The 288,358-nt window shown below is 41.2% G+C and overlaps 2 non-coding genes across 2 annotated transcripts; one reads left to right on the top strand and one right to left on the bottom strand.

The window, feature by feature from the left end:
• The first annotated feature begins 141,984 nt into the window (after positions 1-141,984).
• LOC111752235 (U6 spliceosomal RNA) lies at positions 141,985-142,088 on the top strand. Its single transcript, XR_002787215.1, has one exon. It is a non-coding gene; the product is annotated as a U6 spliceosomal RNA (small nuclear RNA).
• Positions 142,089-211,609: 69,521 nt separating this feature from the next.
• On the bottom strand, positions 211,610-211,682 carry TRNAK-UUU (transfer RNA lysine (anticodon UUU)). Its single transcript has one exon. It is a non-coding gene; the product is annotated as a tRNA-Lys (tRNA).
• Between the last annotated feature and the right edge of the window lie 76,676 nt (positions 211,683-288,358).

The following is a 288,358-nucleotide window of genomic DNA, read 5'->3' as shown; positions in this document are numbered from 1 at the left end:
CATGTCAATACTCTCCCTTTCTCTACCTTGGGTTCGTTAGTAACAGCTTTCCTGTCCCCTCATGCCTTCTAGTCCTTGCCCTTGGGCTGGTGTACCCCTTTAGTCTCATTTTGTTTTATGGGCCTGCCTAGTCTTTGGCTGAAGGGTGAATTTCAGGAGTGACTTCATTACTGAGCTAAAAGGGTGTCTGGAGGCCATACTCTCAGGGTTTCTCCAGTCTCTGTCAGGCCAGTAAGTCTGGTCATTTTTTGTGTGTGTGTGAGTTAGAGTTTTGTTCTACATTTTTCTCCAGCTCTGTCCAGGACCCTCTGTTGTGATTCCTGTCAAAGCAGTCAGTGGTGGTAGCTGGGCACCATCTAGTTCTGCTGGACTCAGTCTAGTGGAGGCTGTGGTAGTTGTGGTCCATTGGTCCTTTGGACAAATCTTTCCCTTGTGTCTTTAGTTTTCCTCATTCTCCCTTGCTCCCGATGAGATGAGAACAGTGGAGTATCTTAGATTGCCACTCACAAACTTTTAAGACCCCAGATGCTACTCACCAAAATAGAATGTAGAACATTTTCTTCATAAACTGTGTTATGTCAATTGAGCTAAATGTTCACAGAGGCCATGGTCCCCATAGCCCTCAGCCCAGTAATTCAGCCTCTATGGGCAAAATAGTGAACAGTGCAGGAAGCCTCAAAAGAAGATGGAAGGAATATGCAGTGTCACTCTACCAAAAAGAATTAGTTGACGTTCTACAATTTCAGGAGGTAGCATATGATCAAGAACTGATGGTATCGAAGAAAGAAGTCCAAACTCCACTGAAAGCATTGGCAAAAACAAGGCTCCAGGAATTGACAGAATACCAGTTGATATGTTGGACATAATATCAGGAGGGACCAGCCCCTGGAGAAAGACATCATGCTTGGCAAAGTAGAGGGTCAGGGAAAAAGAGGAAGGCCCTCAACAAAATGGACTGGCACGGTGGCTGCAACAATGGGCTCAGATATAGCAATGATTGTGAGGATGGTGCAGGACAGGGAGTGTTTTGTTCTGTTGTACATAGGGTCACTATTAGTCGGAGCCAACTCGACAGCTCTGAACAACAACAACAATTTTACGGAGCCCTGATGGTCCAGTGGTTAAGCACTTGGCTGCTAACCTAAAGGTCAGCGCTTTGAACCCACCAGCTGCTCCTCAGGAGAGAGATGTGGCAGTCTGCTTCTGTAAAGATTATAGCCTCGAAAACCCTATGGGACAGTTCTGTTCTGTCCTATAGGGTCGCTATGAGTTGAAATCTACAGCAATTGGTTTGTTTTGGTTTTGTTTTTAATTTTTATGGGAGCAGATCCCCAGATCTTTTTCCCACAGAGCTGCTGGGTGGGTTCAAACTGCCAACCTTTCGCTTAGGAACTGTGCCAGCAGAGCTCCTTAACTAAAATGTAGTTCTAAGGAATCTGACTTTACCCCCATAGGCAATGAGGAATCTTTGAAAAGATTTAACTGGAAAATTGACAGATATTTTGATATCTGAATTTTCAGAAACCCTGATAGCAGTGTGAGGAGGAGACTTGAATGAACAGCCTCTCGTGACAGGAAGACCAGTTTGAAAGTTGATACCACAGTCCATTCGTAAGATAATGAGGTCCTAATGTGATAGTCACAGCTAACACAGGAGGGAGAGTATTGGATTTGCTAGACATTTAGGAGAGAGAATCAGCAGGACTTTCTGATGTTGAAAGTGATAAGATGTGATGAGGAGGAAAACTACAGGTAACTATTTTAAAAACTCCAAACTTTTGTAATTTAAGTTGCTAGATAGACGGTAATAAAGTTTATTGCAATGCGAACTAGAGTGGAAAAGGCAAGCCTTAGAATTCGTGTGGTTGAGGGAGCATAATTTGGTTTTAGACTTGTTGAATTTTAAGTATTTAAGAGAAGGAGATAATTAGAATTACACTTTTGGAATTCTTTGAGAAGTCAATGTTGGAGATAAAATTTGGAATCATTAGTAATTAAGTGGTTGGGATAAACAAGGTAGAGTGTGTAGAGAAAAAGGAGAAGAGATCTAAAAGGGGGAGGTGGGAAAGGATCATTTCCTACAACTACGACCCTCAAATGGGTTTAAATATGTACTTGTAATGATCTCTCACTTCTCACATTGGGTAGAAGTATTCCCTTGTAAACAGGCTACTGTTATTTTTGTGGCTAAGAAATTACTTGAAAACATAATACCAGCTTGGAGCAGTCCAACAACTCTTCGCATTGACTGAGGCGCTCATTTCACTGGACAAGTTATTAAAGAAATTTGGTTCATCTTCCCTACTCATCAGTAACTACACTGCCCCTATCACCCACAATCCTCAGGTCTTGTTGAGAGAATTAATGGAATAATTAAGAATCAGTTAGCTAAGCTAAGTGAGTCTTTAACCTTACCTTGGACTGAAGTCCTTCTTTTAGTCCCTTTAAACCTAAGTTCTAGCCTGCTTGGTCCTCATAAGCTTTCTTTATATGAGATTGTTACTGGAAGGCCAATGTCTATCCCCAACATTGTTCAGGTTGATCCACACATTGCACAAATTGACTTGTTAAAATATTGCAAATCCACCAGAAAAATACTAGAACTAATAGGAGAGTTTAGCAAAGTATTAGGGTACAAGATAAACATAAAAAAAAATCAGTTGGATTCCTCTACACCAACAAAGAGAACATTAAAGAGGAAATCACAAATCAATACGGTTTACAATAGCCCCCAAGAAGATAAAATACTTAGGAATAAATCTAACCAGAGACGTAAAAGACCTATACAAAGAAAACTACAAGACCACTACTGCAAGAAACCAAAAGAGACCTACATAAATGGAAAAACATACCTTGCTCATGGATAGGAAGACTCAACATTGTGAAAATGTCTGTTCTACCCAAAGTGATCTATAGATACAATGCAATCCCGATCCAAATTCCAACGGCATTTTTTAATGAGATGAAGAAACAAATCACCAACTTCATATGGAAAGGGAAGAGGTCCTGGGTAAGTAAAGCATTACCGAAAAAGAAGAACAAAGTGGGAGGCCTCACACTACCTGATTTTAGAGCCTATTATACTGCCACAGTAGTCAAAACAGCCTGGTACTGGTACAACAACAGATACATAGACCAATGGAACAGAATTGAGAATCCAGACATAAATCCATCAACTTATGAGCAGCTGACATTTGACAAAGGCCCAAAGTCCATTAACTGGGGAAAAGACAGTCTTTTTAATAAATAGCACTGGCGTAACTGGATATACATCTGCAAAAAAATGAAACAAGACCCATACCTCACACCGTGTGCAAAAACTAACTCAAAATGGATCAAAGACCTAAATATAAATTCTAACACGATAAAGACCACGGAAGAAAAAATACGGGCAACACTAGGAACCCTAATACATAGCATAAACAGTATACAAAACATTACTAACAATGCATAATCATCAGAAGAGAAACTAGATAACTGGGAGCTCCTAAAAGTCAAACCCTTACGCTCATCAAAAGACTTCACCGAAGAGTTAAAAAATAACCTATGGCCTGGGAAAAAAAAAATTGGCTATGACAAATCTAATCAGCATCTAATCTCTAAAATCTACAGGATACAGCAAAACCTCAACAACAAAAAGACAAATAACCTGTTTAAAAAATGGGCAAAGAATATGAACGGGCACTTCACCAAAGAAGACATTCAGGTGGCTAACAGATACATGAGGAAATGCTCAAGGTCATTAGCCATTAGAGAAATGCAAATCAAAACTACAATGAGATACCATCTCACCCCAACAAGGCTAGCATTAATCCAAGAAACACAAAATAATAAATGTTGGAGAAGTTGTGGAGAGACTGGAACTCTCATACACTGCTTGTGGGAATGTAAAATGGTACAACCACTTTGGAAAATGACCTGGCACTTCCTTAAAAAGCTAGAAATAGAACTACCTTATGATCCAACAATCCCACTCCTTGGAATATATCCTAGAGAACTAAGAGCCCTCACACGAATAGATATATGCACAGCCATGTTCATTATAGCACTGTTTACAATAGCAAAAAGATGGAAACAACCAAGGTGCCCACGAACGGATGAATGGATAAACAAATTATGGTATACTCACACAACGGAATACTACACAACGATAAAGAACAACGACGAATCCGTGAAACATAATATGGATGAATCTGGAAAGACGTTATGCTGAGTGAAGTTAGTCGGTCGCAAAATAACAAATATTGTATGAGATCACTATTATAAGAACTCAAGAAAGGTTTAAACACAGAAGAAAACATTCTTTGATGGTTACGAGGGTGGAGAGGGAGAGAGGGGGTATTCACTAACTATATATAATAGAAAAGAATTATTTTAGGTGAAGGGAAGGACAGCACACAGTAAGGGGAAGTCAACACAACTGGACTAAACCAAAAGCTAAGAAGTTTCCTGAATACAGCCAAACACTTTAAGGGATAGAGTAGCAGGGGCAGGGATCTGGGGACCATGGTTTCAGGGGACATCTAGGTCACTTGGCATAACAATGTTTATTAAGAAAATGTTCTGCATCCTACTTTGGTGAGTGGCGTCTGCGACCTGAAAAGCTAGCAAGTGGCCATCTAAGATGCATCCATTGGTCTCAACCCACCTGGAGCAAAGGAGAATGAAGAACACCAAAGACACAAGAAAAATATGAGCCCGAGAGATAGAAAGGGCCACATAAACCAGAGACTGCATCAGCCTGAGACCGGAAGAAATAGATGGTGCCTGGCTACCACCCATGACTGCCCTGACAGGGAACACAACAGAGAATCCCTGATGGAGCAGGAAAAAAGTGGGACGTAGACCTCAAATTCTAGTAAAAAAAGACCAGACTTAGTGGTCTGACAGAGACTGGAGGAACCCCAGAAGACAGGGCCCCCAAACTCTCTGTTAGCCCAGAACTAAAACCATTCCCAAAGCCAACTCTTCAGACAAAGATTATACTGGACTATGAGACATAAAATGATACTGGCGAGGAGTGTGCTTCTTAGCTCAAATAGACACATGAGACTATGTGGGCAGCTCTTGTCTGGAGGTGAGATGAGAAGGCAGAGGGGGACAGGAGCTGGTTGAATGGACATGGGAAATACAGGGTGGAGAGGAAGAGTGTGTTGTCACATTGTAGGGAGAGTGTCTAGGATCACATAACAATGTGCGTATAGGTTTTTGTATGAGAAACTGGCTTGAATTGTAAACGTTCACCTAAAGCACAGTAAAAAAAAAAGAAAAAAAATATTGCAAATCTCTGATTGAATATCCTCGGAAAATACCATACTTAAGTTAAAGAAGCCTTCAATAACCTAGACCCGCTCATTCATGGTTCTTCTAACATTGAACCTGGAGACTATGTATATTGGAAAAGACCTTTGCAGAAGGATTCTTTAGAATCCAAATGGAAAGCAACTTACTTAGCACTCCTTACTAATGCTTGTGCTGCTAAATTAAAAGGCATTAAACCTTGGATTCATTTATCTCAATTAAAAAAGGACAAATCTTTTTGGACTTGCTAGCCTACTGAAGAACTGAAACTGAAATTCAAGTGCCTAACTGACCTTCCAGCCAACAAAGGGAGTTGGGCTGAAATTCAAATGTTTTTCCTCCTAGACAAGAAGTAGATAAAACCTGATGCAGACAGCTTTTCCCAGGATTTCGAGAGCAGGCCTAAATCCAAACCTGCTAATCTGAAATCATTGAACTGCATTTTACTCTGTTCTTTTAAAAAATTTAAGTTCCTCTTCTTCAGATGAGAAACATCATTGCTGTTCTAATATTAGTTGCTCTGCTACGTTATTATTATATAATTCACTGCTTTTCCAGGCAAATAATAATAGCCATGATAGGAATACTTGTTCTCTACAAACAATTTTATTCTAACAATTGGTAATGATTCTTTTTCCTTTTGAAATTACTATGTTTCATCAGTTAGGACTAGTAAGAATTACAACTGATGTCTTTGCAATATAATCTTTTATTGCCTTGTTACATTATTATAATACTGTCCCTTATTTTTAAGGAAACTTTATTTTAGTGTCTTTACCATTTTCTATTTGAAATAACCCTATTTTATATGCTTAATAGAAGTTAATGTAAATATTTTACTGATAAGATTATATTTCATTCATACGGCTCCTAACTGAGCTAGACTTTACTTAAACAAGCTTTGTTATTATTTGTTCTCATGCAGAGAGTAGACATCTTTGCAGTTTGTTTCATGCTTTTTGCCTTTCTTTTGATTACAACATTGCCTCAAGTTGATATTATTCCTTGCTTTAAGCCTCCTTGCTAAAAACCTCTCATTTTTAATGCAAGTTACTGAAGTCATTGCTCTATACCTAATACTCATTACATTTATAATAGTCTTGATTTATCAGTTAGATTTTATCGCTTGGTAAGGTTTCATTAATATAGATATTGTTGTTGTTGTTATTGTTAGGTGCCATCAAGTTGGTTCTGACTCATAGTGACCCTATGTATAACAGAGTGAAACAGCCCGGTCCTGTGCCATCCTCACAATCATTGTTATACTTGAGCCCATTGTTGCAGTCACTGTGTCAATCCATCGCACTGAGGGTCTTCCTCTTTTTCGCTGACCCTCTCCTCTATCAAGCATGATGTCCCTCTCCAGCAATTGGTCCCTCCTGATGACATGTACAAAGTATGTGAGACGATGTCTCGCTATCCTTGCTTCTAAGGAGCATTCTGACTATACTTCTTCCAAGACAGATTTGTTCATTCTTCTGGAAGTCCATGGTATATTCAATATTCTTCTCCGACACCATAACTCAAAGGCATCGATTCTTCTTCTGTCTTCCTTATTCATTGTCCAGCTTTCACATGCACATGAGGCAATTGAAAACACCATGGCTTGGGTCAGGGGCGCCTTAGTCCTTAAAGGGACATCTTTGCTTTTCAACACTTTAAAGAGGTCTTTTGCAGCAAATTTGCCCAATCCAATGTGTCGTTTGATTTCTTGACTGTTGCTTCTGTGGGTGTTGATTGTGGATCCAAGTAAAATGAAATCTTTGACAACTTCAACCTTTTCTCTATTTATCATGATGTTGCTTATTGGTCCAGTTGTGAGGATTTTTGTTTTCTGTATGTTGAGGTGTAATCCATGCTGAAGGCTGTAGTCTTTGATCTTCATCAGTAAGTGCTTCAGGTCCTTTTCTCTTTCAGCAAGCAAGGTTGTGTCATCTGTATATCAAAGGTTGTTAATGAGTCTTCCTCCAATTCTATTGCCGTGTTCTTCTCCCTAGTCCACTTCTCAAATTATTTGATCAGCATACGGATTGAATAAGTATGGTGAAAGGATACAACCCTGACACACACCTTTCCTGATTTTAAACCATGCAGTATCCCCTGGTTTTTTTCAAACGACTGCCTCTTGGTCTTAGTACGGGTTCTGCATGAGCACAATTAAGTGTTCTGGAGTTACCATTCTTCGCAATGTTATCCATAGTCCGTTATTATCCACATAGTTGAATGCCTTAGCACAGTCAATACAACACAGGTAAATACCTTTCTGGTATTCTCTGCTTTCAACCAAGGTCGGTCTAATATCAGCAGTGATATTTCTTCTTCCATGTCCTTTTCTGAACCTGGCTTGAATTTCTGGCAGTTCCCTGTTGATATACTGCTGCAACTGCTTTTGAATGATCTTCAGCAAAATTCGACTTGTGTATTAATGACATTGTTGTGTAATTTCTACATTCCATTCGATTACCTTTCTTTGGAATGGGTACAAATATGGATCTCTTCCAGTCAGTTGGCCAGGTACCCATCTTCCAAATTTCTTGACATAGATGAGTGAGTACTTCCAGCACTGTATCTGTTTGTTGAAACACCTCAGTTGGTATTCTGTTGTTTCCTAGAGCCTTGTTTTTCGTCAGTGCCTTCAGTGCTGTTTGAACCTCTTCCTTCAGTACCATCGATTCTTGATCATATGCTACCTCCTGAAATGGTTGAATATCAACCAATTCTTTTTGATATAGTGACTATGGCATCCTCCTGGATTATTAACACAACCTCAAGTACCATGCTTTAATTTAACCCAACCCATAACACCCAATGAGATTTTAGAACACTTAAAGGTTTGTCTCAAGCGGTGCCAAGGAATAACACACAAACTGCCTCCGCCTCCTATTACTTGTTTAATATCACCCGCTCATGGATGCAAATGTTGAAGCCAGCCAGTGCTCAGGCTACGTGGGAGGAATCCCACCTTCCCTTATCTGTCAAATTGGCTATTCCCATCACGGAGAGTTCCCTAGATATTTTCCATACTCCTTGTTGTCTGACTGTCAAAGGAATGATTCAACATACTCCATTTGTGGTAGAGTCTTAAAACCTTTAAAGATGGAATGATTGCCCATTTGTAGTAACTCTTTAACAGAACAATGGCTTGAAACGGCTAACCAAAGCATTCAATCCCCTTCAATTAATCCTCACAATTATATACAAGAGATAACATGATTTGTGCTCCTCAAGGATATATATTTTTATGTGGAGGATCAGATCGTCCCACAAAAAAGGAACCAAAACCTAACGATGAACCTTATGCTTGGGCCTTACCCTGTTTAGATGGATGGAGTATGATGTTTCAATTACTTAGTCAAGAATCACAGGGAAATCAAAAAATGACTAGGAATATTACAACCTTATAAAAAAAAAAAGACCCTGGGATGGGATTTAGAGTTCTCAGATCATTCTTCTCCTTTGTCAGAGTAGCCCAATTAGGAAGAGCTCTCTGAAACATGTCAGCAACTATGGAACAACTAGCCAGTGATGTTGCAGATAGTATTACAGCACAAGCAGAATCCTTGAACACCTTATCTAAGTTTTAGATAACAGAAGAGCTCTTGGTTTTCTCTTAGCTCAACAAGGAGGAATATGCACCATTACTAACACCTCTTGTTGCACTTGGATAAACAATACTGAAAGGTCGAACAGAGCATAAAGAAAAGTCTCCAGAAAGCTACCTGTCTCCATATAGAAGATAATAGTAGCACTGAAGACTGGTTTGAAGTTTTTCGGTTGGTTACCCAACAACGTCCAATCTCGGGCCAGCTATCTTGTAAAAACTGGACTAGTTATCCCCCTTATTGTTGTCATTTTCTTTTGCCTAATCTAATGTTTCTTCTATTGCATCACTTGGCTCTGTACCTGAGCATTCGCCCACTCGTAAGCAACATATCATGTACTTTGAAGAAACAACTGAAACTACTATAGACTATGTCACAACTTTGCACTACATCTCAAAACAAGCATTCAAAACTTTTCCTCTGATTTTTTTAAAAAATGATTTCCAGAAGATATTAGCTCTTGGCTGTGCTCTACTCTATAACTCAAACTAGAAATCAGTTGATTTTATTGCTTATTGTTATAAAATATTTAATATACTTTACCTACTCAAAGGAGTTTGACCTTACACCTTGGTTAAAAGTCTTTGGTTTTTCCTTCTTATCCAACCTTGCTCTGTTCATGCCCCCATATTAAGGAATCACTGAAGCAAAGTACTTAAGCAATGGCATGGTGAAGAAATATAATTAGTGGGTGCCTGGCTACCATTTCCAATGCATAGCACCTCGGGTCATAAAAGCCTGTAAATAACAAGCAGCCATCTGTATTCCATACTCTCATACCCCAAGACCCTTGTGGAAGAAGAGTTACTCCTTTGTAGGTGATCAGAATCCAATAATATGGATCTGAAACCAATTCACCCTGAATACGAGACTCCTAGCTTAAGCAAGGTAAAGATTTAACAAAGACCATGCAGAAGAAAGTATTCTTAAGTGTAATCACTGACGCCCCAGAGGAATTCTTGATCAAAAGGGGGGAGTGAGGAAGAGCATTCCAAAACTAAGGCTCTTGACATGAGTAAAACTTCTGGCTAAGGTCTAGGCTAAATCCTTTCTTGTCCTAAGTGACTCCATTTTATATTTTTAAATGTAGCTTGTCATCTTGGTAAAATTTTCCACTTTCCCTTGACTTAGAAACAAGTAATTCTACACAAAAATGCAATTTTGCCTACCCTGCTTTGCTTAAGGACAAACTTGTGGTTAGAAATGGCCAATGTTAAGAAGAGATTATCCAGTTTGTGCAGGTGTTAAACATGTGACATAGTTGTTATGCCAAATTATCGCTAAAAAACCCAGTGCCGTCCAGTCGATTCTGACTCATAATGACCCTATAGGACAGAGTAGAACTGCCCCATAGAATTTCAAGGAGCGCCTGGTGGATTCAAACTGCTGACCCTTTGGTTAGCAGCTGTAGCACTTAACCACTACACCACCAGGATTTCCCTAAATTATCCCTAAAAAAAAAAAATTATCCCTAGGCCTCCCTAAAAAAATGTTTTTCGGACCCCCTTTTATAATACTCTGTACTTAAAGATAACCATATTTTAAAATGTTCCAGGAAACTCATGGTCAGCCAAATCCTGTCACTTGGAGTCACCTTGCAAAGGAGGTCAACCCAGACCCTGCCACCTCCAACTTTTAAATGTTAACCAATCAAGTATTCCAGCTATACCCCTGCCCTTGTTTGTGGTTTTTGCCTTTATTAACCTCTGTAACATTGCAGCCCCCTGGAGCACTTTGTTAGATTTCTCCCCGCACTGTGTTTCCTCTTTTGCAAAACTTTTTTTTTCTGTAATAAAACTTTGTTTTCAATTTTAAACAGACTTATAGTTCTTTCTCTATGACAGGCATTAAGCATTGCTAGAGGCTATGGAAATTAGTAAGGATCTTTTGGCAAGAACCTGAAGTTTGGCTCACTGTTATGGAAATATGTCCTAAAAATACTTCTAAATTCTGGTGTCATATAGACCCTAATTTTAAAGTTTTAATCTATGTTAATTTTTTTTCTTCAATGAGCACATTAAAAAAAGGATTTGAACCTAAAATATATAGATCTCATCTCTTTCTTTTCTCACTAAAGACAAACCAGGAAAGGACTGAACAACTTTGATTACTTAAGAGGAGAATGTCTCCATGCTGAAGATAGGTTAAAACAGAACTGAGTTATCTGGGAGCTCATAAAATATCTTTACTTAGGAGACCATAAATAGTTGCATACCTACCTAGTGCTGGTGTCAGACTGATCCTCATTCAAGGTTGAGATGGACCAGAAGATAACTTTTTAAAGTTTATTTCCAACCTGATAAGACAATAAAGGGAAGAGAGGAGAAAGATAAGAGAGATTTGTCAGCAGAATATTAAATGAAGCACACTTTAATTTTTTTGTGTTCTGAACATATACCATTATAAATTTAACATTCTGTAATATTCTATTTAAAGAATGCAGAACTCCTATGACCACTCAGCTATGTTACTTTTTTCTTTTTAAATGTCTGCACATTAATCATTTAAGTTAGGCTGTGTAATTATAAGGCAAACGATGCAAGATTAAGCATAATTGTGACCACCATGAACTTAAAGGAGCCATTTTTAGTAAAATTACAGTCTGAGTTACTGTATGTAGTCATGTGATCATCTGCATGAAGACCTATGCACTTTAGTATGAAGTATGAATGAAAAATACTACACACACACACCCCGCACACACGTATCACATATATATCTTCATACACATGCAGTTGAGAATGTTAAATCAAAAATCAGATTTTTTTCTTCTATTTTTTTAGAAAACAGAAATTTTTTAAAATATTTAACTTTCCAATAACTCTTCAATACCTTATTCCTTATTTTTTTAATAGTGTAACAGTATTAGAAGGGTGCCCACATGACAGAGAAGTTGAACCTTTAATGGTACAAAGACACCCCGGGCTGCTTTTCCCAGGTACTGGATGCTAGACTGTTAGTAGCTCCATGACAGAAGTAACTGTCACCAGAATATGTTACTTAGTTATGGCATGTTATTTTATAGCCACAGATTGAAACAAAGCAGTCCTTTAACCAGCTGAAGGAGTCCCAACATGGATTACGCTTTTAATTCTACCAGTTGCCATTGAGTCAACTCCTATTCATGGCAACCCCATGTGCGTCAGAGTAGAAGTATGCTCCATAGGGTTTTCAATGGCTGATTTTTTGGAAGCAGATCATCAGGTGTTTCTTCTGAGGACACTCTGGGTGGACTTGAACCTCCAACCTTTAGGTTGCATCACTCAGGGACTCCAGATAAGCTTTAGTAGTTCTTTTATTCAAGGTCTAAGAGTAGGAAATTCTCTTAGTCTTTTTTAGAAAATGAAAAGACGATTACGTGTAAAAGATTACGTATAAAAGAACAATTAGTCTTCCAGTTGATTTTCCCACAGAACCCAATGACAATGGATTAGTAGCATCTTCAACATACTGAGGATAAGTGTCAACCTAAAATTCTACACACAGAAAAATACATCAGTCAAAAGTAATAGTACTATCCCTGGGTTAAATTGATATTTCCTTAATCCAGAGATAGTACTGTAACTTCTTACCCTGACCACCCAAATGGCAAGGTGTGATAGTCCTTCTTTTTCCCTGGCACCTGAGGATTTCCCTGTCTTCCTTCTTTCCTTCCTTCCCCCCTCCCTCCATTCCTCATTTCCTTCCTTCCATCCTTCCCTCCCTCCCTCCTTCTTTCTCTCCTTTCTAGGTCAGCTATGTATTGAAAACATTTATTGTATCTAGCACTGACATGTATTTATAGTAGTTGCAGCACCTCAGTACTACTCTGGCTTAACATTTCCTGTATTTAAATTTTTAATTCTTCTGAAATTTAGTTCAGAATGTGTGTATATATATATACAGTCATGAAGATATAATTTGTGTTTTAAATGTCACAGTACTATTTACTGGGTTGGTCTTCCTTTTATTATTATCTATTCTATCTTTAATATATATTTTCATACATATCTTGTAAATTCATATATATAAAATACCAGGTAGATCATACTTTCACATCTTTTGTCATTCTCTCAAAATTTTATTTTTAGGTGATAACTAGTTAATCTTCCTGATTCTGAATCACTTTTTAAAGATTCCTTGAATGTCCTGGGGGAATTTTCATTGGAATTACATTCATCTTCTAGTTTGAGAAGAATTGATGTGCCAATTAATTAGTCTTTCCATCCAGGAAAATGGAATGCTTTTTCATGTTTTCAAATCTTATTTTATGTTTCACAATGTTGTTGTTGTTAGGTGTCGTCGAGTCGGTTCCGATTCATAGCAACCTTATGCACAACAGAACGAAACGCTGCCCAGTCCCGAGCCATCCTTACAATCGTTGTTATGCTTGAGCTCATTGTTGCAGCCACTGTGTCAACCCACCTCGTTGAGGGTCTTCCTCTTTTCTGCTGACCCTGTACTCTGCCAAGCACGATGTCCTTCTCCAGGGACTGATCCTTCCTGACAACATGTCCCAAGTATGTAAGAGGCAGTCTCGCCATCCTTGCCTCTAAGGAGCATTCTGGCTGTATTTCTTCTAAGACAGATTTGTTCGTTCTTTTGGCAGCCCATGGTATATTCAATATTCTTTGCCAACACCACAATTCAAAGGCGTCAATTCTTCTTCTGTCTTCTTTATTCATTTTCCAACTTTCACATGCATATGATGCGATTGAAACTACCATGGCTTGGGTCAGGCGCACCTTAGTCTTCAAGGTGACATCTTTGCCCTTCAACACTTTGAAGAGGTCCTTTGCAGCAGATTTGTCCAATGCAATGCATCTTTTGATTTCTTGACTGCTGCTTCCATGGCTGTTGATTGTGGATCCAAGTAAAATGAAATCCTTGACAACTTCAATCTTTTCTCCATTTATCATGATGTTGCTCATTGGTCCAGTTGTGGGATTTTTGTTTTCTTTATGTTGAGGTGTAATCCATACTGAAGGCTGTGGTCTTTGATCAGTTTGTCATACTGTGGGGGCTTGCGTGTTGCTGTGATGCTGGAAGCTATGCCACTGCTATTCAGATACCAGCAGGGTCACCCACGGAGGACAGGTTTCAGCTGAGCTTCCAGACTAAGACGGACTAGGAAGAAGGACCCGGCAGTCTTCTTCTGAAAAGCATTAGCCAGTGAAAACCTTATGAATAGCAGCAGAACATGTTTCACAATAAAAAAATAAATTTTTTACAATAGTTATTAATAATTGCTTCTCATTTCTTACTTAAATTAAATCTAGGATTTTTTTTTTCACCTTGTGACTATTACATTTATTCTGTTATATTTTCTAACTAGTTACTAGAGGTATATCGAAGAATATTTTATTTTCGTGTTTTTTTATCAAGGTACTTTACCATACTCTGTTATTTGTACCCATTTTTTTTACATTTGCTGTGTAGATTACAGTCACAAAGTACTAATTTTCCCTCTCTATGAGGCTATGACTATTACTTTTCTTTCATGTCTTAATATATTGCCTATAACTTCTTAGATAACTTTAGAAAGTGTAGTTATAGTGGGCATTCTGAATTGCCCTTGATTTCCATGAGACTGCATTTGTGCTCCTGGTTAAGTGTGATATAGACTATTTTTCTAACAGAGATCTTACTTGTTATATTAAGAAAATAGTCACATATTTCTAGGTTCTAAGATTTTTTTTTAATTACGAACAAGTTTTGAATTTTACAAAATGCCCCTTAATATCTATGTGAAATAATAATGTTTTTCTCCTTTGTATATTCAAGTGTTTAATTAAAGTAATAAAATTCCTAATACTGTATTGTATCTTAGATCAATTCCACTTTTTGAAGATGTGTCATTTTTATAACATACAGCAGCTGTTTTCGTATACGATTTAGATTTTACTCCTATTTTATGTCTGATTTTTGCCTATGAATTTAAGAATGGTTTAGGCTATAATTTTTCTCTTTAATGCTTCTTTATCAGGTTTTGAATCAGCCTTCTGTTTCCATATTTTTTATGGTCTGAAATGTTTCTAGGGTGTCAGCATTCTGTCTCTTGAAGTTTGTTAGAACGCACCTGTAAAACTCTATGAGGCTGGTGGCTTTCTTTTTTAAAAAAATTGTGCTTTAAATGAAGCTTACAGAGCAAATTAGTTTCCCATTCAATAGTTTATACACAAATTGCTCCATGACATTGGTTGCAATCCCAGCAATGTGTCAGCACTCTCTCCATTACCACCTTGAGTTCCCCATTCCCATTCGTCCAATTTTCCTGTCCCTTCCTGCCTTCTCGTCTTTGCTTTTGGGCGGGTGTTGCCATTTTGGTCTCATATAAATGATGGTTCTAAGGAGCACTTTCCTCATGGGTGTTATTGTTTATTTTATAGGCCTGTCTAATATTTGGCTGAAAGGTGATCTCTGGGAGTGGGTTCAATTCCAAGTTAGAAGGGTGTCTAAGGGCCTTAGTCTCAAGAGTTCAGTCTCTGGTCCTTTTTATGAATTTGAATTTTGTCCTACATTTTCTTCCCACTCTAACAGGGACCTCCTATTGTGATCCTAATCAGAGTGATTGGTAGTGGTAGCCAGGCACTGTTTAGTTCTTCTGGTCTCAGGCTAGTGGAGGCTGTGGTTCCTATGGTCCATTAGTCCTTTGGACTAATTTTTTCCTTGAATATTTGGTTTTCTTCACTCTCCTTTGCTCTGGATGGAAAGAGACCAATAGCTGTATCTTACATGGTTGCTCACAAGCTTTTAAGACCCCAGACGCTACTCACCAAAGTAGGATGTAGAACATTGCCTTTATGAACTACGTTATGCCAATTGACTTAGGTGTCCCCTGAGACTATGATGCTTAGCTTTCAAGTCCAGCAGCTCAGTCCTCTGAGGTATTTGGTTATGTCTAGGATGTTTCCATGACTATGCCCCCTGTGTACTCTGTTACGTATATGAATATACATGCAGCAAATACAAATATGTATGTAGAAATATCCACAGCCAAACCTATATATGCATGTGCGTGTACTACCATATGCCCTCCCACATCTATTCAGCATACATATCTACCTATGTATTCACTCATAAATTATTGTTTATTATTACTGTTGTTGCAGGATTATATATTTTATAATATTTACTGTCATTGCCGTTTATTCTTGCATACCTCTCAGTGTTTTCCCTTGCCTTGGTCATGTCGTGCAGACTTCCCCCATCTTGGGTACTGCCTTTCCCTTCACCAAAGTTAACATATGTCTACTCTCTAGTTAGGAATTTTCCCTCCCTTCCTCTCCCGTCCCTGGTAACCATCAAAAAATGTTTTTTTTTCCTGTGTGTAAACCTTTTCTTGACTATTTATAATAGTGGTCTCATGTAATATTTGTCCATTTGTGATTGATGTATTTCACTCAGCAGAATGTCCTCCAGATTCATCTATGTTGTGAGATGTTTTGTAGATTCATCATTGTTCTTTATTGTTATGTAGTATTCCGTTGCACGTATGTAACACAGTTTGTTTATCCAGTCATCCATTGATGGGCACTTAGGTTGTTTCCATCTTTTTGCTATTGTGAATAATGCTGCTGTGAACATGAGTGTGCATATATCTATTCTTGTCTCTGCTCTTATTTCTCTAGGATATATACCTAGGAGTGGGATTGCTGGATCATATGGCATTTCTATTTCCAGCTTTTTTAGGAAGCACCATACCCTTTTCCATAATGGTTATACCATTTTACATTCCCACCAGCAGTGTATAAGAGTTCCAGTCTCCCCACAACCTTGCCAGCATTTGTTGCGTTTTGTTTTTTGATCAGCGCCATTCTTGCCAGAGTGAGATGGTGTCTCATTGTAGTTTCGATTTGCATCTCTCTAATGGCTAATGACCCTGGTGGCTTTTTTGGAGATAACTTTTAATAACCATGGGAGTAATTTTAAAAATTATTATTATATTCTCAAGTTCTCTATTTCTTCTTAAGTAAATTTTTGTGATTTATACTGTTCTAGAAACAATTCATTGTTAAGATTTCAAAATGTGTTAGAATTATAATGATATTTTCATATGTTAAAGACCATGTCCATGACTGTTTTTATATTGCCTTTCTCATTTTCAAATTTGTATATTTGATATTTCTCAATTTTTTTAACTTAAACTTAACTGAGGGCTTTCCCTGTACAATTTTCAATTACCTTTCAATTTCTCAGGTGTTTAGTTTTGTAATTACTGCATTCTTCTGTTTCCTGATTTGTTAATTTTGACTTTTTTTTAATTAACTTTTATTAAGCTTCAAGTGAACATTTACAATTCCAATCAGTCTGTCACATGTAAGTTTACATACATCTTACTCCCTTCTCCCACTTGCTCTCCCCCTATTGAGTCAGCCCTTTCAGTCTCTCGTTTCGTGCCAATTTTGCCAGCTTCCCTCTCTCTCTATCTTCCCATCCCCCCTCCAGTCAAGAGTTGCCAACACACTATCCAGTGTCTACCTGATTTAATTAGCTCACTCTTCATCAGCATCTCTCTCCCACCTGCTGACCAGTCCCTTTCATGTCTGATGAGTTGTCTTCGGGAATGGTTCCTGTCCTGTGCCAACAGAAGGTCTGGGGAGCATTGCCGCCGGGATTCCTCTAGTCTCAGTCAGACCATTAAGTATGGTCTTTTTATGAGAATTTGGGGTCTGTATCCCACTGATCTCCTGTTCCCCCAGGAGTTCTCTGTTGTGCTCCCTGACAGGGCAGCCATCGATTGTGGCCGGGCACCAACTAGTTCTTCTGGTCTCAGGATGATGCAGGTCTCCAGTTCATGTGGCCCTTTCTGTTTCTTGGGTTCTTAGTTGTTGTGTGACCTTGGTGTTCTTCATTTTCCTTTGCTCCAGGTGGGTTGAGACAAATTGATGTATCTTAGACGGCCGCTTGTTAGCATTTAGGACCCCAGACGCCACATTTCAAAGTGGGATGCAGAATGTTTTCATAATAGAATTATTTTGCCCATTGACTTAGAAGTCCCCTCAAACCATGTTCCCCAGACCCCAGCCCCTGCTCCGCTGACCTTTGAAGCATTCATTTTATCCCGGAAACCTCTTTGCTTTTAGTCCAGTCCAACTGGGCTGACCTTCCTTGTATTGAGTGTTGTCTTTCCCTTCACCCAAAGCAGTTCTTATCTACTGATTGATCAATAAAATCCCTCTCCCTCCCTCCCTCCCCCCTTCGTAACCACAAAAGTATGTGTTCTTCTCCGTTTTTTCTATTTCTCAAGATCTTATAATAGTGGTCTTATACAATATTTGTCCTTTTGCCTCTGACTCATTTCGCTCAGCATAATGCCTTCCAGATTCCTCCATGTTATGACATGTTTCAGAGATTCGTCACTGTTCTTTATCCATGCGTAGTATTCCATTGTGTGAATATACCACAATTTATTTACCCATTCATCCGTTGATGGACACCTTGGTTGCTTCCAGCTTTTTGCTATTGTAAACAGAGCTGAAATAAACATGGGTGTGCATATATCTGTTTGTGTGAAGGCTCTTGTATCTCTAGGGTATATTCCGAGGAGTGGGATTTCTGGGTTGTATGGTGGTTCTATTTCTAACTGTTTAAGATAACGCCAGATGGATTTCCAAAGTGGTTGTACCATTTTCCATTCCCACCAGCAGTGTATGAGAGTTCCAATCTCTCCGCAGCCTCTCCAACATTTATTATTTTGTGTTTTTTGGATTAATGCCAGTCTAGTTGGTGTGAGATGGAATCTCATCGTGGTTTTAATTTGCATTTCTCTAATGGCTAATGATCGGGAGCATTTTCTCATGTATCTGTTGGCTGCCTCAATATCTTCTTTAGTGAAATGTGTGTTCATATCCTTTGCCCACTTCTTGATTGGGTTGTTTGTCTTTTTGTGGTTGAGTTTTGACAGAGTCATATAGATTTTAGAGATCAGGCGCTGGTCTGAGATGTCGTAGCTGAGTATTCTTTCCCAGTCTGTAGGTGGTCTTTTTACTCTTTTGGTGAAGTCTTTAGATGAGCATAGGTGTTTGATTTTTAGGAGCTCCCAGTTATCTGGTTTCTCTTTATCATTTTTGGTAATGTTTTGTATTGTGTTTATGCCCTGTGTTAGGGCTCCTAGGGTTGTCCCTATTTTTTCTTCCATGATCTTTATCGTTTTAGTCTTTATGTTTAGGTCTTTGATCCACTTGGAGTTAGTTTTTGTGCATGGTGTGAGGTATGGGTCCTGTTTCATTCTTTTGCAAATGGATATCCAGTTATGCCAGCACCATTTGTTAAAAAGACTATCTTTTCCCCAATTAACTGACACTGGTCCTTTGTCAAATATCAGCTGCTCATACATGGATGGATTTATATCTGGTTTCTCAGTTCTGTTCCATTGGTCTATGTGCCTGTTGTTGTACCAGTACCAGGCTGTTTTGACTACTGTAGCTGTATAATAGGTTCTGAAATCAGGTAGAGTGAGGCCTCCCACTTTCTTCTTCTTTTTCAGTAGTGCTTTGCTTATCCGAGGCTTCTTTCCCTTCCATATGAAATTGGTGATTTGTTTCTCTATCCCCTTAAAATATGACATTAGAATTTGGATCGGAAGTGCGTTATATGTATAGATGGCTTTTGGTTGAATAGATATTTTTACTATGTTAAGTCTTCCTATCCATGAGCAGGGTATGTTTTTCCACTCAAGTATGCCCTTTTTAACTTCTTGTAGTAGAGCTTTGTAGTTTTCTTTGTATAGGTCTTTTACATCCTTGGTAAGATTTATTCCTAAGTATTTTATCTTCTTGGGGGCTACTGTGAATGGTATTGATTTGGTGATTTCCTCTTCGATGTTCTTTTTGTTGATGTAGAGGAATCCAAGTGATTTTTGTATGTTTATTTTATAACCTGAGACTCTGCCAAACTCTTCTATTAGTTTCAGTAGTTTTCTGGAGGATTCCTTAGGGTTTTCTGTGTATAAGATCATGTCATCTGCAAATAGTGATAGCTTTACTTCCTCCTTGCCAATCCGGATACCCTTTATTTCTTTGTCTAGCCTAATTGCCCTGGCTAGGACTTCAAGTACGATGTTGAATAAGAGCGATGATAAAGGGCATCCTTGTCTGGTTCCCGTTCTCAAGGGATATGCTTTCAGGTTCTCTCCATTTAGAGTGATATTGGCTGTTGGCTTTGCATAGATGCCCTTTATTATGTTGAGGAATTTTCCTTCAATTCCTATTTTGGTAAGAGTTTTTATCATAAATGGGTGTTGAACTTTGTCAAATGCCTTTTCTGCATCTATTGATAAGATCATGTGGTTTTTATCTTTTGTTTTATTTATGTGATGGATTACATTAACGGTTTTTCTGATATTAAACCAGCCTTGCATACCTGGTATAAATCCCACTTGATCAGGGTGAATTATTTTTTTGATGTGTTGTTGGGTTCTATTGGCTAGAATTTTGTTGAGGATTTTTGCATCTATGTTCATGAGGCATATAGGTCTATAATTTTCTTTTTTTGTAATGTCTTTACCTGGTTTTGGTATCAGGGAGATGGTAGCTTCATAGAATGAGTTGGGTAGTATTCCGTCTTTTTCTATGCTTTCAAATACCTTCAGTAGTAGTGGTGTTAACTCTTCTCTGAAGGTTTGGTAGAACTCTGCAGTGAAGCCGTCCGGGCCAGGAGTTTTTTTTTGTTGGGAGTTTTTTGATTACCGTTTCAATCTCTTTTTTTGTTATGGGTCTATTTAGTTGTTCTACTTCTGAATGTGTTAGTTTAGGTAGGTAGTGTTTTTCCAAGAATTTACCCATTTCTTCTAGGTTTTCAAATTTGTTAGAGTACAATTTTTCGTAGTAATCTGAAATGATTCTTTTAATTTCATTTGGCTCTGTTGTGATGTGGTCCTTCTCGTTTCTTATTCGGGTTATTTGTTTCCTTTCCTGTATTTCTTTAGTCAGTCTAGCCAATGGTTTATCAATTTTGTTAATTTTTTCAAAGAACCAGCTTTTGGTTTTGTTAATTCTTTCAATTGTTTTTCTGTTCTCTAATTCATTTAGTTCAGCTCTAATTTTTATTATTTGTTTTCTTCTGGTGCCTGATGGATTCTTTTGTTGCTCCCTTTCTATTTGTTCAAGTTGTAGGGACAGTTCTCTGATTTTGGCTCTTTCTTCTTTTTGTATGTGTGCATTTATCGGTATAAATTGGCCTCTGAGCACTGCTTTTGCTGTGTCCCAGAGGTTTTGATAGGAAGTATTTTCATTCTCGTTGCTTTCTAAGAATTTCCTTATTCCCTCCTTGATGTCTTCTATAACCCAGTCTTTTTTGAGCAGGGTATTATTCATTTTCCAAGTATTTGATTTCTTTTCCCTAGTTTTTCTGTTATTGATTTCTAGTTTCATTGCCTTGTGGTCTGAGAAGATGCTTTGTAATATTTCAATGTTTTGGACTCTGCAAAGATTTGTTTTATGACCCAATATGTGGTCTATTCTAGAGAATGTTCCATGTGCACTAGAAAAAAAAGTATATTTTGCAGCAGTTGGGTGGAGAGTTCTGTATAAGTCAATGAGGTCAAGTTGGTTGATTGTTGTAAGTAGGTCTTCCGTGTCTCTATTGAGCTTCTTACTGGATGTCCTGTCCTTCTCCGAAAGTGGTGTGTTGAAGTCTCCTACTATAAATGCGGAGGTGTCTATCTCACTTTTCAGTTCTGTTAAAATTTGATTTATGTATCTTGCAGCCCTGTCATTGGGTGCATAAATATTTAATATGGTTATATCTTCCTGATCAATTGTCCCTTTTATCATTATGTAGTGTCCTTCTTTATCCTTTGTGGTGGATTTAACTTTAAAGTCTATTTTGTCAGAAATTAATATTGCTACTCCTCTTCTTTTTTGCTTATTGTTGCTTGATATATTTTTTTCCATCCTTTGAGTTTTAGTTTGTTTGTGTCTCTAAGTCTAAGGTGTGTCTCTTGTAGGCAGCATATAGATGGATCGTGTTTCTTTATCCAGTCCGAGACCCTCTGTCTCTTTATTGGTGCATTTAGTCCATTTACATTCAGCGTAATTATAGATAAATAAGTTTTTAGTGCTGTCATTTTGATGCCTTTTTATGTGTGTTGTTGACAATTTCATTTTTCCACATACTTTTTTGTGCTGAGACGTTTTTCTTAGTAGATTGTGAGATCGTCATTTTCATAATGTTTAACTTTATGTTAGTTGAGTCGTTACGTTTTTCTTGACTTTTTTCTTGAGTTATGGAGTTGATATTCGTTTTTGTGGTTACCTTATTATTTACCCCTATTTTTCTAAGTAAAAACCTAACTTGTGTCGTTCTATATCGCCTTGTATCACTCTCCATATGGCAGTTCAATGCCTCCTATATTTAGTCCCTCTTTTTGATTATTGTGATCTTTTATCTATTGATTTCCATGATTCCCTGTTATGTGTATTGTTTTGTTTATTTATTTATTTTTTAGAATTAATCTTACTTTGTTTTTGTGCTTTCCCTATTTGAGTTGATATCAGGACGTTCTGTTTTGTGACCTTGTATTGTGCTGGTATCTGATATTATTGGTCATCTGACCAAACATCTCCTTTAGCATTTCTTGTATCCTTGGTTTTGTTTTTGCAAATTCTCTAAACTTGTGTTTATCTGTAAATATCTTAATTTCACCTTCATATTTCAGAGAGAGTTTTGCTGGATATATGATCCTTGGTTGGCAGTTTTTCTCCTTCAGTGCTCTGTATACGTCATCCCATTCCCTTCTTGCCTGCATGGTTTCTGCTGAGTAAAAAAAAAAGTAGTCTGAACTTATTCTTATTGATTCTCCCTTGAAGGAAACCTTTCTTTTCTCCCTGGCTGCTTTTAAAATTTTCTGTTTATCTTTGGTTTTGGCAAGTTTGATGATAATATGTCTTGGTGTATTTCTTTTTGGATCAATCTTAAATGGGGTTCGATGAGCATCTTGGATAGATATCCTTTCGTCTTTCATGATGTCAGGGAAGTTTTGTGTCAGGAGTTCTTCAACTATTTTCTCTGTGTTTTCTGTCCCCCCTCCCTGTTCTGGGACTCCAATCACTCACAAGTTATCCTTCTTGATAGAGTCCCACATGATTCTTAGGGTTTCTTCATTTTTTTAAATTCTTTTATCTGATTTTTTTCAGCTATGTTGGTGTTGATTCCCTGGTCCTCCAGATGTCCCAGTCTACATTCTAATTGCTCGAGTCTGCTCCTCTGACTTCCTATTGCGTTGTCTAATTCTGTAATTTTATTGTTAATCTTTTGGATTTCTACATGCTGTCTCTCTATGGATTCTTGCAACTTATTAATTTTTCCACTATGTTCTTGAACAATCTTTTTGAGTTCGCCAACAGTTTTATCAGAGTGTCCCTTGGCTTTTTCTGCAGTTAGCCTAATTTCATTTGTGATGTCTTGAAGCATTGTGTAAATTAGTTTTTTGTATTCTGTATCTGATAATTCCAGGATTGTATCTTCATTTGGGAAAGATTTTGATTCTTTTGTTTGGGGGGTTGGAGAAGCTGTCATGGTCTGTTTCTTTATGTGGTTTGATATGGACTGCTGTCTCCGAGCCATCACTGGGAAACTAGTTTTTCCAGAAAATCCGCTAAAAAAAAATGCAGTCAGATCCCTATCAGAGTTCTCCCTCTGGCTCAGGCTATTCGGATGTTAATGGAGCCGCCTGGGGAGGGTGGGGGAGGGATCAGAGAGCTAGGAGTGTAGCACCTCAGAATATAGCCAGAGTTGTTTGTCTTACTTGGAATGACTCTTGTATCTGAGATTTCCGCGGGCTCGTCGCCTATATGTACTGGCTGTGTGGAGATTGCCCCCCGGGGGTTCTGGCCCGCTGGCGTCACGGTCAGATCCTCAGCTGTCAGCCCCACCCCCAAGGTTAAGGCTCCCCTACTGGGATGGTGCACTCCCGTCTCCAAAATCAGTCTCTGCCTCCCGGGGACTCCCCGTCCCGCCAGCCGCGTCGCGCGCCGCTCCCGCGAACCGGGTGTGCTCCCCCCCCCGGATCAGCTCAGGAGAGCGGAGCAGGTCCCTGCGCCTGAGTCGCGACTGTGCGTCCCGGCTGGGGCGCCGCTCTCCCCGCTCCAAGACCAGCCACTGCCTCCCGGGGACTTCTTCCACCGGCTGCTCCGCCACTCCGCCTGCGCGAACTGGCTGGGTCCGTGTGAACCGGTTGGGACCGCCCCGGGGTCAATTCAGGGGAATGTAGCTGATCCCCGCGCTCACGCCCCGCCCGCGCCCGCCGAAATCCCGGCCAGACGGCTCCCCGGCTGGGACGCTGCTCTCCCCGTTCCAAGGCCATTCACTTCCTCCTGGGGACTTCTCCCTCCAGCGCGCTGCGCTCGCGTGAACTGGGTGGGCGCCGCCCACACGAATGGCTTGGCCCCCCCCCGGGTCAATTCAGGGGAATATAGCTGGTCCCCGCACTCACGCCCCGCCCGCGCCCGCCAAAATCCCGGCGGGACGGCTCCCTGGCTGGGACGCTGCTCTCCCCACTCCAAGACCGGTCACTTCCTCTCGGGGACTTCTCCCTCCGGTGCGTCGTGCCACTGGCGCGAACTGGGTGGGTGCCGCCCTCACGAACGACTGGCCCCCACCCGGGGTCAATTCGGGGAAATGTAGCTGGTCCCCGCGGTCATGCCACGCCTGGTCCCCGCCAAACTCCCGGCGGAATGGTTCCCCACCTGGGACGCTGCTCTGCCCGCTCCAAGACCAGTCACTGCCTCCCGGGGACTTCCCCCACCGGCTGCGCCACCACTCCACCCTCGCCAACCAGCTGGGCTCCCTCCCGGGATGAGTTCGGGGGCTAGGGCTGGGCCCCTTATCTGTGCCGTCTGCCCCCCTGGGCTCTGCCCCAAATCGGGCTCCGAAGGTCAGCTGCCTGGTACGCTGGCTCCTGGCTCTGAAAACAATCGCTGTCTCCCCGTATTTGTTCGTTCTCCGTCTCTAAATCTGTGTTTGTTGTTCCGAGTTCGTAGATTGTTATGTATGTGATCGATTCACTTGTTTTTCCGAGTCTTTGTTGCAGGAGGGATCCGCGGTAGCGTCCACCTAGTCCGCCATCTTGGCCCCGCCTCCTAATTTTGACTTTTACCTTCATCATTTCCTTTTTCTTCTTCTCTTCTTAATTATGTTTATTCATTTATTCTCATTTTCCTTTATTAATATCAATAAAATTCAATTCTGTGAAGTTACCTTAAAGTGTAGTTTTGACCCATCGTATCTATTTTGCTATGTTGTAATTCTCTGTAACTGTAGAGCTGATTTCCTTTGTAAATTGATGCACATTTAGATGAATGCTTTAAAATTTCCAACTTTTTGACTATGGTTTTGTTGTAAATTTATAGTTAGTTGAATTGCAGAAAGTAAAATTTCTACTTTACAAAATCTAAAAAAAAATTATTTTTGATCATCATTTGTAAACATCTGTGAATGTGAATACTCATTCTTTGTAGAGGGAAAAGTTCTATTGGTATCTATTAAGTAATTTTAGTAATTACATTATTCTCATTATCTGTATTCTTATTTTTTTTTATTTGTTTTGGGCCTGTTTAATATTTCAAAATTGTTTTATAGCCTAACACTAAAACATACTTCCTTTAAACTCTTCATTTTAATTGTAGCAACATTTACTTCATGTACATTTATACTAAGACCAAGACCTGTGCTGTCCAATATGATAAGTGTTCACCACATTTGACTGTTCACATTTAAATTTGAATTAATTAAAATTAAATAAAATTAAAATTCAGTTCATCAGTCACTCTAGCTCTATTCCAAGTCTTCAATAGCCATATGTAGCTACCATATTGGAGAGCACAGATATAGAACATTTCCATTGCCACAGAAAGTTCTATTGGATAGCACTGACCTAGACTATTGTATTTTATTTCTAGGATTATAACTTTTAACAGTGTAGTATGGCTTTCTTGTATATTACAATCCACACTTAATGCTTTCCATTTTTTCTTTTAATTGCCTGATATATATTTGCCCATCCTTTTATTTTTAATATGTTTATATCTTTTTGTTCTATTTATTAAGTCTTTTATAAATAATATATTTTTAAAATGAGTTTAACAAATTTATGTTTATTTTCATTCTCATACGTTTGATTTTCTGACAGCTTGCTTTATGGTTTATTTTGTTTTTATATTTTTCGTATCGTTTCTATTGGTTTCCATCTTTTGATACATGTGTAAAATAGCGGTTAAGACCATATGCTGTAGCATATGCTTGGCTGAATATGGATCCCATTTCAAGATTTTAAGAAGATTTAGTGGCTACTTCAATTCTTCGTGCTTAAGTTTCCTCATCTGCAAAATGGGGATAAATATAGTACCCATTTTGCAGGTTTTTTGAGAGGGGGTATATAAATAAGTGTTCAAAACATGCCTGGAACATAGTAAGTGCTCAATAAATGTTAACTGATATTAGTTATAGCCTAGTCTGTGTTACCTATAGAAGCACTGAATGCATTTTTATTGTAATGGTTACCATTAAATTAAAAAATATGCAAAAGCCTTTGTATCTCTGATTGTCAGTTTCATAAGGAAATAAAATTATCTGAATCCCATGTAAGATGAAGACATTAGCTACTTCTTCCCGCTTTTTACACTCATTTCGTGATTTTTTGTTGTAATAATCTGAGATTGTAAAGCCATATTATTCAATATTAAAAACAATTTTTAACTCATGTATCTTTACTTTCAAGAATGATGGATTATTTTTATTCTATAATGTAATCATAATTGTTTGACTCATTTTGGATCTGTTTTCAATGCTCATTATCAATCCTTTTAAACCTTTCTTATATTCATTTTTTTGTTTATATGCTTACAGTTTTTAGCCAAACATCACATAAATTTTGTGCTACTTTTGAAACTACCTTTTTTTCCTTAACAATCTTTGAGAAGCAGAAAGATTCATCCCAAGAGCAAAAAAATAATTACAGTTCAATTGATTTGCCAAAATATGCGAAATATAAATGTTCAGTTTCCTCTATTTATTCTCATTGTTTGGACCGTTTAGTTCTCTGTGTTTGGGTGGTGCTTATTTGGCCATTTCATTATGGGTGTGTCACTCTCTTCATGCTTTGTTTGGAAGCTGAAATGTATCTCTTCCCCCTGCTACAGTGAACTGTATCATCATATATGATTCCAAGTACTGCTTGTACCTAGACGACTCCTAAGTCTGCATGTCCATTTCTGGACTGTATCCCTCTCTCTAGTGTAATAACTCCCGGTTTTAATAGGTCATTTCCGCAGGTCTGTTATTCACAAAATGTGTGCTTCCTCATCTGTAAATAATGGAAGTGGATTAAATGATCTCAAAGGTTTATTCCAGGAGTAAAATCTATGATCTATAGCTACTATTCCTTTATTACTTCACCAGCAGTTCTCTTCAAAAAGCTTTTCGACTCCTCCCTCCAAATTTGTTCTTTTTTCACTATTGGCCTGAAAATTGGCCATTATTTCTCTATCAAATTAAACTATATATTTTACTGGAGCATACAACCTTTGTAAACACCCATACTCTGATCCTCTCAATGTAGTCAACCTGCTCTGTTACAATGATTCCAGTATCCAAACGGAACCTACTCACCATCCCTGTTTTCAGCATTCCCTCTTTCTTACTTATCTGTGGATGTGCTCAAGTCTCTGAATCACCTCATAACTCATCTTTGGGTGCCACTCAGAAACTGGGGTCATAAGAGCTAGTACAAGTGGGGAAGAGGGATCAGCTCAAGGAATGGTGGGTGACTCTTCCTTCATATCTCTGTTTTCTCTACCTTGGAAAGATTTTTCAGTAGTATTGACCACTGGCCATTGCCACATCTCTTTCCTGGTTGAGTCTCATGTAAGTTGGAGAGCTCAAAACCCATTCCTCACTTTCAGGAGCATCAGTACAATTTCCATCCAACATACATGGCATGTACCATACAATTGAAAGCCCCTGGGAGAGAGGAGCAAACCCTTCTGGGGCTGAGTCACCTCAATGAAAGGATGGTGTACCCACGGGCCATGAGCAACTGCAGTGGTTTCTGATTCGAGTTTACTTGGCTAATCAGAATCCATCTCTCTCTTTCTCCCTAAATCATGTTAGTTTTCATCTCTGATCCATACCAGAAAAATTTCAGTTCTATGTCCTTAAGCTCCTACTAATGCCACTGCTGCTACTACTGTTACTACTAGACTGTTACTACTGCAACTATTAATGGTGCTTCTGCTGCTACAAATACTACTACTGTTAGGGCTACTGTTACTGTCACAGCCACAGTTGTCATTCTTGTAGCTCTCACTCTATGGCATGAAACGTGCAAAACTCTTTACATACATCATCTAATTTAATCTCTACAACAGCCCTTTTGGGTAATATTAGTTACTATCCCCATTTGAGAAAGGAAGAAAGACGCTTAGGGAGGTTAAGTAAATTTTCCTCTGTGGCAGAACTTGGAAGTAGTGGAGCTGTGGTTTTGTAACATAAGCCTAGTTGACAACAAAGCTCATTCTCTTAACTGCTAGAGGGTCCCAAGCTGGAAAATTCCTGTGCACATGCTGACGTCTTCTCCTTCCAGAACACTGGCAAGTGTTGTTAATAGACTCCAACACTCTTTCTGCCTAAGTCTAGATGTGGTCTCAGAACTCCTCTCCAGAAAGGGCCTAGACATGTGAGATAAAGCCTGTTTGTGAACTGTGTATATGTAACATGAAATGGTGACCACCACTACTCCCCCCGCCCCCCTTGGCTTTCTATTCCGTGGTTCTCTGGCATTGAGTTGACAGGGACCTGGATCTAAAGCTCATTCACGTGGAAGACACAGTAATGTGGAGTCAGAGGCAGAGTTTAAGGTTGTTGCCGCTAAATATTCCTGTCCCTTTTTTCAAACAACATGTATTGATGACTGCTCCACGTATTTGAGCACTGAGCATTTATTTGATTGTAAGGTCAAAGAGTAACGCAAACATTTCGTACCTATGCTCCCTTAATATTTTTAAGTGAAGGCATCTCTGCTTCTCAACAATACCTTTGATGACATCATCTCTCCTCACTGGAACCCATTCATGTTACTTAGAAAACGGGACTTTCAATACTTAGAATTTTAATGGAAAGTTTTCAGAATCATGAATGTGGATGTATGATCATCACCAGAAAGTTCAAGATAATGATAACTGATGTACTAAATCAAAGTCAAACTAGAAATGCCTAGCCATATGATTGCTCCCTTAGAAAAATGTCCATTTATTCTTTGTGTTTGTGAAAAATGTGTCAATTCCAGCAGAAGAGATTTCTTCCTGTTATTATGAAGCATTGCCAAAAAGGAAAGATCAATTATTCTCAAGACACATCTAGTTGAGCCTTCCTCCCACATCCTAAATACTTATGTTTATGTGAGTTACACATCTGTACAATGCAGCAATTGTTTCATCTTTCCCAAACTAATAGAGATGCTGGAAACATCTGGTAGTTGATAGTTAATTCATTTTTTCATTGCACCTTTCCGTAGGAAGCAGGGAGTGCAACTCAATATATCCCCTGAGAAAGTCTTGAGTTTATGACAGGCGTGTATTTCTTAACGAGTCGTTGTTTGACACCATTGCTTCTCCACAGTCCAGCTGCAAGTACATTCATCTGGCAATAAAGAGAAAGGGGAGGAAAAGTGAAATCTGAAAGGAAGTCGGAGTGTCAGGTGGTTATTGCATAAAGCATCCAATTCACTCTCGTAATATTTATTCTGCTTATTTTGTACAATTTCCTGCAACTGCCTTTTACAAGTCTGTCACTGTGATGACTTGCTCTGTTTTGAGAATGACTTAGCTGCCCACTACTAATTTATTCGAGACCCGAAACAGGTTTCTTTTTGGTGCACGGCTATGGATTGATTCAGCATAAGGCTTGAGTCTGTGGGACAGGCACCCCCATCCCAGCATCCCAGCATCCCAGCAGAGGCTCAGAAAGAGCGGAAGGGCATAAGATGAGTCATTCTAGTCTGAATTTTCCGACCTTTTCTTAAGATAGCTCGGATCTCTAAAGACTCTTTTTTGGCTCCTCATGACCTCACCAAGATTATCTTTATCCTCCCCAGCAGTCATGATTAGCTAAGGTTATTTTTACTGAAAACATCTCAGGGCTTGAAGTGGGAGGGTGAGGATGCTGCATTCTTGGTGGAGGGCCCAGTATTTGGAATTCTCCCCTTGATGTGACATAATGAACCTTAATTGGTCTGCCCTTGGGCCTTGGCGCACCAGCTTAGGGAGGGGACAAGAGGTAGCCCAAAGAAAGGGCATTAATAGGCAGAGGGTGAATGGAGGGCCCCCTCAATGACCAAGAACATGGCCTCCACCCTACTTGCTCAGTGATGTCCTCATTTGAAGACCTGGTTGTCTAGGGAGATATAAAATATTTATTCTGAAAGACTCTCAATGCTAATGGTGTTTATATCATTCTTGCTTATCTCAGACGTCTCAGACGCCTAGAGGCTATTGACAAATCAGCCTCTTAGTTGGCTTAAAGTACTCTTTCCTACACATCTACACACACAGAGACACAGACACACACTGAATGAAGAAAAGCTCTACCTTTAATAGAAACATTTGATTGGTCTTTTAAGGTTCAATGTGAAAACCAAAATATGATGCTTGCATGCTGGTTCAGTGACTTCCTCATTCGATTTAAGTGTGAAGGGCTTGAAATATGGACCATTTCTAATTCGTTCTGCAAAATTGTAGCGTACAATACAACAGTACCCAATTCTTTTCATCCATTTCTCTCACATGTCTTCCAGTAACAAATTGGCTATAATATTCCCTTTGGACTCATGAGGTCACTGGAGCAATGAGAGATTTAATAATTTGACCAAGGTCAATGCTAATGAACAAAGCGGGTCTGCCTCCACATTAAATTACCTGGTTAGTCCTGGTCGTATAATTTCACTTAGCACACTAAATTATTTTCATTTCCTTAAAACGTCTTTCGTAAAACGACAGAGCTAATCCAAATAAGCAATCGGACTTAGGTGGGGCACAGTGGAACGGGCTGTGTGAGCGAGCGGGTGACCTCAGTGCCCAGGCATCTCCAGCCCCTCAAAGCCTCCTCCTGCTGATAAGCTCAGGAAGGAGCTTGCTCAGTTCCTGCTCCTCCACTTGCTGGCATGCCCTCACTTATCCTTACTGCCACTTAATGACTAGAAAGAAATGTGTTTTCGTGGGATATCCACTTGGAAATGGCTTTGATGATTGCTGTTTGTGCTGCCTCCAGCCAGTTGTCTTTTCCCTGTCATTCAGGGTGGTCTCCTGATGGTGTCAGGAATGCCACGAATGTGAAGAATGTATAGTCCAGAGCTTGCTCTCCAATGCCATTTCACCTTAACTCCCCCCTCCCCTTCTTTTGTGACTTGAGTAACTGAGAACTTTCGTAATTAGGTTAATCTCTTTAGGTACAATTTCTTGGTAGGAGTTGTGTGTCCACATTGGAAAAGTCAGTACAGAAACATGCTCTGATTCATCTTGGTCATGCTGTCTGAAATGTTTTCTTTGTCTTAGAAATCAATGCAATCGATTTGGGAATGACCTAATGAGTGTTGTATTTCTTCCATAGCAGGAAATAAAGAGATGTCATTTCCCAAGTATAGTCTTCTATTCCTCTTTTCTTTAAGTCCCAAGAGTGGTATCTAATCTTTGAGAACGTTATGCTTTGCATATGGTAAAGATTGTTAAAACCATTGGGGAAATTTACCAGGAAATTGGTGCATTTTTTTCTTTCTTCCTTTTCTTCACAGAAGTAACAATGATCCTAACACTCTGTTTTCTGTGATCTAAGACTTATGGTAACAGGATGAGTTTTAAGGATATCACCAAAACCTGTGTGGACTGGCTTTGCTACATCTGCTTGGCCATGTGATTGGCAGTGGGGTTCCATCTGATCTAACCCTACAGATTCTGATGGAGACACACCAGAGTCTCCTCAAGAGTTTGTTAAGACTCGGATTGCCAGGTCACATCCCCAGTTTCTGATTCAGTAAGTCTGGAATGAGGTCTGAAAATTTTCCTATCTAACAAGTTCCCAGGTGATACTGATTCTGCTGGTCTCTGTACCACAGTTTAAGAACACCTGGAAAAGGAAAATGAGGTCTGGGAGTAAGAACTGTTGCCGTCAAGTCAATTCCGACTCACAGCAACCTTGTTAGGACAGAATGTAACTGCCCCATAGGGTTTCCAAGGCTGTAATCTTTACACAAAGGAGTGGCACAGTGGTTAAAGCCCTCAGCCGCTAACTGAAAGGTTGGTGGTTCGAACCCATCAGCCACTCCATGGGAGAAAGACCTGGCGATCTGCTTCTGTAAAGATTTACAGCCTTGGAAACCCTATGCAGGTAGTTCTACCCTGACCTATAGGGTCGCTATGAGTCAGAATCGGCTCCACAGCAATGGGTTTGGTTTTTGATCTTTACGGAAATAGACTGCCACGTCTTTCTCCCTTGGAGCAGCTGGTGGGTTTGAACCACCAAACTTTTGGTTAGCAGCTGAGTGCTTAACCACTGCACGACCAGGGCTTCTTCTGGGAGTAAAAGGAGGCCACAAATGCCCCATGGGTTCTTGCAGTATGTTGAAAGCATTGGAACAGACTGTGCTACTCCAACAGTGTCCTCTGATTCTCTTATTACCCTGTTAGGATGCTTGAAAAATGGACCAATGATATATTTTCCAAATAGAACTCTAGCTTCTTAAGAAACCTGAGATGCCATTATTTTTGTTGCCATTTGTTTTAAACCCTTGTCTTGAAACTGTTGTGTTGTGAATAAGATGACTACAAAAACCATCAGGGAAGGAGGTCTTAGTGTGGAATTCCCTTCAACATCTATTGGGGAAGAATCTGTTCTTCCCTTGTCACACGGCTCAAAAGGTTAGTTAAACCAGGGCAAGCCTTGATGTGTCTGGACTGAACTAATGAGTAGCTGAATAGTTTACCCATAAGTGCCGAGTAATCCTCATGACTATAGGATATAATACAGAAAGTAATCAGCAGTTTCAACAACTGACATCACTTGGCCTATTGTTTTCATTTGACTTAACTGATAGTTCCTACATGCCTTAAAGGGAAAACTGGACTAATTAGTAGAGGAGGGAGAAACCACCTGGCAAAGAAGCACAACTCTAATTACATATGCAAACCTGGCCACAATGTTCAGTTACAGAATGTGGAGGTGAGTGAGAAAACGGGGCAATATGAAGCCAGTGCCCGGCAAAGATTAGAGGTAGAGCCTGCTGCCAAGGACTTGACGACAAGTTCCAACAATGTCATGGATGCTTTGGGAGAGGAACTGCCAAATTATAATAACACAACTCTTACAGAAGAAGTTAAAAATCATGTCATCCTCTTCTAAATGACCTCTTGAGAGAGGCTAATATACATCACTCCTGACAACTTAGTAACAAATTAAACCAAAAAGCCAAACCAGTTGCTGTCAAGTTGATTCTGACTCATGGCGACCCCGTGTGCATCAGAGTAGAACTGTGCTCCATAGGGTTTTCAATGGCTGGCTTTTCAGAAGTAGATCACCAGCCCTTTCTTCCGAGGCACCTCTAGGTAGATTTGAACCACCAACCTTTCAGTTAGTAGCTGAGAGCTTAAGTGTTTGTGCCCTCCAGGGACTCCTTGTGATGAATCGGTGATCCCTAAATGCAAAAGTATAACACTTTCCAGATGAAAATTTGATTCTGTTAATTAGTGGCAAGAAATGGTAGAGAACTATAAAGTGAGAACAGCAAGCTAACAAATTACATATGGAGGAGAAACTTAATTTTTGATCTCCCAGCTCAGGGCCTCTGTATTACACAACTCCAGGGGGTGCGATTAGATAGACTATGTGCATGGGAGCATACCGGAGTTGTCCAATGGGACTCGCCCTCTCAAGTTAGAGAACTGGGGGACTATTATACCAGTTTTGGGCTCTGATTGCCTCCTACTACCCAGGCACTTTCCTATTCTATTCTCTAGGAGTCACCTAACATTTGACTGGAGAGGCTAATGACCTTTGTCTCTGGCATTTCCCATCTCTGCTTCTTGGCTTCTGCTGTTTCCTCTTTCTGTTCCCCTCGCTGTGTTAATTGGTGCCTTCACCCTGCTTCTTTCGTTGCCCCTGCTGCCTGTGCCTGTATCAAAGTCATAGAATTTGGAGAATGCCAAGAGATTGTAGTCTGGCTTCTAAGTGACCTCAGCTCTTTTGCTATTTGACTTTGTCAATTGCCTTGGGCTAGGTGGAAGTACAATAGGGTACTCTGTACCTTACAAAAACAACTCCTTCCCAGCCCCTACCCATGAGCAGAGAGCTAAAGATAATAAAAATCATATCTAATGTGTATTGAGCACTTATCATCATAGGCATTTTTCTAAGTGCTCGAATGCATTAACTTGCTTTATCTGTGTGACAATCTTATGATGTAGTTCTTGTAACTATCAGCATTTTACAGATGAGGGAACTGGGCATGGTGGGGTGCCCCAGATAGTAAGGACAGAGCTAGGGATGTAATGCAGACAGTCTGGCTTCAGAATCTGTGCTTTTATGCATGTGCGTGTGCTGATTCTTGCCTCCCAGGTAATAAATTCTCTGGTCTGCAAGAATATACGCCATCTCCCTCAAACATCCCTTCCCCCAGCCTCCAATAAAATTCAGGTGGCCTCATCTTTCTCCTCCCTTCTATTTTGACAGGATTATTTCTGGTCTGCCAAGATATGACCGCCAAACACAAAGTCTTCTAAGAGACAGGGAAGGTCATATAAATGAGGTTTCTGGTGGTCTGCTGTGTTAGCCCAACCTCCAAGGACCCTGCTTTGACCATTCATTGTGGGAACAAATGATAGACTATGAGAGCTGGAAGGAGAGGCATCATCACATGATCTAATTCCACATTTTATAAATTATTCAAATAAGGCCCAGAAGAGCTAGATGACTTCTGATATTTTCTGAAAACAGTATTAGATATAATCAGGAGGCCATGTGCATAGAGTGTCACACAGCTCTTGGTGAAGATATTACATGTGGAAGGAGGATGTTGTCTTGTACCCAGCTGCGATGAGCAAAACAAATCCTGTAGAACAAATCTTTCAGTGAAAGGCTTACTTTTTCACTTAGGGCCATAAACTCTCCCTTTGACTCTTAGATACAGGGGGTGAATGGTAGAGGCCTCTTTATCTGCCAGGGATAATGTCAGTTCTATCAGTCATCTAAACAAAAACAATTTTGTGATGTTCTAAACCACAGCTTGATTCCCTGCCAAAAATTATTTTAAAAACATCTAGTAGGGCACTGAATCATCAAGCACCAAATATATTCCCTTCACATCTCAGAAATCTTGAAAAGCAAAACCAAACCCAGAGGGAACGCAGTATTAACAAGAGACCTATAATACAGAGTGACCATCCTCCTGTTCTCACCTGACAGATGAGTATACATAAATGCTGGGGCTCTGACCCGATTAAACTGCTGTGAAGAATGTTTGGTGAAAAATAAGTATACTAAAAAAAAAAAAATTTATATTGAAAATAGTGACCCTCTTCAGGTCTGAAGAGCTAAGCTGATTCATGGTGTGATAACTTACAGCCTTAAATATCTCCCTCAGCATCTGAAATCTTTCTGGAAGCTTTTAAAAGCCACCATATCTCTCAACCAAATTTCACTAAATCCTTTGGCAACATTTTGTGGATCTGGGGTCACATTGGTAGACTGTTATGGCTAATTTAATTAACTGAGAGTACTCAGTTTATTTTTATGTCTTTACTTTTTTGAATAGGTTAACCCATCACAGGTTAACAAAATACTTGTTAGCTGCCATCAAGTTGGCTCTGACTCATAGCCACCTTATGCATAATAGAATGGAATGTTGCCTGGTCCTGCACCATCCTTGTAATTGTTGCTATGTTTGAGCCTATTGTTGTAGCCATTGTGTTAATCCATCTACTTAAGTGTCTTCCTGTTTTTTGCTGACCTTTTAGTTTACCAAGCATGATGTCCTTCTCCAGCAATTGGTCCCTCCTGATGACATGTCCAAAGTAAGCGAGATGAAGTCTCACCATCCTTGCTTCTAAGGAGCATTCTGGCTGTACTTCCTCCAAGACAGACTTGTTCATTCTTCTGGCAGTCCATGATATATTCAATATTCTTTGCCAACACCACAATTTGAATGCATCACTTCTTTGTCAGTCTTCCTTTTTCACCATCCAGATTTCGCATGCATATTATGTGGCTGAAAATACCATGTCTTCGGTGAGGGACACCTTGGTCATCAGAATGATATCTTTGCTTTTTAAGATTTTGAAGAGTTCCTTTGCAGCAATACATTGTTTGATTTCTTGACTGCTGCTTCCATGGGCATTGACTGTTGATCCAAGAAGACTTAAATCCTTGACAACCTCAATTTCTTTGCCATTTATCATGATGTTGTTTATTGGTTGAGCTGTGAGGGGTTTTATTTTCTTTATGTTCAGGTATGATCCATACTGAAGGCTGTAGTCTTTTACCTTCATCAATAAGTGCTTCAAGTCGTCTTCGCTTTAGGCAAGGAAGGTTGTGTCACCTGCATACCACCACCTGTCTGTCAGTTTGTCATACTGTGGTGGCTTGCTTGTTGCTATGATGCTGGAAGCTATGCTACCAGTGTCTCAAATCCAGCAGGGTCACCCATGGTGGACAGATTTCAGTGTAGCTTCTGTACTAAGACAGACTAGGAAAAAAGCCTGGCGATCTGCTTCTGAAAATTAGCCAGTGAAAACCTTATGGATAAACAAAATACTTGCAAAGATATTACAAGGAACTTAGGGAAATGCCCCCTTCCCATATGCCCAGTTCAACTTGCCCCTACCCTCCAATAGGTAAATATTGGTTAAGGTTCTTGTGTATTATTTCTGAGATTTAGGATGTGTTATATAAGCGAAAATTGATGCATTGTTTCCCCTGCCATTCTTATTTTAATATGAATCCATTTGATTTGAGTTGTTGAATGCAATCAAAATAGAAATAATTTTTCACATACTCATAGCATATACAACTTTGCAGGAATATATTTGTACCCATATAGCACTTTATTTTTAGAAAAATCTGTAGAGAAAAGAAATCAGCATTTAAGAACTGACTTTCTTAAGCAGGGAACAAGTAAATTTGCATTACTTTGATACACTTAAATAAGGAGGTGTACTAGATCCAGAAAAAATATTAAAATTGAGGCTTGTTGGTTTCCATATAAACTTTGAGATCACTCATATCTTCATCTAACAAATACTGAGTTCCCATTGTGTGCTTGGCAGTGAAAATATAGTCCTGAACAAAAGATATGTTTACCATCCAAATGGTGTTTATAGTCTACTAGGAAAGACAAACACTGAAATAAATAATTATGGTACTCCCTGGTGGGAATTATGATGTAGGGTGGAGGGTGGTCTCTGGAAGCCTTCAGTAAGGGGACTTATCCAAGGTAGAAGCGAAGACTTCCAGAAGATTTGGCATTTATGCTGGGACCTGGCAGATGTGGAGGGTCAAGCAGATGATGAGTAACATTCCAAGTAGGAGCAATGGCATGCGTGAAAGCCCGGAGGGGAGAAAGTATACAGTATCTTCAATTAACTGACAGGTCATCTAGAACCAAATTTCATTTTGCCGATGAGAATGCTCAGATCTAGAAAAAGTGAAGAAACTTGTGCAGTGGAGCTGGTTGTAGAATGCAGGTCACTTGATTTTAAGAGCTTAGCCTTCCATGGACTAAGTAGGTCTTGGGGACAGGGCTGCTGCTACCTCATATGGCACTTTTGCAGAGATTAATAGGTTAGGAAAAGATACCCCGTCAACATGGATCTTTCCTTCAATTTTTCATAAAATTGTTGTTATATAAAAATTTTGTTAAAAAAATTCTGCCAGGAAATTATGGCAATAAATATATAAATCTACAGTGTCTGCCACCTATACGGCACCCCCTTAGATCTACAACCTGCATAATCATATTGGTAACCGTGCCTCAGAGGATCCAAATGAATGAAACATGAACTAGTAATCTTTTAAGCATCTGTTGGGGAAGAGTCTATAACCATTTCACTCCAGTGGGTTTTTAATGGTTCCTAATGGGCTGCCCAGAGTGGAACCACTGACCTTGGCTTCCTCTTGGGCATTTGTGTTCTCTTAGCTCCTGATTTATGGCCTATTGCCTGCCGTGACCTTCAACATTCCCGCCTGTTCTCCCGCCTGCTTGCCTCCCAGTTTCTGATTTATTACTTTCCATGATCTGTTTCATTTTCCTGGTCTGAAATGAATGTAATCATCAAATCCTAGAATTAGATATTGAATTTTGAATTTTGCCTACTTATGGGGTGTCCCTCCCTCTCCTAATTAGTCTTTTGTGTTTTGTGGTTGGTCTCAGCCTTGTTTGGGAAGACTGCTGCAATCTCCTCTATAAAAGGCAAGCTGGAGAAAAGAATGGTAGCTAGATTTAGGGTAGAATAGATTTTCCCAACTGTGCTCCAGGAAACACCAGTTGTGCAGGGTGTTCATCAAGTGTACAACAAAAAGTTTCCGTAGTCAAATAAACTTAGGCAATGGTGGAGTAAACAACCAGCAAACAGGGCAACTGGTTTTCTATAATGCAGAATATTTACAGCCTTTTACTATGCTAACATGCTTGTGAAAATGCAAGTGTATGCAACATTTATGAGATTGATTTGACCATGTAAGTAGTGATGTTCTCATGCTCCATGGAAGCCTCTTGAACACTGGGCTAGGTTCTCTAACCATGCCTTAGGACTTGGCCCAGAAGACAGAGAAAGCCCGTACCTTGCTGCCCGAGGTGGGCTGCCTGCAACCCAGGGCTGTTGGGGTATTTGGTGGCAAGGGAGGGAGGGGGTAAAGAAAGGCAGAGGCAGAATTCCACCATAGAAAGGGCTACTGGAGTGTGTTTATGCACACAGATTCAAAACCTATAACTCCTTTTAGTTTTTGCACACAAAAGTATATTTCACACTGTTTTGCACCTTGTTTTTTTTTTCTTCGTGATACTATACCCATGAAATCATTCTATATAGAGCTATTCTTTCAATAATTACATGTAATTCTATTGTGTAGGTTTACTGTAATTTAACTAGTCCTACATTGAAAAAAAAATTTTTTTTTATATTGGTGGGCATTTATGTGGTTTACGGTCTTGCAGTGCTGCATCAAATATTGAACATGTCATTTCACACATGTGAGATAATCGGTGTAGTATAAATACTTACGAGTGGAATATCTGACTTGAAAAGAGACCACAATTTAGATTTTGATAGATGTTTTCAAATTCCCCTCCATAGAGGTTGAACCAATTTATGCACACTCCCATACTGTATGAGAGGACATTCCTCATTTCAGTTATGTTTTTGTTTGTCTGACTTACACTGTGTTTTCAACAATCTGAATTTTAACGGCAGTTGAGCTGATTCAGACTCACGGTGACCCCATGTGTTTCAGAGTAGAACTGTGCTCCATAGGGTTTTCAATGCCTGTGACCTTTTGGAAGTAGATCACCAGGTCTTTCTTCCAAGGTGCCTCTGGGTGGATTAAACTGCCAACCTCTGAGTTAGTAGCTGAGCACTCAACTATTTGCACTACCCAGGGACTCCTAAAAAAAGGAGATTTAAATTAAAAATACAGATTTTGATGTATTCTTCAAAAACTTGACCTTGGCCTCACAAACCCACAGGGCATCAGTCAGCTGGAATCAGTAGTGACCATCTTCCTTAGGTGGACTGTGAGCATGCTAGGTCGCCATAGCCTCCAATACTTCCTATTGCCTCCAACATTGAAGCCATACCTTAGGTGTCATTTATCATTAAACCAAACCCACTGCCATCGAGTCCATTCTGACTCATAGTGACCCTATAGAACACAGTAGAACTGTCCCATAGAGTTTCCAAGGAGCGCCTGGTGGATCTGAACTGCTGACCTTTTGGTTAGCAGCCATAGCACTTAACCACTACGCCACCAGGGTTTCCCATTTATCATTACATCCATATAAACTACATGTGTGTATATATATGTGTTTGTGCATATATACACTTACTTACTTACAGGAGCGTTAAGAGGAAAGTGAAATATATATATGAGTTAGGAAGCAGTGATAGTTCAGTGGTAGAATTCTCAGCTTCCATGTGGGAGACCTGGGTTTGATTCCTGGCCAATGGGCTTCATGTGCATCCACCACTTGTCTGCCCATGAAGGCTTGTGTGTTGCCATGAGGATGAGCAGGTTTCAGTGGAGCTTCCAGACTAAGATGTACTAGGAAGAAAAGCCTGGTGATCTACTTCCAAAAATTAGCCAGTCAAAACCCTGTGGATCACAACAGTCCCATGGAGTTGGCACAAAACAAGGCAGTATTTCATTTCGTTGTGTGTGGGGTCGCCATGAGTCAGGGGCTGACTCGATGGCCACTAACAACAATGTATATGAGCTAAGAGGAAGGTAAAATATTTCTTGTCTGGGGTAAAGGGAAAATGTGTGTCGATCACAGACGTCTTAGACATAGAACTCAAACAGCTCTTTGCCCAGTGCCCTGGCACATGGGAAGCACTCAATAAAAATATGCTTATTAATGGTTGGAGGCAAGATTGATCGGCTTGGAGTAGGGTGGGCTTGGCTCTTGGGGGCCTTTAGTCTGTACAAATGAATGGAATTGGGGACTCGGAGGCTCCCATTCCATACATGTGTATTGAATTGAATTGAAAAATCTGATTTTAAAAGTGGTTCTTAAACCGTAGAATCCTTTGGCTAAGTACATATATATTTTAAATAGTTTAGTTTTACAATCTTGATTTAAGATTTACATCCTGTCAAAAAAAGACATAAAGAACAAGAAAAGGAGCTTCGGCTACGAATAATGGAATGTAAGAGGTTCAGTGTGAATGCCTTAGGTCTAATATTTTACATTCCTCTAAAATATCAGACAGCCAGGCTTTTATTTCCCTACTTAGGTCTTTATTTACACTGTGTGTATTTCAGGCTGTCTGATTCCAGGGGAGCCTGGAGGCAGTGACCGTCTGGGGGAGCGAGGGGTCCAGGGCCCTCGTTAGACTTGATTCTTACTTGTCGTTTACCACCTTGAGTTAGGCGTTTTCTGAAGCCCAGAGATGCCCGTGCCTGGCTTTGTCCTACTCTGTCCTTCTTGGTCATGTAATCTGGTGGCTTTTGCATCACCAAGCGGACCTATAGGGGTGACTTCTTTTAGGCCAAGGTTTCTCGACTGCAACACTAATGATGACTGCGGCTGGATCATTCTTTGTGGTAGGGGCCGTCCTGTGCACTGTTGGATGTTTAGCAGCATCCTTGGTCTCCACCTCCTAGTCATTCTCTGTGGTGGGGGCCGTCCTGTGCACTGTAGGGTGTTGAGCAGCATCCCTGGTCTCCACCGCCTAGTCATTCTCTGTGGTGGGGGCCGTCCTGTGCACTGTAGGGTGTTGAGCAGCATCCCTGGTCTCCACCGCCTAGTCATTCTCTGTGGTGAGGGCTGTCCTGTGCACTGTAGGGTGTTGAGCAGCATTCCTGGTCTCCACCTCCTAGTCATTCTCTGTGGTGGGGCCGTCCTGTACACTGTAGGGTGTTAGCAGCATCCTTGGTCTCCACCCACTAGTCATTCTCTGTGGTGGGGGCCGTCCTGTGCACTGTAGGGTGTTTAAGAGTGTCCCTGGTTTCCACCTCCTAGTCATTCTCTGTGGTGGGGGCCGTCCTGTGCACTGTAGGGTATTGAGCAGCATCCCTGGTCTCCACCCCCTAGTCATTCTCTGTGGTGGGGGCTGTTCTGTGCACTGTAGGATGTTGAGCAGCATCCCTGGTCTCTACCCGCTAGTCATTCTCTGTGGTGGGGGCTGTTCTGTGCACTGTAGGGTGTTGAGTAGCATCCTGATCTCTACCCACTACATGCCAGTAGTAGCACCTGCCTTCACTTGTGACAATCCAAAATATCTCCAGACAATGCCAAATGTCCCCTGGAGGTGGGGATAGAAGATTTGCCCCAGGTTGTGAATCATTGATTACATGTTCTAGTCCTAAAACATTTCACCTTAGGGAGTTCCACTTCTCTGCCCACCTCCGGTAATGGCCAGTGTTACTCACTAACACCACATTCACCATACCAATGGCTGGCTCTTCTCAGACCATGGTGCAGAGACCTATGCACAGAGTGGGTCACCTGGGCTCCAGACAGAGCCTGTGTAAAAGCGATGGCCCTGAGAGATGAGAGAGGGCCAGGTGGTGCTGGGTTGGGGGATCCCCAGGGCAGGATAGACTGAGACCCCTGTGTTCATCTTCTTGCTCCATCTCTCATGAGTGGGCAAGATGGGGGCGGGGGCAGTGGGCAGTTGAGGTCCTGCCCATACCCGAACCTCTCACCCACATGCCTTGATAGATTTTGAATTTTCATCTCAGGTTGTTGCATTTCCCCAGCCCTGGACTTCCTGTCTCCCTCACCTTTCCCTGCTTTCCACCCCTTCCATGGGGAGTTTGGGCATCCCAGGTCAAAAGGGAGACTCATAGGGAAGAGTTGAATTCTGTATTTCAAAGGATGCTTCACTCTCTCCCAGTGACACCGACTCTCTTAGCTCAGTGGAGTCCTGGCAGCACTTGCCAACTGTGAAATAGATACATCACAGCACACGTGGACGCATATGTGCTTCAACACTAACACAGATAAAGATACTTTGGCTCCCACCGCAGTGGTGTATTTTTGTGCCTCTACTCTATCATCTTATCTAGACACCTCTTAATGCTGGACAGCTTCAAAAGTCACCTTACCTTTGATTGGGTCCTCCCCAAACTCTGCAGATAGGACCCTCGGGTCTGCTTGGCTGTCTTCAGAGAGCACTAGAGAAAGATGGATGACTCAATGCTGATGCCTTCTCTTGGCGGAAGGGCACTTGAGTCCTCCTTGGTTGGCCCTAAGGATATGGACGGCTAATGCTTCCGGCTTAGTGTTTTGGAGTCTTTCTGTATGGTAGTTGTGTCTGGAAGGTCCTGGTGTCATGGCGACCTGGGTCAACCATCGTGTTATGGCATTGAGCTATGGCAGTGGACTACGGATTCCTCTTACTTCCTTTCCACAGTTGCTGGGTGGAGAATTTCATACTCTGGGAGATCTCTTCCAGATCTTAATTTGCTGCCCTTGAAAAATGCATGTACCCTTCCTGCTTAAATTCATTGCACATAGATGCCTCCTGTTTGCATCTTATTTCCAGCCATTGTCACTTGTGCAATTGCTTCTTTGTTTCTGCTTGAAAGTTGACCCTGCCTCCACCACTTCACTTTAGTAGTTAGGGATTTTTCTTCCTCTTCAGTCTGCTTTTTTTCCCTCTTCTTGTCCCTTGCTTTCTTCTCTCTGGTTAACTTTGCTGGGTTTGTACTTTATTTTCCCCTGGCAAATTCTTTTGCATCTGTGTTCCAATTAAAGTTGACATTTGTTGGTGCTGAATTTGAACACTAGTTTATGTTACGTGTTGTGGAAAATATAAATACAGACGTGATTCACATCCCACCATCAAGGAATTTTTTAATTTGAATCATAATCCAAGACCAATTATAATAGTATATTTTCTCAGTTCATTCATTCAACAAAAATTTATGGAGTAAAATGTGTGTGACGCAATGTTTAGGGCATTGGATATACACTGCAGAATAAAATAGACCTGTCCTGCCCTCAGAGTCAGGATCGACTTGACAGCGACGGGTTTTGTTGTTGTCGTTTTGTCCTGCACTCATGCAGCTCAAGCCATCAGCTATAAGATGAAACATCTATTTAATAATAGATGTGCAGAAAGAAAAGCTTCATTCAATGTTCACATCAGTTGTAGGGCACTCCTTAAACTTCAGAAGATTTTTAGTGTGGAAAAGAAAATGTCTTTGATTGGATTCCCCAGAAATGAACTCAGAAATGAGGATTTCACATGAGCAAGTGATTGGTCACAGAAATGCTCCCAGTTGAGCTGGGTAAAGGATGGGGAGCGCGGGTAGCACAGAGGGAAAGCCAAGCAGGGCCTCCCTGTCAGGCAGTCCCCGCCTCCTCCTGCCACCACCTGCTAGGCAGAGGGCGCTGCCTTCTCTGGGGCAAGGGAGCTGCGCTTTCACGCTCCTCTCTGGTCAGGCAGGAGCAAGGGGAGTTTCGTCTACTGTCCTTAATTCCATTGAAGAGACATTTCTTGACTTTGGGAAGGCCAGGCTAGACTTCCCCTGCCTTCCAAGCAGCCCCATGCCACAGGAGGGAGTCGTGTGTGGCAGGCACGTGGCGGCTGTGTTGCTGGTGCCTCTTGCAGCCTCTTCCTACAAGGGCTACTAGTTTGCAAGGTTGGAATCATAATGATCTCACTCACGCACCATTTGCGCTGTTTTCACAGAGAGTTTTATCATTGCCTTTTTTTTTTTGAATAGTATTTTATTTTGTTTTCAGTGAAAGTTTACACAGCAAATTGGGTTCCCGTTTAGTGATTTCTACCCAAATTTTTCAGTGACATTGGTTACATTTCTTACAAAGTGTCCATGTTCTCATTATTTCCATTCTGGTTGTTCCATTTCCAGTCATCTAGTTTCTCTGCCCCCTTACCTTCTCATCTTTGTTTTAGGGTAATTCCTGACCATTTGGTCTCACATAGATGATTTTAAAGGGGAGCAGTGCTCATGGGTGTTTTGTGGGCCATTCTGTTCTTTTTCTAGAGAGTGACCTCAGGGGCTAGTTTTGGTTTAAAGACTATCTCAGGGCGATAGTCTCGGGGAGTCCTCTAGTCTCAATGAGTCCAGTAAGTCTGGACTATTTAAGAATTTGAGTTCTGTTCCACATTTTTCTCCCACTCTATCAGGATCCATCTATCATCATCCTGATCAGAATTATCATTGCTATTTTTTAATATATGTGCAGTGATCCAAACTTTGAGTGTCAGGTGCATGCGCTATGATCACAGGTTTACAGGCACGGTGCCTAACTTCTAGAAAAGGCTGGAACATACACAGATAGACAGCCATGTTAGAGAGTAATTAATGAGTGGTATTTCCTTGCTATATCATGTTATAAACTTGTGTTCAGTACTGATGTGATTGCACTCATTTTAATGTGATTTGGTGTTGCTTTTAGCATAAATAGGTTTAATTTGGGTGTCAGCAACGCATAAAAATGTTTCCCTTTGCTGTTAATGGTAATTTTATTTTTTGCTTATGAGAATTCACCTTAGGAAGGATTTTTTAGGAGGTAATGACCCTCAAGGAGTCCCTGGATGGAGTAACAGTTAAGTATTAAACTACCAACTGAATGGTTGGAGGTTCAAGTCCACCCAGAGGTGCCTTGGAAGAAAAGCCTGGTGATCTACCTCTGGAAAAATCAGCCTTTGAAACCCTATGGAGCACAATTCTACTCTGATACACTTGGGATTGCCATGAGTTGGAATTGACTCAACGACAACTGGTTTTTTTTTTTTTTAATAACCCTTAAAAGGTAAGTAGGAGACTTTGTTTCAGTGGTGTGTGTGTATGTGTGTAAATGTACATATAGTTTTTTTTTAAGTTTTTAAATGGCTATAGATTTATCGGAAGTTGTAGAAATCATGTTTAGCAGCACTAGATAACTAAGACACAGCCACTCTCTTCCCCCACATCTCTAACCCTTAGCAACCACTAACAGTTCTCCATCTCTACAATTCTGTAATTTTGAGAATTCTTTATAAGTGGAATCATGCAGTAGATGACCTTTTGAGATTGTCTTTTTTCACTCAGCATAATTTCCTGGAGATCCATCCAAGTTGTTGTGGATATCAATAGTTTGTTCCTTTTTATTGCTTAGTGTTATTCCATGGTATGGATGTACCACATTTTGTTTTTTGTTAAATAATTTTTATTGTGCTTTAAGTGCAAGTTTACAAATCAAGTCAGTCTGTCACATATAAGCTTATATACACCTTACTCCATACTCCCACTTACTCTCCCCCTAATGAGTCAGCCTGCTCCCTCCTTCCAGTCTCTCCTTTTGTGACTGTCTTGCCAGTTTCTAACCCTCTCTACCCTCCGTCTCCCTTCCTGACTGGAGATGCCAATACAGTCTCAAGTGTCCACCTGATACAAGTAGCTCACTCTTCATCAGCATCTCTCTCCAACCCATTGTCCAGTCGCTTCCATGTCTGATGAGTAGTCTTCGGGAATGGTTCCTGTCCTCGGCCAACAGAAGGTTTGGGGACCATGACCACTGGGATTCTTCTAGTCTCAGTCAGACCATTAAGCCTGGTCTTTTTATGAGAATTTGGGGTCTGCATCCCACTGATTTCCTGCTCCCTCAGGGGTTCTCTGTTGTGCTCCCTGTCAGGGCAGTCATTGGTTGTGGCTGGGCACCATCTAGTTCTTCTGGTCTCAGGATGATGTAAGTCTCTAGTTCATGTGGCCCTTTCTGTCTCTTGGGCTCATAGTTATCGTGTGACCTTGGTGTTCTTCATTCTCCTTTGATCCAGGTGTGTTGAGGCAAATTGATGCATCTTAGATGGCCGCTTGTTAGCATTTAAGACCCCAGACGCCACGATTCAAAGTGGCGATGCAGAATGTTTTCATAATAGGGTTTATTATGCCAATTGACTTAGAAGTCACCTTAAGCCATAGTCCCCAAACCCTCACCCTTGCTCCGCTGACCTTCGAAGCATTCAGTTTATCCTGGAAACTTCTTTGCTTTTGGTCCAGTCCTGTTGAGCTGACCTTCCCTGTATTGAGTATTGTCCTTCCCTTCACCTAAAGTAGTTCTTATCTACTAACTAATCAGTAAATAACCCTCTCCCACCCTCCCTCCCTCCCCCCTCTCGTAACCACAAAAGAATGTGTTCTTCTCAGTTTATACTATTTCTCAAGAACTTATAATAGTGGTCTTATACAATATTTGTCCTTTTGCCTCTGACTAATTTCACTCAGCATAATGCCTTCCAGGTTCCTCCAAGTTATGAAATGTTTCACAGATTCGTCACTGTTCTTTATCGATGCGTAGTATTCCATTGTGTGAATATACCACAATTCATTTAACCATTCATCTGTTGATGGACACCTTGGTTGCTTCCAGCTTTTTGCTATTGTAAACAGTGCTGCAATAAACATGGGTGTGCATATATCTGTTGGTGTAAAGGCTCTTGTTTCTCTAGGGTATATTCCGAGGAGTGGGATTTCTGGGTTGTATGGTAGTTCTATTTCTAACTTTTTAAGAAAACGCCAGATAGATTTCCAAAGTGGTTGTACCATTTTACATTCCCACCAGCAGTGTATAAGAGTTCCAATCTCTCCGCAGCCTCTCCAAGATTTATTATTTTGTGTTTTTTGGATTAATGCCAGCCTTGTTGGAGTGAGATGGAATCTCATCGTAGTTTTAATCTGCATTTCTCTAATGGCTAATGATCGAGAGCATTTTCTCATATATCTGTTAGCTGCCTGAATATCTTCTTTAGTGAAGTGCGTGTTCATATCCTGTGCCCACTTTTTGATTGGGTTGTTTGTCTTTTTGTGGTTGAGTTTTAACAGAATCATATAGATTTTAGAGATCAGGCGCTGGTCAGAGATGTCATAGCTGAAATTTTTTCCCAATCTATAGGTGGTCTTTTTACTCTTTTGCTGAAGTCTTTAGATGAGCATAGATGTTTGATTTTTAGTAGCTCCCAGTTATCTGGTTCCTCTTCATCATTTTTGATGATGTTTTTATTCTGTTTATGCCTTGTATTAGGGCTCCTAAGGTTGTCCCTATTTCTTCTTCCGTGATCTTTATCGTTTTAGTCTTTATGTTTAGGTCTTTGATCCACTTGGAGTTAGTTTTTGTGCATGGTGTGAGATATGGGTCTTGTTTCATTTTTTTGCAAATGGATATCCAGTTATGCCAGCACCATTTGTTTAAAAGACTATCTTTTCCCCAATTAACTGACACTGGGCCTTTGTCAAATATCAGCTGCTCATATGTGGATGGATTTATATCTGGGTTCTCAATTCTGTTCCATTGGTCTATATGCCTGTTGTTGTACCAATACCAGGCTGTTTTGACTACTGTGGCTGTATAATATGTTCTAAAACCAGGTAGAGTGAGGCCTCCCAGTTTCTTCTTTTTCAGTAATGCTTTACTTATCCAGGGCTTCTTTCCCTTCCATATGAAGTTGGTGATTTGTTTCTCCATCACATTAAAAAATGACATTGCAATTTGGATCGGAAGTGCATTGTACGTATAGATGGCTTTTGGTAGAATAGATATTTTTACTATGTTAAGTCTTCCCATCCATGAGCAAGGTATGTTTTTCCACTCAAGTTTGTTCTTTTTAATTTCTTGTAGTAGAGCTTTGTAGTTTTCTTTTTATAGGTCTTTTACATCCTTGGTAAGATTTATTCCTAAGTATTTTATCTTCTTGGGGGCTACTGTGAATGGTACTGATTTGGTGATTTCCTCTTCGATGTTCTTTTTGTTGATGTAGAGGAATCCAAGAGATTTTTGTATGTTTATCTTATAACCTGAGACTCTGCCAAACTCTTCTACTAGTTTCAGTAGTTTTCTGGAGGATTCGTTGGGGTTTTCTGTGTATAAGATCATGTCATCTGCAAATAGAGATAATTTTACTTCCTCCTTGCCAATCCGGATGCCCTTTATTTCTTTGTCTAGCCTAATTGCCCTGGCTAGGACTTCTAGCACAATGTTGAATAAGAGCGGTGATAAAGGGCATCCTTGTCTGGTTCCCGTTCTCAAGGGAAATGCTTTCAGGTTCTCTCCATTTAGAGTGATGTTGGCTGTTGGCTTTGCATAGATGCCCTTTATTATGTTGAGGAATTTTCCTTCAATTCCTATTTTGGTGACAGTTTTTATCATAAATGGGTGTTGGACTTTGTCAAAAGCCTTTTCTGAATCAATTGATAAGATCATGTGGTTTTTGTCTTTTGTTTTATTTATATGGTGGATTACATTAATGGTTTTTCTAATATTAAACCAGCCTTGCATACCTGGTATAAATCCCACTTGGTCGTGGTGAATTATTTTTTTGATATGTTGTTGAATTCTATTGGGTAGAATTTTGTTGAGGATTTTTGCATCTATGTTCATGAGGGATATAGGTCTAAAATTTTCTTTTTTTGTGATGTCTTTACCTGGTTTTGGTATCAGGGAGATGGTGGCTTCATAGAATGAGTTGGGTAGTATTCCGTCATTTTCTATGCTTTGAAATACCTTTAGTAGTAGTGGTGTTATCTCTTCTCTGAAAGTTTGGTAGAACTCTGCAGTGAAGCCATCCGGGCGAGCGCTTTTTTTTGTTGGGAGTTTTTTGATTACCGTTTCAATCTCTTTTTTTGTTATGGGTCTATTTAGTTGTTCTACTTCTGAATGTGTTAGTTTAGATAGGTAGTGTTTTTCTAGGAATTCATCCATTTCTTCTAGGTTTGCAAATTTGTTGGAGTACAATTTTTCGTAATAATCTGATATGATTCTTTTAATTTCAGTTGGGTCTGTTGTGATGCGGCCCATCTCATTTCTTATTCGGGTTATTTGTTTCCTTTCCTGTATTTCTTTAGTCAGTCTAGCCAGTGGTTTATCAGTTTTGTTAATTTTTTCAAAGAACCAGCTTTTGGCTTTCTTAATTCTTTCAATTGTTTTTCTGTTCTCTTATTCATTTAGTTCAGCTCTAATTTTTTTCTGTTAAAATTTGATTTATGTATCTTGCAGCCCTGTCATTGGGTGCATAAATATTTAATATGGTTATATCTTCCTGATCAATTGTCCCTTTTATCATTATGTAGTGTCCTTCTTTATCCTTTGTGGTGGATTTAACTTTAAAGTCTATTTTGTCAGAAATTAATATTGCTACTCCTCTTCTTTTTTGCTTATTGTTGCTTGATATATTTTTTCCATCCTTTGAGTTTTAGTTTGTTTGTGTCTCTAAGTCTAAGGTGTGTCTCTTGTAGGCAGCATATAGACGGATTGTGTTTCTTTATCCAGTCTGAGACTCTCTGTCTCTTTATTGGTGCATTTAGTCCATTTACATTCAGTGTAATCATAAATAAGTAAGTGTTTAGTGTTGTCATTTTGATGCCTTTTTATGTGTGTTGTTGACAATTTCATTTTTCCACTTACTTTTTTGTGCTGAGACGTTTTTCTTAGTAAATTGTGAGATCCTCATTTTCGTAGTGTTTGACTTTATGTTTGTTGAGTCGTTACGTTTTTCTTGGCTTTTATCTTGAGTTATGGAGTTGTTATACCTCTTTGTGGTTACCTTAATATTTACCCCTATTTTTCTAAGTAAAAACCTAACTTGTATTGTCCTATATCGCCTTGTATCCCTCTCCATATGGCAATTCTATACCACCTGTATTTAGTCCCTGTTTTTGATTATTGTGATCTTTTACACATTGACTTCAATGATTCCCTGTTTTGAGCATTTTTTTAAATTAATCTTAATTTGTTTTTGTGATTTCCCTATTTGAGTTGATATCAGGATGTTCTGTTCTGTGACCTTGTGTTGTGCTGGTATCTGATATTATTGGTTTTCTGACCAAACAATGTCCTTTAGTATTTCTTGTAGCTTTGGTTTGGTTTTTGCAAATTCTCTAAGCTTGTGTTTATCTGTAAATATCTTAATTTCACCTTCATATTTCAGAGAGAGTTTTGCTGGATATATGATCCTTGGCTGGCAGTTTTTCTCCTTCAGTGCTCTATATATGTCATCCCATTGCCTTCTTGTCTGCATGGTTTCTGCTGAGTAGTCTGAACTTATTCTTATTGATTCTCCCTTGTAGGAGACCTTTGTTTTCTCCCTGGCTGCTTTTAAAATTTTCTCTTTATCTTTGGTTTTGGCAAGTTTGATGATAATGTGTCTTGGTGTTTTTCTTTTTGGATCAATCTTAAATGGGGTTCGATGAGCATCTTGGATAGATATCCTTTCGTCTTTCATGATGTCAGGGAAGTTTTCTGCCAGCAGCTCTTCAACTATTTTCTTTGTGTTTTCTGTCCTCCCTCCCTGTTCTGGGACTCCAATCACACGCAAGTTATCCTTCTTGATAGAGTCCCACATGATTCTTAGGGTTTCTTCATTTTTTTAAATTCTTTTATCTGATTTTTTTCAGCTATGTTGGTGTTAATTCCCTGGTCCTCCAGATTTCCCACTCTGCATTCCAATTGCTCGAGTCTGCTCCTCTGACTTCCTATTGCGTTGTCTAATTCTGTAATTTTATTGTTAATCTTTTGGATTTATGCACGCTGTCTCTCTATGGATTCTTGCAACTTGTTAATTTTTCCACTATGTTCTTGAATAATCTTTTTGAGTTCTTCAACTCTTTTATCAGTGTGTTCCTTGGCTTTTTCTGCAGTTTGCCTTATTTCATTTCTGAGGTCATCCCTGATGTCTTGAAGCATTCTGTAAATTAGTTTTTTATATTCTGTGTCTGATAATTCCAGGATTGTATCTTCATTTGGGAAAGATTTTTATTCTTTTGTTTGGGGGGTTGTAGAAGTTGTCATGGTCTGCTTCTTTATGTGGTTTGATATCGACTGCTGTCTCTGAGCCCTCGTGATTTATTCTATATTTGCTCACTGAGTCTTATCTTGTTTTGTTTTCTTTCAATATACGTGGATGGGCTACTAGATTGTGCTGTCTTGTTTGTTGTAGCCCTTGACTTACTTATGACCTATTACCAGCTGGTTTGGGCTGTTGCCAGATATATATGCCTGAGTCTATTCACTCTTCTTGAGTAGAATCTGATTTTGGGTCATCAAGTGTGTGCTGCACCCTAACACCTATCCACCTCGAGAAGTAGTGGTGATAGTTGTGTGCACCAGATTCTATTAGCAGCTGGGGTTCACCCTCCGGGGGGGCAGGATGCTGACAGGCTTCCCCCAAGTGTCAGTGAGGTAGGTGTGTCTCTATTCCTATAGCACCTTGGTGGGAGGGCTCTGCAGCTGTACCTTAGGCCCCCAATGCAAGTACCTCTACTGATTGGTAGGTCTCACCCTCCTTAGACCCCTAAGGCAAGAAGCTAGGTGGTCTGGGGGGAGCTTCAGCCCTCAGTTCCCTGTTGTGGGTCAGTTAGGGCTCTGTTGAATAAGCAGAGATATCAGACCTGGGAAACTTGTTTTTCCAGTAAATCCGCTAAAAAAAATGCAGTCAGATCCCTATCAGATCTGCCTTTGCATTATTACAGCCACCTTGTTCCCTGTAAGGATGAAAGCCCAAGATTTGGATCATATATGCTTGGCTGGAGCTGGTTCTGTGTTTTTAGTCCAATTAGGGAAGGATTTTTGGTCCCTGGGTTTTTTGTGGTTGCTTCTCTCAGGCCGGAAGAATGGGTTACGAAAAGACCAAAAAAAAAAAAAAAAAGGAAAAGCAAAGCCACGGAGCCAGAGCCGTTCTCCCTCTGGCTCAGGAAATTCCAATGTTAATGAAGCCGCCTGGGAAGGGGAGGGGAGGGTTCAGAAAAACAGGAGAGAGTACACCCCAGAATAAAGCCAAAGTTGCTTATCTTGCTTGGGATGACTATTTTATCTGAGATTCCTGAGGGGCGTGTAGCCTATGTGTGCTGGCTGTGTGGAGATTGTCCCCAAGGGTCTGGCCCGCTGCAGCCGCAGTCAGATCCTCCACTGCCAATCCAAAGCCCAGCGTCAAGGTTCCCCTGCTGGGACGCTGCACTCCCGGCTCCAAAATCAGTCACTGCCTCCCGGGGACTTCTCGTCCCACCAGCCGCGTCGCCGCACCGCTCCTGCGGACTGGCTGGGCCCCCTCCCGGGCTTAGTTCAGGGGAGTTGGGCTGCGCCCCATGTTTGCACTGTCACAAGATGTTGTGTTCAGCTCCCCTGTGCCCAGTCCAAACCCGGCGCCAAGGTTCCCCAGCTGGGACGCTGCACTCCCGGCTCCAAAACCAGTCACTGCCTCCCGGGAACTTCTCCTCCCACCAGCTACGTTGCCGCGCCGCTAGCACGGACTGGCTGGGCCCTCTCCCAGGGTTAGTTCAGGGGGGTAGGGCTGCACCCTGTGTTTGTTCCCTGAGAGGATGCCGTGCTCAGCTCTCCCCTGCGCCCAGTCCTAAGCCCGGCGCCAAGGGTTCCCCGGCTGGGACGCTGCACTCCCAGCTCCAAAACCAGTCACCGCCTCCCGGCGACTTCTCCTCCCGGCAGCCCCGTCACCGCGCTACCCGTGCAGACCGGCTGGGCCCCCTCCCGGGGTCAGTTCAGGGGGGTAGGGCTGTGCCCCGTGTTTGCGCCATCACAAGATGTTGTGTTCAGCTCCCCTGGGCCTAGTCCTAAGCCCGTCGCCAAGGTTGCCTGACTGGGACGCTGGCTCCAGGCTCCAAAAACAGTCGCTGCTTCCCTGTAGTTGTTCGTTCTCCGTCTCTGTCACTCAGGTCAACTTTTTAAATCTGTGTTTGTTGTTCAGGGTTCGTAGATTGTCATGTATGTGATCGATTCACTTGTTTTTGCGAGTCTTTGTTGCAAGAGGGATCCGAGGTAGCGTCTACCTAGTCAGCCATCTTGGCCCCCCCTCAAATAGAGATATTTTTACTTCTTCCTTGCCAATCCGGATGCCCTTTATTTCTTTGTCTAGCCTAATTGCTCTGGCTAGGACCTCTAGCACAATGTTGAATAAGAGCGGTGATAAAGGGCATCCTTGTCTGGTTCCCGTTCTCAAGGGAAATGCTTTCAGGCCCTCTCCATTTAGAGTGATGTTGGCTGTTGGCTTTGTATAGATGCCCTTTATTATGTTGAGGAATTTTCCTTCAATTCCTATTTTGCTGAGAGTTTTTATCATGAATGGGTGTTGGACTTTGTTAAATGCCTTTTCTGCATCAATTGATAAGATCATGTGGTTTTTGTCTTTTGTTTTATTTATATGGTGGATTACATTAATGGTTTTTCTAATATTAAACCAGCCTTGCATTTTGCATACCTGGTATAAATCCCACTTGATCGTGGTGGATTATTTTTTTGATATGTTGTTGAGTTCTATTGGCTAGAATTTTGTTGAGGATTTTTTGCATCTATGTTCATGAGGGATATAGGTCTGTAATTTTCTTTTTTTGTGGTGTCTTTACCTGGTTTTGGCATCAGGGATATGGTGGCTTCATAGAATGAGTTAGGTAGTATTCCATCATTTTCTGTGCTTTGAAATACCTTTAGTAGTAGTGGTGTTAACTCTTCTCTGAAAGTTTGGTAGAACTCTGCAGTGAAGCCGTCCGGGCCAGGGCTTTTTTTTGTTGGGAGTTTTTTGATTACCTTTTCAATCTCTTTTTTTGTTGTGGGTCTATTTGGTTGTTCTACTTCTGATTGTGTTAGTTTAGGTAGGTAGTGTTTTTCTAGGAATTCATCCATTTCTTCTAGGTTTGCAAATTTGTTAGAGTACAATTTTTCATAATAATCTGATATGATGCTTTCGATTTCAGTTGGGTCTGTTATGATATGGCCCATCTCATTTCTTATTTGGGTTATTTGTTTCCTTTCCTGTATTTCTTTAGTCAGTCTGGCCAATGGTTTATCAATTTTGTTAATTTTTTCAAAGAACCAGCTTTTGGCTTTGTTAATTCTTTCAATTGTTTTTCTGTTCTCTAATTCATTTAGTTCAGCTCTAATTTTTATTATTTGTTTTCTTCTGGTGCCTGATGGATTCTTTTGTTGCTCACTTTCTATTTGTTCAAGTTGTAGGGACAGTTCTCTGATTTTGGCTCTTTCTTCTTTTTGTATGTGTGCATTTATCGATATAAATTGACCTCTGAGCACTGCTTTTGCTGTGTCCCAGAAGTTTTGTTAGGAAGTATTTTCATTCTCGTTGCATTCTATGAATTTCTTTATTCCCTCCTTAATGTCTTGTATAACCCAGTCTTTTTTCAGGAGGGTATTGTTCATTTTCCAAGTATTTGATTTCTTTTCCCTGATTTTTCTGTTATTGATTTCCACTTTTATGGCCTTGTGGTCTGAGAAGGTGCTTTGTAATATTTCGATGTTTTGGATTCTGCAAAGGTTTGTTTTATGACCTAATATGTGGTCTATTCTAGAGAATGTTCCATGTGCACTAGAAAAAAAAGAATACTTTGCAGCTGTTGGGTGGAGAGTTCTGTATAGGTCTGTGAGGTCAAGTTGGTTGATTGTAGCAATTAGGTCTTCCGTGTCTCTATTGAGCTTCTTACTGGAAGTCCTGTCCTTCTCCGAAAGTGGTGTGTTGAAGTCTCCTACTATAATTGTGGAGGTGTCTATCTCACTTTTCAGTTCTGTTAAAGTTTGTTTTATGTATCTTGCAGCCCTGTCATTGGGTGCATAAATATTTAATATGGTTATGTCTTCCTGATCAATTGTCCCTTTAATCACTATGTAGTGTCCTTCTTTACCCTTTGTGGTGGATTTAAGTCTAAAGTCTATTTTGTCAGAAATTAATATTGCTACTCCTGCTCTTTTTTGCTTGTTGTTTGCTTGATATATTTTTTCCATCCTTTGAGTTCTTTTTTTTTTTTTGAGTTTTAGTTTGTGTCTCTAAGTCTAAGGTGTATCTCTTGTAGGCAGCATATAGACGGATCGTGTTTCTTTATCGAGTCTGAGACTCTGTCTCTTTATTGGTGCATTTAGTCCATTTACATTCAGTGTAATTATAGATAAGTATGTGTTTAGTGCTGTCATTTTGATGCCTTTTTGTGTGTGTTGTTAACAATTTCATTTTCCACTTACTTTTTTGTGCTGAGATGGTTTTCTTTGTAAACTGTGTGTTCCTCATTTTCATAGTAGTCGAATTTATGTTTGCTGAGTCATTATATTTTTCTTGGTTTTTATTTTGAGTTATGGAATTGTTAGACCTCTTTGTGGTTACCTTAATATTTACCCCTATTTTTCTAAGTAAAAACCTAACTTGTATCGTCCTATATCGCCTTGTTTTCCTCTCCATATGGCAGTTCTATGCTCCTGTACTTAGTCCCTCTTTTTGATTATTGTGATCTTTTACATAGTGACTTCAATGATTCCCTGTTTTGAGCATTTTTTTTCTTTTTAATTTAATCTTCATTTGTTTTTGTGATTTCCTTATTTAAGTTGATATCAGGATGTTCTGTTCTGTGACCTTGTGTTGTGCTGGTATCTGATGTTATTGATTTTCTGACCAAACAATATCCTTTAGTATTTCTTGTAGCTTTGGTTTGGTTTTTGCAAATTCTCTAAGCTTGTGTTTATCTGTAAATGTTCTAATTTTGCTTTCATATTTGAGAGAGAGTTTTGCTGGATAAATGATCCTTGGCTGGCAGTTTTTCTCCTTCAGTGCTCTATATATGTCATCCCATTGCCTTCTTGACTGCATGGTTTCTGCTGAGTAGTCTGAACTTATTCTTATTGATTCTCCCTTGAAGGAGACCTTTGTTTTCTCCCTGGCTGCTTTTAAAATTTTCTCTTTATCTTTGGTTTTGGCAAGTTTGATGATAATATGTCTTGGTGTTTTTCTTTTTGGATCAATCTTAAATGGGGTTCGATGAGCATCTTGGATAGATATCCTTTCATCTTTCATGATGTCAGGGAAGTTTTATGCCAACAGATCTTCAACTATTCTCTCTGTATTTTCTGTTATCCCTCCTTGTTCTGGGACTCCAGTCACATGCAAGTTATCCATCTTGATAGAGTCCCACATGATTCTTAGGGTTTCTTCATTTTTTTAAATTCTTTTATCTGATTTTTCTTCAACTATATTGGTGTCGATTGCTTTATCCTCCTTCTCCCCCACTCTGCATTCCAATTCCTCGATTCTGCTCCTCTGACTTCCTGTTGAGTTGTCTAATTCTGTAATTTTACTGTTAATCTTTCGGATTTCTGAATGCTGTCTCTCTATGGATTCTTGTAGCTTATTAATTTTTCCACTATGTTCTTGAATAATCTTTTTGATTGCTTCAACTGCTTTATCAGTGTGTTCCTTGGCTTTTTCTGTAGATTGCCTTATTTCATTTTTGAGGTCATCCCTGATGTCTTGAAGCATTCTGTAAATTAGTTTTTTTATATTCTGCATCTGGCAATTCCAGCATTGTATCTTCATTTGGGAAAGATTTTGATTCTTTAATTTGGGGAGTTGTAGAAGCAATCATGGTCTGATTCTTTATGTGGTTTGATATCGACTGCTGTCTCCGAGCCATCTATAAGATATTGTAATGATTCATTTTATATTTGCTCACTGAGTCTTATCTTGTTTTGTTTTCTTTCAATATACGTAGATGGGCTACTAGATTGTGGTGTCTTGATTGTTGTAGCCTTTGAATCACTCATGTCCTCTTACCAGCTGGTTTGGGCTGTTACCAGAAATATAAGCCTAAGAGTCCATACACTATTCTTGAGTAGAATCTGATTTTGGGTCACCAAGTGTGTGGGGTAGACTGTCACCTATTCGCTTAGAGGAGGAGTGGTGATAGTTGTGTGCACCAGATTCTAGTAGCAGCAGGGGGTCACATTCCAGGGGAGGCAGGATGCTGACAGGCTTCCCCCAAGTGCCAGTGAGGTAGGTGTGTCTGTATTCCTAAAGCACTTTGGTGGGTGGGCTCTGCAGCTGTACCTTAGGCCCCCAATGCATGTACCTCTACAGATTGTTAGATGTCACTATCCTCAGACCTCTATGGCAGGAGGTTAGGTGGTTTGGGTGGAGCTTCAGCCCCCAGTTCCCTGTTGTGGGTCAGTGAGGGCTCTGTTTAATAGGTAGAGATATCAGACCTGGGAAACTTGTCTTTCCAGTAATCCGCTAAAACAATCACAGTCAGATCACTATCAGAATTGCCTTTGCATTATAATAGCCACCTTGTTCCCTGTAGGGATGAAAGCCCAAGACTGTGGATCTCATATGCTTGGCTGGAGCTGGTTCTGTATTTTTTGTCCAATTTTGGGAAGTCAGGGAAGGATTTTTGGTCCCTGGGTTTTTTTGTAGCTGCTTCTCTCAGGCCAGGAGAATGGGTTAGGAAAAGACAAAACAAACAAACAAACAAAAAAAAACGCAGAGCACTTCACTCTCTGGCCCAGGAAATTCCAATGTTAATGAAGCCGCCTGGGAAGGGGAGGGGAGGGATCAGATAGATAGGAGAGAGTAGCACCCCGGAATATATACAAAGTTACTTATCTTGCTTGGTGAGGACTGTTTTATCCTGGGGCGTGTAGCCTGTGTGTGTTGGCTGGTTCAAGATTGCCCCCGAGGGTCAGGGCCAGCGTCCTGTGCATGTGCTGTCTCAGAAACCGTGGTCATTTCCTCCGCTCCCAGTCCAAAGCCCAGTGCCACAGTTCTGCGGCTGGAATGCCGCACTCCCAGCTCCAAAACCAGTCACTGCCTCCCGGTGACTTCTCCTCCTGTCAGCCGCATCACTGTGCTGCCTGCCTGCACTGGCTGGGCTTCCCCCGAGGTCACTTCAGGGGGCTAGGGCTGTGTCCCCTGTTTGCGCCGTCTCAGGATACCGTGCTCAGCTCCCCTGCGCCCAGTCCATAGCCCGGTGCCAAGGTTTTCTGACTGGGACACTGGCTCCAGGCTCCGAAAGCAGTCGCTGCTTCCCCGTGGTTGCTCGTTTGTTCTCTCGTTAGCCCTGTTAGTGTGCAGCCTGCTTGCGCTGGCTGAGTCTCTACGGAGGTTACCCCAGGGGGCTAGGGGTTAGGGCTGTGTCCCGTGCCTGCCCCGCCTCAGCAAGCCACTATCGGTCCCACCACTCGGCACCAGGGAACCACGAGGGCTCAAGGCTATGGAGTGGGTCGCGGGTTGCAGAAGCGGTCACTGGCTCAGGGCACAGCTTTTCACTCACCTGTCACTTAGGTCAACTCTTTAGATCTGTGTTTGCTGGTCAGGGTTCGTAGATTGTCATGTATGTGATCGATTCACTTGTTTTTCTGAGTCTTTGTTACAAGAGGGATCTGAGGTAGCTTCTACCTAGTCAGCCATCTTGGCCCCGCCTCCCACCACATTTTGTTTATCAAGTCATCAGTTGATAGGTATTTGAGTTGTGTGTACTTTTTGGCAATTACGAATAAAAGTGTTTTAAACATTTGTGTCCATTTTTGTGTGGACACAAATTTACTTTCTCTGGGGTAAATGCCCAGGTATGGTATTGCTTGGTCATATGTGAATGTCAGCATAGATTTTTGTAAAAAAGTTAAAAAAATATATTGGCTAGAAAGTATAGACCTAGCCAACAATGTTTTAGAAAAGATCAGTGTAGCCTTAAGATAATGGTAATTTTATGAAACACACATTTATCCATAAGGCATTCATGGTATAAATATTATCTTAATTTTCTGATTTTTTATTATATTTCTAATACTTTCTCTAACCTATGATTTTTAACAGGCTATAACTTTCAATGAATTTACTTGAAGTAGCTCCTTTTCTGCAGTAGAAGACTTAATATTAATCAGCACTATTTCACTCAAATTTACCCTTTCTATTTTTTTATGCAACTGATCATTTCAATACCATGAATTTGTGGGCATTCTAAAGGTAGCCAACATATATTGTTTTCGTTTCAAGGGATGCTATTTTAGTTTTTCATTTTCTATCTTTGTTTTTTTTTTTTTTTTTTTGACAAATGTAGATTTAAATGCCTGTAAAAACTGTCAGTTTCTCATGTTCAAAGGCATTGCTACTTTGTGGTTATTGTTTTGTATTGCTTTCATTATAAATGTAGTAGAGGTAACATGTCATGGTTCTCCCACATGAGCTTAAGAATATGGACTTTGATGGGGCAACGCCAGCCTCATCCCTCTCAGTGTGGACAGCCAGCTCAGTGAGACAATTTCATGGGATTTGATTTAGTGAAGATTTCAGGCACTGTCGCACTGGGGTTCTGGGATTCTCATCAGACAGTAAGTCCAGCGTCTGAAGCATGAAGAAGAAAGATACTGCCAAATGTGTCACAACCACTGGTGTAATTTGCAGTTCATTTATTTTCAGTGAAATCACATAGAACATATGTGGCTAGCCTACATTTATTTTAACTCATGAAGTACTCAGAAGTGGAAGAGAAAATGAAAGGGAAGAGAGAACCTCGTCAATTAATTGGGTGGCACTTTAGCCAGGCTCTTGAAAGTATATGTCCCAACCCTGGAAGTCTGCACTCCAGCCCTCAATCCTTCCTGGACAGCTCTATTGGCTTTGAGGTTTATGATTGATGACTGGCCATTTATGAAGTCTTCATATTTCAGTGGAGAAGATTCTGACCAATGTCACGATTAAAGGACAAGCATTGAAATGAGCTGGCCAAGATCACAAAGAAAGTTAATTCTGAAGTTGGCAGTAGGCATCTGGTCCTAACTTCCATCCTCTTGGTCAGCATTAATTTGAGTGACCATAAGATCAGTTTTCTCAGAAAGATCTTGGTTAAATTGTTCCAGCGTAAATATTAATAGTGTTCCTTTCACTCTGAAAAGTTTCCCAGTTTCCAGAGAAATCCTATGTTCACCCTACTGTTAGGCTGCATGGTATTTTTCCTGATTCATTAATAAAAAGGTTCGTCACTTTTGTTCCCTTTGGGAAGATCATTGCATCTTTTAAGTCAACCAAAAACCAAACCCATTGCCATCTCGTCAATCCCTACTCATAGCCACCCTATAGAACAGAGTAAAACTGCCTCATAGGGTTTCCAAGGAACAACTGGCAGATTCAAGCTGTGGTCCTTTTGGTTAGCAGCCAAGCTCTTAACCACTACACCACCAGGGCTCCATTTATGTCTTTATACTGACATAAAAAATCCAGTTAAATGATTGATATTTTCTGTTTGCTAATATTAGAATTTCACTCCTAGTTATGTAACCAAGGGAAATGAGTGTATATATCCACAAAAAGATTTGTACAGTATTTTCATTGCAATTTTGTCATAATAGCCCCAAAGTATTAAAAAAAAAACCAACCAACCAAGCATCCATCAATGGGAGTCTGTGGTATATTTAGATGATGGAATACTGCACAGCAATAAAAAAAAACAAACTACTAATACATGAAACTATGTGTGTGAACGTAAGAAACATTATCTTGAGCAAAAAACACCAGACACAATGAATACATATTATACATTTTCATTTATAAGAAATCCAAAAACAGGCAAAGCTAATCCTAAGTGGTTGCAATCAGAAAATTGCTTACCTGGGGGGGGGGGCGGGGGGGGCGGGAGGGGGTATTAACTAGGTGGAGGCACTAGAAGCCTTCTAGGGTAATGGAAAATCTTCTGTATGTTAATCTGGGAGACAGTTGTATGAATGTATACATATGTAAAAATTAATCAAGCTTTACTTTTCAAATGTGAGCATTTGTCTATAAATTTTGTCTGTCAATTTATACAAATCTAGAAAAATTATGTAAGAACCATATTTATTAAAAATTTCTATTAAATTTCTATAGCATGACTAGCATTGCCATATTCAGAAAAGTAACCCAAACTACTAATAAAAAAAGGTCATAACTCCTTTCGTTAAAAATGGGTGTCTACCTCTCTCCTCCCTCCCTTCACCAACATCACCGTGGTTGAATCTTGACCATGTCTCTCCGAAGTTCTTCAGTGTTGGGTGAAAATACCCAGCAAATGAGAACCTCATTGTAGAATGAAGCTAGGGCAGAGATGAGGTGGTGTTTGCAGGTTTGGTTGGCAGGTGATGGAGGTCCTAGGAGGTTTGCACTGAGTATAGGCATCAGGACGAGGTCACAGCTGAGGACACGAGGCATTCTTTTTCCATTCCCTCCCACCCTCCCAACTTCTGGCCAGAGAAGGGAGACAAGGAGTGAGGGAATTTGAGGTTGGAAGCACACCAATTGGCTCATTCCAAAATTTGCTACAGAATAATATCATAATTATAAACAGGCAGGCTCTGTTTTCATGGCAACAAAAACAGACTTTAAGGCAGAAGTGTGGTGGGAGTGAGGAAAGATATATGATTGATTGAAACAACTTTACTTTTTTTCACCAAAACATTAACTTTAAATGGCTTTAGAGATAAGGAAGGCTCATAGTCAAAGGTGCTTCCTTTTCCTCCCACTCTTCATCTCTGCTTTTACCATTTTGTGATTAGGTTAAATAGGTGCTGAAGGGCTTAGACCAGTGGTTCTCAGCCAGGGAAGAGGTTGTCCCCCCCACCCCCATCCCAGGGAACATCTGACAATGTCTGGAGGCATTTTTGGTTGTCACAACATAGGGGGTTGGCACTACTAGCATCAAATGGGTGGAGGTCAAGGGTGCTGCTAAACACCCTACAATGCACAAGACTGTCCCACAATAAAGAATGACCCTGCCCCAAATATCAATAGTGCCGAGGTTGAGAAACCCTGGTTTAGACTGAACCCCCTGCTAGGATTAAGGGTAAAGGTGGAGCGTGCTAGGATCCAGAATCCCATCATAGAACTAGTCTCCTAAGGATCTTTTCATTTTACAATTTCAGTAGATATGAATTGGCATCAAAGGGCTTGGATGGATCTAACCCTCAAAGCATTTCTCAGTGACTTCGTGGAGGTACTAAGACAAATAGAGCCACAGGAATCGATGTGTCCATGCTATTTTAATGCAAAACACATCAAAGCAACTTGAGATGGGGTTAGTTATAATTGAGGAGCACATTAGTATTATACAACAATGTAGTCTTTGGGAGACAGCAAGGGTAAAGCCAAAAGAACATTGGATGAGTCATGAGAAAACTAGGATCCTAGTCCTGAATTGTTGTGGATCTCTGGTTGGGTCACACTGGATGGCTTGGAGACTCAATTTCCTCATTCATGAAATAAAGAGACCAAAATAGATTACTTCAAAATCTCTTTTAACACCAATCTTCAATGACCTCATGACAGCCAATATATTCTCCATTGAAAAAAAGATTGGTACCATCAGTTTTGGAATGTCTCAGATACTGAAATGACTAGAGGAATGTTAAAATTGTTACTCAAGTTACTCTTCTTTAAAAAAAAATCCTCTCGTTATACCTGTCATATAGAGGAAGTTCCTTCGTCTATAACATAAAAATGTGTCTTTCTAACTTGTCAGTTTAGCTGTTTGGCAAAATGCGTTCCAGGTAAAGACAAATAACCGTGCAGAGCTGTTCAACATTTGTTCCGAATGTTAACTTTTAAACTCTGCTTAGAAAAATAATTCTGTTCAGAAATTTGATCTGTCCGCCTTCCTTTTGTATTGCTTTTGGCTCTTCCAGAGCTGCAGAAATGTCAATTTGTTATTCATGTTTGCCTTTACTAATCCTTCCAAAGAATGTGAAAAGACCTACAAGTCTTTTCTATTAGGAAATAACTGAGATTAAAATGGATTTAGCCTAAGCTCCTTTCTCTTGCTCTGTGTTGCTGTAAAGAGTGTTATCGCGGCATTTATGAAGGCGATGGGGCCTTTCACAGTAAGCCAGCATTTCACTGTATGAGCATTCGGTGGGGTCATTGATACAGTTAGGCCTGGCAAACTTTCACAAATTAAATGCCAAGATCCTATGATGTCCTTCTGAAGTGTTGGACAAGGTGGTGGACATTAGGGGTTACAGAGACAGAAGTGCATGTCAAGTCAAAGTCATGATGGTGCCGTGTGGGGGCATGGACACACTGGGAGGTGTTGACTTGCCAAACCAGTGTGGAACGTGGCATGGGGGAGCAGCCAGCTCAAGTGCTAATTAATGAATCAGAAGTGACGTTGCTTCTGTGTCTTTTACGCAGTATCTACTTTTATCACCAAGAATGATAGAATGTTCTCCCTTTACACTGAAGATGCTACAGGCCTCCCACTAGAAGGATGGTGTCTTTATTTATTTTCCAATAGTTACAAAGAGTATGTTGGCTCATCCACGCCCCTTTATATGAGAGTATTTGTCTATTTAGAATGACACTGTGACACAGGGCAAAGCTAACCAACCTACTAGGGCTGAAACGCATGGCGTTGGACTTCAGTTGTTGCCCCCAAAAGCTGGCATGTTAGAGACATTAAAGGTAACAACTACACTATGGTATTTATTAGTAATTCCTCAGCTAGATTCTCCAACCTAAAGCCAAGAGAATTCTAGATCTAATTCTCTCTAGAGTCTGGGGCAAAAACTTTCCCTTTTTAGAGCATGGATGAGAAGACTCACTCCCAGAAATCCAGCACTTGCACTTTCCCAAGGGAGGAGAAGTTCATGTTTGAGTGACCTGTGTCTGCTGTTCCACGGTGACCATCCAACTTCCAGCTCCATTCCAAGGAGCCACAGAGCATGCCCCTCAGGAGCTGCGTGGGCTGGGCGGACCTGAGTTCTAGGTTAAGAAATGGTTTTTCAGTCCAGCATGGAGGAAGCAGGCAGGCAAATAGATTGTTTTTTTATGGCTTACTCAAAAGAATAAGGCGCCCTAGTGGTGCAAACGGTAAAGCATTTAGCTGCTAACCAAAAGGTTGGTGGTTTGAATCCACCCAGCAGCTTTGCAGGAGAAAGGCCTGGCGATCTGCTTTCATGAAGACTACAGTCAAGAAAACCCTGCGGGGGCAGTTCTGCTCTGCCACATGGAGTCACTATGAGTCAGAATTGACTCGACGGCACCCAACAACAACAACTCAAAAGAATAGTTTCAAAGTCATATCCATTTAGGTTCCAAATGGGAAAATCAGACTAAACCTCTCTATACAATTCAGATAAAGCAGCTGAAAAGTGAAAACTCAAGTCAGTTTTCCTACTGGTTCTCTTCATGCCAAACACCAGTTTAACCAAAGTTCTCCCCTTTCCACATTCCCCTCACTCCAGTTGACTAATTGTTTAGATTGAATTGGCTCTTGTTTTGTTTTTTGATATCATGAACTGGACTTTACAATTGGGTATAAGAGGAACAAGGAGGGAAGAGTTTCTTTTTTGTACTAGGTGATTTTTCTGCATTTTATGAAACAGTTCATACCTCACTGTAAATGTGATGTTTTATGTCCCTTTAAATGTTAAGTGATTGCTTGAAATTGTGAAAAAAAATTTAAGTATTTTTTTAGAAATTCTAATTATTTCAGAGGAGAAGTTTTAGCGATTTTTGTTTACTCCCTTAAACCTTGAAATCTTCCTTAAAGTTCACCCACTCACTTGAAACTTGCTTCTCAGAGATCACCCAGGATGTCCTAGTGTGAAAGTCATGGCCTTTCCTTGGTGCTTATTCAACACTCCTGCTCTGTATGTAACAGTCAACCTTGCTGACCAAGTCCTCCTTAGCACTGCCTCCCTCTTGATCTTAGTGACATTCTGTTATCCTTGGCTTCCTAGCTCTCTAATCATTTGGCTTTTGTCTCTTCTTTTTGGTTCTTCTTTCCCTGTCCTTAATGTGGGTGTCTTAGTTACCTAGTGCTGCCATAACAGAAATACCACAAGTGGGTGGCCTTAAACAACAGAAACTTATTGTCTCACAGTTCTGGAGGCTAAATGTCCCAAATCAGGGTCTCAGCAGTGTCAATTCCTTCTGTGAGCCCCTCTCCTAGTTTCTGGTGTCTTCTGGCAATCCTTAGTAGTCCTTTGCTTATAGGCAGGTCTTCACATGTCATCTGTCTTCCCCTGTGGATGTGTATTCTTTATGTCTATTCTGCTCTTTTTATAACTCAGAATCAATTAGGTTTAGGACCCATCCTACTTTGATACAGCCACATTAACATAACGTAGAAAAACCTATTTCTAAACTGGATGCAGGTACAGGAGTTAGGATTTCAATCCATAACACAATTCAATCCATAACAGTGAGCATTTGCCAAATTTCTCTCTCTTACTTCATCGCTTTCATAACAACCTTGTATTAATAAGGCATTCACTCCTTCTCCTAAATGGAGGACCCCACTTCTTTTTTCACTACTGATCCATCCCTCCAGACCCACCTAGACCAGGGTTTCTCGACCTCATCACTCTTGACATTTGAGACCAGATGATTCTTTGTCATGGGTGCTGTCCTGTGCATTACAGAATGTTTAGGGAGTTCCTGGGTTGTGGAAATGGTTAACATGTTTGGCTGCTAACTAAAAGGTTGGATGTTTGAGACCACCTAGAGGCACCTTAGAAGAAAGGCCTGGTGAACTACTTCTAAAAAATCAGTCATTGAAAGCTCTATGGAAAGCAGTTCCACTCTGACACATATGAGGTCGCCATGAGTGAGAGTTGACTAGATGGCAACTTTTTTTTTTTTAACAACATCCCTGGTCTCAACCCACTAGATGCCAGTGGCTTGCCACTAGTTGTGACAACCAAAAATGTCTACAGATGTTGCCAAATGTCCCCGGGGGGCAAAATTGCCCCTAATGAGAACCACTGAAGTAGATATTGACCAACAGTGGGTGGCAAGAAGTAGGCACAGGTCTTAGAAGAGGAGAGATGGTTCTGAAAGCAAATATATTTTACCCAGCAATGAGATTAGCTGGTGAGTTTTTCTCAAAAGTGAGATCAATCTAACTTCTCCAACAAATTAGGGAGAAAATACATTTTTACATTTCCTCATGGAAGGTGGTTAATTTTGGAAGGTTTCTGTTTTCATACAAAGTATTTAGCTATAAAGAGCTGAATGATAATAAAGAGAAATGATGCCCTTAGATCAAACGAGATCACTCGTTTGACTTTTTTTTTCCCCATGTAAGAACAATAAACTCCTTTAGCAAAGCTCTGGAACATACCCAACACCAAAAGGAAGAAACGTGTGGTTAAAGGTTAGACAAAGTGCAGGGTTAACCTTTAGACATTTCCATTAAACAAGGCAAACATTCTCCGTTAAGCCAAACGTCTGTCTCTTCAGTGTCTACTATCAATTCAGTTTTATCAGTTTTAACTAACTTTCTAAGAATGAAAGAAACTGTGTTTATATCCTGTTATTTTAGTCTTTAGAGAAGGCTCTAGATTTAGGAGCCAGAGAAAGCTTTGGGCAAACAATCCTGCCATTCAGGTTTTGTAAGACGTAGATTTTCTGCCCAGGGGATTTTTTTTCAGGATTGTGATTCTCAGACTAAAATTATTTATGCATAGGTACACAAAGCAAAGAAAACTGCCATAAACTTTAGACTAGTTAGTTATGCCACTGTTAAGAAAATTAGCCTTATTTTCAATATCTTAGTAAGGTCTAATAGGATTTCCACATTAACTTCAAATCTTCATAATAAAAAGAGAAGTAATACGCTCGCACATATATTAGTTTTGTATTGTTGCTGTAACGTATTACCACAAATGTGGCAGCTTAAAACAATACAAATTTACTATCTCACAGTTCCATAGGTCGGAAGTCCAGGTGGGCCTGCTGGTTTCTCTGCTCAGAGTCTCGCAAGGCCGAAATCAAGGTATTGGCCACCGGTCTGTCATCCGGAGGCCCTGGAATAATCGGTCCCCTTCTGAGCTCTTTCAGGTTTGTGGCAGAATTCAGTTCCTTGTGTTTGTAGGACTGAGGTCCCTGTTTCCTTGCTGGCTCTTAGCCAGGGGCTAGTCTTTTCTCCTAGAAGCCTCCCATCTTCCTTCTCTTGCTTTTCACGTGCCCCCCTCCAGCAACCATGGGTTCCTCTCACGTTTCAGATCTCTCTGCCGCATCTCTCTGATTTCTAGGTCTGCCTTCCCTCTTCTAACTCCAGCCAAAGAAAGTTCTCTGCTTCTAAGGGCGATGTGATTCGATTGGGTCTACCCAGATAATCCAGGAGGTTGTTGTTGTGTGCCTTTGAGTCAACTCTGACTCATTGAGGCCCTATAGGACAGAGTAGAACTGCTCCATAGGGTTTCCAAGGCTGTAATGTTTACAGAAGCAGACTGCCACATCTTTCTCCAGCAGAGGGCCTGGCGAGTTTGAACTGCTGACTTTTTGGTTAGTAGTCGAGCGCTTAGCCACTGTGCCACCAGAGCTCCTTTGATCCAGGATAATCTCCCTATCTTAAGGTCTATAACCAGAATTATATCAGCAAAGTTACTTTACTGCAGTACCTAAATTACTGTTTGAGGGATAACCAGGGACGAGAATCTTGGGGGACATCTTTAGAATTCTGCCTACCAGAAAACAGTTTAAATATATATATGTGCGTGTGTGTGTGTGTGTGTGTGTGTGTGTGTGTGTGTATACACATGCCCAAGGTGCCCCAACCTATTTCCCCCATTCATAACGTTCTTGCCCCTTCCACCAAACAGGTAAGTATTGTTGCTAGTTTCTCCCTATCCTTCCAGAGTTTCTTTATGCATACAAAAAAGTAAAAATAAATCATCTATTTCACTCCTTTCTTTTACAAAAGGTAGCCTTCTCTGCATAGTGTTCTTTCATGTGTGAATATATCAGAGACCTTTCCATGTTGATCTGTACAGAACTTTCTCATTCTGTTTACAGATTTAGAATATTCCACTGTATGGATATACCATATTTTATTTAACCAGTTCACTACCAGTGGATTGTAAAGCTGTTTCCTGCCTTTTGCCACTCAACATGATGTTGTAATAAATGCATTATTTCACGCAGGTGCAGCTATATCTCCAGAATTTAAATTTCTAGAAGTATAATTTGTAAATTGAATAAATATTTCTAATTTGCCCTCCATAGAGAATGAACCGACTCTCATCCTTACTCCAGAAATAATGAGTGCTGGTTTCTCACAGACTCACTAGCACAGCATGTTGTAAGACTTTTAGATTTTGCCTAATCTGGTAGGCGGAAACTGATGTCTTCTTGTTTTACATTTTTCTGCAATGTATTTTTATTTGAATTTTAAGACCACATATATTCTTCGTCTAACAGTATAAAGCTTTAAAAGTGTATTGTTTTTACAATGAAATATTGTTGTTGTTAGGAGCTGTCAAGTCAATTTTTGCCTCATAATGACCCCTTGGGACAGAGTAGAAGTCCCCCGCAGGGTTTTCTTGGCTGTAATCTTTACAGGAGCAGATTGTCAGGTCTCTGTCCCACAGAGCCACTGGGTGGGTTCGAACCGCCAACCTTTTGGTTAGCAGCCAAGCACTTAACTGTTGCACCACCAGGGTTCCTTAATGAAATATTATTCAGCAGCAAAAAGGAATAACGTGCTGATATGTAATACTATATAGATGAATCTTGAAAACATTATGCTAAGTGAAAGAAGCCAGTCACAAAAGAACACAAATTGTATGATTTCATTTATATGAAATGTCCATAATAGGCAAATCCATAGAGACAAACAGATTAGTGATTGAGAGAAGGAAGGAAAGGGGAATGACTGCTAATGGATATGGGGTGTTTTGGGGAGATGATGGAAATGTTCTGGAATTATACAGGAGCGATAGTTGCACAAAAAAGAAAAAATTATTGCCATCGCGTCGATTCCGACTCATAGCGACCCTATAGAACAGACTTGAACCGCCCCCACAGGGTTTCCAAGGAGCAGCTGGTGGATTCGAACTGCCAACCTTTTGGTTAGCAGCCAAGCTCTTAACCACTGTGTCAGCAGGGTTCTGATGATTGCGCACTCTTATGAATATACTAAAAAAAACAAAAACAAGAAAACCACTGAGTGGTACGCTTTGAAAGGGTGGTGTATGAATTATATCTTTAAAAAAGAAACTAGCTCTAGTCCTCACTGTTTGTGTGACATGGGCATATGAGTTATTGAAGCTGGCTGAACCCCAGGTTTCTCTATCTGAAATAGGGAGGAAAGGCTCCCACCAGGGATACTGGAAGGATGAAAGGAGATGTTTGCAAAGCGCCTGCACATGGTCTGCCCTCAGTACACAGGAGTGCGCTGCCCCCTCCACTCCTTGTCCACGTCCCAGAAAGGGACCCCACTGGACACTGAGGGGCTGGTGCCCACAGGGGAATAAGGAGAAGTGGGGAGCTGCCCAGTTACCCTTTCCTACTGGGTGCTTTTTCATAAGCTGGTTCTGGTCTGGAGAAAGCCATGTTGAAGTAGAGTAGTGATCAGCTCTTTACAGAGATGACACATTCATTAAAGGTCAAGTGTATGAAACCTTCTACTAAAATGATGAGTTTGCCTTGTTCTTTAAAAGTAGCTTTTTTCTTTTTAGTTGCAAGGCTGTCAAGCCCTATCTATAAAAGGCAAAAAATTTCAAAGAATCTCTTAGAGACCCACGGTATAAGGCTCTCTGAAAGAAATGGAGACCCAGTTGTTATGTGGAGGAAAATGATTGACCTGATTGATTTGGAGGGATTCTTTCTCAGTGTGGATGAAAGTAGATACTATACACTGCCAAGTGATTTGTAAAACGTTGATGGCTTAGCAAACACTTATTTACTGCCTGCCCTGTTCAAAGCACTGTGTCCAGGAAAAATGAATTAGACACAGTCCTTGAACAGAAGGATGAAGGGAAACCTACGTTTTTTGGAGAGGCTGTGACTCATTTAAGCCCTATAATAGCTCTGGGAGATGAGAATTACATTATTATTATCCCCAGTTTTGGGTGGTTATAGGATTGAATTTATTGAAGATTAAATAGGCAGTGAGTGATGACTCGAATCCAGATCAGCTTGAGTCAAACACGTACTTTCTTTCCTCCACTCCATGTTACTTCTCTTACTTAAGCTTCTTCATATGGTCTTTAAAATAGTTCCACAGATAGGAATTTTAAATCTCTTCCAACACTATCATTGAAACAGTTGGAATAGTTCACATCTATGGGAATTAATACATTGAAAATGTAAATTTTTAGGCAGTATGTTTAATATGCCTTAAAAACATAAGTCTGTGTACTTTACATACACATGCAATTAATTTAAGCAAAAAGTAAATAGCTATATGAAAAATATGTATCTTTTCCACAAGGATTGTATTTCTGCAAGAGCTTAGTTCTTTATTTATTTGGCTAGGATAATGTTAAAATGTTAGACATTCTAAAATAAGCAAAATTTTTGCCCCCAAAATGTTGACATCTTTAACATCTACATAATGTCAGTTTTTTAAAATAAATTTCCCTTTTATGTCTCCTTCTCTTCATCCGTGGACTCCAGTTGCCAGCGAAAATTGTTGGAACTACATTGTGAGGTTGTTTAAACCCATGTCTGTTGCCACTGACTCAATTTCGACTCATAGCGACCCTTAGGACAGAGTAGAACTCACCTATAGGGTTTCTGAGGCTGTAATCTTTACAGAAGCAGCCTGCCACATCTTTCTCCCATGGAGCGGCTGGCAAGTTCCAACTACCAACCTTTTGGTTAGCAGTCGGGCACTTAACCACTGCACCACCAGGTCTCCTTTTGAAACCTGTAACAAGCATGTATTCGTGTCAGCAGCAGAAGGCGCATAATTCTGTTTTCAATGACAGGAAGCCACATGATAAAGGTTCTACAATGAAGAAAATATTTCATAACCAATCTTTGTGGGCAGAGACAGGGAAATTCTTACCTGAAGGCAGATCTAGCTATTTCTGGTAAGAGTTCTATGGCCCATGCTGATGCAGCCCATGAAAAATGTTTATTTCAATGAGCTACTTTGACTATTTTAATTCATTAAACATTTAGTGAGTGCCTATTACATAAAAGACATAGTTCTTTAGATCTTATGGTCAGAGTGATCCTATTTTCCAAACAAAGGAAAACAAAAGAATCCTTTTATATTTATGGGGACAATGGTACAGGACATTTGCAATCTGCATGATCTCAGAAAATGTCTATAAATGATCACCATTGGAAATCCTCAATTGCATCACCTCCACCCATGTCTCTAAAAGGCAGAAAAAAAAAAAACCCTTGCTGTTGAGTACATTCTGACTCATAGGGACCCTGGAGGACAGAGTAGAACTGCTCCACAGGGTTTTTAAGGGTGTAATCTTTAAGAAACAGACTGTCACATCTTTGTCCCATGGGGAAGCTGGTGGGTTTGAACCTCCAACCTTTTGGTTAGCAGCTGAGCACTTAACCACTACGCCACCAAAGCGCCTTCCTAAAAGGAAGAACATCTGGATATTCTCTCCTACTTTGAGAACATCTTGAATTTTAAGACAAGGAAACACCATAAAAGGAAACAAGAGGAGATATGGATTGCCAGCTGTGGGAATCTTTGGTGAAAAACTAGAGAGTGGTTTCTCTTGGATGGCTCAGACGGTGCCTCCTTGCACAGCGACAGTGTAGCTAATGGCTTCTCCTGTGTGCTCCCATGGTAGAAGCTAATGGCCAAGAGAAGGTCCCAAAAATGCAGGAGGGGATGGGAACCAGGTTACACAGAGAGGACATGGATCTGAGAGGGAGAGGACACTGATTTTGAGACAAAAGGGGAGGATGAAACAGCTAGAGGTACATAAAAGTTGAGTTGCAGATGATCTCGGTCTTCTCAGAAAAGGTGGGTTCATCGAGAGTGAAGTAGGTGGCGGTGGATTTGCAATCACAGGCAGAGTAGAAATGCTTGTAGTATCTGCTACTGAGCCACTGGTAAGAAATCTTAAAGGAAAAAACAAATTCTCAAATTCAGAGATTTATTTGTTGTTGTTGTTGATGTTAGTTGTGTCACGTTGGCTCTGACGACGCATGGCGACCCCATGTACAACTGAAGAAAACATTACCCAGTCTTCACAATCATTGGTATGCTTGAGTCCATTGTTGTGGTTACTGTGTATCTCCCAGCCCAGGGGACTCACCTGCCAGCACTATATCAGACAGTGTTCTGTTGTAATCCATAGGGTTTTCATTTGCTGATTTTTGGAAATAGATCTCCAGGCCTTTCTTTCTAGTCTGTCTTAGTCTGTAAGCTCTGGTGAAACTTGCTCGTCATGAGTGACCCTGCTGGTATTTGAAATACCGGTGGCATAGCTTCCAGCATCATAGCAGCATGCAAGCCATCATTGTACAACAAACTGACAAACGGGTGGTGGGGTGAGATTTCTACACGGTACTAATTAGTTACTTTACGGTGTGCTCCAATATTACTTAAAAACCAAGGAGCCAGAATGAAAAAATCCGTAACTGGGGATATAAATAAACCAGGGTTGCGAATTGGCAAGGGAGGAGTTCAGGATGGCCCAGAAAGAGGAATTCTAGGGTGAAAATGAGGGCAAAACTGAGATTATTGACCATTGATGCTCTCAGAACTGGGTCAGAAGGGCACTCAGCTGGATGGTTGGTGCATTAGTTTCCTATTGCTGCTATAACAAATTACCACAAACTCAGTGGCCTAAAACAACACTAATTTATGAGCTTACAGTTCTGGATGTCAGAAGTCCATGATCAGTCTCACTGAGCTACAGTCAAGATGCTGGCAGGGCTGGTTCCTTCTGGAGGCTCCAAGGAAGAATCTATTTCTTGCCTCTTACATCTTCTAGAGGCTGCCATATTCCTTGGCTCATGGCCACATCACTCCAGTCTCTGCTTCCATCCTCAAATCACCTCCTGCTTCCTTTTTATAAGGATCCTTGTGATTACAGTGGATTCACCTGCATAATCCAAGATTATCTTCTTGTCTCAAGATCCTTAGCCTTAATCACATCTGCAAAGTCTCTTTTGCCATGTAAGGTAACATCATCACAGGTTTGGGGGATTAGGACATGGACACCTTTAAAAAAAAAAAAGGACACCTTTGGGGGGTCATTATTCAGCCAATCACAGTTGGTGTTCCACTGGGAAAGCTGGGAAATATTAAGGAAGTGGAAGTCATGATGATGAAGGAGACACAACAGGAATGAGGATTCAGAGAGTTGAGAGGTCAGGAATTTGTGGCCTCAAAAAGAGCTCACAGTTTGAGATCTTCGGAGTAATAAGAGGCCAATTTGTTGTACTAAGATACTTCCTTAATCAGGATCTGTGGGATATATGGTTGCCCACCCACTTTTTCTGCCCTCAGGTTTCTTGGGACTCAACTTTTCCCACTGGAAGTATTTGTTGCTCTCTGGTGGGGACTTGTATAATGGTGAAAGGTAAAAGAAACATTCATTGAAGCAAAGTAGCTGGAGTATCAGGCTTAAATTTGAGGTATTACATCCAGGAGGTGTGATTGGATAAAACTTTTGTCTCTTTTGGCTTTTGTACAGCTAGATAAGACTTGTAGGCATATTTATGGTTTGGTGTATGATAATTTGGAGCCCTGGTGGCGCCGTGGTTAAGAGCAATGGTGGCTAACCAAAAAGTCAGCAGTTTGAATCCAACAGCTACTCCTTGAAAACCATATAGGCCAGTTCTCCTCTGTCCTATAGGGTTGCTGAGTTGGAATTGACTCGATGGCAATGGGTTTGGTTTGGTTTTTTTGTGTGAAAGTTTGGGAAGCCTGGTGGGCTTGGTTTTGTTTTTTTGTGTGTCATATTTGGAAAACCGGAGATGCCCAACGTGACCTAATGCAAGGTGCCCCGCAATACATCCTGCCACCCATGACCAGTGGGACAGATGGGCACCCACCAATCATGGCACCCAAGAAACCCCTGAGTTTTGTGGTAACCATGTATTCCCACATAGTATTTCTCAAAATCCATATTACCAACCAAAAATTTAAATACACTCCATGACTCAGCATGTTTCCATTAATGAAAACACATGGTATAAAAAAAAAATTCAAAGCAGAAATTATTGGGTCTTGAAAGGGTTAAAGGAAAAGTACTGAAGAAATACATTATAGTGCCCTAAAGCACAAAGAGAATCCCTGGGTGGTGCAAACGGTTAACCCCCTGGGCTGCTAACCAAAAGGTTAGAGGTTCAAGTCCACCCAGAGGTGCCTCTGAAGACAGGCTTGGCAATCTACTAGCAAACAATCAGCCACTGACAACCAGAAGGGGCTTCAGCAGGGATGTCAGTGCCTTAGAGGATGATGGTCCCTGACAGGGAAAATGGAGGCAGATGTCCAGTTTGTTGAAGGACCTGGGGAAGTGCCCTAGATGTCAACACCAGTAAGTGGCAAAGGGGCAGAGAGCTGTGCAGGCATATGACACAGACTGAATAGTGAGAGCATCGTTGCATGTTGATGGTGGAGTGGGAACTGAAGGCTGCAGAGGAGAATATGGAATATTCCATCTCCTCCTCCTCACAGTACACCTGTCCTCAAATCATGAGAGGTGGGAAAGGAGCAGCCTACCCTCCTTCAGAAAGGTTGGTAAGGGGGCAAAGCCTTAAGGATAAGCACGATTACAGTTAAGGCAAGGAGTAGAGAGATTCGAGAAGATGATGGGGTTGTAGAGAGATGCTATCCATAGACTGTGAGCTCCAAGATGATAGGAGTGGAGTTACTTACCTGCTAGGACCAAGCCCAGGGTACTTCTAAACTGTGATAGGGAGAGTTTTCTGGAGATCAGAGTGGGGAAACGTTTGTCCTTACAGCAGCAAGAGAGCCACAGACCTGAGTCAGTGCCTTTTTTTCCTAGAGGGAGAAAGATGCCAGCGCATTCTTTCGGGGAATATTCCCCCGTCACAGATAGGTGACTGGATAAAAAACACTGGCCATGTGGCTAGTAAGTGGCAGAGTTGAGGTTGGTCCTGAATTTTCCTAATCCAGTTCAAAGTATTGTTTTTTGTTTTGTTTTGTTTTGTTTTTTAACTGCATCTAGAAAGGAGAGTAGCCTGAAAAATACTGGCACGGTTGAAAGGAGTGTGAGAAAAATAAGAGAAGTTTCTTGAACCACCAGATAATTTAAAAATTGCCATTTCACAGAAAAGGGGGAAAGAAGACAGAAAATGGGAAGAGACAGTTAAGAGAATTTGGAAAACTTAGAAGTAAATATGAAAATGATACCACAAAACCTTGCAGGAAAAATGTATTGCCTTGTGAACCACCGTTGTGTTGACTTGTTGTTCATACTGTGGTGAACCCTGAAAATGTTGGCGTAGAAATTTTCCATGTGGTATTATGGACACTGCAGTTCTGGCTTCCGAAATAACCATTTCATTTTGGAATTTCAAGTGACAGAAAGACAAGGCCCACTTCCAAGAAAAACGGAGCTGAAGTCATCCTTAGAAATTCCTGCATGGGCAAAATGCAGAATGATTCTGAGTGCGTGTTCCTCCTGGCCGTTTAATTAGGGGCCTAGAAATCACTAGGTTTCCAACTAATGTGCCCTGGTTACAAAGTCTTTAGGATCATTGAATGTGCTCTTGGGCCAACTAAAAGAAAATTCAGATGGAGAGAATGGAAATATAACACTATAAACTTTCTAGAATTTTCGCTTAGGAGCTATGGACACTGAATGTATCCATAATTTCCTTTAGCCACATCTTGAGAGGCTATCCGTTAGCTAAAAGTTTAAATGTTTTCCTAATGTTCTTATTCTCAGTTTCAGGTAAAGATATGGAAAAAGAAGGGAGGGGAAGAAGAACTGAAGGAAGGTGAGAGGATTTTACACGCAAGTGAAATTTTTTTTTTTCTGTAATTATCGTGAAAAGAAAAATTAAACGGTGTCAGAAATTAGGGGAAAAAATTCCTTTAGATGACTTTTTTCTTTCTTTCTTTTTGTTTTTTTGCCTTTTAACGAAATATTTTACCTCAGCCCAATTATTCTGCTGATGTTTATGTGAAGCACTCTGGAGAAATTTTAGATTTTATTTCTGCCAGTAATTTAATTATATGTCACAAGAGTTAGTTTATTTTAGCTCAACTAGTGATGAATTCTTTCAGCTTCAGAATAAATCAGAGTAAAAAAATTGTGGGGTGGCGGGAGGGGGGGATTACTCATTTAGAATATTTTTTTAAACTTCTTCCTGTGTCAGGCTCAGAAGATGTACCTCCAAAGGCGACCAAATGCAGTAAGCACCTGTAATGGATTTTAAGCATGGAGAAAAATCACTGTGTGTTGCTGGAGGAAATTAGGAACCCAGAAAAAGGACTGCAAATCATATTAACCTTGTATTTTCATGTTCAGACGTAAATGCTGCCTGACAAGCAACCAGAGATCATTACCAAACACTTTAAGCCTGCAAGTCTTGGTGGATGCCTGGGTACTTTCTTTAATGGAAAAATGATGCATCAGTTGCCAAGAGACTGGGTCCCAGAAATGCATTTTCAAATTGCCAAAGGGATGAAATGGCATATATCATAGTGGAAGGGTTGTTAGGAGGGAGGGCGGGATATCACGCTACACGTTCCGAAAGGAATATGAAATTATTACATGGGGAATAAGTTTTCAGGCTAGGAAATAAGAAAAGTAAATAAAGCATTGTCAGACACTCAATCCAATCTGAATGATAATGCTATTCTCTAGAAAAAGCAAAGAGGAAAAGGGTTTTTCAGTTCAGTGGGTAACTACAATAACAGAAAGGAGGGATGGAAACCAATTGGTTCTCTTTTATGAATACCGAAAACAACTCTGAATATTCCTCAGCCTTTCAGAATTGGCTCTTCCTCTCTCCTCCTTGAATCCTGTCTTAGTTATCTAGTGCTGCTGTAACAGAAATACCACAAGATGACTTTAACAAACAGAAATTTATTTTCTCACAGTTTAAGAAGCCAGAAGTCTGAATTCGGGGCACTGGCTCTAGGGGAAGGCTTTCTCTCTCTGTCAGCTCTGGAGGAAGGTCCTTGTCTCTTCAGCTTCTGCTCCTGAGCTTCTTCATGTGCTTGGCATCTCTCCCCACCCAGCTAGATTGTGTTTAATCTCTTTTATATCTCAAAAGAGATTGACTCAAGATACACCCTACACTAATCCTGCCTCATTAACATAACAAAGATGACCCATTCTCAAATGAGATTATAACTACAGGCATAAAACCCAAACCAAACCCAGTTGCCCTTGAGTTGATTCTGACTCATAATGACAGGGTAGAACTGCCCCATAGGGTTTCCAAAGAGCAGCTGGTGGATTCGAACTGCTGACCTTTTGGTTAGCAGCCAAGCTCTTAGCCACTGTGCCACCAGGGCTCTACCTTAGGCACATAGGTTAGGATTTACAACACATATTTTTGGGGCACAATTCAATCCATAACACTTTCTCACCACCACCACTCTCTTAATTCAACAGGTACTCCACTTTGGAGGCCCAAGCTATTGCCTCCACGGGGCTTTCTCTAGCAATACCAGTGATATCTGTAGTTAGACAAGTCCAAGTTCTCAGGTCTCTTTGCCATGTCCTAGGTGTGGGACCTCTATAAAGTATTAAAAAGCAAAGATGTCACTTTGAGGACTAAGGTGCACTTGACCCAGGCCATGGTATTTTCAGTCACCTCATATACATATGAAAGCTGGCCAATGAATAAGGAAGACCGAAGAAGAACTGGTGCCTTTGAATTATGGTGTGGGCAAAGAATACACCATGGACTGCCAAAAGAACAAACAAATGTCTTGGAAGAAGTACAGCCAGAATGCTCCTTAGAAGCGCGAGGATGGTGAGACTTCATCTTACATACTTTGGACATGTTATCAGGAGCGACTAGTCCCTGGAGAAGGACATCATGCTTGGTAAAGTGGAAGGTCAGTGGAAAAAAAGGAAGACCCTCAACAAGATGTATTGATACAGTGGTTGCAACAGTGGGCTCAAACATAGCAACGATTGTAAGAATGATGCAGGACTGGACAGTGTTTCATTCTGCTGTACATAACAACAAACGTGGGAGCTTGGGCATTGTACAAAAACCAGTTGATTCTCAATTACTTTTCTTTTAAAGGAGAAAAATATCAACTTTGCAATGTTGGTGTGAGCAGAAAATGAAATAAAGGTCTGTAAACTGCCTAACAGAGGCTGCCATATTAGATCAATAATATTCACTGATTTGGTGGCTGTCAACATTTCTAATGACACCAGTGTCTGACTCACCTTCGCTCTCCTTTACTTCGTCATTCACCTTGAGATCATTCCCAACTTGTGTGCCAGTTCCATACCTTTTAACACTTTGTGGGCCTCTGCCTTCATCTTGTTTCTAATGCTCATTTTTGCACACCATCAGTACTCAAAACAGTCTTGTCTTCAAGTCTCCATCTCTGAATGACCACCTGCCTTCTTCTACCTCTCCCGGGAAGAGTCATGATACTAGCACAAGAGAGAGCTGACTTCAGGTCAAAGTCTGAGCTGGTGGCTTTTACGCATATCAACTCCCTTAATCTTCACAATGACACACGAGGCCAGCACTGTTGCTCTTCCTCTTTCAGAGAGAAGGAAACTGAAGCACAGAAAGATAGTAATTTTCCCAAGGTCACACAGCTAGGAAGTGGCACAGACAGAATTCCAGAACAGGTTAAATGGAGACAGTCTGGGGTCTTAGCTATTGCATTATACTTACTCTCATGGACGAAGGCTCTCTTGGAACATCTTCTCTATTTTTCAGTGGGACTCAGTCCTGTGGCTCTTCACTCATCCCCACCCCAGTCTTCCCCTTGCCTCAGCTATCATTAATACCATCATCTGGACCTCACAGACCTCCTCCAGACCTGAACCCCTGGAAGGGCATCATTTCATCTCTGTGGTTGCTACCTATTTCTTACACCTCACTTCCCTCTCCTTTCCCTCTCCCTTATCCCTCTCAGTGTATTTCTGAACTCTTATCGGCCTCCAAACCTGCCTTTCCCACAGCCCATTGCTCCCAAAGTCAACAGAACCCCACTTCCCAACAGAAGCAGCTCTTCTTCCACATTTTTTAAAACCAGTGTTTAGAATAGATGGGAGAGAAAAACACATGTAGAATGGGGTTAAATAAAATTGTTTTGGTAGCATGCACTCAGCAACAAGTTAGCAGACATCCAATTCAAACTGGCATGTGAATTTTTTTTCTAATAGGCATTTAACATAAAAATGTTGGGTCTGAATCCCTCTGGATCAAATGCAGAGCAAGTGATTCTGGAAAGCTCTAATATATCTATATAACGAATATGCTCGGCACAAGGAAAAAGGTGGATGAAGTGAATTGGTGATGGGAGATGGTTAGATGGATAAAATGGAATATGCTAATTTAATGGTAAGGTATAATACTCAAATGCAGTTTTTTAACCTCAGAGGGACAGAAAGTGAATTCAGTGATTAACTTCCACTTGTCCTTTAGGACCCAGTTCAAGGATCAACTTGCCATAGATGTATTTTCTTACCCTGCGCCCTAGCCACAGGCTGAATTACTTAGGTGTTCTTGTCCTGGAGTCTACTTTGTAGGGCCATGTACATCTCTTTTTGTGGTAATGATCACAGTGTACCCTCAGCTTTGATTTTCTTGTCTGCTTTATCATCTAGACTTTCACTGTCCAATATGGTAGCCACTAGACACAAAACATAAGGAAAACAAAAATCCTCACAACTGGACCAATAACAATATCATGATAATCAGAGAAATGTTTAAAGTTGTCAAGGGTTTCATTTTACTCCACAATCAACACCCATGGAAGCAGCAGTCAAGAAATCAAAAGATGCATTGCATTAGGCAAATCTGCTGCAAAAGACCTCTTTGAAAAGCAAAGCTGTCACCTTGAAGACTAAGGTGCGCCTGAACAAGCCATGGTGTTCCCAACTGCCTCATATGCATGTGAAAGCTGGACAATAAATAAGGAAGACCGAAGAAGAATCGATGCCTTTGAATTATGGTGTTGGAGAAGAATATTGAATATACGATGGACTGCCAAAAGAACGAACAAATCTGTCTTAGAAGAAGTACAACCAGAATGCTCCTTAGAAGCGAGGATAGTGAGCCTATGTCTCACATACTTTGGACATGCTAGCAGGAGGGACCAATCCCTGGAGAATGACATCATGCTTGGTAAAGTAGAGGATCAATGAAAAAGAGGAAGACCCTCAACGAGGTGAGGTGACACAGTGACTGCAATGATGGGCTCAAGCATAACAACGATTGTGGAGATGGCGCAGGATCGGGCAGTGTTTCCTTCTGTTGTACACAGGGTCAGTATGAGTCTGAACTGACTCGACAGCACCTAACAACAACAGACATATGTGACTATTTACATTTAAATTAATTAACATTAAATTAAATAAAAATTATTTTCCTCGGTCTCATTAGCCACATTCAAGTGCTCAGTAGCCACATGTGGCTGGTGGCTACTGTATTGGACAATGCCGATGTAGAACATTTACACAGAAAGTACAGTTGGACAGTACTGATAGCCTCTGATCCCCTGAAGGGATGGCTTTTGCCCTTTTTATTTCTATATTACCTAAACTCACACATAGTAGGTGCTCAATAAATATTTGTAAAATGGATGAGTATAGGAAGTTCAAAAGCTGAGTTGAGAGAAATAATTTATAACCTTTATTATTTTGAGGCTATAAATTCAAGTTTCTTTCATTTGGTTGGTTGCTCTGGTGAACATTTGATTTTAATTAGAAATGATGGATTAAAAACAAAATTCTCTGGACTGTGTGCAAAATTGGCAAATATGTGTGCATTCAAGTGGTCTGGTCTCCAAAGACATTGATTTCCCCAAAGATAAATGGATATCATCTCAGTGTATTGCCATCCAGCTGTGAAGTTTGCCTGCAAAAATTTGTTAATAAAGGGCATTGTTCTTGTAATATCTTCAAAATGCCAGACTATTTGGTTTTCTTCTGAAGCATCAGTACAGCTACTCTATGCCATCTTGTATCTTGAAATAGAAATTTGAAAGCTGATTGTAGAATATATGCGATAGGAAAAAACATCTATGAAGTGGCATCAAATAAAAGGCTGTGGTAGCATGTTTTCGGAATCAAGAGATTCTCAACCAAACTGACTTCAACAATAAGGAGCAGCTTTATCTCACATAAATGAACATCCACCGTTGGGACACATTCAGGGTAGTTGATTCTGTGACTTAATATGTCAACAAGAATTCAGGTTCTTGATATCACTTGCCCCTGCCATATTTATTACTGGTTTAAATTAAGGCAAGATGGTGGCAGGGGCTCCAGGCATCAACTATAGACATACTTTCCGGAGGAAGAAGAGAGGCAGTTTCTCCTGTCACACTCTTGGAAGAATTAGGAAAGTTTTCCCAGAAGCCCCTACCTGACTTCCTCCCATGTCTTATTGGCTACAATAAGGTCACATGCCCATTCTCTATCCAATCACTGGTGAGGGGATTAATAATATATTACCCCTAGATCACTGGGTTACCCCTAGATCAAGCAGGTCCACAGGTAGGGCTGGAGATAAGTTCAGCCTCCTTCCCTGGAGGCATACATTGGCTTGGGAGTAAAGGATGTTTGAACAAAGTAGAGATCCCTTAGCAAGGAAGGAAGAGAATGGATGTCATGGAGTCAACCAACAATTCTTATTAATAGAACATCTCAACCATTTTAGAATATGTGACACAGGAATTTTCTAAGCCTCAGTGGACAAATAGATAGCTTGATGGTCACCCTAGAATATTTTGAAAAGTCAGTAAATTCATTAATAGTATCAGTAGAAATTAATTGCCATATATCTATAGCCTGAATTTGTAATTTGACTAACACTGTCTCTTATATTCAATGGAAAATAATGAATTATGAGATTTAGATTCATATCCAAGCAACCAAGTTTAGGCAGACGGAGTGAACAAACCCACAATCTATTTTTTATATCTGATTGAAAAATATATATATAAACTTCACACTCTCTTCATCTCATCCCAATTTCTGAAAGAGTTGAAAATTATTCAAAATTTAGATTGGTGGTGAGCTTGGGCAGGGCCATGGCTGTCAAAATCTCTTTGGGGAGCTTTTTCACATACTTCATTCATTCTTCTTTTCACTATGTCCCTGCTCCTCTCCCTGATCCTTTGAGCAAATTTTTGTGAAATATATATTATTTCCCAATATTTTAGTTTTTTCGTTATTTTCCATGTGAAGTGTAAAACAGTTGTCTTAGTCAGCTAGTGCTGCTGTAACAGAAATACCACAAGTGAATTGCTTTAACAAAGAAAAGTTTATTTCCTCACAGTAAAGTAGGCTAAAAGTTGAAATTCAGGGCGTCAGCCCCAGGGTAAGCCTTTCTCTCCCTGTCTGCCTTCTCATCAGTCTTCCCCCAGACTAGGAGCTTCTCCATGCAGGGACCCCAGGTCCAAAGAACTCACTCTGCTCCCAGCACTACTTTCTTGGTGGTATGAGGTCCCCCAGTCTCTCTGCGCACCTCTCTTTTATATCTGAAGAGATTGCCTCAAGACACATTCCAATCTTGTAGATTGAGTCACTAACCCAACTGCAGCCCATCCTCCCTCATTAACGTCATAGAGGCAGGATTTACAACATATGGGAAAATCACACAATACCAGCAATCATGGCCCAGCCAAACTGATACACACATTTTGGGGGAGACATAATTCAATCCATGACAGCAATCTTTTTTTTTTTTTTAATTTTGCTTTAGGTGAAAGTTTACAGCTCTAGTTAATGTCTCATACAAAAATCTGTACACACATTGTTATCTGACACTAGTTGCAATCCCTATAATATGTCAGCATGCCCCTCCTTCCCATCCCAGATTTCCTATGTCCATCCAACCAGCTCCTGTCCGTTCCTGCCTTCTCATCCTGCCTCCGGACAGGAGCCACCCATTTAGTCTCGTGTATCTGCTTGAACTAAGAAGCACACTCTTCACGAGTATTATTTTATGTTTTATAGGCCAGTCTAATCTTTGTCTGAAGAGTGGGCTTCGGGAACTTTTTTAGTTCTAGGTTAACAGAACATCCGGGGCCATAGTTTTGGGGGTTCCTCCAGTCTCAGTCAGACCATTAAGTCTGGTCTTTTTATGTGAATTGGAGTTCTGCTCTACACTTTTCTCCTGCTCCATCAGGGACTCTGTCATGTTCCCTGTCAGGTCGGTCATTGGTGGTAGCCGGGTACCACCTAGTTCTTCTGGTCTTAGATTGATGGAGTCTCTGGTTTATGTGGCCCTTTTGTCTCTTGGGCTAATATTTTCCTTGTGTCTTTGTTGTTCGTCATTCTCCTTTGCTCCAAGTGGGTTGGGACCAATTGATGCATCCTAGATGCCACTCAAAAGTTTTTAAGACCCCAGATGCCACTCACCAAAGTGGAATGCAGAACATTTTCTTAATAAACTTTGTTATGCCAGTTGACCTAGATGTCCTCTGAAACCATGGTCCCCAGACCCCAGCCCCTGCTACTCTGTCCCTTGAAGTGTACTCTGTCCCTTGAAGTGTTTAGTTGTGGTAAAGCAATCTTAAAATAGCAAACGTAAGCAGGTGATGGAATCATTATTTATTAAGCACTTTGTATGTGCGAAGCATGGTGCCAGATCATTTAATCCTCATTCAAGCCACACAAAAGTTCTCTGTGGGGTGTCTTCTCCCAGTTTTGTAACCTAGGACACTCAGGCTCTGGCGGGAGGAGGTGGATGGAACTGCTGGAAGTGCCCCTGCTAGTGAGTGGCAGAGCTGGGACTCACAACCACAGCTCTCTAAGTTCAAAGGCGGCCCCCTTTGCACTAAAAGATTAATATGTTATTCTGGGAGTAGTGTTTTAAGCCTGTGAAAAGTAAAGCACAGCATATCCAAAGTTGTGGTTTCAGAGTCCAAGAAAGAGAGCTGGTAGTGGGACCACAGTAGGCTATTGGACAGAGAAATGAGAGCCAAACCTTGACTTTGCCATTGATAAACGAGGACACCTCAGGCAAAATATTTAATATTTCTAGGCCTCTCTTTCCACAAAAGGTTTCTACTAGATCAGGGGTTGGCAAACTATAGCTTATGGGCTAAATTTGGCCTGTTGCCTGTTTTTGTAAATAAAGTTTTATGGGAAAGCAGCCACACCCATTTGTTTACAAACTGTCTACGCCTGCTTTCACACTATAGCAGCAGAGTTGAATAGTTGCAGCAGTGACTATATGGCCCACAAAGCCCCAAATATTTACTATCTGACCCTTTACAGAAAACGTTTGCTGGGCCCTGTACTAGATCAGTGATTGTAAACATTGGTGGCACCTTACTACAGGGTTGCTAAGAGTCGGAATTGACTGGATGGCAACAGGTTTTTTTTTTTTTTTAAGAACTTTAAAAAATCACTGATGTCTGGGCCTTGCCCACAGAAATTTTTATTTAATTGGTCTGGGGTGGGGCCCAGGCATTACCGCGTTTTTTTTTTTTTAAGTATAGCCACAAATTCTCTGAGTGTAAGATTCTTTGAATCTATGAAGGTGTAGATGTTGAGAGAGAGTTTTTTCTTAAACTAGTAAGTGGCTAAGTCAGGATTTAAACTCTTATCTACACATCTCCAAAGCTTGAGTTCTTTACCCCCACTTTCTTGCTAATTCATTTCACTTTTTTGAACTTCTGTCTCTTCATCTACAAAATGAGGATAATATAATCACTCCTACCTTTTTGGGTTTTTTTTTTTTTTACCTGTCTCAATGATCAACTTGGGATGACTTGTCCAAATGCACTTTGACAACTGTCAAGTGTTAAATAAGCGTAAATACGTGCATTCTTGGAAATGTTTTCTGGAATCCCTGGGACACACATTAAAAGAACAGATATTACTACATGTATTTTACAAATTTCATTCTGTTTCATTTTTTTCAAAACCCCAAGTATAGGCACAGCCTATACCTCTTTTCTGCTGTGTTTGTAGCACTCTTATGTGAACGCTTTTTTTGTGTGTTCTATAGTCTGCATTTATCCCACCCTTTTTTTTTTCCTATATACCTTGGGGTCTTTTTAGTCATTCTTCACCCGTTAGCTTCTCAAGCCTTCTTCTTTCTGGCTGCACGCCTCTGAATGCATGCCAGTGACTGAATGCTTTCCAAATTTTTGGACATTTTTTCCATTTTCTCCTTAATGAAGTGCCCGGACCAGACTACATTTTTCCAAGTGTGATCTCATCAGCATCTTCTAGAGTGAAGCCAGTGAGTATGGCCTAAACTATGATGTGGCTGTTGTCATTGCTGCCATTGGTTCATTCTTTGAATTTTCTTCTCCTAGATTCACTGTATTTCTTGATTTCATTTTTTTCTAGACAAGGATTTTCACTCCAATGTTTCTGAAATTTTTTAACATCAACTTTTCTGATTGTTTTTATTTTTAAAGCAATTATCATTTTTCTGATACTCTCTAATTGTCATTTACACATTGTATCAGCTGTTGGCAAACTATGGTCTGTGGTCCAAATCTGCCTGCTGACTAATTTTATAAATAAAGTTTTATTGGAACACAGCCACACCCATTCATTTACAGCTGCTTTCAGCAATGGCAGAGTTGGGTAGTTGAGCCAGAGACTATATTGCTTGTTAAACCTAAACTATTTACTATCTGATGCTTTACAGAAAAAGTTTGCTGACCCCTGCATTAAATGAATATGCTTATCTGGACAGTAACCAGACAGTTTGGGAAGGAAACGAACTATGGTATATATACATTTCTCTTTCATTCTATATATTTTTGTAATAAAATAAGTTCATAATTTATAATCTTTCACTTATTGATTCGTTCATCATTGCCATGTGTCATGCACAGCTCTGGGCTCCAGGGACGGGGTGGGGAACAAGGTATACAGGTCTCCCCTCTTGTGGGCTTCAATGCTAGTGTGATGACACAAACAAATAAAACTAGGCACCAAGATCATTGCAGATGGTAAGTGCTGTGGAGAAAATAAACCTAGGAATGTGATCAAAAATGAGTGTGCAGGCCTGTTCTGTGATCAGAAACACACTTTTTGAGAATTTAACATTTGCATGAAATTTGAATGAAAGAGGAAGCCACGTGAGAATCTTGGAGAAAGAGCTTTCCAGGCAGAAGGAACAGCAAGTGCTAAGATCCAGAGGAGGAAATGAGCTTAGTGTGTTCCAGAAATAGAGAGATGACCATTGTGCTTAGTGCAGAGGTGGAAGAGGGGAAGGGATATGAGAGCAGAAGCAGTGACCACATCCTGGGGGGCCTTGTAGGTCACTGTAAAGCAGTCTGGACTTTACTCTAGATGTGGTGGGAAGCCTTGAGAGGAAGGTGAGCGTGGGAGAGACCTGCACTGATTTATCTTTGCAAGGGATCGTTCTACCTCTTCTCTGAAGAATGGATTAATTACATGGGAGTTAGGTGGAGTTACTAGCTATGAACACAATGCTATCTTCAATTACACAGGAAACTCAGTAAAACCTAATGGAGCCTAGACCTTCACTTGGAAAGGGAGATCCAGTTTAACAAACTGGGAGGCAAAATGAATAATGTTGTCCAATCTCTGGAGGAGTTCAACCAAGGAGAAAACATATATATAGATCACGGTCCATTTTGCTATCAAGAACTCAATTATGGATCCTTTTTCTCTTTTTGTCTTGGCCAACAGGAAGCTCAGAGTTAACTTTGTTGTTTAATCCATCAAATGTGTCAGTGTACATTTTCTTTCTACATCATGCCATAGTCTCAATTTCCCTATTTTTATTTGTTAACTTCCTTGAATATATGTACTTACTTATTATAAGTCATCTCAAATCCTGCTTTGAAAGAACCAGCCAATACATAAAGTAATGATAGAGTCTGTAATTGCCAGAGTCTACTGGAATTTTTTTTTCCCTTTGCTCAAATGTTTGTGTATCGGTTTACGCAGTTTGTGGAGAGAGGGCCTCGTAGGAGTTTGTCATATAAATGATGAACTGACAATTATAACTAGCACCATGCACTCAAACAGTTGTTCCTAATTGTTCAAAGATGCCGTTGGCCCCTCAACTCAATGTACTTGGTAAAATTAACTTCCTCTCGTATCTAGACATATAAAAAAGAAGTTCTAACTGGTTCACTAATGGAAAAGAACTCTGGCTCTGAGAGATTACTCCACTATTGTTGTTACTCTGAGCTACATAATTAATTAGAGAAGAATTTAGGGGGAAATGACATGTTTAAACAACACCCACTTTCATTGGTTAATGAAATGCTTGCCTCATGTAAAGGATACCTTTTTCTCAATAGAAGCGCTTTCCTGTTTGAAGTACAGCTAGCTATTAAAGGCTGAAGGCCAGGCCGAAATGCAGGGTTTGTTTCCGAAGGATTTACAGTCTCAGCCACACTAGAGATGTGGTAGAGTAAACAGCACTCTGTAAACTGGAGTGTGAAGTCAGATTTACTGGACCAGACATGGCAGCACTATCCACCAATACAAGTGACATAACAAAGATGGCAGCCACTTGCATGAGATTGAATTCTTGAGGCAGAAATTATTCCTTAATAATCTCGTTGTTCTCAGAGCCTAGAAGAGTGCTTGGCACTCTGCAGTTATTCATTTAGTACATAAATGCCAGATCCTGTATTAGGGCCCAGGGCAACAATTAGGAAAAGCCTCGTCTCCACGTTCAAGGTAATTATTGTGTAGTGGGGGACAGAAGGACAAAAGGGTTACTAGTATTTGTAATTCCTAAATCTAAATGACACAGTTAAAATTTCCAATGATGTTCTGCATTGCCTCTCATGGAATCTACTGTCCCTGAAATCATTGCTGTCACTTCTAGATGTGTGACAGTGTGACTGTGTCACAGTGGAGTTCATTATCAGGGCTGAAGTAGGCAAACACTTGCATGGTGGTCCCTGACATGTGCCAATAGCTCTGCTTATTTAAAAATAGCTTTCCCAGCAGCCTTCTGGGAGGACTGCAAGTCCTGCTTAAGACCAGTGCCACTGGGATAGAATACCAGATCTTCAGAAGGTTCTTGAAGCCGTTAACATTAATATAGTATTTTCCAAAGTGAATTCTGTAGAATATCCTTCCTGCAGGACACTCGGGGGGAGGGGGAGGAAGAGTTACATATTTAAACACATTTTAAAAAATATCTGCACCCCGCTGTCCTGTGCAGGATATTTACACTAAACATTAACTTGGAAAGCTCTGGGCATTAAAGGTTTTGAGAAGTTTTGACATCCTGCACTTTAACCATGGAATCCTTCTTTTCATGGGAAACAAGGGACCCATGTAAACATCTTGTTTACATACAAAACCCTCAGTGAGATGAGCTGACCCAGTAGCCACAACAACGGACTCAAATGTACCAATGATCATGAAGATGTCACAGGACCTGATGATGTTTTGTTCTGTTATACGTAAGATTGCCATGAGTCGGAGTCAACTAAAAACGACTAACAACAACAACTTGTTAACAGCTGGTAAGGCACATGTCTTTGGGAAATGCTGGTTCATCAGACTAGTTGGCAGCTGTTGAGAGCTGAGCCTTGAGGGAATGGAACACAAAACAAGCAAATTCAGATAGAAAAGGGGAAGGAGAAGATTTTGGACATACATTTTCCCAGCAACCCCCTACCTATAATGTTGGCCTTGCCCATACTGTGGGGCTGAATACCAACCTGCAGAAATGGAGCAAAGTCCCGTTATTGGCTGCCTTGTTACTCAAGGAATTTTTAAGAGACAAGGGTGAGGATTCCAACTGCAAACATATATACACGTGGGTGTAAGAAACATAAACAGTAAAGAGCACTTATGAGTAACACAAGCGCAGCTGGGACGTTAGAGCAAGTTGGTTTGTGTTTACACTCTTTCTTGGTCCAGAGTAGTTTGTAGAGTACATAATCCATATGGTGTGTTTAAAATAGACCACAGAGTCTGAAAATGGAGCTCCTGAGAAAATCAAAGATAAAAATCTCGACCACTCTTTTCCTATGTAAAAGCTGGAACCATCTTGGAGAGATCATTCAGGAGGAAATATTTCCATTTCCATTTCCATTTGAACACAGAATTATTTGGATTTCATTGCAAAATGCTCTAGCCAGAGCCTTCAAATAAAGTCCCATGGCTAACTCCAGGCATTTTTGAAAAGTCTGTTACAACACTTGGGCATCTAGCACAAAGGAGAGGATACAGAGAGAAGATAGGCCAAGAGAAGGGAAGATCTTGAATCAAATCTTCTAATAATTAGTTTTACTGGGGAACAGGGAGGATAACCTGTAGAATTGCAGGTGACGAGGGAACTTGACTGCTCAGCTTTATGATGAAAATCCCCAAATCACTTTCAACACTATTCTTTGATTAACAACGCAAATTCATCCTTGAAAACCATTAAATGAAAAAAATGCCATTAATTAGATTAAATAGATAAATAGATAAATACATTTTGTACCTAAAATATAATGTTAGGAAGACTTGTTATACTCACTTTTTTTTCCTTCCTGCCCTATTTTCTTCACCAATTTTTCGACCTTTTGAGGCTCATGGTTGTATAACACTCAAAATACACTTACAAATAAAGTTATAGCACAGAAATACACTGTTGGAGGAAAAAAATAAGGTTAAACGTGAGACTGCTTCACAATGTAGAAATAACACATTTGCCCAACAGCCATCCGACCTGTTTATCCGTTTTGCTTAGCGTTAAATACCAAGCAAAATTCTTTAGATTCATCACAGTATACATGGTGTACGTGAAATCTGTTCCACCGATTGTATTCTCTGACTAAAAATTGTTGTGTCAAGTAAATTGGCGTGTATGTCATTGTCTAAATTAATGATGATGTATCACTCCTTACAGTTCATTTAGTGTGTTTCAGGGTGAAAAATTTGATATTCTAGAAAAAAAAAGAACTGTCCCCAAAAGTGATATAACTCTTCAAAAACCATTACGGCAAAAGAAAATCATTTTCTGCACAGCTATTATGTATTAAGTATGATTATGCATTAAGCATTAGGTATTACAGTCATTGAATCTATATTATAATTTTCAGCTCCACCTAAAGAAGAGAGAATTGCTTTCTGGGCTTAGTGGGAGGATCTTAATTTTAGACAAAAAGATAGGAATAAATGATTTGTTCAGACACTAATAGCAAGTTTATAGAATTCAATATAAATTTGTCAGCACAGCTTTACCTAGCCGTTTTGCAAAGTTTGATTTCAAACAAGGCAAGAAAAGAAAGATTAGTTTGTTGGGATAATCCTAGACTGCTCTAACAGAAGAGCAGAGCTCTTGTCCAGAATTGGCCACTAACCAGCTCTATGGCCTTGGAAAAGTCGTGTAACTTCTGGGAGCCTCTCTTTCCTCATTTGTAACAAAAGGGGAGTATTCGTGCTAGTAATCAGTAGAGTTTTTCAAGTACCCACTATGGGAAGCTAATGTTTTGGTAAACCTCCTAATGAAGAGAATGTGATAAATAGATGTGGGATTTCCAATTTAAGATGACTCTGTAGTTACAAGGGGGCCCTGGTGGTGCAGTGGTTAAGCGTTTGGCTGCTAACCAGAAGGCCGGCAGTTCGAATCTATCCACTGCTCCTTGGAAACCCTATGGGGTAGTTCTACTCTGTCCTATAGGGTCACTATGAGTCAGAATTGACTTCAAGGCAACGGGTTTGGATTTTCTATGGTTACAGGGTTATTCCTGTACCTAAGGTCCTAAAAAAAAAAAAAAAAAAGTCCTAGGGGGTTCAAATGGTTTGTGATTGACTACTAACCTAAAGGTTGGCAGTTCAAATCTACTTGGAGGTGCCGCAGGAGAAAGGCCTAGCAATCTGCTTCTGTAAAGATTACAGTCAAGAAAACCCTAAGGAGCAGTTCTACTCTGTAATACATGGAGTCATCGTGACTCGAAATCTACTCAATGGCAGTAGGTTTGGGTTTTGTTTTGTATAAATAGATAGATAGCTGCTGTCAAGTCAACACCGACTGGCAACCTTGTGTACAACACAACAAAATGTTGCCCGGTCTTATGTCGTCCTCATAATTGCTGGTATGTTCGTGTCCATCTTTGTGGCTTTTGTGCCAATCCGTCTAACCAAGAGTCCCCCTCACCCTCACTGACCTTCTGCTTCACCAGACATGATGTCCTCTTCCAGCAGATGATCCCTCCTGATGATATATCCAAAGCAAGTGAGTAGGACAGCATTTTGTCATGATCCATAAGGTTTTTTTTTTTTTTTTTTGGAATTAGATTGTCAGGCCTTTCTTCCTAGTCTGTTTTAGTCTGGAAGCACAGTTGAAACCGGCCCACCATGGGTAACTCTGCTGGTATTTGAAACACCAGCGGTAGTATAGCTTCCAACATCACAGCAACATGCAAGCTACCACAGTTCAACGAACTGACGGATGGGTGGTGGACCTATACCTGTACCTCTACCTATACCTATAACAAAAAGAGAGGAGGATTGATTTGAATATCTTGGAATAAAAGCTTTCTAAATAATCTCAAACCAGCTTCATTTACAGAAATCATGGGACCCTAGTGGGCAAAAAATAAAAAAGAATTTAAATTACAATATCAGTTCAATAAATGTAGACACTAATGAACCATCCAGAAACTTGAATTGCAAACACACTCTGAATTGGAGTTAATAAATCACCAGCTGTTGTCAACACCTACTATGTGAAAGGCACTTTGCTTCATGCTTCTCTGTTCATCTCCTGGGCATCAATTGGCGTCAGGTCAGTGTTTCAGGAAATTCGTTGCTATTGAGTGTTTCTTAGATTATTTCAAGAAGCTGGTTTAGTGCCACATGGATGACTTCAAAGGTGCCACACGTTAATTTACATAGAAAGGAAAATGTAAAAGCTCTGCCTTCAAATGAAAAGCATCAGAAATCTGCAAACCAAAAGACTGCTTATACAATTCAAATCCCTTTTAACTGAGCTTATACAGCCTGGCTCCCATGGAACGATAAACATTTTAACTATTAAGTCAGGATTTCTCAACCTTGGCACTGTTGACATTTGGGGCCAGATAGCTCTTGGTTGTAGTGTTTTCCTGTTCACTGTAGGATGTTTAGCAGCATCTCTGGCCTCTCTACCCACTAGATGCCAGTACCAACCCCTAGGTGTGACAACCAGAAATACCTCCTGGAGGGCAAAATTGCCCCCAGTTGAAAACCACTGCTTTGTGGCAAGGCAAGTTGGCAATGATATTACATCACAAGTTTTGTTTTTTTGAAAATAGCACTGGTGTAATTACACATTTGACAAGTAAAAATCATTTGATGTTAATTGACACTTTAATTTTTCAGTGCTGCTATGCTGATCTCTGAATTGGGTTCAGCAGAGTTAATTTATCACTTTTTTAAATAACATGAAGCTATGTCCTGGCAAATTCACACACATGGAATAGAAGATGGACAGGGAATTGGGAATTAGTCCATATATTAAAACAGATGAAGGGGGATTACTCTTGAAATTGCACAAAGAAGAACTTGTTCCTTTTTCCTTGGAATGGACCTTAGGAACTTAATTTATGTTGTATTTGTTCCTTAAGAGTTGGAAGCAAGGAAAATAAAGCCAGAAAACAAGCACATTAAAAAAATGAATAAATCAAAGTATGTTTCTTCCAATTTATTTCAGTTGAGAATATCCTGACTAGCTAATAATGGTTAGACTTAAACTTCTCCTACAAAAAAAAACTTCTCCTAGAAGGTCATAATTCTTTTGCCTAAGAAACTTATTATAATAAGATGCGGGGTGTTTGCGAAAACATCCAAAAACAGAATCTGGAGTAGTTATTGTTGTTTTTTTGTATATGTGTGTGTGTGTGCACGTGCTTTGTCTTTTTTTCAGTTTTATAACCCAACTTTGGCATAAGCGGAGAGACCAGCCAGGGGACCATTGTGATAATCCAGAAGAAAGTGATGGTAGCTTAGACCTGGGTGGTTAGAGTGGAGATGAGGGCAGGTAATAGAATTTGCTGATGGATCCAATGTGAGTACGGAAGGAGATGAGGGTGTTTTCAAGCTCTCTGGCCAAAGCATAAAGACGAATGGAGTTGGCATCCATACTTGAGATGGGAAGACTGGGAGGAACAGAACTGTTGATAAATGGTGTGTGGGGGTATCAAAAGTTCCATTTTGAGCCCCCAGGCACCCTTTTAACTCAGTACTGAAATCACTCCTGAGAGTCACCCTTTGGCCAAAGATTAGACAGGCCCATAAAACAAAATGAGACTAAGTGGGCACACCAGCCCAGGGGCAAAGATGAGAAGGCAGGAGGGGAAAGGAAAGCTGGTAATGGGGAGCCCAAGATTGAGAAGGGGAGTGTGTTGACATGTCATGGGGTTGGCAACCAATGTCAGAAAACAAAATATATATATATAAATTGTTTAATGAGAAATTAATTTGCTCTGTAAACCTTCATCTAAAGCACACACACACACACACACACACACACACACAAAAAGAACATAGATGGCTTGAAAGAACCCATCGTTTCCGAAGACCTCAGAAGAAAGGTAGGATTCAGGATATTTTACTTGAAAACTTACGGTCCTCCAAAGCTGTGAGAAGAAAGCCAATTTCATTTCCGTCAACGTTTTAAGGTCTTGTCTCTGTAATATTCTTTCTTCCTCTAAAGTCCTAAAATAAGTTTTACCCAGTGGGTCTTGTTGGGATTCTTTGTCGGCAGCACCCCCAGATTCTGAGCACGAAAGCCTCGACACACCATTGAACATTGAGCGAGAGGATGGTAAGAGGGAGCATTTCATTTTCCCTTCATATATATTCTCTTTCTTATTTTTGAACCACTAGGTGTGAAAAAAAAGTTCCATTTTGGACATGTGACATTGGACATGCTTATTGGACACCCAACAGTAGGTGTCAAGCAGGCAGTTGAATATAAGAGCATGGAGTTCAGGCAAGAGGTCTGAGCTGGTGATATACAGCTTACAGGTATTCCATAAAGCCATGAGACTAGATGAGACCCACTAAAGAATGATGTGCAGTGGAAAGAGAAGAGGTGGAAGGCCTCGGTCCCAGGGCAAGCTGATATTTAAATTAAGGTCAGGAAGAGAAGGGAGCAGTAAAGGAGACTGAGAAGAAGCAGCCAGAGGGCTAGAAGGCGGACCCAGAGGGTGTAGCGTCCTGGCAGCCAGGGGTACAAAGTATTCCCGGAAAGAGGGGCAATGAGTCGACGAGTTCTGGGAAATGCTGTTGGTAAGCCACACATGGTGAGGACTGAGAATTGACCATTGGGTTTAGTAACGTGGACGAGACTTCTAAACCTTGATTAGAACAGCTTTGGTGAGTGGTGGCAGCAAAATCTTAATCAGAAGGTGTTCAAGAGATTGGGAGGCGAGCAATTGAAACAGGAGGTAAAGCCAACATTTTGAAGGACTTCTGTTGTCAAAGGACACCAAGAAATGGGGCAGAGCTGGAGAAGGATTGGGTGATGGGAGAAATAACTGCATGTTTTGAACGCGATTTTAAAGCTTTGACTTATTCCCTTCCCCACCCCATAATTACTCAAAAGTCATTTGAGAGTGAATGCCCTTGCAAATCAATCTATCACCCTAGCCTACAATTATCATGTTAGGGGAGCAACACATTCGAGAGGCACAATTATAGAAGTGCAAGATGACTGAGTGACAGTTGTATATGCAAAGGGTACACAGCACGCACATGCACGCACACTCTATTTACTGGCCCTGCCTAATGCGGGTGGAAACATGGGATTTTAATTGTGTATCCTGATGCATTTTTTGGCATTGTACCAGATTTAGACAGGCTTGTTAATACTAGAAAATACTGCCGCCTGCAAATAATAGCTGACAATAGATGGATATTTCTGCTGCAGAATGAAGTTTTAGACCGTGTTTTCACTGTGATTTTACTGGCCTGTTTAAGGACCCACGATGGGAGAGGGTCCGGATGGGCTAGTTCAAGAAGCCAGCCCTTGAACTGATACACAAACCTGATTAGGACATGGCCCTCCGATTAGAGAGAGGAGGGTTGAAAAGAAAACAAGAGGTAGACTAGAATCAGGGCTGATTTGCTTTGTGTTTTGAAGGTTTTCATGTAAATGTGTTTTATAGTAAAATAAAGAAATGGAAGTAGAGCAGAGTGCATAGGAAGAGAAAGGGGAATCAGTGGGGACAGACAGTTCTTTAGAGGAGTTTTTCTACCAATAGCAAGAAAGAAAGGGGGTGGCAGCTGGAGCAGGAACTGGGGTCAAGGTTTTTTTTTTTTAAGATCCAATACTAGTAGAATATTTGTCAAGGTGGCTTTTAAAGGCTTCCCGTATTCCTTTTCCCACTTCATAATTTCTCAAAAATTTCTATCACTAGGTGAATGCACTAGGAAAACAATATCCATCACCCTCCCCTAATCACGCCATGTTAGATGGAAGCCACCATCACCCTTCCTTTTCCGCTGCGTTTGAAAGGTTAAAATCATTGACATTTATTTCTCAAAATAATAAATAAGAACACTGTTTAAAAAATCTGCATTTCACCCATTGGTGAGTTTGTCTACAACCACTCCTCGATAAGAACGGACACAACTGGCTGGGAAAGGAGTCATAATATTTTCGTTGACCACTGGCCTTTAGAGCTTTGTAGAACTTTAAGCCACACACAGGGAGGGCCCAGCCTTGCAGACGCCCTGAATTTGGTCCTGTCTCTCGAAGTGGGAAAACACAAAGAGCAAGATGCATAGAGAGGCAATCAGCCAAACATCTGCATTTAATTCTTTAGCAAAGGTGACCACCCAGGGGACAGGGGCTTCTTCCCAGGGAAACTCGATGACACCAGCATGAGGTGCCTTAACTTCCTAGAGAAAAAATTATACCTTTGGTCAAGCAGAACCATCTGCTTTGGAAAGAATTTCCCGATGTGTTGTTCCTGCTCCAGTTTAAGAAGAAGCCTTGGAAATTTTTTTTTTCACAGGAAAATGTTCTGAGCCCAGCTGTTACCTCTCTTGTCCCTAGCAAGTCATGGGGGAGGAGAGGGGAGGAAGGGTCATTTGGGGGCAAGTCAGTTGAGGGAGGGGTTGATGGAATCTATGTTTCATGCTCAGCTTGCTGAAGTAGTTATCATTTTGGGCCAGAGCACACTAATTGGGTATGTTCATGAAAGAATTCATAACTATATTCCTTTAGGTCAACCAGAGAGATTTTGAAGACTGACCTCTAAGCATTAGTATGTGCCAGCAGCATTCTTGAATGTTCCAAGAGAAGCTATGATGGATTTGGGTAGAGACCCAAGGAATTTTCATTCTGCTTCAGGCACCACTTTCCAGCCCTGACAGCCTGACTTGTCCTCTGCTCAGTTTAACCCTTTACATGAAATCAACAATACCTGGGCTCCAGTCCTTCTCCTCTTTGTGCAACAACCTATTCTTTGCCAGTCTCTGCCCACTTACGCATTGTGAAGTTTACCTTTATTAGGTCCAATGCTGAGCCTAACTCTTCTCTCTATGATTTTGAATAAATTTATTTGCTGGACTATTTTTTTTTCCACTAGCATTCTCTCCTGTTAGACTCTGAGTACCCAGAGGGCAGGACCCATGTTTTATTAATGCCGTTTCATCTTAATCAAATGGCAGCTTGCCCTTGCCCTGCCTACAGCAATGCCTTAAGGGTAGAATTCAAGGGCTTTTCTCTTTCGTCCTTGAGTTTATCACCATGCCTGGCACATAGTAGCATTGGGTGAATATTTGTTGAATGAATGATTGGAATTCAACCTGGCAAACTCATTTGAATCCCAGCTCCATCTTTTATTGGGCAGTGTGACCTCTCTCTGCCTTAGTTTCCTCATCTATAAAATGGGCAAACAGTAATCCTTACTTTCTTAGTTATCTAGTGCTCCTATAACAGAAATACCACAAGTGGATGGCTTTAACAAAGAGAAATTTATTCTTTCACCATCTAGGAGGCTAGAAGTCTGAATTCAGGGTGCCAGCTCCAGGGGAAGGCTTTCTCTCTGGGTCAGCTCTGGGAGAAGGTCCTTGTCATCAATCTTCCCCTGGTCGAGGAGCTTCTCATCACAGGGACCTTGGATCCAAAGGATGCACTATTCTCCTGGCTGTTGGTGGTATGAGGTCCCCCTTGTCTTATGCTGGGTTCTCTAGAGAAATAAAACCAGTAAAGCATATAAATACATATATAGAGAGATTTATATCAAGGAAATGGCTCACATGGTTATAGTGGCTGGAACGTCCCAAGTCTGTGGGTCAGGATAGAGGCTTCTTCTGATTCACGTAGCCGCAGGGGCTGGCGGACCCAAAATCGGCAGGTCAGAGAGCAAGGCTCTTGCTTACAGGCTGGGAAGATCAACAAATCCCAAGATCAGCAGGCAAGACCAGAGGTGAGCTGCTAGCTCAAGTCCCAAGAACCAGAGGTCAGACAAACAGGAGCCAGCTGCAGGATCCAGAGCAAGCAAAAGCCCAAGAGTCTTCCCAGAATGTCCACTTATATTGGATGTGGGCCACACGCCTAAGGAAACTCTCTTTCAACTGATTGGCTGCTCACGGCAGATCCCATTGTTAAAGCGATCACAACATCGTAACTGCCAAACCACTGAGAAGAGTAGCCCAGGGAAGTTAACACACAACCTTAACCATCACACCTACCTCCCAGGCATGGTGAAGATTAATAGGAGTTGTTAGGTGGGACCAACCACCCCTCTGTCAAGTTGTCCTACTGTAGTGGCTTACGTGTTATAAGCCACCAGTGTTTCACATACCAGCAGGGCCACCCATGGTGGACAGATTTCTGCAGAATTTCCAGACTAAAACAGACTAGGAAGAAAGGCCTGCCAATATACTTCTGAAAACTGGCCATGAAAACTCTATAGATCACAACAGAACATCGTCCAATAGGGTGCTGGCAGATGAGCCCCCTTACGTTAGAAGGCAACAATGGACTCAGGCATGCCAGCGATCGTGAGGATGGCGTGGGACCAGGCAGACTTCATTCTTTTGTACATGGGGTCGCCATGGGTTAGAGCCGACTCGCCAGCAACAACAGCAATTAGGTGGGAAGAACCATGGCTGGCACATAGTAAGACCATATAAGGATTAGTCATTTTTCTAATATTTCATCACTCCACGTCCCACACTCTGTGCTCAGTTCACATCCACTCTCACAGCTGCATGCTTTGGGGTCGCCCTTCTGCTTCCTGGAATGTGGTTTTCCCTCTTTGTTACTTAGCATGTCCCACTTCCTCCCGTAAAGCTTCCAGACCACCATCTCTGTCCAAGCTGCCTCTCTCATGGACTTCGACAGCACTACATATGCACCTTGGTAGACATCCATTATATCACTGCATATAATATTTTGTAACAGGCTGTTGTCTGTCCTTCCCACAAGAATGTGAGTTCCTGGAGGACAGGGACTGTCTCTTTGATGTGCAGCTCCCCAGTGGGACCCATGCACAAAATTGGACCTCAAAAACTGCTCAACATCGAGCAGTTTCTGGACAATGATGACGTTTCTGGGTAAGAATATATCCCTGCATTTGACTACGTTTTTGAGGCATTAAATGGATGAAACACTAAAGCAGCTTTTCTCCAGGAGTTACTAGAAGATTTGAAGAACTGAAAGCTGAAAGATAATATGTGAATTATGAGGATGTGAAAGAATGCAAAAGCTAGCCAGGAACTTATCAAATTCCAAGTTCAGTAAATTAAATAAAACCAGAGGCTACTGAGAGAGACGGTTTTGAAACTGATACGGTCGGGTCGGTGGAAGGAGGCAGGAGTCCCGGCCGCACTGCGCTGGTAAAATTTTAGGAAGCTTTTCAACCCTCGAAACTTCTCCCAGACTCAGGACGATGTTCTCTTTTATGGGACATTATCAGAACCTCCATCTTCAGAGCAGAAAAGAAACATTACATATGTCCATCGTGAGCACAGAGGAAGAGCACTTTGTGTGCTAGGGTCAGGTACACAGGTTCGGAGGCCAGGACATCTGAAATGTTGACACCAGTACTTACTTTCTACATTTCAAATGCTTTGGTTAATTTCTCACCAGCGTTTTGTTTTTGCTCTTATAGAATACTGTGTTTGGTGACTTTTTTGCAGTGATTAAGGTGAATAACTCTTTCTCATGATTGCTTAAGCTCTTTATTAGAATGGAGTCAATATCCGAGCGCAGTTAAGGCTGAGGACTCTTGTATTAGTTTCCTTTCTTTTATAGATACCACTCAGATAGGATTAGGACCCACCCTACTCCAGTATGATCTCATGTTAACTGATAACATCTTCAAAGACCTTATTTCCAAACAAGGTTATGTTCACAGGTACTAGGGCATTAGGACTTCAACATATCTTTTTGAGAGATACACTTTAAGCCATTAACAACTCTGGAGTCAGTCAGCAATCAGTTTGAATCCCAGCTCCACCACTTAGTAGGAATGTGACCTTGGGCAGGGTGCTCAAACTCTCCAAGCTTTTGATTTTTCATCTATAAAATGGGAATAATGTCTGCACCCTGGGGGTGCAGTGGTTAAGAGCCCAGCTCCGTTAACCAAAAGGTCGGCAGTTCAAATCCACCAGCCACTCCTTGGGAACTCTATGGGGAAGTTCTAGTCTATCCTATAGCATCGCTATGAGTTGGAATCGACTCGGACAGGGATTTTTGGCTACCGCAGAGGGCGTCGTGAGGTTAAGGGGAATCAGTATCTCCCTGGAGGCCAAGAAAGGTCATGGACACTTAGCTTCATGGATGTGGACTGAGGGCACCAAGGGGTCTACTGGCCAGCCATGAACTCTCCATACTTCAAAGGCAGATCTTAAGGGTCTGTCAGGAACTTGTGCATCTTAACTCTGTTAAAACAGGATGTGGCCAAGAGAAGGGCAACACCTCCCCAGACTGGTTTACCCAGTTACTCCTCTTTGTCAACAGTAGAGAGGATGACCTTAGCTGAAAGGGTCACAGACCTGGAATGCATAAATCATAATGGGCTGGTTCTAAACCTTGACAGCGCTGTAGAATCCACTGAGAGCTTGGAACAGACACCAATGTCTGAACCCCACCCTAGACCAATTAAATCACAATCTCTTGCAGGGGAACACCTGGGCTTCAGGGTATTTTTAAAGGTCCCCAGGTACTTAGAATGTGCAGCAAAGGTTGAGAGGAGTTGTGATGACTATTTGATGTGATGGGAAGGACCTACACAGACCTTAGTTCGAAACTAGATCTATTGGCAGTGCCTCAAAAAGTTCAACATAGAATTTCCATATGACCCAGTAATTCTACTCCTAGACATATACCCAAGAGAATTAAAAACATAAGCTGCTCAAATATTTACATCAATGTCCATAACAACATTATGCATAAGAGCCCCAAAGTGGGAATAACCCAAATGTCCACCAATGGATGAATGGATAAATAAAATGTGGTATATCCATACAATGGAAGATCATTCAGTCATAAAAAGGAAAGAAATTCTGATTCGTACCACAACATGGATGAACCTTGAAAGCATTGTGTTAAGTGAAAGAAACCAGACACAAAAGGCCACATATTGTATGATTCCATTTTTATGAAATGTCCAGAATGGGCAAATCCATAGAAATACAAAGTACTGGTTTCCAGAAGCTTGGAGAAGGAGAAATGGGAAGTGACTGCTAATGAGTATGGGTTTTTCTATTTTTTGGAGTGGGTAATGAAAATATTTTGTTATTAGATCATGGTAATGGTTGCACACAATCCTTTGAATATACTAAAAACCACTGAATTGTGCATTTTAAAAGGTGAATTTTGTGGTATTGAACTATTTCTAAAAGAAAAACAGAAAGCTAAATCTTGGCCTTACTGTTTATACGACATGAACATATAAATTATCGCAACTGGCTGAACCCCAGGTTTCTCTCTGAAACAGGGAGGAGGGCCTCCCACCAGGGATGTTGGAAGGATGAAAGGAGATGACGTTTGTAAAGTACCTGCATGTAGCCTGCCCTCAGTACGTGGAGTGCGTCGCCCCTTGTCCAAATCCCAGAGAGGAGCTCCACTGGACACCAAGGGGCTGGCACCTGCAGGGGAATAAGGAGAAGGGGGGATCTGCCCAGTCACCCTTTCCTAGTGGGTGCTTTGTTCATGAGGACCCACCTCCCATGGGCTGCTCCCAGCCAATGACTAAATGTGGTGGCAGAGATACTGAAGCAAGCCCATTCCTGAGACACGTAGTACTCCTCCCATGGGTGACTTTGGCTGAATATGCCCTGATGGCTTTTTGGTCAAACCTTCCTAAAACTATAGGGCAGTGTAGGATGCTTGCCTCTCTCTCCCTTCCTCCTTCACTGGGGGTGTCAGGTGTGCATCACAATCTGAATGCTCTCCCCACCTTCTCTGGCTCTCATCCCTCTGACTCCTTTCACATAGGCATGTCCCCTAATGAAATCCTCGTACACTGTGATGGCTAGTTTTATGTGTCAACTTGGCTAGACTATGTTGCTGTTAGGTGCCATCGAGTCAGTCCCGACTCATAGCGACCCTATGCACAACAGAACGAAACACGGCCCAGTCCTGCACCATCCTTACAATCATTGTTGTGCTTGAGCTCATTGTTGCAGCCACTGTGTCAATCCACCTCATTGAGGGTCTTCCTCTTTTCTGCTGACCCTGTACTCTGCTAAGCATGATGTCCTTCTCCAGGGACTGATCCCTCCTGACAACACGTCCAAAGTATGTAAGATGCAGTCTCGCCATCCTTGCCTCTAAGGAGCATTCTGGCTGTACTTCTTCTAAGACAGATTTGTTCGTTCTTTTGGCAGTTCATGGTATATTCAATATTCTTCACCAACACCACAATTCAAAGGCGTCAACCCTTCTTCGGCCTTCCTTATTCATTGTCCAGCTTTCACATGCATATGATGTCATTGAAAATACCACGGCTTGGGTCAGGCGCACCTTAGTCTTCAGGGTGACATCTTTGCTATTCAACACTTTGAAGCGGTCCTTTGCAGCAGATTTGCCCGATGCAATGCATCTTTTGATTGACTGCTGCTTCCATGGCTGTTGATGGTGGATCCAAGTAAAATGAAATCCTTGACAACTTCAATCTTTTCTCCATTTATCATGGTGTTGCTCATTGGTCCAGTTGTGAGGATTTTTGTTTTCTTTATGTTGAGGTGTAATCCATACTAAAGGCTATGGTCTTTGATTTTCATTAGTAAATGCTTCAAGTCCTCTTCACTTTCAGCAAGCAAGGTTGTGTCATCTGCATAACACAGGTTGTTAATGAGTCTTCCTCCAATCCTGATGCCCCGTTCTTCTTCATATAGTCCAGTTTCTCAGATTATTTGTTCAGCATACAGATTAAATAGGTATGGTGAAAGAATACAACCCTGACGCACACCTTTCCTGGCTTTAAACCAATCAGTATCCCCTTGTTCTGTCCAAACAACTGCCTCTTGATCTATGTAAAGGTTCCTCATGAGCACAATTAAGTGTTCTGGAATTCCCATTCTTCTCAGTGTTATCCATAGTTTGTTATGATCCACACAGTCAAATGCCTTTGCATAGTCAATAAAACACAGGTAAACATCTTTCTGGTATTCTCTGCTTTCAGCCAGGATCCATCTGACATCAGTAATGATATCCCTGGTTCCATGTTCTCTTCTGAAACCGGCCTAAATTTCTGGCAGTTCCCTGTCGATATACTGCTGCAGCCGTTTTTAAATGATCTTCAGCAAAATTTTGCTTGCGTGTGATATTAACGATATTGTTCTATAATTTCCACATTTGGCTCGATCACCTTTCTTGGGAATAGGCATAAATATGGATCTCTTCCAGTCAGTTGGCCAGGAAGCTATCTTCCATATTTCTTGGCATAGATGAGTGAGCACCTCCAGTGCTGCATCTGTTTGTTGAAACGTCTCAATTGATATTCCATCAATTCCTGGAGCCTTGTTTTTGGCCAATGCCTTCAGAGCAGCTTGGACTTCTTCCTTCAGTACCATTGGTTCCTGATCATATGCCACCTCATGAAATGGTTGAATATCGACTAATTCTTTTTGGTATAATGACTCTGTGTATTCCTTCCATCTTCTTTTGATGCTTCCTGTGTCTTTTAATGTTTTCCCCATGGATTCCTTCACTCTTGCAACTCAAGGCTTGAATTTTTTCTTCAGTTCTTTCACCTTGAGAAATACCGAGCATGTTCTTCCATTTTGGTGTTCCATCTCCAGCTCTTTGCACATGTCATTATAATACTTTACTTTGTCTTCTCGAGAGGCCCTTTGAAATCTTCTGTTCAGTTCTTTTACTTCATCAGTTCTTCCTTTTGCTTTAGCTGCTTGATGCTCAAGAGCAAATTTCAGAGTCTCCTCTGACATCCATCTTGGTCTTTTCTTTCTTTCCTGTCTTTTCAGTGACCTCTTGCTTTCTTCATGGATGATGTCCTTGATGTCGTTCCACAACCCGTCTAGTCTTCAGTCACTGGTGTTCGATGTGTCAAATCTGGTCTTGAGATGGTCTCTAAATTCAGGTGGGATATACTCAAGGTCATGTTTTGGCTCTCATGGACTTGCTCTGATTTTCTTCAGTTTCACCTTGAACTTGCATATGAGCAATTGATGGTCTGTTCCACAGTCGGCCCCTGGCCTTGTTCCGACTTATGATATTGAGCTTTTCCATCGTCTCTTTCCACAGATGTAGTCAATTTGATTCCTGTATGCTCCATCTGGTGAGGTCCATGTGTATAGTCACGGTTTATGTTGGTGAAAGAAGGTATTTGCAATGAAGAAGTCATTGGTCTTGCAAAATTCTATCAGTCGCTCTCTGGTATTGTTTCTATCACCAAGGCCATATTTCCAACTAGTGATCCTTCTTCTTTGTTTCCAACTTTCACATTCCAATCGCCAGTAATTATCAATGCATCTTGATTGCATGTTCGATCAATTTCAGACTGTAGCAGCTGATAAAAATCTTCTATTTCTTCATCTTCGGCCCTATTGGTTGGTGCATAAATTTGAATAATAGTTGTATTAACTGGTCTTCTTGTAGGCATATAGGTATTATCCTATCTCTGACAGCGTTGTACTTCAGGATAGATCTTGAGACGTTCTTTTTGACGATGAATGCAACACCATTCCTCTTCGAGTTGTCATTCCCAGCATAGTAGATTATATGATTGTCCGATTCAAAATGGCCAATACCAGTCCATTTCAGCTCCCTAATGCCAAAAAAAAAAAAAAATTTTTTTTTTTTTAATGCCTAGGATATCAGTGTTTATGCGTTCCATTTCATTTTTGAAGATTTCCAATTTTCCTAGATTCATACTTTGTACACTCCAGGTTCCAATTATTAATGGATGTTTGCAGCTGTTTCTTCTCATTTTGAGTTGTGCCACATCAGCAAATGAAGGTCCTGAAAGCTTTACTCCATCCACGTCATTAAGATCAACTCTACTTTGAGGAGGTACCTCTTCCCCTGTCATCTTTTGAGTGCCTTCCAACCAGGGGGGCTCATCTTCCAGCACTATATCAGACAGTGTTCCGCTGCTCTTCATAAGGTTTTCACTGGCTAATGCTTTTCAGAAGTAGACTGCCAGGTCCTTCTTCCTAGTCTGTCTTAGTCTGGAAGCTCAGCTGAAACCTGTCCTCCATGGATGACCCTGCTGGTATCTGAATACTGGTGGCATAGCTTCCAGCATCACAGCAACACACAAGCCCCCACAGTATGACAAACTGACAAATACGTGGGGGCGTTAGACTATAACACCCAGTTATTTCATCAAACACTAATCTAGGTGTTGATGTGAAGGTATTTTGTAGATGCGGTTAATATTTACAATCCATTGACTCTAAGTAAAGGATGTTACCCTCAATAATGTGGGTGGGCCTCATCCAATCAGTTGGAAGGAATTCTGCCTCAAGACTATAACAGAAATCCTGCCAGAGTTTCCAGCCTACTGGCCTCCCCTACAAATTTTGACCTTGGCAGCTCCTGTAATTGCATGATCCAATTCCTGTTTAGCTGTCTGTATCTATCTATCTAGCTCCTCTTGGTTCTGTTTCTACAAAGAACCCTGACTGTTAGACACACTTCATCCTGTCTCAGCCTCTGCTTCTCAGAGGATGGAGCCTAACACACAAGTAGATCTCAGTATTCAGCAGTCATGGCTACAGAAAACAGGTGTTAGGAAATCCCATGGACTCTCAGACAAGTGGGAGGAACACATTCACAGGAAATGCAGGAGCCGTGGGGACATTCAACAATCCCAGGAAGCAGGCAGACAGGAAATTTCCAGAAAGTTCTTCCCTGAGCTGGTGGGGCGCAGGAGAATACTGCCCCCTACTTCTGTAGGAAGTCTAGAAGTTGTGAAGTAGCAGTTGTCCTATGGAGGCTGAGCTGATTCTGATTACTGAGATACAAATTGAGCCTAAGAGGTAAGTTGGGAGGCCACAAGGTAAGGCGAACATGCTTGGAGCAAAGAAGAAATTCAGGTACAAGAACTGGGGGTAAGATGAGAGCCAAAGTAATGGCCAGCTGGAGGGCTATGGAAAGATGTTTTGGATATTAAACTGGAATTCCTGCCATCCTCCTGCTGAAGGTAAGAGTGCTTCTAGAAACTGCCGCAGGGTTGAACCTGGATTCTTCAAGTATCAAGAGGGATTCTCGTAGGAAGCAGGAGGCCTCAGCCATTGGAGAGGAGGGAGCTATTGAGGCTTCAGCAGAGCGGGGTAAAATTCATGTGGTCTGGAGAATGAGGCCACCCAATGAGGTGACCCTGACATGGTCATGTTACCAAATATTCTTGGGACCTGGACTGGCCTGCAAGAGAACATAAACTTGGGGACCAGGGAGGACCCAGAGGACAGAAAATGCTGAGTGGTTTGAATTGCATTTTGCAATTGAAAGTACTGTGTTGTTTGAAAATTATCCAAGACATGGTCTGGCTTTAATGTGTTTTGGCTAACTGATATAGACAAATATTTCTAGAGGTATTCACTCTTTTATTAAAAAATACTCACTAGACATCTATGTGCAAAGCGAATTTAGAAAGATGCACGTTTGTAAAGATATGTATATCTTTGCTGTAACATACCAGTTATTTGCACCTGAAAAGTACGTTTGCTTTGTTGAAAGTTTCAAGAAACCATGAAAAATTAAGTGGTGAAATAGCCCAATGTAATCTAAGATCATCAGAATCTAAAGTAATGAGAATCTAAAGTAAACGAGAGGCTCTTCACTGGGTAACTTTATTCATCTTTATTGAGTATTCCTATAGGTGAAACCAAAGATTCTAGCATATTTCTCCCAAGAAATATGGGGTATTGGCAGCATCAAATCTGAACTTGTTTTATGAAGAAATCTGGAGGCCAATATTTCTCTAACTTATACCACTGTCATCATGGATGGCCAAATTCGAAGTAGCTGTTCTGGAACCAGATCTTGTGCAAAATTAAAGTGGTCCAAAAAACCAGGAGCGAATTGGAAGTAAAACCTCCTCATTTAAATGCAAGCTGAAAATATAAGCCAAATTGTCAAAGCTCACTCTTTGAAGTCACTTATTCTCACTGTTGCTGGCCACATTGTCATTAATAAGAGAAAGGAACGGTGCAAGTGAGTTAGGTAACGCACATTTTTGCAATCTAACTTATTAAAAAAATTTTAAGTTGAATGAAATCACTTGGGAACTTTATCCCATTGTCATTGCAATCTTATCAGTGGAGATACTAAAATATTTTATGTGCTTTCAGAAAAGTTTTTCCACTGGTGTCAAGGCAAAGGCTGGTCTTGTTAATGCATTTCTGGCTGGCTGTCTCGATGGTCTTCCCCATTCCAGGTCAAAAATGCATGCCATCGATGTGTTCTGGCTTTCACATAAAGCTGCCCTTGGAACTGTGAAGATATGTGGGTTATGACAATTGCCTCCAGTGTCTCAATGACATTACCAAATGTTATGCCCAAACCGATGGCCTAATGTTGCATTCTAGAAGGCAAGCCTGATTTACTGCCCTGTCTGAAACTTTTATTGGAACAGGATACTATGTTTTCTTTCCAATGACTGCACAAGAACTATACACTCTCTGAGAATTAGCCCAAGACACCTATAAAGCTACTTTCAAGTTTTTATAAGATTGGAATCAAAACATGAGCTCATGGGTCTTTCACTGCAAATGTCATTATTTGATTCAGTGTCCTCTTCTGTCATAGTACAATATTAGGAAACCACTTTTATGTGTTCACTAACAGCACAATTGAGAAAAAAAAAAACCCTGGCACAGAGTATGCCTGGGTTAGGTGTCTATAGTGGTTCAACTTAGTTCAAAGGTTGGAAGCAGGGGGAAAAAATCTCAAGTCCTTATCTCATGTTGATTTATCTTAGGTTGGGTGACGGTTTAACTTTTTTCTCTGACTATTTCTTGGATACCCACCACATGCAAAGATAGCATCATGGGCCCTCAGGAGCTAAGACACATCTTCTGCTCTCAATGAAATGCCACACTTCAGTGGAGAATAAAGTACTTGACTTCCTGTGGAACAAAACATAAGATGAGAGACAAGTGTCACCAAGCAGGTCCCACATATGGCTGTCCATGTTGTCTTCTCCAGTCATAACCCATGGTTCAGCTCTGCTATGGACACTGATATGACTAGCACACCTTGGCTCTAATGAAACTGGCATCAGGAAGTAGCTGATGACTCAGCAAGCCACACATCATTCGGTCCTTTTCGTGCATAATGTTCTTTCTCTTCCTAGAACAATCTCTCAGCATTTCTTCCTCCCTCCTCCCAACCATATCTACTCACTTGGCCTTTCTGATTCTCATTCACCCATAGTGTTTCAAAATAGCCATCAATTCCTTTAGGAATCTCCGCTGACTCCTTCCCAAAGGGGCTCCCTACTCTGTGCTCCTTGTCAGCCTCTATTTCTTGCATCACAGTACCTGCTACACTCCAATTGTGAGAGTTTGCTTAATTCTTTGACTCTTAATTTAATATTAGCTCCATAAAGACAGGGACTTCATCAGTCCAGTTCACCAGAGTCTAGTACAGAGCCTGACAGATGATAAGCACCTAATTAATACTTAATTAAGTGAGCAAAAAACCTAGGCTAATTATATAGAAAGATCCCTGTTAGGGTTGTCATGAACAGTTGAGCAGGTTGTACACTGCACAACTCCAGGGGGCACTTGCTCACATCAAAGGCATTGTTAGCAGCATTCCCACAGTGGTAGTCTTGCCTTACGTGGTGTTCTTGTCTCCCATTTGTTGGGTATTGTACCCAGATATTTCCTCATTGAGTTAGTTGAAACATAGACTTTAGTGTGTAATAAAAGCCAGAAATTACATTTTGACCTGCATGTCCAATGAAACTCAATAAAAATTCCTTGGAACAACTGCATATGACTTATAAATCTAACATTTGCATGGCCCTTTACAAGGATTAATGTCTTGGAATCTGGTACAGCAGGGAATTGTTTGTCATTAGAGAAGGTATGCTGTGGGTGGTGAAGGAGATATTCAAACAGGAAATTATGACAGCCTTGAGAAAGTCGACTTTCTTGTTTCTTTTCTGCTTTATCCACTTAAGATAGAGGAAGCCTCTTTACCTTTAATTTTTAAAAAAGGAAGAAAGAATGGTGGGAAGAGGAAGGAAGGAAAGAAAGGAAGAAAGAATTTGCAATATCCCAAAAATAGATGGACAAAAAGGAAACCCAAAATGAGAATGGAGAAGTTAAAATTTTAATATTGATGTGCTTTTTAGGCTAAGATGTTAACAAAGTCAACTACAAACTAATGCCAGTTTCTTGGGTTTTCTTGACCACAGGAGGGATGTCCATCACATTGGACCAAGTCAATCAGACATTGATGTTAAAGTCATCACGGCCAAGGGATGGTCTAGGAGATATATATTTATGTGTGCTCAGTAAGTTATGCACTGCCTAAGACTCTTGATGTTTTTGTCATCTGACAAATACAGTGCCTTGGGACATAATTTTGCCAGGTGCTCTCAGCTTTACCTGTTGCATCCCCAGGAATGCTATCATGTATTTCCAAAGATGTTCTATCTGTAAGAAACGTGCTCTTCCTTAAGGAATGCTGATCCCCCATCTTAATTAATAGCTTTATAACAAGGGACTCGTCTATCCCCAAAGGATTGGTTCTATTGCCTTCTAGTTTGGCTCAAGACCTTTGAATAATTCCGATGACTTTAATACTTGGTTTCTCTGTTAATTCCTTTCAGATCTCACTAACTCCTGAGTTCATTTTCCTACTCGAGTTGTTCTTTTGGCTTTTGAAGATTAAAAAGATGAGTCACGACTGTCCATTTTGATAATAGTCACTAGCTAAGTTGCTGATGTGATTTAATTAGCGACACACAAATATTTGTGCTAAAGCTAGTTTATGAATCTCCCTTCTGTTGGCCACCATGCCAATGTTGATTTGCCTATACCTCCTTTCCTCTTTCTGCTGAACAGCCATCTTGCAGGTGTCTGCCTCCATGAAGGAAGTAATGCCTGATGCTGGAAGGCTTTCCTAGAGCCAGTGAATATGTCCCCACGGGGATGGGGCTGGAGCATCTGTGTTTTTAATAAGGCAATTCTATACACAGCAACACTGGAGCCCCACGCTTTAGTTTGTAACTTTCCCAATGTACCTATTTTTCTTATGTTATCAGACCCAGTATACAAGACTCCCCATCTCCCTGAAGTTGATAGGGATTTAAGAATATACAACTTCCTGGGGTGAAGGAATCAGCAAATACTCACTGAAGGTTCTGGATGATTTCTATATGACTCTTCACTACCCTTGTCCAACCAGAGGCTTTGATCTCAGGTCACATATGGATTGGCCATACATTTCAAGTGTCACTTCCTCTCCCCTCGGCCAAACCTGGGGCTTAACACCTTCGCTAATTCAACTCTCCCACAAAGTAAATTGTCATGCTATGATAGGTACAGAGATCAGCCCATCTGATTAAAAATCCAGCCATGCAGCTTAAAATGTCAGACCGTTAAAATGTAGAACTCAATGAAGCAAGTAATCCAGTGATTTCCCAGCCAGGCATGCCAGATGCACACACCTGGAGACCGTTTTAGATGTTGACAGTGCTGCTCAGTTGTAATCCTTTCCAGCTGAGTCCTCTCATAATGGACTGTGTTGGACAGTCTTTAGTTTGGATAGTTAACTTGAATGACATCAAGAAGGAGGCGATTTCGATCTCAGGGCTGTTAATAGACACACCATCTCTTCCTTCCAAATATGACTTAAGTACTTTGCAGGGAGGGGCATTTCAAACTTGAGCACGCATCAGAGCCCCCTGAAGGGCTTGTTCAAACACAGATGCTGAGGCCCCAGAGTTTCTGACTAGGTAGGGAGCAGGGGCAGAGAATTTGCATTTCTAATGAGCTCCCAGGTGATGCTGCTACTGCTGCCACACTTTGAGAACCACTCTCTTAAGGGATATACAGAGTAGAACTGCCCCAAAGGGTTTCCAAGGTTGTAATCTTTACCTAAGCAGATTGCCATATCTTTCTCCCGTGGAGCAGCTGGTGGGTTCGAACTGCCAGCCTTTGGATTAGCAGCCAAGCACTTAACCTCAGCACCACCAGGGCTCTAATATACAATATATAACCACCATAAATCCTGAGTTGTCCAGGATGGTTTCAATTATCTTCCCTCTTTATTCTTTTCAGTTAAGCTGATTTTTAAAAATCTGTGCCTTAATTTTTATATATTTGTCAAATGTTTTGTGTAAATACTCATGCAAATTCATTCACTCAACAATGAGTTCCCACCTTATGGCACTATGCTAGCTTCTGGGGGATGCAGACATCACACAGATAGATTATCTCTTACAGAGATTGTAGTAGTGGTTGAGAGCAGGGAGCACGGCACAAAGTAAACAAGTAAATACGGTAGTGATAAGATGTTATTGTTATGAAATGGAAAACATAAATGATAAGGAGAACCAAAAACCCAAACCCATTGCCATCAGTCAATTCCAACTCATAGTGACCCTGTAGGGCAATGTAGAACTGCCCCATAGGGTTTCCAAGAAGCAGCTGGTGGATACAAATTGCTAACCTTTTGGTTAGCAGCCAAGTTCTTAACCACTATGCCACCAGGGCTCCACGATAAGGACACAATCCTAAAATATTCCATGGGGAAAAATCAGTCTCTATATGAAGGATTAGGAATGAAAGCAATTTTGGCCTTAGCAATTTTATTATTGTTGTTGTTAGCTGTCATGGAGTTGGCCCCCAACTCATGATGACCTCATGCACAATGGACCAAAACTCTGCCCGGTCCTATGCCATCTTCATGATGGGCTGCGGATCAGACCACTATGGTCCATAGGGTTTTTACTGGCTGATTTTCAGAAGTAGATCACCAGGCCTTTCTTCCTAGTCCATCTTAGTCTGGAAGTTTTGCTGAAACCTGCTCAGCATCATAGCAACACACAAGATTCCACTGACAGGTGGTGGCTGCCCATGAGGTGCATTGGCCAGGAACTGAACCCAGGTCTCCTGCATGGAAGGTGAGAATTCTACCACTAAGCCACCACTCCCCTAGCAACTTTGGTAGCTAGAAGAAAATGGATCAATACCTTCCAAAAATGTTGGAGGAAAATAATTTCCAGCCTAAGATTGTATGCCAGTCAAACCAGTCATTGAGAGTGAGAATAAGACAAAGATAAATATTTTAAAAGTATCTCTCATGCCCCTTTTCTAAGAAGTTCCTGGAGCATGGGCCACACCACACAAAGTAAAGGAAGAAGTGAGGTCCAGGAAACAGGGAAGAGGAGAAGAGAATCCCTAGCTTGATGGCAGGGAGAATTTTCAAGAGAACTGTGCAGAAGGCCAAGAAAGTAACTGGTCCTAATGAGGCGCAAAGATGGAGGGCTCTAGGAAGGAAGTCAGAGAGGAGAAAAAGGTAACCGATATATGAACTAAGAAACTTGACTGCCCAGAAATCTGTATTACCATAATATTATAGGATATGGGAAGAATGAGTCAGGTAAAATGATAACTAACCAAAGGAAAGTGAGACAGTTATTAGCTTACAAGAAACTTAATTTACTCATAATACACGTTTAGCCCAATAATACTAAAATAGCAATTTAATTTGAAGTTGTAACCTACCCATATTTGTATGATGGGTTGAGGTGAAGGGGAATGTAAGAGAACTGTTGTTGTTGTTAGGTGCCGTTGAGTCAGTTCCAACTCATAGTGACCCTATGTACAACAGAACAAAACACTGCCCGTTCCTGTGCCATCCTCACAATTGCTGTTATGCTTGAGCCCATTGTTGCAGCCACTGTGTCAATCCATCTCATTTAGGGTCTTCTGTAAGAGAACTACATGATTATATAAATTAGTTAATAAATAGATGATGTCACTTAAAAAAGAAAACTGATCCTGTAACAAAACTAACTTCAAACCAAACCCGCTGCCGTCAAGTCGATTCCGACTTTTATCTCATAAACCACTTCCCCTGTGTTTCCAGAAGAAATGTTTAATAAAAGTTGAGATTTCCCATCAAGATGGCTCAGTAAGTTCATGCACTGGTGCAGTTTCTGCACCCAACAAATAGCAATGAGAGACCAAAAAGAGTTCATGATGAGAGTGGATAACTCTGTGGCCCAGAAATGTACCAGAAAAGCAAAACAGTAGGTAGAGGAGAAGCCAGAGGCCTGGGGCATCTTCACAATCGTTATGCTTGAGCCCATTGTTGCAGCCACTGTGTCAATCCATCTTGTTGTGGATCATCCTCTTTTTTGCTGACCCTCTACTTTACCAAGTATAATGTACTTCTCCAGGGACAGATCCCTCCTGATATCATTAGTGAGCTGAAATGGACAGGTATTGGCCGTTTTGAATTGGACAATCATATGGTCTACTATGGAAACCCTGGTGGCGTAGTGGTTAAGTACTACAGCTGCTGACCAAAGGGTCAGCAGTTTGAATCCACCAGGCGCTCCTTAGAAACTCTTTGGGGCAGTTCTACTCTGTACTATAAGGTCACTATGAGTCAGAATCGACTCTATGGCCCTGGGTTTTTTTTGGTTCATGGCCTACTATGATAGGAATGATAAATTGAAGAGGAATGGCATTGCATTCATCATCAAAAAGAACATTTCAAGATATTTCCAGAAGTACATGGCTGTCAGTGATAGGATAATATCCATAAGCCTACAAGGAAGGCCAGTTAATACGACTGTTATGCAGATTTACGCACCAACCATTAAGGTCAAGGATGAAGAAACAGAAGATTTTTACCAACTTCTGCAGTCTGAAATTATTCAAATATACGATCAAGTTACATCGAAAATTACTGGTGATTGGAACGTGAAAGTTAGAAACAAAGAAGGATCTGTAGATGGGAAATATGGCCTTGGTGATAGAAATGACACAGGAGATTGCATGATAGAATTTTGCAAGACCAATGACCTATTTATTGGAAATACCTTTTTTCAACAACATAAACGGTGACTGTACACATGGATCTCACCAGATGAAATACACAGGAATCAAATCAACTACATCTGTGGAAGGAGACGAAAGAGAATCTCGATATCATTAGTCAGAACAAGGCTGGGGCCAACTGCAGAACAGACCATCAATTGTTCATATGCAAGCTCGAGCTGAAGCTGAAGAAAATTAAAGCAAGTCCACAAGAGCCAAAGTATGACCTTGAGCATATCCCACCTGAATTTAGAGACCATCTCAAGAATAGATTTGATGCATTGAACGCTGATGACTAAAGACCGAGTGAGTTGCGGGATGGCATTGAGGGCATCATACATGAAAAAAGTAAAAGGTTATTAAAAAGACAGGAAAAAAAAGAACAAAACGGATGTCAGAAGAAACTCTGAAACTTGCTCTTGAACTTTGAGTAGCTAAAGTGAAAGGAAGAAATGATGAAGTAAAAGAGCTGAACAGAAGATTTCAAAAGGCAACTTGAAAAGACAAAGTAAAATATTATAATGAAATGTGCTAGACCTGGAGGTAGAAATTGAAAAGGACAGAACACACTTGTCATTTCTCAAGGTGAAAGAACTGAAGAAAAAATTGAAGCCTCGAGTTGCAATGTTGAAGGATCCTATGTGCAAAAAAATTGAACGACGCAGAAAGCATCAAAAGAAGATGGAAAGAATACACAGACTCACTGTGCCAAAAAGAACTGGTCGACATTCAGCCATTTCAGGAGGTAGCATATGATCAAGAACCAACAGTGTACTGAAGGAAGAAGTCCAAGCTGCGCTGAAGGCATTGGTGAAAAACAAGGCTCCAGGAACTGACGAAACACCAATTAAGATGTTTCAGCAAATGGATACAATGCTGAAAGCACTCACTCATCTGTGCCAAGAAATTTGGAAGACAGCTACCTGGCCAACTGACTGGAAGAGATCCATATTCTTGCCCATTCCAAAGAAAAGTGATCCAACGGAATGTGGAAATTATAGAATAATATCACATGCAAGTAAAATTATGCTGAAGGCAATTCAAAAACAGTTGCAGCAGTACATCAACAGGGAACTGCCAGATATTCAAACCAGATTCAGAAGAGTGCGTGGAACAAAGGATATCATTGTTGATGTCAGATGGACCTTGACTGAAAGCCAAGATGGTTACCTGTGTTTTATTGACTATGCAAAAGCATTCGACTGTGTGGATCGTAACATATTATGGATAACATTGGGAAGAATGAGAATTTTAGAACACTTAATTGTGCTCATGAGGAACCTGTACATAGACTAAGAGGCAGTTGTTCGAAATGAACAAGGGGATACAGCATCGTTTAAATCAGGAAAGGTGTGCATTAGGGTTGTATCCTTTCATCATAATTATTCAATCTGTATGTCAAGCAAATAACCTGAGAAGCTGGACTATATGAAGAAGAATGCAGCATCAGGATTGGAGGAAGATCATTAACAACTTGTGTTTTGCAGATGACACAGCCTTGCTTGCTGAAAGAGAAGAGAACTTGAAGCACTTACTGCTGAGGATCGAAGACTACAGCCTTCGGTATGGATTGCAATTCAACGTAAAGAAAACAAAAATGCTCACAACTGGATCAATAAGCAACATCATGATAAATGGAGAAAATATTGAAGTTGTCAAGGATTTCATTTTACTTGGATCCGCAATCAACACCCATGGAAGCAGCAGTCAAGAAATCAAAGGACATATTGCATTGGGAAAATTTGCTGCAAAAGGCCTCTTTAAAGTGTTAAAAAACAAAGATGTCACTTTGAGGACCAAGATGCGCCAAACCCAAGCCATGGTATTTTCAATCGCATCATATGCATGTGAAAGCTGGACAATGAATAAGGAAGACCAAAGAAGAGTTGACGCCTTTGAATTGTGGTGTTGGCGAAGAATACTGGATATACTATGGACTGCCAAAAGAACAAACAAATCGGTCTCGGAAGAAGTACAACCAGAATGCTTCTTAGAAGCAAGAATGGTGAGACTCCGTCTCACATACTTTGGACATGCTGTCAGGAGAGATTAGTCCCTGAAGAAGGACATGATGCTGGTAAAGTACAGGGTCAGCAGAAAAGAGGAAGACCCTCAACGAGATGGATTGACGCAGTGGCTCCAACAGTGGGCTCAAGCATAGCAACAATTGTGAGCACGGTGAAGGACCGGGCAGTGTTTTGTTCTGTGGTACATAGGGTTGCAATGAGCCTGAACCAACTCAAGGGCATCTAACAACAACAACAATAACGACTTTACCAAGCATGATGTTCTTCTCCGGGGACTGGTCCCTCCTGATAACATGTCCAAACTGTGTGAGACAAAGTTCCACCATTCTTGCTTCTAATGAGCATTCTCGCTGTACTTCTTCCAAGACAGATTTGTTTGTTCTTCAGGCAGTCCATGGTATATTCAATATTCTCTGCTGACACCATAATTCAACAAAGAAGAATATAGAAAAAAGCTATTAACCCTCTGTAAGTCAGAAAAAGATCAAAAAACCAAACCTGTTGCCACTGAGTAGATTCTGACTCATAGCAACCCTATAGGACAGAGTAAAACTGTTCCCATAGAGTTTCCAAGGAGCACCTGGTGGATGCAAACTGCTGACCTTTTGGTTAGCAGCTGTGGCTCTTAACCGTGACGCTACCAGGGTTTCCAAGTCAGAAAAGGAGAACAAAAATAGTTACGAAGAAAAAAGAGTAAAGAAAAAGAAATAGGATGGTATAAATAAAATTTGTCTTGTTAATGAAAATAAGTGCAATGTGATTAACATATTTATTAAAAATGGAGATTATCAGATTGGATGAAGAAGTAAAATATACCCATATGCTGCTCACAAAAGAAAACACATAAAACAAAATATTTTAAAATACAGTGATTTTTCAAAAAAGATATACAGGGAAAGACCAATTTATAAAAATGCATACTAATATATTATAAACAGAATTTTTAAAAAAATGTATTAAGGCACACAATACAGGGGAGGTCAGCACAATTGGACTAAACCAAAAGCAAAGAAGTTTCCTGAATAAACTGAATGCTTTGAAGGCCAGCGTAGCAGGGGCAGGGGTCTGGGGACCATGGTTTCAGGGGACATCTAAGTCAATTGGCATAATAAAATCTATTAAGAAAACATTCTGCATCCCACTTTGAAGAGTGGCATCTGGGGTCTTAAACACTAGCAAGGAGCCATCTAAGATGCATCAATTGGTCTCAACCCACCTAGATCAAAGGAGAATGAAGAACACCAAGGACACAAGGCAAATACGAGCCCAAGAGACAGAAAGGGCCACGTGAACCAGAGTCTACATCATCCTGAGACCAGAAGAACTAGATGATGCCCGGCTACAACCGATGACTGCCCTGACAGGGAACACAACAGAGAACCCCTGAGGGAGCAGGAGAGCAGTGGGATGTAGACCCCAAATTCTCATAAGACCAGACTTAATGGTCTGACTGAGACTAGAAGGACCCTGGTGGTCATGACCCCCAGACCTTCTGTTGGCCCAGGACAGGCACCATTCCCAAAGCCAACTCTTCAGACATGGATTGGACTGGACAATGGGTTGGAGAGGGATGCTGGTGAGGAGTGAGCTTCTTGGACACTTGAGACTATGTTGGCATCTCCTGCCTGGAGGAGAGATGAGAGATTGGAGGGGGTTAGAAGCTGGCGAAATTGACACGAAAAGAGAGAGTGGCGGGAGAGCGGGCTGTCTCATTAGGGGGAGAGTAATTGGGAGTGTGTAGCAAGGTGTACATGGGTTTTTGTGTGAGAGACGGACTTGATTTGTAAACTTTCACTTAAAGCACAATAAAAATTACAAAAAAAAAGTATTAAAAGACAAAAAGCAATACTAAAAAAACGGAATGGGTAAGGAAAACATAATTATCTTGTAAGACTATAAAAGTTTTGGTATTGGTTAAACTTGTTTGACTAACGGTTGTGTCAAGAATCAAGAATCTCAAGGATTTCTGTATATTTTAAGTATTTCTTTTAAAAAATAAAATAATTTAAAAAAAGAAAGAAATTTGACATCCACACTAAGAAGCACCATATTTAAAAAGAGGCATACAATGTGTGATTTACAAAGGATGAAAAGTGTGTTTCTATTTTACTATTTCCTAATTATCAGAAAACAAGGTGATTAGACTTGATAATAATGACACATTCATACTTATTAAGCTTTTATCCTCAGTTTGTAGCATCTATCACAGAGAAATACAAAGCTCTTAGAAGAGAAATTCAATTTTTGAAAAGCTCCAAATAAAATATTAGAATGTGTGAATTGGGAAAGACATTAAAGAAGCTATTTCTTATGTAACTGATAAGGAAATAAATATTTATCTTGCATGAATATTGAGGGATTTGATATAGATATCATTAGTTTGACCTGGAAGTTGGATGTATCGATAGTCACATTTTTAAGGGTAAATTACAGAAAAGATATGGTAGGAAATTGACTCCATGGGGATGGATGATTACAGTAGTAATCCTTCTGAATTTTCAAAGAATGTTGATATTCCAGTCATATCCATGCTCACTTCCTCATCTACAATTGTCAGTGTGTCTTGAAAATAACTAAGGACATTTGTTTCCCTTGAATTATTTGTCACAAAATTTTTATCACTTGTCATTTTCGTATCCAAAGGCCCACACATTATTAACCCTTACATGTTAATTTTGTGCAGGTTTGATTGCTTTACAAAGCTCCTGTTTGTGTTAATAGAGCCTTAAAAACATAGTGACAATCTAAATGTCCTGTTGAAAGCAGGATGGTTAAGTCAATTGTGGCAAATCACTTGGTGGAATATCCAACCTAATAATTACAAAATAGAATTGGCTAACATGGGACCATGTTGATAGTGTCATGTGGAGTGAAAGACATTTGAAGTAGAATCCCATGCCCACTCTGTCAGTACACAAAATGTTGTTTTTGTTAGCTGCTGTGGAGTTGGCTCTGAGTCGTGGAATGAAACTCTGCCTGGTCCTGTGCCATCCCCGTGATTGGTTACAGATCCGACCGTGTTTCCATTGTGATGCATAAGGTTTTCATTGGATGGTTTTCTAAGTAGATCACCAGGCCTTTCCTCCTAGTCCATCTTAGTCTGGAGGCTCTGCTGAAACCTGTTCAGCATCATAGCAACACACAGGCCTCCATGGGCAGATGACTGGTGGCCGTGCATGAGGTGCATTGGCTGGACTCATACCTGTGTCGCCTGCATTTGAGGTAAGAATTCTACCACTGAACCACCAATGCCTTCATTTATATTAAAAGAGAATAGATCAAGAGCTATTGCAGTTGGATAGTGTCTGAGTTATCTAGTGTTGCTGTAGAAATACCACAAGTGGATGACTTTAACGAACAGAAATTTATTTTCTGACAGTTTAGGAGGCTAGAAGTTTGAATTCAGGACGCTGGCTCTAGGGGAAGGCTTGCTCTCTGTTCACTGTTGGGGAAAGTCCTTGTCTCCATCTATTTCTAGGGCTTTTGGCAATCATGTGGCGTGTATCTTTCCGTCAGTTTGTGCTTGCTTGCTTAATCTACTCTTTTATATCTCAAAAGAGATTGTTTTAAGACACCTGTAACCCATTGCCATCGAGTTGATTCCAGACGGAGTAGAACTGCCCCATAGAGTTTCCATGGAGTGGCTGGCTGGTGGATTCGAGCTGCTGACCTTTTTGGTTAGCAGCTGAGTGCTTAACCACTGTGCCACCAGGGCTCCTTTTTTAAGACACACCCTGCACTGATATTGCCTCATTAACATAACAAAGAAAACCCATTCCCAAATGGGATTATAATCAGATATAGGGATTAGGATTTACAACACATATTTCTGGGGGACACAATTCTGTTCATAACTGGTGGTAAGATTATAAAAGATTTTCTCTTCTTTTTCAAGATTGTTCATATAGTTATTACTTTTATAATTAAATTATTTTACTTTTACAAATCCAAAATAATTGCGTTTTAAAATTCCTTAGAGGGATTTAAAGAAGAGTGGGAAAAGACAAACTTTTAGAAACGGAAAAATAGAGAGAGGAGAATGAACCCAGCATTAAAAGGGAGGTTCACAATGGCACATTTGGCAGTAAAAAGGGGGTTCCAGCCAAGGAACAAATCAAACACTCATGCCCAGAAGAACAACAATACCTGAGAGTTAAGCACTTCAGATTTTTTACTAACTCTTAGTAAATAAAGTAAGATTAAAGGAAGGCATTGGAGACAGCCAAGAAATCTTCACTCCTCACCCTCCTCTTGGTCTTGGCTGTAAGCATGAAGGAACTAAACAAAGACCATATGTTCTATTATTTTACCTGGCCAGGAGGCTGTAGGAGTTTGAAGAGCATTCAGGTGTTCAGCTCAGATGAGGAAGCTGAACGTTACTTTCACTTGAAGTGGCCACTTAAGGTGACCAAGACTCGTTGGTACTACAACAGAATTGTGCACAGCTTCATTTCTTACGGGGCTTAAGAAGCCAACTCATGACTGCCTGGAGCACTGGCTTGGCCTTTTTCCCCCTTCAAAGCATGTTTTGCATGCCTACCATTTACTTAACCAAACCTCCACTCTTCCCTAGAAGTTTATTTCACAGATGGAAGAGACTGAGGCAGGCAGGCGAGCATATTTCTTGAATTTGAAATGGAAGTGGAACCAGGACAGGACTCTCTAGGCCACATCCCTGACTAAGGGTTTGGTTTAGTAACTTATTCTTGAAAAACCTCGATCTCATTAAAACAAAAAAAAAAACCTAGGTGAACTTTAAGAGAAAAATGAGTATCCAGTTAAGAATGCTATGTAGAGCCTATCAATTTTCTATGTATCACCATTCCCTGGCTGCACCCAACCCTCCTGAGTGGTAAGGGTAGAGAGGTAGGGCTATCCCAGTAGCAAAGGCACTGATACCCACCCCCTACTCTTCACAGAGCACAGGGAAATGGAGCATCCATCCGTTTCCAGTCCTGGATCTTAGTTCCTTGGACTTTTCTTTCTAAGCAAGGATCCTAGAGCAGATTAAGTAATTCAACTTGGATGTTGTTATGGATTGAATTGTGTCCCCCAGAAAGATATGTTGAAGTCCTAAACCCTAATACCTGTGAACATGGCCTTGTTTGGAAGTAAAGCCTTTGAAGATGTTATCAGTTCAATTAACATAAGATCCTACTGGAGTAGGATGGGTCCTAATCCAATACGAGTGATAAATATCCTTACAAAAAGAAGAGAAGAGAAGAGAAGAGAAGAGACACAAATACAGACACAGAGGGAAGACAGCCATGTAAAGATGGAGGCAAAGATTGGAGCAATGCATTTGTAAGTAAAGGAATGCCAATGATTGCCAGGAAGCACCAGAAGCTGAAAGAGGCAAGGAAGGATCTTCTCCTGGAGCCTTCAGAAAGAACATGGCTCTGCCAACCAGTTGATTTAAGACTTCTGGCCTCCAGTACTGTGAGAGAATAGGTTTCTGTTATTTTAAGACACCTAATTTGTGGTACTTTGTTACGGCAGCCCTAGAAAACTAACATAGATGCATAGCCACATCTCTTGTATTATTTAACATGGAATCCACTCAGAGTCCACTGGGGAAGCAACACGTCAGCAGCACCCAATTAATGGTAATTTTTAATATTCTTATTCATGATATTATTCATGGCATCAAACCCAACCTCCTGCTCAAGACTTTGTCAAGATGGAGCCAACCAGATGACTTTTTTGCTCCACCCCTAATTACTCTTCTGCTCATTAGCATGTGAGTTCTTTTTATAATGCCATTAAAATAAGGTGAGAGCCTTAGTTCACGGTCAACCAGTAGTGGAAAATGTACAGAGCTATTGTGGCATCAGCCATTATATCTAGTCAGCTTCCCATGATTCTCGTGGTTCCTTGATGTGGTGGTTAAGGTTGTGTGTCAACTTGGCTGGGGCATGATTCTCAGTGGTTTGGCAGTCATATGATGTTGTGATCACTTCCGTGATGAAATCTGATATAATGTGATCACCTCCATGATGGGATCTGCTATGAGTAGCCAGTCAGTTGAAAGGGAGTTTCCTTGGGTGTGTGGCCTGCATAGAATATAAGTGGACATTCTGGCAAGGCTCCGGGCTTTTGCTTGCTCTGGATCCTGCAGCTGGCTCCTGTTCATCTGACCTCTGGTTCCTGGGACTTGAGCTAGCGGCTTAACCTGTGGTCTTGCTTGCTGATCTTGGGATTCATGGATGTGGTAGATTAATTACTTTTGTGTGTTGCTTTTCTAGCCATGGTCTTGTAACTCTTATCCAGGTGATTTTGTGATAGGGTAATTGTGGGCTACCAATGGGATTGGTCAGTTTTGCCTTAAAAGATAACCAGTTGCAGAGCAGACAGAAGGAACTCACCACCAACAAGAAAGGAGAGACCCAGCAGCAGGAGACAGCATGGTAGGCTTCCTGGACCATGGAGAGAGAAAGCTGAGTGCCTTTGGGCAGAGGCTGAGGGCCAGGGAGAGACGTGCCTGCAAGCATGGCTGGGGAGAGGTTATCCTGATGGAAGAACTGTATCCTGAGTGTTCCTGAGCCTGAACTGTAACTGTTACTCCCCTAATAAACCCCATAATTGTGAGTATGTTCTGTGAGTTCTGTGTGGCCATTGTTGCAATGAATTATAGAACCTAATGAGTGCTGTGGGAGAGACGGTTGGTGTCAGAATTAGTAAACATGGCAGAGAGAGGAAGCATGTCTGACCTCCACCTCATGGGAACCAGCCTTGGGCTGTTGATCTTGATTCTCTTTTCCCCTTGCAAAGTTAAAGGAGGTCAGACACTGCCCTCAAGCCATTTTTACAGTCGATCTTCACAACCTGTGAGCAAGATTCCTGCTGTCTGACCTGTCAATTTTGGGTTCGCCAGCCCCTGTGGCTGTGTAAATCAGGAGGTGCCTCCAGCCTGACCCAGGGACTTGGGATGTTTCAACCTCTACAACCACATGAGCCATTTCCTGGAGATATATATATATATATATATATATATACATATATATATATATACACATATATACACACAATACACTTTGCTCGTTTTGCTTCTCTAGAGAACCCAGCCTAAAACACGAGTTCTCATTACAAGAATCCAAATCGTATCACAGCTTGCCTGTTTTCTCTTCTTGCATTGTCTTTCTCCTGCCCCAAGGTTTGGCTGACTTACACAGGGTCTTTTGAATTTATTAATTTAACTCCTACTTGCTGATCAGGAGCCCTGGTGGTACAGTGGTTAAAGTGCTGGGCTGCTAACCAAAAGGTCGGCGGTTTGAATGCACCAGGTGCTTTGCAGGAGAAAGATGTGGCAGTCTGTTTCCGTAAAGATTTCCAGCCTTAGAAACCCTATGGAACAGTTCTACTCTGACCTATAGGGTCACTGAGTCAGAATCGACTCAATCGCAGTTGTTTTTTTTTTTTTTTTGGTAGCTAGTCTTGAGGCTTTCCCCCTTGACCTACACAAAAGAGATCTCCTCAATTGATTCTCCACATTCAACAGTATTTTTTATAAAGATTGGCTTTATTTAAGTCTAGGCTAAGGTTTTCAATTATATCTAAATGTACTCTTTGCCTCTAATTTATTTCCACAAATTTGGGAATAGGGTTAGTAAGAATTTCTTCTAAGATGGCCAACTTTCTTTGTTTTGGTAAGTAATTTTCTTAGTTTCAATAGACAAGTGTGGAATTTCTATAAGCAAAATAACTCTGATCTACAATGGGGTTGACATTTGCCATGAGCTGCTCCTCTGCCTTATCTCTTCAGGGATTTCCGTGGTATATTTAAGGTGAATATACCAGTGAAATTACCTTTCACAATTCTTATTATCTCCAAGAAAATTCAAAGCAAAGAGCATCAACCAAATTTGCTTATGAGATAGTTTAGCATTTCAAAAGAAGTCTTTGCTGAGAAAAGCAGCCAGAGCCAAAGAAAACACTATTATATTATATTATAAATCCATCATTGCTGAAGTTTTTACTGGAACTCATGGACCCTTTAGAATCTGGAGGTTCTTCTGTCAAAGGTTTTTAAATGATGTGTTTTCATGTCAACAATAATCTTAAAAACAATAAAAACATATTCTGGACGACATGAATTATAATACACTCGAGAAACCCATTGCCAATTATTCCAAATCCCTGGAGCCAGATGTATTCTAGAATTCACAGTTTTTCAAATTTTAGGAATAGGATATGGTGCATATACTGTATGCTAGATATACCAATGGTCAGGGCTTGGGCAGCCCTAAGAAGTCATCTATATGAATATTACTGTCGTGAAACCTGAATATTCACTAAGTGGGATAAACATAAATTATAAATAGACCATACTCTGGGCCATAAAGCAAGCCTTAACAAATTTAAAAGAACTAAAAATATGCAAAACATGTTCTCGGACCAAAAAGTAATTAAACTAGAAATCAATGATGGAATGCCAACTGTGAAATCCCTCAAGTATTTGGAAATAAAACAACATACTTCTAAATGACCCATGTCAAAGAGGAAGCCCCAAAGAAGTTAGAACATATTTTGAATTGAATTAAAACAAATGCACAACATATAAAATATGTGAAGTGCAGCTAAAGCAATGCTAAGAGTGAAAGTTATAGCACTAACTGTTTAAAAAGAAAGGTCTCAAACCAATTTCCTAAACTGCTATCTTAAGAAATTAGAAAAAAGGGGCAAATTTAACTGAAAGCAAGAAATAAAATAAAAAATAAAGATAAGACCAGAAATCAATGGAATTGAAAACAGAAAAGCAAGAGAGGAAATCAATGAAACCAAAATCCATTAAAAAAAAGAAGAAATTGATAGAACTTTAGCCAAATGACTAAAGAAAAAAGAGAGAGCTCAGAAATCATCAATATTAGGGATAAAAGGGGGAACATCACTAAAGATCCTAAAGACATTAAACGGAAATAAGGGAATATTATGAACACCTTTATCCCAGTAAATCTGGCAACTTAGATGCAATGGAAAAAATGCTTGAAAGGCACAAGCCTACCAAAGCTTACTCAAGAAGAAACAGGTAACCTGAATAATCCTATATTGAATAAGGAAATTAAATTTGTAGTGAAACTTCTTCTAACAAAGGCAGCTTTAGATTCTGTCGACTTCACTGGCACATTTTACCAAACACTTAAGGAAGAAATAATACAATTCTGTATAAACAATTCCTGAAAACAGAGGAGGTTGAAACACATTTTGATTCAAATTATGAGGCCAGCATTACCCTGATACCAAACCAGACCAAAAGAAAAAAAGTCTATAGACTAGTATCCCTCATGAACATAAACATAAAAATTCTTAATAAAATATTAGCAAATTGAATACAAGAATATATTAAAAAATTGTATTATGACCAAGTAGGACTTACCTGGGAATGCAAGGTTGGTTCAACAGGCAAACAGTAATCAATGAAATTCATCATGATCATCTCAATAGATGCAGAAAAAAGCATTTGACAAAATTCAACATCTAATCATCATATAAACTCTTAACAAACTAGGAATAAAAAGGAACTTCCTCATCCTGATAAAATCACCTATAGCTAACAACATACTTTTTAGTTAAAGACTGAAAATTTCTCCCCAAGATAAAGGAATAATGCGAGAATATCGTAATTAACATCACACTGGAGTGCCTAGCAAATGAGATAAAGCAATTAAAAAAAAAAAAGGAATGTAGATTGGAAAGGAAGAAATAAAAATGCCTTTATTTGCAGCAACATGATTGACTACTTAGAAAATCCCAACAAATCTACAAAAAAAAAAAAAGCTATTAGAACTAATAAGTGAGTTTAGCAAGGTTTTGGGATATGAGGTAAATTGCTAGTTGGAAAGTAAAATGGTACAACCACTTTGGGGAAAATGGTATGGCAATATAGACAAAGTTAAACACACACTTACTATGTGATTCAGAGGTCCCACTCTAGGTACTTCTCCAAGAAAATGAAATATGTCCACACAAAACAGCGAATGGGAAAGTCTTTAGCAGTTTTATTCATAATCATCCCAGAATTGGGAACAACCCAAATGTCCATCAACTGGTAAACGGATAAAGAGGTTGTGGTAAATCCACAAAATGGGCTGTTGTTAGGTTCCCTCAATTTGATTCTGATTCATATCAACCCAACAGGACAGAAGGGAACTGCCCCGTGGGATTTTCTAGGCTGTAATCAAAAAAAAAAAATTTTTTTTTTTAATCTTTAGGGAGCAGATCACCAGGTCTTTCTCCCACAGAGCAGATAGGTGGGTATAAAATAGGCTACTTCTCAGCAATCAAAAGGAGCAAGCTATTGATACATACAATAACATAGATGAATCTCAAAAGTATCATATTGAGTGAAAGAAGACAGCCTTAGAAGGCTATATATTATATGATTTAATTTATATGACATTCTGGAAAAGGAAAAACTATAAGGCCCGAATACAAATTGGTGGTTGTCAGGGCCTAAGGGTACAGGACACAAGAGAGCTAGTTTGAGGAAAAAATGGAATTATAATGTGAACAAAGTCACAAATTCTCATAGACAGTGAAAGAAAAGCAAACTGACTTTTATTTTGCCTTTTAAAATCAGAAGATAAAAAAAAAATCAAAAGACTGCTGTGATAGTTTTGATCTTTAGAAGTCTGAATACTCCTAAAATTGCCAAACCAATGTCAGCCTTTAAAACACTGATTCGTCATGGCAGCAAACCTGGTCTCCAGACGCAAGGCAATGCTAACAACTAAGAACCGGGAAGAGAGATGCCCAGTGGGGGCCTTCAGTGGAGGAATCTGTGGCACCTGAATTGTCAAGAGCATATTATGAAAATTAAAATGAATTAAAGCGACCAAATCACTTAATCCTTCAGACAGGTTCCCCTTAGGGACAGCTGGGAGTGTTGAATGAATGCGGTCACTCATTCTGTTTTTACAGTAGCCGGGCTTTTGCAAAGGAGCCCTGGTGGTGCAGTGGTTAAGTGACTAACTGCTAACCAAAAGGTCAGCAGTTCGAACCCACCAGATGCTCCACATGAGAAAGAAGTGGCAGCCTTGGAAACCCTATGGGGCAGTTCTAGTTTGTCCTATAGGGTCACTATGAGTCGGAATCAACTCAATGGCAATGAGGGCTTCTGCAGATGAAGAGATACATATTGCAAGCAAGGCTTTCATATTCTAGCACATTCTAAGGAGAATACCTCCTTTTCTGGATAACACAAAGGTAGTATTTTCTGATGAGGCTTGTTTGGTAAATGTAGAGAAAGCTTAACAGAGGGGTGCTTCAGGAGAAGAGTGAACAAGCCCAGAGACCTGATTCTCCAGTTGAGAGCAGATGGTTGTCTTTGACTGTATTAGGGCCCAGAGTACAATGAGCTGATAACAGAAATCTCTTTGCATCCTCCATGGGGTCATTCCAACTGGTTAGGAGCAATGTCTAAAAGAGCATCATTGCAAGTAAGAAGAAACAAACCATCTTCTGTGAAAAGAATGGAATTTGAAAAATACTATTTGGTTGGTATCCAAGTCCTAATCCCTGGAACCCGTAAATATCTTCCCTTACAAGGCAGAAGGCTTGCAGATTTGATTAAAATTGCCCCTGATTGGTTGCGAAGCATTGCTAGACTTAATGTGACTGATCACGATTAATGCCGTTGAGTCAATTCTGACTCATAGCAACCCTATAGGACAGAGTAGAACTGCCCCATAGGGTTTCCAAGGAGCAGCTGGTGGGTTTCAACTGCCGACCTTTAGATTAACAGCTGAACACTTAACCACTGTGCCACCAGGGCTCCAGACTTAATGTAAGAGTAGGAAATTAATAAAATTACTCTCAAATGGGGAGAGTTACATGATGAAGAGATTTATTATGATAGGACATCCCTGACTTATCTCAGTACTTCCAAAATCGTATTTATTTTTCCTTTGAAACGGTTTCTCTTTTTGTTCCTTTTTTCCTTATTCCCATTGCCACTATGCTGCCAATCAGGGCTGGATTAAAGCACGTGAGGACCCTAAACACTGATAATCTGTGGTGCCCCCTCCTGTGCTTACTTACCCATTCGAAAGGGATGTGTGAGTTTTAGTTATACATGTGTATATTTATGTGTGTGTATGTCTTTTTTTTTTATGTCTTAGCTATCCATGATGTAACTTCTTTTTAAATGAGTCTATAGTATTAGCAATTGAACGCATAAGTGGTGTGTGCCATTTTAGTGAAATGAGATGAACTGGATTATAAAATTTTTAGTAGATACAGGGTACTAAGATTTTTGCTATATACCACATTTTCTACAAAAAGAATGTCCCACATTTTCTGCAACAAAGAAGATGAATCAGTGAACTTAGTTGTTTCAACTATCAATGTAAAATTCTGTTGATCTCCCACAACGAAAAATTGACTTTCACCAATTTTGCCTTAAATGGCTCATAATTCTGTTTTGATGTTTGTTTCATAATAAATGCTATAATTGTAAATGAACAAGTGAAAAGATGTCATAAAAGAAAACTTAATGATCAGAAAACTTAATGATCAGAAAACAAATTACTGTATTTTATTTTTAGATAGATCTTTCATCTCTAACATATTATAATTAAAAACAGGAGACAGATGTCAATGAAGGTGTTGAAGCGGTAGGGGCCTCATAGCTTAAACAACCTTGCCTGTGGGTGCCATTGTGTCCTTGCATGAATTTTATTTCTGGCTGACACATTCTCATGCACTGGAGCTGGTATCAATTTCATTTAGTGCTCTGCCACTTCTCTTGCACTGTGGCACTTGCTTTTCCTTGTGTCCTGTCTGCTTAGCATCTATAGGTCTTTGCTTTGGACAACCGGTGACCCTGTTTTGTTGATGCCCTAAGCATGTGCTTACCTTGCTTATTGGGTAATCCATCTCTGCTGCTAATGAACTTTATTGATCCATAGAAAGAAAATAAATTCATTTCATTGATATCTTCTTGGCTTCAGATTTTCCCTTCTCCAATCTTTCCAGCCCAGTGACACATGGATGATAAAAAAAAAAAAAAAGTAATTGTTTTGGCCATGATATTTCCATACTCAAAAATCTTTTAGGTCTCTATGTGACAAAGAACTTGATTTGGTCTTTTTCTCTGGTTCCTAAAAATAACCCTTGAAATTTGCCAGCAATCAAGGTGCCTTTTGTTTTCTTAAAATGGCCAGGTTACACTTAAACATATATGAAGGTGTAGGGGCTACAAAGACCCCACCCTGGCAGCAAACCTCAGGAACGGAGGGGGGCATGATGGAATTAGTCATGCATACTCAGTGTTTCAATAAGTCCTTGACTATGCATTGAGGCCCCAGTCATTGACTATCAATGAGCCAATAAAGCCCCAATGAGGAAGTTAGTGTAGGGGTGGTAGATTAGCAAGAACATTCAAGCATAGGAGAGGGTGGCACATCCCTGGGGACAGTGGAAGACTCATGTCAGGACCCCTCCCAGCCACACCTGATGCATCTCTTCACTTATATCCTTTCCAGTTATAATGAATAACTGTAAGTATAGGTAGTCTCTGTGTGTTCGGTGAGTAATTCTAGTGAATTATTGAACCCACTGGGGACAGTGAGAGCAGGTAGAGAGGCTGGTGTTTGCCTATTTGGCAGAGACTAAAAGGACAGAGTCCTAACTTGTGAGGACCCAGCTCTGAGTGGTTAAGATCGGAGAGAGAAAGTGCCACAGAAGTGGCTGGTGTCAGTACAATGGAGGAGTGGGGATATGAATTATCTTTGCATTTTGGGAATCCACCTTATGTCGATCATTATTAGGACAGTCTCCAAACTCTTTAACTTGGCTGCCAACATGCTCCATAATCATCCATCCACCCACCCATCTGTCCGTCCGTCCGTCCGTCCGTCCGTCCGTCCGTCCGTCCGTCCATCCAACAGTCCATCTAGGCAGCCAGCCAGGCATCTATCTTAGGAAGATGATAATCACTAGGAATAAAAAAAATGACTAGCTGGACATAAAAAAAAAATTTTTTTTTTGGACATAGCATCTATAAATCGGAGGAGTAGGTAATCAGTGGTACAAACTGAGTTCTCCGAAAGAGCTCAAGAGAGAATGAGATCACCCCCATGGCGTGGCCACTGAAGCTGTTCAGGTGCTCTGGTTTGGGGATTTGGGGGGAAATAGAGAGGTCATGAGGCAAAACAAGGTGTGAGCTCACAGAACAGGCCCTAGTCTACACTGACCATGGCTCAGGACTCTTGCAAGTGAGATGTTAAGAATAAAGTTAGGCTATGGGCTTCCTAGACTAATCCATACACTGAGGATAAAGATCGTGTCTAGTGCCACCTATTATCTGGCACTACTTCCACACTGTAGTTGACTGTGGGATGTATAAATGAGTGAGTAATTCAAAAGATTGAAGGTGAATACCTGTCTTGCTGACTATAAAACAGTGGTTCTCAACCAGGGCAAGTTTGCCCTCTAGGGGATGTTGGGCAATGTCTGGAGACATTTTTTTGGTGTTACAACTGTGGGGAGAAGCGCTACTGGTATTTAGTGTGTGCAGGCCAGGAGTGCTGCTAAACATCCTACAGTGCACAGGAGAGCCCATACCACAAAGAATGACCCTGCCCAAAATGTTCACAGTGCCAAGGAGGTGGAAAAATCCTAGTTATAAAAGACCACTTCAAGTATTTTTGCCTAGCTCATAGGGCAGTAAAAAAACATGGTTCTAGTAGGTAGAAGGAAGCAATGACTTTGCCAACTTGTTTACTCTAACGAAATTTCATGAGTAACATGATATCCCGTTGGCTTTGGCAAATGGGTCCATTACACTAATGAAAACCCTGGCAATGTCCTGGTGCCGGTGAAGGTCTAGAAAGACGCTCTAAATCTCAAAAGGAGATCTTGGCAGAAACCAAATGTAATTGTGAAAAGACACAATGCCCTGGGAGAAATTTGCCTTGAGCATAGGCAACTAAGTAGAAACTTAGATCTTCAGGTTCTGATGGTGACTAATTGAATCCATGAGAAGCTGGGTGTGTTTGCAGCTCAGTGTATAAATCTCCCAGTGCTTGAAACACTGTCTTCCTGAGTTGCCCTCAAAGTGAAACTACAGGACATTTTGAAGCTGGAAGTAATATAGACAGCTAACTTTATGAAAGAAGAGAGTGGACAAAAATGTTAATGTTTACTTTTTAGCTACCTTTAAAGGCAAATGTGTGGATTGCTAAATTGCACCGTGATTCAATAAACAAGATGAATATTCTCCCCGATGAAAACTCATCTTAGCCCTTGTGAAGGGTGCATTCGCTGTGACGATAACTCAAGTGTTCTTAAATATTTTGGTGATTGATGGAATACATTCCAGGTTAATGCAGCCTCCTTTCAGGACTCTCTCAGCTTTTCCAAGTTTTCTTGATGTCAACTTTTCCCCCTGGGAATAAAACCCACGTACCTTGGCACGGGTCACCCAAGCAAGGCAAAACAAAAATTTTAAAAACAAACGAAACAACCCACAACTCTTTTTAAAAGTTCCTCTTGGATACCAAAAGCCAGGGCGGTAGAATGGATTGAACTCTTCAAAACCTACACATTTTTCAGACACAGATATAGAAGTACACCTTTGTTCCTGCCACATAAAAGAAAAGCAAACCTTTGTTTAATGGTTAACAATTTGGGGCCGCTACTACCTTTTAAACCTCTCCAGGGCCGAGATGACTATCTGGAGAGGTGAATTACAGATCATTTAAACAGGAGATTATGCCATGTTCACCTGCTCTGAAGTTTGATTTTAAACAGTGATTATATGCTTATTGTGCAGGCTAAATTTACTTGAGCCTTGTTATCAGGACTAAATGGTAATAGAGCAAGCAAATACATTTGTATAAATGCTGAAAAGAGCTCAGGGCTGCAGGGACCCACAGAAGACTGCGCTGAGGTTAAATTGGAGAAAAGCCTTGTTATAACCAGGAATTTAAAATGAAACCATTAATTAAAAAAGTTACAACAGAGGACACCAAGTTGCCGATCTTCATATCAAAATATTGATTTATGGATTTCTGTATGACTCAACTTGAACAAAACCAAATTTTAAAAGATAAAAGAAACACCCAGACACCCTTTCAGCTCAGTAATGAAGTCACTCCCAAGGTTCACCCTTCAGTCAAAGATTGGACAGGCCCATAAAACAAAATGAGACTAAAGGGGCACACCAGCCCAGGGGCAAGGACTAGAAGGCAGTAGGGAACAGGAAAGCTGGTAATAGGGAACCCGAAGTTGAGAAAGGAGAGTGTTGACATGTCATGGGCTTGTTAACCAATGTCATTAAACAATATGTGTACTAAATGTTTAATGAGAAACCAGTTTGTTCTATAAACCTTCATCTAAAGTACAATAAAAAAAAAATGCCCCTGCCTGGGCACCACTCTCAGAGGTGCAGATTTGATTTGTTTGGAAAAAATAGGTAAATAAAAGATAAAAGAAACAATGGAACCAATTCAAAACTATAGTCTTGTCTATTATCTAAAGTGAAAGAAAAAACTGGTACACCAACAAAATCCTTTAACCAAATAAACCCAAAATTTCATTTGACTGAAGCTCGTGATACAAAACACCACACACACACACACACACACACACACACACACAGCCCTCTTGATAGGATGTTTTATTAATTCTACAGTTGTGTTGAGGGCCTACCACGAACAAGCTTCATTTGGAACAACGGCAGATGAGAAAAGCAAATCCTTTCTGCCCAGTGGCCAAATAAGGAACCTTTTCCCATGCCCCTACCCCAACATTTGCCCTCTCCTCCCTACCCTGGGCTGACAGTGCCAACCCATGTATTTACTGCCAACAGAATCAATCAGCTACATTATCTAATAGTGGCAGGCAGCTTTTAAAAGTGTTTTGATCTGTGCATGAAAAGATATGCCAGTTCTCTATTCTCAGTATCTGCCTTATAGTCTCCAATTGCTGTTGTGTAATAAAAACATAATTTGGAAGAGCTAAAGTTATAGTTTTTTTTTTTTAAACTATAACTTGGGTAAAATCTGAACTAATTTCAAACTATTTCTGAAAATTGAGCAGAACCTCAATCATTTGGCAAAAGTAGAACCTCAGAATTTTTCAGCTTCCTCTTCATGGCAGGAATGAATTAAAATTGAACAAACCAACTTTTATAAAGACACTTTTGAGCCAATTGGGGATATTTGAACATAGACTAAATATTGAATGACAATAAGAAATTATTAATTTTTTAATATGCGATTACATATTGTTTTATTTTTAAGGCACTTCCAGGGATCCATTTTTTTTTTTTTAGTCAAGTGAAATAAAGTACAGGAAGTCCCCAACTTACAATGTATTTGAGTTATGATAAACCATACTTACGACCATCCATTTTTGTGGTTTTTTGTACATTTTTTTGTCTGTAATATGTACTACATACAATGTGATGGCACATAATTTGCTGATTTTTTTTTATCATATCTATAAGTTTATATGTAATGTTTCCAACCCCTAAAGACAAATAAAGATCAGATTTATAAAGATACTGATAATAAAGGCAATAATAATGAAAAAAACTAAAAAAAAAAATGAGGTATTTGACTTAAGTCAGAACTAACTTAAGACAAAGTCGTCAGAATGCGCCCCCATTGTATGTCAGGACTGTATGAGATTTGCTTGAAAGGACTCTGGAAAATTTTTTTAAAAATTTAAAAAATGGAGGTGATGCACAAACTCCAGAAGATAAGCTAGATAGCTGGGATCTTCTGAAAATTAAACACCTATGCTCATCAAAAGACTTCACCAAAAGAGTAAAAAGAGACCCTGCAGACTGGGAAAAATTTTTTGGCTTTTACAAATCTGACAAGGTCTAATCTCTGAAATCTACTGGAAAATCCAACACCTCTACTACAAAAAGACAAATAATCCGTTTAAAAAATGGGCACAGGAAATGAACAGACACTTCACCAAACAGGACATTCGAATGGCCGACAGACACATGAGGAAATGCTCGAGATCACAAGCCATTAGAGAAATGCAAATTAAAACCACAATGAGATACCATCTCACCCCAGCATTACTGGCACGAATCAAAAAGAAAAAAAAAAACAGGAAATAACAAATGTTGGAGAGGCTTTGGGGAAATTGGAGCTCTTAAGCACTGCTGGTGGGAATGCAAAATGATACAACCATTTTGGAAAATGATATGGCGCTTCCTTAGAAAGCTAGAAATAGAAATACCGTATGATCCAGCAATCTCACTCCTGGGAATATATCCTAGAGAAATAAGAGTCGTCACACAAATAGATATATGCACACCCATGTTCACTGCAGCATTGTTCACAATAGCAAAAAGGTAGAAACAACCTGGATGCCCATCAACCGACGAGTGGATAAATAAACTGTGGTACATACACACGATGGAGTATTATGCAACAATAAAGAACAGCGATGAATCTGTGAAGGCTCTCATAACATGGATGAATCTGGAGGGCATTATGCTGAGTGAAATGAGTCAATCACAAAAGCACAAATATTGTATGAGACCACTACTGTAAAAACTCATGAAAATGACTACACACAAAAAGAAACAATCTTTGATGGTTACGAGGGAGGGAAGGGGTGGGGATAGAAAAACACTAACTAGACAATAGGTAAGTGGTAACTTTGGTGAAGGGTAAGACGGTACACAATACTGGAGAAGCCAGCACAACTTGTACAAGGCAAGGTCATGGAAGCTCCACAGACACATCCAAACTCCCTGAGGGACCGAATTGCTGGGCTGAGGGCTGTGAGGACCATGGTCTTGGGGAACATCTAGCCCAACTGGCATAACACAGTTTATAAAGAAAATGTTCTGCATTCAACTTTGGTGACTAGCATCTGCGGTCTTAAAAGCCTGTGCGTGGCCATCTAGGATACTCCACTGGTCTCAGCCCTTTGGAAGCAAGGAAGAATGAAGAAAACTAAAGATACAAGGGAAAGATTAGTCCAAAGGACTAATGGACCACATCTACCACGGCCTCTACCAGACTGTGCCTAGTACAACTAGATGGTGCCCGGCTGCCACCACTGACCACTCTGACAGGGATCACAATAGAGGGTCCAGGACAGAGCTGGAGAAAAATGTAGAACAAAATTCTAACTCAAAAACAAAGACCAGACTTGCTGGCCTGATAGAGACTGGAGACACCCTGAGAGTATGGCCCCCAGACACCCTTTCAGCTCAGTAATGAAGTCACTCCTGAGGTTCACTCTTCAGCCAAAGATTGGACAGGCCCATAAGACAAAACAAGACTAAAGGGGCACACCACCCCAGGGGCAAGGACTAGAAGGCAGGAGGGGACAGGAAAGCTGGTAATAGGGAACCCAAGGTTGAGAAGGGAGAGTGTTGACATGTCATGGGGTTATTAACCAGTGTCATAAAACAATATGTGTACTAACTGTTTAATGAGAAACTTCATCTAAACCTTCATCTAAAGTACAATAAAAAAATGGAGGTGGTGACTGATGACACAAATTGGCAGGATGTTGGCCATTATTGAAGCTGGGTGGTCAGTTTACAGAGATTCATGATGCTGTCCTTTCTACTTCTGTGCAAGTTTTTAAAAATGCTAGAAAACAAGCAATAACAACAAAACAAGTTAAGCGCTGGGAAAAAAGGTAAACAAACCTAAGTTAAGTTAGGCATCAAAACTTCAAAAGACCACAATGAGATACCTCTACACCCTTAAAAAAAACACCCTTAGAATGGCTAAAAAACAAGGAAAAAACATCTTGACAATATCAAGCGTTGGCAAGGGTGAGAAGCAACTGGAACACTCTTACACTGAAGATGGGAAAATGAAATGGCGGGGCCTCTTTGAAAAGAGTTTAGCAATATCTTATAAGGTTAAATATAGGGTTATTATATAATGTAGCAACCTACTCCTAGGTATTTACTCAAGAGAAATAAAAATTTATATTCATACCCAAAAAAAGCCCGTGTGTGAATGTTTGTAATGGCTTTATTCATAATTACCAAAAACTAGAAACCACCCAAATATCTCAGAGCTGCTGAAGGAATAAACAAACAGTGGCATATTCATACAATGGAATACTATTCAGCAATAAGAAGAACAAAGGAACAGACTACGGACACATGCAACATCATGGATGAATCTCAAATTCATTATGCTAGGTTAAAAATGCCAGCTTCAAAAAGATACTACTTCTTGCTATTTGCATGACATTCTGGAAAAGGGAAAACTATAAACACAGGAAATAAATCAGTGGTTGTCTTTGGGTAGGAGAAGGATTGACTACACAGGATCAGCATGGGGGAGTTTGGGGGAGCATTGGGATTGCTTTATATCTTGATTGTGATGATGAGTACACAGCTGTATATGTTCGTCAAATCTCACAACTATACACAAAAAGGAGTGAATTTTACTGTATGTAAATGATACCTCGAAAATAAAAAAGGTAAAGGGGAAATTTTCAATATGGTTCAGTAAAAGGTGTTGCATTTGATTTGAACTATAGTAAAACCTGGGAAAGCCAGAACCTGTGTAAAGTGGAAACCGGTCAGAGAAGGAAAATGCAAATATTTTCCTCTGACAGAGAGCCATACCCACTGCCATCGAGTCGATTCTGACTCATAGCAACCCTATAGGACAGAGTAGAGCTGCCCCATAGAGTTTCCAAGGAGCGCCTGACGGATTCAGACTGCTGAGCTTTTTGGTTAGCAGCTGTAGCACTTAACCACTACGCCACCAGGGTTTCCGACAGAGAGCCATAGGAAAATGGTAAGACTTCACCCTGGCAAAGAGGGAAAACTTGTGAGACCCAGAAAAACAAGGCAGTCCTGTTGAGTTCCGGCTCTGACAGGTTTTACTGTATCAGGTTCTTATGTAGTATAATGCTTTTTTCTTTTCTTATCTTTTCATCTTTTCTTCCTGCTTTTCTCCGTCTTTCCTTCCTTCCTTCCTCCCTACCTCCCCCCCACCTCCCTCTCCCTCCTTTCTTCCTTCCTTCTTTAAAATAGTGGAACCAAGCGGTAAATCACGTAAGATTTCGTGTCTATATTGCGGTGTGAAGGTGTGCATGACAAGGCAGTATCCTCAGTGGCCTTACCTTAGAAGGATTATTACTTCCTAGGTCTTTCAACCCTGGCTGCATGTTAAAACCACCTGGGAACTAAAATAATAAGTGAAATACTGATACTCAAGCCCCAATCTCTGAAAAATTCAGCTTTAATTGGTTTGGGTGGGACCCAGGGTGCATATTTCTTTAAAAGTACCCTGGGTGATTCTAATGTGCAGCTAGGGTTGTGAACCCTAGACTCAATGCTAACGATACTCAGGAAAAACTAAATATTTATACTAGACAAACCTGCTTCTAGTTTAACGTCCTTTCCAATCACCTGGAGATCTTGTTAAAATGAGATTCTTATTCAGTAGGTTGAAGGCAGGGCCTGAGACTCTGCATCTCTAACCAGCTCCCAGGAGCTGCAATGCCGCAGATTCTGGTGAAGCAACTTTGAATCGCAAGGGCTAAAAGGGTTTTAAAATTCTGCTAATGCTAAGACTCACCTGGGAGGCTTGTTCAATATACAGATTTCCATCCTCTTCCCCGGAAATTCCATTTCAGTCCATCTGGTTTGGGGCCCAGAAGTATGTTCTTTAGCAAGGACATGGTTACTTATCTTCAGGCGAATTTTGGCATATTAGAATGCTGGTTTATTGATTCACAATAGGCCATTTGCTGTCTTTGGCACAGTGCTAGATGCCTGACGCTTGCTTTTCTTTTTTTCTAACTTGACCATATCAAAGGAACACGTTCATACAAAAACCTGTACGTGAATGTTCATAGCACCATTATTCATAATAGCCAAATAGTAGAAAAAACCCAAATTTCCATCAACTGATGAATGGATGGACAAATGGTGGTATAGCCTACAAGTAAAATATTATTTGGCTATAAAAAAAGGGAAGTCCTGATACTTGCGACAATGTGGATGAACCTTGAAAAACTATGCTGGGTGAAAGAAACCAGTCACAAAAAGGACCACATACTGTGTGGTTTCATTTATATGAAATGTCCAAAATAGGCAAATCCATAGAGACAGAAAGTTGAGTAGTGGATTGCCAGGGGTAGAGAAAGGGAGGAATGGGAGTGACTGCCAGTGGGCATGAGAGTTTCTTTTTGGGGTGATGAAAATGTTCTGAAAGTAGATCGTACGATCTGTGAATATACTAAAAACCACTGAATTTCAGGTTAAAACGGTGAATTTTGTGGTATGTGGATTATATCCCAATTTAAAAAAATACCTTAAGTTTTGCCAATTAAACAAAAGAAACTTTTTTTATTGTGCTTTAAATGAAGGTTTACAGAACAAACTAGCTTCTCATTAAACAGTACACATATTGTTTTATGACATTGGTTAACAACCCCAAGACACGTCAACACTCTCCCTTCTCGACTTTGGGTTCCCTATTACCAGCTTTCCCGTCCCTTCCTGCCGTCTAGTCCTTGCCCCAGGGCTGCTGTGCCCCTTTAGCCTTGTTTTGTTTTATGGGCCTGTCTGATCTTTGGCTGAAGGGTGAGCCTTGGGAGTGACTTCATTACTGAGCTATAAGGGTGTCTGTGGGCCATACTCTCGGGGTGTCTCCAGTCTCTGTCAGGCCAGTAAGCCTGGTCTTTGTATGTGTGTGTGTGTGTGTGTGGAAACTCTTCACGTACAGGTAGTCCTCGACTTACAACGGGGCTCCATTCCAACAACTCCATCATAAATTGGTTCTGACATAAGTCAAATACCTCTTTTTTCTTTTAGTTTTCATTATTATTGCCTTTTATTATCAGTATCTTTATAAATCTGATCTTTATTTGTCTTTGGGAGTTGGAAGCTTTATATATAAACTTACAGATATATTCTGACGTTGTACGTAGTACATATTACTAATAATAAGATGTACAAAAATAAAAATAAAAGCAGTCATTGTAAGTGCAGTTCATCATAACTCAAATGCATCATAAGTTGGGGACCACCTGTATGTATATTCTACAGATCAAGGGACAATCAGGTTTTTGTCTTCAAGATAACTGGGATTTGATCTTGGCCTTTTTTGTTGCTTTTACTGTTCTAATGCTGGGATTCTGAGTGTAACTTGTTCTCACATCTATGAATTGCCTTTATGAATACTAGTCATTTGCCACTTTCTAAAAATATAAATTCATTGTTTTTTTTTTATGAGTCTGGATCGGTCTTTGTGAACATTGTACTCTGATGCCCGGCACGTGGCTGGGATGATCTGTTCATTAATGTTTACTGAACGATTCTTTTGGATTAGAACCAGCTCTGTTTAGTTTGAAGAGTTTATCAAACTTCTTTTTTCTCCGTTGTTTTGTTCAATTATTTCATTGCAAGAATTTTACCTGAGTGTTCCTCCAATTTGGATAGAGGAGCCTACATGAGAACTGAAAACTTTGAACCTTAAAACGATTTGCCAGTTGCATTCAACTCTCTGTGAATTCCTTCCAGCTAAATATCCCATCACTCTTTTGTTCATTAAAAGAAATGAATTCCAGCAGCTCAGCTTTGTAAACAACTTTGCAGTAAAAAACAAGCGTTCACATTCAATGAATGAAAACCATTTGAGACAGGAAATGGGCTTCAGGTTCCAAATGCAGGGTCTGTGTTCTACCCAGGAACGTAATTAGAAAGATGTTGGCATGGGAACTGGGAAGACTTTTCTCAAAATAATTGAGAGCTTTCTGTTACTTCAAATTTGATAAGAAAAATGAATTTCAAAACTTTTCCTTTTGTATGGTCAAAGAAGGACTCCTCTATTAAGTATTTAGGTAAAAATGAGAAGAATAAAATATTATCCTTTATTTGCTAGGACGAGTAAATATTTTGAAACTACTACTGTCCAGGGGATACTTTTTCAGGCTGCTGAGGTCGGGGAAAACTACTAAACTTGGAATAGATACCCTGAGTTCTAATTCCAGCTCTTTTGCTCTTCTGCTCTGTGACCTCGGACTTCATAAAATGAGGATAATATTGCCTAACTGGAAAGACATTATGGAACTTGATCAATTGGTAATAAGTTGGAGAAACACACTACCCAGGGGCTGCAGTCAATCAAACTAAAAAGCATTGCGTTTCCATGTTGTTGTTGTTGTTAGCTGCCATTGAGTCAGCCCTCGCTGTGATCCATAGGGTTTTCATTAGCTGATTTTCAGAAGTAGATCACCAGGCCTTTCTTCCTAGTCTGTCTTTAGTCTGGAAGCTCTGCTGAAACCTGTTGAGCATCACAGCAACATACAAGCCTCCACTGACAGATGGGTGCTACTGCACTTGAGATGCATTGGCAGGGAATTGAATCGGGTCTCCCACATGGCAGGTGAGAATTCTATCACTGAACCACCAGATACCTTATTGAGTTTCTATATTGTGTGCAGAACGCCATACTAAGTGCTGATGACACCCTGAAGAACAAACATTGGATGTCCCCTATGCTCATAAAGCTTACAGTTTAGTGAGGGAACACAGACAATTCTTAACCAATGGAAACACGAGTTTGTTTTTTACCTGCTGTTCATGCATTTACATAAGTATATGAGTGGGCGTGTGGGTGCAGAGAGGTTTTGTATGGTCATTTTCAAGGACATTATAAGTAAACAGGAAAATTTTAAAGTAAATATTGTCATGATTGGGCAACCCAAAAGAGTTGAGATTAATAAACCTAGTCAGTGGTGCTCTGAATATTCTATGAAAGGTTAAATGAAAAACTGGAACAAACCAAGAGGCTCCATGGACTAAGTACATTCACCCAGTAGAGCATATCCCTGGGACCAGCACCCTGCGGGGAAACAATGTCACACTCTGCCCTTGTCTTGGAGGTTTTCTTTGAAATTTTTAGACATGCTCACTTAATCAGGCCCTCCTGTTTTATGTAAATGTTAGATCGTAACTCAACGAGTTTCATAAATGTTGTTGCTAGATGCCCTCGAGTCAGTTCCAACTCATAGCAACCCTATGTACAACAGAAGGAAACTCTGCTCAGTCCCATGCCATCCTCACAATCGTTGCTATTTGAGCCCATTATTGCAGCCACTGTGTCAATCTATCTCATTGAGGGTCTTCCTCTATTTCACTGACCCTCTACCAAGCATGATGTCCTTCTCCAGGGACTGATCCCTTCTGATAACATGTCCAAAGTACATGAGATGAAGTCTTGCCATCATCGCTTCTAAGCAGCATTCTCGTTGTACTTCTTCCCAGACAGATTTGTTTGTTCTTCTGGCAGTCTATGGTATATTCAATATTCTTTGTCAACACCATACTTCAAATGCATCAATTCTTCTTTTCATAAATGTAACCACAAAATCGAAAACCAGTGAAGAGGATGTAGGCATTTTTCACATTTATTTTCTTTTACTTTTACAAAGAGAAATCTGGATACTCACTTTCCTCTCATAGCCAAGGAATTAGAGTGGGAAGTTTTGATCTAGATCAAAGTGGTACTGCTGGTCTGACTCAATTTTTATGAACCCAAACCTTTGAAGCAAGATGTTGACTAATGTGTTTCTGAAGCTTATTCATCCCTGTTCTCCCCCCACGTCTAGGTGCTTTGCATGAGTTTATGGAATTTCTCAATGCATATTGTGGATGATGGCATTCAACTCCACAGCCCAGGAAATGATTAGAAGAACTTGTGTGACATTTGTGGCTGCAATCCTTCCTTTAAAATCGTGGAGCACTTCAATAATTCTATATTCACTTGAGAATATACATATTGTTTTCCTAATCAGAGAACGTATCGTTAAAATAATTTACTCAAATATCGAGGGGATCTTTCAAAGTGGATGACTCACTTGAAGGCTTTTAATATACACACCAAGAAAAGCCCGTGGCATTGTGAGAGCAAGAAAAAAAGAAACTGAAATAAGGTTAGTGTAGGTGCTAACCACTTTTTCTCAGCTTGCAACTTGCAGAATTGTAAAAATATTGCAATTTGAAAGACTCTGTTGAGCCACATTATTGCTTACTTGGGGTGACTGAGTCTTTGTGTATCCCAAGATCAATATGAGGGTAAACCCACTCCTTCTCTACTGGAAATTCCAAGTGTTTTAGTCCAAACCTCAGAATGGGGTGCTAAAATTGGTCAGCAGTGAGTATTTTTCAGTGAGCCCGTATCTTACAACCACAAGATTTGCCAAACCATGGTGCAGTCATGCACCAACAGCCCTATGGCCTACTTCATTTGTGCCCAAAGGAATATATGAAAAAAATAACTAGAATTTTCATAGCCTCGAGACTCAAATGATTCTATAATCTGTTCACTGGTTTCGGGGTGTGAAACAATTATTTCTGTTCCCAAGGGAAAAGCAAATTGTTGTGCTTGCTTCAGCAGCACAGATACTAAAATTGGAATGATACAAATATTAGCACGGCCCCTGTGCAACAAAGACACTCACGTTCAGGAATCATTTGATATTTTGCACAGCTCCCGGAGGTGCAACCTGTTGTTGGTTTACACTAAGGAAATTGCGTGAATCAAAGCAACATGTGGCATCTAATATGGAAACTGATTTTTTACTATAAACACAAAAATAAATAAATAAATAAGCAAATTGCTGAAAAGTTCCTTGCATGAAAAACAATTTCTTTAATATTTAAGCTTTTTAAAAGAGTACAAAATTGTAGATTGAGACACAGATCCTTGTATATTTTAGGCTAATATTCACTCTAACTAAATTAAAAATGTGAGGGCATCTCTCTGATATTTTACTGAAATTGAGTCTTTTTCTTCAAATCAAATCTCCAAAGTATGACACCTATTTTAAATTAAATTTCCCAAGAACTAATGGGACATTTCGGAAACGAAAAATGTTGAAAGGTATCTTTTCTTTCTTTTTTTTTTTTTTGCTTTTTATTCCTCCCCCAGGTAAGTGGCCACTTATCTGGCAATCTTACATTATGTTTGCGTCTATATAACTGCCAAGGCTGTTAAAATTATAAAACATTATAAAATTAAGTTAGGAAAGAGTACTAACTTTTTTTTTATGCTACTTGAGTGTAAACATACAGAAATATCTTCACAGGGATTCCAGTTATAGGGAAGGGATTTCAAAGATTCAAGAAAAGCCCAGAGGGTACAGGAAAATAGAAGTGATATCTTACGCCCAAAAGTGTTAGTCTAGCGTTTTCTACATGTTTTAACCCTCCTAGAATGAAATGATTTGAAGTTCTCCTCTGGTTTGTACTCTTCTATTTAGCCACCATTTTTTTTAATACTCTAAAAGCTTGTATTTCAAAGGTATAGTATTTAAGGAGAATGTTAAACAAAACACCAGGCCACAGATGAATCAAAGGATGGCTAGAATGTTAGTGTTTCCTTTATTTCAGCTTACTGAAATAATTTAAGGCCAGAACTTTGGTTCAAATTACTCATATCATAAAATTCCAAGGTAAGAGGGCATTTAACAATAACAGTGGCTTATATTCAACTTTAGTTCAGAACATCTCAAGAAAGCCCAACATAAAGCATTTCTAAAAATTAACTTCCAAATAAAAGTATATAGTGTATCTAATCTGGGGGAATGTATTATAAGTAATTTGGTTAAATTCCAGTGTAGACAGCAATAACTAGAGTAACTCAAAGACCCCTCACTATCAAGGAATCCGAAAGAAGAATCTCCCAAATTGTTATGCCTTATCTGAAGTTACTATAGTTATTTTTTTGTTCTCTGTCCCTTGGGGAGGTTTTTAAGTAACAACAGGACCAACCAAGAGGTACAGTCAAGTTTTGTTATTTGCAGTAATTATGTTCTATAAAGTCACCACAAAAAAATAAATTAGCAAAAACTGAACCATTTCTCTAGGGGAGATACAGGGTTAGTTTCCTCAGTCCACTGATCACAACAGTTTATCAACTAATCTGAATAATTTCTGGACTTTGCTTAATTGTATTATGCTAAGGTTAATTTCTTGGTTTTGATAAATATTTTATTGTTACATAAGATGTTAACCATAGGGGGAGCTGGGTGAAGAGTATAGGAGAGTTCTCTAAACTATGTCTGTAACTCTTCTGTAAGTCTAAAATTATCTGGGGAAAACAAAAACAACTGTTAAAGATAAACTGTGTCTTGGTTCCTGGGACGTGTCTCTGTAGGAATCATGCTAGCGAAATTAGCTCCAGAAGTTCCCTTTTAATCCTTTTTCGATTTCCAATATCTTTACTATTTTTGCTAATTCTCCAAATTAAAATATTCTCAGGATTGACAGTATTATTAATTACTCCCATAACCTGTGTTGAGTTTGCTTCTTCTCTCTAGTGACCAGAGTCCAATAGCTGACGACGAGCCTTCTGTTTAGCAGGGCTGACATAGTTTCCACTCGAGAGGATGACCCTATAGAGAGTTCATTTTAATCTGTTGTTCTTAGGTGCCATCGAGTTGGTTCCGATGCATAGTGACCCTACGCACAACAGAAAAAAATACTGCCCGGTCCTGTGCCATCCTCACAATCATTGTTATGCTTGAGCCCATTGTTGCAGCCACTGTGTTAATCTATCTCATTGAGAGTCTTCCTCTTTTTCACTGACCCTCTGCTTTACCAAGCATGATGTCCTTCTCCAGGGATTGGTCCCTCCTGATAACATTTCCAAAGTATGTGAGATGAATTCTTGCCATTCTTGCTTCTAATGAGCATTCTGGCTGTCCTTCTTCCAAGACAGATTTGTTCCCTCTTCTGTCCGTCCATATTCAATATTCTTCACCAACATCATAATTCAAATGCATCAGTTCTTCCACATTCTTCCTTATTCATTGTCCAGCTTTCACATGCATATGAGGTGATTGAAAACACCATGGCTTGGCTCAGGCGCACCTTAGTCCTTAAGGTGAAATCTTTGCTTTAAAGAGGTCTTTTGCAGCAGATTTACCCAATGCAATGTGTCATTTGATTTCTTGGCTACTGCTTCCGTGGGTGTTGATTGTGGTTCCAAGTAAAATGAAATCCTTGACAACTTCAATATTTTCTCCGTTTATGGTGATGTAGCTCATTGGTCCAGTTGTGAGGATTTTCGTTTTCTTTATGTTGAGGTGTAATCCATAATGCAGGCTGTGGTCTTTGATCTTCCTCAGCAAGTGCTTCAAGTCATTCTAAGCTGACAAGGGCTTATATTGGGGAAGAGGGCACCAAACCGAAATGAAAATATGTTGAGAAACCACATCACCAACAGAAAACTGCCTGGTGAAGACCTAGTCAGAGAAAAGGAAAATGAGAGATGGGTTGTTTGGGAAGGTATTTCATGTCACGTGTAGAAAGCCTAAGGAGCTATTTTCCACTGTAGAAAATACTGGAAGGTAGAGTGGAATAGTCACATCTTCTAGAGAAGAGCTTCTTGGTCAAACCATGTTGGAGATTTTTGGACAAATTCCCTGCTCTCAACTCTGCCTATTTCAGAGAAAAGTTTTTTATTTTTTTCTTCCAGGTGTTACTTTTGATTCTTTCCTTCCATATTCAGTATGTATTTGGGCACCTCCCCTGTAGAGGGTACCCTGCAAGTAAGTACCTAGTGGCCAGATTAAGTGGTCTGACAGGAGCAGCCTCGGACTTAATGTTAGAGGGGTTGGCATTTGGTTGCAGTCCTACATCTGTCAGTAGACGAGCCTGGGGATTAGAGCCACAGTCACTGGGTCTTCAAATTTCTTAAACGCTTAAAAACATGCTCGGCATTTCTCAAGCTGGAAGAACTAAAGAAAAAAAAAATCAAGCCTCAACCTGCAAAACTGAAGGATTTTGTGGGCAAAAACTGAATGACACAGGAAGCATCAAAAGAAGATGGAAGGGATACACAGAATCACTGTACTGAAAACAATTGGTTGACATTCAACCATTTCAGGAGGTAGCATATAATCAAGAACTGATGGTACTGAAGGAAGAATTCCAAGCTACACTGAAAAAAAAAATTTTTTTTTTCGGCAATGGCAAAAAACAAGGCTCCAGTAACTGACAGAATACTAATTGAGATGCTTCAACAAATGGATACAACGTTGGAAATGCTCACTCATATATGCAAGAAATTTGGCAGGCAGCTACCTGGCCAGCCGACTGAAAGAGATCTATATTTGTGCCCCTTCCAAAGAAAGGTGATCCAATGGAATGCAGAAATTATCAAACAATATCATTAATATCACATGCAGGAAAAAATTATGCTGAAGATAATTAAAAAATGGCTGCAGCCGTACATCGACAGGGACCTGCCAGAAATTCAAGCCAAACTCAGAAGAGGACGTGGAACAAGGGGTATCATTGCTGATGTCAGATGGATCTTGGTGGAAAGCAGAGAAAACCAGAAAGATGTTCACTTGTGTTTATTGACTATGCAAAGGCATTTGACTATGTGGGTCATAACAGATTATGGATAACATCGCAAAGAATGGGAATTCCAGAACACTGAATTGTGTGAATGCTAAACCCGTACATAGACCAAGCGGCAGTTGTTCGAACAAAACAATGGGATACTGCGTGGTTTAAAGTCAAGAAAGTTATGCATCAGGGTTATGTCCTTTCACTATACTTCTTCAGTCTCTATGCTGAACAAATAATTCAAGAAGCTGGACTATATGAAGAAGAATGCAACATTAGGATTGGAGGAAGACTCATTAACAACCTGCCATATGCAGATGATACAACCTTGCTTGCAGCATACATCAACAGGGAGCTGCCAGAATTTCAAGCCAGATTCAGAAGAGGACATGGAACAAGGGATATATCATTGCTGACATCAGATGGATCTTGGCTGAAAGCAGAAAGATGTTTACCTGTGTTTTATTGACTATGCAAAGGCATTTGACTGTGTGGATCATAACAAATTATGGATAACATTGCAAAGAATGGGAATTCCAGAAAACTTAATTGTGCTCATGTGGGACCTGTACATAGACCAAGAGGCAGTCATTTGAACAGAACAAGTGGATACTGAGGGGTTTAAGATCAGGAAAGAAGTGCGTTAGGGTTGTATTCTTTCACCATACCCATTCAATCTGTGTATGCTGAGCAAATAATCCAAGAAGCTGGACTATATGAAGAACAGGGCATCAGGATTGGAGGAAGACTCATTAACAACCTGCGGTATGCAGATGACACAACCTTGCTTGCAGAAGGGGAAGAGGACTTGAAGCACTTACTAATGAAGATCAAAGACCACAGCCTTCAGTATGGATTACACCTCCACATAAAGAAAATAAAAATCCTCACAACTGGACCAATAAGCAACATCATGATAAACGGAGAGAATACTGAAGTTGTCAAGGGTTTCATTTTACTTGGAACCGCAATCTACACCCATGGAAGCAGCAGTCAAGAAATCAAACAACGTATTGCATTGGGCAAATCTGCTGGAAAAGACATCTTTAAAGGGTTAAAAAGCAAAGAATGTCACTTGGAGGACTATGGTGCCTCTGACCCAGCCACGGTCTTTTCAATTGCCTTATATGCGTGCAAAAGCTGGGCAATGAAAAAGGAAGACCGAAGAAGAATTGACACATTTGAATTATGATGTTGGTGAAGAATATTGAATATACCACGGATTGCCAGAAGAACAAACAAATCTGTCTTGGAAGAAGTACAGCCAGAATGCTTTTCAGAAGCCGGGATGGCAAGATTTTGTCTCACTTACTTTGGACGTGTTATCAGGAGGGATCAGTCCCTGGAGAAGGACGTCATGCTTGGTAAAGTGAGGGCCAGCGAAAAAGAGGAAGACTCTCAATAAGATGGATTGACACAGTGGCTGCAGCAAGGGGCTCAAACATACTAGTGTGAGGATGGCACAGGATCAAGTAACGTTTCATTTTGTTATATACAAGTTTGCTAAGAGAGCCAGACTGCACCTAATAACAACAACCTGGCCCACCTTTGAAGACTATGATTTAGTTGCTTTTGTTTGAGGCGTTGTGTTCTGGATTGAATTATGTCCCCCCAAACGTGTGTATTTACTTGGTTAGGCCACGATTCCTGGTGTTCTGTAGTTGTCCTCCATTTTGTGATCGTAATTTTATGTTAAAGAGGATTAGGTTGGGAGTGTAACAACTTTACCACGTCACAACCTGATCCAAGGTAAAGGGAGTTTCCCTGGGGTGTGGCCTGCACCACATTTATCTCTCAAGAGATAAAGGGAAAGGGAAGCTAGCAGAGCGTGGGGAACTCATATCAAGAAAGAAGCACCGGGAGCAGAGCACGTCCTTTAGACCTGGGGTTCCTGTGCAGGGAAGCTCCTAATCCAGGGGAAGATTGGTGAGGAAGACCTTCCCCCAGAGCTGACAGAGAGAGAAAGCCTTCCCCTGGAGCTGACACCCTGAATTTGGACTTCTAGCCTACTAAAAAAATAAATTCAAATGTCTCATTGTTAAAGCCATCCACTTGTGGTATTTCTGTTATAGCAGCACTAGATAACTAAGACACATTGGTATTTTGAAAAAAATAAAAATATTTGTAACGTGCAGCCAAGTTTGAATTTCCCAAAGATGCTTGATCATAAGCCTCACCAAGGGAGCATTTCAAAACAAAGACCGACATGTAGGCCCCCCACCTAGTCATTCTGTAGGACAGGTATGGCCCAAGAATCGCCATTTTTCCCAAGTGCCATGGATGATTACTATGATCCTGAAGTGTGGCAGAGGCAGTGGTGGGTCAGTGGGAGAATTCTCGCCTTCCATGTGGGAGGCCCAGGTTCGATTTCTGGCCAGTGCACCTCAAGCACAGCCCCCACCCGTCTGTCAGGGAAGGTTTGCATGTTGCTAGGACGCTGAACAGGTTTCAGCAGAGCTTCCAGACTAGGATGGACTGGGAAGATAGGCCTGCTGATCCACTTCAAAAAACTCAGCCAGTGAAAATCCTATGGATTGCAATGGTCTGATTCCGTTGTGCGTGGGGTCGCCACAAGTCAGGGGCCAACTCAACTGCAGTTAACAGCAGCAACAACAAAGTTTGGGGAACTCTGATGAAGAGACTAAATTGGAATACAGGACTAAACAACTAAGGCAAGTACTATTCAGATGTAAATTTTATTACCTTTCATTGTATCCACAGATGACGCCTTGACTAAAAACAGTACTGCATTCCCATTTTGGAAAATCTGGCTCTTCTGAGCTTACAGGTGCAAGGGGGTACCTATATAGGGAGGGCCGTAAGAGAAAAGAAACACCTTTCCAACCAGAGAAATCATTAGACTCAAGCCTGGGACCAGGGTGCTGACATTCTGTAGTTCCCATTCTTTCACACAGAGGCTGAGCAGAAAACTGATTGTGTTCTCATGAGATTGTAATCCTGCTTTTCAGGGTAAAATCAGTAGATTTCAGGCAGTCCTTCCAAAATGGGGTGTCCCAAACTGCCTACCGTGGTCTTTTGGTTCTATCTGAGGATCATAGTCCTGGGAGAAATGTAATTCCATGAAAAAAGAGTAGTGTGGACAAGTGATTTTGGGGAAAAACACATTTTATGTTCTTCTTTTGGAGATCCACAGCACACATTAGCACACTAACGGCTCTGATAAATCCTGCATGCCTAGTTAACATTGTTTAGTCCAATATTTTCCAAACCAATTTTACTGTAGAATTCTTTCAATTGTTTGTTTAAACAGGGGTATCTGTTCACATCTGGATAACCTGCTCCTTCGAGGAATCTTGAAAACCATTGTTCTAAGGTACTAATATTGAGCTGACATTTTGGAGACTTATTTATGGGATTTAATACTGATGACAAGGGATGGTGTTTATGCTATGAGGATGATATTAAAATAAAATTGAGTACATTGGAAAAATGCACTTATTTAATTACTGGTGCATTAAAATAACCACATAGAAAAAAAGAAAAGGGATTTTCTGTTTTATATGTCACTGTTTATATTGTGGGATTTAGGGAATCATCCAAGTTATAGAGCTGTAATTTCTGAATCAAGCATCAGGCACTTATTAATACTACTATTTATTTTTGCTCTGTTAGTTGCTGTGGACACTACAAAGGGATGTGGGGCAAAGAGCTTGTAATTGATCTGTGATGTTAATAGCTAATATTTATTGACTACTTAATATGTGCTGGAAACTCTGGTGGTGTAGTGGTTAAGAGCTACGGCTGCTAACCAAAGGGTCGGCAGTTCGAATCCACCAGGCGCTCCTTGGAAACCATATGGGGCAGCTCTACTCTGTCTTATAGGGTCGCTATGAGTCAGAATTGACTCGACGGCAATGGATTTGGTTTTAGTTTGGTTAATATGTGCTAGAGTCCATTCTAATGCTTTTAATATATTATCTAGACAATAGTCATAGAAGGTAAGTACTGATATTATCCCTGTGTTGTCCGAGGCACAGGGTGGTTCAAGAACTTCTGTAAGTCACACTGATAGTAGGTGGTGAAGCTGGGGTCTGAAACCAGGAGGTTTGACTCCAAAAACTCGAATCTTGGCCGTTAAGCCATACTGCCTCCAAAGACCATGCGTGGCTCCATGATAACTAGGCATGTGGAAGAAAGGAACGTCAGGCTTGGGGGGCTGTACTGGGTTGAATAGCATCCCCCCAAATTCATGTGTTTCCTGGAACCTCAGAATGTGACCGTATTTGGAAACAGGGTCTTTGCAGATGTAATTAGTTAAGATGAGGTCATACTGGAGTGGGGTTGGCCCTAATCCTATATGACTGGTGTCCTTATAAGAAGAGGAGAAGAGAGATAGAAACAGGCACAGGGAGAACGCCTCGTGATGATGGGAGCAGAGACTGCGGTGAGGTGTCTACAAGCCAAAGAACACCAAGAATTGATGTCAACACCAGAAGCTAAGAGAAAGGCATGGAAGAGGTTCTCCCCTAGAGCCTTCAGAGGAAGCAGGGCCTTGCAGACACCTTGATTTCAGACTTCTAGCCTACAGAACTGTAAGAGAATAAATTTCTGTTGTTTACAGTCACCCAGTTTGTGATCATTTGTTATGGCAGCTAATACAGGGGCTCATTAAAATGTTCCCCACTTTGCTGTGGCCTTACTTCAAAACCTCAGCTTTGCCCAACTTAAAAAAAATATATATGTGTAATATGCATGCGTGCGTATGTTGATTATTTGTTTTAATCAATGCACTGTAACCTATACATTTGCCTTGGCTCTCCTATGTCTTCAAGGAAGCTCCTATCCCTTGCTTTTGGAGGACCTTTGTGTTTTAAAAAAAGCTTGGCCAAGTTCATTGTTCATTTTTCAGTCAATTTCAATGGCAGGCGGCATGTAAAATTTCCCTCTTGTTCAGGCTCTGCACATAGGTGGATTTTGTGGCTTGTCATTATTTCCCAGTGACATGGAATTAAAGGCCTTTCCCTGTGTTTGTTGGCAACTTTTGGTTCCTCGGTCATACTGGGGCACGATAAGCATGAAGGGACCCTGCTGGGTTGCTGGGAGTTTCAGTCTGGCATGTCAGATATTATTTCAGGCAATCCCTACTTGTTCGTTTTCTCATGGTTGACTTTGGTCTCCTCCTATTCCTTTGGGCTTCTGTCTTTGGATATTTATTGATGTTTCTGTTGTTTTAGAATGCAAGCTTCCCTGGTCCACGGTATACTTTCAAAATATGAAGTTGACCGTGAAAATGACAAAGCATCCTGATTAAATTTTCTTTTTGAGTGTCGCCTGTTCCCTGCAGTGTCTTGGTGGGGGGCTAGGGTAAGACTTGCTACTGACCGGGTGCCAAGCTGTTCACCACATCATGTCTGCTGAACGTACACACTGCGAGACCTCATGTGCAGAGCCAGGGGTGTCCTTGGATAAGCCTCTTCCCTTCCAAATCCCTTCTAGGATGACTTTCCCATTTCCTGTCCTGCCCATCACACCCTTGGAGGGGATTTGAAGTCTGGAGCGTTCTTTGATGTCTGCTTCTGGCCATGCCAAAGCCTCCTCAGGGGACAAGGATCTCTCAAGCCCCCACAAAAATGAGCTTTCAAGTCTGAAGTGCCTGCCAAGCTGTTGTGTTTCATGACTCTCTCCTTGATGTCCATTCCTCACCCAGTGCCTGGCATGTAGCAAGTCCTTCTTACTATTGGCCAAACTTGGGATGGAAAATATTTCTGGAGCTCTCCCTCCTTATCCCCCAAGTTTATTTCCTTCTTCCCATTCCAGCTCCTTTCCTCTCCCTCTAAAGTACAAACATTTGCCAGATGTGAAGAAACTTTAGTAAATTGAAATAAAACAAAACAAACAAATAAGCAAAACCAGGATGAGATAAGGACTGAGTTCCTTTAAATAGCAGACTGCAGGGTTGGAAACATTTTGGGATCATTTCTCTTGTATATTGAGAACCCAGGGTTTCAAGGTTTCAAAATTTCTTTCAAGGCTTCGGACTTATCTAATAAATTTTTTTTAATAAACCCAATTTAAATACACCCTGTCCTTGTTCTTCCTGAGGCCTGAGAAGAGTATTTAGAGGTATTATGATACAAAATGAGGTGCTAAAAAAAAAGGACAATCCCTTTCACCACCTACTGACACGTACAAGAAAGTCTGCTGATGATTTACACCACATTCATTTTATTTTAATGCTGACTAGTTGATTTCCAAATTGAATCTTTTTTTACAGGAAGAAACTAGTGAACTAGTGGGTAACCTGTAAAACCGCCAGTATTAAATTGGTTTGATTTGGACCTTATATATGCCATTGTTTCTGATTCTCCTTTTCATGAGGATATATTTAAGAGTGGCTCTGTCTTAGTTATCTAGTGCTGCTATAACAGAAATATCACATGTGGTTGGCTTTAACAAACAGAAGTTTATTCTCTCACAGTTTAGGAGGCTAGAAGTCTGAACTCAGGGTGCCAGCTCCAGAGGAAGGCTTTCTCTTTCTGTTAGCTCTGGGGGAAGGTCCTTGTCGTCAATCTTCCTCTGGTCTAGGAGCTTCTCAACGTAGAGACCCTCGGTCCAAAGGACACACTGTACTCCCAGGGCTTCTTTCTTGGCGGTATGAGGTCCCTCTTCTCTCTGCTTGCCTCTTTCTTTTATATCTCAAAAAGAGATTGACTCAAGATACAACCTAATCTTGTAGATTGAGTCTTGCCTCATTAACATAACTGCCTCTAATCCTGCATCGTTAACATCATGGAGGTAGGATTTACAACACATAGGGGTTTTTTTTTGTTTTTTAGGATAATCACATCAGATGACAAAATGGTAAACAACCACACACTACTGGGAATCATGGCCTAGCCAAGTTGACACACATTTTGTGGGACACATTTCAATACATAACAGGCTCTGAGTGTGAAAATGTTGGTGTTTGCTTTGGCTGCCAATCATGTGATGCGCCAATTTGAAATCCCAATTTTCTGGTAGTGTATGTGAAATAAAAAGGAGCCCTGGTGGTACAGTGGTTAAGTGCTCAGCTGCCAGCTGAAAGGTCACAGTTTAAAACCACCAGCTGCTCCATGGGAGAAAGATGTAGAAGTCTGCTTCCATAAAGATTTACAACCTTGGAAACCCTATGGGACAGTTCTACTCTGTCTATAGGGTTGCTATGAGCCGGAATCAACTCAACGGTAATGGGTGGGTATGTGAATTAAACTGTTATGAACATAGCTATGTCATAAAAGAGTGGGGGCCTAGGGAAAATGAGGAGTGGAGAGAATACTTACTTTTCTGTCAGGGTTTCATTTTTGCCACCAATATGAACACAAGGGGTGAAACTTCAAAGGATGCTATGTTAAATTTGTCCCTGGGTGATGCAAACAGTAAACTGAAATGTTGGAGGTTTCAGTCCACTCAAAGGCACCTTGGAAGAAGGGCCTGGAGGTTTACTTCCAAAAAATCAGCCATTGAATAGAGCGCAATTCTACTCTAACATATATGGGGTCACCAGGAGTCGGAGTTGACTCGACAGCACCTGCCTCGTGGTGGTGGATATTAAAGTTAGAGTTTGAAAAAGACGCTGATATCATTCAAAATACACATGCATACATTTCAATCAACAGATTTTTAGAACTAAAAGGAACATGAGAATTTCCCATCGTAACCCTACTGTTATACAAAAGAGGATGCTGAGATATGGGGGTTTGAGTTGAGGAACTTGAGTCCAAGGTCGTTCACTGAACCATGTTTTCTCTCAAGACTTAGTTTAAGCACTCTCTTCTCTTTCCTCCCGATGGATCATTTTGGCTCTGCTCCTTCTGGGAATCTCCAACTTCCTTCTTCCTTTTCAACTTGAATTGTTCTACCAGACGCACATCATTCCTTTTTATTTGGTATTTCCCTCCAACAGTTCCAGTGGATACTGCTCTCCCCTTTGCTCTCCACTTCTATGAGTGTCTGACAAGCGTACCTGTTTCTGCCTCAGTCTCTGCTATGTTCTTGCTAGTCTTGGTTGATATTTAAAATGAATGACTTGCCAACTGTAGGTTATTAAGACCAGCCTAGCGTTGGCAGGACATAGCCCTGGAGGCGTTTCCCGGGGGACTGATTGGGCTCTAATAAGCCATAGCGTTGGCAGTGTCAAGTTGCTTCAAGTGATAATAAATAATGCAACTAGAGCGGCAGTGTTTAGGAGGACAGAAATGTTACTTCTGTTAGTTCTTTACTACCTGTGGGATGAAGGTGAGGAGAGGGACAGATAATGAACATGATATTGGAATGTGGCTTGAAACTGTGCCTTTGGCCAGGATTTTGAATGTGAGCCTATTGACCTTCTAACCATTCACACTTTAAACTCCAGGAGCTCTAGACCGAGGCACTGGGCAAGCTGTCCAGATTCCTTTTCCTGAATTCCTCCCTCCAATCTTCGTTTGTTGAAAACAGGTGGCTAAACAGGTGGCCTTTTTCACAGTGCAACTTGCCTTCCAAGTGTGACAGAGAGGGCCATCATCAGAAGTGTCAGCCCAGCATTTCTGCCATTCTCTTCCTCCTTCAGGGCATCATAACCCAGAAAGTCCTCCCAAAGTAATATTCGACACACAGGGTGGTTTCTGGCAATGCCCTGCTTTCACAATTATGACCAGGTATTTTCAGAAGGAAGTAGATAAATACATCAATACACCTGTAAAAAATCTGTTGCCATCAAGTTGATTCTGACTTATAGGGACCATATAGGACAGAGTAGAACTGCCCCATGGAGTTTCCAAGGAGCACCTGGTTGATTTGAACTGCTGACTTTTTGGTTAGCAGCCACAGCTCTTAACCACTATGCCACCAGGGTTTCCCATCAATACACAAATAATAGGCTTATAAAATATTTGTATTTGTTGATGTATTGATGTATTCATTTATTTCATTAAATGAAAATCAACTTCCTCCTGGAATGAAAGAAAGATTTATCTGTGGTAAAAATCATGGAAAATAAGAAAGAGTTTAGGAAATCATTGGATCAACTGTGCAGCGAACAAAAAGCGTTGCCTTTAAAAAAATTTTTTTCCAATTCTTTATTAAGCATTTATGAGAGTTTTATCACGTGTCTTGCATTGTCTTAGGTACACTGGTATCTAAAAAGTAAAGGACTTACAATTCTAAAAGAGAAACCTTGCATTTGATGACTGGATAGCATTAAAAAAAATTGAATGAAAGAATACACATTGACTTAAATTTATACCGATCATAAGAAATGGAGAAAAAATGCTTTGTTTTCACTCAGTGCCAGAGCCAATATAAATTTAGAAATATTTCCTCATGAGAAAGAACTCAGAAATTTCTTAGCAATATGCCCCAGTCAGCAAAACCTCTGACTAAATTTACTGTCCTACCTTTGCCCAGAATATAATAATGGCACATAGAAAACAAGAAAAGGGGAAAGAGAACCAGGCAAACAGCAAAGTCAGGATTCATGTTAGACATGTACTTCCACTCACCCACGGCTAAAGTTGATTGCAAAATATCAGATTAATTTACAGTCTGTTTTGAACCCCAAATGGGATCATTCAGAAGATGATCAGAAAACAAATTGGAAGAACAAACAAGTCAGCCTGGCCAGTATTTGAGACTACTGGGATTCAATTGTTACCGCACCCTGATTGCTTCCACCTAGTATCGAATAGCAACTGTAGACTTTCAAGAGTCCTAGACACAAATGTGCTAAGTTTAAACAATGTTTTCTAAATGGGAAAGGAATTGTAGATTAGATTACATTATATATTATGGCATGACAAACAGGGCCCCTCCTATACCCACAAACATTTGTTGATTCTTTTGCTGTTTCCCTCTCCAAGGCCTCCTACAGTTTAGCTGCTGCCAGGCGCTGTCGTGTAAACAATCTGCGGTTGATAAGAGAAGCGACTATGATTGGTTCTGGCTAGGGCACTTTGTACGGCTTTACTACCCAGCCCAGTGAGCCTAATCCAGGAAGGCGGTAACAAAAAGGTCTCAATCTGAAGGTTATTATCTACTCTTGCATCAAGCTCTGGCTGCCTTTGCTTGACTTGTGTGTGAGTTTCCTACGGAGGCCAGAACAAAATACCACAAACCGTGTAGATAAGAACAGAAGCTTGTTGTTCTGGAGGCTGGGAGTCTGAGATCAGGATGTCAGCTGTGCTGATTCCTTCTGAGGGCTCTGAGGTCTTGAGAATCTGCTCTGCGCCTCTCTCCTAGCTTCTGATAGCTCCAGGCATTCCTTGGCTTGCCACTGCAGCCTCACATGGCATCCTTCCTCTGTCTCCCTGACTCCAAGTCTTTCCTCCTCTTTAAAAGGCCACAATTCAGATTGGGTTAGGACCCACCCTACTCCAGTATGACCTCATGTTAACCTAACTGATAACATCTTCCAAGACCCTGTTTCCAAACAGGATCACATGCACACGTAGGACTTTAACATATCTTTTAGGGGGACACAATTCAACCCATAACAATGTGTAAGAATGGGGTAGATGGCTACAGGTGTTTAATTTCTTTAGCTTGTCAATTTGCATAACAGCCTTGTTTATGTAGAATGTAAATTGGAGCATACTGGTTGCTCAAGGGTGAGCACATCTCATGTGTTAGGCTTAACAGGACATCGTATATCTGGACAGACTCCCCAGTTCTCACCACTGGAAGCCTGGCCCATCCACATTGTGTGGGTGGGAAGGTACTCTGTTAGCCATGGTTTTGAAAGGAGGGGTTTTTCTGTTGCTTGTACAAGTCTGAAACTGAAAATAGAAAGCGAGAAGGAAATTTGAGTGTGCAGGTAAATCCTCAGCTCCAGAAACCCTTTGTAAGCAGGCAGGAAGGGACATGTGCTCATTATTTTCATGTAGCTAAAAAATAGAAGTTCAACTCAAGTTTATACATAATTTAACCCTATGATAACTCCTAATAGGCTAAGTTAAATTTTCCTAGGTGCTTAAATGTACCACTGGGCACATTTTTTTTTTCAGTTCTGTTCATCACACTCCAGAGAGGTAGTAAGTAAAAAAAAGATGTGTACATTTGAGAGATGGGGAAAGTTCGGGTAACTAACATTTCTTGAATATTTAATATGTGCTTTTTTTCTTAAAAAAAAATGGTCAACACAAAATTTTAGCAAATCAAATCCAACAATATATAAAAAGGGTAATACATTTTGACCAGGTGGGGTTTATTCCAGGAATACAGGTTGGCATAAGATACAAAAATCAATCAACGTAATACACCATATTTAACAAACACTACATGATCATCGGAAACCCCGGTGGCGTAGTGGTTAAGTGCTACCTGTGGTTGCTAACCAAAAGGTCAGCAGTTAATCCACCAGGCACTTCTTGGAAACTCTATGGGGCAGTTCTATCTGTCCTGTAGAGTCGCTATGAGTCAGAACCGACTCGATGGCAGCAGGTTTGGCTTTTTTGGTTGGTATATGATCATCCCAGTATACATGGAAAAATCATTTGTCAAAATACAACATGCATTCCTGAGAAAACCTCTCAGCAAATATAAAGAGAAGGGAACTTCTTCAACCTGATAAGGGGCATCTATAAAAAACCTGCAGCTACCGTCATATTCAATGGCGAAGGACTGACTGCTTTCTCCCTAAAATCAGACACAAGGTAGTGATGTCTGTTCTCACCACTTCTATTCAACATTGTACTGGAGGTTCTAACCAGGGATTCAGTTAAAGAAAAGAAATAAAGGCATCCAGATTGGAAAGGAAAAAGTAAATTTGTCAATATTCACAGATGACATGATCGCCTATATAGAAAATCCAATGGAATCTATAAAAAAAAACCTCTGGAGCTAATCAGTGAATTTAGCAGAGTTGCAGAATACAAGATCAATATATATTTTAAAAACTATTTCTAGCATTGAACAGTAGGAAATTGAAATTTAATATCATTTATAATAACATCAAATTATGAAATGATTTGATTAGGGATAAATTGGACAAAATATGTACAGTGAAAACTATAAAACATTGCTGTGAAAAATTTTAAAAATTACCTAGGTAAGTGGGTAGCTATGCCTTGTGGTAGTGGTGGGTATGCCTTGTTCAGGGGTGAGAAAACTTTATATTGTTAAGACGTTATTTCTCCCTGAATTGATCTGTAGGTTCAATGCAAATCTAATCAAAATCCCTAGAGGCTTTTTAAAATAGAAATTGAAAAGCTGATTCTAATATTCATATGGAAATGCAAAGAATGTAAAATAGCTAGAACCACTTTGAAAAGGCAAACAAAGGTGGAGGACTATTCTAGGTTCTTTGCAATGTTTTATAGTTTTCACTGTACATACTTTGTCCAGTTTATCCCTAATCATTTCATAATTTGGTGCTATTATAAATGATATTTTTAATTTCAACTTCCTACTGTTCAATGCTACCACTGGGCACATTTAATCAAGGACAGAGTGGTATTGACATAAATATAGACAAATATATCAATAGAACAGAATGCAGAATCCAGTAATAGACTCACACTTATATGGACAACTCAGTTTTTACATAGGTGCAAAGGCAATATCGGTAGAGAAAGTATGGTCTTCTCAGCAAACGATACTGGAACAATTGGATGTCCAAATTTGCCCTGACGATGCAATGGTTAAAAGACTTCACTGCTAACCAAAAGGTTGGCAGTTGGAACCCACCAGCCCCTCTAAGGGAGGAAGATGTGGCAACCTGCTTCTGTAAAGATTTACAGCCTTGGGAACCCTATGGGGCAGTTTTACTCTGTCCTATAGGATCGCTATGAGTCGAAATTGACTCGATGGCAGTGTTTGTTGTTTTTGCTTTTTTAAAATTAGGTTATATATATATACATATATAAAAGAACTCCCATCCATACCCCATGCCATATACAAAATTGACTCAAAGTTGATCATAGATCAAAAGCAAAACCTAAAATTATAAAACTTCCACAAGAAAACAGAAGAGCAAGTTTAGACAAAGATTGAGTAGGTTAGGAAAAAATTGCTTAGCTTTTTTAAAAAAGTTGTCACCAGAACATCACATCTACTGGTGAGCTTTTCACATAAAATGGGCATTCCATTATCTTGGAATTCAATGTCCAAAATGGTAAAAGAAAATACTTTCTGAATTGTTTTCTGAACATAATGTTATATTTTGACCTAAGCCATAGACATTCCTCCTCCCCTTAAAGCAAAATACTAAGTTGATGTGCATTTTAGACTTGTCAATTTACGTTCATGAGAATTGGTTTTCTCTAACTGGAAGTGTTTCAGGATACATTGTGCTTATAGCAACATCCTGACTACGGAGATGTCGACCTACAAAAAGCACTCATTTTAAACTTTTAAAACGTTTATGATTTTATTGTGGCTTTAGGATTTGTCCCTTGATTTAGGCACTGTGAGCATTTCCAGGGGTGATCTCGTTCTGGGCACATGAAGGACAGTCATGTGTTCCGGCATCAGACCCAGACGAGAATGATTTGTAACATCAGTGACAGGTTTCTCTGCTCTAGAGTAACCAACGTGTCATGGTTTGCCCAGGATTGTCCTGGTTCTAGCCTTGGAAGTCCCACATCTTGGGAACCTCCCCCACCCTAGGCAAACAGAGATGGGTCGTCACCCTACCCTGCTTCCACCCTCAAACCAAAGAAGAAGGTGACGTTGGAAGCATGGCCGTTCTTGGCTGGCAAATTACACTTTTTGCTTTAGTTTCAAGGAGCCCTGGTGGCGCAATGGTTAAGCCCTTGGCTGCTAACCAAAAGGTCAGGGGTTCGAAACCACTAGTGGCTCTGTGGGAGAAAAGACCTGCTCCCTTAACGACTGTAGCCTAGGAAACCGTATGGGCCAGTTCTACTCTGTCCTATTGGGTCACTGTGAGGCAGAATCAACTCAATGGCACACAACAGTAGTTTAGTTTCACCTTTTGATGTCTGATTGCTGTTGTACTATTTCAAACATTTCAGAGGCACATCGATATATGATATCTAACTGATTTACCCATAGCCATTGATGTATCAGAATGTGCTCTTCTTAAATACTGAACAGATAACAAAAACACTGTTTATTTTCCAAAAGCAATGAAAGGATGGAAACAACTGTGTTTTCAACAGTTGACATATATATTTACTTTTTCTTCTCTCCCTTGAGTTTGCTTTTATTCAGCTTCTAACTCCCTGGAGTCGCCCCAAATGAAGAAATCAAATTAACGGTAAGCTAAGCCATGCGTGCACCGCACTTTTGCTTTATTTCAACTTCAATTGTGTATGTGTGTGTGTGAGTGTGTGTGTGTGTGTACATATATCCGTATATTTATATTTCATGGTACATCTTGCAAATCAGTAAATCATAAGGGAGAAAAATAGAAAAGTGGTGGTTTATTCTTCAAAGCAAATTCAATCCAACTGAATTACTATTTTGGTTCACAATGTGACAAAGCCAATTGGGAATTTCCAGATGCAGGAGAGGTAAAAACGCCAACTTTATTAAAACGTAAGCCAAAGCAAAATCACAGTCTAAAATGGAAATGGGATTGAGGAAAAGGCTGATTTTGTTTGGCATGTACTATAAAATTCTAATTTTATGTAGGCTTAAAAAAAATGAAACCCCCACCTTTTAAACCATAGAGGGAAAGACAAGCCCACACTGAGAAGATTGTCTGTGGTTCTTAAATTTTTATGTTAATAATAATTTCAATTGTTGATAAGATTTTGGGGCTCAGTTGCTAATGCCATTGGAAGATTTCATAAACTAAAACAAATTATTTTGGTAGAGACCATCAAAAGGGAGACACAATTTGATCTTGGACGACCAGCTTGGACCCACCACATATGTGCACATATCCTACAGATGAAGTCATAGTGGAGCCGTATTTCAGGAAAGGACTGGAAGTATGAATACAATCTTTCTATAAACTGAAGACAGACAGTTTTCTTCACTGCTTCAAGCATGATTTCTCTTAGGAAGATGACCTTCATATCTGTCCATAACTGATAGATGAAACCATAGAGGAGCCACATTGTCACTAAAGATTGGAAGTGTTAGTACAGAAGAAAACCCATCTTTTCTATGAGCTCAGGTGTGATTTCCCTTAGGAGGATGACCTAAATCCTGTGCATGCCCAATCGATAACCTACAGGATTTAAAATACTTTGATACATGTTAGAAAAATCAGGTGTTTTGGAATCAGATAGACCTGGGTTCAAATCCCAGCACAACTTACCAACTGCGTGAATTGAGGAAACTGAATTAAATTCTCTGGACTGCACTCTCCTCCCACAAAATGAGGATGATAATCTCTACCTAGCGTTGTTATGTGAATAATGACTACAGGTAACACTTCCAGAGTGCTTAGTATGTATGAGGCAAGGAACTGTGCTAAGTACACTGTATAGTCTTCTTAAATCATCACAACCACTTGATGAGATAAAGACCCTTCTTTGTCCCATCTTACAGAAGCGGAAATTGAGGCTTATAGAGGTCATCAACTGTAACAAATATACTACACGAATACAAGATGTTAATAACAGGAGAAAGAGCATGCAGGAGGGGAGAGGAAGTATATGGGAACTCTCTATATTTTCTGCTTAATTCTTCCGTCAACCTAAAACTGTTCTAAAAAGGTAAAACAAACAAACAAAAAAACGCAATCTCATTGTTGTCAAGTCAAGTCCAACTCACAGTGACCCTACAGGACAGAGTAGAACTGCCCAGTAGGGTTTCCAAGGAGTAGCTGGTAGATTCGAACTGCCGACCTTTTGGTTAGCAGCTGAGCTCTTAACCATTTAAAAAACACTTATTATTGAACAGTAAGAGTAAACAGAATAAAAAAGAATGGGTAAGTCTATATGGACTGAAAAGGAGCAATGGCCAAGATAACACTGGTAAGTAAAGAAAGCAAAAAGCAAGGTTAAGAACAGTGTGTGCGTTCTGCTTCCATTTGTGTTAAGAAATAGAGAGGAGAGGTAATACATTTCTATTAGATTTAATTACTATTTTAACATTGTGTAAATGTATAAATTTTTTAATAGAAATTGGTCAATTGTTTTATAAATAAAATAAGAAAAATTAAAAAATTGAAACACTTAGAATTCGCAGAAACGTAATTTATTATTGCTTCCCCAGGCTCATATAAGAACTATCTTCTTTCTTATTAGATTTGCTACTATGCTTAAATCAGTGAATCAATCAGAATAGCAAGTCTGTGTTTCAGTACCTACCACTGTGGCCAAATATCTCAACGAGGACCCAAACAGCTTTAGCATGTAACAAAAGTGGGAAAATAGAAAACAGATTCCAGCGTGCTCTGAAGGTCTATGGTTCTCCTGACTGCTCCCTTAGAAGGGGTGCCTTTTTCGATTATAATTCACTTTACGCAAAATATGCCACATTTCCCCTAAAACACTCCTCCCCCCGACACACACGCACTCATAACCACCTTGGGAAATATTACTCTTGTTCCTGCTTTACACAGCAACAAAAGGAAACCCAAGATGATGGTGGGTTGCTCAAATTATAAAGAGGCATTGGAACTCTGAATATGTGTATATTCTCAGCTCTGAGTTTTAGCTAGTTGAGCTCCATATGAAATCTGTCTCCCTCTTTTAATTACTTGGCACAGAGGAGAGAAAGCAAGAGAGAGTATGTGTTAGTCCAAGACAGAAGAGCCTTTGGTTTGTGCCACAGCTTCATATGTTAGTGGGAGACCCAGAAGAAAAGAAAAGATATATGATCCCCTTGCCTCCCTTCATTGACTCTCAAATAAGCATGAGGATGCTGATGAATGTGATATATGTGGTCAAAATGGTGCAGGTGGCCACGCTGGAGGACTGTCGGTGAGTCAAACTTAAAACCATGAAATGAAATAAGATACCAGGCAGGATAGCACAGGTTATGCTGCATTAATCACCTCAAAATCTTAGTCACTTAACAAAACGAAAGTTTGTTTTTTTACAGCGCCTCATATATAGCAAATGTCTGTGAAGAGTGTTGCTTTATGTCATGCTACCTCTGGGATTCTGAGCCCTGGTGACACAGTGGTTGTGCTTGGCTGATAACCAAAAGGTTGGCAGTTCAAACCCACTAGCTGCTTCATGGGAGGAAGATGTGGCAATCTGCTTCCTGAAGAGTACAGCCTTGGAACCCCTATGGGGCAGATCTACTCTGTCCTGTAGGGTCACTATGCTTCAGAATCGACTCAACAGCACACAGCAACAACAACAACCTCTTGGATCCAGGCTAATAGAGGTGCCAACATGTGGAACATCCCCAATTGTGGCAGCAGTGAAAAGAGAGTGCTTTAAGATCTCACGATGGCAATGAAATTTCCCAGCTGGAAAATGACACAAGTTACTTCTGCTCACAGACTATTAACCATTACTAGCCACATGGCTCTGTCCAACAGCAAGGAGTTTGTTAAGTGTATGTCCTCCCATAATTCCTCCCATAGTTCCCACAGGGAGAGGAGACCCAGATATGAATGAGCAGGAGTAGTCTCTACCAGCAGAATGAAAGCAAAGGCAGGCAGGAAAAACTGTGAGCTGGGATCCGACGTACTGGCATCCCCTGTGATATCTTCAAAAAAAAAAAAAAAGAAAAGAAATGTAAGTCTCAGATGAAGTTTTTGGCTGAGAGAGCAATTTTTTCTACTGGACTTTAAGATCCCTAGAACACTCATACAAGATCTAGGGATTGACATGGAGCTCTATTGATTTTTCTCATATTGTCAAAGTACAAGCTATCCAGGGAAGGAAATGCCTATAAGGGAATCAAACCTTATGGCATGCATACATATGAGTTACACTGAAATCTGAGGGTGTCCAAGAGGGAACGTGTGACTTCAGTATGTTCACCATGCTCTTGATTCCATTATTGGTCATTAGGACATATTTTTGGCAGATCTCTAAGAAAACCTTGACCAAGGCTAGACCTGCACTGGAAATGCAAGATGATGCCATTTCCAAAAGTAACAATAAATACTGGGGAGAGGGAAGAATCTGATTTCCAAAGTTGCACATTATATTAAATGTTCAATTTTCAACAAAAAATTACAAGACATGCAAAGAAACAAAGTATGGCGCATACACTAGGAGGGAAAAAGTAGTCAATAGAAACTGTCCCTGAGGATGCCTGGACATTGGTGTTACTAGACAATGACTTTAAATCAGCTATTTTAAATATGCTCAAAGAATTAAAGGAAACCATGTCTAAAAACTAAAGGAAAGTATGAGAGCAATGTCTCACCAAAGAGAGAATATTAATAAATAGATAGAAATTATAAAGAAGAAACACATAGAAATTCTGAAGTTGAAAAGTACAATAATGGAAATGAAAAATTAATTAGAGGGACTCAACAGCAGATTTGAACTGGGAAAAACCCTGGGGTGAAAACAACAGACACCAAATATTCCCAGATTTTATTCACAAATTCCCATATAACTTAATGAGAGTTGGAAAATATGGCCTTGGTGATAGAAACGATGCCAGAGATCATGTGGTAGAATTTTGCAAGACCAACAGCTTCTTCATTGCAAATATCTTTTTCAGCAACATAAATACCATGGGCATACACAGGAATCAAATCAACTACAGCAGTGGAAAGAGATGATGGAAAAGTGCAATATCGTCAGTCAGAACAAGGCCAGGGGCCAACTTCGGAACATACCATCAATTGCTCATATGCAAGTTCAAGCTGAAGCTGAAGAAAATTTGAACAAGTCCATGACAGCCAAAGTATGACCTTGAGTATATCCCATCTGAATTTAGAGACCGCCTTTCAGTAATAGACTTGATACGTTGAACACTAATGACGGAAAACCAGACCAGTTGTGGAATGACTTCCAGGACATTATACATGAAGAAAGCAAGAGGTCAGTAAAGAGATAGGAAAGAAAGAAAAGACCAAAAAGGATGTCAGAAGAAACTCTGGAACCTGCTCTTAAACTTTGAGTAGCTAAACCAAATGGAAGAAATGGTGAAGTAAAAGAGCCAAACAGAAGATTTCAAAGAGTGGCTCAAGAAGGCAAAGTAAAGTATTTTAATGACATGTGCAAAGACTGGAGTTAGAAAGCCAAAAAGGAAGAATACACTTCACATTTCTCAAGCTGAAAGAACTGAAGAAAAAATTCAAGCCTCGAGTTGCAATATTGAAGGATTTTATGGGGAAAATATTAAAAGACACAGGAAGCATCAAAAGAAGAAGGAAGGAATGCACAGAGTCACCATACCAAAAAGAATTGGCCAATTTTCAACCATTTCAGGAGGTAGCATATGATCAGAAACCAACAGAAGAGGTCCAAGCTGCACTGAAGGCATTGGTGAAAAACAAGGCTCCAGGAATTGACAGAATACCAATTGAGATGTTTCAACAAACAGATGCAGCACTGGACGTGCTCATTTGTCTATGCCAAGAAATTTGGAAGAGAACTACCTGGCTAACTGACTGGAAGAGATCAGTATTTAGGCCTATTCCAAAGAAAAATGATCCAACAGAATGCGGAAATTATTGAACAGTATCATTAATATCACACATAAGTAAAACTTTGCTGAAGATCATTCAAAAGCAGCTGCAGTCGTACATTGACAGGGAACTGCCAGACATTCAAGCCGGATTCGGACAAGGATGTGGAGCCAGGGATATCATTGCCGATGTCAGGTGGATCCAGGCTGAAAGCAAAGAATATCGGAAAGATGCTTACCTGCATTTTATTGACTACAAAGGCATTCGACTGTGTGGATCATAACAAATTATGGATAACATTTCGAAGAATGGGAATTTCAGAACACTTAATTGTGCTTATGAGGAGCCTGTACATAGACCAAGAGACAGTCATTCGAACAGAACAATGAGATACTGCATGGTTTAAAGCTAGGAAAGGTGCATGTCAGGGTTGTATCCTTTCACCATACTTAATCTGTATACTGAGCAAATAATCCGAGAAGCTGGACTATATGAAGAAGAACAAGGCATCAGGATTGGTGGAAGTCTCATTAACAACCTGAGAAATTCAGATGACACAACCTTCCTTGCTGAAAGTGAAGAGGACTTGAAGCACTCACTAATTAATGAAGATCAAAGACCACAGCCTTCAGTATGGATTACACCTCAACATAAAGAAAACAAAAATCCTCACAACTGGACCAGTAAGCAACATCATGATAAATGGAGAAAATATTTAAGTAGTCAAGAATTTCATTTTACTTGGATCCACAATCAACACCCATGGAAGCAGCAGTCAAGAAATCGAACGACGCATTGCACTGGGCGAATCTGCTGCAGAAGATTCCTTTAAAGTGTAAAAAAGCAAAGATGTCACCTTGAAGACTAAGGTGCTACTGACCCAGGCTATGGTGTTTTCAGTCGCCTCATATGCATGCAAAAAATGGTCAATGAATAAGGAAGACCGAAGAAGAATCGATGCTTTGAATTATGGTGTCGTTGAAGAATATTGAATGTACCATGGACTGCCAAAAGACTGAACAAATCTCTCTTGGAAGAAGTAGAGCCAGAATGCTCCTTAGAAGACAGGATGGCAAGACTTTGTCTCATATACTTTGGACGTGTTATCAGGAGGGATCAGTCCCTGGAGAAGGACATCATGCTTGTTAAAAGTAGAGGGTCATCAGAAAAAAGGAAGACCTTCAACGAGATGAATTGACACAGTGGCTGCAACAGTGGGCTCAAGCATATCAAGGACTGTGAGGATGGCACAGGACCAGGCAGTGTTTCATTCTGTTGTACCTAGGGTTGCTATGAGTCGGAACTGACACAATGGCACCTAACAACAACAACATCGTGAAAACACATGCACTGGTAACCGAGAAATGTTGAGTTTCTTCCCTTCTTTGTGCCTCAGATGACTCATCCCGAAAATGAACTGGTTTTACCAAGTGATGTCCAAGAGGTACCTCTTTGCTCTAACTTTCTTCAGCATAGTAGCCAATCGTTGTATACTGTTAAGGGTTGATTTGTGTCCCCAAAAACATACGTTCAAGTCCTAACCCCCAGTACCTGTGAATGTGACCTTATTTGGAAATCGAGTGTCTGCAGATGTTATCAGTTAGGTTAACATGAAGTCATACTGGAGTAGGGTGGGTCCTAATCCAATATGAGTGGTGTTCTTATCAAAAGAGGAGAAAAGACACAGAGACACAGACACAGAGGGAAGATAGCCAAGTGAAGAAGGAGACAGAGATTGGAGTGATGTATCTGTAAGCTAAGGAATGCCTGGGACTACCAGAAGCAGCGAGAAACAAGGAAGGGTCTTCCCTTTGAGCCTCCAGAGAGAGGGCATGGCCCTGCCAACTCCCTGAATTTGGACTTCCAGCCTCCATCACTGTGAGACAATGAATTTCTGTTGTTTTAGGCCACATAGTTTGTGGTACTTTGTGATGGCAGCCCTAGGAAACTAATACATACACCAATAAGTAATCTGAGTTTTGTTAATTGCTGTCAAGTTGGCTCCAACTCGTGGTGACTGTATATATAACAGAAGGAAACGTCGCCTGCTCCTGCATCATCTTCATGATCACTGGTATGTTTGAGTCCATTGTTTTGGCTATTGTGACAATTCAAGTCAGGAAGGATTTCCCTCATTTTCGCTGACCCTCTAGTTTACCAACCGTGATGCCCTTTTCTAGAGATTGGTCTTTCCCAATGATGTGTCCAAAAAAAGAGAGTTGAAGTCTCACTATCCTTGCTCCTAAAAAGCATTCTGGTTCTTTACAAATGGTTCCCTTTGATTCTTGTAAACACTCTGTGAGTAGATAGGGTTGGTAATCTTGGTCCCGTTTAAGATGAGGAGGAGCATGAGGCTTAGAAATATCAAGGTCCCCCAGCTGGTGATTGGCAGAGTGTGGACCATGAATCAAGCCTTCTATCTGAAAAGCATGCCCGCTCTCTTTCCACTAAATCATGCTATTTCACACTTGTCCAATTCCTGCATATGTCATCCAAAATGCTTTCCAAAATGGCAGTTTTTATCTCATAATATTTCATGCATTATGAGATGATTATACTTGGGAGTAAGAAAGAACATTCTACAAATGTTTCCTAAGTGCTGGAGTAGTCACTGGCGGTGATGGAGGGGAAAGTGCTGAAAGTTTGCCCTCCCTGGAGGCCCTGAAGGCGTACGTCTGGATTGGCCAGGAGAAGAGGCAGCAGACTGCCTGGAAACGAGAGGCCTACAAAAGCCATCGAAGAGGTTTCTTCTTCCTTCATCAGAAGGAAGGGAGTGTGTTGGTGACCTGACGGCGAGATCAAGAAGAAGAGAAATTACAGAATTTTTTTTTTTTAATTAACCTTCATTTTTAAAAGGTCCTTCCAGTCATGGCTGGGTTTAAATTTTGTTCAAATAGATGGTGCTGGAGGATGATGAATGTCCAGATTTTCACATGACAATATTTGTGTAAAAGCATTTGGAGCCATGTTGATTATCTTGAGAATAACAACCCGGGGAAAGTGCCTGTTTTTTTGAATTTTAAATCTGCCAGCATCTACCATTACGTGAAGCCAGCTCTCATTTATACAAAAGATTGCTTTCCAACCTTGCGTCTACTCAGAATTCTTGAAGCGTTGTTTTATCATGTGATCATGTGTTTTGGGTTACCCTAGTCATAAACTGCAGCTGCAGGAACAAACTGTGTACCCAGTTCACTTTAAACTTTATAAAATCTTCCACATGGAAAATAAATTAAACCATCCTATTATGGCATGTGTTTATTGTGACGACAAGCAAGGGGATGCTTGGCTTTCTGTGGTTTTGATTCAGGACATTGGGCTTACGAAGCTCCCTTGGAAGTCATTATCTCCAGAGGAAATCCACAAGGACCTCAACACTGAAAGATCGAAGCGAAGAAGCCTGTGGAAGAAAGAGGAGGCCGAAGTGTTTGTGAGGCTCCATCTCCACCCTTTCCTTTCCGCCCTGATCAAATCCACAGCATGCCCTCTGAACTCCTTCACCCGGGTCGGGGCTCGCTTGTCACTGGCCCCCAAAAAGGTTAGAACTGAAAATGTTAGTGTTAAAATAGATTTAGAAGTCGTAGATGCCCTGAAACTTAAATCCAGAATCTACCTTCAGGGAAGATTTGGTAAAAATAAGAAAGGGATAGAAGAGATTTTCCGGAGAACAAACAATCAGGTCCAAATGTAGAGTTTTCGTGGATCATTTAAGCCAGTTTTGTAAGTTTCACGGGCCTAGTATGGGCATTGAAGTAGCATTTCTTTAGTAATTCAAGAGGCTTTGAACCTATCTTCTTTCTCACAGTATGAGAAAAGCAGATTTCTAGGAAAGCTTGTTCTCTCACTCCCCCCATCAATTAGCATGTGTGCATGCACACACACACACACACACACACACACACAAATCTGCCACCACCACCAAAGCTTAAATGCCTGGAGTGTTGATTTTGTAAGAAAACTTCCATGAAGATATCTGTCTCCTCAGAAAGATTGAATACCATAATCTGAACACACACACATTCACATACTCACACATATACATACACAGACCAAAAAACTAACCCAAACCCATTGCCGTTTAGTCGATTCCGACTCATAGCAACCCTATAGGACAGAGTAGAACTGCCCCCATAGGGTTTCCGAGGAGCGCCTGCTGGATTCAAACTGCTGACCTTTGGGTGAGCAGCCGCGCTCTTAACGGCTACGCCGCCAGGGCTCCCTACAACACAAGCTGCTTTTATTAATGCCTTTTATGTGGCATTACACTTCAAAGCACGGGTCGGTAAAGATACAGATGAAAAATTGGAATGAAAGGAATCAAATCTTTTAAATCTCTGATCACTGGTAGAGTTTTATGTGACTCTACCCTGCTCATGATTCTGGGATGGGTTAATCTTTTGTTAGAATGGTTATTACTTTGGTAAATTTGTGATATAGGACGTGGAAGCCCTGGGGCACCTTGGAATTTCTACTGTCCCTTTTCTCCTGGGAATGATTCTCTTATGCACACTGAGGTGTCCTCAATCTAATCACCAAGAAATCCTGAAATATTACTGTTTGCTTTTTACCATGGACAATTGATAAGAAATGGGAGAGCATCTCAGGACTTGCTGCATTTAATGCCTACACTTAAAGACAAACAAAATTACAAATCATTTCATCAGTGTCACTTAGAATAACACACACATGCACACTTAAAACTGTATTTAACTCTTTTAGTTCTAAATATGCCCATAGTTATACTTTGGAATTTCTTGCCTATTGACCAAAGAAAGTAACAACCTCTTTTATGAAATACTTTATCCAATGTTAAAATAAGGCAAGCATCAAAGTATCTCAAAGGCATTTATTGAAATCACAAGAGGCTTCAGGAAACCATGGTTGGCATCACTTTGGGGCATCGTGTGCACACACAGACACTCACACAAACCTTGCCACTGAACGGACCCTGTGTAGACTCCTAGAGCAGGATCTCTGAGGGATGGATTGCCAGAGGAATCGTGGTCTTCTCCCTGCATTAACTGGAGGCACAGGAACTACAGCACTGCCTCAGCCACCTGCCCAGGTTTCCCACAGCTCCTATCGGCTCTCCTTCCAAAGTACCATGGCATGGCGGCTCCACTCAGATTCTGCTCCATTATGTGATTCTTGGCACCTTAATTATGCTCCAAACTCCACACCATTTTGAAAACCAGTTTCAGAGTTTAGGGCTGGCTTGTTCCATATGTGGTTTCTCAGAGTTGCTGACAAGGGTCATAAATTATGAAATAGATTAAACAGTGATCACGAAACATGTTTGATTGTGTGTGCCTAGAAGTAAAAAAAAAAAAAAAAGAAAGACAAGAAAAAGAAAATGTGCACATACCCTAAATACACGTAGTCCCTGGCTTAGAATGTATCCGAGTTACAACAAACTGCACTTATGAGCGTCCTTTTTTTGTGTGCACCTTGTACTACATACATTCTTGCAGCGTGTAATTTGCTGATGTTATCATTCTCAGATGTTCACTCACAGATGCTCAATTTTATGATTTACTGATCAAAACACCGCCATGTAGCAGGGTATGGCCTGGTCGACAATGAAATCTGTGTCAGTGGCAGTGTAGGGAGTCATAACGGATAGAAAGTTGGGCAGTGTTCAACTCTAACGACTTACGACAATTGAACTGTGCACCCACCCGACAGCCATTAGGACTCCGACTTCGTTGTTACAACACCGACACCAACAAATAAAGATCAGATTTATAAAGATACGGATAACAAAAGGCAATAATAATGAAAACTGAAAACAAAAAAAAGAAGGTATTCGACTTACATCAGAATCGACTTACAACGCAGTCGGAGACTCCCTGTATATGTGTATTAATTTATAAGTTATATACATCAACCAGGAACCAATACGCTTTACATATTATGAAAAATGCATAATGAAATGAAGTAAATAAATAATATTTTTCAATGTTTTGTTCACGGTGATGGCTTCATCCTATGGGAGGGCACAATTCACAATTCACTTTTACGGTGGTTATTGTTGTTAGTCACCGAATCAGCTCCTACTCAGGGCCATCTTATGTATAACAGAATGAAACGTAACCCCGTCCCGCACCATCTTCAGGATCATCGGCATGTTTGAGTCCATTGTTGTGACTATTGTGTCAATCCATCTCATGGAGGGTTTTTGCTGATCCTTTACCTGATGTCCTTTTCTAGCAATTGGTCTTTCCTGATATGTCCAAAATAAGCAAGCCAAAACCTAGCCATCCTCAGTATAAGGAGCATTCTGGCTATATTTCTTGTAAGTAGGGCTTGTCTATAATGGAAGTGCTTGTCATTCCATGTTTTATATGGATTTCTTGATAATGTTAAATATTTGTGGCTGAGTTACTATGAACTCTTATTAGAAAGTCTTGATTTTTACCCCAAAATGTGGCTGATGATGGCCTAGTTGGAGTAGGAAAAGTGTCGCTTCTGAGATTTTTTTTATTACCTTGTAATTGCAATAATTACACTGGCAAAAAACAAGGCTCCAGGAATTGAGGGAATACCAATTGAGATGTTCCAACAAACAGATGCAACACATGAAGCACTCACTTGTCTATGACAAGAAATTTGGAAGACAGCTACCTGGCCAGCCAACCAGAAGAGATCCATGTGTGTGCCTATTCCAAAGAAAAGTGATCCAACAGAATGCGAAACTATTGAACAACACCATTAATATCACATGCAAATAAAGTTATGGTGAAGATAATTCAAAAATGGTTGCAATAGTACATCTACAGGGAACTAGGAGAAATTAAGCCAGATTCGGAAGAGGAGGTGGAATAAAGGATATTGTTGCTGATGTTAGATAGATCTTGGTAGAAAGCAGAGAATACCAGAAAGATGTTTACGTGTGTTTTATTGACTGCAAATGCATTCAACTGTGTGGATCATGACAAATTATGGATAGCATTGCAAAGAATGGGGATTCCAGAACGCTTAATTGTGCTCGTGAGGAACCTGTACATAGATCAAGAGGCAGTTGTTCGAACAGAACAAGGGAATACTGAGTGGTTTAAAGTCAGGAAAGGTGTGCTTCAGGGCTGTATTCTTTCACCATACTTATTCAATCTGTATGCTGAGCACATAATCCAAGAAGCTGGACTATATGAAGAAGAATACTGCATCAGGATTGGAGGAAGGCTCATTAACAACCTGTGCTATACAGATGACACAACCTTGCTTGCTGAAACGGAAAATCATTTTACTTGAATCCACAATCAACGCCCAGGGAAGCAGCAGTCAAGGAATCAAATAATGTTATTGCATTGGGCAAATCTGCTGCAAAAGACCTCTTTAAAGTGTTAACAAGCAAAGATGTCACTTTGAGGACTAAGGTGTGCCTGACTCAAGCCATGGTATTTTCAATCAATTCATATGCTTGTGAAAGCTGAATGATGAATTAAGAGGATGAAAGAAGAATTTATGCATTTAAATTATGGTGTTGTTGAAAAATATTTAATATACTATGAGCTTCCAGAAGAACGAACAAATCTGTCTTGGAAGAAGTACAGCCAGAACGCTCCTTAGAAGCCAGGATGGTGAGACTACATCTCACATACTTTGGACATGTTATCAGGAGGGACCAGTCCCGGGAGAAGGACATCATGCTTGGTAAAGCAGAGGGTCAGTGAAAAAGAGGAAGACCCTCTTTGTCACAGTGGCTACAACAACAGGCTCAAACATAGCAACGATTTTGATGATGGCACAGGACCAGGCAATGTTTTGTTCTGTTGCACATAGGGTTGTTATGAGTTGGAACTGACTCAACGGCACCTAACAATAGTTGCAGTAATAGTAGTATCTCAACTCATGGTTTTCTAACAGAAAATATTTAAAGCTGTTTGCCCATATGTGAGGTTTATTCTAGTTAAAATTAGATAATATAATCTACAAATTCACTTTACGAGATTCTTATAAAATGCCGCACTTCACAATACTCCAAAATGAGGGTGACCATCCTATGTAAGGACCAAGTGTAAGGTGCTAGTATAAATTCATGTATTGAATATTGGAAAGCTTAATTTCTTTATTATTTAAATAAAAATAAATACAAATAAAATTTCTAGTCTTTTCTCCCTGCACCCTAATAGATAACCTTGCTCATCTTCAGAAATGCACATATGCCACTTTGGAGATAAAGAGGGGGCCATAGGGATCTGGGCCATTAAGAACCTATAGCATGAACCACTTACCATCAAATGACAGCACAATGTCCCCTTCCCAGAGACATCTTCCGTTAGAGCAGCCTCCACTGTGGCACAGACACAGCCTAGCATGTCACTGCAGATAGTATTTACCCTTCTCTGGAATTAGCTAGTTTATATATATATTTTTTACATATTGGTTCACTTCTCAATTAGTGTATTATTTCCCCCTTGTCCGCCGTTAGAATATAAGTGCCATGAAAGCAGATAGCCTGTCTGTCTGTGCCACCCCTGTCCCTTGACTTGACAGTCAGTAAACCTTTTGATTACTTTAACTTTGTTGGGTAGCCATTTACTAAAAAACTAAAATAAAATAACAACAACAAAATCAGTTGCTGTCCAGCTGATCCTGACTTACGGCAACTCCAGGTGTGTTAGAGTAGAGCCGTGTTCCATAGGATTTTCGACAGCTGATTTTTTTTTTTTTAAGTAGATCGCAAGGCCTTTCTTCCAAGGTGCCTCTGGGTGGACTCGAACCTCCAACTTTTCAGTTATTAGTCGAGTGCATTAACCGTTTGCACCACCCAGGGACTCCAGCCATTTACTAATGGTCCTCAACACAGTGACACAGCTACAATAGCTTTACGGTGCTAAGAAGTACGAGCTGGCATTCTTTAGACTTTCCAATTATCTTTTCAGTTGCTGAAATGGATAGTCACAAAATGATAGTTGGCTTGCAATTTGGGGAGGAATTCCTAGCTTCCACCACAAAAACCAAAAACTTGTTCCAAGTTCCTATCTTACAGAGAGCCAAACCCAAAAGTAGCCAAATAAAAATTATATGCAAGATGAAAAAAAATGTGTTTCCTTTGCATTAATTTGGAGGATAAGAGGATACAAACTAGGAAATGATTTCATGGAGCTTTCTGAATCACAAAATGACAGCTGAAACTTAAGTGGTTATAATTACTAGTATCGAAATATTTATTTTTCTTAACTTAGGGAAAGTAATGTGTATAAAAGTGATACGTAATAAAGATGGAACTGAGTACATTCTACATCAGGAATTTTATCTGTATAGGAAAAAAAAAACCCTAGCCCACTGCCGTCGAGTCAATTCCAACTCATAGCAACCCTATAGGACAGAGTAGAACTGCCCCATGGGGTTTCCAAGGAATGGCTGGTGGATTCGAACTCTCCACCTTTGGTTAGCTGCCAAGCTCTTAACTACTGCACCACCGCTGTGCCACCAGGACTCCTTATCTGTCTTTGTCATTTAAAATTCAAAAATTTAAACCCTTTGAAGTGGTGATTTTTGTTCCCATTTGACCTGTAAACATATCAAGGCAACAGAGCGTATCTACGTTTTCCATGGCCTTGGGAGAAGTACTAAAACACTCATGAAATCCTTATGTTTTTATTTCCATCATTTTTCATTATTTGTATTAGCAAAGGCAAAGATTTCTAAATTTTTTAATAATTATTTAATAGGTATTGTGGTCAGCAGAATAATGGCCCCCCAAAGATACCCATAGTCCTAGTCCCTGAAACCTGTATATATGTTACCTTACATGGCAAAAGGGACTTTGCAAACGTAATTAAGTTAAGGATCTTGAGATGAGGTGATTATCCGGATTATCCAGCTGAGTCCAGTGTAATCACAAGGATCCTTATAAGGGCAAGAGGGAGGCAGGAGGGGCAGAAAAGGAGATGGGAGGACGGAAGCAATGCAGAGTGGTACAGTATTAGAAAGACTCAACGGGCCATTGCCAGCTTCAAAGATGGAAGGAGGGGCTATAGAATGTGGCTGGCCTCTAGAAACTGAAAAAAATAAGGAAAGGGGTTCTCCCCTAGAGCTTCCAGAAGGAATGCAACCCTGCAATAGCTTGATTTCAGCCCAGTGAGGCCCATTTTGAACTTCTGACCTCCAAAACTGTAAGATAATAAATTTGTATTGTTGTAAGCCACTACCAAAAAAAAAAAAAAAAAAACCATTGCCATCAAGTTGATTCCCACTCATAGTGGCACTGCCCCATAGGGTTTCCAAGGAGCTGATGGTGGATTCAAACTGCCAACCTTTTGGTTAGCAGGCTGAGCTCTTAACCACGGTGCCACCAGGTTCCCTGTAAGCCACTAAGTTGGTGGTAATTTGTTATAGTAGCAACAGGAAGCTAATACAGGTGCCTTTTTAGAGTACACACTTTTAAAAATTCATCAATTTCTGTGTATAGCTGCTCACATTTAGCTCATGACAAAGTCTGATGGCTTCAATGAAATAGATTGGTTAGAGTTCCTGAAATCTGAGCTCAGATCCTATTAGAAAATCGTTTTAAATCACACCAATTGGATAATAATGCCAAATCCTTGTGGGTGATTATTTATAACTCTGAGTTCCTGTGCAAAAAGACACATATTTGACATAAAGCACTAATTACACCGCAAACTATTTGGAAGTGCAGTCCAAGCCTCCTATTTCTTGCAAACTGTGCAAATAGGACCATGCTCTGCAAGGAGTGAGTGCTCAGTAAAGGTTGGTGAATGACCAACACAAGAGACAATGGGTGTCCAGGATGGGGTCTTTAGACCTGCAGATCTTTTCTGTGTTCAGAGTCTGGTGCTTGGCTCTCTGAAACTTCTTCCTGTAATGAAATGTATGGGATCGGATACCCAGCATTGTTTCTCAAATTGTTGCTGTTAGTTGCCCTCGAGCTGGTTCTGACTCGTAACAACCCTATGTACAATAGAACAAAATGTTGCCTGGTTCTGTGCCATCCTCACAATTGTTGCTATGTTTGAGCCCATTGTTGCAACCACTGTGTCAATCCATCTCGTTGAGGGTTTTCCTCTTTTTCACTGACCCTCTACTTTTCCAAGCATGAGGTCCCTTCTCCAGGGACTGGTCCCTCCTGATAACATGTCCAAAGTATGTGAGATGTAGTCTCACCATCCTGGCTTCTAAGGAGCATTCTGGCTGTACTTCTTCCAAGACAGATTTGTTCTTTCTTCTGGCAGTCCATGGTAGAGTCAATATTGTTCACCAACACCATAATTCAAAGGCATCAATTCTTCTTCGATCTTCCTTATTCATTGTCCAGCTGTTTCTCAAATAGAACTAGAAATAAGAGCCTGGGAAGTATACTATCAGCTGGAACTGGAAAGAATCGTGATGCTTGAAAAGTTTCACTCCGTGGGGACTATGATTTTCTCCTAATCAAGTCAGGCATTGATATATATAAATATATGCTGTGAAATCTGTGAGAGCCAGAATTTGACAGGACTGCTTTGTTTTTCTGGGTCTCACAAGTTTTCCACCTTTGACAGGGTGCAGTCTTACTGCTATTCTGTCACTTTCTATTAGTGGAAAATATTTGAATTTTCCTTCTCTGACAGGTTTCCACCTTACACAGGTTCCAGCTTTCAGGGATTTTATTCTATCAATGTAAACTTCACAACTGAGTGTACTAGAAAGGATGATCCATCAGTAAAATACTTTAAGAGCAATTCATATAGAAACCATTGGCAGTAATGCATCCTGGGATATGTGTTGCATGGATATGTACAAAAATAAGAACTAAATATCACAAGCTATTTTAATAGTGAAATCATATTTTCCCCCACCACCATCTCTCCAACAAAACACACCAAAGAGTCCTCCCACCCCTCCACCACCCTGTTACTCCCAATAGGAATGTGAATTGTGTATTAATGGGTCAGTTCAGTCATTGTACCTGTCAGGGTCCCAACAGGAAGCAGATAGCATACTCACATGGATTTCAATGAACAGAATTAATGGGCTTTTTGCAGAGGATTGGGCAGGCTTGAGGGGGCTGATGGTAGAACACCAACGAATTTGCAGTAGTGGGGAAGATGGTACCACACCCAGAAGGGCAAGGGAAGGGAATGTTCTTACTGGTGTCCATGAAAGTGAGAGCTATGGAAAAGGGGTGTCCTGACAGGAGCTGCGGCTATAGCGGAATGCAGCCACTGGCAGGACCACAGTGCTGGGGAGGGGGGTTGTAATTACCATGGCCTCTTCCATGAAGACAGAAGAGAAATTGATGTGTTCAAACTGTGGTGTTGGCAGAGAATATTGAACATACTGTGTACTGCCAGAAGAACAAACAAATCAGTCTTAGAAGTACTATAATCAGAATGTTTTTTAGAAGCAAGGATGCTAAGACTTGGACTCTTACTTTGGATACATCATCAGGAAAATCCAGTCACTAGAAAAGGACATTATATTTGGTAAAGTAGAGGGTCAGTGAAAATGAGGGAACCCTCAATGAAATGGATTTACAGAACAGCCACAATAACGGGCTCAAACATACCAACGATTGTGAAGATGGTGCAGGATCGGGCAACTTTTCATTCTGTTTTACATAAGGTCGCCACGACTTGGAACTGACTAGACAGCAAATAACAACAAGAACTTCTTCCACCCTCCCATCTGTTTCTGCCAATGCCTCCTCTTGGTCAAACCCAACCAACTGCAGCTGATGGGGGGTCTGGATGACACAGTCCTTAGGCATCACTCTCTGGGACACAGAACTGGGCAGAGAAAGGTGGTGAATGGAAGGTATTTAGAGAATGTCTATGATAGCTGTTCAATTCAGCAAACGTTTTAATGTGCACTTACTGTGAGCCATGCTGTATGCTAGATACTGGGGACAGAAGCGGCCTGGTTGGTCAGGCAAAGCTCAGAAACTTACAGAGGAAGACAAAACTGGCAATGGTAATATGATATAGCAAGTAGAGGGTGCTATGAAAATACTTAAAGGAACAAGCCCATACTTGAGCGCTCAGCAAAGGTTTCCAGGAGGAAGTCAAATCTAAACCAGAACATGAGGAATTCATTGGCCTCCACTAACTTTTATTGAGGGCTTCACACATTGTGACACATTTAATCCTTCTAAGAACCCCATGAGTCAGGATCCATTATTAATCCCTGATCTAAAAATGGGGGATCTGATTCATAGAGATGTGACTTGCCCAGGGTTAGCCAGTAACCAGTTGCCATTCAGTCAATCCCAACTCATGGCAACCCCTCATGTGTCAGAGTGGAACTGCGCTCCATAGAATTTTCAATGGCTGATCTTTTTGGAAGGAGATGGCCAGGCTTTTCTTCCAAGGCAACTTTGGGTGGATTTGAACATCCAACCTTTTGGTTAGTAGCTGAACACATTAACCTTTTGCACCATCCAGGGACTCCTGTCTTCAATCCAATGGCACAGCTTTTGTCGCCTTATGGTGCTGAGAAGTACAAGGGCTTTCCAGTGAGCCATTCAGTAGCTGCCTGCTGATGAGAATGCAGAGAATTTTTACATACAAATTTTCTGGCTTCAGAAGGAAGGCTTTGAGTATTAGCTAAATAGCTTGGACTATACTCTTCTCTGAGATATACAAGCCACGAAGAACAACTGTAGCACGATGTCTATGCAGATGACTACCCTCGTACATGTCTATCAGTTGTCTGCACAAGAATAAGGATATCTGGATTCTTGAATTAACCCCCTTTTCCATGTGAGTAGTGACATTTTGGTATCACTTGAGGAATGTTTTGGCTTTGAGGTCCCCTAAGGTAGCTTGAGAGCCAAGAAAATGTCAGTGATCTTTCTACTTTCCCCTCGAGCCACAATAGAATCCAGTCTCTCATTAGTTGTTTGGGCGACACCTAGTCTTGTTTTGATGGAGTTTGGGAAAACAAGAAAGAAGATCCATTTTTCCCAGGGTCGCGAAATGTGCGAAATGGTAAGAAAATTGGGTTAGGCTGTGTTTCCCCTGCCAGGACATAGAATTCTCCATGTAGTTCAATACCCCCTAAGGGATGGTGGAACCTTTCAGCATATGGTTAGTTAATCTATTTTATGCTGGGTTATCAGTGGGTCAGCTGAAAGGTCAGAAGCCACAACAAGAACATGAGAAGTCTGGGCTTGGAGTTCTGAATTGCACGGTGACTTTTAAGAACTTGGGATGGGGGTGGTGGGGAGGAGGGTTGTGTAGGGTAGGTTAAGAAGGGGACTGTTCTGAAGGTACTGTTTCTTTCCTGCTCTATTTCGGCAGCTTTTCTCGTGCTGCCTTTTCTGCCTCTCCGATATGAAATTTCGCTCTGTGTCTTTACATTTCTGGCAGCTGGGAGGCAGATGTAGTGGAGTTCTGCCCCACAAAAATGTTCTCAGCAAATCACTGATTTTCAGCTGAGACCTGGGATACTTTTGATTTAAAGCAAGAGAGTAGTTCCTCAAGTTAAAATGTCTTGAGAGAGATGATGTGAATCCACACTCTAAGCTGAGCTTTTTGTGCAGTGCGGGACAGATCGATGCTGGGTCTCTGATGTGGCTTCAACTGTGAGGCTTAAGGGCAGGCCAGTTGGGGCGGCAAGGGGGAAGTGTTTGCTTTCACTCTTGATCACACGTCCCCTAGGCAGTATCACGTGGTATCCCTGTGCCCTTGAGAGTCACCCATGGAGCATCTGAGAACATTCCTTATCTACAAAAGACTCTTTTCAAGTTCCACTCTGCCTCGAGTAAGTCATGTTCTGCCGCCCTTTTAATCAGGGACAAGGAGAGAGGACCACATGGAAGGAAGAGGGCCTCGTTTCCTCTCTTATCCTTTTAATTCCTTCTAAGTCTTCAAATCGCATTGTTGGCTTTGACAATAACAGGACTTTTTTCAGTCCAGGCACTTGGGAAGCAAGTAAGCAAACTGAATTCCGTGCCGCCTGATAGGGTGCTGGGTAAAATGCAAGCTAAAATTGGATTACTGGATCGGTATGAAGAGAAAAGATTTAAGAGGCAGATGGAAGGCAACCCAGATTTCTCATGCTGTGTTTGAAGACCTTGCAGCTTGAAATAACGTATCTCGATTCCAAATGACTTTATTTATTAGGGACTTACTGAGAGAGGATAAGTAGAGAATGCTATGTTCTGTTATTGAGAGGCAGATCTGGAAGCAGAAACTGAAAGAGACTTGAGGCTCAGCAAAGAAACACTTAAGAGTGACTTAAAGAACTTTTCTTTTTGTATAGAGGCCTAATTATTTGTATTTCTTTGTTTAAACCACGTCTGCTCATTTACTGCATAATGCTTTTATATTGTGGAATTTCAGGCTTTATTTAACTCACAAGGAAAATGAGTGAAAGTATATTTTTGTTCTAGCAGATGCAGAAGTTAACCCCAGTTGCTTCTGACGACAAGAGCAAGAGAGGCACCAAAGCCCTCGACTCTTCAGTTGATCTCTGGCCTGAAATACTAACCCTTAGGGTCTGTAATTTACTGTTTCCCTTAAACTGTGAAGGAGTTTTGGAGGACTTAGTTTCTCTGAGGAAAAATGATTGATTCCTATAGCAATGAAAATCAGATGGAAATGTTGCTACAAATCTTATGGAGATCTTAATGAAACATCAATGGAGGCACTGGTGGCTCAGTGGTAGAATTCTCACCTTCCATGTGGGAGACCTGGGTTCGGTTCCTGGCCCGTTGCACCTCATGCGCTGCCACCACCCATCTGTTAGTGGAGGCTTGTGATGTTGCTATGATGCTGGACAGGTTTCAGCAGAGCTTCCAGACTAAGATGGACTAGGAGGAAAGGCCTGGCAATCTATTTTCAAAAAGCCAGCCACTGAAAACCCTGAAACTGATCGTGGGGGTGGTGCAGGACAGGGCAGCGTTTTGTTCTGTTGTGCATGGGGTCAATGTGGGAATCCAACTCAACAGCAGCTAACAACAAGGAAACATTATTAAAACATCATTTACGGGTAGGCAAAGAGATTGTTTACTTGGGAAATCCTGTTGAGAAAGAAGATACATTGTGAACACGTATGCTTATCAGGTCTTTTTTTTTTTTAAATAGCTGTCAAATGATCAAGAAAATGAAATGCATCAAGTTTAATATCTGTTTCAATCTAACTAATTTAAAAATGCCCTCTGTAGTAGCCCATTCTTTTTGAAGTAACCCTGCCAAATCCCAGGAGAGTTTGGAGAGAATTAAACATTAAACTTTAGCTCTTCTGATGAAAAAACAAAAACAACGGTCCTATCTACAAGGACTAGGATTTAAACTGGAAGGAGAAATTGGATGAAGGCATTGGTTAATTTCAGGACATCTTGTAAAGGAGATGCCTGGAGCCAACTAAGATCTGAAAGAAGGTCAACGTCTTTGAGTCTCACCCAGATGAAAGTTGACAGCTGACACGGAGTCCAGGTCATGAGGTGACAGCTCCCTGCTGCAGACTCGCCCTCTCAGACGTGCCCCTACATTCTTATACACTAGCGGTTCTCAATCAGGGCGATTGTGCCCCCCAGGGGACACGTGGCAATGAATGGAGATGTTTTTGGTTGTCACAACTAGGGGAGATGGGTACTACTGGCATCGAGTGGGTAGAGCCCAGGGATGCTGCTAAACAATGCATAGGACAGTCCCCACCACAAAGAATGACCCGGCCCCAAATGTCAATCGTGATGAAGTTGAGAAACCCTATTCTCAAGGCACGATTGATGAGGGGCGTGCGATATGACCTCAGTATAACAAAACTCTAGAAATGTAACCAAAGAGTTGTTTACAAATTAGAAATCAGGTCAAGACTGGATTAGTGTACTCCCCAAACTGAGGAGTGCAAGCATGATCCATATCAGAATTTAATTCATAATTTCAGCCAAACTGACAAGCTTATTATTATCAGTTAATATTTAACAACTCATCAATCGCCTCATCTGTGTTGGAAATAGCATCTGATGTATCTTGCGTTACTCGGGAAAATCCACGTTATACACTTCGTAGCCTTAGTTATCATCTGGGTTTAGTAGTGTGCGTTCTCCTATCATTCTGTGGTTCATTCACTCAGTAAATAAGTAAGCAAGCATTGGTTGAATGCCAACTAAAAAAATTTTCTGTCTATGCCGTATTTTTTTCAAATATGTTTTAATAACTGACTTAGGAGATGGTATTCCAAAACTCTGTGTGTGTGCAGGTTAAGTTAAAGATGACATATATTTTAAAAGTCTATATATCAAAGAATAAAACTTAAGAATTGGACTATTTTTTTTAAAAATTGCCAAACATATAAATTCGTAAATTCCATAGGCTCTGAATTAGTTGTATGAGATATCATGTGTGTTTTTTTTTTTAATTCAGGCATTTCAAATACAGTATTTTAATAAATTCTAGCTTTCCAGAGTTATTTTTAATTAACCCTTTAAAATCCAAATTGATGACGGTAGATGGATTATCAAACAGTGTCTAGACTTCCTAAGATTTCTTTTTCCCATCCGGAGACCCTGATCCAAGGTATAGATGAGAATGGAGACAGAGAGATTCGTTCATCAACAAATAATATTGGGTAGATACTATGTGTCAGACACACATTTATAGGTAAGTCTAAATAAAAACAACTTAAAAGTTGGAGGAGTTTTCAGATTTATGTCTTCCATATAAAAATTCCATTTCCTTGGTTTTCAGTTAAGAACAATGTACACTTGGTGGTATTAAAAAACGACAAAACCACATCACCAGCGATAAGCGATGTGATGTTGATAGCACGTATTCCCTGTTACAATGTAATGAAGAGGGAACTTCACCTCTGTGGTCTTCTTCCCCAAACCCATAAAAAACAAATAAAAAACCCATTGCCATCCAGTCGATTCTGACTCATAGTGACCCTATAGGACAGAGTAGAACTGCCCCATAGGGTTTCCAAGACTGTAATCTTTACAGAAGCAGACTGCCACATCTTTCTCCTGCTGTGTGGCTGGTGTTCTTAACCACTGCACTACAAGGGCTCCTTCCCAAATCCATATTCCCAGTCTAATCATGAAAAAATGTCAGGTGAACCCAAATTGAGGGACAGTCTACAAAATAACTGATCAGTACTCCCTAAAACTGGCCAAGTATGAAAAACAAGGAAAGACTCAGAAATTGTCACAGCCCAGTAAAGACTAAGGAGACACGATGACAAAGTGCAATGAGGGATCCTGGACTAGAAAGGGGTCATTAGTGGAAAAACTGGGGAAATCCAAATAAAGTCTGGAGTTCAGTTCATAGTAACATACTGATGTGTTAGTTTTGACAAATGTACCACAGTGATGTCAGACAATAACATTAGGGAAACCAGGTAAAGGGCATAGAGCTTCTCTCTGAAGTTACTACCTTTGCAACTTAAAAAAAAATAATAATCCAAAAATTATTATTTAAAAGATCATTAAAACAGAACAAAAAACAAGAACAACAAACCAATATACCACACTAGTTTTATATTGTGGCCAGAGAAGGAAAAACAAGATGGGGAAAGGATCCATTGGAAGCAAGATAAACAGAGATAGAGAGGGAATGACAGGCAAAGAGAAACAGACTGGTGAACTCTGGGAGGAGGTTAGCGCTCAACAGCCTTGTTACGTGACTCCCTGCTATTCTCTTCAGCTATAGGGGTCAGAAAAAAGGGTCATTCTTTAAAAAAACTGAGAGACTTGACAAAGGTTGGAAACATATATTAGAGTACGGAGAAATATCTCTGCCTTTTTCCATTTTCCAACATAGAGTGATTTTTTCTATGGGATGCTGAAGGTTTTGCGCAAGTGTGAATGAATAGCTTTGATTAAGCACGTTTTTCAGGAACCTTGGAGAGATGGCTTGCCAAGCTTTTGACACCGAAAGCTGTCACGTGCCATAGAGTTCTTTGAAAACCCCACACTCTCTAGTGTCCTAATGCCAGCAGGATACATTTAGAATTGGCCTTGACTTCATCCTGATGGGTACTTCTATTTTTAAACCAATCTAGTTTTTGGTCTACCTGGGAATAGATACCATTGGAAGCAAATAAATAAAAGACAGTTTTAAAAACCCCTAAGGTAGATTTTAAGTTTTCACAGTGGCATGTAGGAAACCTTCAGGGGTTCTGCTCTCAGAAGAACAGTCCCAGTATTTCACAGAGGATTCCCTGATCATTTAACCCTGCAGTTAATCTGCAATTAACACATGCTAAGCATTTCTGCAGACCCTCCTGCACTGACTTACACCTCCCGTGGTGCTTTTCTATAAGAGACTTGAAACAGTATTAAAGCTAAGCCAGGGTAGCCCTGACCAGGTGACATGAGATCTTAACAGCCAATCAAAAGTATTTGATTAGTGAGCTCCTTAATTCAGTTCAAACATGAACTTATGGATGGGATACTCACACCCAGGGCTCCCAATCTTTTATCGATATTGATCAGAGAATCCACATAACACATTGCACAGAGGAAATCTCTACCTAGAAGCTGACTGTGGTTTGGGGGCTGGTTGGCATGTTGAGAGTGGGAGAGTAGAGAGAGAGCTATGGAGAACCTCTCGGGAGAATTCGTATTTCAACTTGCATTAGTTTTGTATCATAAATGTGAAGTTCTCATGAACTTGGATTTAAGCTTTAATGCTGCATATCACATAAACTTTTAACAAGAGCCAAAGTTCTAAAGTGCTCTCTTATATTTGTTTTCCTTTTCCACTGAAACACCATAGCAAATCTGAATCTGATTAAGCCTGCTGAATTTGGTATCAGCACCAGGAACTATGTATTCTGTCCAGAAAATTAACTTCACCTAGAAATGCATGTTTCGGTTGTTCTACTCCTAAAAAAAAGTGTTGATTAGAAAGGCAATAAATCCTGGGAAAAGCCAAATTTCGTTTTCCCCATAAGGAACTCCATTTGCCCATCAGCTGAAGACAAGGCTGGGATTCTGAGGTGTGAAGGCACACAACGACTTTAAAAATTTTGCTGTCCCCAAAGACTGTCCTGATACTCTCTGCCTATTGCAGTGTGTGACACTTAGTATATGTATACATATATAATTCTATCTACCTATGTCAACGAGATGCCCTGATACAAGGGCTGCGATGATGGGCTCAAACATGCAACAACTGTAAGGATGGCACAGGACCGGGCAATGTTTCGTTCTGTTATACTTATGGTTGCTATGAGTCACAGTCGACTTGACAGCACCTAACAAGAACAATGTATCTATGAGGTGTCCCTGGGTGGTGCAAATGGTTAATACACTCACTGCTAACCAGAAGGTTGGAAGTTTGAGTCCACCCAGAGGTGCTTTGGAAGAAAGGCCTGGTGATCTTCTGAAAAATCAGCCATTGAAAACCCCACGGAGCACAGTTCTGCTCTGACATACACGGGGTCACCAGGAGTAAGAGTCGACCGGCCAGAAACTGGTTTATGCATCTATGTATCTACCCATGTAATCTGCCTATGCATCTGTGTATCTAGATATCTTTCTCTGTGTCCATCTTCGTATCTGTTATGGATTGAATGGTGTCCCCAAAAAGAAATGCTGAAGTCCTAAACCCTGCACCCATGAGTGTGACCCTGTTTGGAAATAGACTTTTTCCTCTGTTATCATTTAAATTAAATGAGGTCATACTGGAGTAGTACGGGTCCTAATCTTTAACTCCTTCTGAGTGGTGAGGGCAGACACAGGGGTGTCTCATAAAAGGGGAGTCACACAGGGAGAAGGCACCATATGAAGATACATCTAATTATGGTGAAGGAACACCAAGAATTGCCAGGAGCCACTAGAAAGTAGGAGAAAGGTCTGGAACAGTTCTTTCAGAGACCTCAGAAGGAATCGACACAGCTGTTACCCTGATTTGGATTTCTAGGCTCCAGAACTGTGAGACGATAAATTTTTCATCTTTAAAGCCACCCACTGTGGTATTTTGTTATGGCCGCTCTAGACTAAAAAAAGTATCTATCCATGTATCTATTTCTGAAATTAAGTAGTCTTGGCATTTTGGATCAGATAATTCTCTGTTGTGAAAAGCTGTCCTGTGCATGGTAGGATGGTGAGTGGCATCCCTGGCCTCCACCCACTAGAAACCAGTAGCAACCTCTCCATCCCCCAGTGTGACAATCAAACATGTCTCCAGACATTGCCAAAAGTTCCCTGGGGGGGCAAAATTGCCCTCAGTTAAGCACCACTGATATCTACATACCTATAGAAAAAAAAAATGAGTGAACGAATGAATGAATGAGGTTTATAGTAAAACACCCAGGCTTCTATCTGGCATGATCAATTGAGAAGGCAAAAAAGATTAGTGGGATTTATTCCATATGATATCATGTAATATATATATATTTGAATTATAATAATGTATAATAAATACAAGATAATATTTTGAGATCTCCTGTGGTTTTTTTTTTTTTTTTTTTTTTTTTGGTGTTTCCCTCTTCTAGGCCTTCTACCTGTCACTCTTCTCCGGTCCACCAGGCAGCAACACATTGCGTGCAGATGTTGCTTAGAACACGTAAGACGAATGGTAAATATATAAAGTTGGTAAATATATAAAAACCTGTTGCTGTCGAGTTGATTCCAAATCATAGTGACCCTGTAGGACAGAGTATAACTGCCCCATAGAGTTTCCAAGGAGCACCTGGTGGATTCAAGTTGCGGACCTTTTGGTTAGCAGCTGTAGCACTTAACCATGACGCCACCAGGGTTTCCTGGTAAATACACAGCAGATCATAATAATCTGAAAGCCAAAGCTTTTGATATCTAAGAATCTGACCTTTTTTGGTGGGGCAATGGGATTTTTAAAGTTAGAAAGCTTTTCTTTAAATATCAAGAGTCAGGGGCCAGCTGATTCAGACCAGAGAAATAGGAAAATGGACCGAAGAGATCTGGTTTCTGAAAACAAAGAGAGTTCTACCCTATTTCCCATCTGGAAGGCTGGGAGGAGACAGCCTTGTGGTTGCCCTGTCCCACTAGGGGCAGACACAGGAGAGCAGAAATGGTGGAAAGAGCTTGCTGGCCCCAAGTTTCTCTTGGCTACTATTTGATGGAGAAACCCTGGTGGCATAGTGGTTAAGTGCTATGGCTGCTAATCAAAGGGTTGGCAGTTCGAATCCACCAGGTGCTCCTCGGAAACTCTATGGGGCAGTTCTACTCTGTCCTATAGGGTCACTATGAGTTGGAATCGACTCAAAGGTACTGGGTTTGCTTTTCTGGTTTTACTGTTTGATGGAGAGGAACTTGGAGATGTTTCTGTATGACACAGAGAACATGGTTGGTATTGAGGGCTAGGAACCTGCTCAGAGGCGTGGGTGTGGTGCAACTCCAGACACGGGGTCCCCATGCCAGAAGCTGCGGTGAGAGGCCATCCCAGACTGGGCACCAGTGAAAGGATGAGACACTCTCATGACGATGGTCACCGGCTTTGCCTACCCCACTTCTACCCATGCCAAGCCAATGAGCTAGCCTTCCCTGCTGCCTCCCACAACTGAGACCACCCTTCCTAGGATAACTGCAGAGAAATTCTTGAGTTGGCTGAGTCTGAACCCTGAATGGACCACATTTTGAACCAGAAGTGACCTTTCTCATTGAATTAGCAAAACATTCTTATGCTAAATGAAAACAGGGCTTCAGCTGAATTTAGTTATAGAGAAATAAAGGAGCCCTGGTGGCACAACAGTAAAACGCTCAGGTGCTAAGTGAAAGGTTGGCAGTTAGAGCCCACCGGTGCCTCTGCAGGAGAAAGGCCTGAGGATCTGCTCTCGTAAAGATTATAGCCCGGGAAACCCTAAGGGGCACCTAACAACAACAACCAAAAAACCAAACCAAACCCGTTGCTATCAAGTTGATTCCGACTTAGAGCAACCCTATGGGACAGAGTAGAACTACCCCATAGGGCTTTCAAGGAACGGCTGGTGGATTCAAACTGCTGACTTTTTAATTAGCAGTTGAGCTCTTAACCATTGGACCACCAGGGCTCCAACAACAACAATGGGGAAATAAAGACGAATATATTTTTTGTGCCTTAATGATGTGACTATGTTAAACTCCCTACAAGTGTAGACTTCGGTTAAATAGCTAAGTCCAAAAATGTCAAAGAATACCATATTCAAAACAGAACTCACATTGGTCCAGTTCTGTCTGCAGCACCTAGAAGAGGGCCTGGCACTGAAGGTTTTCAGTACATTTTTGTTGCGTAAAGGCACAAATGCTAAGGGAAGGCCACTGAGCACAATTAGCAAACATACAGGGTCTGAAGTCAGATGACCTGTGTTTAAATTCTCTAACAGTTGTTTTATGATTTGGGGCAAGTCGCTCAATCATTCTGAGCCATAGTTTCTTCATTTAAAAGAAGAGGAGACTCATACATATCCCCGGGCAGATTATCCAATAGGCAAGGTAGGCACAGTGCTTACTTTGCTTACCAGATCATCTCTAGCGAACAATTTGACATTTTTTCACCACATCAAAGATTCTGCTTCTAGGTATGGCTCGCAACTACCTCTCTCCCAACCTCACAACACCTTCCTACAGAATCAAAGCCTCTTTTCAAATTCACAATCCCTGATGGAGCGTATGACCCAATGAGCAAGGTAAGCATGGGTTTACTTATGCTTACTTACTATTCTGTAGTGAACAATTAAGCACAAGTAAACCGATGCTTACCTCGCCTAGGGGATAATCTGCCCCTGCACATACCCCGGGGATTACTGGGGGGATAAAATGCCAGACCGCATGTAGCGCCTAGTAGACACTCACTCATTACCAACTAAAACGAAACACGGCACATTTCTCAAGAATCCATAACTGGTATCACTTCATTCTAATCTTTAACTATTTTTTTTTTCGTGCTACGGCTTTATTTGGGTGAAATGCAAGTAAATTTGTTGAGTGGCAAGTAAGAAGGAAAGTTTAGAATCTTTACCATTAAATTGGACTATCCTAATAGAATAGAGAATAGTATAGAATTTTCTTTTCCAGATTTCTTTTTTTGTTTGTTTGTTTGTATTGTGGTAACATTTACATAACAAAACATTTGCCAATTCAATCATTTTTACACGTGCAATTCATTGATTAAAGTTCATCATGTTGTACAACCACTACCACTATCCTTTTCCAAGTTATTCCACCACCATTAACAGAAACTCAGTGTCTCCTAAGCAAGGACTTCCCCTTTCCTCCTCTTTCCCACCCCTGGTAACCACTAGTAAGCTTTGGTCTCTATGTATTTGACTATCTCATTTAAGTGGGATCATACAATATTTGTTCCTAACCTTTAATCTTAAGCACAGATCATCATTAGAATATCTTGCGTCATTGTCTTTGAATAAAAAGTCCTGGGTCTGCATTCTCATTATGTATCAGACCCCTCTGTACGGAAGCTGCCGCATAACAATTAGACTGCAGACATTAGACTCAGAAGTAGATGTGTGATTTTGAGCAGGCCATTAAAACTTTTTGAGGCTCCTTGATTTGACTATCTGTAAGAAGGGGGGGGCGGTATTAATGTCTGTCTGTTAGGTTATTCCTGAGGATAAACTTAAATCAACAAGAACAAGTGCCAATGAATGGGTGTCCCTTTTATAAAAATTTATTAAGCTGGACATACATGTTTAACTTCAAAACACTTTGGCAGATACTTATAATCATGTGTGTCTATATTTTGTACTATGTTCTCTGCTACTCTGATCATTCCAAAAATGTGGTATCTGAAATATATATATTTTAATTAGGCTAACAAAATTATTTTGTCAAACCACCTCCAAAAATAATCGGGTGTACTGATGAAATGGAAAGCCAGGATTGGGGTTCATCCATCTAAGTCATCTAAAACCCCGAAACAAGATAATTTCCCCAACGAAATAGAATTCACAGCTTTTTTTTTTTTTTTTTTCGCCTTCTTTGACTCAATATTTCCTCTTGTAACATATGGATAATATTATTTGTCTCCCCGAGGTGTGTGGCTATTACTGGAGTTGCTAAGGCAATTTGTTCAAGTGCTTTAATGAGCCCAGTGAACTTGAACTCGCTTCAGAGGATCTTTCTTCCACAGGCAGGTTGACCAAGGGTTCAGAGACTAGTTCATTCATCACAGCACAAGGGGCCTTAGCAGGATCTACCCAACCGGGTAGAGGGCGAGCTCCCTGCCTGAAGTTGCTTGAGAGAAATCAACAAATACATTGGTGAGTGGCTTGGAGGGCTAGGGTGAGTGGGATGGAGAGAGGAAGAGAGGTGGAGCGAGATATAGAAGAAAGCTCAGGTACCAAGTGAGAAGCTTCTTGACAGATGGCTTGGAGGCTAAGAGATTAGGAATTAGGAGAACTAGGGGCTAAGGCTAAATGTAGGGATTTGTATATCGTGGTTACTTTTTAAATACAACACATAATAAATGACACAGACAAAACAGAACCATTAAAGCAAGGATAATAAAGTAAGAACAAAATAATGAACCAAGAAAAGCAGTTGGATTAAAAAGCAAGTGCAGCAGAAGTGTTACAACTGAACAAACCCGGTGCTTAGCCCCGAGAGTCCTGGCAGCCAAGGGAGAAAGGAAAACAAGACGAATTACAGAAATCTCATCATGTAATAAAGAAAGAGACAAACATTTTTACTAGCATTAAGACGTAGATTTTTTTTTCAATGAATCCTGTGAAAAGCAGGGTAATAGCTTCCCAAGGATGTTCATGTCCTAATCCTCAGAATTTATGAATAGTTTACGTCATATGGCAAAAAAAAAAAAACAAAGCAAAAATCCTCACAACTGGACCAATAATGATCATGAGGGTGGCGCAGGCCCAGGCAATGTTTAATTTTGTTGAACATAGGGTCACTATAAGTTGGAACCCACTCGACAGCACCTAACAACAACACTTCATGCCAATAGGAAGGCTATGAGACAGTCTAAAACTGGAGTGTGCTATGGATTCTAAAATAATATTAAATATTATTTCTAGAATTTATTAAAATACTGTATTTGAAATGCCTGAATTAAAAAAAAACACACATGATATCTCATACAACTAATTCAGAGCCTATGGAATTTACGAATTTATATGTTTGGCAAATTTTTAAAAAAATAGTCCAATTCTTAAGATTTATTCTTTGATATATAGACTTTTAAAATATATGTCATCTTTAACTTAACCTGCACACACACAGAGTTTTGGAATACCATCTCCTAAGTCAGTTATTAAAACATATTTGAAAAAAATACGGCATAGACAGAAAATTTTCTTAGTTGGCATTCGACCAACGCTTGCTTACTTATTTACTGAGTGAATGAACCACGGAATGATAGGAGAATGCACACTATTAAACCCAAATGATAACTAAGAATGTTCTAGGTTTGCATTTGGTTTGGAAATTCAACTGTGGTCTTTTAAACTGTGCTAATGAAGTGAGAACTAAACATCTAGGAGTTAAGAAATACAGACCTAGGGAAATGGGGAAGTGGTTTGGAATTAGTATCATAAAATTGCTCATTTTCATTGCCCTTTGAGGATTTTCCCTCCCACATGGTCATTTGCCATCTCATTAAATGAGAAAAGCTCAACTACATCAATAGAAACACCTGCCTGGCCAAAACGAGAGAGGCAAACCCTAGGAGATGCAGCTTTATGTTCTCTGTAGCCCAACCACTTTCCAGGCTTTACCCAAAAAGCAGGGCATTTTAGCCTGCTGACAGACGAAATTGAAAGATACAAAGCAATGTGAATCACTTACAAATCTAACTTTCTTTATTTTGTGGAACATGCATTTCCTCAAAGCTAAGTTCAAAAGGCCGTAATAGTTCCTAGCCTTTGCAGGGAGGCACTGCAGGCTTGGGGGATGATGCGGGGAGAAGTCAGCTTCTTCTGGGCTAGGGCATACGGAAAACTGAACTGGCACTGTGAACAGGTGAGGGGGGCAAGACTGATCCAGGGAATAAGTAGGACTTTTGTTGTTGTTGTTCCGTTCTTTTCTATGTCAGCTGTTAATAGTTTTAAACTGGCCTGGCATTTTACAAGCAATTCGAAGGCCAAATATCCCTGGGTGGAAAGACTGGATGAGGAGCAGGGAATTCTGTAGTTCTAGTCTTCTGTTTGGAAAGCAAACATTCTTGACTAAAACGAAGATGCAAAACACTTTCTCTCCAAGGCTGCAAGAGATGGAACATTCAGATGATGCTTATATCCGGGAGGGAAAGAAAACTATTTCTCGCCTTTGCTCCTCTTTAGGTTCAAAAAATAGGAAGAAAAAGAATTGAAAGCAGGAACACAGACACATGTGCACCAATGCGCACTGCAGCACTACTCACACGATAGCCAAAGGGTGGAAACACCCTAAATGTCCATCAACAGTTGATAAACAAAATATGGTCCATGGACTATTACTCAGCCACGAAGAGAAATGAAGTCCTGATGCATGCTACAACGTGGATGGACCTTGAAAACATCATGCTGTGTGAAATAAGCCAGACACTACGACAAATGTTACATGATCCCTCGTATATGAAATGTCTAGAATAGGCAAATGCATAGACAGCAAAGTTGTTTAGTAGTTTCCAGGGGCAGGCAGGAGGGACGGGGAAAAAGGACTCGATGATTAGGGGACACTGAGCTTCTGTTTAAAACCCGTTGCCATCAGGTCGATTCTGACTCAAAGCAACCCTATGAGACAGTAGAACTACCCCATGGGGTTTCCAAGGAGCAGCTGGTGGATTCGAACTGCCGACTTTTTGAGTTAGCAGCCGAGCTTTTAACCACTGCGCCACCAGGGCTCTGAGCTTGCGTTTAGGGTGATGGAAAAATCTGGGAATGGTTAAGGGTGATGGCTGAACAGCATGATGAATGTAATTAATGCCACTGAACTGTGCATGTGCTGCTGAAGTGGCAAAAGTTGAGTTACATATATTCACCACAAGTTAAGAAAATTGAAAAAAAAAATAGGAAGAGAACCATGGGTGACAGGAGGGCTTTTGCAGGGAATCAAACCCCCAAAAATCCATTTGAAAAAGAACATCAAAAATAAACTCCACAGACAGGACAATTCATCTACTACAGCAAAATTGGGCTTTGGGTACTTGGACACTGGATTGCAGAGGAAAGGTTTCTTAAGATAAGCATTTGTGTTTCAAATTTCCCCCACTCTGCTCATTATGATAACAGCTTTCGTAAATAGCATAGCAGTTGAAACATTTATTATTGGAACAGAAATGCAATTACATGCAGATGTTGCCCTGTGATTCATTGCTTTGGGTTACAAACGTTTTTCAGGCTGGGGGGAAGAACAAGCAGGTCATCAAGTAAACGGGCTGAGCCCTCTTATCTCCCTTCTTATTCTCTTGACTTGGCTTATCTAATCTCTTCTCGGAGTGTTTCCACAATTGAGGCCTCTGTGGCCCTTCTTGGCAGCTGGTTTCATTGTGCAATTACTCCAACTACCGTCAAGAATTTCTTTTCATCCAACATAAATGTTCTGTACTTAATCCGAGTCCTCTTCTTTCTCCAACATTCCTGATCTGTAGCATATAAAATGACCACCACATTTATTCTTTCAGGTTTGTCATTGTTTTCTACTTTTTGTCTAGGGTTTTTGTTTGTTTTTTGCTTACTTGTTTTACTTCCTTCAGATTTTTTTTTAATTGTGGTAGAAAAAAAAGCCTGACACATTAACCATTTTTAAGTGTACAACTCAGTGGCATAGATCACATGCACCATGCTGTGCAACTATCACCACTATCCCCAAGGGAAACTCCGTACCGTTTAAGCAATAACTGCTTGTTTCCCCTCTCTCCAGCCCTCTGGTAACCACTAATAAACTTCAGTCTCTATGCATTTGCTTCATTTAGGTATTTCATTTAAGTGGAATCATACAATATTTCTCCTTTTCTGTCTGACCGACTTCACTCAGCATGTTTTCAGGGTTCATCCATGTCATAGCATGTATCAGGACTTCATTTCCCTTTATGGCTCAGTAATATTCCATTGTATGGGTAGAACACATTTTTTTTTAATCCATTAATCTCTTTTTTTTTTAATAACTTTTATTAAGCTTTAAGTGAACGTTTACAAATCCAATCAGTCTGTCACATATAAGTTTACATACATCTCACTCCCTACTCCCACTTGCTCTCCCCCTCTTGAGTCAGCCCTTTCAGTCTCTCCTTTCGTGACAATTTTGCCTGCATCCCTCTCTCTCTATCCTCCCATCCCCCCTCCAGACAAGAGTTGCCAACACAATCTCAAGTGTCCACCTGATATAATTAGCTCACTCTTCATCAGCGTCTCTCTCCCCCCCGCTGACCAGTCCCTTTCATTTCTGATGAGTTGTCTTCGGGGATGGTTCCTGTCCTGTGTCAACAGAAGGTCTGGGAGCATGGCCGCCGGGATTCCTCCAGTCTCAGTCAGACCATTAAGTATGGTCTTTTTATGAGAATTTGGGGTCTGTATCCCACTGATCTCCTGTTCCCTCAGGGGTCCTCTGCTGTGCTCCCTGTCAGGGCAGTCATCGATTGTGGCCGGGCACCAACTAGTTCTTCTGGTCTCAGGATGATGTAGGTCTCTGGTTCATGTGGCCCTTTCTGTCTCTTGGGCTCCTAGTTGTCGTGTGACCTTGGTGTTCTTCATTCTCCTTTGCTCCAGGTGGGTTGAGACCAATTGATGCATCTCAGATGGCCGCTTGTTAGCCTTTAAGACCCCAGACGCCACATTTCAAAGTGGGATGCAGAATGTTTTCATAATAGAATTATTTTGCCAATTGACTTAGAAGTCCCTGCAAACCATGTTCCCCAGACCCCCGCGCTTGCTCTGCTGACCTTTGAAGCATTCATTTTATCCCGGAAACTTCTTTGCTTTTGGTCCAGTCCAATTGAGCTGACCTTCCATGTATTGAGTGTTGTCTTTCCCTTCACCTAAAGCAGTTCTTATCTACTGATTAATCAATAAAAAACCCTCTCCCACCCTCTCTCCCTCCCCCCCTCGTAACCACAAAAGTATGTGTTCTTCTCAGGTTTACTATTTCTCAAGATCTTATAATAGTGGTCTTATACAATATTTGTCTTTTTGCCTCTGACTAATTTTCCTCAGCATAATGCCTTCCAGGTTCCTCCATGTTATGAAATGTTTCAGAGATTCGTCACTGTTCTTTATCGTTGCGTAGTATTCCATTGTGTTAATCCATTAATCTCTTGATGGATGCTTGGGTTGTTTCCACCTTTTGGCTACTGTGAAAAATGCTGCAGTGAACATCGGTGAATAAGTACCTGTTTGAGTCCCTGCTTTCAAGTGTTTTGGGTGTATACCTAGAAGAAGGATTGCTAGGTTAGCGCATACATTTTTAATATTTGCAAGAAATGGCCAGTTCATATACTAAGCATCCACTCAGTGCACAGGCATGTGACCCATGCAGTCACATAGGGCTTCTGTGCCCACAAGGGCCCTGCACTTGGTTTAATGCTCTGCTGTTGCTATCTTCAAATTTATGATAACTTTTGAACAAGACACCCCACATTTTCATTCCAGGTCTCCTAAGTTATGTTGCCAGTCCTGATTACGGGCCAGGCACAGTTTCAGGAAGCAAAAAGACAATGAACACAGCAGATTAAGGACTAGAAAGACAGTGCATAAGAAAATAAACCAGTGAATGAACTTGGTAATATCAGGTAGTGATCAGTGCTACGAAGGAAATAAAAGAGCTCATATGATATGGCACCATTGGAGGTAGAGTGGGGGGCAACATCAACCATGGTTGTCATGGGCGGCCTGCTACTGGATAAAACATTTACATAAACTCTGAGGATTGAGGAGTTAGCAGGCAAAACGCTTTGTGCATTAGGTTCCTATGGCTGCTGTAACAAATTACTAAAAATTTTGCAACTTAAGCAACACAAATTTATTATCTTACAGTTCTGGAGGTCAGAAGCATGTGATAGGTCTCACTGGGCTAAAATCAAGGTGTCAGTGGGGCTGTGCTTCTTTCAGGGATGTTATAGATTGAGCTTTGTCCCCCCAAAAGATACATTGAAGTCCTAACCCCTGTATCTATGAATGTGACCTTGTTCAAGGGAATAGGGTCTTTCTTTGAAGATGTTATCAGTTAAGCCAACCTTCACACCTGAGTAGAGTGGGTCCCAATCCTTTCTGAGTGGTGTCTTATAGAAGAGGAGAACAGACGGGGAGACAGAACCACACAGTAGGAAGACAGATGTCATGTGAAAGTGCGTCTATAAGCCAAGGAATGCCAAGAAATGCCTGGGGCTATCAGACGCTGTAAGAGACAAGGAAGGATCTTCCCCCAGAGCAGATTAACAGCAGGGTTGAGTAGTTGCTACAGAGACCTTACGGCTCTCAAAGCCAAAAGTCTTTACTATCCGGCCCTTTGCAGAAAACATTTGCTGACCCCGGACCTAGGGCACTTAGTCTTTTAGAAATTTCTGCTTTTCACGGCTGAATTTGCCCTGATTTCTTACTTCTAACCACGTGGATTCCCAGTACAGCAGTATTCTGAGGATGGCCATTTTCCAGTGCTTTCATAGTCAATACCACTGAAATTTTGTACATATCCCAAGAGCCTCTACAAGTAAAAGTGCTAAGCTGCCGGTATATATTCAACTTAGAGGTGAGTGTTAGCTCAATGTATTTTTTTCTACCACATGTTTTCTAGACCTTTAATGCCAATCCTGTATTTATCACTATTGAACATCGGCTTCTTTCTTCGTGTCATTTTTTTTTCTACTCTTCAAGGTCATTTTGAATTATATTGCAATCCTCTGAGGTGTTTGCTATCCAATTTGGCACCATCTGCAAATTAAATCAACTTGTCTTTTATTTCATCACCCAAGTAACTGACAGAAATTAAGAAGTGCCTGCCTCAGGACATCCTTTTAAAATGTCACTATTTCCCTCAAGGTTCGGCCAAAATCATGAGTCTTTTGAGTCTACCCCTAAGCCCTTGCTCTTGTGGAAATTGTATCTAGCAATTTCCAAACCTAACATGCCAGTCATTATGCCACAAAAGGGTATGGAGTATCCCTACTTAATTGACCCTTTCCTCTAGCCAGTGACCTGCCACGTCCGTCACATCTTCATTTGTCATGTATTCTGGCTCTCCCTCTTTCTCTGAATTTAAGCAGGGCCAGAGGGCTTGCTTTGGCCAATGAAACAGGAGCGTAAGTGTGTCACTCATGGAGCAGTATTTTGAGAACCAGTGCATAATTTGTCAAGGCCCTGTTTCCTGTCTCAGCAACTGTGGAAGTACGTGTTGAAAGGAACTTCATCCGGCTGGGCTCCTTAGTGGCTCCCGATAGGAGCACCTCCCGTGTTGACCTGTGAGAACGTGTAGCACGAGTGAAAAGCGCACCTTTGTTGTTTTAAGCCATTGAGATTTGAGGTTTGCTTGTTATCGAAGCATAACCTCACCTATCCTGCCTGGTACAGCCTTGAGCACCATAGCGCTTTTCTAGAAATAAGATCCTTAAAGGTAGGGACCATTCTTTTTCTCTGTATATCCTTTTCTAAGTGCACCCTTCATAGGCCCTTACTCATGTTGTTGTCAGCTGCCTTTGAGTTGGCCCCCGACTCACGGCAACCCTATGCACAACTGAATGAAACACTTCCAGGTCCTGCGCCATCCCCATGATCAGTTGCAGGTCAGGCCATTGTGATCCATAGGGTTTTTGCTGGCTGATTTTTGGAAGTAGATCAACAGGCCTTTCTTCCTAGTCTGTTTTAGGAAGCTGTGCTGAAACCTATGCAGTATCCTAGCAACAGGCAAACCTCCACTGACAGACAGGCGGTGGCTGCACATGAGGTGCCTTGGCTGGATGGTACACATTAATTAAATGTTTGTGGTGTAGAAGTGAATTACTAATAGATTGGTCGGTTGATAACTGGCTACAATATTTAATAAATCTTTCCTATGCTTTCCCATCACTTCTTTATGTCCAGAATTAATGACAAAAAGAACTCTACTGAACGTCCCGCTTCCAGAGCATCTTCAAGATGCTTTTCAATTGAACATACTGGTCCTCTTCAATTGTTAGATAAAAGGACGTTGTCATGATACAATGGATGCATCGAATCACATACTTTCCCTGGTATTTACATTATTTGGCTCAGCCCAGTTCCACCAGGTCTAACCACAGTCATGTTAGCCTCTGGTCAGTAAGAGTAACTGCACTAACCGCAGTGAGCGCTTTAGCCTGGATGCTTTGTCTATCGATGGTTCCCAATGGATGTACAACTTCAATTAGACATTCTTGTGAGAAATTTAGGGAAACGTTAGCATTTCACATCCCATAATATAGATGTGCCCAGTCTTTCCTGTAAGACTGTAAGCTCCATGACAGAGAGGGCCATGCGTGATTTGTTTATGGCTGTACCCCAAGGACCTAGCAGAATGAGTGGGCCATAAGGAGGATTAACACATATATGTACAGTGATTGGGAAACAGTCTCAATGGGCACTTTCAGTAATCCATGAGAGGTGCAGCCATTTTTATTTCCATTTTAGGGATGAGGCTCAGAAACGTTAAGTAACTTACCCAAGGTCACACAGCTAAGAGACACACCTGGGACCGAAACATCTTCTGACTGTAACCCCTTGTGCTCTTTCTTGGATAGTGTGGTACCCCACAGTGCAGTCAAACTAGTGAACATTTTGGAGTCCGATGGACCGTATTTAAATTATAGCTCAACTCCTCATTAGTTATATGTCATTGGGAATTTCTAAAATCTATCCCCTGATGTTTTCTTTAAACCACAAGCATATTTTCTCCGCTTCAGGCAGGTCCTGTATTTGATTTAGTTTCCCATAAGTGCTATTTTTTTGCACAGTGTAATTATTCAGCTGTAAGTACTCTCTCATTGGTGTCCTCTATGGTTAGGTTAAATTCATGCTGCTACAATGACCCAGCCTTTCCCAAACCATTTCTCGAGGCATCCAAAATGGATTTAGCAGAGGGTTATAGTTCCTCTTTGAAATATGCTACTTTGAGATCCAAATTTCATTTTGACCTTCCAATTCAATAATTATAGCCTGTGATATTTTGTGTTTAAAACCTAAATGGTTGTTTGCTTAGAATTGGAAGAACAAATTTGGAGGCCAGCTTAAGGCATTTAAAGGTTTAGCCTGCCCTGGAAAAAAAATGCATTCTTTGTCTTGCATCAACATGTTAGTAGAGTCTAAAGTTCCTGCACAAACAGACCTTGCTTCAGAGGGAATTATGAGGACAGAAAGGGTACAGGATCATAAATGCAATATGGTTGGTGAAGCCATTTCTCTAGAGTGGCGCGCAGAGCTTTATTTAAGACCAACAAAGCCCCAAGAAGAAGAAAGCACTAATATTCCCCGTGCTGGGGGGAGTCAAGTTGAGTCTTAACTTGATGCTCTAGAGATGAATGTACTGTGAACAGAAAAATGTGTGTGATGTTTGCAAAGTTAGATTTTCATAATATTTTACAACCCAAATTTGTATTCAATAAGAATAGATTCCTATCTCATTTTATGATCTTTCTGGAGTCATTTAAGGCAGTCATTTTGAGCAGTACATTATGGCTTTATAAAGTGTATTTTAATCAGTTTGTATATTGCCTTTAAACTCTATGGACATATGATTATTAAGAATTATATTTGAACATGGAAGATTGCCACATTAATGTTCTTCTGTCTCTTAACGTTGGTTCTATTTCTGGAAATGTGATTGGAGTTCAATTCTAGGTCAGGGGTTTTGAGATCTGCCCCAAACTGACCAGGACACTTTGGAGGAGTCACTTGATCTCAGTAAGCCAATCTCATGGCCACGAAAAGGAAAGAGTAATACACACTTCACAGGCTTCCGGCAGAGACAAGAAGAGAAATTGTATGCAAACGTCTTTGCCCAATGCGAAATGCTAGTCAATGATTAGTCACTCTTTCTGAAAGTGCCAGCTTTTGAGATGTTCTACTCTTAGCAGAAGTCTTTGTGATTGGTTTGTGTTGGCGGTGACTTAGGTGGTGTGGGAACATTCACTCTGTCACCTTTCCCAAGGAGAGACCTAAAACACAGCACTTAGGTATTTTTGTGAAGATTGTCACTAATCCAGGAGCAGGCAACAGCTGGATGAAATAAAAATGAATGATTCACTTTAAGTTATGTCTTACTTAACAGGCAATCTTCATCTAAAATGCAGAGGAAAGTCTCATGACTCTACTTCATGTAAAGATTTCAGTAGAAGTGGTTAGAATTATAAAGAATTACCGTTACTAGGTGGTAGATAGCGGTAAGGGAAAAGAGCTTATTGCTAAACAGATGACATGTTACTTACATTAAAAAAAAAACTATGTTTTATTTCTACTCCTAGGTAGATACCCAAAAGAATTAAAAACAGGGACTCAAACAGACACCTGTACAACAGTGTTCATTGCAGCATTATTCACAATAACCAAAAAGTGGAAACAACCCAAATGTCCAACAGATGAATGGATAAACAAAATGTGGAACATACATACGATGGAATATTATTTAGCCATAAAAAGGAATGAGTTCTCATACATGCTAGGACACGGGTGAACCTGGAAAATATTACTCTAAGTGACACAAAAGGGCAAATATTGTATGATCCCTCATATGTGAAATACTTAGAATAGGCAAATGCGTAGAAACAGAAAGTAGATTAGAGGTTACCTGGGCCTGGGAGCAGGGAGACAGAGGAATCATTGCTTAAAGGGTTTGAGTTTCTATTTGGGGCAATGAAAAGTTTTGGAACTAGATAGTGGTGATCATGGTACGTGGCGAATGTAATTAATGTCACTGAATTTTATGCTTGAAAATAGTTAAAATGGCAAATTTTATGTTCTTTCTATTCTGCCACAATAAAATAATAATCAAAAAAACAACAACAACTATGTTTTGAACCTAGACTTAGGCCTTCCACAGAGTTCTTTTAATGCCATCATATCTTCTTAAATCCAAGAAGTTGTTTAAAAAAATTTAAGTGTAATTATGCAAATTCACAAGTCCTGGATTTCTTTCCTGAAACCATCAAATAACACTTCAATATGTGGGCTCAGGAGGGTTATTACGGGAATGGATGTCATTATCCGTCATTTTACCCATCCGAAAATACAGTAGCAATTACTGACTTGTAAAGAGAGTGAACTCTAGATGATCATATTGCATTATCTGCTACAGGCCTGGGGAAGTTGAGTAAGTCTTACTATGCTCAAATAAGGCATGTGAGCCCTGATTTCATTGAGGTTTCTTCACATCCCTCTTCCAATCACATGTAGTATTATTCACTTCTTTTGAAAAATAATTTCAAGAGCAGTTACCGTGGTTTTTAAAACCCTGAAAGACTAAAGTCCTCTACTTGGGTCTGACTCCCTAGGATATCTTCGGATAGTATGAGGTTGGTCACAGACCCTGATAGAAAATCCTAGCTGTTGACTCCCAGCCGTTCTAGAAGGGCCAATCTTACAGATTGCCAGGATAAAGATGATTTTAATTAAATTGTACAAATCCCTTTGTACTGTAACCAAACCTTACGCCAGGGGATCAAGGCTGAGCCCTTCTGGCGTGTCTAGAGTTAACCAGGTTACCGGGATTCCTAGTTAACTCCTTTCACCAGGAATGCAATTCATGTTTACCTATATAAGGAAACCTGTTCGGCTGACCTGAGTTTGGCGGATTTTTGCGCTGACTGCGAGGCATGTAAGCACACACCCTAGAGAGGGGGAGTGATTCTGAGCTGGACAGAGCACAGCTTCTCGAACGCTCCAGCCATTCAGCTGATCCAGAGGCCGGCAGCACAAGCCTTGCCCAGGGCCGCCTGCTCTGAGCACCTCCAGGTTTGCTTCTTCCCTGGTCACAGTCGAGGAACAGAAACCCCAAGCTGGGAAAAATGGGGAAGCCGGTGAGTCTTACTGATTTCTCTCTGCTTGCTCCTGCTGAGTGGCCGCCTCCCTGCTCTCACCCAGGAAGCAAAGGCAGAGGCGGCGCTCAGCTTTAGCCCTCGGCTCCTTCCTGCACTGACACAAGGCTTTGCAAACACCCCAGACACCTTGTCTGCCTGCTTTTAGCACCTCAGACAGCCCGGAGAGTGTTCTTATTGGGAAGTAGCTGCTCCAGCAGAGCAATGAACAAACTTTCTAAGCTTTGCTGCACTCTCACAGCTTGGCGATGAGCCTTGGGGTGCTTTGCGTGGAAGGCTGCGTCCCTGAGGAAAAAGGAAGGCACAGTAAATTTGAAGTGGGGGCCTTCAAACCACAGGCAGTGGGCTAGTCCGCAGGAGAGTAATTTGTCACCGAAAAGGCAGTCTGGACTTATCGGTTTTCATTCACGCCGCAGCAAAGTTCCTGTAACCGTGCACATTTAAGGAGGGACACCTTCCGAGACACTTAGGGAAGGAAAGAGCCAAGCTGTGCTCTTTGTTCTAGTCTGTGCAAAGAAGCCGGGATGTGCATTCTGACAAGTAGCGTGTGGTTGTTTATATATATGGTGAGAATGATGAATAAACGCTTCGTGCCAAAGGCGCTACGGGTGCTTGAGTTACCATTTCACTGTATTTCATGTGTATACAAAAATCGCAATCTGACTGTAATTAAACATCGAAATGTGAAAGTGTTTAACAGGCTTGCCGGGAACTTGAGCTATACTTGGGGACAGCCAATTATAAGAGGCAACGGGGGGAAAAAAAACAGAAAACTATTCCAACTGAGTTCTGGGGCGTAGGTACAATTTTTGAAAAGAAAGTGATGTTTTAAAGTTGTCGGAAGTGACTGGGAAGCAGGTATGTTTTTTTGGTTTTGAATTGCTTCATGGCAAGGTGGCGTTCTTAATTGAGTTAGCTTGAATAATCGGGTTGGAATAATTTGAATGCTCACCTATCAAAGAAACATTGTCTGTATCCGTCAAGCACATCAACTTAATCCTGAGAGCCTGGAGCACGGGATTGTGCTACAAGTGGCATGATGATCCCATTTCAGATTTTTGATATCCAGATTTAAAAAAAAAAATCAATTTAAATAAAATTGATCCAGGCAAACAAGCAGAAAGGGGAGAATTGGGGAGAATGACCACTTTTTTTTTTTTTAATTTGCAAGTCATCTTCCATTCCCCAGCGAGACAATTGATTTAATACAGGATTGACAACTGGAGAAAAGCTATGGCCAGCTTTATGCATAATCTTTGACTGCAAAAAGCATAACTTTTCACAGTAGCTTGGTTTAAACGAAGCCTGTGCACCTCAACCTGAATGCAACCTAGAGAAGCAGTGTGCATTGTACAGACGACGTTTTATTAAATAAAACTCTTAATGTATAGCACCAGCAGCCGAACAGAAGGGACAGTGCTTGTTATCACCTAGGTAGCTAGGCAGAAAAACAAGAGTCTGGGTCGCATATTGCTTTCAAAGAGCATCAGTAACCCAGGAGACACACATCGCTGTTTTCAAATATACGGTTAATAACAGATGTTTAATACTGGTTGTCTCACCCTGCCGATGAGATGGCCCCAAGCCAGCTGAACCAGCACCCGCCTGCCGTTTTTCCTGTGAGTTGATATGTACACAGTTATTATACACTAATTACATTAACAGCCAAGGGAATATATAACCAGAAAGATAGATGAGTCTCTTGGGGTAGGGGGGGTAAGGGATACCCATAGGGTTTGGGATCTTATGTTTAGAATACTCCTTCCAGTGACATATGAAATCCCGAAGATAACTGGGAGGCCGGTTCCTGACGCTGCTCACCCCTGGCTTCTCGGCAGCTCATGGGGGCGGGGGGGGGGGGGGGTGCGGTTATAATATCGATGACTGTATTTAACACTTCAGTGTTCCTAGAGTTTCAGGAGGGTTCCCTTTTGAAAATGAAAGTCATTTCAGTGTCCGACTAAGTCCACCACTGAAAGGAAGTCAGGATGCTGTGTTGTTGCCTTGAACCTTCTCATGTCACTGGTACTGTTTGTGTGGAGGGTTTAACCATTCGACAGCCTTCTGGCACCTGCATGATGCCCTGGTTCAAGGAGATTAAAAAATTCTGGAATAAACCAAAGGAAGCAGGTCTTCCCGGAGCCTTAATATCCCAATATGTTAATAGGTTTTGCAGCTTCCTGAGAGAGGCATGTTGTTATAGGCGCTGTAGGGTCGATTCCAACTCACAGAGATCCCATGTGACAGAGCAGAGCTGCCCCGTGGGGCTTTCTCGGCTGTAATCTTCATGGGAGCAGATCACCAGGTCTTTCTCCCGAGGAGCCGCTGGGTGGGTTTGAACCACTGAACTTTCGGTTAGCAGCCGAGCACTTACCACTGTGCCATCAGGTCTCCTTTTATATATATATAGAGAGAGAGAGGCATAGTGTGTGATACGTGCAGTATGGTGTGCTGCACACTTGCTTGGTGGCTCATCTTTCAGCCGATCATCCCAAAGAACATTCTTTAAGACAGAGCTCCCCAGTGGGTGGGCCACAGAGCACTGGTAGGTCATGAATGGGCTGTAGACACGTCCAGATGTTGATCCCTCTTGGCACCTGGGCCATCAGGGTGTGCCTAGGCTGGGCGTATGCCCCTCCCTGGAGGTTATCTCTGAATCACATGGCTTCTTCAGTTTATCCCAGTAATATATATAGATAGGATCAATTTCTATGTCTGTCGTAACTTGTTAAAGTTAGGAGCCTACTTCGACAACTCAGGCCCAGGATATAGATCCACCAAGTTAAAATTCCATACCACTGTGTCAAATTTGGCCTTGGAGCTCACTGTAAAGAAAAACAGCCCATTTTTTATTGTCCTTTTTATGCACCCCTGAGAGTGTCAAGGCCCTCTGCGTATCATTCAGTTTATCCTCTTCATTCCACAACGAAGTTAAAGAGGTGTTCTATACTGTGTGTGTGTGTGTGTGTGTGTGTGTTGATCTCTTCTTAAAGATCTCCTGGAAAGCTGGTAGCAAAGTGTTTCCTCAGGGATCCTGGTTAATGTTTATTGTTGTTAGTGTTAGCCGGGATGCAGTTGACTCCGACTCATGACAACCCCATGCACAATTGAACAAAATGCTGCTAAGTCCTACTATATCAGACAATATTCTGTTGTGACCCATAGGGTTTTCACTGGCTAATTTTTGGAAGTAGATCTCCAGGCCTTTCTTCCTAGTCTGTCTTAGTCTGGAAGCTCCGCTGAAACCTGTCCACCATGGGTGACCTTTCTGGTGTTTGAAATACCAGTGGCACAGCTTCCAACATCACAGCAACACACAGCCACCACAGTAAGACAAACTGACAGACAGGTGGCAGTTTTAAAGTTTAGTTACCACTTACACTTCCCTTTCTCAAACTGGTATCAGGATTTGTTTGGCTGGGATTCTCTTGCCACTAGTGTGGCCTAGTCCAGGGGCAGTGACGTAAAAGAACCCAGTTTCAAAGATTGTTTATTAAATGCAAACTCTTCCCTTGGACACTGTACCAAGTATGTATACAGCATTCCCATCCCCAGTGAACTTGCTCTGGCTTTCTCTGTGTACCATTTGACATCAATTACCTTTTCAAAACCATTTTACATTATTAATTCTTGTTACATTCGTTCAGCAAATATTTATTGAGTGCTTTTTGAAGTCCTACACTAAGTACTCTGGGCAGGGAGAGGGGAAAGACATATAAGAGACAGATGAATTTAAGCCAAGCCTTCATGCAACCCATAACATTTCTGCAAAGAGAGATCTCATTACCTGAATGGGGCATGGCATGTGAAGTATGGTTTCCTGCAAACGTACTTGGTGCTCATTTTTTGCTGACCAGCCAGAGGGACATTCATTAAGACAGAGCTTCCCAACTGGTAGGTGTAAAACATTCGTGTCCGGTGAACGGGTAACAGACGTGTCAAGCTGTTCGTGCGTTTATTGACCTGATAGCTTTTATGTCAGAGGATGCCACAGAAATACCCATGAGCTTATGGGGTAGGGAGAGGCTTGCAGGGGGAGGGATGCCACCTGACTCCCTCTTGGAGTATCTATAAATGACAGAGAGCTATTGTAAAGGCGGATTGTGCCGCCTTATATTTTGTGATTGTAATTTGCAAAACCACGCTCTTGGGTTGTCAGGGATTCCTCGAGCACCACACAGAGAAGAGATGTTTCCAGAGTACTGGGTAACTTGAGAGCTTTTATTATTGTTGTAACTGCTGGAAATTACTAAGGTACAAGTATCAGTAGCAATTCTTATGAAGCAGACAAGAGCAGCCACCGTTACTTCTAAGACTTAGAATTAGGGACCACCAATTAATAACTGGTTTTCACCAGTAGGATTTTCCAGGTATCTTTTTTTTTAGGGTATGGACAAAACCAAGTTTAAATATATTTTTATTTGACAAAACGTTAGCTGGTGAGGTGATAGACAGGATTAAAGACTCCTAGTTAAATGTAAACGTATATTGCCATTTTTTAATTAATTTCTTGTAATCACATATAAGGGAATCTTCGGTGAATGAAGCTGTCAGAGAAATTGAGTTCCTTTGTCTATTAATGCCAAGGGTTCGGTTAATTTTCGTTTGTATTTAAAAGGAAAATAAAAATGGATAGCAGTGCTTTGCGGAATGTTCAGCTCTCCGATATTGAGTCGAATCTTCCTAAAGAATGGCCCTAACTATTCATGTACAGACATTCACACGCTCATGTGAGTCCCTCTTCACTTGTCTAAACTTGAGACAGAAATGAAATTAAGCAGAACCTCCTCAATTTGACAGTTTTGAGTTTTAACACGTGATGGAATTGGAATTTCAGTCAAAGAGCTTGAGCCAGGGAGGGCTGCATTATTTATAGGTATTGTTCCACGACTGGGGCCTTGGTTACTCAAACCAAAGTTATGTTCCCCCCTGAGTATCTAACCGCGCAGTTATTTAGATCTGCACTGACACACTCATCATGCATTGCCTTGGGGAACAAAACAGTATATAAACTACGAGAGAACGAATAACGAGTTTACTCGAACTGATATCCTTGGCTTAAAGTTAGGAAACAAAAGCCCAGCAGTGTTGCCCCAATTTCTTCCAAAGCAGCGGGTAGGGGGTTTGGCCAAGGCACCTTGAACTTCTTGGGGATTCAAGTTCCTCATCTATCAACGGAGACATACACACTTCATTGGGCAGTCGTAAGTATTGGAAATGGTGCTGTATGGGAAAGTGCTTGGCATAATGCTGGGCACGAAGCCAATCAATAAATATTAGCTGGTTCTGAAATGGGGTGGACTAGGTGTCTTCAAGTAAACCATTAAGGGGGTTGAAAAAGGAGAAGCAGATACACCCTGGTGGCCTACGAATTGAATTCAGTCTGTTACTTAATTTTGCATAGTCGGTGATCGAAAATTTGCCTTTTAATGAAGCATGACCTACCTTCTAGTGCCTTCTACCAGGTCCTCTTTGCTGTTTTGTGTTACTTGATTGTCCCCTGTAGGTTTTCGTGTGTGAAACCCTAGTTCTAAAGGCATCTTCCTTCTTCTGTAGCAGTCTATGTTATCTCAAGCTTGAGTTTCCACCTTGGAAGGTGTTTTTCCGAAAGTAAAATGTTTTATAAACAAAACAGAACTCACTTCATACTTACTAATTTGACACCTTGAAAGCTTTTCCAGCAGCGACAGCATGAGGAAGTGGGCTAGAAAATTCATTGATAAAAGCCACTTATTAACAACAAATAGAAAGTTTCCCTGGCTTCCATTTGTAGCAGTGTTTTTGGGGAGTCTTGTTTTTTTCTTTTGAGGATAGACCTCTCTCAGAGTGTTATATCCCCACGAGTCTCCTCGGCCCTCACTCTCTTTCTCCCATTCCCCATCCACCACACCCCACCCCACCTCTGTGGATGTTAACATTTAACCTAATGTGGCTTCTGGGATATGGAGAAAATGTGTCCCAAGGGCTGACATGCTCTGGCAAGAGTTTCCCCCTGGCTGAGGCAAGTGGAGACCATATGTTGTCGGCGCGATGAGGAACCAGAGTGGCTTGACCAAAACACAGATTAAGTGACTACTTATTGCTTATTTTCCTTGCCCCTCAGATGCCATCTATTGTAAGTTACAATGCCAAGAAAAAAAAATGCTTCCAATAAGAAAACATTGGCACAATGTTTTCTCAGCCTTTGAATGATTTATTCTACATTTATTAAAAGAATTTTTAGTCTTGGTTAGATAGATTTTTTTAAAAGCATACATCCCTCCTTTGCATACATAAAAAAGGAGAGTGTAGGTGAGATAAACTTTTTAAGACTGACTTTTCTAAATCACTTTCCAGCTGAGGTTTTCGATGTCTGTGCTTTTCTGTAAGGTGTCCCCACGCTTTGTGCCAAAATGCAGCCTTTCTTTAAACAGTGCTTCCCTGCTGTCTCTGAATGTCTTCCAGAAGGTAACAGTCAGGACTATATTCCTCCCTCAAATGCTCTTCTGAGGGAGTGTAGCCTTCATTCCTCCTGAGATATCCACCAAGTTACTACACTTCTCAGGAAGCAAACCCTGTAACCCTTCTAATGCATGTCCACGAAAGCACTAAGAGCCAGCATGCTTGGGGGGGGGGGTCCATGGGTCTCCTGGGTATGTATCCAGACAACTTCCAGCCAGTCCCACCTGAGCCCTGAGAGGATGTCCCTCTGGCCTGAGGGAAATTCCTCATCTTTCCTGCTTCTTTGAGAGGCTTTGCCTGGTGTGTGAATTCTTTTTCTTCTCCTAATGGGTGAGGCTTGTTTCAAATACTGCATAAAGGTCCATTGAAGTGAAAACAATAGGAATTGCAATGACCAAGTGGGTTCATAGGCTAGGAATGATAATTATATCGCGATTGCAAACTGAGCAGCAACAAGTGGAAGGTGCATCTCAAAATCGGCTAGGTTAAGTTGTGAAAGAATTTCCCCTGGGAGTGCAAAAATAGAATGTCTCTCTCCCAAGCCAGTGTGGTGCTTTGAATCTCAGCAATAGAGAAGGATTCAGTTGTCTTTGGAAGCATTAAGAGTGTCCTATTTGAAATCAAATGGCTCAAGGTAGAGCAACCCCTGGAGTTGTATATTTACCACTTTGGCATGGATTTCTTTCCAGTTAAGACTAAGTAAATAAAAGAGCAAGATCCCATGAGGATGGGACAAGAAATGAGATAGGGATGAGGGTGCGGAGTGGAGGAAGGGCAGGCAATGGAGAGAAACGAGAAGGAGAAGCCCAACATTCATTCACCAGTATTTACCCAGTGCACACCCTGAGCCGGGCGTCGTGCTGCATGCTGAGGCTACAGAGGAGGCGGTGTTAAGGTAGATAACAGTCTAGCATGGGAGACAAATGTGGATGAAATAGCACACAGGAGTAAAAGTGTTAATCAAGGGGGGAAGTCAGAGAAAGTTCCCTGGAGAAAGGGATGCTTGAGTATGAGCTCCCAGGTGAGGACATAAGTCCATGTGTACGGAGCGGTGATAAACAGCCAGACTGTATTAGAATGTACTCAGGAAGCAGTGGTATTTGTCTTTTGAAAAGACTACGTTGGAAGCTGCCCAGAGAATGGAATGAGGGGTGTCAGGGTGAAAGTGTGTGGGAAGATGATGGCAACTTGTGCTAATATGGTGGTCGAGGTGAAGAGAAGTGGATGGATTCCAGATATATTTCAGAGGTGACATCAACAGGAGTGGGTGGTGAATGGGGCCTGGGGAATGGTAGGGACAAGGAGGTTCACAGAACTAGAGAAATAGTGGTGCCATTTAGTGATGTCAGGGACAGTGAAAGTTGACCTGGTTTGGGGAAGGGAGAGGAATCAAGAGCGTTTTTAGCCTGGTGCAGTGGAAATTGCATGCACTTTGGGGCTGAAAGCCTTGGTGTGAGTTCAAATCCTAGTTCATCCATTCTCTAGCTGTGTGATGCTAAATTTCTCTGAGCCTCAGTTCCCCCATCTTTAAAAATGAGGCCATTGACATTCATCGGCCAGGGTTGTTGGGACAATCCAATGAGGTCTGTAAAAATGAAAATCACTTCATATATTATTGAGCATCCTACAAACATGAGTAACTGTTGTTGTTGTTGTTGGGTGCTGTCGAGTCAATTCTGACTGATAGTGACCCTATAGGACAGAGTAGAGCTGCCTCATAGGGCTTCCCAATCTTTATGGGAGTAGATTGCCAGGTCTTTTCGCCTGTGGAGCCATTGGGCGGGGTCGAACTGCCAACCTTTAGGTTAGCAGCCAAGCACTTAACCACTGCGCCACCAGATCTCCTAAGTGACCATTATTACCTCCACGGATTCGCCAGCAACAAAGCCTAGAGGGAGAATAGTTCTTTTCAATAACTTCCTGAGGGGGCAGGGTGGTACGTGAGCATCTTGACAGCCAGGATCTCAACACTCTGTAAGTTTACCTAAGTGAAGTTTTCTCCTTGTTGAGAATGTACAGGGCAGCTATTAACCTCACTTATCTGGTGAATTCCTTCTGTTTCATTCCAACTTCCCCCTGCTCCCCCCACCAACCTGGATTACGGGATCCCATATAGGAACAAACGGCATTGCTTTTCTCAGCTGCAATCCCTTATCTCTTGTAAGAGGACTGTAGGATTTAGTAAAATGTAACCGGAGAGTTCGCACTAACAGATGAGCACACTCTATTAACCTCACACTCCCTGTGGGGTTTGGGTGAAGGTTTTCGCATTTTGTTTTTCTAGCATCAATTTAGTGAGAGCATTTTATACTGCGCGTGTAATTCCACTGCCCTTGAGTGACCTCAGCAAATTCCTTTCTGGCTTCCAGATATTCTCTCATTAAAAGGAGTCATTAGTCTGTGAAGGCCGAGCCATACCAGGGTTAGGGAAGCCTTGGAATGCACAGGTGAGAGCAAGGAGGGGGTTAAGCCCTGTGGAATCCAGGTATTTGCTTCCCTCTCCAGGTGTCCTGGCATTGTATGGACCCAAGGCACAATCAAAATTCCCCTTCCTTTGCCTTGTTCCACTTCTTCCACTTTGTCCTTGCCACATGCTATTAATTCTCTTTATTTTGGAGTTGAACTGTATGCGTACGGCTTGGGTGGTGTTGTTAGTTGCAGTAAAGTCGCCCCCAACTCATGCCATCCACGCACAACGGAATGAAACCTTGCCCGGCCCTGAGCCATCCCCCTAATCAGGTGTGGATTGGGCCATTGTGATCTACCCAGTGCCGTCTAGTCGATTCCGACTCATAGCGACCCTAGAGGACAGAGTAGAACTGCCCCATAGAGTTTCCAAGGAGCGCCTGGCGGATTCAAACTGCTGACCCTTTGGTTAGCAGCCATAGCACTTAACCACTAGGCCACCAGGGTTTCCAAAAGGACAGTCTGCCAGAACAGGGACTTGAACCCTGGACCCTCAGATTAAAAGCCTGGTGCTCTACCAACTGAGCTCTCTGGGCTCACCATTGTGATCTATAGGGTATTTGTTGGCTAATTTTTGGAAGTAGATCAGCAGGCCTTTCTTCCTAGTCCATCTTAGTCTGGAAATTCTGCTGCAACCTGTTTAGCATCCTAGCAACTTGCGAGCCTCTGCCGGCAGATGAGTGGTGGCTGCACGTGAGGTGCACTGGCCAGGAATCGAACTCGAGACTCCCACGTGGAAGGCCAGAATTCTACCACTGAACCACCACTGCTCTCCTGTGATCTGGGTTTATGGGTGTAAAACCACATTTATCTCTCACCGAACTATTAAGAAGATTGTTTTCCATCGGGACGTCACTCATTTTTCATGCATTTATCTGCAACAAGCACTTGTTTTTATAGAGAAAAACATATGGGAGGAAAAAGGAGGGGTTCCTTGTAGTGATTTCACTTGTGTATGGTTGGAGCCCTGGTGGCGCAGTGGGTAAGCGCTCAACTGCTAACTGAAAGGTTGGCAGTTTGAACCCACCAGCCGCTCCGCAGGAGAAAGATGTGGCAGTTGTTTCCGTAAAGATTACAGCCTTGGAAACCCTTTGGGGCAGCTCTACTCTGCCCTACAGGGTCGCTATGAGTTGGAATCGACTCAAAGGCAACGGGTTTGGGGTTTTTTTGGTTAATGTTTGGGTGCAAAATTATGAAACATTTGTATGAATTTATTCAGATAACTGGAGTGTACTTGATTCTCAATCTGGATATTTGAGATTTTACTCAGGTTGGGATTTGGGTGTGGGGGAGGGGTGGAGACAAAAGCAAAGGAGTGGAAGCTGTTATCTGAAATGGAAGTCTTAGGCCTGTTTTTCAGCGCTTCCTCTTCCACTACCTTCCCTGCCTTTGTGATGTTTTCTCCCTGTGCTCCATTTTGGTGCATATGCATTTCAAGATATGTGTTGTTGTTGGGTGCCATCAAGTCGATTCCAACTCGTAGCCACCTTAGAGGACTGGGTAGAACTGCCCTATAGGGTTTCCTAGGCTGTAATCTTTACGGAAGCAGACTGCCACATCTTTCTCCTACAGAGCAGCTGGTGGGTTCGAACTTCTGACCTTTCAGTTAGCAGCCAAGTGCTTAACCACTGCGCCACCAGGGTTCCTTGCTTTCAAGATACAAGGGCAGTTTAAAAGGGCAGTTGGAATGGGAATTGTATTTCCCAGAGGGGCTGCCATTTTCACCTCATAAAGACCCACCGGGCTGGCCCTTTGCCGAGTACAAAGTAAGAGCATTCCACGAAAACTTCCAATTAGCACCTGCGGTAGCAGTTGGTCCAAGTCGGGATGGTTTAGGAGTCACAATGCACCAAGAAGGAAGCTGAGCTGGACAGTGTCAAGGCAGAGAGCACGCTGTCTTGCCCGTGAATGTAGTTGCCTGCCAATAAATCAGCTGCTGATAGTCTGATAATAATGAAGGGACCTGGTTGAATGACCCAGAGTAAAGATTGTAGCAAAAGCACATCAAACATTGCAATGAATGAAAACTGGGTGAGAACTTCTCTTTCCAGGCCCCCATATAAATCTCTGGCAGAGATAAAGATGGAAGCCTTCCCCACCCTCAGGCCTTTTGGTCTGTTTATCCTCCTTAGATGGATTGGAATTGGGGAGGAGAACGGCCTCAGCCAGCTGACCCTAGGTCGTAAATCTGTTGATAAACTCTGTCCTGTGCTATCTCTGCAATAGCCTATTTTACATATACCCGTCCTTTGGATTTCTTTGTCTCTCTGCTTACTCTGGGCTCTATTTTGGTAGCATAAGTTAATATATGAGTTTTAGATAATACAAGAGTTTATATATAAATGACCTGCCTGGTTTCTGTGAGAAAAATAAGAGATGTGTGTGGGTGTGGGTGTGTGCACACGTGTGCACACATGTTATATACAATTTAGTGCTGTTGACCAGAATTTCTAAGTTAGGTTTAGATTTTAATGTACGCTACTAGTAATTCCAATGAAACCTGTGTATCGGTATATTTAATTAAATAAATCGCTTCCACAGCCTTTTCAGGGTTTTTATAGTGGCATAGGACCAGGCAACATTTCATTTTGTTGTATATAAAGCCAACCTGAGTTGGAGCCAACTGGACAGCAACTAACAGTAGCAACATAGCTCTAGTAGCTTATTTTGCACATTAACATTAGTATAACCAGTTCTTGTTTTCTCTACTACAATCACTATCAATGATAAAGCAACACTATGTATATTGCCTGTATTCAAATATTCAGACCTGTGCCATTTGTGTCAGTTTGAAAGTTTCTGCATATTAAGGAGGGTAAGCTTTAGCCATAGTTTATTGATTTTCTTTTTTTCCCCCCAGAGTGGTCATGAAAGATTTTAAAAGAGAAAATGTCATTATTTTTTCAGATCAAATATAATGCTTTAGAAGATAAGTGTAAGTCCAAAGAGGTCAGGGGAAGGGAAAGGAAGGGAAGAGAGGGGAAGGGGAGGAAGACAAAAGAAAGCAAGCAAAGCAGAAGATGTTAGAGGAGGGAAGGGAGAAAGGGGGAAATGGGGGGGTCAGAGATTTTCTTGACAAAGGGAAGTCCCAAAGCAACCCAAAACTAATCTTCCTTCTCCCAGCCAAGCCTCCCTCCCCCATATATAAACAAAAGCCCAGCAAACAAACAGAGGGGTAAGGGATCAGGAAAAGAAGAGACAAACCACAAATCGTTACAAAGTGCCAGAGATAAAAATAAGAAAGAGAACAAAATAAAAGGGTGAGAATGAGGCTTCAGGAGAAATGCCTGGAAAGTTAAAGGAAATGAAAAAAAAATTTTTTTTGAAGGTTGGGGGGAAAGGAAATGAAGAAAGTAAAAAATAAAGAGGTAACATTAAAATATCAAGAAATATGAGAAGAGACAAAAATGGGCATCGTGCTTGAGTTGGTGGATGGCCGGGAAGAAACTGTTCTCTAGGCATGTTTATGAAAGGAGGGGACGAGACAGCACAGAAATGAAGCGGGAAGTAGAAGAGGGCAAGAAGCCTATTCCTGGAAAAGGTAAAGGGGTGCTGTTAACCCGTGAGGAAATAGCCAACCAAGTAGTGGGTCCCAGGGAATGGTTACAGGATAATGTCCTGGTGGGGTTCATTCCAGTGAAGCTGACCAAAAAAACCAGTTGCCACCAAGTGGATTCTGACTCATGGCCACCCCACGTGTGTCAGAGTAGAACTATACTCCATAGGATTTTCAATGGCTGCTTTTTTGGAAATAAATCACCAGATCTTTCTTCCGAGGCACATTTGGGTGGACTTGAACTGCCAACCTTTCTGTTAGCAGTTGAGTGCATTTACCATTTGTACCACCCAAAAGCCCAAACCCAAACCTCTTGCCGTTGAGTTGATTCCAAGTCATAACAACCTCACAGGACAGAGGACTCCCTAAAGATGACAGGGCTGGTCTAATCTTTATAATTAGTCCAATTCTGCAATAGTGGTGTGAATGCAATTTCCTTTCTAAATGTCCTTACCGTCAAAGGCTTATGTGGCAGAAATCCGGTCTTCTAAGCAGTGAGGCACTCCAGAAGAGGCTGGGGATCCCTGACTGAGTAAACAATTATTCCAGAGTGGTGAAGGATAGCTTGGTGGTCTAAAAAGAGTTAATCCCCAAATGTCTTCCATCCTCCCAGCAGTGGTTGACTGAACCAGCAGTATGTGGCTTCATATTGACAAAACACTTTGAATTTCTGAAGGGGAAGAGGGAGGGAGAGGGCGTGCCATCTGAATGGATTTCCACTGTCAGCCTTTACCGAAGTACCCCCTGCTTGATCTGGTCATCACCAGGTTTAGCACTGCACGTGGAAGTCCCAATCCAGTTTCTTGTGGGTTTGGTCTTGCTCATTTATTTTCACTGTGATTTTGCCCATAATAACTTATGTTTGTAATTGAGGAACCTGAGAAACTGTTTCTATGGCAAGTTTGGATCTCAGGGCCAGTCATACACTTCGAGGCCCATTTCAAGAGATGAGTTTGACTCAGCATGTTCCTGGTGAATTATTCATTGTTACCTGCAGGAGGGGATGATACTCAGTGTGGACAGAGAAAGCCTCCCAGTCATTGACTCAAAGTTAGGCGGCTGTATTTAAAACTCCAGTGGGCAGCTCTGAAAATGGGAATTTGACTTTGGTACAATGCCATAGCACCTCCATTAGTGCTTTACTTAGACTGCAAACATCTGCTTGCTTTTATTGCCCATGCGTTACTTAAGACATTCTGTTTCTTGATGACGTAAATCACTGGAATCTACTGACTATTTTTAAAGACTCTTTTCGTGTTTCCCTGAAAAGATCACTCTTTATGCTCGTTTAATAGATAATTGGCCCTTTAAAAAACATTTTTTTTTAGGTACACAAAAATTATAACAATCAGATTTTCTAGTTCCCCAAGCCTTTTCCAAGGATGACATTACAACTAAGGTACCCTGACCTACTACAGAAGTCATTGTCACTTGGGGCTGTAACAATCTTAGGTTCATGTTAGCACATTAGGTTGAAGGAAACTGGGCATTTCCAATCACTGAATAGGAGCCGGTCAGCTGCTATGCTCTGCTCACTGACCATAGCTTTGTGGCTTTGCCTGGCTCAGTTTGCCCTGCAAGGGCTCGGTGTTTCCTTCTCTGCCTATATCTTTTGCCCTCGCGAGCTGCTGGGCATTCTGTTTGCCCTCTGGGTTGTGCACGTGTCCAGGGAGGCAAGGCCCATCACTTTAATTCCAATAGACTGGCTCCTTCCAGGGCTTCTTGGTGAGCAATTTTATCTTACTGTTATGGTAAGTAAAGACTTGAAGCTGTTGGGAGATCTTGAGGAAATGAGAGCAACAAAACAAAGGTTCTACCTGTGGGAAGAAAAGACAACCGTCAATCATGATCCCATATTTGGGAAAGGTTGACATAATGTCTAATGAACAGTCAAATGGGCCTCCTTAGCCCACTGATTAGAAAGGCTTGGAGAGATATCTCTATGCCTACAGGGTCCTATAACTTGTAGGACATTACAAAGTAAGCCACCTGGAAGAGTACTCGAAAGATATTCCATAAAATATGGCTCTTACGCATGTCCTAGAATTGTGTGGGGGCAGGAGGCACCCTTGGAATCCCCAAGGGAAGAATATTGGAAGATCCTCAAATGAGGATTGTGAGAGATCCTGGGATCTGACAGAGAATTAAGACAAGGACCATCTGGGAAACTCCTAGAGACCAGAAAGAACAAATGTGGAAATATTAGTGATTTCTTTCCACTTAACATCTATTTGTTTCTTACTGTCTCTGGGTTCCGAATATTGGACTTAATAACAATGGAAGGGAGGAAATAAGTGTGTACCAAAGAGAAGCAATTGGGGTGGCAGGAGAGGATACTCACCGCCTAGTGAGTGTGGAGAGGAAAAGAATGCAATGGAGAGATTGGAGGTCACTGTAGTAAATGCGCCAGTTGTGACCTAGTGTTTAAGAAAAAGAATCAAGTGTTCCACAAGTCACATAGAGGGGTGGAGTAGGAAATCAAAATTACAGTTCAAAGTAATTTCATTTAATTAATTAATTTCATTTAATCAAAAATCCTCACAACTGGACCAATAAGCAACGTCATGATAAACAGAGAAAAGTTTGAAGTTGTCAAGGGTTTCATTTTACTCGGATCCACAATCAACACCCATGGAAGCAGCAGTCAAGAAATCAAAAGATGCATTGCTTTGGGCAAATCGGCTGCAAGAGATCTCTTCAAAGTGTTAAAAAGCAAAGATGTCACCCTGAGGACTAAGGTGCGCCTGACCCAAGCCAAGGTGTTTTCATTCGCCTCATATGCATGCGAAAGCTGGACAGTGAATAAGGAAGACTGAAGAAGGATTGATGCCTTTGAATTGTGGTGTTGGCGAAGGATATTGAATATACCATGGACTGCCAAAAGAATGAACAAATCTGTCTTGGAAGAAGTATAGCCAGGATGCTCCTTAGAAGGGAGGATGATGAGACTTCATCTCACTTACTTTGGACATGTTATTAGGAGGGATCAGTCCCTGGAGAAGGACATCATGCTTGGTAAAATGGAGGGTCATCAAAAAAGAGGAAGACCTTCAATGAGATGGATTAATACAGTGGCTGCAACAGTGGGCTCAAGCATAGCAACAATTGTGAGGATGGCACAGGACAGAGCAGTCTTTCATTCCGTTGTGCATGGGGTCCCTATGAGTTGGAACCGACTCGACGGCACCTAACAACAATAACAACAGTAAAAAGTACTAGATCAGCGGTCTTCAGCCGATTTTAAATATTTTATCCTCTCTCTCATTCATACACACACACAAAGGTGCACATGCACAATGCAAATTATCCCTCCATGAATAAACCAAAATAAAATGCACGTGTGTGTGTGTGTGTTGCTACCCATCCCAGCTAAGGAAAAACCAAAAACCAAACCTGTTGCTGTCAAGTGGATTCCAACTCAATGCAACCCTATAGGACACAGTAGAGATGCCCCATAGAGTTTCCAAGGTGTGCCCAGTGGATTCAAACTGCCAACCTCTTAATTAGCAGCTGTAGAACTTAATCACAACGCCACCAGGGTTTCCAAAGGAAACTAAGATGTAGAAAAGAAGACCTCACTTCCTTTTCCCAACCCACAATTGGCCACTGCCATCATCACTAGCTGTCTACTGTCTGTAAGGATGTGTGGAGTGGCATAGAGGTTAGGAGGACAAACTATGTACCATGCAGACCTGAATTAGAATCTCTGCCACGTCACTTGCAAGCTGGTCTTCCCTCTCTTAACGCTTAACTCTCTGAACTTGGTTTCTTTCACCACTTGCCTCCCTAAGTCATTGGCTGTCATAGATTGAACTGTGCCCCTGCAAAATATGTGCCAACATGGCTAGGCCATGATTCCCAATATTATGTGGCTGGCCTCCATTTTGTGCTTTGAGTAGCCTCCATTTTGTGATGTGTTGTAAATCCTAGCTTCTATGCCTGTGATTAGGGTCCCATTTAGGAGTGAGCTGTCTGTTATGTCGATGAGGCAGGATTGGGTCATGTTAAGGAGGATTAGGGTGGGATGCAGCACCCTTCCTCAGGTCACAGCCCTGATCCAATGTAAAGGGAGTTTCCCTGGGGTATGGCCTGTATCACCTTTTATCTTACAAGAGATAAAAGGAGAGATAAGCGAGCAGAGAAAGAGGGACCTACTACCTCCAAGAAAGAAAAGCCAGGAGCGGAGTGTGTCCTTTGGACCTGGTGTCCCTGTTCTGAGAATCTCCTAGACCTAGGGGAAGATTGATGCCAAGACACATGGAAATTTCCAAGGAAAGCCAGGCCCACAGATATTGAAAGGAGACAAGGACCTTCCCCCAGAGACACAGGGTGAAAATCCTTCCCCTGGAGCTGGCACCCTGAATTCTGACTTCTAGCCTCCTAAACTGTGAGCGAATAAATTTGTTTGTTAAAGCCATCCATTTGTGGTATTTCTGTTACAGCAGCAGTGTGTAACTGAGACATTGGCTGAGAGTAAATTAGGTGATGCATGCGCAGTATTTGGCACAGAGAAAGCATTCAATAAATGCTGCTAGTATCATCCCCTTGAAGCTCTTTGGAGGTTATGGCCCAATATTGGGTAAACATGGGAACTGTGGAGCTGCCGCTGTGAAGGACAAATGTTACAAAACACACAACCTCTGAGGGAATAGGTGCTTGCTAAAAGGCTTTTGGGGTGTTGGTTAATACTGCTTTTACTCAAAATCACTCAGAATTGTTTAGACGTCCTTCAGAGGCCTGTGGACTAAGGGAGGCCCTGGGTTCTGTTTGTTAATACAGTGAAACCTGTGAGAACCAAACTCAGTGGGACTGCCTTGTTCTTCTGGGTCTCACAAGTTTTCCGCCTTTGACAGGATGCAGTCTTACCACTTTTCTATCGCTCTCTATTAGTGGAAAATATTTGAGTTTTCCTTCTCTGACAGGTTTCTGGAAACCCTGGTGGTGTAGTGGCTGAGTGCTATGGCTGCTAACAAAGAGGTCGGCAGTTTGAATCCACCAGGCGTTCCTTGGGAAACTCTATGGGGCAGTTCTACTCTGTCCTATAGGGTCACTATGAGTTGGAAGTGACTCAATGGCAGTGGGTTTGGTTTTTGGTTTTGGACAGGTTTCTGCCTTATGCAGGTTCTGGTTTTCACAGGTTTTACTGTATAGCTAATGAAAAGAATTGAGAACATGTCGAAACAATCACCTGCCAGAGTTGAATGTGGACATTTGTTTTCGATCACCCTGTCCATTTAGTTCACGATAGACAGTTTTATACCTTCAAAGAAGCTTTCCGAAGAATATTTCCAAGACTAGAACAGCCTGAAGTTTTGCATGTAAAATATTGCTCAAATAAATCTGCACTAATGCTACTGAAATATTCTGTGATGGCAGGCAAACTTTGTAATATTTGTTATCTCCAAACTGGCTTTTAAGAATCTTGCCTGGAGACAAATTCTCTGTTAAAATGCTTGAACAAATTAAACATAAAGTTAAAATTTGTTTGGAAGATGATGTTTTACCCCTTCTGGTTTTGTGTTTCCTCTTGGATCAGAAGCATGTTAGTCATTTATACATGTCCTGAAGACATATATGAAGAGGGCAAAAACTCTAATCAAAAACAAAATCCTATTTCTATAAATACACACAAAAAAGGCACCAATATTGAAGGACAGAAATTAATATATATGGCCATTTCCTTTTCCTGTCACTCTCAAGGAAGTATTCTTTGTTTTTGATGGAAAAGAAAACCATATTGAAGTCATCCTAAAGGTTATTAATAGTTGTAGGAGATTTCCAGAAGTGTTTCATTGCTGAATGCTGTTAGTCACCGTCTAGCCAGCTCCATCTGACAGAACGACACGTTGCCCAGTCCCGCGCCTGCTTCATGATCGTTGGCATGTTTGAGTCCATTGTTGTGGCTACTGTGTCAATCCATCTCATGGAGGGTCCCCTCCTTTGTGTTGGCCCTCTACTTTACCAAACAGGATGTCCTTTTCTAGGGATTGGTCTTTTCTGATGAGATGTTCAAAGTAGGTAGTTGAAGTCTTGCCATCCTCACTTCTAAGGAACATTCTGGCTGTATTTCTTCTAAGAGTGATTTGTTTGTTCTTTTGACAATCCACAGTACATTTATTGAATAATTTTATTCTACTTGGATCAATAATCAACATCCATGGAAGCAGCAGTCAAGAAATCAAAGAACGTATTGCATTGGGCAAATCTGCTGCACAAGACCACTTTAAAGTTTTAAAAAGCAAAGACGTCGTTTTGATGACTCGATGTGTCTGACCCAAGCCATAGTCTTTTCAGTTGCCTCATATGCATGTAGAAGTTGGATAATGAAAAAGGAAGACAGAAGAACTGATGCATTCAAACTGTGGTGTTGGTGAAGAGTATTGAATATAGCATGGACTGCTGAAGTCTACTTATCGTAAACACTTAATTTTACGTTTTTCTCTGCTTAGAAGGATAGATAATTGATTTATTTACTTGTTTTACTGAAAAATAAATTACAAAATTTAGATGCCTCTGAAGGGTTCTGTAACAAAGACCACTGCCAAAAACACTAGGAGTTTCCCACCTCTTCGTCATCTAGTACTGCTGTAACAGAAATACCACAAGTGGATGGCTTTAACAAAGAGAAATTTATTCTCTCACAGCTAGTAGGTTACAAGTCCAAATTCAGGGCGTCGGCACCAGAGGAAGGCTTTCTCTGTTGGCTCCGGGGGAAGATTCCTTGTCTTCAATCTTCCCCTGGTGGAGGAGCTTCTCAGACACAGGGACCCTAGGTCCAAAGGACACGCTCTGCTCCCAGTGCTGCTTTCTAGGTGGTATGAGGTCCCCAACCCTCTGCTTGCTTCCCTTTCCTTTTTATCTCTTGAGAGATAAAAGGTGGTGCAGGCCACACCCCAGGGAAACTCCCTTTACATTGGATTAGGAGTGTGATCTGGGTAAGGGATTACAATCCCACCCTAATCCTCTTTAACATAAAATTACAATCACAAAATGGAGGACAACACAGAATACAGGGAATCATGGCCTAACCAAATTGATACACACATTTTGGGGGAGACGTAATTCAATCCATGGCACCGCCCTTCAAATGGGCTGTACGAAAAGAGTACAGGTCTTCCATGCTAAGCTACCTTAGAGCCTTGAGCACAGATACTGTTTTTTTTGTTTTGTTATTGTAATTTAGGTGAAAATTTACAGAGCAAATTCGTTTCTCATTCAAAAATTTATGCACAAATTGTTTCGTGGCATTGGCTGCAATCCTGCATTGTGTCAGTACTCACCCCCTTTCCCTTTCCACCCCGGGTTCACCGTGTCCATTCGTCCAGTTTTCCTGTCCCCTCCCGCCTTCTCACCTTTGTTCCTGGGCAGTTGTTGTCCATTTGATCTTGTATACTTGATTGAGCTAAGATGCACATTCCTCACATGTGTTATTGTTTGTCTTATAGGCCTGCCTAATCTTTGGCTGAAAGGTGAACTTCAGGAGTGGCTTCAAGCCTGAGCTGGAAGCGTATCCGGGGGCCATAGTCTCAGGGGTTTCTCCACTCTCTGTCAGACCAGTAAGTCTGGTCTTTTTTGTGTGAATTTGATCACTTGTTCTACATTTTTCCCCCACTCTGTCCGGAACCCTTTATTGTAATCCCAGTCAGAGCAGTAGGTATTGGTTGCCGGGCACCATCTAGTTCTTCTGGTCGTGGGATCATGTAGGCTGTACTTCATGTGGCAGATACTTTGTTTTTCCTTCACACATATTTGATCCTTCAAAGGTGCTCATTTGTCAAAATACCTTTCTAAGGACATGTTGGTTGCTTTCAGTCTTGCAGAATAAAGCACAAGGCAGAAAAACCTAAAAGTTTAACATCAAGTCGCTTGAGAAGTCCCTACTTTAATGCTGGAATTGGATTATCTAGTGAGACCGTGTAATTCGGTTTCTTAACTACAAAAATTGCAGTAGAAGCTGGAGCCCCTCAACTCACCTGGCTGAGTATCTATTGCCCCTGCTTCTCCTACATTGTTCTATGAGTGACCCTTATGAAAGAAGATACCTCTGTCACAGGTGCCTTTGTTCACCTGCTAGACTCTCCAAATATGCTCTTAAGTTCCATTTTGTAGGTAACGATGTTTGTTAAATGAGATTCCAAATGGCACATGCTAAAATGCTAAATTAGTTTTGCCCACATGTACATGGACATAATGTCTGTGGTGAAATTATTTGGAGTTTTTTCAGAAATGCCAGAGATGCAATTTAGTTAGTTGTTGTTTATTCAACAACATTTGTGAGCCTATCGTGTTCAGGAGGCAATGGTGGCTCAGTGGTAGAGTTCCCATCTTTCATGTGGGGGACCCAGGTTCGAGTCTGGCCGGTGCACCTCATGCACAGCACCAACCCATCTGTCAGTGGACGCTTGTGTCTCTAATGATGCCAAACAGGTTTCAGCGGAGCTTCCAGACTAAAATGAACTAGGAAGAGAGGCCTAGTGATCTGCTTCTGAAAATCAGCCTGTGGATAACAATGGTCCAACCTGCAATAGATCATGGGGATGGCGCAGGACAGGGTAGCATTTTGTTCTGTTGATCATGGGATCTCCATGGGTTAAAGACCAATTCAATGGCAGCTAAAAACACAAGAAATTGTGTTCAGGGACGTCTGCTGGATACTTAGGGATAGAGAGAAAATTTTCGGGAATCTAGGACGAATAAAACCCACATCTTCTTCAACCTTAAAGTCTATTGTTTAGTAAAGGGCTAAGCAACTGTAATTTAAAACAGAATTCATTCATTAGTTCAACAAACATATATTAGGCACCTATTTATTAGGCTATTGAGACACACGTTTCCTTCCCTCAAGGAAATTACAGTTTGATAAAGAATGTTAAATAGGTGTTAAGTAGAAATACAAACTGAACATTTTCATTAGAAACATAACTTACATATAGCATGGGCGAAGAAAGCTACAATCTGTTGAATGTCAGAAATAACAACTCTGCTTTATGTTTCTATCAAGACTGACTTCATGAACACTGTGTAACTGGCAGAAAAGGACTGAAACCATTTTGTTGGCTGGTAATTTTTTATACTTATTTTCAATCTTTGACTTACATTTCTGTTGTCTGCTTAAAGTAGCTCTGAAGCAGTTGAAGACAATGTTTCTCAAGTATTAGTGAGCTTCAGAATCTCCAGGCAGATTCCTGGGCCTCATCTACAAAGTGTCTGACTCAGTAGGTCTGGGGTGGGGCCTGAGAGGTTTCATTTCTAACAAGTCTGCAGGTAATGCTGATGCTGCTGGTCCCCGGACCTCACTTTGAGTGGCAATGGTTTAAGATACAGATGCCCTGATACAATGCCTCCTAGATTCTGAGGTGAGAGTAAAGGATGGCAGGATTTCTGCACTTCTGGTTGGGGGCCAGTGGAGTGAAAAAACCAATCGCAAATCTAACACAGAAACAAAATAAACTCCTCTTTGGCTCGTTCAGGACCTCAGAACTTGTTTGCTAAAGCTTTAGATATCAGGAATTGAAATTCATACCATGGACTGCCAAAAGAACAAACAAATACATCTTAGAAGACTTAAAACCAGAACACTCCTTAGAAGCAAGGGTGTGAGCTTCAGCTTGCTTACTTTGGACACATCATCAGGAAAGACCAATTGCTAGAAAAGGACATCATATTTGGTAAAGTAGAAGGTCAGCAAAAATGAGGAAAACCCTCCATGAGATGGATCCACACAAGAGCCACAACAATGGACTCAAACACCAACAGTAATGAGAATGGCACAGGACCAAGCGACATTTAGTTCTGTTGTACATAAGGTCACCATGAGTTGAAACCTACGTGACAGCAACTAACAGCAGCAAAGTTCAACTGTCTCTAAGTCTCTAATCGGCATCATCAACTTGCTAATCACAGATCTGTATAACCCCCTGCGTCTGATGAAAAGTTTGGTTTGCTGTGGTCACAGAGCCTTAGAGTTTCAGTTCCCATGCAAAACCCAGAGAATTGGTAAAGTTGTTTGCTTGTTCACACTTTGCATCCCTGATCACTCAGCCCCAGCAGTGAGGTAGTTTCATGTTTTGAGTGGAGAAGCCACTCAAGACTCCATGGAGGGAGGCTGTGGTGAGGACAGACTATGGAATGTGAGCTCACCATCTCCCTAAGAGCCAAGGAAAGAATGTTCTTTCCCCCATATTTGTGGCAGCTTCAGCCTGTATTTTACTGGGCCTGCGTGTTGGGTGGAAGCGCTAAATATGGAGGACAAAGAGTTGATTTCTCGTCCAGCCTCGGCCCCCACTGCATACTCTGTGACTTGGGACCGTGTTGGGTCCATGAAGTTCTCTGCTCTAGAATGTCTGGGTCTATAAAATGAGAATGCAAGACAGTGGGGAGTTCCTACAAGGACTTTACCATGGTGTCATTTGTTTCTGTGTATTTTTGAAGTAATGTGAAAAGACAGTACTTTGAAATATGTGCAAAGGGAATTTTTTTTAAAAAGGAATAAGATATAATCACTGTATGATCCAGAAATTGCACTCTTGAGCATTTATCCCAGAGAAATAAAGAACTTAGGTTCACACAAAAACTTGTACACGAACGTTCATAGCAGCTTTATCTGTAATAGCCCAAACCTGGAAGTACCCAAATGTCCTTCAGTGGGTGAATGGTTAAACAAACTGTAGTACCATGCCATGGAATACTATTCAGCAATAAACAGAAATGAACTATTGAGACATACAACAACATGGATGAATCCCGAGGGAATTATGCTAAGTGAAAAAAGCCAATCCCAAGACAAAAGCTTACATAACATATGATTCCATTTATATAACATGTTTTTAGAAATTTTAGAAATGGAGGCAGATTAGTGGTTGTCAGGGGTTAGGGATAGGCGAAGAGAAGGTGGTGGGTGTAGCTAAAACAGGGCAACACAAGAGACCCTTGTGGTAATGGAACTGTTCTGTACTTTGACAAGGGTGACGGATACACAAACCCACATAAATGATAAAATTGTAAAAAAACAAGTACACACAAGTACAAGTAAAACTGGGGAAATCCCAATAAGAATGACGGATTGAGTCAAGGTCAATATCCTAGTTGTGATATTATACTCTAGTTCTGCAAACTGTTACCGTAAGGCAGAACTAGGCAAAGGGTACAAGGAATCTCAGCATATTATTTCTTACAACTGCATGTGATTCTACAATTATCTTGATAAAAAGTTTAATTAAAAAAGTTAAAAAAGTAATAAGGATCTTTGTTTATTGTGAGCTGCCTAGTGATCAAAAACTGGTTTTAATGTGATTTAAAATGTCAAGTTATAATCTAGTTTACACTAATTACTTATCAACAGACCTTCTCTTACACTTTTGTAAACTTTCTGAAAGTATCTAACATAAAGGAAAAAATAAAGTAACAATTTCAGTCACAATTTCAGAATTCAGTGTCCATAAATAAAGTTTTATTGGCACACAGCCACACCCATTCATTTACGAAGTATCTTTGGGTATGACTGCTTTTGCGCTACAACGGCTGAGGTGAGTAGTTTCGACAGAGACCTTTTGGCCCGCAAAGCCTAAAGCGTTTACTATCTGGCCCTTTACAGAAGAAGTTTGCCCACCTCTGCACTTGGGATAATTGCGCAAGATTTTCTGGGCCGAGAGGGTCTCCCATTGTCACGTGGGTTTCCTAAGGTGGCCCTGAAGAGTGATTATTTTAGTTCTCAGGCATTCCCTGAGAAAACTGAAGGAAATAATGCTAACATTTCACAGCATAAACTCTACAGGAAAAGGTCCTGAATTAATAGCATGTGCCTTGTGTTGCTTTGCTTGTATAGTCTGCGCTGGCAGCTCACAGGACAAAAGGCATCTGTTTAGAGAGAGAGAGAGCAGGGGTTTCTTGTGGGACACGGGAAAGAATGTGGTTTCAGAGCGAGACAGACTTGGGTTCAAGTTCAAATCACCATTTAGTCATTTGTCAGCTATGTGACCTGGGGCAATTTAGCCATCTTTCTGGATTTTCTCTACCCTTCTTTAAAATAAGGATGAGAATACCCAGTTGCAGGGATGTGGGGAGGATTCTGTGAACTCCTCTGTTAAGTGTCTGGTATAAAAAAAAAAAAAAGCCTGGCAAATGCTGTTCCAGGACGGGAGGCCACCTTGTTGTCTGGTTTTGTGTCTGTACTCTCCAAGCCTCACGTCCCTCAATCTAACTCTGGACTCTACCAAGAGGCATCAAAATCCTCTTTTAAACATCGCTCAGGGCCCATTTTTGCACAGTCGTCCACAAGTGCCTATGCAATGTCTTTTTCCAAAATTAGACCAGCTCCCTGCTGCCTGGACCCGTGTGGAGGCTCCGACACAATGGAATATAAATCAAATCTATTTTTCAATTAGAGGATGAAATGTATCTTCAGTGCTGGGGGAAACCTGCGGATTGATGTGATCCCAGTAGACTCAGCACTAGACTCCGGGAATAGGCCAATTCAGGTTGTAAACTGTTTCCAGGCCTTGAGGTTATAAAGACAACCTTAGTGCTGAAATCCATACAGTCTAAAAGGAAACACCCAGGGAGACCAGCTTGCCTGCTCATCACAGGCGAACATTAGCTTCAAAGTGCCCTGGCCTGTGACTCGCTGTTAAAATTGATTCAACGGGGGCTTGGTGGGGTCTGCACACCAACTTCTCCTAGGGCAAGTCAAGACAGCTGAGAGGCCAGTGTTCCATGCTGCACACTCAGGAAGGGACATAAAGCCAGTCTCAGGTGTCCTTGCCCCCCTCAGCCAGACAGAGCAGGACTGGTATGAAAACTCCAGTGCTGACCAAAACATGAGACCCTAATCGTCACTTTGATCCCTCATATATGAAGCGTAGGAGTCCCTGAGTGGTGCAGATAGTTAAGCACTCAGCTACTAACCAAAAGGTTGGTGGTTCAAATCTGCCCAGAGGTATCTTGGAAGAAAGTCCTGGCTATCTACTTCAAAAGGCCACAGCCATTGAAAACCCTATGGAGCACAGTTCTACTGTGACAGACACATGAGGGGTTGCCATGAGTCGAGGCTGACTTGATGGCAACTGGTTTTATAGAGATAGAAATCATAAGAAGGAGACTTAATGGTTATCAAATATAATTTCATCATAGAAAGGGACAACATAAGATTATTCTAGAGAAGTCTATCACAGACAGGAGCATCTTAGAGGCTTTCATGTCGGCCTCTCCTCTCTGGACACTGGATCATGTGCTTCCTAAGAACAGGGGTGGGTGCTATTCATCTCTACCTTTCCAGCGTCTGACGCATACTCTGGCACATATCAAGTGCTCAATCTTGTTTGTGGAATGAGTGAATGTATACCATCTCTTCTACACACAGTCTTTGAAAAATGTAGAACCTGTTACCCCTTTCTTCTCTTCTGAAGACTGAATTAGCTTAGTTCTTAGAGAAGTTTTCTATGTGCTGAATATTCCTGACTCCTTCCCATCTTGAGATTCCTCTGGATGCCCCCCAAAAGATGTCCCACCCTAATCCTCAAAACCTTTGACTGTAATGAGATATCCTTCCATGATTATGTTATATTAGGTGGCACAGCTGGGTGAACATGATCTGGTCCCATAAACCCTTCAAAGCAGAGAACTTTTTCTAGCTGGTGACAAAGAGATTGAAAACACAAGAAATGCATGCTTGCTGGCTTTGAAGATAGAGGACAGAACAGCAGCCTCTAGGAGCTACGAGCAACCTTCTGCCAACAGCGAGCAAGAAAATGGGAACCATAGTCCTACAACCACAAGGAACTAAATTCTGCCAACAATTTGAATAAGCTTAGAAATGGATTCTTTCTCAAAAGCCTCCAGATAAGAGCCCTGCCAGCTGACACCTTGATTTTGGCCTTGTAATACCCTGAGCATAGAACCCAGTCGAGCCTGTGCAGACTTCTAACCTACAGAGTATGGTTGTTGGCAGGATTCAGTTCCTTGGGGACTGTTGGCTTCACCTCCTTGCTGGCTGTTGGCCAGAGGCCGCCCTCATTTCCTTGCCATATGGGCCTCTCCAACATGGCAGCTTGCTTCATGAACATCAGCTAGGGAGAAATCCTGCCAGCAAGATGGATGTCACAATCTTCCATGACCAAATCATGAAAGTGACATTCCTTCAAGGTTGCCATGTTCTATTGTTAAAAGCAAGTTACTTAAGGGGAGGGGATTATACAAGGCCATGAATACCAGGAGGTGGAGATCACTGGGGGCAATTTTAGAGGCTGCCTACCACAGTCCTCGTGGTGGTTTGAAGGGTAGCATAAATTCAAAAAACTAAATCCATTGTCGTTGAGTCGATTCTGACTCATAGTGACCCTGTAGGACAGGGTAAAACTGCCTCATCAGGTTTCCAAGGCTGTAAATCTTTACAAAAGCAGATCACCACCTCTTTCTGCTGTGGAGCAGCTGATGGTAGGTTCAAACTACCAACCTTTTGGTTAGCAGCCGAGTGCTTAACCACTGCACCACTAGGGCTCCTTGCAACATAATTAGGTAACTATTATGTTTTTGCAACCCCTGGAAAATTGAAAAGACTTCTAGAGCCAGAAATGAGTTGAATCCCAGTTCAACCACTTCCAATTAGTCCAATTAGGTGTTTGGTAAAGTTCTTTGACTTCTTTAGGTCTCAGTTTCTCCTTTAGGAGAAACAGGGATGACAGTACTGGCTTTGCCTAATAGTTGTGAGAATGTAGGGAGAGCACCTGCTGGTCTTCCACATGGTGAATGTGAGTGTCCACTGGACATTCATATCCCTTCACTTCCTTCATTGCTGCATTGAGATTTTAAATATCCTGTTTGTTATTTCAACCCTGCCCTAAACATCCTGAAATTTCTGGAAGTATGTTGAGTTGCCATGATTTTTGTGATCTCTCATCCCAACCACATATTGATTAACTCAGTACTGAAAAAAAACAAAAGCCAAACCCATTGCCATTGAGTTGATTCCAACTCATAGCTTTTTGGTAATAGTTGTTTCCAATGATGATATTTTTATAAAGTCAACCAAGGGATTCAGTTCTGAACTTATGCTGTCATAAAATTTGTTTCTGGCACCTTCGTGCCATGGCCTACATACATAATTAGAAACCTAAGTTTCCTTTAAACTCTGTGATATTTGTTGTCCCTCACTGGACTCTCCATGCTGGTCAATAATTGATCACTTTGCCCAAACTCAAGTACTGTTCAAATCCTTCATTGCTTTGCTTACAACTACAAGATGCTCATTATTTATGATAGGTTATTTTGGAAATTACATGAAGGTTATTTGGGAGCATTTATACTCCTTCTTCTGAAGTGAATTCATAATCTCATATGCCCCAAGCCACTGTTGACTTAATTGATGGGAAACCTATAGAAAGGAAGGAAAGGTGTTTAAATTAACATTAACCAAAGAGCTCAAAGGGCCTTGAATAACTGTTGCGCTGGGGACCTAGACTTTCCCCATAACCTACTGTGATGGTTAAGGTTGTATGTCAACTTGGCTGGGCCATGATTCTCAGTGGCATGCCAGTTATGTAATGATGTAGTCTGGCAGTTATGTAATGATGTAGTCATCCTCCATGATGTGATCTGATGTGATCAGCCAATCAGTTGTAAGGGGAGTTTCTTCAGGGCCGGCAGCCTGCCGTATTGCTTGCTGATCTTGGGTTCATCAGCCCTTGCAGCTACCTGAGTCAGGAAAAGCTCCAGCCTGATCCCTGACCCACGGATTTGGGACTTGCCAGCCTTTACAACCATGTGAGCCATTTCCTTGAAATAAATCTCTCTCTCTCTCTCTCTCTGTATATATATATAATATGTATATGTATATATAAGCTTCACTGGTTTTGCTTTTCCAGAGAACCCAGCCTAAGATACCTACACTCCATGTTTGTGTTGAGTCCCACAGTTCTTAGAGAAGAATGCTGGGTACGTGCCTGCTTTTCTGTTGAGCCACATTCCTTCCAGCTGATCACCCTGGACATGGCCTAGTTTGGGTTTTGTTTATGAGAAAGGCAAGGTATTAAATAGATCACAAGATGCAGGCTACTCATAGATGGCTTAAAGCAAAGCCACAAATTAGATTGCGATGGATTTTGTGTCGAATGTTTTTCTTCAGCCCAAGCAGAAATTGGGGCTTGCAGAAAGCAAGTCGTTAACCCATCAGGGAAAAAAATAATAATAATAAATAATGATACTAATCAACTCTTCGCCTCTCTATAAACAACCTTTAAAAAAATTATACAATTTATGCCAAATGTGCATCTGGTGTAAAATCAATAACCATAAAATATCATACAAGAAAACCATGAAAACAAACAAAATCACACAATGCTGTGACGAGGCCATAGGAGTGTGCCACTTTGGCCAGCCGCTTCCATAATGTGAAATAATCCCTGTAGGATGGTTGACAGCAGTTAAACTGCACTTTTCCAATGAGAATAAATTATTCCTGGGCAACTAATAAAATTTATGAAAACCTTGAAGGAGAGCTTTTTCTAAATCCATGTCAGCTTTTCACGAGAAGGCGGGTGGAGATTTATGTCAGACTTCTTACTTACCCTTCCTTCCCACCTACTGCCTCTTGGTGAGCAAACTCAGAGCCTCATTCCTCCATGGGAAAAACAGTGTGTAGAGTTTTGGTTGATGGCCTTTACCGAGTAAAGGCAGATAAGGAGTTTTATGAGTAGCAAGATTTAGACTTGGAGGATTTGCTCCTGGATTATAACCAAGACAAGGGAATGAGGCAGTTGGAACACATTTTCTTTAGGTTGTCTTTATAGATTGTTTGCTGATTAATGGTCTTTTCAGAGTTGTAAAATCTTGTAAGGCAGATACCACTGCTAGTTCTGCTCTTTCTGTTGTTAATCTAAATACATCGTCATTAAGAGAGGTTAGTTATTTTAGCAAAAGGCAGAGACAAACGACTTGTTTTTTCATTGGTTTCAAACTAAAACCAGCTCTTTCCTTTCCCTTTAAAGAGCTCCTCGTACAAATATTATGATCTTTAAACGTCTGGTTTGAAACCACTTTTAAGATTGTTCCACCACCAGCAAATAATGCCGAGGCTCAGAGGCAATTATTTATGGGTCCTGGTTGTTTTTAAAAAATGTAATCTTGCCACACAATTCTTGATGATGGCTTAAAAGTCTGTGATGAGTTTCAGAGAGTTTTAGTGAGAAAGAGAAATCCTGGCCTTATGGCATTTCAGAAAGACCCTGAACAACATCCACGACTCAAACGCAGCAACAAATGTAAAAGGGCCTGTAGCTGTCAATTCTGGATTGATAAATTTATAATGTCCAAGAAATACAGTGTGCCAGCATAGGTTCAAAGAGGAAAATAATTGGAGGGCATCAGCTGGTCTTTTTTCTTCTAGTTTTTGTATACTAGTGTTTTGAACAGTGGTTTTCATCTGGGGGTGATTCCCCCCAGAGGACACTGGGCAATATCTAGAGGCGTTCTGGGTTGTCACAGCTGGGGAAGAGGGTGCTACTGGCTTCTAGAGGGTGGAGACCAGGGATGCTGCTAAAATCCTACAATGCGCAAGACAGCCCCACCACAAAGAATGATCTGGTTCAAAACATCGGTCGTGCTGAGGCTAAGAAACCCTGGTCTAGAATCATCACTAAGTCCATGGAAAGCTCTAACTGTGGGGAGAGGGAGAGAGAAAGATGTTTTCATTGGCTCAGTATGTATGTGAATTAAGAAAAGGTCAAAGGTTTGAGATTTTCCACCTTTGAATCTCTTAATGGATCAACTGTTATTTCAAAGATTAAAATGAAAAAAAAAAGCCGTAGGTAGGTGTTGCATTTATAATAAAGTCATGTCCCTTCCTGTCTCTCGATCTGCTTCCAAAGAGAAGAGAAAGGAAATCAGCCACAGACTGAAGTTGGCACTCACTTTGTGCTTGGGTTCTTTAAACAGACAGTGAACGGCAGTCTCCGTTTGGGAGGGAGGTGGTGTCTGTGTCTGTGTTATAGTTTTCCCAGAAGGCACAGCACTTGGCCAGTGAGTTGGCTGCTCCGAGGTGCTGGTGCAAACTGTCATTGGACTCGGTGATTTATCGGGTGTGTCACCTTCCGTCACTCGGTTCGAGTTCCTTAGCTGTGGGCCGACTGCCTGGTTTCCATGCAACGATTGGGCTTGTGTTGGGAGCAGCTGGTTCCTCTTAAGTGCCTGTGCCTATGTTTGCTACATTTCTGTGACAATGTGTTCACACCAATATAATTATGACTGCATTAGCACTTGGGCTGTAAACCACATGATTCAGGGGTTTACGAGTAGGTAATAAAAACTCACTTCAGGCTGAAACTTGTCTCAGGCCTGGCACTTTTGGGGGTGGGGACAGTTGTCAGTGGTTGGTGTTGGTTAGGCCCTTCTGAAGTTTGTGGTCATTAGAACGCCCATTGACTGGTTAACCCTCAGCATAGCCAAGACTATGTGCCATGGGATTTAGATCTTTAGTCATCTAGCTAAACATAGGGCCTTTGCCAAGTTTCTTTGGCATTCATTAATTCTTTCAACAGATATTTGTGTGCCTGGAGTGGGCCAGGGGCTGGTGATGCTTCAGTGAGCAGCACAGAGGTCATGTTCTCATAAAGCAGATATTCTTGTGAAGGGAGGGAAGGCAGGCAGAGAGGGAGGGAGGGGAGAAGGGAAGAAAGAAGAAGAGGCTAAGGAAGGGAGAGAGCAAAGAAGGGAGGAAGGAGGGGAAGAGGAAAGAAGGAAGGAAGGGAGGGAGGGAGGGAGGGAGGAAGGAAGGAAGGAAGGATGGGAAGGAGGGAAGAAAGGAAGGATGGGAAGGATGGGAAGGATGGGAAGGAGGGAAGAAGGGCAGGAAGGAGAAAGTTGAAGGAAAGGAGAAAAGAAGGAAGGCAAGGAGGAAGGAAAGAAAAAAAGAAGGGAAGGAGTTAGGAAGGAAGGAAAGAAGGAAGGACTGAGGGAGAAAGGAAAGAAGGAGGAAAGGTATTTCAGGCTGGTCTCTGTAGGAGGGGACCTGAATGAGGAACCAGCCAGGTGAAGAGGGTCAGCTAGAACAAGCCCCCAAGGCAGGGAAGAACTTTATGGGAAGGATGGCCCAGAGACCTGGTGCAGGATGGGCCAGCGCAAAGTGCCGCACATGTGATGGCCAACAGAACCAAGGCATCTAAAAAAAAAAGGCATCTAGGCCCTTCTAAACCCAGTAGGGAGCAGGGGAGGGGCATGATCTGATTGAAGCTGTAAATAGATCCTTCTGACAGTTGTGGGCAAGACAGGGAGCAGGGAGAGCAATGGGAAGGCTGCTGTGGAAATCCAGATGGCGGCTTGATGAATTTGTTTGTTGGGCCTTTTGTGCACCCCCTTTCGGAGACCAGAACACTGCTGCGGTCCAGGAAGTGAGATGTAAGCCAACCACCTCCTCCTGCATGAGACACTGTCCACCTGAGACCAACAGAAATGGGGAAAACATATGGGCTTTGCTCATCAGTTTCCTTATTTGTAAAATGGGGTTTATAATGCATGAGCTGCATGTTGTGGGAAGGATCAGAGCAATGTATGAAAGCCCGGCAAGAATCACTTTACGTCCAGGTAAATCTGTTGTTGACTCATAGACACGGATCAAGTGCCTGTGGCCATTTCCCAGTCATGTTGATAAGGTAGAATATTGCCTTTTAATTGCTCTCAAGACACTATAGTGTCTTTTCGTGAATGAATAGATGGGTCTAGAGTTCTCCCATTTGCTGAAATGATTTACTTGATTATGCAGCTCCTCAGTTCCCACCTCTTCTTAGGTCTTCTTCCTCCCTGCCACACACCCACCCACACATTTTCAAGACTTTTAGTATATATTGCCTCAATTTGCCTTCCAGAAAGATGGTACCAAATTGTACTCCCACCAGCAACATATGAGAATGTCCTACTCCCTCTTTTTTTTATTTGACATATAACTCATATACCACAGACTTCACCTCTTTAGAGTGTGCAATCCGGTGGTTTTAGTATATTCACAAAGTTATACAACCATCACCATTATCTAATATCAGAACATTTTCATCACCCCAAAAGAAACCTTGTACCTATTACCCATGACTCTCCATTCCCTTTCTTCCCTGTCCTAAACCAAAAACCAGAACTCTTTGCTGTTGAGTCACTGTCAACTCATGGCAACCCCATGTGTTACAGAGTAGAACTGAACTTCCACAAGGTTTTCTTGACTGTAATCTTTCCAGAAGCAGTTCACCGGGCCTTTCTTCCGCAGCACCACTAAGTGGGTTGAAACCAACAACCTTTCGGTTACAGCCAAGTGCAAGCTGTTTGTGCCAACCAGAGACCTCTCCCAGCCCTAAGTAACCACTAATCTACTTTCTGTCTCTATGGATTTGACTATTCTGGACATTTCCTATAAATGGGATCATACAATATGTGACCTTTTGCATCTGGCTTCTTTCACGTAGCATAATGTTTTCAAGGTTCATCTATGCTACAATTAGCTCCTATTTCTGAGCTATATACAGTGAAACCTGTGAAGGAGTGCCTTGTTTTTCCGGGTCTTGCCATTTTTCTGCCTTTGACAAGGTGCAGTCTTACCACTTTCCTCTCTCTCCTTTTAGTGGAAAATATTTTAGTTTTCCTTCTCTGACAGGTTTCTACCTTACACGGCTTCCAACTTTCATAGGTTTTACTGTATTTATATTTTTCTGATTTTTTTTTGTATAGTATTATCCTAGGCAGGAAATTCTACCAATAAGTTTCATTTTATCACAAGACAGAGTACGCGTTCTGTTGGTCAGTATATTGAGTCTAGAGTCTATTGATATATTGTTATTTACCTTCTCTATATAGTCTAGCACAGGATTGGCAAACTAGCCTACGGGCAACATCTGGCTTGGCGCCTGTTTTTGTAAACCACGTTTTATTGGAACTGGACCCTGCCCATTCGTTTGCATATTGCCTATGACTGCTTTTATGTCATGACATCGTTGACTACTTGCAACAAAGACCATACGGCCCGCAAAGCCCAAAATACTCACTTACCAGTTGCCGTTGAGTTGACCCTGACTCATGGCAATCCTGTGTCAGAGGAGAACTGTGCTCCTCAGGGTTTTCAGTGACTGATTTTTTCAGATGTAGGTCATCGGGCCTTTCTTCTGAGGTAACTCTGAGTGAACTCACACCATCAACTTTTTGGTTAACAGCGAGCACGTTAACCATTTTGTACCACCCAGGAACTCCAAAAAATCCACTAGCTGGTCCTTTACAGAAAGTGTTTGCAACCCCTGGCTTAATATCTAACTATTTGGCTCAGACCGGAATGATTAGGACTCATCATGACCGCTCCAGGCTGGGGCAACGCATCGAAAAATCATGAAGATGATAAAAGCATTTGTTGAAATAACTGTTTTCCTCTCTATAGTGGGTGGAAATCAGGAGGGTAAAGAAATTATTTGAATGAAAAAAGGTGTTAGAAAATTCCTTAATATTCCAAGGCAGAGAAAGAACATTGGTGAACAGAATCGCTAACTTGAGGGTTGTAAATGTCATATTGTAATCACACACACTCATGCGCACCACCTGGCTGTCTTTCCTTCTTGAATTTGAGGAGCAACAGAGACTCTGCATGTTTCCTAAACAAAATCGAAACAAGCCCTTGTGTAATTCCTTGTTTCTAGTTACCTACCTTGCAAACCTTCCCCATTGGATAGCAACCTCCTTCTTGAGCCCATTATACTCCTGGCTCACAACCCTCTTATAACCCCTTTCTCTGTCTTCCCCATTGGTCTCTGAACCTTTGAGGAAAGAAACAGTTTCCTTTTCATCCCTGTACTCCCAACACCTAGAGTCACTGGATGGGGCAAACTGTTAACACACTTAGCTGTTAATGGAAAGGTTGGAGGCTGGAGCCCACCCACAGGTGCCTCGGAAGAAAGACCTGGCAGTCTACTGAAAAAGCATCCACTGGAAACCCCATGGAGCATACATAGTTCTACTCTGAAACATATGGGGTCACCATGAATCAAAACTGACTCCACGGAATCTGTTTTTTTACTCCCAACACTTAATGACGAGTGACACTCATGAGGTGCTGTACCAGTATCAGTTGAATATATGCATACATTTAAATTTTCAAGCATTTTTCTCCACATATGTTTTTATTCATCTGTTTTTTCCTTATACTAATATTGCTTTTTAGTAATGATTTATTTCATGAAAAATGCAGGTGTCTATCCTCAACGATGACATTGCCTGCCCCTGAGTCCATCCATCCAACCATCATTAGCAAAATAACCATGGTCCCTGTGGAACTTACACAATTGTGTGGCGTCTGGGGACAAGTATTCCACAAAGAATCAAAATACCAGCACACGCACACACATTTATAAAACACGCTAAGAGTTGGGAGGAAAAAGTACTGGGCATTGTGGAAGAATCTGTATGAGGGATAAATGATTTAGATTGAGGAGTGTGAATGTCAGGGTGCTGACCAGAAACAGAATTCACTCCAGGTAGCTCAAATGCAAATTTGTTAACAAAGAGACTACTTCCAAAGGTGGGGGACAGGGTTTAGGAAGCACAGGAAAGATGCCAGCACACCCAGAGACTAGCATCAGCTGGAGGGACAAGGGAAAGAATAGTGGCACCAGGGCTTAAAGAGAGCTGGAGCTCTTGTGGTAGGGGGAGAAAGAAAGTCGCTGCCAGAATGGTATGCACATAAGAGAAGGGGTGGAAATACCTGGACCTCCTTCTCCAGTCCTTAGCTCTTAGCCCCTTGGCTGAAATGCCCTTCACCTGGCTGGCTCCTCATTCAGGTCTCCTCCCACGGAGACCATTCTTGAATACCTTCCCTCTTTCCTTCTTTCCTCCCTCTCTCCTTCTCCCTTCTTTCCTTTCTTCCTCATTCCTTCCTTCCTTTCTCCTTCCCTTCTTACTTTTTTCCCTTCCTCTGTCCCTCCCTTCTTTTCTCCCTTGCCTCCCTCCTTCCTCCTTTCTTTCCTTCAGCTTTCTCCCTCCTTCCCTTCTTCACTCCTTCCTTTCTTTCTTTCCCTCCTCTCTTCCTCCTTTCCTCCTTCCTCTGTTCTCCTCTCCTTCCTACCTCCTCCTCTCCTTCTTCCCTTCTCCCCTCCATCCTCCTTTCTCCCCTTAATGATACTTCTTATTGGCCAAACCAAATACGAATCAGCCAGCAACGGCACCTGAGTCACACAGGGGTTAGCCTCCAGGAGCACAGAGCAGGGTGGAGAATGGATCAGGAAGTGGGGGATAAAAGGAGAACAATTGGCATAGGAAGTTAGGGAAAGCCTTTGCTAGGGCATAGGTTGTGATATCAGACATAAAAGGAGTCCTGGTGGTGCAGTGGTTAAGGGCTCGGCCGCTAGCTGAAAGGTCAGCAGTTCAAACTCACCAGCTGCACCACAGGAGAAAGATGTGGCAGTCTGTTTCCATAAAGATTTGCAGCCTTGGAAACCCTATGGGGCAGTTCTACTCTGTCCTACAGTGTTGCTACAAGTCAGAATCAACTCCACGGCAATGGGTTTGGTTTGGGTTATAAAACATAAGAACTTAGTGTTGTGTGTGTGTTGGGGGGGGGAGATTTCCAGTTAGAGCGAACAGAGTGTGTGAAGCCGCCCCTGTGTTGGGAAAGTACTTGGGGATCATTGTGGCTGACACGGAGTGAACATGGTGAAGGTGGTGAGGTGGGCAGGGTCCAGGTCACGGTGGCCTTGTAGGTGTTGAAAACAAATTTGAATTGTATCCCCAGTGCAGTGAGAGTCTGTGAAAGAGTGTTGAGAAGAGACAACCTCATCCTGGTGTGCAGCAGTATAAGCAGGGAGAGCTGATGAGGGTTTGGCCGAGTGTGGTGCAGATGAATGGAAGCTCACTCCCCTAAGAATGGAGAGCCCCCCACCCTTCCTAATTATGTATTAGCCCACTTCTAGAAAATTATACTTTGTCTTATTGTGACAGATACAAAATAGGATTAGAACATTTCATTTCTAGATTATTTACATTTTAAATTCACTCTTTGTCATGGGATTTTAAATTCCTTTACTTTCGCCAGCATAACCATCTTCATATGAAATCTGCAAAGGGTGATATGCCTTAACACAGGGTTTCTCAACCTTGGCACTCTTGGCACTTGGGGCCAGATGATTCTTTGCCATGGAAGTTGATCAGCGTATTGTAAGATACGTAGCAGCATTCCTAACCTCTACCCACTCGATGCCAGTATCACCCCCTATGCCAAGGTGTGAACACTAAAAATGTCTCTAGACATTGCTAACTGTCCCCTGGGGCTGGGGCCACAATCGCCCCCGATTGAGAACCCCTGTAGCTTAGCACATACCCTGGTGTTGCTCTTCTTTCATCTACACAAGGTTATTATTTTCCGCCTACTTTCCCAGTGATCTCAGGTTCCATGAAAGCAGGGATGACAACTCGTTCTTCTCCTGACTCCAATACCTATGCACACAATATACAACATAGTAGGAGCTCAGTACATATACGTGCAAGAAGTGAATGAATAATGAATGGACTTCACCATGTGATAAAACTGTGAGCATGGGATTGGGGTACGAGGTAACCCAAGTCCTTCTCTACCGTGACTGGTTCCATTAAATAAAGAAAGGATCCCTGGAGAGACTGTGGAGAGAAGTTATTAGAGACCTCCAAGACTGTAGAAAGTATTACTTTTGCATGCATAATTACTTTAAGTGAACTCATTAAACTTTATGAAGGCATTAATTATCTAGATTGTTTCGTTTATCTTCTCTAGTCAATTCAGCTAGTCAATTTCTCTGATCTGTATCTCCTTGGGTTGAGGGAATGTGGTGGCTAACACCTGAGCTTTGGAATCAGAATTGGAATGAAACGCTGGCCCTGAAACTTATGGAGTGAAATCAGCCAAGTGGTTTAATATGCCTGAGTTTCTGTTTCCTCATCTGTGAAATGATGATGGTGATAATATGATATATAAATAAATGTGATAATGAATGTAAAGAGCAAGTTCTAAACCATGAAGTACTATATAAATATTCATCATCATTAATGAGAGTTAATCAAAGGGCAATGAGGAGCCTTGCTTGATTTTTATTATGTTTTCCTAGAACGTCTTTTTTAAAAATATGCTTTTTTTTGTTTACACTATATTTTAGGGGGAAAATCCTATGTCAGGGAAAAAATTGTTTATTTTGCTTTGCTTTAAATAGAATGGTTTTTATTTTCTTAAACAACTCTTACTTTCGGTTACACAAGTAGTGTGTGGAAACATTCTTCTTATAAAAGATTCAGACGAGCAGAAATACATAGAGTAGATTATAAAAAATGTGTCCCTCACTTTCCCCCACTACCAGTACTCACTTGCTCGTGGAAAACCAGTTCTAACAGGTTGATTTTCAAATTTTTTCCTATGCTTTGACATATATTTGCTTTATTTTTTTATATAACTAGAATTATATCTTTTTATTTCACTTACCTATATGTCTTAAATATATATATATATATAGCCATTATGTTCTAACAAATGGTGGTTTATGAGATAAGTATATTGTCTTTTCTTTGACTTATGGGCCTATTCCTGGTTTAAAATATGTGCCCACAGTAAATTACAAAAGGATGCCTGGAAACCTGCATCGTTCCAACCTTCTCAGAATTGGTTGAGAAGAACATCAAATGTGCCGTGTTGGTGCTTCAGCTTGTTGAGTCCTGTGCTTTTTCCACTACAGCACAATCAGACAACCTCAACCTTTTGAAAATACAACTCGTAAGTGGAGTTGGCATTGATGTTGGTTGGTGATTTCCCATAATGAAAGGCACACAGAAAACTGTCAATTGTATTTGACATTCAGGTTTTCAAATCTACCATGAACACTGCTGTTGCCCGTCGTTGGAAAGTAACATACGTTTCCCATTCCCTTTTGTGCAAAGGCATTGTGAAGTGTCAGTTCTTCGGAGTGCTGCATTTGTGAGTCAGTGTGGTATGTAATCCCTATAAAAGTCTAATGAGGCTTATTACACTGGTGGCAGAATATACTTAATTATTAACTATCTTAATGTTTAGTTTGGTGTGGTTAATTTCGTGTATTTTAATTTTATAGTTTTGTAAAAGCAGGATCAAGTCTAGAACTCTGAAATGAAGAATGCATTGTACTTTCTTCTCACCTTTTCTATAAAAATAAACATTGTTTATTTGTAGCAAAATGTTGACCCACTCAGAAGTCAGAGATCTTTCATGAAATTGATGGGGAACTGCTTTTATGTTACTAAGAATATGTTTCTGCCCATAGAAATGCCATTAAAAAACAAAAAGCTACAAGTCTGGTTTTAATCTCAAATTTAGTTAAGGAACAACCCCGATGGAGGTAAAAGGGTTGCCAAAGGAAAATGCTTTCCCGCTGGGAAAGAAATGATGAGGCAGGCGCTGTGTTTATTTTCATAACAATGGATTTTGATCCTGTGACAAATGTTTCAGCATCGCTTTAACATTTTTCCTGTTCTAAACTAAATTGTCTATATTAACATTCTGATCTGTCTCAACTCCTAAGAACACTAGAATATATTGTTGGCGTTCAGGACTTTTCTTTCTGGTTTCGTGTAGGTTTAATCAACTTCATGGCTGTTGAGTGTCTCCCATTTGGAAACTACCGGCTAGGTGCTGTCTCTGAATGGTAAGAGGATTAAACCAACAGTTCTCCACCTAGGAGAGGGTAAAAACCTGTTGCCATCAGTTCTCCACCTAGGAGAGGGTAAAAACCTGTTGCCATCGAGTTGATTCCAACTCTTAGCGACCCTGTAGGACAGAGTAGAACTGCCCCATAGGGTTTCCAAGGAGCAGCTGGTGGATTCGAACTGCCGACCTTTTAGTTAGCAGCCGAGCTCTTAACCACTGTGCTGCCAGGGCCTCGGGCACAAAGCTGAGGGTAATAAGTTCTATAACAGAATTATAAAAGTACTGTAAGAGGAAAACAAAGAAGGAAGTTAATTTAAACAAGGAAGATTCTGGGGGTTTTCTTGAAAGAGGTGACAATAGAGATTTACATTGAAAGATGGATGAAATGTAATAGATTACTCTGCGAGCACTGGGGTTGGAAGACAGATATTCCAACCAGTTGCCATGGAATCCACTGTGACTCATGGCAACCCCATGTATGTCGAGGTAGAACCATGCTCCATAGGGTTTTCATGGCTGATTTTTTGAAAGTAGATTGCCAGGCCTTTCTTCCAAGGCACCTGTGGGTGAACTCGAATCTCCACTCCTCCAGTTAATAGCTGAGCCCATTAACCATTGCACCACCCAAGGACTCCTACATATTCCTAGGTGGACTGAAAAACTCGAAATACGGCATAGAGATGACTCTGTGGCTGTCTAAGAATGTAATTTAGGGAGCCTACCTGGGCTGTTCAATATGGTAGCCACTAGCCACAAGTGGCTACTTAGATTTAAATTCACTGCAGTTGAGTAAAGTCGAAACTTCAGTTCCTCAGTCAGACAGCCACATTTCAAGTATTTAATAGGCCCCAGGGGCTACAGGGGGTTGAAGGAGTGGTGAAGGATTGTTAATCAGTCTTTCTCAAACTTTAGCACGCACCAGTAGGACTTGTGAAAACGCAGAATCCAGGGACCCAGCCCCAGAGGTTCTGATTCAGTCGGCCTGGGTGGGGCCTGAAATCCTGCTTTTCTCACAAACTCCCAGCTGATGCTGATGCTGCCGGTCCAGGTATTATGCTCCGAGTAGCACAGTTGTAGAACAGCGTTTCTCAGACCATCACTGATGTAAATTTCCAATATGTCCCAGGCTGGTGCGTATATTTTCAGCAGTGAAATTATTCTGTATAATACTGTAATTGTGGACTAAAAAACAAACCAAACCCACTGCCGTCGAGTCAATTCTGACTCATAGCGACCCTATAGGACGGAGTAGAACTGCCCCATAGAGTTTCCAAGGAGCGCCTGGTGGATTTGAACTGCCGACCTTTTGGTTAGCAGCCATAGCTTCTAACCACTCCGCCCCCAGGGTTTCCTAATTGTGAACACATGACATTAAACATTTGACAAAACAGATAAGACTATATGCAAACAATAAGCCCTAGGCAAATTATGGACTTTAATTCATAATGATGTATCAATATTGGTTCATCAGTTGCAGCAAATGTGCCACCCCAATGCAAGATGTTAATAACAGGAGGAACAGTAAGCAGGGGAGATGGGATATATGGGAACTCTTTGTACTTTTGGCACAATTTTTCTGTAAACCTAAAACTGAAGCATAAAGTCTATTTTAAAAGAAAGGAATTAAAAATATCAAAAACCTACAAATTAAAAACTGTACTAGTAGACTGAACACACATATTCCAATAACTATAATCCGCATGAAGATACCATGGGAAAAAAGGAAAGACTGTGTGAAGAAGGTATAAATGATTACTTTCTGTTTCTCTATGTGACTCCATCATGAGTGGACCAAAGGGCTGGCAGACCAGTCCTGGTCCATGGACCACACTGTTGTAGTTTGAATACCAGCTTGAAGATTCTGCCCTTTGTGCTGCTTGTAATAGGAATTCCACACTGCTTTTGAGCAAGAAAATGGTATCATCTAATTCATAGAAAGAGAAATGGAGTGGGAGGGGAAGGGAAAAGGATGCTTCCAGAGCTAGAGAGGCCAATTCCAAGACCATGACAAAATCCAGACCGATGAAACTAAGGGTGGTGGATGGGAGAGGTCAGATGCCAAACATGTTGAGGTCATAGAATGAACAGGATTGGGCAGATAATTGGAGATGGGGTGTGAGGAAGAGGAAAGATGTAATGATGACTTTGGGGTTTCGATCCTGAGCAACTGGAAGGATGGTGATGACATTAGCCAAAATAAGAAACACACGCGGTGCCTGAATCACTTTACACTGAGGAGCAGATCAAATCCCTTTGTTATCCCTAAGATCAAATCTAAGCTTCGTTCATCTCTGTGGTTATTCTTTAAGGCATTAGTGGCCACTGGTTCCTGAGGTGTGCTTTATAAGTCATCGTTACACACATCAGGAAAACATGCTGTTGGGTGAGCGACTCATATGTAGATGATTTGCCTTGGAGATGGACATTTAAGAGAGTACAGATAGATAATATTCTAGCAATCCAAAGTCCCTAGGAAAAACACTGTACAGCTCGCAGGTTTAGCAGTGGTCCAGAGTTCTTGAAACGCCTTAAATCTCTTGCTATTTGGAAAATGTTTTGTTTTATATAGGCAAAATCACATCTCCAAGAACAACAGATAACACTGATCAAACTCATTGAAATGTAGTCCCAATTAAGCAAAAGATCACTCTAAATACCATTTATTTACATGTGGAGGTCATAAAGGTAGGTACTGTTTTAAACCCACAAAAGCAAGTGATGCAATTGCCTTTGAACTTGATTTCTTAACAATTTCCAAACACTTAATAATTTTAAAAATATACCACAAATGCACCATCTACACCACTTTTCCACCTAAATCGGAGCCCTGGTGGTGCAGTGGTTAAGAGCTCATCTGCTAACCAAAAGGTCAGCAGTTCAAATCCACAGCCACTCCTTGGAAACCCTATGGGGGCAGTTCTGCTCTGCTCTATAGGGTCACTACAAGTCGGAGTCGACTCCGCAGCAGCAGGTTTTGGTTTCTGCCTCTACTGTTGAGAAAAGGAAGTATTCTACCCAATATTTGCAAAATGATGTCTCTGACTACACTTTTAGTGGCTGCATTTTTTTTTTATATGAAATATTTGGGGATTTCAGGAACCACAAATTAATGTCATATGATGCATTAGAAAGGCTCTGGGAAATATACTCAAGTCACTAAAAGAATTTGATGGTTTTCTTTCTTGTTCAGTATCCATAACACATCTGTCAGATTAAAACTTACTAACAGCAGTTGGGAGTCTTCTTTCTTTGAGGCAGCCATCTTGAGAAGATTGTTTTGAAGGGCCCTGTACTCACGGGATATACACTGGGAGTATCACTAGATGTTTTGGACAAATTCTCATTATGTCAGGCAAGGAGACTTTATTTTCAGACATAAGTCTTACTCTTCACACTTTTAGAAAAAGTGGATTGTGCATTGTTTATTACCTACATCATGTAAAACTCATACGTTCACAAATTAAAGGAGATTTGATGTTTTTAAAAGTTTTGATTAACTGAAGCCAAAAACATGCTTTGTGTTATTTTGTTTTTCTGTCTTATCCAGGCCATTTCAATACTCTAACTCTTAGCTTAAACTGTAAACACCCAACCCAGGGTAAAGGAACTCAAGAATTCATTGTCACTTTCTCCATGTTTCTTTTGAATCTGGTTGGCTTCATTGCTTCTCGCCTCCCAAACTGCATTTAAAAATATGCTTCCGGATGAAATTAATGTTTCAACAATTAGTTTAGTTTAACTCCCAAAACAAATTAAAAGATTAATCTCTCTATTTAGGACCAAGTGCCTGGATTAAGTTTTTTACTTCTCTCTGATGCTCCCTGCCATTTATACAAGTACAATCCCTACTTTCAATTCTCCACCCTTCCACACCCCTTCCACCGTTAGAGCCCCTGGTGATGGATTGAAAGTAATGAGATAAAGTTTGAAAACCACAGGATTGAGAAGACACAGGATCTAATTTTCTCAGGTAATGGACACTTACAGTTTATCGTAACCCCAGCTTGACCTGAACTCCAAGTAGGAGCATCACAGGCACTCAAATTCAACATATGTAAAACTGAACTCCTTATTTCCCTGTTTTCCCCCCTATTAGTTTCCTATTGCCACTGTAACAAATGACTACAATCACAGTGGCTTAAAACAACTCAGATTTATTCTCTTATAGTTCTGGAGGTCAAAAGTCCAAAATGGGTTGACAGAGCTGCCTTCCTCCTGGAGGCTCTAGGTTAGAATCCATTTCCTTGCCTTTTCCATACGCTAGGGGTCACCTGAATTCCTTGGCTCTGGTCCCATCCTACATCTTCAAAGCCAGTGGTGTTAGTTAACTTCGCTAAGTTAGGTCCTTCTTCAGTGAAACCTCTCGCTCTCCAGGTAAGTTTTACAGCTCCTTCCTCTGGGATCCCACTGCTCCTTGTATGACATTTCTTCGTCCTAGAAGTAACTTTATTGCATGCCATTTGTCTATTTGTGTATGTGTTTATTCCCTAGAGATCTATGTATCCCCAGCACATAATAGCACAGTGCCTGGCACATAGTAGGTATTTGATATACATTTATTAGATAAATGATTAAAAATAAGTGAAGTACCTGGTATGCCAGCCTCCACCTTCCCCACTTGGAAAAACCTAACTCATTTAACTGTTTATTTCTCTTCTTGTCTCCCACACTAGACAATGGGCTAAAAGGTAGGGACTATGTCTGTTGTTGTGTGCTCTCAGCCTAAACATATGAGCTGACATCCTTGGACCCATTCCCCACAACAGAAAGTCCAGGGGACAGCCCGTCTTCAGAGCAGCCAAGGTTAGCTCGTAGAGTCTCATGTGTTGCAATCCCTTGACAGGTGGAAAGAAACTTCCAATACTTCTGTCTGATGCAGAGTCTTCATTAATGCTAGAGTTATTCTATTTTAAAATACTCAATGCTACACTTTCATCATGAAACTTTTCAATCCAACCAACCCCCGCCCCCCAAAAAAAAACCCACTGCCGTCTATTTGATTCTGACTAATAATGACCCTATAGGGCAGAGTAGAACTGCCCCATAGGGTTTCCAAGGGTGTAAATCTTTGTGGGAGCAGACTGCCACAGCTTTCTCCCACAGAGCAGCTAGTGGGTTCAGACTGCCGACCTTTCAGTTAGCAGCTGAGTGCTGTAACCACTGTGCCACCAAGGGTTCCTTTCAATGCAACATCTAAAAACAAATCATTCATGACTCAATTAATGAGCATTGACTTGACTAGTATATAAAAATGCATGAAGACTCCCTGCCTCCTCACCTTCCTTACATGCCAGGAAGCAACTAAAGCTCAGCTGGACCATGTGATCTTTGGTGTCCAATCTGGAGGCTTACCTAATGTGAACTGAAGTCTCATGCCCCAAATTTCCTGTCTTCCCTCTTTCTAATCTGCCTTGCTCTTCCCTCTTCACCCAACTAGCCCTTCTTGCAGCTCTTTTTACTGTAATCTCTTCTTCTCTGATCCACATTCTTCCTCCTTCTCACTCCTATCTCCTGCCTGGTGACCTTGAAAGAAACTGCCTTTGTTCTTTCTTTGTCTTTCTCTGTCTCTCTTCACCTCCTTTGCCACGCCCCTGTCCCACTGCCCCGTGTCACTCAGGAGCTCCAAAAAACCCACTGATTATGTATTACGCTTCTTGCTAAGAATAAGAAGCAAAGCATTCTGGAGCTGGAAGACAGTTTCAAGATCATCCACACCAAACAGAAGAGTAATTAGAACTATACCACTTTAGCAAAGAAAACAAATGCTGTGGAGACTTGAAGTGAACTTAGATGTAATAAAGAGCCAAGAATGCCAATCTCTAAAGCCTTTGGAAGTGATTGGAAGCCCGCATTAGAATTTGATAAATGTCTTTGGCCACCTCCATGTTCTCTTCTAAATAAAGCTGCTTTTTCCTGGAGTACCAGAATTCAAGTTAAATTAATTTAAAAAAGTGTTCCTGTTAAACTTTATTTTTTGGTTTTAGTTAAGTCAGAGGCTCATACTATTATTTTTTAAAGATTTTCTCACAGCAAATATGTTAATTGTTAATTGCAAACTGGCTGTTGGAGGAACTTTTTCAAAAGGTGATTCTGAAACTCTTGAGCAAGTTCCGCTCAATTAGAATTTACATGTAAGCTTCTAAGATGGCTCCTCCCAAGGACAATTGGATGTGTAGGTTCTATCGTGTCCATTAATATTCACTCTCAGAGTTCTATGTATTATTATTTGTGTATCACAGAACGTGAAATACAACCAAATTAACACCCAACCAACTTAAACATCAACTATGAATATACAACTCGTTTGTAAGCTGGGGCCTGCATATATTCTATATGAACTCTAAACTCTTCAACTTGGTTTTGGAACAGTTATCAGGAGTTTCTTTTGGTTTTATGCTTCCATGCCCTCTGTGAACCTAAATGAGGAATTTTAAATCATATACTCCGATACCTGAAATAAACCAGGACAGATGTGAATGAAAAAGGTGAGAGAGGAAGTAAACACAGACAGATAATTTAATGCCATGGTCACTGGCTTTAGGGAAAGAGTTGAGTCCCAGGGTGACCATTTATTAGATCTGTGACCTTGAGCACTGTACTTAACCTTTCCATGCCTCAGTTTCCTTACCCATAAAAATGGTGTGGTAAATAACTAACTAATCCAGCTGTTATGTTAAAATGAGCTGAGATAAAATACCTAGCATGGGATTTGCATAACTCAATGTTAGCTTTCTTCTTCTAAAGCATAAATAGTTAGTATTAGTCTGAGATAGTTAAAGAAAAATTCCCCTAAGATATGTGTGTGATATTCTTGATAGACTTATGCTATTGTTTCCTAGGTAAGCTATATTACATTAGTTCTATATATTCTAATAGCTAAAGATGGCTTCTTATTTTTTTCTGGTTGCTGTTGTGAAAGGCATTACTTCTTCACTGTTTTCAGAATCTCAGCAGTGATGTTGTACATCAATGCTATTGACTTTTGTATATTTGTCTTTTATCTTTCAACTTCACGTGATTCTAATGAAGACTAGTTTTTTAAAGTTAAGTCCTTTTGATTGTCTAGATACAGAATTATATTATCTCCATAAAGTCATAGCTTTTTTGAAATTTAATATCTTGCTTTATTTTTTAATTTCTTAGTAATTGACATCGGTAAATATTAAACCAACAAAAGTAATAGTTAAAACGTACATTCTTGCCCTCCCTACATTTTGAATAAAGAAACATTCTCTAGGGCTGTATTGTACTTTATGGTTGCCACTAGCCACCTGTGGCTTTTTTAATTTAAATGAATAATAAATAAATAAAATTTAAAATTCAGTCGCACAGTTACACTAGTCACGTGAAGTGGTCCGTAGCCACACTGGCTAGTGGCTGCCATATGGGACAGGGCAGATAGAGAATATTTCTGTCATCACAGAAAGTTCTACTGGACAGCATAGCTCTAGAGTGTCACTGTTGGTTTTCAGTATAAAATAGGCCTGTGGTGACACATTAAAAAAAAAATCACTGTCAAGTCAGTTCCAACTCATGGCGACCCCATGTGTTATAGAGCAGAACTGCTCCATAGGGTTTTCTTGTGTGCAATTTTTTTTGTGTGCTTTAGATGAAGGTTTACGGGACAAACTAGCTTCTCATTAAACAGTTAGTACACATACTGTTTTGTGACATTGGTTACCAACCCCATGACATGTCAATCCTCTCTTGTCTCAGCCTTGGGTACCTACTACCAGCTTTCTGTCCCCTCCTGCCTTCTAGTTCTTGCTCCTTGGCTGGTGTGCCCCTTTAGTCTCGTTTTGCTTTATGGCCTGTCTAATCTTTGGCTGGAGGGTGAACCTCAGGATTTGTCTGTAATCTTTGTGGCAGCAGATAGCCAGGCCTTTCTTCCAATGTGCCACTAGTTGGGTTCAAACTGTTGAACTTTAAGTTAATAGTCAAGTGTAAACCATTTATGCCACACAGGGACCTTGATAACACATTAAGGGGCATTATTTCTATTCCTATTTAATTTTTTAAAGTGTGCATTCATTTTTAGCAAATAACTTTTATTATCTATTGAAATACTAATATGATTTTTCTTATTAGAGTAGAAAATGCTCCGTTGGTTTCCATTTATGGAGCTGATCTAATATTTCTGAAATAAGTCATACTGGATTAGAGATGGAAACCCTGGTGGCGTAGTGGTTAAGTGCTATGGCTGCTAACCAAAGGGTCAGCAGTTCGAATCCACCAGGCGCTGCTTGGGAACTCTATGGGGCAGTTCCACTCTGTCCTATAGGGTCGCTATGAGTCGGAATTGACTCAACGGCACTGGGTTTGGTTTGGTTTTTGGTGAATTGGGGATAATTATTTTTTTCAAACCTTTGCTAGATTCTATTTATTGTTTTAGATTAATGTTTCCTTTTTAAGTCCATGCTTGACTTGGGCCACTAAAAGTTTTTCATGGTAAGCTTATTGGATTTTAGAATGAAGGTCATTGTCTTAGTTATCTAGTTCTGCCATAACAAAAAATACCACAAGTAGGTGGTTTAAAGACAAGTAATTTATTTTCTCACAGTTCAGAAGTTTGAATTCAGGGCATGGCTATAGGGGAAGATCTTTCCTTGTGTATTTCAGCTTCTAGTAGCTGTTGGCGATCCGTAGCATTCCTGGCCTTGTAATGCGTCTGCTGTGTGTGTCTGTCTTCATATGGCATCTTCCCCCTGTGTGTGTCCCAGTGTCTATTCTGCTCTTTATATAATTCAGAAGTGATTAGGTTTAGGACCCACCCTACTCAGATATGATGTCATTAAAATAACAAAAGAAAAAACTATTTCCAAATAGGGTCATGTTTACAGGTACAGGGTTAGGATTTAAACACATATTTTTTTTTTGGAGGACACAATTCAAACCATAACAGCCATAATTATCTCTAGAAAGAACTCAGTAGCTTCCCACCCATCCTCTTATCCCAGGCAGATTTTGCTAACATGGGGATAGCTACTCAGAGACTTTAGAAGAATTCACCACTAAATTCATTACTTCTTGATATCTTTTAGAATCCTGAGTTGAGGATGGAGGAGGATTTTTTTCTCTTATCCAACAGTTGAGGTTTTCTTCTCTTTATTGTTTGATTCTTTATTATTATTATTTTGTTTTGAACCATAGTGAGTTCTCAGGATGGCGGGTATACCCACAGTTGAAATACACCAAATACCCAATAAAATATAAATAAATGTAACCTTTTTTTTTCTGTTATTTTAGATAATTACTTAAAACATAGATTTGATTATGCAGATATTGCTGTAACTAAGGTATTTATGACATTCATGTCAATGAGGATATAATTTATGTTTTAATTAAACAGTTTCAGGAAAATTAATGCTTTATCAGATTGTTTTCATTTCAATTTTTAATTAACTTGGCATGATTTTCTGATTATTTAAGTTTTTACTAAAATGCCATTTATAGGAGCACTTTTCTCACATTTCAGTGATTCAGCTTCAAGTAAGTGAAGGCAGGAAAGATGAAAATATTAATTTTAAAGGTTTGAGTAAAGGAATGTTAGAAGGAATTGGAGTTATTTGTTCTGGAGAAAGGACGATTTTGTTCAGCAAGTATGTAGCAATCCTCTGTGAGGGATTTGTTACATACCTCACTCTGTGCCAAGATGGAACAGAGGTCTATGGGAGACACAGAAGCCACCAACAAGAGGCTCCCAATAAAACTGAGCAGACTTACATAATACACAATAAACAATAGTGTGTAAAACAAGATAAAATATAACCAGGAAAAAATCTTGAACTGAAATTCAAAAAGATCAACTGCACAACTGTAGAACCAGAGATATGTGAATTCACATCAGTCCTAGTGAAAAATGCCTGGCAGCATCAGTTGACTAAAAGCCCTAATACGAGGCACAGTGTGACTTGGAGGCCAAATAGGCATGTACTCTGAGGCTGCATTAATACAATTATACCACCTAAAATGGCAAATCATTAGAGCTGCTGTTCCCTGCACTGGTCAGAACACAATGGTTAGGGGAAGGGAGGTAGAAAATAACCAGATTTCAAACACATGCGTACACACACACACACACGTGCACGCGCACACACCCAAACACACACGCTCAATGCTCTAAGTCAACTCATCAAAAGTTAATATAAATTTACTGATTAATTAAAAATTGGCTAATTAAAAATTGGCCATAGATTGTTCCAAGGACTGTTTGAACAACTTTCACAGAATTATTCCACCTTAATATCAGATGATGAGTTACATGTACTTTTTCTTCATAGCCAATTTAGTAATTAATAAAGCACATTAAATACATTCAGAAATGCATGTTTCATTATCGATAATCAAAATACCAGAATTGGTCATTTTTTTCAGTTTAAACAAAATTTTTGAATACTTTTTTAATGCAATTTGATTTTATACTCATCTTTCAGCATTTTTAGGAGTTTTAACCAATTTATTTTTTTAATCCTTCATTTCCAATTACACAATTACAGTTCATGTATTTCAAAGATGAGCTGCCGCTCATTTGGCCCTTCGAATTTGTCCCTTCTGGGCTGCCATACTCCCTTTTCATTGATTATTTGATGTGATTTTACAACTTATGCTATATCTTTCAAATAATCTCAACTGCTCTTTCAAAAATATGTATATATAATCATAAACCATATGGTGAAAATGTTTTGATAATTTACGAATTTTTTGCTTTTGAATTTAAATTTAAATGCTTAGTTTGAATTAAATTTAAACTTTTTCATTCTGAAATCTGGTTTATCTGATCTATTTTTGCATTTGTGTTTAAAATTGTACTTCCATTTATTTAGATCAAGTTGAATTTAGTTTAATGTAATTAATATTTATTTTAAACTTAAATTCTAAATTTAAAAAATTTGAATTGCTAGGTATACTAAGACTGACGGTCCATTAAAAAAATTAGATAAAGTGTGAAACAAAGGAGGGAATGACATTTAAGAGCATTGTTTAGACAATATCTGAAGTAACTGAAACAATCCTGTTACATATAAAATGCCAAGTTTTTGGTAAGAAAAATAGTTTTCTATATGATAAGTTCATGCTTACTTCTCTTTTGCGAGACCTTAAAGTATTGATACTTTTTTGGCTACCCTTAGTTTACTTAACTTTCAGAAAATACATGTCAGTCAGTAAAATCAAATATTCCGCTTAGAACTATTAATGTGTGTAAACCTAAATTTGGTGAATTTGGACTCTTGGAAAATGAGCTTTTGGCTAATTTGGCTAATTTTGATCTCCTTTTTTCTGTGAAAGCTAGGTAGTGACCCTAATTTAAGCTTATAATAAGGTGTAAGAAGAGAATATCACAGAAGATAGTTCTGAACTGTTTTCTACAATTTTGAGACCAGGTAAAAAAGAAATGGTTAATTATGATACAATGAAAGGTTTGCATTAGTGTGAAGATTAATTTTCTCTCATAAGGAAGACGAATATCAGGCACATAATTGATGAAAGGCACATATCTCCTGGGTTTTAAAACTAATTGGCTTGCCTTGCCGAGTTTAGTCAGAAAACTCCGTCAGGTTTTTCAGTGTGATCTTCCAAGGAACAGAGAATCTTTTGCATACCTTCTTACTAAGTTAAAACTAGCCCCTATAGAAACACTCTTCTCACGTTGCATCGCCTCTCCCGGATCTGCCGAGTTTGGGTTCCAAAGTGGAAATGGTCATGGTCCCAGCTCCTTTCCCTGAACAAAGGGCTCTGCATGAGATCCCTGGGCAAACAGAGTGAGCGAGCAACTGAGTGAATCCATTCTGCGAAGCAGGTCTTCAAAGGCCAATGACATTTAGAGAAAGAAAATCAAAATCTGCATAGTTTTTCATGAATGGGATCAGTCTTAAGACCCTTCCTTATAGCCCCAAACTCCCTGTTTTGAGTGTGTTTGCCACGTTACAACATTAGCAAGTGCAATGCACACTGTTTCCGAATGGAAGAGACGTGGCTGGCCCCTCGCTGACGCGTTGCCATGGTGATGACATTTGCGCTTCTTTGGAGTGGAGAATCTGATTAGTCACTCGGTGTCTTCCCTCATTTCACTTCATTACAAAGGAAAAGAAACTCCTACATACACTGTTTCATGAGTATTTGCATTCGATTAAAATAGAAATACGTGTCATGCCCACTCATCTATGGAAATGGCAGCTATACCATCTCAGCTAAGAGTTTACACAAAAATCGGTTTGCTAGAATGAGGAGGAAGCCTCGCCCTAATGCCATGCGGATTGAAACGTGAAGCCATCAGTAGAAACAAACAGGCTTCATGCTAGAGCACTCCCAACTCAATTATTTTCGCCTCCTTCTGTCCAGGCAGCATGGAGCGTCAGCAAAAGGTTCAGAGTAGCCGCATATTTGCCTTGATGGCGTGGGGGAACTTGTAGTTAATCTTCTCACTGAGAAGAACAGGAGTGGCAAAAGAAAATGCAGAAGTTAAAATGGGATCTTTGTTTGCTGAGAAATGTATTTGTTGATGGCCAAGCAGCATTCAAGGTATTTTTGGTTCTTGTGCTTCTTGAAAGGAAGAGAGAAGGAAGTAAGGAAGGAAAGAAGGAAGAAAGGGTCCCAGTGGAAATAGGAGTGCTTTCTCTGTCTTAGAAGGCAGCCTGGCCATCTCTGTGTCTCACAGGGCATATGACAGGCAGTCCCAGGCACAGGGGACATAGTGAGGAGAGAGGTGTTTCTTGCTCCTTGCTTCTCAGTTGCCATTGTTTGGATGAATGCCTATTAGCGAACAGTCAGTAGATGGCACTGTTTGGTTTAGTGCTAAATTCAGAGGTCCGTTTTTTTTTTTTTTTCAGAGGAAGTAGGATAAAAAGGGTTTGCCTGTCATAAAGTTTGTGTAAACACCAATTCTAGCTGTTATAAAGCTCATCATGGTCCATTTGGATCCATTTTCTAAACAGGCACAGCAAGAAAGGAAGGAAAATAAGATAATATGCCTCTTTTGAGGACCGCATTTTTGGGTCATGATATTATGTAGCGCAGTCTTGGTATTATTTTCAACCTTTTGGAAATGATAGAAAATTAGATGAAAAAGTAGATGCTACATCTTTACTATCTCCTTCTGCATGTATACGCGTGCACACACACACATCATCGTCGGACAGTTCTCAGTAGTGTTGTCGCCATGTACCTTTGTTTCTTGACACTCCATTGCTCATCTGCTCATACAGAAAAGGAATTCATTGAGGTTTGTACTCGCTGTTTTAGAAACATTGACAAATATTGCAAATTGAACTCTGACAGATCCCCAGAAGGGGGAAGCATGTATGAGTCACCGTGTTGGAATCGTCTTCCAAAGTTGGTGCAGTAGATGGAGATTTGGCGCTGCGCCCGGTGACCAGTCGGGGATGGCTTCTTCCTCCGGAAATGAGGAGGAGGGTGAGGCACGTGATCTCTAAGGGTCCTCCCAGAACTGACATTCTTTTATTCTATATAATGGCACTTGGGAAACCCTGTAGTGGTTAAGTGCTACAGCTGCTAACCAAAAGGTCAGCAATTCGAATCCACCAGGCCTCCTTGGAAACTCTGTGGGGCAGTTCTTTTCTGTCCTGTAGGGTCCCTATGAGTCAGAATTGACTCGACGGCAATGGGTTTGGTTTTTTGGGTTTTTTTGGAATGGCACTTGAGCACACAGAGGGGACTATCAGCACCACTGGCTCACCTGCCCAAGGCCACAAAGTCCTTTGTGATTCCCTGGAGGTAAATGGGGCACAGAAAGTTGGCTCCAGATGGAGCCAGTGACACAGGATGATAAAGCAGGGGCTGATTCCGTATCCTCAGCGTCCTCCACACATGGCATGTGACTTGCCTTCTAGAAGCATCCCCTTTGCTCAATAGGAACAACCTGATTTGCTGATGGCTAAAAGACAGATGTGGCTGTCGTGAATGATTTTTTAAATGTCTAAGGCTGGCATTTTCTTTTGTTTGTCCCTTTTGGGGGAGGTACAGAAAGGGCTATTTACAATTATGTAGGCTTTAAATTGACATTAATGTAGTGGAATTCAAACCAAAACCAAACCCACTGCCATTGAGTCGATTCCGACTCATAGTGACCCTATAGAACAGAGTAGAACTGCCCCGTAGAGTTCCCAAGGAGCACCTGGAGGATTTGAACTGCTGACCTTTTGGTTAGCAGCTGTAGTGCTTAACCACTACGCCACCAGGGTTTCCTTATTGGAGTTACAAAGTAAAAATATTCCTCAAGCTTTTACATTCAACTTACAAATCTTATTTTTCTGCTTATAATTCTAGTATCTGTTTGTATAAGAGCAAATAGTTTCACAGAGGGTTTTGGTTAACATTCAGTCAATCTAAGTTGAACAACCTAAACTCAAACAATTGCTCTGATTTATAAATGTAATTAGCTAAAGTTCTTTATACATTTTCATCCACACTTATATATTTAATATATTCAGTTTTCTGTTGAAACACTTTGGGTCTCTAACTGGGCAAACTTACAACCCCAACAAAGTCTTTTAAAAAATGTAAACAATTTTTATAAATCTAATAAATGCATTCATGTATTCAACAAGTATGTATATTTAACCTCATTACCATTTAAACTTCTAAATATTTAACTTATTACCATTACAACTTCTAAATATTTAGACTTTTGCCATTTAAACTTTTTAAATGTTTAAATTTATTAAATATTAAAATTTTCATACTTAGAGAATTGATACTTCACCTGAAGTTTCCAATACTATTTACCAAACAGTAAAATTTTCTTATATTTTCAACTTAAAATTGCAAGTCTAAAGTCAATTGCACATTTCAAATTGGGATGAAAAGGCTACTATACTTATTCATTTGACAAATATTTATCGACTGAGTGAATATATCCATTCTCTTAGTATGCCAAAATGTCTTAAACATTAAAAATGTTTTTAATCATATACCCAGCTGGCCCTTATGGTGACTAAATGTATTCCTAAATTTAAAACAAAACAATTAACACCATGAAATTCATTTACTGTCCCCAGTGAGTTTCCATCCCAGGCTAACTGAGACTGCTAACGTGGGAGCTCTATCAGTTAGAGACTTGACCCCGGATGTGGGACGTAGAAGCTGCTGTCACCCAGGGTGTGTGTCAAGCATCCCAAGGGACATTCTTTTTTAAGAGTCACTGTATCAGCATATGACTGCCGATCCATTTCCTTACCTAATTCTTCAATCTGATTTGGGTTGAAAAAAGTCAGCTTTCTTTTACAGACTTTTCTAGCAAAAACTCTTAAGAGATCTTAACTCTTCTCATTTAACTCTAAAGATATTTTGAAACCATCCTATCATATTCCATATTTGGAAGTTTCTCACATGACCGCACCAACTGGCACCTCCGGACATCTGCCTGTATAGAGAGGCTGGTGCTCTGAGGGTCACCGTATCTCCCCCTTCCCACCTCCCCAGGCCAGGCAGGGTTTCTTGGCATTCTGATATTTGGGGAGCCCTGGTGGCACAGTGGTTAAGGGCTCAGCTGCTAACCAAAAAGCCTGGCGCTTCGAATCTACCAGCTGCTCATTGGAAACCCTATGGGGCACTTCTGCTCTGTCCTAGAGGGTTGCTATGAGTTGGAATCAACTCGACAGTAATGGGTTTGTTAGTTTTTGTTTTTGACATTTGGGGCTGGATCATTTTTTGTGGCGGGGGCTGTCCCGGGTATGGATGGATGTGTAGCAGCATTCTACACAACCTCTACCCACTAGATGCCAGTAGCATCCCAGCCCCCCAGCTGCACCAACCAGAAGTGTCTCCAGACATTACCACATGTCCCCTGGGGAGCACAATCACTCCTCCTCTTTACACTCCCTACCCCCCCCACCCCACCCCACACACGTTGAGAACCACTAGCCCTGGTTACTGTCCACTGAACACAGAGGGAGAGTGATGGGACCATGTACAGCACAATTAACCAATACCAGTTGCCATCAGGAAACCCTGGTAGTGTAGCGGTTAAGAGTTCGGCTGCTAACCAAAAGGTCGAAAGTTCAAATCCACCAGGCGCTCCTTGGAAACCCTGTGGGGGCAGTTGTACTCTGTTCTATAGGGTCGCTGAGTCAGAATAGACTTGATGGCAAAGGGTTTTCTGTTTGTTTGTTTAGTTACTATCAAGTCGATTCTGACTCCTGGCGCCCCCATGTGTGTCAGAGTAGGACTGTGCTCTATAGGGTTTTCGGTTGCTGATTTTCCAGAAGTAGATCTCCAGGTCTTTCTTCTGAGGGGCCTCTGGGTGGATTCAAACCTCCAACCTTTCAGTTAGCAGCTGAGTGCGTTCACATTTTGTACCACCCAGGAACTCCTTCAGCACAATTGTGTTCTTTTTCTTCTCTCCCATGGGGGTCTTCAGCCTGCTCCCTGCCTGGCTCCCTGGGGGTGTTGGTGGGCATGCCCCCGGCTCAGACCCTGAGGCCCCAAGCTCTGCTTCTGGGAATTGAGCACCGTTTGTTTTTCTCTTTGTCACTCAGCATCCTTGACATTAGACAGTATGCTTTCTAGATAAAAGGATTCTGTGCTCAGCTTTTAACTTTGTATTCACAATTGTTACACGATTCCTACTATTAAAAACATCCGTTTATTTTCCTTTGGTGTTGGGAAGGGGCTTTTAAAAATGCTGATGTTTCTACACATGCCCCTTGTGCAAACCAGGAGTCCGGTTTCACATGAATCCCTGGCTGGATCCTTCTTTACATCAACGGTGATCATCTGGGATAAAAAGCCCACACTGGCAACAGTTTTGACTATAATGGTCTGAAACCAAAAACAATCAAAATCTGGGCAGTAAAAAAAAAAAAAAAAAGAAAAAAATACAGAGTCTTAAAAACTGGGACACAGACAGACAGGCTCAGAGATGAAAGGGAATGCCGTGGCTTGATCCACCGCATGCTACCTGATAAATCTTTTCTTTCTGAAGACAGAGGCGCCTGCATCTTGCCTCACAGGACGAATATACTGCGCTGTCTTGCTTTCTCTTCCAACACCACCCTTTGAAATTAAGGACAGATTAAATTACCTGATAAAATAAATGCCACACTGCGAGATGGCTGAAACCCATCTTGATCAATGAAACGTTTTTCATGATGGAAACCTGGAAAAAGTGCACCTTGAGCTAGTTGGCTGCGCAACAGGCTCGGTGCTACCATGGAGGTCTTCCCCAGCCCTGTGCCGACATCTGCTCAGCACGCTGTGCTGGCCCGGGAGTGCTTCCTCAGGGAGTCGGGCGGCTGGGGTGGGGGCAGCGGCGGACGGGCGACCTTTCTCTAACGTCTTTCTTCTGGGCTGAGCATCTTCTCAAGAGTCAGCCACAGTGACTCGTGGCTTCATGTGAGAGCCTGTGAACATGACAAGGGTGAAAGAAAACTGTTGTTAGAATACGCCTAAATGATGAGCTTTCAGGCAGCTCCCAAGCCGAGGAGAGGTTCCACGTGAAAATCTTGGGGAAAAATATGTATTCCCACTGGTTGTTGTCGTTGTTAGGTGCCAGCGAGTCGGCTCCGACCCATGGGGACCCTATGTACAACAGAAGGAAACACTGCCCGGTCCTGCACCATCCTCATAATCGTTGTTATGCTTGAGCCCATCGTTGCAGCCACTGTGTCAATCCATCTCCTTGAGAGTCTTCCGTTTTTTCACTGACCGTCTACTTTACCAAGCATGATGTCCTTCGCCAGGAACTGATTGCCACTGGTAGTCCTGTTGATTCCAACGTGGAAAATACAAAGTGCACTGCCCAATAAGGTCACTAGCCAGGGATAGATTCCCCAATACGCAAGGTATGCACGGGCTTAATTGTGCTTACTTACTAATCTGTAGTCATGAGACCCATGTGAAATTGTGCACTACAGATTAGTAAATAAACACAATTAAGTCCACGTGTACCTTGCTTTCTGAAAGCCTGCTTCATGGTTGATCCACCCCTGTCACCAGCAAAATAAGATGGAGTAGCAAGCAGATAAGAGGAAAAGCTAGTACATTAGGGCTATATAGACTCTGTGTTAATACATGTGAAAATAGCAGAATGAATGTTCTGAGCAGAATAATTACATAGAAATTGAATTACTTCAGCCTGCCAGGCAGGATTTGTGCTAAGAAATTCTGTTCTGCAAATGTTGGAAGCCTTTGGGCCTATGGAGATACGTGTTGCTGTTAGCTGCCGTTGACTCAATGCGACCCCATGCATGCAGAGTGAAATTCTGACCAGTCCTTCGCCGTCCTCATGATCAGTTCATGATGATCCGTAGGATTTTCATTGGCTGATTTTTGGAAATTGATTTCCAGGCCTTTCTTCCTAGCTCATCTTAGTCAGGGAGCTCCACTGAAACCTGTTCAGCCTCATAGCAACACTGAAGCCTCCACTGAAGGAGGGGTGGTGACTGCATGAGGTGCGTTGGCTAGAATCGAACCTGGGTCTCCCACATGGTGGTAAAGAATTCTACCACTGGACCACCACTGCCCCCATGGGGATAGATGATAGATACAATGAATAAAACCCAACCTTATGGTTGCTCTACATAGAACTTGAAAAACAATTCTAATATTATAAGGTAAGCCCAAGAGATATTTATATGTAGTATGTGTATTATATTAAAGCACATATCGGAACTTTAGTGTGGCTAGTTTTGCATTAATATCACCTGATTTTTGTCATATAAGTTAATGTTTATACCAGCGGTCTACAAACTAAGGCCTGCAGGTTTTGTATATAAAGTTTTTTTGGCACACAGTCATGCCCATTCATTTACTTAGTGACTATCGCTGCTTTCATGCTACAATAGCAGAGTTGAGTAGTTGTGACAGCGATCATATGGCCCACAAAGCCAGAAATATGTACTCTCTGGCCCTTTTCAGAAAAAGTTTGCCCACTTCGGTTTCTACCTTTCCTGTATAACATGGCAAAATCATTTGACAATCCTTTCCAAACTAAGATTACTTTTGTAGCTACAATGGAAAAGAAGCCATCAGTTTGTTGTCGTTGCTTTATATGCAGTAGGCCATGGGCTCAGATGAGAAAACATGTCACTATGTCCAATACATCCTTGAGGGAGTTTATGGAAGACAGGGGAGAGAAGAGAATGTTCACTTTTTGAGGAAGACATTTAGTAATCTGCTATGCTTGATTTTCTTTCAAAAGAACTTTTTGTTTGAAAATTTGTCCCCAACATGAAACTTGTGTCCAAAGTGATATAAATAGCTCAATGGGACTTATCACTTTTGGTAAATTCAACCCTTTTGGGCACTGGGCAAGAAGAATGGCAGACTTTATACTTGAAATTTTCAGAAGACCTAAGGCAAGGAAAAGAAAAAAAAAAAAAGGCAAGGAAAAGAGGGGACTTTTATAAGTGAAACCAGAAGAAAATGAGCAAAAAAAAAAAAAAAATTAAAAAAGAAAAAGTCGCAGAACACAAATGATGACTCAAATATAAATAGACTTTCCCTTGCACATTGTACTGAACAAAAATAATTAAAAAAAGCTGAAGTTGATTGTTCTACCATACACTGGGTATACTGCATACTTCATCCATTCAGTTCTACTCTTCAAGTTAAGTATTGCCATTCTTGTTTTGCAGATGCACAAACTGAGGCTCTGGGAGGTGAGAGAACTTTCCCTGTGTGTGAATATACCGCCATGTGACTCCATAGCCAGTCTGTTTCTATTAAGCTTCGTTTAAGATTATATTGAGTAACATTAATATTTTGTTATATCAACCTAAGTAAATAGACCTGTCTTCGTTTCCTAGCACTGCTGTAACACAAATACTACACGCGGATGGCTTTAAAGAACGGAAATGTTTTCTCTCACAGTTCTGGAGGTTAAAGTCCAAATCAGGATCTTGGCCATTGTCGATTCCTTCCTTGTAGGTAGTTCTGGGCATTCCTTGGTTCCTTGGCTTGTGGACAGTCTGCATTTGGTATCTATCTTCCCCCTCTGTGTCTAATCTGCTCTGTTTATAACTCAGAAGTAATAAGATTTAGAACCCACCCTACTCTGGAATGATGTAATTAATACAACAAAACCGTACTTCCAAACATTACATCCACAGGTATAGGGGTTAGGATTCCAACATATATTTTGGGAGGACACAGACCACTACCAATCAGTGCTATAAACCCAGCCTGCCTGATAGTGATGAAATGATACAACAGTTAGGTAATGCTGTACAACAAACTAGCCCCACACTTAGTGGCTTGAGACAACTATTATTTATTGTCTCCCAAGTCTGCAGGTTGACTGGGGTTGGCTAATCTGGCTTGTCTTGGGGAGGGCTCTGCTCTAAGTATGTCACATCCTCCTCCTGGACTAGTAGGCCAGCTAAGCATGTCCTTCTCAAGACAATAGCAGAGTTTCAAGAGAGCAAGTGCAAACGCACAGGGCCTCTTGAAGCCTACTCTTAGGACCGCCCCACCGTCACTCCTGCCTCATTCCATGGGCCACAGAAGTTACATGGCCAAGTCAAAGGCAGAGAAGGACACCCCACCCCCTGACCACAATGTCCTGTGGCAAAGGGCTAGGATCCAGGGAGAGGTGAAGGATTGGGGCCAATCTTCTACTCACAGGTTCGATGAAATTTATGAGTCCTTTATTCCAAACATCACAGGTTTGGATTGTTTGAAAATCAGGCTGAGTTGTGCTTATTTTCCATTGCAATTACCCTGTAACCAAAGAGGCGGCCAAATACTGTTCCCCACCAAGGCCTCATGAGAGCAACATCTGAGGTCCACATGGGAGATCCTGGGAAGACAACCTCACAGAGTTCCTTGGGCTCTTTTCAACCACCTGAGTCCTGCATTTTACTAAGCTCTGCCCCAAGAGCACTCCAGTGTTCTTGGCCAGAGAACAAGAACCTGTTGGTGCCTGGCAGAATACATCGTCATTGATTAAGTAAATAAGTCTACAACTTAAGGACAGCAACATTTTCTTCATCTATAAAAGGTTCAATAGTGCACGTGTGTGTGTGGATGTGTATGTGTTTGTGTGTGTGTATAATGATGGAACTGAACACAGATTCCCCATAATAAAACTCCTGTAACAGTTCACTTGAATGTATTAGTCTTCATTGTAGTTAAGAGAAGTCATCTCTTTGCTGTCAGTCGTTCGAAGTAAGAGATAATGGTTGATCTCAGACAGTGATAAGATAATCACTTCCTGCTGATCTCAGGCACTTATACAGTCATTAATAGAAAATAAAAGTGAGAGTGAAGTGGAAACAATTAGTTTCAAGGCAGGAGGCATTGATTGGTACAAATATCCTATGGGTTCTATGCATGGTGCAAGAGCAGGCAAGGCAATTATGGAATTTTCCCAGTGACGAACAGCAGCTTAGGACAATTCAGGTTTTGTGAAATTTGTGCAGTTTTCTTTTTGTTGTTGTTGTTTGCTTTTTGGCAGGACAAACACATCTTCATCTGAATAGTTTCCTCCAACAATGCAGTCACAAAACCCTATGATCATGAAATGTTTACAGCGGCAGTCTAAAAAGGCAATGCGACATTTTCATTTTCTTTGCTGTCTAGGTCATATCCAAGAAAAGAAAAGTCATTTTACAATTGTGGAGTGAAGAATATAAGTGCTATTACATTCGTCCATATCTTTGAGGAAAAGCACACCAAACCCGCTGCCACCGAGTCGATTCCGACTCACAGCGACCCTGTAGAACAGAGTAGAACTGCCCCATAGGGTTTCCAAGGCTGTTATCTTTACAGGAGCAGATTGCCACGTCTTTCTCCTGGGGAGTGGCTGGTGAATTCAAATCGCTGACCTTTTGGTTAGCCCCTGAGTGCTAACCAAGGGCTAGCACGACGAGGGCTCCTTATCTTTGAGGAAGTGGGGACTCAACTAGGTAAACCAGCAGAAGAATGAAGAGAGAATGGCAGGCAGTATTTGCAGTAATCAATATGGAAATGGTGTAATCCAGTGTACTCTTAGGTTCCTAAGACAGATCATGCAGTTTTCTTTCCCCCTGAATAAAAGCTGTCACCTGTCCTTGACCATCCAGGGCTTGCATTATGTCATGCGCTGAGCATTGATCCGTTAGAGGTAGGGTTGGTGGTTGACTCGATGTAATGTGGTCAACTCAGAAAACAGATTGGCACCAAAATGTGTCTCCTAGAATGGAATCGTGCTTGTGCTGACAAAGGCCGTGTGTGCCTGGAAGGGGAGGCTTTAGGTGGCGTAAGCTGCGACATGACAGAGCACATCAGCAGGGGACTGGTGTCCTCAGGAGTCAGCCAATAACTCCAACCCAGATTTCTTTTTGGCCTCTTCTTGCCTGAGTGGTGCAGTTCGTGTGATTGGCTGCTAACTGAAAGGCTGGAGGATTGAGTCCACCCAGAAGTGCCTTGGAAGAAAGGCCTGGCGCTCTATTTCTTAGAAATCAGCCACTGAAAACCCTGTGGAGCACAGTTCTACTCTGATACACGCAGGGTCTCCATGAACCAGAACTGACTCCATGGCAACCGGGGTTTTTTTTTTTTCTTTTTTGGTTTAATATATCAAGCATCTAAGTTCACTTGCTTATAATAATATTTGTTCCATCTTTAATGTGTGCTTTACAAACCACACAGACATTCCTTATGCTAGAGAGCTTGAATGCTGCATTGTCCCTGAAGACCAAACCAAAAACCAAACCCAGTGCCGTCGAGTCGATTCCAACTCATAGCGACCCTATAGGACAGAGGAGAACTACCCGTAGAGTTTCCATGGAGCGCCTGGCGGATTTGAAATGCTGACCCTTTGGTTAGCAGCCATAGCACTTAACCACTAGTCCACAGGGTTTCCATGTCCCTGAAGAGAGGAGTCAAAAATGGAAAATTTCTGCAAAGGAGATTGGTGCATAGATGCGTGTATCAAAGGTGACTGTTGTGGGCTTAATTGTGTCCCCAAAAAGATACGTTGAAGTCATAACCCATGGTTCCTGTGAACGTGACCTTGTTTGGAAATAGGGCCTTTGCAGATGGAATCGAGTTAAGATGAAGACATACTGGATTAGAGTGGGCCCTAACATAAAAAGCAGAAACGCTGGTGGCATAGTGGTTAAGAGCTATGGCTGCTAAACAAAAGGTCAGCAGTTGGAATCCACCAGCTGCTCCTTGGAAGCCCTACGGGGCAGTTCTACTCTGTCCTATAGGGTCGTTATGGGTCAGAATCAACTCGATGGCAATTTTTTTTTAAAACCTAAAAGCAAGTATCCTTATAAGAAGAGAAAAATGTGGACAGAGACAGAGAGGAGAACACCATGTGAAGACACAGGGGCACAGAAGGAGACACAGAGGGGAGAGGGCCACGTGAAGACGGAGGCACAAATGGGAGTGATGCATCTACAACCCAAGGACACCAAGGATTGCTGGCAAGCACCGGAAGCTAAAAGAGGAAAGGAAGGAGTCTTCACAGAGCCCTCAGAGATCAGGGCACTCCTCAGAGAAGGGAGGAGTACCTAGGTGCTCCCAGGCGAGCAGCGGGGTGAAGGCAAAGGTGCAAACAACAAGGGGGAGGAAAGCGAGTAAGGCCGTCTCGGTAGGCTGTGTGGGTCGCCAGGACTTCGGAACTCAGACTTGGTGCCCTGATGCAGTCATGTTTCGAATCCTTCCACTGCAGGAAAAAGTTCTGAAAAGAATCAGAGCATTCGCCCCGCATTCTAGAGGCACGACACGGAAGATGAGCTTCCACTCCTCATCACCAGTGTTTCCCTGATCTCCTTCACATATTAAACTGTTGCGCAGCGTGGACAACAGTGGTGCTTAGAAGGGGACTTCTTGGGAGCCTCGTTCTGTATGAACACCACAGCACCCGTCTCCAGGGTAACATGGCCTGGGAAACCGCATGGTTTTATCCGTGCCTTCCTCCGTGTGCAATTCGAACACCATGCATCCATGTTTTCAAGGTCCCTTGCAAATGAACTATATTCTATCTGAGAGCTACTGAGACAGAAATGAGGGTTTTACCAGGTAAAAGATTCCAAATGGTAAAGGTAACATCTTAGGAACATCTGCAGTCATTGGCCTGCCAGAGCAAAATTAATGAACTATGTTACAGATTTTAAGTAGTTCGCTTCGTCTGCTTATTATAGAGATATAATTTGTGATTTGCGTTCTTTAAAATTGTGCAGCTTTTCGTAAAGCTGTACAAACAAGGTGTTCAATCTATTTACATCCCATTGGGAAGAGAGTGACATAGTCAAAAATACTACTTAAAGATCGTTCTCACAAAGACAGGGAGCCATTCAGAGGCCTGAGGAAACTCTTTGCCAATGGCCAGTAGATTCGGATGACGGTTGATAAGGAGAAAGAATAAACTGATTTAGAACAAGGAAGCGTTGCATCTTGTCATGACAAATGAACTGGTCTTTAATAGAAAATATAAAATGAGTTATGAGTGCAATTGATGTACATCAATATGGTTTAAAATCATTACCAGGATTGAGAAATAAAATTTTGGGTTTCCCACAAATTAAAATTTTTTCCTGTTACAAATTAGTCAAGATAGAAAACCTGTTTTATAAATAACTACATTGTTCTGAATAGCATGCTTTAGGAGAACTCTTATTTCTTCATTTCGATGCAGTTCCTTTTTCTGTTGAAAAATAAAACCCATGAATAAGAACACCTAAGTTTAAAGTATGCAATGCTTTTCTTTTAAAAAAGGCGAAGTTTCAATGATGAAAAAGTTCTTTTCTAATGAAGTTGTTTCAGGAATGCTTAATTTAACCTCCCAAAAAAAAATGGCTTCTAAAAAGTCCCACACTTCTTGGAACTACATCTGTAAACCTCACGATTACGGCATTTCACAATTACAGTTTTCATTAATGAGACAACTTTTTCAAGCAAGTTCCATCTCATTGATCTTGCATATGGAGATCATTGGAGCGCCTTTCTGGAAAATTCTCTTAAAGGATGCTTGTCAACATTTTCCTGATGCTAGAAGCCTCACACTGTGTCACCATTTTCATGCACGCACCCATTACCTGGTCAAATCAAAGAGCATCCTGTTTATCAACCAATTCAAGTGATCCAATTGCAACCGACCTAAATTGTACTAGTGCTCTGCGCTCTACCCAAGTGTGATCCAAGGACCAGCATCACCTGGTAACTCATTAGAAATGCCAATTCTGGGGGCCCAGCCAGGCCTGCTGAATCAGGAACTCTGGGAGTGGGGCCCTGCGACCTGGGTTTGAACAAGCCCTTCAGGTGATGCTGAGGGTTGCTCAGGTTTGATGTAGTAGGATGCTAGGATGTCTGGGTGCACAGGCGTGCACAGGGGTTAACGAAAGTCTTATGGGAGAGAAAGATGGAGATTTCCTGCTATTCAGTGGCTAATAGGTGATTTTCAGTTGGAGGGCTTCCTGGAGGAAGTGGCTTTTCAACAGCGAGAGAACACATCTCTAGCCTATGTTTTCTGAGGACAGCAATGGCCTGGTAATGTGATTTGGGGCCCCTCCCCTGGGAAATTGCTGGCATCCTTTACAAGTGAGCTCGGCCCCTTCATCATTTTTACTTCATCTGGAAGTCCATCTCTGCTGCCTGGACTCTCAGCCCACAATAGGAGGCATGGCTTCGTCTGTGATAAACCTGTCTCCTATGCAAAGTTTGTGCCTTTTTCCAGGCGGAGAATCCACTGCTACAAACGCTTGGCGGATTGCTTTCCCTCTCCTCTTCCTGTCTGTGTTTGAGGGCGTGTGGATCTTCCCCTCCTGGCGAATGCGTAATGACTGGACACACAGCTCTGACCCCAGCTTGTGGACATGATTTCACAGGGTAGGAATGTCCCGTGATCTCAGGCGCCTCTGCGGAGCGAGGGAGTTGGACCGGAGATTCCCGGACGCCATCTCCACCTCGAAACGCCTCTAGTCTGCTGACGATACATGTTTTTACTTGTCCTTCTTTGTTCACTATATGATGTAGCATTTTAATTAGATACAGTCAATCTTAGTACTCTCTTCGAAATGGTCCTCCCAGAATGAAAAACTCCTTATGAAATTGCTCTACCTTGCTCCAAACATACGATGGCCTGATGTTTCATTTCAAGGCTTCTTCATAAATGATTACATTCCCCTTATGATCAAATACTCTGAGAAACTTGTTTGAAAGACTTGCATAAATAAATAGTGTGGGATTTTTTTTTTCCTTCCAAAGGAGCTTAATTTATATAGAAACTACAGAAACCCTGTATGTTGTAATTAGCTGCTACATGCTCCTAACGTTGCTTCTCCATGAGCCTGGAGGTGTGCGTGTCTGTATATAGGAAAACTTGGTGATGTCTTTGACATCGTGTTCATTTCATTTCTTAAGTTGGTGTCATGTCACCAAGAAAATTAGTGACAGATCCACATTATAAAATAGATTCCTATTCATTGGATTTTTTTTTTTTTTTAACAAAGGGTGCCTTCTTTTCCTGCTTCCTCCTGAGTTTGGAGTGTGTGGGTGGACAAGCAGGGGAAGCGTTTAGTGATAGAAAATGAAAACAAGTCACATCCCCTTTTCATCAGTCGTCCCATGTCGATTTTGTCTTTGGATTTCTTTACTTCATGTCTCCTGGGCCATCTCGGCCATTGGGAGTTTCTGGAACTCTTTCTCAGTTCTCTGAGCGGTTCTTCATCCACCTCTGTTTCTCCCAGGACTATAAAGAGATAAAGTCACACCGAGCTGCAAGCCCATCCGTCCGCTGGAAAATTGCTGACATTCTTTCCCACTGAAGTCTGCTTGCTCCCTGTTTACTAGCTCATCTGGAATTCCGCAGCTGCCACCTGAGCTTTTCTGCTGTCCATAAGGCCCCGGGCCCAGCCTGGGGGCTGCTGAGATTCAGTGTTAGCTATGCTGGAGTCTGCCTTTTACCAAATGTCTATGCCGTGAAACGGGTAAATCTGTTCTTTTTCTCACGTTCCATGTGAAAGGACAGAAAACTCCCTTTGCTACATGAAAGCATTGTTTGACATCCAGTTTGTTGCTTTTGAAAATTCATTTTTCCATGTTCACTGGCAGGTTAGGTACTGACTCCCATTAGCAACTTCTGAAAAAAAAATCTGTATTTTGGACAATGGAAATAATTCAGTATTCTTTTTTTTTTTTCTTTTAAACTTTTTGTTACTGTTTCAGGAAGGGAAATGGATTTTGGTTTTCTGCAATGTTCTCTATGAACTCTCCCTTTACTCGCTTGTAGCGTAATGGAGGGTCTGTTGGGATCCACGAGGCTCTCTGCCTAATTATCCAAAGCATATTTATTTAAAGCATCAATCTATAAACACAGCAACCACAGTCCACCTTATAGCTAGCTAAATAGGATTTTTATGCTTATCTTTTTATATAAGTATCACTTGACGAGGACTTTTAAAAACTTTTCCTGCAAGTTCTCTGGCATTGTGCTTCTGGTGTAAACATACAAAAATCACATATCTTAGAAACAAACGAAGAAGAAAAAATATTTTTACTTAATGTAAAACTCGACATTTTCATCGGCTGGTAGCCAACTTCTTTGAATTCGGAGACCCAGCAACACAGTAAAAGTCAGAATTACGTTTTATGCATTCTGCAACTGAATAATTAGCGTTTTTTGAATAATGAGGCTTTTCGTTTGGAATGATGGGAGCTTCAGCTGCCCAGACCCTACACTGCTTGTGGAGATTGCAGAGTCGCTGGAAAAGGGCCTTCTAGTCTCCTAGGTCGAACGAATCACATCTGCTCCAACAGCCCAGTCTACCTTGCTCACGGGAAGGAATACAAGATAAAGCGTGGGCGGTGGATCTTATTGAGCTCAGGCTCCCTCTCTTTGGGGAGTTATTTATTTTAAAAGATAAAATTCCATTTTAGGAGTTCTTAGGAGATAAAATTCTAATTTAAAAAACTGCCTTCAGTTGCTTTGATAGTTTCTTTGTATAGAGGTTATTCATATAAGCGGTTTTTTGTTTGTTCGTTTTTTGCTGAAACCTATCACAAAGTTTATTTTTTAGTGAGACACCTGAAATTCCAGTCACTACACCCGAAGACGTTCTGTACATGTTCTCTTTAATGGAAGCTCGGGCAACAGCAGACCAGCAGAGGACAACAAAATGATCTCGTAGCTTCTAATAAGACAATTCAGTGTAAACGATGTCAGAGAATTCACCCGATACGAAGCTGTCGTGAGTTCAAACATCTCTCTCCTTATGAATTCGGTACTTAGGCAAGCATTTCGTTTGTCCTCATAACATTAAAAGAAAGAAAATTGCTCTTCTGAAATTTGACAATATAACTGTCTCTTTCAAATATTTTCCATACACTTATTCACATTAAACTAAAATTCTACCATTTGTGCCGCTCTTTGGGAGATTTGCAACAAGTCTGAAAAGGATTTTAATTTTGAACTTGAACTTTTGACAACTGCTACTAAAAATATATTGTCCAAGTTATATGGTTTAGTGGCCTCAAATTTCAAAGGGCTTTGCTTACTCAAAATTACTTAAACAGCTTCTTTGTGCCCTTCGATAACTGGGGTTCTTAAAAGGAGATTAATAAAAATGTTCACTGCCCCTTTTAGCATCCAGTTTTCCACCTACCAATAGATAAATCCGTATTTGCTAAATGTGGATGTCTCTTGGCCATCGTGTGAAGATATTTTTACAATTTTTTAACATGTTTCTCAATTTATTTTCAAACTCTAGGCAGGGAGAAATGTCACAGACTTCGGAGTTTTTAGTTTTTGGGTTTTTTTTTTTTTTTTTTGAGCAGGGCTGTATTCTCCCAACATTGCATTTTTTATCCTGTGAGATTTTAAACGCCTTTCATTTAAAAGTTGAGAAAATAAATATGCCCTGGATATGTCTAATGAACAGTCCTTGAAAACAGAGTCACCTTATTTATAAATTCAATTCTCTTTCCATTCATACTAGGAACTTTATTCTTCCTCGGGGCATATATTTAATAACCATTAATGAAATCTGAAATTATATATGAGCACTGAGACTCGAATTTGCTGCTCATTTTTTTTTTTCCAGTGGAAATTTCATAAGGGTTTTGGCATGGGAACACAGCAGGCATTTAAGGCAGATGGAATAATACGCTTGGCCACAATGGCTCTGAAGGAATCGTAACAGTTTATAATCAATAATTTGCTTACTAGGAAAGACAGTCTTTTCAGCCAAACCAGAACAGAGCATACCGTTCGGCCTCCCAGTTAGACAGCTGACTACCACTGCCCGGTTTCCATGCATGCTACACGTGGAAGTGCGGGGGATGGGGGGCTGCAGAAGGCTCAGCACTCTTTGGTTGTCATTTAAGATATCTGGTTCCGCACACCCTCTCACCCAACCTTGTCCAATTTCCATCTCCCCTTCCTATCATAGAAGCCACTTCAGCAAACAGGCAACAGAGGCCAGACGTCACCATCTCCCAACCCTGTTGTGCTGTCTGTTGGCCAACCCTTTGTAGCCACATGGACACGGGGGGGGGGGCCCCAAGTCTAAACCAGATAAAGAGTCAACAACACCCTCCCCATTAGAAAACGTTTACCCACTTGCATGGCCTCCATACTGGTTAAAACTAGTGGCTGTTGAGTTGGCTCCAACTCCTGGTGACCCCGTGTGTGTCAGAGTAGAACTGAGCTCCACAGGGTTTTCAATAGCTGATTTTGGGGAAGTGGATCACAGGGCTTTTCTTCCAAGGTGCACCTTTCTGCTGGCAGCCGAGTGCTAACCATTTGCACCACTCAGAGAGTCTTTCAACACTGGTTAGTTACGGCTATTCCTACTCTCAAATGCTTTCAACAGAATCTGGGGATGATGAGAGAATTGTACGTGAAGATTCCACTATGCTCTAGAGTGTGGGCCCAGAGTCAGGGATCCTGGGGGCATTCACAGAAGCTTTTTTTGGACTTCAGGTCTGAGGAGACTGGGAAGGGGCCTCCCTGTAAAAGACTTTGCAGCCGTGTGTTCCAGCCTCCTCATTTTCCAGAGAAAGTTGCAGAGGCAGTGACTTTGGGAAGGCCACACAAACAGCCAGTGGTAGTGTCCGCATGAGAATCCTAGGCTTTCAGCTCCAAAGAGAGGCTGCTTCTTTTTACCGCGTTAGATGTGCAATTTCCAACTCCAAGGGGAAGAGGAGAACCGAAAAAGCTCAGTGCGTGCTGTTTGAAATTGTGTTTGATAAATGTTGGTGTTAGCTGCCGCCCAGTCAGCCCCCAACTCATGGCACCCTCATGCTCAATGGAACAAGATTCTGTCCAGTCCTGTGCCAACCTCAGGATTGACTGTGATCCTTAGGGCTTTTATTGGCTGATTTTTTGGAAGTAGATTGCCAGGTCTTTCTTCCTAGCTCATCCTTAGTCTGGAAGCTCCACTGAAACCTGTTCAGCATCACAACACACAAGCCTTTACTGCCAGATGGGTGGTGGCTGCACTTGAGATACACTGGCTGAGTGCGATTAACAGTGTTGGATAAATAGCTGTGGTCCTTAGGAACAAGCCATGGGGGCTTCTATATGATCTGAGGCTTTCACACACACGATATGGCTTGGGGAGGCCAGAAACGACCACGTTGCATCATGGTGGTATCCTTGTAAACTGGCTCTCCAAAGGGGAAAAAAGCCCTGATTTGTAGCATGTGCAGATTTCTGTGATGTTAATACTCCCATCGTGCTCATTTCATGTTACCAACCATTTAACGACCAACTATGAAAATTCCTGCATCCTGGGAAATCAGCTCTCATGGGCCAGCGGGAGCCAGCTCCACATACCCCTGTCCCATCGCTAACACCCCCAAATTCAATGTCATTGGATGCCGAGTTGGCCATCTGGCAGGAGCTCAGTGCCAGGGAGCACTGAGCTGGGGCATCTGGGATTCAGCAGGCACCAGGCAGAAAGGGGCAGGACTTACAGAGGAGGAGGATCCATTCCAGCTGGTTCTATGCCAGAGACAGGGATGGCCTGTGGAAGTTCAGATGCATCATGGTTGGGCATATGCTAGAGTGAAGTCCTTTGGGGGTTTTCTTTTGAAGAGAAAACTGTAGTGAGGCCTAGACTCTGAGAGGTGAGGTTAGCAAGAGGTAGGCAAAAAGCATGTCCCCACCCGATGGGCTGCAGTACAGAACAGCGAACCCCGCAGTAAAGGAGATATTGGTACCCAGGAGGCCAAGGAGGACAGAGTGTGGGCAGTCGGCCTCATCTCTCCTGCAGGCTTCTAGGTAAAGGGGCTCTTAGGGGAGCAGATTGATAATGCTATCTACTAAGCACTTTCCTAGACCTTCTCATTTAATTTTCTCCACAGCTCTGTTGTTGTTGTTAGGTGCCATCGAGTCACTTCCGACTCATAGCGACCCTATGTACAACAGAATGTAACCCCGCCCAGTCCTGCACCATCCTCACAATCCTTGTTATGCTTGAGCCCATTGTTGCAGCCACTGTGTCAGTCCATCTCATTCAGGGTTTCCCTTTTTTGCACTGACCTTGTACCAAGCATGATGTCCTTCTCCAGGGCTCTATGGTATAGGTATTATGATTATCCCACTTTCTAGGTGCCAGTCTGAAACACAGGGACTTTGGGTAACTTGCCCAAGGTCTCAGACTAGTAAGAAGCCAGTGAGATTTGAACTAGGCAGATTGACTCAAATCTCACATTCTGGGCTCCTGTGCCATACTTCTTTGTTGGCATCTTTGGGGAAACAAAGATTATTTCCAAACTCTGCTGGTATGTGGAGCAAGGCCCCTTGTAAGAGAAGCAAGCCTGCTTCGTGTGCCTCAAGGGAAGGGGTGGGACACTCTGCAGAGAGCTGAGAGTTTTGCCTCTGAAAGGGCCAGAGAGGGCAAATGCTGACAGTTGGCCAACCACAGGGCCTGAAATTTCCTTTTTATTTCAGGCAGTAAAGACTCCTGCTTTAACTGAGAAAATGATCTGAGAGAAGTCATGTACTAAGCTTTTACCCTGCACTGATATAATTTTCCGATGAGGTCACAGCATCACAATAAGACCACTGTGATATGGATGACACTCACCCACATTCTGAATCCTTGACATTTCCCCTCCACAAAGGCATGTTCACAAATATGCTTCTAAAGAAAGACTCAGCGCTTCCATCAGCTGTCTTGGATAACTCTGGTCAGGCCAACATCAAATGTAGGTCTATAACTTCAAGTCAGGTGGTCAGTAAGTCTGAAGATGGCCATTCATGGCTTTGAGAGATGTCACCAGGTCACTCAGCAACCAAATCCTGGCATTGAGTTCAGTGGTAGCCAAGAAATTATAATAGTGCCTTCGATCAAGCAGGCAGATTCTCCTGGGCCTTACCTCCTTTTTTTTTTTTAAATAATTTTTATTGCACTTTAAGTGAAAGTTTACAAATCAAGTCAGTCTGTCACATATAAGCTTATATACACCTTACTACATACTCCCATTTACTGTCCCCCTAATGAGTCAGCCCGCTCCCTTCTTCCAGTCTCTCCTTTCGTGACCGTCTTGCCAGTTTCTAACCATCTCTACCCTCCCATCTCCCCTCCAGACAGGAGATGCCAATACAGTCTCAAGTGTCCACCTGATACAAGTAGCTCACTCTTCATCAGCATCTCTCTCCAACCCATTGTCCAGTCCCTTCCATGTCTGATGAGTAGTCTTTGGGAATGGTTCCTGTCCTCGGCCAACAGAAGGTTTGGGGACCATGACCGCCAGGATTCCTCTAGTCTCAGTCAGACCATTAAGTCTGGTCTTTTTATGAGAATTTGGAGTCTGCATCCCACTGATCTCCTGCCTCCTCAGGAGTTCCCTGTTGTGCTCCCTGTCAGGGCAGTCATCGGTTGTGGCCGGGTACCATCTAGTTCTTCTGGTCTCAGGATGATGTAAGTCTCTAGTTCATGTGGCCCTTTCTGTCCCGGGCTCATAGTTATCGTGTGACCTTGGTGTTCTTCATTCTCCTTTGATCCAGGTGGGTTGAGACTAATTGATGCATCTTAGACGGCCGCTCGTTAGCATTTAAGACCCCAGACGTCACGGTTCAAAGTGGGATGCAGAATGTTTTCATAATAGAGTTTATTATGCCAGTTGACTTAGAAGTCCCCTTAAGCCATAGTCCCCAAACCCCCACCCTTGCTCCGCTGACCTTCGAAGCATTCGGTTTATCCCAGAAACTTCTTTGCTTTTGGTCCAGTCCTGTTGAGCTGACCTTCCCTGTGTTGAGTATTGTCCTTCCCTTCACCTAAAGTTGTTCTTAAAAAAATTTTTTTTTACTAACTAATCAGTGAATAACCCTCTCCCCCACCCTCCCTCCCTCCCTCCCCCCTCTCGTAACCGCAAAAGAATGTGTTCTTCTGAATTTATACTATTTCTCAAGAACTTATAATAGTGCTCCTATACAGTACTTGTCCTTTTGCATCTGACTAATTTCACTCAGCATAATGCCTTCCAGGATCCTCCATGTCATGAAATGTTTCACAGATTCGTCACTGTTCTTTATCGATGCGTAGTATACCATTGTGTGAATGTACCATAATTTATTTAACCATTCATCCGTTGATGGACACCTTGGTTGCTTCCAGCTTTTTGCTATTGTAAACAGTGCTGCAGTAAACATGGGTGTGCATATATCTGTTTGTGTAAAGGCTCTTATTTCTCTAGGGTATATTCCAAGGAGTGGGATTTCTGGGTTGTATGGTAGTTCTATTTCTAACTTTTTAAGAAAACGCCAGATAGATTTCCAAAGTGGTTGTACCATTTTCCATTCCCACCAGCAGTGTATAAGAGTTCCAATCTCTCCACGGCCCCTCCAAGATTTATTATTTTGTGTTTTTTGGATTAATGCCAGCCTTGTTGGAGTGAGATGGAATCTCATCGTAGTTTTAATTTGCATTTCTCTAATGGCTAATGATCGAGAGCATTTTCTCATGTGTCTTTTAGCTGCCTGAATATCTTCTTTAGTGAAGTGTGTGTTCGTATCCTTTGCCCACTTTTTGATTGGGTTGTTTGTCTTTTTGTGGTTGAGTTTTAACAGAATCATATAGATTTTAGAGATCAGGCGCTGGTCGGAGATGTCATAGCTGAAAATTCTTTCCCAATCTGTAGGTGGTCTTTTTACTCTTTTGGCCTTACCTCCTTCTAATTTTAATAAAATTACTGCTTTCCGGTTCGAACCCTGCTGAGAATTTGCATTTCCCCCCCCTCAGATATACTGAATCAGAATCTACATCTTAACAAGATCCCCAGGTGATTCTTACGTATAACTTCTTGGGAACTTGTTAGAAACGCAAATTCTCAACAGGGGTTCAAACCAAAATGAACCAGGTTCAAAGCCCTGGATTTTATGTATCAAGGTCTTTTCTACTCTCACTTCTAGAAGTTTGAAAACTTCCATGACTGCTCAGGAGGCTGAAGAGAGCTAGGTGAAGCACAGAGAGCTCTGTCGGGAATCCAAATGCCAACCAGATACATGAGAATCACCCAGATGCTTGCTAAAAATGGAGATTCCTAGGCCCCTTCCTGAGGCCAGCACAATCTGCCTCTCTGGAGTATGACTTGGAAATGTGTATTTGTAAATATGATTCAGATGCCCATCCTGCTTTGGCAACCGGTGAGGAGAATATGGCTTAGGAAGAGTCCTCAGCAAAACAGCCAGTTTATCTTCAACCGTCTCTTCAGTCATCTTGGTTTAGCCGTCTCTGTTCCTTCTCTTTTCCTATCAGCTGCTGCTCTTTCTTCAAGGTCAGTGCAAACTGTAATGTGTACATAAATGATCCTGCTACAACATGGGCTCTGAGTCAGCAGGTCTGCAACATGGCCTGAGACTCTGCATTTCTGAGAAGCCCCCAGGGGATGTTGATGCTGCTGGTCCACGTCCTGCACTTGGTGTAGAGAGGTCCTGGGCTTCTCCCCAGGCTCAGCCCTTCCTAGTGATGACATCTTTGCTCGGAATCTTTCTGCCTTCCTCTTCCACGGGACATCTGTAGTTTATCAGTGTCCTGGGGAAACAAAGCTCTTTCCAGTCTGGTCAAGCAATGAGGAAGGCCCCTGTGATGGATATTTCAGGGAAGGTTGGGGGAGGGGGCCTGAGGAAAAGGTCGACTAGCAGCAAATGCACTTCTGGCAGGTGAGGATATACTAGATGCTCCACACTCTAGAGTGCAGCTGTATACAAGGATGGCCTTCCAGCCCGCCAGAATGAATCTACTCCACAGAAATGAGACACCTAATGAGCTGTAGGAAGAAGGGGCACTTGCACCGGAGGTATCAAAGACGATCTTGCTTTGTTACAGCACGTGGGTGTGCCTGCTCCCCCAAGGTACTCACATGCCCTGGCACAGATTTAATGAATGAAGCTTCAAGTACAAGAGGGCAGACCCCTGCATAGTTTACAACCCATCATCTTCTGCATGCCGTTCGTGAAGCCATTCTTCCTTGGAGTGACACCACATACATGCTACACGACCACAACAACCACAGAAGTATTCATTGATAACCTTGACACTGGTTTTACACCTCCCCGAATCCTACTTCGTTTTCCATTCAATCACTTTATTATAATGATTATAGTCCCCACCAGCTTTGGGGGACATGTTAATTCATAGCAATCAATGACTCAGATGCTAACTATCCAACATTATCATCAACTCATATATAGTAAGAGAACAGTTGTCTCAACATAACTGCAAAGCTGCATTTCTCTATAGCTCAGGTCTCCCTTGGAGGTGTTCAGGAGAGGACACAATCTTTAATGTTGGCAGTATCCCGCACACAATTTCGAGTGGCTTGTTGTTTACTTTTCAGACCCAACAAAGCACACTGAAGAAATCAAAGGCATGTTCTCATATGTAATTGTTTGCTGTCCTGTAGGGGAGTGCTATAAATTGGACCTGGACCCAGGACAGTGAGTGCCTGGCCTGGCTGTTGCTGCTTGGGCTGTGTCTCAGCATCCTGACAGCCGCTAGATGGGCTGGGGCCGAGGAACAATAAGGCTGCTTAAAGGGAGGCCCTGTGAGCAGCAAGCGGAGAGCAGCCAGTTGGGTGGGAGAAGCTGGAGCCTGCTGTCAATGCAAATATATTAGTCCCAGGGGCAGCAGGAATATCTAAGCTCCTAATGATTGGGGCCGCTAGAATCTCACGGACCGTTATCATTCCAAGCTCACTAAATGGATCCCAGAAGCTTCAAGAATTGACATGCCTCCAAAAAACCAAAAACTCCCCTTCTCTTTGCCCTGCAAGATCGGATCTAGTGCTTGCAGCTTTTGGTTCAGAAGGAGCATAGATACCATGTGGGGTTTTAGAAGGTGTGTGCAGATCGCAAATGCAGAAACATGTTTTCTTGTCAGATAACCTTCACAAATTTGGAGTTAGAAGGAGAGAGTACGTAATGGGAAGATTCTAAATACATGTAACAGGGGAGTTAATGAGATGATTTCCATGCAGAAAGGAGTTTAAGGCTCCAGGGAAATGAAAAAAAAAAAAAAAACCAGAAATGTTCATTTAGCAGGTAAATAGCCAGGTATATCTGCAGTAAATTAACATGCCAAGACAAGGACACATTTGAGATCACAAGAAGATCTAAGAAAGGTCTAGAAACTTTCAAATCGTCAAACCAGACGGACTCCTAAAGAAATTAAAGTACGTGAAACAGTGTCCAAAATGGATCTTGAAAGCCACCACCATCACTTGACTTTCTTATTACCCATCTCCCTTGCTCAAATTAGGAAAATTTACACATTAGTTAAATAAGGTCATGACGTTGTGGTTTTTGAAGAGTTGCTCTCCCTTCAAATTCGCAAATATCTGAGTTTAGAAATGAATTGTGACCCCAGGGAATACAGATGTCGCTGGCCCACAGGCCACAATTTGAGCAGCAGCAAGACTTTAGATATTACTTAGTCCAGTGTTTCCAAACTTCCTTTATGTTAAGAATCACTTGGAGATACCTTGTTAAAAATGCAAATATCTGGCCTCATCCAAACCCACTGAATGAAAATCTCCGGGCGGCTGGGGAGCGGGGCACCCAACAAACTGTACGGATAAAAGCTCCCCAGGTTATTTTTAATATCAGAGAGGTTTAGAAAATACTGCTGATTTCGTCTGTGTCAGGTGTAGCAAATTCAAATACTCCAAAACCCAGACAGGTGATAGAAATGATCTAAACTGTCCAGGTGTAAACAACAGGGAATGGTGGGGACTGTGGCAAACTTGAAGCCATATGTCACAGCTAAAGGAAGGTAGCCATTTTTCCACTCAAGTCAGATAGTTGCCATGAGGGAATTTGAATCTCATGTTTCCAGATCTTTTTGATTCTTCACAAGAACCCTCAAATTCAGATTATTCAGTGAACTGTCCTGATCTTTTAAAAGGCTCCTGCATGAACAAAACAAACACATCCGTAGGCGACCATCTGTGACTCGTGAGGTCCAAACCAAAAAACCCAAGCCTGTTGCCATGGAGTGGATTCCAACTCATAGCGACTCTATAGGGAGGAGAACAGAGTAGAACTGCCCCATAGGGCTTCCAAGGCTGTCATCTTGATGGGAGCAGATTACCACATCTTTCTTCAGCAGACCAGCGAGTGGGTTCGAACTGCTGACCGTTCGGTTCAAAGCCAAGCCCTTAACCACTGTGTCACCAAGGCTCCTTTCCTGAGGTCCAATAGGTGAGAAATAGGGATCCATGGGTGTGTCCAATATTTCTGAAGCCCTGAAAGAACTTGAACTCTGGACTGGGTCAGGGTGTCCCAGCTAACCCAAAATATCAAATTCCTTTGCTTTAGGTTGGAATAATGTACCTCAGTGTATTTATACCAGTAACTTCATGTCCTGTTCATCTCACATGTCTGATAACTAAAAAGCTCATTACTGTCGAGTGGATTCCAACTCATTGTGACCCTATAGGACCGAGTAGAACTGCCCCACAGGGTTTTAAAGGTGGTAATTTGTACAGCTGGACAATGAATAAGGAAGACCAAAGAAGAATTGACGCCTTTGAACTGCGGTGTTGGCGAAGAATATTGAATATACCACGGACTGCCAAAACAACGAACAAATCTGTCTTGGAAGAAGTACAGCCAGAATGCTCCTTAGAGGAAAGGATGGTGAGACTGCGTCTTACATACTTTGGACATGCTGTCAGGAGGGATGAGTCCCTGGAGAAGGACATCATGCTTGGCAGAGTACAGGGTCAGCGGAAAAGAGGAAGACCCTCAACGAGGTGGATTGACACAGTGGCTGCAACAATGAGCTCAAGCATAACAATGATTGTAAGGGATGGCGCAGGACCGGGCAGTGTTTCGTTCTGTTGTGCATAGGGTCGCTATGAGTCAGGACTGACTCAACAGCACCTAACAACAACAACAACAATCTGTACAGAAGCAGACTGCCACATCCTTCTCCCTCAGGGCAGCTGGTAGGTTCAAACCACCGACCTTTTGGCTAGCAGCTGAATGCTTAACCATTGTACCACCAGGGCTCCTTGATTGGTAACTGCTGTTGTTAGGTGCTGTTGAGTCAGTTCCAACTCATAGCTACCCTAAGTACAACAGAACGAAACACTGCCCAATCCCACGCCATCCTCACAATCGTTGCCATTGATAACTACATGTTGTTAGTTCATTGGGTTTTTGGTTTTGTTTTAATTAAACGGATTGGTACTTAAAAGTATAAGAGCGGATTGTGAACGTTTTTTAGTCATCTGACCCATAGATTTATAAAGAACTCATCTCCCAGCTGCCACTGCCCTAACTCTCTTTGTCATACCAAGTCTCATTCACTGTGTCCTAAACTCTTATGCTGGCCACAAAACAGTCTCCCTTCTTCTAGTCTCTTCCCTGTCACACCCATCCTTCACCCTGTACCCAAGCTGACCCCCCTGCCATCCAGATTTGATTACTTAAGTCCCAAGTTCAAAATCCTTCAATGGCTCCCCTCCATCTGCCTAGCTTGATACCAAAGTCATTGACAGTGGACCACACCTCTCTCCCCAAACCCTTTCTCCCCTCTTTCTGTCACCTCTCACCCTCTCTTTAGCAGCTCCTATTATTTTCCTTTAGGAATTTATGGCTTGTCTATGAATGTGCTCTGGTGGTGCAGTGGTTAAATGCTCAAGTGCTAACCCGAAGGTCATCGGTTCAAACCCACCGGCTACTCTGTGGGAGAAAGATGTGGCAGTCAGCTTCCGTAAAGATCTATAGCCTTGGAAACCCTATGGGCAGTTCTGCTCTGTCCTATAGGGTCGCTATGAGTCGGAATTGACTTGGCGGCAATGCGTTTGGTTTGGTTTTGGTTTGGCTTGCCTATAGAGCCATGGAAAAATTATTGTCTTTGTAGCTGGTATTAGAATTCTTCTTAAAGAAGTATTTTTGGTAAGCTACATAGGGTGGACAAACCAAAAAACCAGTTGCTGTCGGTGAGATCCAAAATGCCTGTTCAAGCAACAAAAATCCATTTGTAAACCACAGGACATGAGACAAGTGGAGGAATTAGTTTTGCCAGTAGACAGAAGGAGGTAGGGAAGATAACTGCTCTACCTCACACAGGGAAAATTTAGATTCCCAAAGAACTCTGCAGTGGCTGGGAGGACGGTAGAAGGCTGTGAAATTTCACCAACCAAAACCTTCAGAAAAGACAACTAAACTTCAGAATGTGAGTCTAGGTGTGTGAATAACTTTGTTGGCATGGAAACTGAAGGGGCGGCATTCTATGCAAAAATCAAAGAGGCAATGATCAAGGGTACAGGATCCAGGAGGCTGAACAATCTTGGAAATACTGAAAATTTTCCAATGGAAATTTCCAGAAACCTTGGCTATGGATTTGCACAAGCCTAAAAATTGGTAGTGGAAGCAGCCCTGGGGTGTCAGGTTAATGGTACTGAGATCTCAAGGCACACAATGGCCCTCGACTATATCTCGATTCTTCCAGGGAAAGATTAAGGCTGCTACACCAACACAGCTTGTTCTAGCCACATTCCCTCTTGCCTCATTGGCTCTTCCCAAGTGTGCCTTGCATTCCCACACCACCCTGCCTCTATGAAGACACTTCTCTCTGCTCAGGAATGCCCCTTATCTGCCTGGTGAACTTCAAAGCCGAGATCAACTATCATCTTCTTTGTGTCTCCTTCCCTGGCCTCCTCCAAGGCATAGGTGTGTCGCTTCCTCTGGGGTCCCACTGTTCTCTTATTCCTCATCTCTGGATCTGTCTCAGTGGACAGAATGGGAACACCACAGGAACAGCGATTGTGTTTCATTTCTCCAACTTCAGTGTGAACTCACAGAAGATGCCCAGTATGTTAACTGAGAGACGAAACCTTTGCTTCAACTCTCTTCTTTACATGTGTAGAAATGGCCTTGGTCACAACATCAATTCTTCCTAGCTCCTCTAAGCAAATCCTAATAATTCTTTATACATTTTCAAGTTCTGTAGTAGTGTTTATGCCTGTCAAAAGATGTGATCTTCGCAAAAGCTCTGTAAAACACACAAGAAAATTTTATTTCTGCCACATCTCAAATTGATTTTGAGCCCTAAGCTTCCAAGTGGCAGAAACAGGGCCAGGACCTAGACTTTTTACTGCTGCTGCCCACCCGTTTTCTTTTTGCTCTTGGCTTTAGCTTGGTGAAAACTAATAATTCTTTGCTGCCAAGAAGCAGCCCATCTGGAGGCTAGAACAACCAGGCAGTTGCAATGGTGGTGAGTCACGTGGTAAAAAGGAGGTCATCTTCATTAAGCAGCAAAGCCACTCGACTGCAAAGCTTCACTCTGCAGTCATCTCTTGCTCCCTTTCCTCTATCCTGTGCACCCCACTTTCCAAGGGGCTCACTCAACAAACAGGGCGAGAAGGAGCCATTTCATGAACTTCTTCACACCCGAGTATGGGGGTGGAGGGGTGATTCTTCTCCACTCCAGAGTAATCGTAATCAACATTTATTAAATACTCCATGCCAGGCACTGCACTTATTTAATGGTCACCTAGATCCTTGGAAAACAAACCGTTTTCCCCAGGGAACTTAGGAACCAGAGCCAGGAATTCAAATGACCGCAGGAGCTTCTTTCTCCCATCTCTGCAAGCCTTTGTTTGGCAGTGTCAATCTCATGATCTGTAGGCCAGCTTTAGCCACATGATAGGAAACATGGTTGCCAGTAGCTTTCCCAGATGCGCCAATGGAAGTGAAGGGTCTTTCCCTGCGCATACTTGAACCCCCACCCCGACCTACTTTTTAAAATCCCAATGGCAGGATTCTGATAAGCTTGGTTTGAATCATTGCCAACACTTTGGACCAGTTACTGTAGATGAGGTGGGAGTGGGTTTGGGGGTATTGACACCCTGATTGACAGCACCCACTAGAGCTGTATGTGGGCTGGGAATTTCCTCAAAATAAGAGAGTGGGGTCTGTTATCAGAAGAAAAGGGGGACATGGTGCTGGGTGGAACACAACCATGCATCAAGGTTATGTTATTGTGCCCCTATTAAACATGATGAAGAGCCCTAGTAGCACAATGGTTAAGCACTTGACTGCTAACCGAAAAGTAGGTGGTTCGAACTCACCAGCCACTCCGAGGGAAAAAGATATGGCAGTCTGCTTCTGTAAAGATTATAGCCTTGGAAACCGTATGGGGCGGCTCTCCTCGTCCTATAGGGTCACTATGAGTTGGAATCAACTTGACAGAAACGGGTTTGATTTTTTTGGTTTTAATTAAACATGATGAGGAGTCTGAAGCTGATGTAGTTTATGTAATTTGCCCAAAGTCATCAGACAATAGAATCAGAACTTGAACTCAGGTTAGCCAGACTCCATTAGCTGCATTTCGGGCTTCTGGGCTGTATTGATCATGCCAGCTGCATAAAATGTCTGTCTTATGGATATTGGGAGCCGGTTAGCTCAGTTTTGTTTGTTTGTTGCTGCTGTCGAGTTGGTTCTAACTCATAGTGACCCTATGTACAACAGAAGGAAACACTGCCTGGTCCTGCACCACCCTCACAATTGTTGCTATGTTTGAGCCCATTGTTTCAGCCACTGTGTCAATGCATCTCGTTGAGGGTCTTCTTCTTTTTTGCTGACCCTATACTTTACCAAGCATGACGTCCTTCTCCAGGGACTGGTCCCCCCTGATAACATGTCCAAAGTACGTGAGATGAAGTCTCACCATCCTAGCTTCTAAGGAGCATTTTGGCTGTATTTCTTCCAAGACAGATTTGTTCGTTCTTTTGGCAGTCCGTGGTATATTCAGTATTCTTCGCCAACACCGTAATTCAAATGTATCAATTCTTCTTTGGTCTTCCCTAGCTCAGTCAGAGGAAAAGGCGCTTTTTCCCTTTGATGGGCTGATTGAATCAGCAACACCATTTGGCCTCATCAGTGAGCTCACAGGACCCGAGCCTTTCAAAGAAGAGCTGTTGGCTACCAAGTGAGCAGGTAGCAGAGCATGCATCACCCCTCATCCCATTCACTTCATTGCTAGGAAGAAATCACACAAAGCGCACCTTTCCCTCGGGACTCTGTGGGACCAGCTCTGTCTGGGAAGGGCCTCAGGCTTTCATTTCCCTTTCTAGGTCTTCTTACATCTTTCCTAACAAGACTGCCTTCTTTTTCATTTTCCCTGCAGCAATGGCCCCTGCTGGGCCAGGAGGCAGCGTTATCGTGGCCAATGTTATCACAGCTCACACTCCCTCTGGCCATTATTGAGTGGCAGCCTGTGTTCAGTTGCATGTTTCTTAGCAACCACCACGTGCCATCTCTTCTCATTTCATTTGCGTTTTCCTTCTCCAACCTAGGGGGCAAATATACTAAGAAATGAACCCCTGTCTTCTCAGATTTCTAAGCCACAGTAACCAGAAAATTGACAATGATTGCATTTTCAATCTCTTAAAATGATGGCCAATTTCAGGGATGGGGGAGGGGAGAGAAGAATCTTTTTCTTAGAGACTGGCAATGGTTTTGCAAAGCATATGAAGTTTATAATAGCATATGTAAACTCATCTTTAGGGAAATTGATTTAAACTGAGATTTTTCGGAAGATCAAACATGTCTACTGTGTCGTAACTCGCCGAAGTGCTAGACTTGCATTTCAGCCTCAATATTTCAAGGCATGAAGACGGCTTTGTTACAAGTTTCTATCAGTAACAGTCAGTTCCCCTAGCCGAGTCGTTTTCATCTGGTATGCACTCGGTATGGTTCTGTTTGGGAGGAAGTTTCCAGGACAGATGTTTAATTTCTTTTAGCCAGCAGACTGCTTGTTCTTATTCCACATACATATGAATAAATAATTCCAAACCACCCCTCACCCCAAACAGTTGTTAGCGTCCTGGAACATGGAACAAAGACTAGAATTCTTTCTCTCACAAAGCTTGGAATCTTGGCTTTAATTTCTATTAATCTGGTTTTGTTTGGTGCTTTTATTTTGCATTTTAGTCCCGCTGTTTCATATTTATCTTTGGCTTTTGTATTCTTCTCCCTTCGGCTCTACATCCCCCTAATTTCGTCTCATTTTGTTTTCAGCTCTAGCCATTCAGGTTGTTGGTACCCATACATTTGGGAAGCCGTGAAATAGTTGCGCAGACTTTGTTCCCAATGACAATCATACAAACAGTCGCTGAGCCCTTGAGTCGCGCCGCTGTAACACGCATCATGTTGCTTCTAAGCCACAGTGGTATTCTTCTGTCTAGACACAGTCTGCTCTCCAGAACAGATGACTGTAATTGAATATGTCAGTTTGCAGGGAAGACTTGCTTCTAATAAGCTTTTAATTCCAAGTAACAAAATTTAGCAAGATACGAAGCAGGTACATTGTTTAAAGGAAGGCTTTTGGAATGATGTTTGGGGCTTGGCTCTAATAAACTCTTGTGTAACCTTTTCCCTGGGTATAATCTGAAAGGACCAGAAAAGTCAAGTCCACCTCATTTGTTTGAATGGCCCCAATAGGCTTATCTGTAGACCAAATATTCCAACGCACTCAGTTTTAGTTCATTTGATAGGTTGGAGTTAACGCATTAGTCATGGAGACTGCCAAAATCAACCAATTGTTCCAACAACTGGAGATTTGAAATGTAACAGGGTCACTTATGTTAGGAGAGGGACATGAAAATTTCATAGACTTGTGAAGAAAATGAGTCTATTTTTTCTACTGAGAATAATTTGTAATTATTTGAAGGAATCAAGAAGTCAGGGATAAAGTATCTTGCCCTCTGTATGTTTAAACCACAAGCAATTTGTCTGCTACCATTTAAAGCGTTTTAAAGATACTAACAAAGAAATCCCATAATAAGGTATTGTAACTCTCCAGAAAATTCCCTTTCTTTGCTCTTTGAGAAAAGTAGATTTAATTAGGTTGGTTGTTAGAAGCGGCTAAAGTCTACCTTCTGAAGTAAGCACTCAATGCCTTCAGGAGGTCAATGGAGCAAATAAGTGGAAAAGGGATTTTTTTTTAACATAGTATGTTTTCATGAAGACCCTTCTGTTCATCGTTTCCTTCCTAAACTCCCCTCACTCATAGTCTTAGTTATCTAGTACTGCTATAACCAAAATACCACAAATGGGTGGCTTTAACAAACAGAAATTTATTTTCCCACAGTTTAAGAGGCTACAAGTCTGAATTCAGGGTGTCAGCTCTAGGGGAAGGCTTTCTCTCTCTCTTGGCTCTGGGGGAAGGTCTTTGTCTCTTGTCAGCTTCTGTTTCTTGGTTCCTTGGAGATTTCATGTGGCATGGCATCTCTCTTCCCCCATCTCTGCTTGCTTAATCTGCTTTTATATCCGAAAAGAGATAGGCTTAAAACACACCCTACACTCATACTCCCTCATTAACATAACAAACAAAACCCATCCCCAAATGGAATTATAATCACTATATGGATTAGGATTTATAGCACATAATTTTGGGGGACACAATTCATTCTATAACACTCATCCTCCCACTTGCTGGCCATCACGTGGAATGCCATGTAAAATCATCCCTTTAGCGTTAATTTCTGATCCCTATTAAAACGCAGTTCTGGAAAGAGGGAGGTAATCTCATAATAGCTTTAACACTACACACGAAGTTTCAGACACTCATCTGATGTCAGGAATTAATAAGGAATACAGAAGGGAGGGAGAAAACAAGGAGAACATTTCCTAAGCTCCTTTGTTCCTACTGATGTTTCTTACCAAGACTTTTATGGAACCATAACATGCAGTTCCCCTACCCTCTTAAATACAGCTGGTTTTAGCTACTTATTTCTCCAGATGTGCCACTCAATTGTAACCCTGAATATTATTTATTCCTAAGATAATTTTTCTAGAATCATGCAGCATCTACATTTCCTGAATTACATGTAGGGCATTATTAGTTTTCTTCTTAAATTCCATTTTTTCTTGAGACATGGTTTTACATGACTCATTTTACAAATTGCTTCTTTGGTAGAATGTCTCCCCACCCCCAAGAGTGGAACAAATCTTCTACTCAGTTTTATTTTATGGTGTTCCTACTGCAAGCTCAGCAGATTATGAAAGATTGGCTCCTTCCCACAGCGGGGAGCCTGGGAGCAACTACCTCTCTCCTCTAGGTTCTTAATAGCAGTAAAGAGTGAAGATCATTTTCAAAGATGGAAATCTTTTTTTTTTTAACCTAAGAAGAAAAGAATGTATTTTAAAAAGAAGAAGAAGAAGAGCGCATGGCCTTGTCTGACTTTGCTATCACTCACATTAATTCAGAGGTCAGCAGAGAGTCCAAGGCCATCATCTTAATCTGCTCTGCCTTTCCACACACAGATCCCTCAGGAGGAGGCCTCTCACCACCTTAACGCCCTCCCAGAATTCATCCTTAACTTGACTTTTAGTGTTGAAATTGGGAGTCTTAACTTATTGTTCTATCTTTTCTCTCCAAATTAAGTAACAGTGTCAGGAAATGCTTCTTCTTCTAATATTCTATCAGCCAAAATCCAAGATGTAAGAGCCCAAGGTTATTGCTTGGTCTTTTGAACTTTGGAGGCATTTAAGCAAACATGATATTGACAAAGCCCAGATACTCCTTTGCAGGAGCACAATGAACATTCTCCCTTTTTTTCTTTTTGCACAATTCCTCCAAGCTAAGCCTGGTCGCTAATATGCTTGTTTCCACACCTCCTATTTGATTTCTAATCATTTTACCCACTTCTCAGGTATGGTGAGAAAGTATTTCTATGGATTGCTTTGAAGCTAGAATTTAAGATAAGTTACTTTTTAGTGACATTCTTAACCCCTTCTTTCAAAATGCCTGATTCTCTTAGAGGAAGCTCACAAAACAAAAGCCTACAAGCACCATCCTAGACTGATAAACAAGTCAGCAGTGAAGGAAATACTGCTAATCCACACCCTCCGATAAAAATAATAATAGCAAAAGTAAAAATAATGAGTGTAGCTATGGGCATTGTCTATGCTAAGAACTTTACATGTATGAGTTTATTTAGTCTTTACAACAACCTGGTAAAGAAAATATTATTATTAAACCCATTTTACTGTTGGAAAAACTAAGGTTGAGTGAGGAAAGAAACTTGTCCGAGGTCATATACTAGTAAATGATGGAGTGGGGTTTTGGTTCCAAAACTCAGTAATTAATCACTGCTTTCCCATTTTCATTAAGCTCTGTAAGTTGTCTGGAGGCAAATAAAGATCGTACAAGATCAATTTACTTTGTACTGGTCATGTAGTGCCTCTGGTTGAATGAGAAAAGTATGGAACTTGTAATCAGCAGCTTGGTTTGGGGGCCCTGGTTGGGCTTTCACTTCTTGAGTAACAGTTTCCTTACCTCTAAATTGCCAATCAATAATTCCTACCTCATATAGGTGTTGGAAACCCTGGTGGCGTAGTGGTTAAGTGCTACGGCTGCTAACCAAAAGGTCAGCAGTTCGAATCCACCAGGCGCTCCTTGGAAACCTTATGGGACAGTTCTACTCTGTCCTATAGGGTCACTATGAGTCGGAATCGGCTGGATGGCAACGGGTTTGGTTTTTGGGTTTTTTTTTTTAATTCATGTTGGGAGGATTCCATGTAAACATGGCACCAACTCCAAGTCCTGTGTGACGTCTGAAGGGCCACATAAATATAATATCTGTTGATGTACTGGATTGTCTCC

Source organism: Loxodonta africana, chromosome X, assembly GCF_030014295.1.
Source record: "Loxodonta africana isolate mLoxAfr1 chromosome X, mLoxAfr1.hap2, whole genome shotgun sequence".
Taxonomy (NCBI): domain Eukaryota; kingdom Metazoa; phylum Chordata; class Mammalia; order Proboscidea; family Elephantidae; genus Loxodonta; species Loxodonta africana.
Note: the sequence above shows the minus strand (reverse complement) of the source record. Positions and strands in the feature narration are given on the sequence as shown.